This window comes from Dendronephthya gigantea, unplaced genomic scaffold (assembly GCF_004324835.1).
Source record: "Dendronephthya gigantea isolate DGI-Jeju-01 unplaced genomic scaffold, DenGig_1.0 000042F, whole genome shotgun sequence".
Taxonomy (NCBI): domain Eukaryota; kingdom Metazoa; phylum Cnidaria; class Anthozoa; order Malacalcyonacea; family Nephtheidae; genus Dendronephthya; species Dendronephthya gigantea.
In genome coordinates, this window is record NW_021163052.1 from 1,016,596 (window position 1) to 1,297,334 (window position 280,739).

At 37.0% G+C, this 280,739-nt stretch overlaps 31 protein-coding genes, 2 long non-coding RNA genes and 1 pseudogene across 46 annotated transcripts in view; 17 read left to right on the forward strand and 17 right to left on the reverse strand.

Annotated features, from left to right (window-relative positions):
• The window catches only part of LOC114526950 (adenosine deaminase-like), a 3,626-nt gene extending 3,531 nt beyond the window's left edge, over positions 1–95 (reverse strand). The window contains exon 1 of the mRNA XM_028548495.1: positions 12–95. Within this exon, the coding sequence (XP_028404296.1) occupies positions 12–32 (21 nt within the window). The 5' untranslated portion in view covers positions 33–95. The remainder of the gene's footprint in view (positions 1–11) is intronic.
• Positions 96–4,998: 4,903 nt separating this feature from the next.
• LOC114526997 (cingulin-like) lies at positions 4,999–12,874 on the reverse strand. 2 transcript variants are annotated; one of them, XM_028548554.1, is made up of 7 exons: positions 12,623–12,874; positions 11,586–11,724; positions 8,125–8,189; positions 7,963–8,022; positions 6,025–7,784; positions 5,594–5,705; positions 4,999–5,517 (listed from the first exon to the last, which is right to left on the reverse strand). In XM_028548554.1, the coding sequence occupies exons 1-7, from the start codon at positions 12,671–12,673 to the stop codon at positions 5,419–5,421; spliced, it is 2,286 nt and encodes a 761-aa protein (XP_028404355.1). In that variant the 5' UTR covers positions 12,674–12,874; the 3' UTR covers positions 4,999–5,418. The 2 variants fall into 2 exon arrangements, with proteins under 2 accessions (XP_028404355.1, XP_028404356.1); XM_028548555.1 differs by lacking the exon at positions 7,963–8,022.
• Positions 12,875–12,975: 101 nt separating this feature from the next.
• Positions 12,976–16,026, reverse strand: LOC114526907 (tRNA-splicing endonuclease subunit Sen2-like). The gene is made up of 11 exons (XM_028548449.1): positions 15,770–16,026; positions 15,564–15,666; positions 15,412–15,469; positions 15,111–15,330; positions 14,898–15,032; positions 14,685–14,820; positions 14,124–14,160; positions 13,909–14,041; positions 13,699–13,732; positions 13,568–13,623; positions 12,976–13,337 (listed from the first exon to the last, which is right to left on the reverse strand). The coding sequence occupies exons 1-11, from the start codon at positions 15,956–15,958 to the stop codon at positions 13,260–13,262; spliced, it is 1,179 nt and encodes a 392-aa protein (XP_028404250.1). The 5' UTR covers positions 15,959–16,026; the 3' UTR covers positions 12,976–13,259.
• A 49-nt stretch (positions 16,027–16,075) lies between these two features.
• On the reverse strand, positions 16,076–18,860 carry LOC114526906. The gene is made up of 5 exons (XM_028548446.1): positions 18,304–18,860; positions 17,719–17,910; positions 17,485–17,617; positions 16,775–17,082; positions 16,076–16,556 (listed from the first exon to the last, which is right to left on the reverse strand). The coding sequence occupies exons 1-5, from the start codon at positions 18,757–18,759 to the stop codon at positions 16,272–16,274; spliced, it is 1,374 nt and encodes a 457-aa protein (XP_028404247.1). The 5' UTR covers positions 18,760–18,860; the 3' UTR covers positions 16,076–16,271.
• A 52-nt stretch (positions 18,861–18,912) lies between these two features.
• LOC114526904 (X-ray repair cross-complementing protein 5-like) lies at positions 18,913–26,599 on the reverse strand. 4 transcript variants are annotated; one of them, XM_028548445.1, is made up of 28 exons: positions 26,568–26,599; positions 26,297–26,410; positions 25,932–25,983; positions 25,569–25,685; positions 25,402–25,419; positions 25,233–25,281; positions 24,578–24,700; positions 24,337–24,451; positions 23,944–24,008; positions 23,740–23,857; positions 23,175–23,325; positions 22,965–23,074; positions 22,682–22,744; positions 22,344–22,481; positions 22,159–22,249; positions 21,892–21,952; positions 21,684–21,759; positions 21,377–21,441; positions 21,160–21,220; positions 20,991–21,061; positions 20,620–20,725; positions 20,428–20,500; positions 20,143–20,255; positions 19,875–19,965; positions 19,724–19,791; positions 19,531–19,599; positions 19,347–19,391; positions 18,913–18,949 (listed from the first exon to the last, which is right to left on the reverse strand). In XM_028548445.1, exons 1-27 carry the CDS (start codon positions 26,577–26,579, stop codon positions 19,374–19,376), a joined length of 2,208 nt encoding a protein of 735 aa, XP_028404246.1. In that variant the 5' UTR covers positions 26,580–26,599; the 3' UTR covers positions 18,913–18,949; positions 19,347–19,373. The 4 variants fall into 4 exon arrangements, with proteins under 4 accessions (XP_028404246.1, XP_028404245.1, XP_028404244.1 ...); XM_028548444.1 differs by lacking the exon at positions 18,913–18,949 and adding an exon at positions 18,985–19,152; XM_028548443.1 differs by lacking the exon at positions 18,913–18,949 and adding an exon at positions 18,985–19,251.
• Positions 26,600–26,972: 373 nt separating this feature from the next.
• LOC114526843 (T-cell-specific guanine nucleotide triphosphate-binding protein 1-like) lies at positions 26,973–30,684 on the reverse strand. The gene is made up of 4 exons (XM_028548370.1): positions 30,503–30,684; positions 29,050–29,168; positions 28,089–28,541; positions 26,973–27,106 (listed from the first exon to the last, which is right to left on the reverse strand). The coding sequence occupies exons 1-4, from the start codon at positions 30,682–30,684 to the stop codon at positions 26,973–26,975; spliced, it is 888 nt and encodes a 295-aa protein (XP_028404171.1).
• A 9,863-nt stretch (positions 30,685–40,547) lies between these two features.
• On the forward strand, positions 40,548–44,393 carry LOC114526844 (T-cell-specific guanine nucleotide triphosphate-binding protein 1-like). The gene is made up of 4 exons (XM_028548371.1): positions 40,548–40,795; positions 42,757–42,875; positions 43,082–43,531; positions 43,972–44,393. Exons 1-4 carry the CDS (start codon positions 40,548–40,550, stop codon positions 44,391–44,393), a joined length of 1,239 nt encoding a protein of 412 aa, XP_028404172.1.
• A 21,203-nt stretch (positions 44,394–65,596) lies between these two features.
• On the forward strand, positions 65,597–71,284 carry LOC114526845 (restin homolog). The gene is made up of 10 exons (XM_028548372.1): positions 65,597–65,884; positions 67,531–67,605; positions 68,009–68,093; positions 68,201–68,409; positions 68,704–68,763; positions 68,851–69,066; positions 69,166–69,408; positions 69,670–69,858; positions 69,935–70,007; positions 70,104–71,284. Exons 1-10 carry the CDS (start codon positions 65,597–65,599, stop codon positions 71,282–71,284), a joined length of 2,619 nt encoding a protein of 872 aa, XP_028404173.1.
• Positions 71,285–73,973: 2,689 nt separating this feature from the next.
• Positions 73,974–76,029, reverse strand: LOC114527029 (transmembrane protein 241-like). Its single transcript, XM_028548599.1, has 8 exons — positions 75,940–76,029; positions 75,733–75,779; positions 75,317–75,394; positions 75,117–75,198; positions 74,927–75,004; positions 74,800–74,825; positions 74,181–74,229; positions 73,974–74,019 (listed from the first exon to the last, which is right to left on the reverse strand). The coding sequence occupies exons 3-8, from the start codon at positions 75,373–75,375 to the stop codon at positions 73,990–73,992; spliced, it is 324 nt and encodes a 107-aa protein (XP_028404400.1). The 5' UTR covers positions 75,376–75,394; positions 75,733–75,779; positions 75,940–76,029; the 3' UTR covers positions 73,974–73,989.
• A 917-nt stretch (positions 76,030–76,946) lies between these two features.
• Positions 76,947–83,749, reverse strand: LOC114526846 (ephrin type-A receptor 4a-like). The gene is made up of 14 exons (XM_028548373.1): positions 83,608–83,749; positions 82,820–82,959; positions 82,563–82,640; positions 81,780–81,845; positions 81,613–81,681; positions 81,180–81,236; positions 80,886–81,069; positions 80,470–80,580; positions 78,975–79,156; positions 78,658–78,783; positions 78,198–78,271; positions 78,049–78,089; positions 77,410–77,512; positions 76,947–77,152 (listed from the first exon to the last, which is right to left on the reverse strand). The coding sequence occupies exons 1-14, from the start codon at positions 83,708–83,710 to the stop codon at positions 77,005–77,007; spliced, it is 1,482 nt and encodes a 493-aa protein (XP_028404174.1). The 5' UTR covers positions 83,711–83,749; the 3' UTR covers positions 76,947–77,004.
• Positions 83,750–86,662: 2,913 nt separating this feature from the next.
• On the forward strand, positions 86,663–96,399 carry LOC114526924 (tyrosine-protein kinase ABL2-like). Its single transcript, XM_028548468.1, has 15 exons — positions 86,663–86,899; positions 90,311–90,385; positions 90,500–90,798; positions 91,108–91,279; positions 91,366–91,449; positions 92,010–92,188; positions 92,425–92,812; positions 92,937–93,050; positions 93,381–93,559; positions 93,632–93,754; positions 93,995–94,065; positions 94,294–94,334; positions 94,669–94,771; positions 95,070–95,169; positions 95,241–96,399. The coding sequence occupies exons 2-15, from the start codon at positions 90,313–90,315 to the stop codon at positions 95,544–95,546; spliced, it is 2,232 nt and encodes a 743-aa protein (XP_028404269.1). The 5' UTR covers positions 86,663–86,899; positions 90,311–90,312; the 3' UTR covers positions 95,547–96,399.
• Positions 96,400–100,928: 4,529 nt separating this feature from the next.
• On the forward strand, positions 100,929–114,199 carry LOC114526923 (receptor tyrosine-protein kinase let-23-like). Of its 2 annotated transcripts, none has more exons than XM_028548466.1 (25): positions 100,929–101,225; positions 104,645–104,712; positions 105,093–105,581; positions 105,748–105,906; positions 106,066–106,227; positions 106,424–106,585; positions 106,709–106,870; positions 107,105–107,266; positions 107,527–107,691; positions 108,138–108,302; positions 108,484–108,645; positions 108,979–109,140; positions 109,506–109,667; positions 109,878–110,039; positions 110,199–110,363; positions 110,517–110,665; positions 111,013–111,322; positions 111,406–111,525; positions 111,689–111,882; positions 112,159–112,281; positions 112,400–112,470; positions 112,630–112,670; positions 112,824–112,923; positions 113,134–113,239; positions 113,337–114,199. In XM_028548466.1, the coding sequence occupies exons 2-25, from the start codon at positions 104,649–104,651 to the stop codon at positions 113,898–113,900; spliced, it is 4,281 nt and encodes a 1,426-aa protein (XP_028404267.1). In that variant the 5' UTR covers positions 100,929–101,225; positions 104,645–104,648; the 3' UTR covers positions 113,901–114,199. The 2 variants fall into 2 exon arrangements, with proteins under 2 accessions (XP_028404267.1, XP_028404268.1); XM_028548467.1 differs by having other exon boundaries at positions 110,520–110,665.
• Positions 114,200–114,463: 264 nt separating this feature from the next.
• LOC114526984 lies at positions 114,464–117,633 on the forward strand. The gene is made up of 4 exons (XR_003687379.1): positions 114,464–114,631; positions 115,917–116,004; positions 116,112–116,162; positions 116,929–117,633. It is a non-coding gene; the product is annotated as an uncharacterized LOC114526984 (long non-coding RNA).
• A 456-nt stretch (positions 117,634–118,089) lies between these two features.
• On the forward strand, positions 118,090–120,890 carry LOC114527030. Its single transcript, XR_003687387.1, has 3 exons — positions 118,090–118,190; positions 119,539–119,620; positions 120,333–120,890. It is a non-coding gene; the product is annotated as an uncharacterized LOC114527030 (long non-coding RNA).
• A 1,609-nt stretch (positions 120,891–122,499) lies between these two features.
• LOC114526964 (tyrosine-protein kinase abl-1-like) lies at positions 122,500–133,638 on the forward strand. 4 transcript variants are annotated; one of them, XM_028548512.1, is made up of 16 exons: positions 122,500–122,600; positions 123,847–123,958; positions 126,398–126,487; positions 126,682–127,170; positions 127,978–128,142; positions 128,276–128,494; positions 128,837–128,964; positions 129,241–129,565; positions 129,787–129,897; positions 130,369–130,547; positions 130,777–130,899; positions 130,996–131,066; positions 131,146–131,186; positions 131,362–131,461; positions 131,685–131,793; positions 131,937–133,638. In XM_028548512.1, the coding sequence occupies exons 3-16, from the start codon at positions 126,412–126,414 to the stop codon at positions 133,128–133,130; spliced, it is 3,330 nt and encodes a 1,109-aa protein (XP_028404313.1). In that variant the 5' UTR covers positions 122,500–122,600; positions 123,847–123,958; positions 126,398–126,411; the 3' UTR covers positions 133,131–133,638. The 4 variants fall into 4 exon arrangements, with proteins under 4 accessions (XP_028404313.1, XP_028404316.1, XP_028404315.1 ...); XM_028548514.1 differs by lacking the exon at positions 122,500–122,600 and adding an exon at positions 123,042–123,135; XM_028548513.1 differs by lacking the exon at positions 122,500–122,600 and adding an exon at positions 123,254–123,590.
• Positions 133,639–133,987: 349 nt separating this feature from the next.
• Positions 133,988–138,232, forward strand: LOC114526921. Its single transcript, XM_028548465.1, has 6 exons — positions 133,988–134,204; positions 135,277–135,588; positions 136,132–136,464; positions 136,708–137,040; positions 137,168–137,485; positions 137,991–138,232. Exons 1-6 carry the CDS (start codon positions 134,144–134,146, stop codon positions 138,104–138,106), a joined length of 1,473 nt encoding a protein of 490 aa, XP_028404266.1. The 5' UTR covers positions 133,988–134,143; the 3' UTR covers positions 138,107–138,232.
• Positions 138,233–139,934: 1,702 nt separating this feature from the next.
• LOC114527010 lies at positions 139,935–148,655 on the forward strand. Its single transcript, XM_028548570.1, has 14 exons — positions 139,935–140,154; positions 141,269–141,562; positions 142,967–143,094; positions 143,212–143,461; positions 143,714–144,034; positions 144,391–144,708; positions 144,973–145,209; positions 145,309–145,520; positions 145,717–146,029; positions 146,233–146,544; positions 146,846–147,163; positions 147,494–147,584; positions 147,757–147,830; positions 148,217–148,655. The coding sequence occupies exons 1-14, from the start codon at positions 140,112–140,114 to the stop codon at positions 148,258–148,260; spliced, it is 2,955 nt and encodes a 984-aa protein (XP_028404371.1). The 5' UTR covers positions 139,935–140,111; the 3' UTR covers positions 148,261–148,655.
• Positions 148,656–149,497: 842 nt separating this feature from the next.
• On the reverse strand, positions 149,498–151,765 carry LOC114526946. The gene has a single exon (XM_028548493.1). The coding sequence runs from the start codon at positions 151,555–151,557 to the stop codon at positions 150,421–150,423; it is 1,137 nt and encodes a 378-aa protein (XP_028404294.1). The 5' UTR covers positions 151,558–151,765; the 3' UTR covers positions 149,498–150,420.
• Positions 151,766–153,172: 1,407 nt separating this feature from the next.
• Positions 153,173–155,574, reverse strand: LOC114526847 (annotated as a pseudogene).
• Positions 155,575–159,022: 3,448 nt separating this feature from the next.
• LOC114526931 lies at positions 159,023–162,053 on the reverse strand. Its single transcript, XM_028548477.1, has 2 exons — positions 160,529–162,053; positions 159,023–160,129 (listed from the first exon to the last, which is right to left on the reverse strand). The coding sequence occupies exons 1-2, from the start codon at positions 161,604–161,606 to the stop codon at positions 159,285–159,287; spliced, it is 1,923 nt and encodes a 640-aa protein (XP_028404278.1). The 5' UTR covers positions 161,607–162,053; the 3' UTR covers positions 159,023–159,284.
• Positions 162,054–164,305: 2,252 nt separating this feature from the next.
• Positions 164,306–169,346, forward strand: LOC114526893. Its single transcript, XM_028548427.1, has 14 exons — positions 164,306–164,696; positions 165,276–165,369; positions 165,535–165,685; positions 165,789–165,913; positions 166,055–166,263; positions 166,479–166,668; positions 166,797–166,894; positions 166,986–167,058; positions 167,311–167,535; positions 167,637–167,675; positions 167,884–168,018; positions 168,210–168,273; positions 168,561–168,773; positions 168,883–169,346. The coding sequence occupies exons 2-14, from the start codon at positions 165,298–165,300 to the stop codon at positions 169,053–169,055; spliced, it is 1,767 nt and encodes a 588-aa protein (XP_028404228.1). The 5' UTR covers positions 164,306–164,696; positions 165,276–165,297; the 3' UTR covers positions 169,056–169,346.
• On the reverse strand, positions 169,340–195,732 carry LOC114526891. The gene is made up of 21 exons (XM_028548425.1): positions 191,132–195,732; positions 183,473–190,975; positions 179,728–183,327; positions 178,933–179,484; positions 177,541–177,914; positions 177,056–177,329; positions 176,566–176,952; positions 175,983–176,363; positions 175,712–175,834; positions 173,603–175,567; positions 173,108–173,506; positions 172,805–172,927; positions 172,376–172,498; positions 172,146–172,268; positions 171,951–172,007; positions 171,619–171,874; positions 171,173–171,321; positions 170,890–171,015; positions 170,480–170,602; positions 170,083–170,273; positions 169,340–169,580 (listed from the first exon to the last, which is right to left on the reverse strand). The coding sequence occupies exons 1-21, from the start codon at positions 195,729–195,731 to the stop codon at positions 169,545–169,547; spliced, it is 21,465 nt and encodes a 7,154-aa protein (XP_028404226.1). The 5' UTR covers position 195,732; the 3' UTR covers positions 169,340–169,544.
• A 241-nt stretch (positions 195,733–195,973) lies between these two features.
• Positions 195,974–201,771, reverse strand: LOC114526892. The gene is made up of 4 exons (XM_028548426.1): positions 201,550–201,771; positions 201,146–201,466; positions 198,922–199,239; positions 195,974–198,804 (listed from the first exon to the last, which is right to left on the reverse strand). Exons 1-4 carry the CDS (start codon positions 201,626–201,628, stop codon positions 196,064–196,066), a joined length of 3,459 nt encoding a protein of 1,152 aa, XP_028404227.1. The 5' UTR covers positions 201,629–201,771; the 3' UTR covers positions 195,974–196,063.
• A 1,461-nt stretch (positions 201,772–203,232) lies between these two features.
• Positions 203,233–205,671, forward strand: LOC114527000 (tyrosyl-DNA phosphodiesterase 2-like). Its single transcript, XM_028548558.1, has 5 exons — positions 203,233–203,310; positions 203,619–203,687; positions 204,039–204,088; positions 204,276–204,473; positions 204,891–205,671. Exons 4-5 carry the CDS (start codon positions 204,418–204,420, stop codon positions 205,492–205,494), a joined length of 660 nt encoding a protein of 219 aa, XP_028404359.1. The 5' UTR covers positions 203,233–203,310; positions 203,619–203,687; positions 204,039–204,088; positions 204,276–204,417; the 3' UTR covers positions 205,495–205,671.
• A 759-nt stretch (positions 205,672–206,430) lies between these two features.
• On the forward strand, positions 206,431–208,980 carry LOC114526998 (tyrosyl-DNA phosphodiesterase 2-like). 2 transcript variants are annotated; one of them, XM_028548556.1, is made up of 5 exons: positions 206,431–206,564; positions 207,075–207,143; positions 207,356–207,405; positions 207,577–207,774; positions 208,227–208,980. In XM_028548556.1, exons 1-5 carry the CDS (start codon positions 206,445–206,447, stop codon positions 208,828–208,830), a joined length of 1,041 nt encoding a protein of 346 aa, XP_028404357.1. In that variant the 5' UTR covers positions 206,431–206,444; the 3' UTR covers positions 208,831–208,980. The 2 variants fall into 2 exon arrangements, with proteins under 2 accessions (XP_028404357.1, XP_028404358.1); XM_028548557.1 differs by having other exon boundaries at positions 206,473–206,772.
• Positions 208,981–209,182: 202 nt separating this feature from the next.
• LOC114526920 (interferon-inducible GTPase 1-like) lies at positions 209,183–215,611 on the reverse strand. The gene is made up of 5 exons (XM_028548464.1): positions 215,297–215,611; positions 211,761–212,284; positions 211,421–211,607; positions 210,553–211,115; positions 209,183–209,938 (listed from the first exon to the last, which is right to left on the reverse strand). Exons 1-5 carry the CDS (start codon positions 215,473–215,475, stop codon positions 209,541–209,543), a joined length of 1,851 nt encoding a protein of 616 aa, XP_028404265.1. The 5' UTR covers positions 215,476–215,611; the 3' UTR covers positions 209,183–209,540.
• A 625-nt stretch (positions 215,612–216,236) lies between these two features.
• On the forward strand, positions 216,237–218,620 carry LOC114526955 (tyrosyl-DNA phosphodiesterase 2-like). 2 transcript variants are annotated; one of them, XM_028548502.1, is made up of 4 exons: positions 216,237–216,321; positions 216,820–216,867; positions 216,978–217,139; positions 217,580–218,620. In XM_028548502.1, exons 2-4 carry the CDS (start codon positions 216,833–216,835, stop codon positions 218,181–218,183), a joined length of 801 nt encoding a protein of 266 aa, XP_028404303.1. In that variant the 5' UTR covers positions 216,237–216,321; positions 216,820–216,832; the 3' UTR covers positions 218,184–218,620. The 2 variants fall into 2 exon arrangements, with proteins under 2 accessions (XP_028404303.1, XP_028404302.1); XM_028548501.1 differs by having other exon boundaries at positions 216,824–216,867.
• A 472-nt stretch (positions 218,621–219,092) lies between these two features.
• LOC114526969 (interferon-inducible GTPase 1-like) lies at positions 219,093–225,241 on the reverse strand. Its single transcript, XM_028548519.1, has 5 exons — positions 225,075–225,241; positions 222,784–223,295; positions 222,144–222,330; positions 220,756–221,318; positions 219,093–219,852 (listed from the first exon to the last, which is right to left on the reverse strand). The coding sequence occupies exons 1-5, from the start codon at positions 225,227–225,229 to the stop codon at positions 219,452–219,454; spliced, it is 1,818 nt and encodes a 605-aa protein (XP_028404320.1). The 5' UTR covers positions 225,230–225,241; the 3' UTR covers positions 219,093–219,451.
• Positions 225,242–231,417: 6,176 nt separating this feature from the next.
• On the reverse strand, positions 231,418–237,942 carry LOC114526965 (interferon-inducible GTPase 5-like). The gene is made up of 6 exons (XM_028548516.1): positions 237,882–237,942; positions 237,480–237,670; positions 234,051–234,586; positions 233,614–233,800; positions 232,772–233,340; positions 231,418–232,091 (listed from the first exon to the last, which is right to left on the reverse strand). Exons 2-6 carry the CDS (start codon positions 237,629–237,631, stop codon positions 231,691–231,693), a joined length of 1,845 nt encoding a protein of 614 aa, XP_028404317.1. The 5' UTR covers positions 237,632–237,670; positions 237,882–237,942; the 3' UTR covers positions 231,418–231,690.
• Positions 237,943–238,651: 709 nt separating this feature from the next.
• On the forward strand, positions 238,652–246,167 carry LOC114527001. Of its 2 annotated transcripts, none has more exons than XM_028548559.1 (6): positions 238,652–238,961; positions 239,696–239,998; positions 240,561–240,875; positions 241,259–241,576; positions 242,043–242,387; positions 244,003–246,167. In XM_028548559.1, exons 1-6 carry the CDS (start codon positions 238,886–238,888, stop codon positions 245,667–245,669), a joined length of 3,024 nt encoding a protein of 1,007 aa, XP_028404360.1. In that variant the 5' UTR covers positions 238,652–238,885; the 3' UTR covers positions 245,670–246,167. The 2 variants fall into 2 exon arrangements, with proteins under 2 accessions (XP_028404360.1, XP_028404361.1); XM_028548560.1 differs by having other exon boundaries at positions 244,006–246,167.
• A 3,875-nt stretch (positions 246,168–250,042) lies between these two features.
• Positions 250,043–251,879, forward strand: LOC114526870 (interferon-inducible GTPase 1-like). The gene is made up of 3 exons (XM_028548398.1): positions 250,043–250,098; positions 250,309–250,886; positions 251,336–251,879. Exons 2-3 carry the CDS (start codon positions 250,364–250,366, stop codon positions 251,773–251,775), a joined length of 963 nt encoding a protein of 320 aa, XP_028404199.1. The 5' UTR covers positions 250,043–250,098; positions 250,309–250,363; the 3' UTR covers positions 251,776–251,879.
• Positions 251,880–253,012: 1,133 nt separating this feature from the next.
• LOC114526866 (interferon-inducible GTPase 1-like) lies at positions 253,013–258,363 on the forward strand. Of its 2 annotated transcripts, none has more exons than XM_028548393.1 (5): positions 253,013–253,239; positions 254,731–255,269; positions 255,902–256,103; positions 256,616–257,184; positions 257,479–258,363. In XM_028548393.1, exons 1-5 carry the CDS (start codon positions 253,130–253,132, stop codon positions 257,904–257,906), a joined length of 1,848 nt encoding a protein of 615 aa, XP_028404194.1. In that variant the 5' UTR covers positions 253,013–253,129; the 3' UTR covers positions 257,907–258,363. The 2 variants fall into 2 exon arrangements, with proteins under 2 accessions (XP_028404194.1, XP_028404195.1); XM_028548394.1 differs by having other exon boundaries at positions 253,137–253,239; positions 254,736–255,269.
• A 10,540-nt stretch (positions 258,364–268,903) lies between these two features.
• LOC114526848 (interferon-inducible GTPase 5-like) lies at positions 268,904–271,171 on the reverse strand. The gene is made up of 3 exons (XM_028548375.1): positions 270,954–271,171; positions 269,616–270,190; positions 268,904–269,451 (listed from the first exon to the last, which is right to left on the reverse strand). Exons 1-3 carry the CDS (start codon positions 271,169–271,171, stop codon positions 269,012–269,014), a joined length of 1,233 nt encoding a protein of 410 aa, XP_028404176.1. The 3' UTR covers positions 268,904–269,011.
• Positions 271,172–274,394: 3,223 nt separating this feature from the next.
• LOC114526864 overlaps positions 274,395–280,739 on the forward strand; it is a 9,452-nt gene continuing 3,107 nt past the window's right edge. The window contains exons 1-7 of one of the 2 annotated variants that reach the window (XM_028548390.1): positions 274,395–274,630; positions 277,466–277,989; positions 278,700–278,766; positions 278,910–278,978; positions 279,464–279,544; positions 279,836–279,997; positions 280,238–280,425. In XM_028548390.1, the coding sequence (XP_028404191.1) occupies positions 274,431–274,630; positions 277,466–277,989; positions 278,700–278,766; positions 278,910–278,978; positions 279,464–279,544; positions 279,836–279,997; positions 280,238–280,425 (1,291 nt within the window). In that variant the 5' untranslated portion in view covers positions 274,395–274,430. Of the gene's footprint in view, positions 274,631–277,465; positions 277,990–278,699; positions 278,767–278,909; positions 278,979–279,463; positions 279,545–279,835; positions 280,426–280,739 lie in introns of both variants that reach the window. The other variant, XM_028548389.1, reaches the window with a different exon arrangement.

Genomic DNA, 280,739 nt, shown 5'->3' on the forward strand with positions numbered 1-280,739 from the left:
AAAGTACATACCTTAGACTTGGGTACATTCATAGCAATATTAAAAGATAAAAAGATTGAAAAAGCTTTCTCACTGCTATTTTGCTTTTTAATACCTTGACGTTCGAATCAAAACAAAAGCGCAAGGTTCAAATTTCTGAATATGCGATACTTATTGTGGATACTTCAAATAAAACCAACAAGCTGTAACAGAATGTCGCAAAGTTGATAAAAATTCTTTGCTTTAGAGAAGGTGCCACCAGTGTGACCACAGGGAGTCAAATGTTGAACCATGCTATTACTTATAGATATACCGCCGAACGCAACGAATTGGCATGTCAAGATTGTTAACTGAATTGGAATGATATGTTCTCTTAGAAATTAGCGGGTCTGCCAATTTCATCCCGATTTGGAAGTTGAAACACCTGCCATTAACTTATTAACAGTCAGAGAAGCACCCCGCGCATATATTGATTGGGAACTATACCGAATACGCTTATTTGAGCGCGGACGGACGAACGATGTTGATCGACATTTTTCAATCAAAAGCGAACAGAATGCTTACATTAATGGCTACGGCTAGTATACTACTCGTAGTTGTTCCAAGAATCGAGGCAGACACCTGCTCTGAAAAACGTTTTAAACGGGTAAAAAACGGTACGTTAAATGATAAAATTTATTTGGTCGCTTTAACTAGAAACTTGGGGAACACGAATTACAGCAGCGCATCGCAATCGCGATAAAAACTGTTTAGACACATGTTTTGGAGCAGATCTTCAATTGTTTGGTTTTTTAAGTACAGTATATTTGTTCAAGACTTTAAGCTCCTGTGAAACAACACACTCGGGTGAAAGTTGAAACGACCGCATGAATGGGATGTGTAGAGTTTAATTTTGTGCACGATTTTCCTCAGATAATGAAGTATATTATAACCGACGAGGTTTTGAGACTGGGAAGCTCTCTTGGTTTTCACGTCACATATGCATAGTCTGCATACAGTTGCTCAAAGTAGCTCAAAAGCGCTTTAAAATTTTCGCACTTTCATGAACATTTTTACGGCGAAGAATGAAGGAGATTTCGATACTTCTAATGTGTGCTGCATGTATGGAAATTCCGCTCTCTGCATGTCCTTCAAGGAATTTTTTTAGTACCCTAATTCGAGTTTAGAAATTGTTCGCGCGAACTAAATGCTGAAACGGTTAACTTCAGTTGATTTTGCGACTAATAATGTTGTTTACAACGCTAAAAAGTTCGCACAACATCTCATTAGGTGCAATTTCCCCTGTGTTGCTCATTAAATACATCACATGCACGCGATTGCCCCACGTGCGCTGCCGTGTGAACGCAGTTTGCAGAGCGGTGCCCAGTTAAGTAATTGGAAGTGAAAGAAATGTTTTTTTGGGGGGGAGTAAGACTGTAAGGCTATAAAATCACGTCTACATCAAAAGTAGTGAAGAAGTAACTTCAAGAAGGCGTAATGATCAGGCGAAACACGAATCGGATTCTCAGAAATCCAGTGCATATAATTTATAGTATTCTACAATAAGCTGTCGTGGTTTGGGTCAAAACTGCTTGAGAAAGTGTTCTCAAACGTGGTGGTCCAGTATATAGGTGGTCACATGTGTTCTATATGAACCTGTCATGATTCATTGGTTGATATCTGAAAAAAATATCTTAAGATAGACAGTCCAGTGGTAAAGTATATATATAGTATTCTACAATAAGATACCTAAAGATTTCGCGTTGCAAAGTCACGTTGCAATCAAAGACCTTGCATGCATAAAAAAAGAGATTAATGTAGAAGATTATAGTGAATGACAGCAAGATACCTACTTAAAATACAACAACGTGTGGCAATTGAAATGACTGCGATGAATAAAAAAGGATAAACAGATTAATAATTGAATCAAAAAGCAAAAGAAAAACAAGCAGCTAATTTTAGCAATATACGACATTTAATTTAAGCTAATCTTTGTAAGGTCATAATTTATTAATAAGCGGCTTTCTGTATCAGCTGTGCACATGCACTAAAGCAAACTCGTCAGTTATGAACTCTTTCTTTTACTGGTCCATGGTAAACTAATATAAATTACTTTATTTACACTGGATAGCTTTATCAGTTCTAAACTGTTCTTCCTAGAGGTCCAGTAAGGATAATCTCTTATTGATCAAGCTTTACTAAAGGAGGAAACATAGACCACAGTTAAACAAACTAAACTAACTTGATTTATACTGCATGGATAGCTCTATCAGTTCTAAACTTTTCTTCCTAGAGGTCCAGTAAGAATCATCTCTCCTAAACTAAACTGACTTTATTTATACTGGATAGCTCTATCAATCTCAAACTGGTCTGTGATTGCTCTACAGGACCATCGTTGCATTGGAATGAAATCATATCAAACCATAGTGTGAGTGTAATGACTGAATGCTTTGACCTTTGTTCCAAAGAAGCGAGCTGCGTTAGTTTCAATCATAAAACAAGAGAAAATAGTGAGGAAAACTGCCAACTCAGCAATAAAACGATAAATCTGCTGAATGGCTGGGGACATTGGACATCCTATCAAAATATCAAGGTAGATACACATCACTAAACCGAAGAATTTAGAATCGAAATCACTCTGAACCCAAACGTCTTCTACGTTAAGACCATTCATTGTTTCTTCTGATATGCATTTTTTAATAAACGAATGTTTTGGCCTTATTTGCTTTTAAAGTTTGCGGGTATTAAGGCATATTCAACGATGTAGAATCATCTTTTTGAGTCTATAATTTCCACTCATTGATCTTGGCAATGTGATTTGTCTGTACCGATACTCTGATAGCGGAGAGGTTTAATAAAAAGAAACATGCGCTAACTTGATTCTATTACAATCTTTTCAGGTAACTGGCGCCGAAGTTGGAAATATAGTTGGTAAGTGCTTTTATAAAATAACATGTATATAACGCGTGTTCTGATTGGTTGAAGCCCGTGTTTGGATCAGGCCATCCAAACACGGAAATTTCGCGGGAATTTAAAAACAAATTTAAACATTCTCTCGCAACATTCCCGCGTGTTTGGATCAGGCCATCCAAACACGGAAACCATTAAGTAATTGTATAATAATAGTGCTATAACAGGGTTGTACAGAATGCGCGTGCGTCACATGAATTTAAAGTGTCCGTACGTGGCGTTCTCAGTAAGTGCGAGGATTTCTTGCCCCAGCAGGATTTTACATAATAACTCTCCTGACGAAGGCCCTCAGGTCGAAACGTCGAAGTGTTTTGCCTATCTCAGGCAGTTGTTATACCACATTTGATGCTAACTTTTCATACAATTCCTTTTTGTAGCAGCTTGCGGCGACCCTGGAACGCCAACACGAGGCTACACCAAAGATTTACATACGCCACACCGTTACTCAGTTGGATTAATGGTGACATTTCATTGCGACAGCAGTAATGATGTGATTCAAGGGGCCTCGTCTGCCACGTGCTTGGCTAACTCTACGTGGAGCAGTCCAGCACCAAAATGTAAGCACCTCAAACCACTGTTCAATAAAATCTAGTTAAACTTTTGAAGCCGATCAGTTCAAGGACCATTTCCATTCTAGTCTTTTTGTCGCAATGCTTGACAATCGCGTCTGACAATAATAACATTTAATAGTACCGGTCCTCAATTACCGTTTGAATTGGCATTTAAAAATTTCGGCCAACCAGCTGATCTGAGTATAAAAATCAACCAATCAGGAACCAGATGCTCGACAAAACTGAATTATGATTTCCTTCATTTCATATGATCTCAGATCAGCCGGAAATAATCCACAATTACCGTTGCAGTCCTGATGTCTGATAAATAGGGAAAGGAGGGGGGGGGGGAGGGGACCAATATGTCTCGCGAAAACTACTGAAGATCACCGCTGACATTATGAGTCCGCAAGAGTGTGCAGGCTTTGCTGTTGTTAACCATTAAACAAACCACTTTCATTTTACTGATAATTTTACAGGTGTGTCATCATACATACGATTAAGGGGAGGTGGGCGCAGTGACCGCGGGAGGGTAGAGTTGTTCCGTTCATCAAGTTACGGCTGGTACACGGCCTGTGATCATTATTGGGGCCTCAGTGATGCCAAGGTGGTTTGTCGAGAGCTTGGTTTCGCCGACGCGAGTGCTGTCCGGCACAACGCTTATTTTGGCCGAGGCGACGGCTTGAGAGTCACGGATATGCATCCAGCATGCAGGGGAACGGAAACGTCCCTTAAAAGCTGTTCCAAACTTTCGATGTGGAGATCAGGCTGTACTCACGTTGACGATGTTGGCGTAGAATGTGTGCCGTAAACGTGTTTAAAAATTTGGTTAGTGTCGCAGCTCCTCGCAAGAATGATTTTCATTGGCTGAACTTTACAATACATTTCTGTTTCAACCAATAGCATAGCATATAAAAGCATTATCCAATTGCACGAAAGCTTCCGAGCACTGCGGCATGTCCCATATATGAAATATCTTGTTAAAATTGCTGTTTTATTGTGTGAAGTAGGTGGGAGTTTTGTGTGACATTTTGTTTCAGTTTATTTCAGTAAAACCTATCCGCGAATTTTCGTTGTAAGTTTGTACGTGCTGTTGGGATGCTGTGTCTAAATATTTAAATTACTATAGGTTCCTATTCTTCATTATTATTCCTATTCCTCATTCTTCTAAATGAATACGAATTGGAGATTATATTCCGAATAATTCAAAACATTTGAATCTTTACATCAGAAGGGACGTTTTGCGCAGAACCAACGTGTCGATCATGATGATCATCATGATTTCATGATCATAATTAGCATAATAATCTTAAAAAATAATGGTTGCTATGGCAACCATAATGATCCTTATGATGATCATGATCAATATTAGCATAATCAATGACGGTTGCCATGGTAACCATGATGATAATTATCATGATCATGTGTTACCTCACTTTAATTTCACAAATTAAATGTGCAATACCTCGTCTATTCAAAGTAACATATGTATTGTTCTATGAATAATTTGTAAGCGACTTGCACTAGCAGTAACAACATCTAGTATTTACATTTAACAATAGCATCACACAACGATTTCATGTATAAAATTTCACAATAGGTCTCGTAAAAATATTTGTGAAAAAAATGAATGTAAATAGCTTGTGAACCAATTGTATAAAAAGTTTTCATTTGACAAAATAGCAGATTTAGATAATAAAATACAGCCTTTTAAAGTTGGCGAATTCTGAATATACATTTTTATTAAGAATTTCATTTGCATGGAGAATTTCTAAATGCACTAAAGTACTCCACTGGCACTGGGCTATAATTTTCACATTTCACAAAACCTCGCAAGTTTACTAAATGAAGATTAAGAGATTTCTTCGACATTTTCCACCATATACACTAGCCACGAGTGCATGAAACACGAGTTGAGAGACACTGCATGGTTCGGTGGTTAGGAAACCGGTTGGGCTGATCGTACAGATTCAAGCTCCATCTTTATCGCAAGCTTCTCAGCTTGCAAACTGTCCACTTTTTTAACCAGCTGGTCTGCCTACAAAAGCGAATAAGATATGGATAAAAAAGACATCTTCAGGAGATTTTTCAGTTCCATCTTGAGAGACACTTACTTCATTGATAAGATCATCCCCGGAATTTTCGAAACTAGAAAAATTACAATTTTGATCCTTGAGAACTTGTTGTGCAAACATCAGCTTTCTTGCCACAGCTTCTGCAAATTTTCTTAAAAATCAAATGATAAATTTATAAGTTTATTGGACCACTATAGGAAGAACAGTTTAAAACTGTTAGATCTATCCAGTATTTAGGTTTTCCTCTGTAGTATAACACTGGATCAATACGAGATGATCCTTTTTGAACCTCCAGGAAGAACAGTTTAGAACTGATAGAGCTATCCAGTATAAATAAAGTTAGTTTAGTTTAGGTTTCCTCCTGAGGAACACTGGATCAATAAGAGATGATCCTTACTGGACCTCTAGGAAGAACAGTTTAGAACTGATAAAGCTTTGTAGTTTTTAAAAAAGTTAATTTAGCAACTTACTTGTCTTTCTGATCCTGTACGCTCCGTTTTCGCCTCCGCCCAGTTCCATGCGCAATTCTCCCTCGGCTTACATGACGACTATCCTCGGCCTCCTCGTCTTCCAGATCTGAGCCCGCGAGCGACGAAGACCTCGAACTGGAGTGCGACGATAACGTGCTCTGATTTCGACTAACATTGCAACTGCTCATTGGAGTCAAGATATCCTTGGTCTTACTGAACGAATGCAGTGAATCACTCAAATGCTCGTTCTCGATCTTAAAAGCAAGATATTTATTTTCGAGCTTTCGTTTCTCTTTATGTATAACCTTGATGTGTTTTTCAAGCTTTCGTAGTTCTCCTAAGATCTCCTTCTTGCTGTCCTTCCAAGCACCGCTGTTGTCGTCTCCTAGTTTATTTTCCAAAAGCGATATTTCGTGTTCAGACATCACCAAGGTCTCCCGAAGCACTCGTCTCTCGTCCAAGACCTCTTTCAAATGAGCCTCGCATTCCTGCAACTTCCTGTCCCGTCTTTCTGCGTGGCCTTGCAGTTCGCGGATTTCCTGCAACAAGTCGCTCACTTCTCGCCTTGAATTTTGCAATTCTCGCTCAAGTTCGCTTGCTTTCCCTTCAAGACATCGTATGGTCGTCTGGTCTGCCTCTCCGGCAACTCTCAAGGCTTTGTTCTGCTTTTCCTCTTGTTCCAACTTACGATAAAGCGAAACCATCGTCTCAGAATCGTTTCCAAAGTCAATTTTACTCGCGATGGTTTTCTCCTTCGAAAAATTCCTATCCTTTCTCGTTTCCTCAAAGTCGTTTTTGACATTGTTCAGATCATTTTCATACCTCAGTTTCTCATTCGCCAACTGTCGTTCCAACTTCGTGACCTTCTCGGTCAAGTATTCGTTTTCCTTTTTCTGCATCAAGTACAACCTGTCGACCCGGTCGACACTCACTTCCAGACCCCCTATTCTATCTCGCAGATCATCGTTTTCCCGCTCCAGGTCCTGAATTTCATCGCTCGGTCTCCCTCTCCCCATGCCACTCTGTTTGCTCTCTCTATCAATTCTCTCGACTTCGCCATGTGGCTCGCTCCCAGCCTCCTTGTTTTCATAATTCGCTCGGATCTTTTCCAATTCTCGCTCCAGATATCTCTGTATAGCGCGGTCGATTTTCTGATGGCACTTTGCGGGGATTTCTTGCAAAGGCACACCATTGAATTCAGCTTCAATTTGCTTCCGTATGTGAAGCACCGTATCTAATTTAGCTTGCTCTATCAAACTTTCAACAGCTAATGCTTTTTGTTCAATTATTTCAAGATACACCAGCAATTCGTCTTTGTGCTTTCCACGCGTTGAATTCGATTCACGCGAGAAGGCCGTTTTTCCCATCGGGGAAAAATGTCTGGCCCGGTCAGGATCTTTCGTAGGTAATACTCCAGTCATTTCCACTCTAGGCTTTTTGATACCGTCATCTTCACCACAGGGATCAGAACCCGTATCGGATTCGACCCCGGTATCGTTATCCGTATCGGATTTCTTATTCCTTCTGTTCGAGTCCTTCCTGTTGAGGATCTCATGTTCAATGTCATCACCAAAATCTGAGCCAGCGGGGAAAAGTTTTTGGGCAAGCGGTGTTGAATGCATGGCGTCACTTGAAATATCCAACATGGCGGATTGAATGCCTTTTCTAGTCTTCGATAGCGTCGCCGGCGAGGACGGCACAGGTGTGCCAAGTATTTGGTTCAAAACGTTCCTTTGTTTTACGGCACTTTGCTCTAATTCCTAGGACGGTAGGAACACAAATTAGGAGCAAGTAAATTAAGTCTATAAATTTATCAACTTTACGACGATTGAGACGATTAAGACCTTAACAAACCACGTTTTAAGCTAATGAAGGACAATTCATCGCTGAATTGTGTGTAAATAAGCCCGGATTATGTGAATAAGTGTAAAAAATTACCTTGCGTGCATCGGATAAAAAATTACTTGGCGTAGCTGCCTGCACACGTTGCTGCAAGGCCTAAAGGTGGAACAAAATGACAGTTATGCAAGGACCAAATAATATTATATAATAGATATGCCAACCCCTCCTCTGCCCCCCTTGACACCAGTTTTAACATACCTCAATGGCTTCGTGGGATTTTGCCTGTTCTTCAACGAGTCTATTCAACGTATTCGGGGAGAGAGCTAGATGAGCAAGAGAAAGTGAATTCAGTAAAACGAAAGTCAATGATAGTAGGTATTTCAAATTTAACCGTCAAGATAAAGTTGTATAAAACTCTTTAACTACATCAAGGATGGTTAAATCGTAGTTATCTTCAAAATACACGATTCTGCCAATAACCACAGTTAAAAGTTAACCAAATGTTTATAGAACGGCCTTAGACATTTGCACAATGTTGTAATCTTGACTTGACAAACGTGGCTAGAGTAACCTAAATGTCTCTTCACACAACCCAATTTTGTTGGATCGAGGTTACTTCTGACGTATGAATTGATAAATGTGTACTCCGATGGATTTAGTTGATTTGCTGGCCATATACATTGCAAGTCAACTGTCTATTAAGCGTCCATTAGCAAAATTGCATCTTGTAAATAGACCTTAATGCAGCGATTTATATCAACAATTAAACACAGACCACCAGGTAGAAAACTTTTTTAATATGTATAATAATTATGCATTTTTTTTGTGTGATTCAATATTATGTTGAATATCACAACAATATTTCTCAAATGAACACAACTTAAACTCGGATTAATTGGTTCCTGTAATAATTAGAATAATCCCAAACAAAATCATATAAAAAATTCAGTATCAATCTGCATGTATACCGATCAGGAAGCTTTCGAACTGATCACAACATGCAGAGTAACGGTAGGAAATTTCCACCTAAATTCCTATGATTAAAGTTCTCCTGAGAAATCGAGCGAATTTCAAAATACCGGTACATATACATGGTTATACGAAAACGGAAATCCTTTTCTAGAAAGACAAGTCATTATATATATCTCTTTATATAGCAAGAAAGATATATGCTTTTCCGATTTTACTAAAAATTATAACAAAATCATAATTCGTTTCGGAATTTTTAAGTTTATCAAAAGGTAGAAATTTACTAAGCTTAAAAGCGATATACAAGTGGCTGTGGTCGAAAGAAATATTGCACATCCAGCGATGATTTTGCATGGTTATTGGTCAAGTTATAACGTAGGTCACGAAGTCTATTATATAGGCAACATTGCCAGCAGTAAGCTAATCTGCTTTGTGGCATAACATTTTGAGCATCGCGTAATAAGTTCAATAACTCTCAAATTATAAAAGCAACTATAAAATATATTTCTAGCAATCCATTGGCCACATTCACATCCCCCACAAGCGACAAACGTTAGTCGTTACATATCGATGTAATTTGTATCCTTGTAGCGGGAAAACGACTGAGTATCGTGTCTTTAATCATTCAGAAATAAACGAAAAGCGAGTTGTTAAATGCTTACCAAAAAACTTCAACAATAACTGTCATAAATGCTTCTCAAAATCGCCTGAAAATACTGTTAGAATCCTCACTTTAAAACAAAACAAACTTGAATATTCTGGAAGCACGTCGCGAGAGAGAGTGCTGCCAAATCGGCTTCTTTCTTTAGAATTGAAGCAACTCTTGCTGATTTCACAAACGTCACACTGAGCCGATTTGCATAACTTTACAAAGTTTGAAAATTAGCGCCTGTATTAACCCACGCAAACCCGGTCGTGGTTTTGTCTTGCAATAAAAAACGGTATTGTTTTCCCACAGATCAAAACATGTAATAAAGAGCTTTCTGAAGGCTGCCAGTATCGTGTAGAATCGACCAGAAATCGCTTTTTTCTGCTCTATTAACCCAGGAAATTGTGTCGTTTCGATGGAAAATAATGGGTATACGTCCTTATGGAACTTATCAAGTTATCAAAAACAAAACTGAAGAGATTTAGAGCGCTTGCGTGCAAAGAGGAGAACCATTTGAAGAATTAACTCATTCAACAACAACAGGCTATCAAATTCCCGCCTTTTGCAAAAAATTTAGTATTCACGTCGAGAATCGAGAAAATATAAACACCTTTTCTAGTTTCCAATCATAGTTACATGAACTGCAGGTACTATACCGATGGCTCTAATCCTTGATTGGAAATTTGCTGAGATTTTTTTCAATTTTCAGCTGCAGGTGGCTAATGTGTACTTTGTTGGAAAGGTGTGAAAAAGCACTCAATCTCAATTTGCGATACTCATGGTATGAAAAGCGGTTGATTGTTCCGACACGGTATGACGGTGTCCGCGTGAAGTCAATATTACTAATGTTGCCGGAATGATATTTTGTGTGATGTCTGATCATATCTGATGAAGTGGATTGTGGGCTATCATGCCCGGTCAGATATTTAATTCAGATGGACTTTAATTCCGCTTCATATAAAAGACTGTTAAAAGCGCAACCGAAAATGACTAAACGGAGAAAAACGGAAAAAAGAGACCGTAACTGACCGTTTCGAACTGCGCAAGCCGCTGACATTCTTTTGCATAGCACTACGGGCTCATTTTAAAGTTTCAGTGTTTGTGTGAATTCGAATTTTTCGCTTTTCAGCGTTCTTCTTTTTCATTGGATAATGGATAGTTCATGTTTGCGATTCACATATTCAGGTTTAAATGGATGTCTAAACAGTTCAGCATGTATAAATATTTCTGTGTGAACAGATGAACCAGACAGAATTGAGCACGACCGAAATTCGACTGGTCTCATGAAAACACAATCGAAGTTGTTCGGATGTTTAAAAATAATCAAACAATAAGAAACGACAACAAGCATTGTACAGCGTTGTTAGCGACAACAAGCAATATAAACTCAGGTAAATATTACTAACATTAAGGCTATGTAATAAAAACCTAATTACCGCTGACCTATTCATTGCATTACAATTTTCGACTGCGTATCCGCGTATCCAGTGAAATAATGGGTATGTTATTTGCATGAGTGGTGGACGGGTATTCTGCAATTTAGCCAACAGTTCATCATGTGTATGAACAGAGATTTGAAGATTGTCATGAATCCTGCGGGATTAAATTAATTTACATGGCCAAAAATTGATCAGGTTGTCGCATCAGGGGTGAACAATGTTGTGCTGCACCCTGGGAAAAGTATTGTAAACAATGTTGTTAAAGCTTGTTGAATCATCAATGTTGATGTAATCACGATGCAATGTTGTTGTAACATATTGCAACAACATTGATGATTCAACAAGGTTCAACAACATTGTTAACAATAATGTTCACAGGGTGCAGCACAACATTGTTTAACCCTGTTTTTAACAATTTGCATCAACATGATGATTTTTACGTGTGTAGCCTACTTTAGTTTTGACTTTTTAATAACTTCCTTTCAGGAGTTAAAAACTGCTCTAAGCTATTAAGCTGCATACAAGAACTTTTTTGTATTTTAGGAAAGTATTAAGTTACCAGTTTGGAACTTTCCGAGACTCCCAAATTCATGTCTTATGCAAATGAAATGTTTTGTCTACGTAGCAGTTAAGAGAATGTTGAGTATTTTATCTCAACTTACCTGATGTCCGAGTTGCATTAGTTGCCTCCAATGGTGTCAACTTTACCAAGGAAACTTTCTGTATTTGAGTTGGTGAAGTGATGGGTGATAAAGCTTCATTCCTTGAGCCATCTCCTCTTGCTGTGGCCACAGAAATCACCTAAAATCATTAGCGAAATGATGTTACTTTAGAGAAACCACAGGGTACACATCAGAGGGCACTATACCATTGACAAGTAATATTTGTGGAGTTACAATACAACACTGGTGTATATTAAGCTACAGCCATGCACACTTCAAACTTATAATGAAATTTGTAAATACAGGATGATGAACTAGCATTGAACCCAGATTGAAAACTTTATTGATTAATAACAATAACTGGTTACACAATGCCTAGAAACAGCTGTGCCTATATACTACAGGGCAACCATGCTTGTTTGCATGTGGAATGCTGGAATCTAGTTTTAGAGATAGGACCAAATTGTAAATTACAGGGATCCTTTCTAATATTTTTAACAAATAAGAAACAAATTTGAGTGCATAAATCTAGCCTCAAGACCCCTATAGTACCCATCATTAATAATAATTAAAGCAATGTACACAAGAAATGCTGAAATTTTTACATTTTTCCTGATAAAATGTTGGATGAATATAGTTTTTCTATCATGCAGTTTTACAATCCATAAGGCTGCATACACATTACAAGTGAAAGGAGAACAGGCGCGACTAGCACATTCTCCACTCAACAAATGCCATAAAAAATCGAGATAAAAATAATTAGCCCGTATTTGGTGACTAGTCAAGCGTTTTCCAAATAAAAGCAAAGATCTTATCGACAAGTATATACATGATTGTTTAATCAAATATAATATAAATTACTTTAAGCTTTTACTCTAAACACAAACGTGAAAATCTGGGAAAATATAAGGCAGAAATTGGTTTAAGCTTAATGTAAATATGCAGGCAGCAGAACGGAGGAGGCAGCAATAATTAAGTTTGTAAACAAGTCCAGCATGATGCTGTGATTGTCGTATTTTCCAGATGTTTTTACATACCTTGAATGCCTTTTCAAGCCTATGTGAGGTTTCTACGTTAGGGTTAGCCATGAACAACGGCTTCGTGCGGCATATGGTCGAGAAACAAGCAAGAATCAAATTATCCAAGCGACTTTGAAACCTCGATCAGAACGCTCAATTGAACAAAGACTATTAATCTTGCGAGCTTGATCATCGATCCGGGACAAATATTTTCAAAAGACAAACACTAAAGAAGCTTCTACAATGACATTGTCCGTATTTGGGAAAATCACGCAGTCAAAAATTGCTAAACGGTTAAAAAAAACTAAATCGTCCTAAAACACGTGTAAAAATCTTTTAAAAATGTTAAAAACGCGCTTTTTCGGTTTGTTTATTTACGTTTTTTATGTGTTACAATTTTCTGCGCCCGCAGTGAATTGACCCAGAGAAAAATTGTCGCGTCAAAACTTCATATTGTCTCAACATCTTGATTCAATGGCAGGATGCAAAGGTACATTTCAGGGGATGTAGCTACATTGTATTTCTCATTCCCCCTTTGGGAAGGGATACGGAGAAAACGGTCATAGTGTTCTCTCCTAAAGCAAGGATTTTAGTAATGCAGGATTAATCCAACACAATTTCAACCTGTCCTCTTTTATCAACCATAATCCTCAAGTTACACCGTCCAGCCACGACCAACAGCCGAGGACCTTTCTCGTTCACGCTTCGGGATCCAACGTCGCATTACCAGCTCCTTCGAAACACAAATTTTAACCCGACTTAAGCTCAGGATTCACGTATAAACTGCGAGAGGCAAATAATCAAAGATTGCTCTGTGGCTTGAAATAGACACTTCCTGAATTTGTTCTCGGGCAATGAAAACCATCCCAGAAACAACGATTTCATTGCCCGCCTCGTTTTCAAGCTATTGTTTTGTGTGCGCTCAAGCAGATTCAGGAAGGGTCTATTCACTTTAAAATATACCTGTACTTTGCAGTTCTTAACAATGCTTGGGTGCTCCAATTCTTTGGCCGTTGTTCCTGAAATTGTACAAGTAAAACTGTCAAATCTTTGAATATTGATGAATGTTTCAATGACATATTAAAACCAGATACCTGTGGGAATGGTCACGGAGAACAGCAACACTTCCTAAAAGATAAAAGGAGTCTTTTGAGAGACATCAAAGGAATCTATAAGTTTCAACATTAGGTTCTAAAGGATAACGTAAGATATCTTATAATACAATGTAGAACTTAAAACCAATCTTTAGATCTTTGTCAGTAATATCCCAGGAAGTGTTTTAGAAAAATAAGATCCCCTCAAACCTTAGCAACATGCTCATTTAAACGGTTCAAAGATATCAAATTCTTCCAAGTCCATTTCCCGCCACTGGAAATATTCATCTCAGATTCAAGGTGATCGCCTTTTTCGTTCACCATCGTTGTTACCACCGCGTAGCTAAACTCAGAAAAATTCAGAGAAGCACCTCATAAATCGAGTTAGAAATCTTTATTCTCCTTAAAAAACTTATGGCAATTACCTGGAGTGGAAGAACGGCATCCCTTTCTTGTACAGAACTGCAAGAAAAATAACAATTAAGAAGTGAGAATAGAAGTTTATAATGTAGTTTCATTAAATCTCAATTTGAAGGAAAATTAACAGAAGTTATATGAGAGTTGACAAGCAAGAGTTTGCATGAGAGTTAAATCAACCCTCAAGCCCTGGTCAAAAGAGATCAGGGGCCGGTTGTATCAAGCCCGTTAAGCTTAAACGGTGGATAAGTCAAATTTAAATAAAACCCTTACATCTCTCTCGAATAATTATTATGTACTGAATATGTAGTTGTAAACAATTATTATCTTTGTATTAAGGTTAAAAACATTTAGCTTGCTTCTTGAATAAAACGATAAACTTGTTTTCCATTTTGAACTTAACCACCGTTTAAGCTAAATGGGCTTGATACAACCGACCCCAAGAGTTGCACGAGACCGTTAAATTAACCGCCCCTGGCATTAGGGAAATCCGTTTGTTGCTTTGAAACTTTATTACTTATTTGCCTGAAATCAGACCACACGTATATTTAATATACAAATCGATTTACCAAGATCCGTTCCATATTTCAGGCCGGCCTGTGGAACCCAGCCTTTGCTGCGGTAGTAATGATACGCGATGTAGTTTCTGACAAAATCAACGTTTCTTCTACTGAACTCCGACCACATTGTTGAAAGCGACAGTTTCTAAAAAGCATTCGTGAAATGAGTTCGCAGCAGAAATTGCAAATATGAATGGGCAAAAAAGTAGCTCAGCGGTTTACCTCTTCAGCAGTTGTGATAACAGAAAGACAACCCAGACCAAAGCTTAGAAAGAATGCTTCTTCAAACGTGAGCTGAAGAAACTCGTAAATCTTGTAAGGATCAGGCTTATCCGGTTTTCCCGGATTTTCGGAATCCTAGGAAGATACTAATTTCACATACTAATTTTATCGAATTACTTGAAAGGTTTGAGAAACAAGATATCAAACTACTACCTTGGGCTGCTTTACGTCTTTGTTAACCAACTCTTGAAGAACATCATCTATTCTAACATAATCATCGTTATCTATTCCTGCTCCCTGACGTTCACTGCTATCCTCCTCAATCCCCTGTTCTGTATCTTCGTCAGAAGACTGGTTCTCTAATTTCGAATCCAAGACTTCCTTCTCGTCAGATGAATGACACATTTTGCTCCATTTCATATGCTGTAAAAATCTGGCAAAACGTTTTCTAAGTCTTGTTAGGTATTTAATTTTTATCCAGGATTATTTACAGATCAGTGGTTGTGTAGCATACCTTTCTTTTCTACACTTGCGAAACTTTGACTGACGAATTCGTCTTTCATTTGGTGGAACTAGAAATGACCAGAAAAGATCAAAACTCACACATGTAGGCTAGCGTACCATAAATTATACAACTAATGCATTGTACACACATATCGTTCTTACGTCGTCGAAGTCTGTCGGAATTTGAAAATGCAAGTTGAGAAACATTTGAAATCTTCTCATGCTCTGGTTTACTTCTTGATAGAATACCTTTGCCAAAGAAGCCCTGTAAAAAAACAAATAGAATGTCAATCGTTTTCAAACACATATGGCAACGGAGTACACAATATTTTAAAAAGAAAGTTGTTTACTAAATACCTTATACCTACCATTTTGTAAAGCAATGTAAGATCACCAATGTTTTCAACAGTAACACAATTATCTCGTAGAAACCCCTGATAATAGTACCATTTATCCTCAACCTTACTGCATTGTTCTGGTACTGGAAAGGGGTATTCTGGCCTCGTGAACCGCCGACGTTTACGACGAGGTTTTATCAACTCTTTCGAATCCGCCATTTTGATTTTCTTAGAGTCACTCACTTAAGGCCCAACCGTACGTCATGTTAGATACAATATAGTTGAACTTTAATAAGTCCGTCCGTTTGCGGCAGAAAAATATATTTTTGAGATAAATATCAAGACATTAAATAAGCAAAAGCGTACAGATTGACTATCGTAAAAAAAATATCGATACAAAACTAGTTAAATTTCTCGATCTATATCAGCAAGCTTCCTAAGAAAGGATCGTCTGCTCAGACGAACTACAAAAACTAATAATTCAATTCAATGAAAAATCCAAAATGGAACCAATTTTGATCAGCAAGATGTATTATAATTCGTCTTTATCATGACTTATATTGGCGTTGAAATCATCATCCTCATCCTCTTCATCCTGTTCATCCTCTTCTTCATCCTCTTCATCATCCTCTTCATCATCCTCCTCATCTTCACTGCTTCCATTCTCTTTGAGTACAGGCCCATGTGGTTTGTCTATGCTTCGAGCGAGAATCTTCAAATTTTCCCTTGGAAGTTGCCGAATTACCTCTTCGTTTATCGCGGTGTTCCCATCCACTTCGAATACTCTGCTAAACAATTCTTTTGCCTCATCAGATACCTAGAAAAAAAGATGCGATAATTCCAAACCCGACTGAAATGAAATAAAATTAAATTAAACGAGTGAAAGCTACAAGTATAAATACAGACTATAAACAAAAAGGTAATCTTCAAAAAACAGACATCGTCAACAGAGAAAAGGCAGATAAATTCACCGATTGCATAATTGTGAACCTGAATTTAAACCTCTTTTCAGTGGGATTCTTAGAAACCGCTTACCTTTTTCTTTCTTCCCTCAACCACCATGTCATAAAAATACGCAAAATCATCAGCTGTAAATTGCCCCTTGTCCGTTTCGTCAATAATGTCCATCAAATTTTTCCTTACGATTTCCAAATTAATGTAACCCATGTCAATGGTCCTGTCTCCTTTCTGATAAGTCCAGTGAACGTCTATATCACTCAGGGGCGTATAGTCAAAAGTTGTGTCTTCACACCCCGTGTCATGAAAAGATTTTTCTGTGTCTGCTGTAAACAGCATCGTAGCGGAGATAGTTCGATTGTATGAACGTACTTGGTGTAAATATTCTGAAACGAAAATGCGACATTCACAACTAGAAGGATATTCAAGTTGACTTTTTTGGTGAAAAACATAAGGAGTGAATTCAGCTGTTATTTTGAGATCAACGTCTAAAAGAGCTGGGCGCCCGGGGGTGCTTGGGTAATCTTGACGAAGAGAGTTTCCTGTCTTTCGCACTTTCCCTAAGCACTATAAGGTGTGCTCACTATTAGCCACTGATCTCTACATAGAACTTGGATGCAACCTTCAGCTAGCTAATCACCACATGCCTTGGTTCTTCACTGTTACAGGCTGTTGTTATAATAATGAAAATGAAGTGCAAATATGCCAGATCTATATTGCAATACAACCAGCAATCTTTCACAAAGGGAGTGTTGAAGACAACAAATAATGGTATGTACAAGTCCTACCTGATGGTATGTAAATGCAATCGCCTGGATAAAGTGTAGCATAGGTCCACTGAACTTTAACAACATCAGGATACTTCACTAAGTCCACAGAATCTGGGTCCAAGGACGAGAAGCCTGATCCAGTGAATTGTTTCTAAAAAATCAAATTGATTAGAACATTCAGGATTGTGAAATATACATGTTAATACTATTGGCATTGGTGTTATATTAACAAACACACATTTGTAACAATACCTTTCGAAACATTGGTAAGAACTTCTTAAACTTGTTTTCCATCATCATGAAATCTTTACTCCCATTTATAATGCAATGAAGATTCTCATCAGCATCATAATGGATGACAGACCTAGTTCCTCCTGAGCTCATCCAGAAGTTTGTCTCGTGCATGAAATCTCTGAATGTCCCGCAGAGCAGGCAGGTTGGAACCTTTGAAAAACCGAACGTGGACTGTTATTCTAGATCCGTACTTCTGTATATACCATACTTACAGGTTTACAAAACACTGTGAAAACAGTGTACTAAAAAGTGGAAACACTTTAATTTGCAGAAGTTACTTCCTACCTAAAGTAGCTGAACTGCAAAACACATTTAAATGGTAGTGCAACTGACTCATATAATTTTCATCAATTAGTGATACATTATGCAAATTTCATAAACAGGATGAAAGAGTTTGCTGTGCTTTTGATACACGTACCCTCTATGATATTGTCATATTGATGTACACGTACCCTCTATGATTAATTACCCTGCGATATTTACCCTCTATGATAAATACTCTAATAATTAATACTCTAGCTGTATGATATAATTGATATTTACCTGAACTTCAGATCTCATCGGATCGGGCAATAAGGTCACTGCGTATATATCTTCTTCCTTGTACCTCTCCAAGAACGACTTTACGTTTGTCCTACCGGGCGCTTTCGTTCGATTCTCTCTTTTCACTTCCAAAAGCAAGTCTAAGTCGCCATACACCGAAGCCAGATAAGCATCATTCCATTTCACAATTGCTGGGCTGTCTGCAACCGCTTGTCTAAACACCATCGGTTTATGAATGCTGACATATTTCTGCCAGAAGATGTTTGGATGTAAGAAACCACTTTCCTCCGCGACAGGTCCCTCAGGAAGACGATGGTAGCCAAACTGTTTCAAATGACCAGACGGCAAAACAGATGAAGGATCCTCCACGAATTTCGGTGGAAATTCGGCGACCGAGGAAGTAGCAATTAGAACACATTCAACACAAAGTTGAAGAGCTTGAAACGAGAACTTCATACTCGGTTTAGCTAACAGACATTATATCCTTTGCGTGCCTTTAAGTCGTACTTTTAAGTATACCACTTCATAATATAGAATAATAAATATATTACAATAAATTTAATACACCCGCGGCGGGGATAGTTTTTGTTAAGTGTTTTTGTTTACCTACGAGAAATACTTCATGTTAGGATCATCAGAATGGTTTCTGTTTTTAAAAGTGAAAAAAAAAACAGCTTTAAAAGTCTTCAAAACTCTATAGTTTCTTGCCTCAAAAACTCAAATGTTTTGTTTTGTAATCCAAAAAGATCATAACTTAAACTGCAGTCCGTAATACAAAGTACAAAAACCCTGAGAATGCTAAGTGTAAATGTATAAAAACTGTACATTTCTAGGATATCTTCTTTATATCTACAATCAACAAATAAACGTTAACTATAAATTAGCGTCGGGGCAAACGTTCATCGTTTTTTTGCCGCCAATCGTTCATCAACGCATGAAGGAACAAAACTTAAAAGAAGTACGGAAATGTTCGGAAAGGTGAAATGGAAATGGCTGTCATCAATAAACTGAGCTTATACCAATAAATTTGCGGGTGGACTTACTGTAGTGTAGACATAAAACAGTACAGTTCAACCCATCATTTCAAGCTGAAAAACGAGAAAATATAGAAAAGTCTAAGTACCATGTAAAATATTTACAAACACCTAGACTAGACAAGAGGCAAAAACACATTCTCATGAATGTGTCACAGCAAAAATGAATTGGTGTGAAAATAAAGGGAATTACCAAATCGTCGATGTCTTCCACTGGTTCTTCTGGGGTTTCTTCCGGTGTGCTGGTGACATCTTCCAAAAACTAAACACATGTTTTCAGCATAAATACAAGACCATAATATCACACCAATTCAACAACGTCTTGACGTTTTTCAAAAAGAAATACCCAAGTTTAAATAAGATAAAAATTAAATAAAAAATATTACCGATTTTGCAGCTTCCTCTGTGATATTTACATCGCCACATTCGTTTTTATTGATCAGAGTTACCTTTTCTGAAAATATCGATTATATAAAAATACAACGAGATTCGCAAATCATCATTTCGTCGAAAGAAATATGGCCCCCTATAGTTTACCTTCTTTAATTCGAGCCCAGAACGATGCCTTGTTACAAAGTTGCTCTTTCAAATCTTCAAGAAAGGTGTTGAACATTTGCCCCTCCACTGCCTTAACGAAATTGATATCGAGGTATCAATGGCTGATTGTGCAATTCACTTTTAAATATCAAACCATTCAAGGGAATTCAGCAGAAAGGATCTAAGAAATTGATCTACGAGTTGTCGTGTGTGAAATTCGGTGTAGTTTAGGTTTCTTTCTGAAGATAAACATGGAGATATAACAAACCTTGATGGATTCTTTACGCAATGCATGTATGCACAGCATTGCCTTGTCATAAAACTCGTCTCTGAATGAATCCAAAACAAGCTGAAGAATGCGATCCTTCATTTGTTTTGACGCTGAAAAAATGACATAGGAACATAGTATTGTGGAGAAGAATGGTGCAAGAATCGCTCCCCCTGCAAGAGAGCTCTTATCACCCTCCGTTCATATGTAATGAGAATCTCACAGTTTTCTTTTCAATAAGTATACGAGATGACAATGTAGTAGGTGACAATGATTACATTTTACCTTCGCTGAAGCGGTCAACATCTTTGAGATTCACAAGATATGTGAAATCGCCAACAGGATCAACAGTTCCAACCTAAACAAAAATGAAAATAGATCTAGTTACAATTTCGAACCGTCAGAACCTTCCATGATTTCTCAATCAAACGAGAGTCCGTGCTCCAAATGATCGAAAAATACACTAATTCCAGTCACCTCAGTAACTTCAGATTTCGTTAAGTCGTCCATGCTGATAACAGAATCGCCAGCGAGTTTCGGCCGTTTCGCTTCACGACCATCGTCACTTAAACCAAGATCCATGCTGAAATTTGAAACAGGTATTACAGAAATATCCACAAATATCACAGAAATATCCACCTCACTTCCCCCCCCCCACCAGAGGTCATCAACGTCTTTGGTGAGCACCAGGGACGTAACCTAGGAGCTTTATTGAGGGGGGGGGCAGGGCGTGTATATTGATATATTCGTGTAATCGCCGATCGATTTCTCTTAAGAGAAATTGTTGCTACGGCATCCTATTTCTTCAATCCTATTTCAATTGCTATTTCAAACTTTTATGGTCTCACCTCGTCTTGAACACGTTTTCTTCATCTTTCATTGATTTCTTTTTCTCGACAACCTCCAGTGGGAACAGTTCCTACACAAATAAGATTTTTGTCCTTGCACTCATCATCCCATATTACGCCAACTTAATTAAACATTATGAATTATCATTCTAAACTCTATGGTACAAACCTTTAATTTTTCGAGATGAGCGGCTGACTGAACCTGAATATCGTGAGGTTGCTGAACGGAACTATATCCATGAGGAAATAAATTTCGTGAAATTGGAAACATGAAAATATCAGGTGTTGCTGAACTAGAGTATTGGACTTCGTCAAAATAAGGATAAATAAAGCAGGCAGATTAAATTGATCAAGTTGTATTCAAAAGGCTCCTCATCCATTCTTACCTTTCAATCACTGGATCAATGTCCGGGAGAGGTTCTCCGGGGTTTAATGTCCGATGTACGATACACTAAACATCGATGGATTTTCAACATAAAAATCGTTCACAGTGTACAAAGGAATAGTTGACCAACAAATGGACAATATTCTTGTATGTTTTCATGGCGACATCAGTAAGTACATTAGTTTGTAGGTACACCACGTACAGGTTCGGGTTAACGGACAGTATAAAATACTTAAGTGAGGTATACCTACAAGCTAATTTATTTAACAAACGAATAGTTGACTAAATTTAGTTTTTTCTTAGGATACCTGAAAAAGTCGCTGTCTGTACGGATTGAATATCTCTTTCGGTTTCAAAGCGTCTTCTGTGCCTTCGTCAGCATCGCTAGGGAAGGAAAGGAGTTGTTTTGGCGGTTGTTGAAAGGCCTTGACTGGGCCATCACTTGTTGGACCATCACAGTATTTGTATTCAATGCAATACTTTTAAAGACTGAGGTATTATGAATAAATAGCAGACCTTTTTTCTTTGCCAAGAATCAAGCTGTTAATAAAATCATCAACAGCTTCCATTTGTTCATCTATATTAGGAAGGATTGATATGTTCACTAACATTAATTGATATTCAAATTCGCTATATTTCCACCGAATTTAGACAAGCTAAAACTCAATCGTACTCCTTAGGCTCAGAGGTCAATTGAGGCCGGACCATAAAACTTTGCATCACAGGGAATCTCAGTATACAAGGAAATCGTAATTTACTAAAAAAGTTCAATCAATTTTAAACCTGTGGGTTCTTGTTTCGAAGTTGACGGTAGAGAGGCGAATGTAAACTGTCTGATATCTTCAGCAAATGGCAAAGCCGTAAACAACAAACACTAAATAGGAAAATAATTCGTCGCAGAGTCTAAATAATCGATATTTTTCGATATTCTTTGAAGGAAAAACATAAGGAATAGGATTAGAATCTACCTCGTAGTTTTCTTTGATGTGTGGACTAAGAAAGCCAATCTTTGGTGTAGCATTGTTTCTGAACACGTATCTCACGATAGCGACTTTGTCCGACTCGTATAGAGCACGAATGATGGCTGATAGACCGACAGCTGCAGCCTGAAATGATTCATGTTTACTGTCATTACAGTCAACGTTATCTATAAAATCCATCCACTTATAAACATCCAAAATTACCATCACCAACGCGACTATTTTACCAAGTTAACATAACCATCGCAATTGATAATATGACCATAACACCACCATTACCGTCAATAATACGTTGACCAATCACGTTCGCCGACTGATACACTCACCTGGTCATCAGGTTCAGGGACAAAAGCTACAACACTGTCACCCATATACTGATGTCGTTTCACCTGAATTGGTTAAAAATTAATAAATTATTTACAGTCATGCCTTGGAACCAAAGTTTTACCATTTTTATACTATCCAGAAAGAATATTTCTAGACCATTATAAACTATTTCCCAAAGAACTATGCATGTCACTCCTTGTCATTACCAGAATAAACAAAGGTACGCACAAACGAACCACTGCACCAACAAGTTCTATTTCAAAGACTACATTTTTAACTCACACAAGACGAAGGCGTAAAACAAAGCACTTTTAAACATTTCTCTGCTTCCAATTTTATGCTCTGTTGGTCGACGTTCAAAAATGGAACCAAAGTTTTACCATAACGAAAACCTAAACGAGAATCAATTAGATCACCATACGTAGTCAACAGGAATTGAAATGAAAAAAAAAAGTTTTTTGTTGAGGCGATTGAAGCCCAGTTTTCGCCAACCTTTTGCCAAATCCTCTTTTTCAACCTCAGTTTCATCCTCGTCATCTCGATGATAGGTTCTCTGTATTGCAACACCCATGTCGCCCGGTTCTGGCGAAGCTTCAGCTGGAGCTGAGAGCTTTTTCCATGAGTCTGGCTTCTGTTCTTTCACCTGAAATATATTGTAGTGAGTAATCATTGAACGCTGTTTGACTGGTACAGCTTTACCTTGCACAGTACCATAACTTCACTGGACCACCATGTTTAATTTAGTTCAGACAGTTTATTGTAGAATACTACCTACACTGGACCAGCACGTTTGGGATATCTTTCTCAGGTAGTTCAGACACAAACCAAGACAGCTTACTGTAGAACACTACCTACACTGGACCACCACGTTTGAAATATCTTTTTCAGGTAGTTCAGATACAAACCACGACAGCTTAATTTTTGCAGAATACTAACTACACTAGACCACCACGTTTGAGATATCTTTTTTAGGTAGTTCAGACACAAACCACGACAGTTTACTGTGCTGAAAACTACTATTGACCCAAATTTCACGTGAGGAATCAAGTTTATTTACCCTAATATAACCGTAGACATTTATCTTGATGTTCGATCCAATTTGAAGAGGTCCACGAAACGTTGTAGTTTGCTTGATTGCTTTCTTTTCAACGAAGGCCAACATTGGCAATACATCGCTACAAATAGAATCAACAAAACACATTACCTGGTACTTTTTCAGGAACGGGTGTGTTTCTAACATAAAAGTCGAGTAAAATCTAACCTTAAAGTAAATGTCTGTCCTTCCACTTCGCCTAGGATTTGTTTTATGCATTCTTCACCAAGTTTCTATTAGAAAATTATCAAAGTTATAATAATCCAGACCGAGGTAAAACGATATTATTACTCAATCGTAGGACCTCGGCTAAAATTCGGTCCCGGCACATTCGGTGTGATATGGTCGTGAAAACACCTATATATAGAGAGAGGGGACACGCCCAAGGGGCACGAATATTTTTTTTTTAATTTGAAGTCTCTAAATCGTTGCAAAATTTTCTGACAGTTCGTAGCCCACATATCTTCTTATTTCATTGGCGCCCTGGCCACACCCAGGTTCCTTTTTATCTCGGGTCCCATGCGCGACGCACTATGCAGTAAATAATACAAAAATGTTGACCTGTTGTGCCGTCTTTGGTTTTCTGTGAGCTCGTCCAGCATTGGTTGGCACTTGAGTATTCGTGCTGTCATTATCACCATCATCCTCGTCATCATCATCATGTAAGTTTGGTCCACTGAAAGAAATTTAGGTTCATCTAAGATCCGTTAGAACGAGAGACGTGAATTATCCTCTCGCAAAATCTTTATCGTGTTCGTAAATATCGTTATATAATCGTGCAAAAAGATATCCACACACATACACAACTGTAAAATTAGTTTCCAAATTTTTTATGCCATCGATAATGGCCTCCAAGCCATCATCTCCAAAAGGGGATCCAAAATTCGAGAACATCATCATGTTTTTTTCACCACACTTTTTACCCCTACAACAAAACGAATTCTGAGATGGGACCCATGAAATAATCTGCAAGGGTATTAATTTTCCTCCAAAAAAATTAATAAAGACAAGAGAGAAAATAGGGCGAAGCCTGTTATGAGATGATTGTACTGATGGTTATGCTATAAAACTCGTAAATGTGGGTGGACATGTCCGACCCTCACCCCCTGAATAATGACCTGGTACAGTAGTATATTTTGCATTTGCAGCACTTTATCAATGTATAGACAGTCCATGATTCCACCTTACAATGCGTTAAACTCGGTTGTTAAGTTAAAGAAGTCGAAACGAATTATGACTATGTGTCAAACAAGAACCAGTCGTTGACAGCATGTCACCAAACTTTGAGAAGAAAATGCAAACACATCTTGATAGTCATAACAACACTACCAACATGTTAATGCTCGTTTTTCATATAACAGCATCTAAACCTCGGTACAAACAGCACAAACGACAGCAGAAAAAAGTTTAACTTGTGTGACAAACTTCGTTGTGTAAATGGGTTGGTATATACTTACATTGTGGCTTGGTTTAGAAGATGTGTAGCAACCACAATTGCATCAACAACTGACTTTTTGTTAAGAAAGCAATTGACATGAAGAGTTCAATCAATATTGCAGGGCAGGATGCAATTGAAATTATTTTATCGGGATTATTTCTGCAAATACGAATGGACTGAAAGGATACAGTCTGCTTCCTCATTCCCTAAAATGACACACAAATATTTTGTTCATAACAGCAAAAAATCGTGTGTGTTGAAACTTGCTGGTTATCAGAGAATTCGTTTGGCAAAAACTTGCTTATTGGTATTCTAGAAGTAAGATTTAAAATCGTAATAATCGAAAGCAATATACCTGGAACGATTCCATCATGAACATACTGAAGAAAATCCTGATCAGGGCAAGCAAACTTTCTTGCAACTTTGATATTCTCATACCCACCAGAACCATCTGCCAACTCATTCTCGGTTTCTGCATTTAGTAAATCAAAACAATATATCGATGATTAATAGGTATTGAGTATCAGTCCTGCTTTTTACTATATATAAAAGCAGGTTTGATTTCTGCATTGTGCAAGTTTCCTTCATGGTGACAGCTAGATTTACATTCAGCAATACATGCAATGTTCATGAAACCGTTTATATCAACCACAAACGATCACATAAATTATCACATAAAGAAATACATGGTAGAGATAAGATACAACAATTAGATTACCCTCAGCTCCGAAGAGAACCAGAGCTATTTCATCCTTAGGCGAGGTAAACATCTAAAAAAAAGATGAACCACCATTCAATTCACTGGCGCTGCAAACGTTGAATTTTGCGATGCGATTCTGCTCCGTATCACATTTTTTTTATGAAAAAATAAATTCGGTGCATCGATTTACAAACTTACATTCAAATAAAAATTCATTAGAGAAACTGCTCAATGCATGAATTTGCTACAAATCTGAGTACACGTGTTTACGATAATTGCAATACACTTGTAGTATTAAAAGTCTACTGTACGTGCACAATGAAAACTGCCCACGCATAGCTTAAACAAACTTTCCACACAAAATATACAAATTTATCTCATACTTTTCTCGTAAGAATCATCTTTATCGCTTTAACCGACGTTTCCAGTGCAGTTTCATGGCCAGCTGGTGCCTGGCACATCGCTGGGCCAACATCCAAGATGAGTGCAAGGAACGTCTAGAAATCGGACGAAAACAAACGATCGGTTACTTTCAGACACGCATGAACAAGAATCCAATTTTATATACACTTGGCAAACAGGGATCGTAACGAAAAATAGATTAAAAGCATGAAATCTAGCAAGAATTGCGAACGATTAGCTGAATTCACTTACCTTACCCGCCATTTTATATTTTTACTTTATTTACCAATGGCAATGATTTGATTTTGGGCGAATTCAAACATGCCCGCGAAGAAGAAACGTCATAGTTGCCCGGAACCAAAGCCGGAAACGTCATTATTATTCTGTGTAAATATTTGTCATCTTAATCCCTGTTTTCTTTTTTAATATAGTATAGACTTGTTATTATATATATAATATATGGCATATTATACATAATATGTTTATAGTTTATTTATAGTTTATTTATTATATTTATAATATATTTAAAGTTTAACAATCCAAAATAACCAGGGTTAGGGAGCGTGTTAAAGATACTAACATTTATACAGTCATTACAATTTTAAGCCAAAAGATGAAAAAATCATGCAATGTTCGTCACAAGCAATCCTCACGCATTCAACGCGCTTCATCCATGACTCTATCCCGCATTTCGTCCAGAACATCAAGTGCTGTTTTTTTAAATTTTTTAATGACTTCATTCAGGAAACTATAAGTAGCGGCAAACGAAATGCTCCCTGCAATAGAAGGGCCTACAACGGGAATAAATCGAACAAGTTCTTCTACTGCACTCTTGGCAGTGTACGAGGCAAGAGCTTTCGCAATTCCCTTATGATTTGACCCGGAAAACATTTGAATTTTCTCCTGATTTTCACGGGTCATCATTTGGAATTCTTTGGATTCCTTTTCTGGCAAACCAAACTGTGATTTGTAGAGACTCAACTCTTTATAAATCATGGCCATATCTATCAGAATAGATAACCCAGGCACAGGAGCTAATGCACCGGTGGCTGAAGCAGCTGCTACCTTCCAAATTCGATCTAAAATACATAATGAGTAACTGAGCGTGATGCTTTTACGACGTAACATCAAATTCAGCCCTCTTTACAATCACATGACAATATTATATCATAAATAAATTTGTAGCGAAATAAAAAATTAAGATCGTAATTTGTTGATTTATTGCTTCGTTTCGGTTTATTTGCTATGCTATTTAATTTGTATTGAGCATTCTGATTAACTACGAACAAATCCATAATATATATATAGATTTGTTATCCAACACAGGATGAGAAACACGAGTTACTTCATCGAATTTTACTTACTACAGAACTGATTCGTATGACAAGCGTTAAGAATTTACCTGATGAGTGTGGCAAGCTTAATGCTTGTCATACGAAACAGTTCTGTAGTAAATAAAATTCGATGAAGTAACTCGTGTTTCTCATCCTGTGCTATATCGCTCTGCGCAAGCATTGAGCACTCTGTCCGGACGATTTTGTATGGGTTAGTTTCTACCACTACATTTATCACTTTATACACCTATCATATCATATTATATGGTGAAATGAATGATGAAATTTTGACTGCCTAAATAGATGGTCCTAATTTCATCCGTACCAAACCTAACTGAAATTGCGCGTAGTGTAAAACGAGTCAACGTGATCATCTGTGATATTAATGTCACCGAACATTTCCAAAAGCTGTAAATCGGAGCTAATATCCCAAGTTTACCTTGAAGGAATTGAGCCTTCCTTTCTAGCAAATCCTTGGAGAAATTTGTCAAGGTGAACGTAAGAGATTCTTTCTGACAGGTCGGCAACGAATCAATGATTGCTTTAGTGAGAAGGGAAAAGTCCCATTTGTCTGGGTGATGATTACTAATGAGGTACACAACTTCCTGCTTATCACGACGATATCTTTCATCTTTCAAATTTTTCCAACAATCTTCCTTGATGCGCTTTAGGGTTTTCTCTTCATTAAATGATCTCTTTCGCTTTTCGGAAGCAATGTCGACATCGATGTGAGTGCGAATAAAGAAGAACAACTTTTTGTTCTTTTTAATTTCTTCGGCAAACAAGTAATCGTTAATAGTAAAACGTTTCACGGCAAAGATCAGAAAGGTGTCGAAATTTGCGAATCGAAATTCTTTAAAATATTCCGCAACATCGTCATGTGTTGGTGTTCCTGAAGAAAAAAGATTTATCACTGATGCAGAAAAACTAATTTTCCATTTTCTGGTCAGTCCACTGGGCGCCGCTATACGAGTTAGATGGAGCCAACTGGGAATAAAACATTTTATGTGATATAAGTGCACCGTGCACGGACTATTTTTGTGAATCGAAATAGTTTCGGTTTGGAAAGAAAATCCCGTCTGAGACAACTGTTCTCTGTCTCATGAATTACAGATTTACAGATTATTTAGATGGACGGACTGATGGGACGGATGCATGGACACGGCCAAGTTTTAAGCGGTTCTGGAGCTTGTACCTGGCACTAGTTCCAACTGAACTGGCGTAGGTGTGACATCGACCCCCAACAGCTTACCTTGAATACCTTCTCCCACAACACGTACAGCTGAAAACCCGGCTTGGCAACGCTACAACGCGCGTGAGAGCTAGGCACTAGGCTGGACACAGATAGATAGACAGAACATCAGTCCAGTGAATTGAACAAATGATTAACTTGTACATACCAACACCTGGCAAATCCCAGAATTTGATCTTCTTGTTGGTAGGATGAGGGTATTTAGTCGGCACTTTTGTTGTTTCTGTGACACCAGTCTTCGCTGCTCCTTCATCATCATCACCAAGGCTGTGTAATTATCAAGGGTTATAAAAGCTCAATTAATTCAGTTACCGTAACCGTTGATCAATTAGGGGCTTTAGCAGTGACTACGAGTACGAGATTTGTCATTCTCGCACGTTGTTTGCTTACGCCATCAGTCAAAACTCGTAGTCGCCAAACAACTACTCGTAGTCACTGCTAAAACCATAGAGCTTATAAATAACACTAGAAGGGGCATCGAGGGGAAATTGGGGAGCGCGTTAATGTGGGGAAAATCCATGTCCCGGATATTCACTCACGATATCCGAGGCCAAAATATGCCGTTTTTAACGAGTTTTTTCTATTTCCAAATGTTTTTTTTCCTAAAATATCATTTCAGGATGGCTAATTAGGTAGTAAAATCAGATTAAAAACACTGTTTAATTTTAGTTCTTGCTAACGTGGTTGTTAAGGAAAGGCATTGATGTAGCCAATAGGTGCTTGGCTTAGCATCCAGGACTCAGTTGAGTTTGCCTTTGATGAACGCATTCCCTTTTTCGACTGATGTTTCTGATACCAATGCCTCCAATAGTGTTACTTATAATCTCTGTGCTATAATCCCCGTGTTGTAGGTGCCTGCGTACTTCTGAGGAGAAATTCGCGTAAATTGCAAAAGAGCGGGAAATTTTTTTCTAAAAATTATTTTATTTTAAAAAGTATTTTAGTAAGTATTTCTATGAAGCACAACCGCACTTGTATGCAGCACAGTAGCATTTCTATGAAGCACAACCGCACTTGTTTGCAGCACAGTCGAATTTCTATGAAGCATAACCGCACTTGTTTGCAGCACAGTAGCATTTCTATGAAGCACAACCGCACTTGTTTGCAGCACAGTAGCATTTCTATGAAGCACAACCGCACTTGTATGCAGCACAGTAGCATTTTTATACATGAGAGGTAGCCGATCGTTCAAATTAGCATTCGACATTTTGTCGCAATACACTGACTCGCTGAAAAATTTTTCTCTGAAACGTACACGAGCAAACTATATTTGACGCGTGAATTCTGTCGAAAAATACGTAATATATCCGCGTAAATACGGGGCTTAATCAACAGACGAAAATTGTCCGCGGTGGCTAACGTCTCGATAGTTTTGCACTGAAATTGTATTGTATATTGATTTATTAAAGAAACAAATTATGCGATGTTTTCCTAGTGTGATGAAGCCAGATATATGAACTAAAAGAGACATACATGCATTCGCATTTGGTAGTTTCTCGCAGATAATTCACAAGATCATTTTGATTACGAATTTTCTTCATCATGCACTTGGATTAAAAATGAGTGTACTTTATTCAAGGCAAACGATTAAACTAGCTTACCCTCTTATGGCATTTATGAAGCTCGATTTTCCGGCGCCAGAAGCACCTGTTAATCCAATGTTGATTTCAACATCCTTCCATTGGTTGAGTTTCGATTTCAACAATTCTCCTACTCCAGACACTCCGTGCTCGTTTATGTGACATTGTATATCTCGAATGTCCTTTTGGTCTAATTGCTCCATTGAGCCTAAAGTCCAGTAGACGATGTACCAGTGCAAATTGCGAATGTCAAGGCTTGTCCCCACTGGGAAATTTATTCCCCTCATCGAAGACAAAACCTTTATGATTGGCTACTGCAATTGCAACAATATTTCGTGCTAACCAATGATATTTTTCATTTGGCCTAAATATTTGATTGATAACTACATTTCTTATTTATATAGGTGATTTGTTAGTTTTGGTTTAGGATTGAGATAACAATATTACCCGGCTAATTATATACCCTATATGCGATTAATCATTAATCGCACCCTTTTATGTTAATAATATGTTTTATTCATTATGATAAATTTTTAAATTTGATTCAAAATTGTATTTAATTAACCTGAGTGCCAGTTTTCAAATTATTGTATTCAATAAGAATTGTCGTGAGCAAAATTCAATATACTGAACTTCAACATATTGTGTTTTAGGACATTTCTTTTAAACAAGTTGATTACAGAAAGCATGTAATTAATAAGTAATAGAACGAATTAAGTCGTGCAATTAATGGCAAAATCATACTCGTAATTAAATAATTTTGACTGGATGCGGAATGCCGCATAACAACAGGACAACAAAACAAGTTGCTGACAACATGCCAACAAATTGGGAAACGTCTGCTTCATGTTAATGCTCTTCGAGATAAAACAATATTTTCGATTTGAACAATTGAGTCATTTGAAGATTGTCTACTTTTTTGGGACATAAAGCCTGTATAAGAAAAAGCGTGGCATTCAGGTCAATCATTCATTAAACGTCCCCAAAAGCCGGAAAGATTCAATAAAAGTCCCTTCGCTTGAAGGGCATTTAGTCGCTAATCAACCGTAGCTATTTCGTAATATTATACTGTTTATTTTATGTCTGTTATACCAATAGAATACAAATGGTTTATTTCGTTTTCTCTTCAAATTTTTTAAATGGAAGCAAGATCTAGGAAGTTCGCGTACTGAAATTGAAAATCAAAAGAAAGAAGTTTGAAATAGTCGACGGAAGTCCCGTTTTAAATTTACAACCACCTTAAATTAGATGGATTTCAAGTTTTACTCTCACGAGCCACGTGCAAAGATGCAAAACATCCTTCTTCAACACATGCATAAAAAATTCATTTTGACCAATAAATGTGGAAATAAGTCGTAACACTAAAACGAGGCTACCAGGCCACGACCGACAGCCTCGTTCTTGTGTTATGGCTTATTTTCACACTTGTTTGTGTAAATGAAAAATTATTTTTCGTGAATGTATCGAAGAAGGATGTTTTTTATCTTTCCACCTAGCTTGTGAGAGTAAAACTTGTTATTATACATTATAGTAGTAAAAGCAATTTGATTGGCTAATAGTTGACAGATAAATCGCGCAATCACGCAAAATTCAGGGTTATCTGCAAGTGAGCCTGCGGTGGTTAACAAGCGGTGTTCATTTGAATGTATTTATGTATTAATAATTGATCTATTTTTGGATGTTGCTATTAAATAAGGTTTTTCATTCGTTAATACTATGTTTACTATTCTTCAAATGTATAATAAAACAATTATTGAATTCGGTTTTTGTGATATGCAGAATTATCAAGGTCTCGGTCAAAAACCTCATCCAATAATTGTTTAAAATCCATCTTATTTAATTAAGGTGGTTCGAAATTTAAAACGGTAATGTTGTGACGCAATTACCGAAAAGGTATATTCATAAGTGTTACAACAAAAAAAAAACTTAGAGTTTTTCAAAGCGCTAGTTGTTTCGAAGCCTAAAATACTAGAACGGAAAATCAAATGTGACGAAAAGAAAGGCATGCCATCGATTGATCGAGTGCAAAAAGATTATCACAATATAGGTTCAGCAAGAAGATACTTTCAAATCTTTTAAATCAATAGCCTATGTTTTAGATCTCTTACTTTCAAAAATTTATTCAAACTGGCAGATGATGACGAAGATGCTGCGCAAACTGGCGTCAACGAGACAACAATAAATTCAAACGAGTTCTCGGAGTACCATGCACGAAAAGATTCGGAGGTTTTGTTTGACCAGCGGATTCCTAGTACAAATCTTATTGCTGCTTATATACGAATCCCGAAATCGACGTTGCTCGATACATGGTTACCGCGCGTTAGTTGGCGTTGCTATTGCGGGAAGTGTCTCCTTCACATTCTCATCTATACTTATTCTTTTCTTCATAGCTGTGTTAACGCCATGGAAGAGACTTCACTGGAGTACCTCGGATCGGAACTCTAAATACTAGCGAACGATATACCGCTATAGACTTTAGATTCTTGAAGCCTATTAATCACTTTTTTCATGCATGGTATAATATTTAACATATTAACGAACAGCCAAAAGAAGTGAGCGTTTTGGTGGCGACGGCCGTGAATATATATTTGAGGAGAATTCTCATTTACTTTTATCTAAGTTATTAAAAAACGGTAATTTTATCACACATTCTTATACAAAACGCATAAGGGAGTCAATTTTGTTGTTCGTCGTCGATGTCGAAATTTTGGGTTGATGTCCTCTTCAGCAAAATAATGCTGGTTTAAAAGGAGCCCTGCATCGAAAATAATATATAAACGACAAAAAGAGTTAATAAAATATAAAGAGTATAAAAATATGAATATAAATACCAGCAATCGCCTTCCAGATTTTCGGCAAAATAACACATCTCACCGTCTCTTTGGGGTTTACGTAAAAATTTCCATTTGAAAACATGATTTGTCGCCTTCCCTTATTCGCCCCAGTCCTAATGTGCATCACACATGTTTCACGGCAATGTATTGAAGTTTCACCGCCCTTTCTTACATACGGTACGAATACAAATTTCACTGAACCATTTTATTTAACGAGGGTAACACATAACGCATATAACAGTCAATGACAAACCTGTGACCCTCTCTAAAAATATGCATACGTAACATACATTTTTATACATGATAAGCATGCAATATACATAAACTATACAGCTATATATATATATATATATATATATATATATATATATATATATATATATAATTATATATATATCGGATATCAGATAATGGATTAACTGTAGATACAGACTAAAACTAATAGAATAAGGAAAAGTAAGTTGCCGCGGATACATCATTGCACTTGCTTCCGAGATTATATAATTAAAGGAAGTGCACACGCCCTATATATAGAACCATAGTATACAGTTTCACACTTTAGTGCGATTTTAATCACGACTGCCACTTATTTATTACAACATTCTGGCTCATTATGCATTTCTTGCAAAATGTCAAACGCTGTCATTTTCAAGTCACAAGGACTTCATCAAGGAAAGCATAGGTAGCGCCAAACGAAATACTTTTAGCAATATAAGAACCTACATATGGAATATATCGAACAATTTCTTCTGCTACGCTCCTGGCAGCGTAGAGTGCAAGAGAAGATATAATGTCTTTCTTATTTGAAAAACAAAACCTTTGAACCGTTTCCTGATTCTCACGGGTCATAGCTTGGAATTCTATGGATCCCACTTCCGGAAAATCAAACTGTGATTTGTAAAAACTCAACTCTTCATAAATCATGGCCATATCTGTCAGAAAAGATAACCCAGGCACGGGAGCTACTGCACCAGCCGCCGAAGCAGTTGCCACCTTCCAAATTCGACCTGAAATAAATACGAAATAAACTATTTACAACTGATTTCGAGGTTTTTATAGTAATAATATCAAGCCAAGGACTTTTGGTACTCATTATACAAGTTTAGAATAAAAGATAATGACAAATTGTGCCTTAGATATTTTCTATCGGCTTTTTTCGGTGCTAACAAATGCAAAAAAATATAATGCAGTCGGTAGATTCATGGCAAAGGTTATTAATTTAAAACCATAAATCGGTACAGCTAGTATATGCTATGTTTATACCCTCAAGATATTTAACTTTCATTTCCAGCATTGCTCTGGTGCGATTTTTCAAGGTTATCGCAAGAGATTCCTTTTGATGGTCCGGCAGAGAAGTAATGATTGCTTCAGTGAGGCCAGGAAAATCCCACTTCTTCGGATGATGATTACTAATGAGGTAAACAACTTCCTGATGATAGGCACGATCTTCTAAATCATTCAAATTTTCGAGGCAATCATCCCTGATGCGCTTTAGCACTGCTCTTTCGTTAAATGATCTCTTTCCCTGTTCGAAAGCAATGTCGACATCGACGTGAGTGCGAATAAAGAAGAAAAACTTTCCCTTTTCTCTAATCTTTTCGGCAAGCAAGAAATCGTTTTGGGTGAAACGATTCGCAGTCAAAACAAGAAATACGTCGTATTTCCTTAATTCAAACATCTCGAAATATTTTGCAACATCGGGGTAGCTTCGGGTACCTTAAGGAAAAATTTGAATTGTTGTTGTGATTTGAATTTACTTTAAAACCAGCAATCCTTGAGTATCAAACGGTGAGAATTTATTGCAAATAACTACATAAAACTCTCGTATATATAGATTAGGATATTAAGCAATCGCATCGCCTAGTTAAACCATAGTTTTTAGGTTTTCATAACGCACAACTGCGTTTAGTCGGGGTTTCCCTCAAAATAAATAACCAAACATTATTTGTTCATTCAAAAGCGCAAAACTAGAAATACAGTATTGTAAAATGTTATACGACAAGAAAAACAAATTAAAATGTGGAAGATTAAAATTAGTGTAGTTATGAAATTTGAAGGACTGGAAGGCCGCTTACGTTGCGGTAAAGATATATCCTCGTACCCAGGCGCTTCAAACTATATACTAAAATGTAATAAGACTTAGTAATCATAGTATTATATAGAGTTCGGTTGAAAGAGCGAAAAACGGGGGGATATACAAACAGGGTGCGAAAGGGATATTGGTATATGATACTGTAATATGATTACTTATTACATTTTAATCATATAGTTTGAAGTTCCCGGGTGCAAGCTGGTAAAGATATCGCTTTCCTGTTCGACTGTTTATCAGACTGATAGCTTTCACTGTAGTACTCTAGCTTATAATCAAAGTTACACCATTTAATATATTGATAATTCTGATTGCAATACAAACGCTTGTCTAACTAAGTGTTTAAATCTGGAAAAACAGGTTTTTTAAGCATTCTAAGCGGGTACACTCAAAATCATCAAAGATCTATTGAGTTCATATTACTTCATGGGCAAGTTATTTTCAGAAAAAAGAGAGTTGTATAAATGTGCAGTTGCCTTTGCTACGAACACAATGGTTGCAAATGGTGCACGCAATGCATGCAAATTTCTTAAAAAAGATAACTAACGAAATTTTAACTCTGTACCGATGGAATTGCTTTTTCTTCGCTTTAAATATGTTTGTCTAAAGATGCAATCCTAATACCCGTTTGCTCAGGGTAAAACCTCAAGTAATAAAATGTTTTGTTAAAACAGGCATAGCCCGAGTAAAGTTTCGAAAGACTCAATGCACATAGCTAGCATATATACACTTACCAAAACCTGGTAAGTCCCAGAAAGTGATCTTGTTATTTGTAGGATGGGGGTATCCAGTCGCCTCCAATGTCGTTTGCGTGGGACCGGTCTCTGCAGCACCTTCATCATCATCAGCTAGACTGTGTCATAGGAAAGATACAAAAATGAAGAAAGGGCGTGTGTCACAGGAGGCAGACCTGCCCCATGAATTAATTACTCCGCGCCAGTGACGGAGTTGAAAATTCGCATCGGTTTTTTTTATTATTTTTCGTGGTCGCAAGTGTGTAATGGCGCGAAATATACTAGTACTTGAATTGTGTATGTGACCGTATTTATCTACGTCCCAGTCTTATCTCCCAAGAGTTGTGGTGCACAGCTTTGGCTAATTTTCCGATGCGCGATGCGATTTCGCTCGCATGATACGGCAATTCCTCCAAGAGGAACAAATAAACCATTCTTTTGATGCTGTTCGATTAAGTTTAGATTGAATTGGGGTAAGAATATTTTTAATACATGTAGATTCTGGTCTTATTTTAATAATATCGCTGCTATTTCAGCGTTTAACAAGATGATGTAGTCGTGTATAGGCGCGTTGACACGTCGCAGTTAATTTGCACAGGATTGAAGATTTAATATAAGCACGAATGTTCTCGTGTAAGTATAATGTTCCATTGTTGTGATGTTCTGTTTACTGTCATGTCATGTCATGTACCGTTGCGGATGTTGTAACTTGTAACCAAAAATAGTAAAACCGGACACAATAATTTGACCAATCAGGGAACAGTCACAATTCATGTAAAAAGATCTTTCTTGTATTCTTCACTTGATAACTTGGTATTATTTTGTTGTTGTCTCAACCTCTAAAGTGGTTTACTTCGCGTAAATGAAATGGCATCAAGCGCAAACTCAACAAAGACAAAGTGAACGTATCATGCAGTTTATTTACATTTTTAAACAATTATACTTTTTAAAGTACGATGTGCTTCTGAATGTCGCGATCGAACAACATTTAGGTTCGCAAGGCATCCAAATGAGTCTGAACTGTATTGTTTATGTTCAGAAGCCGGAGTTAACGCCACAACAGGCGTGTTGTTTAATGCTGTTCACGCAAATGCTTCTCAGCTACCGCCTGAAATATTCTAGAAGAGTAAAATAACCCTTCCGATGAAGACCTTTACTACCCTTATAGAAGACCGTTACTACCCTTGCAAGCAATTCTTATAGGACACCAATAAGGCACAACTAGGTTGCAACACGTTTAATATGAAGCGTCTTCTTTATAGGATTTGTCGTCAGTATATCAACGTCTAGAGACAGTTTAGAAATCGTCCTTTAAAAACTCACTTTGTATATATATTATATTATATATTATAGGCTTAGTAATTATCATTGTATCAATGTTTCTATGCAGAGGTTTACCCACTACATAGTACCTACATCTTTACCCACTACGTACTACCTACTTATAATTATACGCAATTTTATTGTAAACGACTCGACGGGTATTCTGCAATCGCTTCTTTTAGCAGAAATACTTGTTAATGGAATTATGTTTTCTTGTTTTCTTGAATCTTGTTTTCACCCGACGATCGTCGGGTATTCATATATGCAGATGCCAATGTGGGTATACATATTAAAAGCACGCCGGAGACGGAGTTAACCAGAACAGGCGTCTTGTTGTAATTTAGGTAATGCACTGCATGTGTTTCATGTTGATCAGTTGATGCGTTTTGTCATAAAGCCTTAAAGGAGGAATTTCGTTTTAGACCAATCAGCAAATTTGTTTACATTTTGAGTAACTTTATCAGAATGCTATGTTTGTTAAATTTAGTATACTATATATAAATGCAAGCAATTCTTGTAAGATATAAATAAGGCACAACTAGGTCGCAACACGTTTAAAATGAAGCGACGATATTTGTAATTGATACATCTTCTTTACAGGATTTGTCATTATATCAAGAGGTCTCGATGGCGTCATTTAAAACTCACTCCGTATAGCCGTGTAGGCGCTAAAATATACCTTCCTCAGTAATTATGTCATTATAGAAATGTCTCGATCTTTACCCACTACCTATACTTATAATTATACGCAATTTTATTGTAAACGACTCGACGGGTATTCTGCAATCGCTTCTTTTAGCAGAAATACTTAATGGAATTATTTTTCCTTGTTTTCTTGAATCTTGTTTTCACCCGACTTCGTCGGGTATTCATATATATGCAGATGCCAATGTGGGTATACATATTAAAGGAATAAGTACATTTCCTGTCTGAGGACCAAGGCTTGAATTTGATTGTATGATTTCTGCTCGAAATTAACACCCATTAACCCTTTAAACATTATCCTCGTGTGCATGTATATAGTGCCGCCAAATCGTAATTTACGACAAGCACAAGGAACATTTCATTTAAAGTCACCTGATCTGACGGGATTAAGTGAATTCTAAAGTGTAAAGACATGCAGTAACCGGCAGGTTTGGGTGAGTGCATGCTCTATTTTCCCGCCGGCATCTACTGAATAAATATATCATTATATACATATTGGCATGGATCAATTTCGTTTATATGCGAGGCAAGCAATTAAACTCTCTTACTCTCTTATCGCATTTATGAAACTCGATTTTCCAGCACCAGCAGGACCTGTTATTCCGATTTTGATTTCAACATTTTGCGATTGTTGAAGTAAGGTCATGATCAATTCCCTCAATCCAGTTAATCCATGTTCCTGTATATGTGTTTGAATCGCTAGAGCGTGTTGTTGTTCCAAAGCCATGGTTTTCACGAAGTATACAGGTACGAATAAAAGATGAAACGCAAACGACGCTAACTTTCTCTTTCGTTATTGCAATTATTAAAGAGCGACAACGGTGGTATTCATGCAAGAATAAATGAGAATTTTTTCAGCAATTACGCATGCAAATTTCAGCGTGTGAAGAATATACAAGTAATACCCGTTTCAAACCGATTAAAAAGAATTGGGAAGACCGAAGATCGCTTGCAAGTTAACTACTCGCTTTCAATAGCGTAGTCAGCCTGACGATTTAGTACTGCTATGCTGATATTTTGGTATTCTTTGACTTCGAAAACAATCAATTTCTAAATAAATGAATATAATTATATAACTATAAAAGCTTAAAAATTAAGATTTAATGCTGTTCACGCAAATGCTGCTCAGCTACCGCCTGAAATATTTTAGCAGAGTAAAATAAACCTTTTGATGAAGACCCTTACTACCCTTATAGAAGACCGTTACTACCTAGCTTATAATCTTCCATCAATGTTGATACTTAGTACTCACTGTATTGGAAGATGCAAGAGGCTGCGTTAGAATTCCTGGATATCTTAAATGAAAATGTTGCGAACGATATTAAGATGTAGACTTACTAGACTAGTATCATGTGAGACAGAGAACTATAGTATTTAATATTACCTTTTCTGTATAGAAAACAATGAAATTGAACTCTACACTCGATAGTTTTGATTACCGTACGATAATTTTAACTCTATACGGTAGCAAGGAAATATTAAAACGTTATTTAAGAATCTATAGTCTATGCGTCGATTTGCCAATTCTAGCTTAGTTGGAAATGGGAGCGCGAAGACCAGCAATACACCCACGTCATGCAATTGCATGATGTAAGTTATATTATTATTATATTAATTCATAACAAGATTATTTCCAAAAAATCCTTTTAATTGTTTACACTTGAAAGCTCACCAAATCCGCTGATGATCGAACAGAAACTATATCTGAAAATATCGTTTAGCAGCTTGCGGTGCAGTTGTAAACTGGTTGTACATGCATCGCTTAGACGGCGGTTACAAATGCTGGGACTAAAAGCTTTGTTTGAAATTTGAATACTTTGGGAAATAAACAACGCCATATAAACAGCGTCCAGCAAAAAAATTTCAAAACGCAAGTTTTAGACGTTCGGAGCACTCGTAGCACTGTGCCAGCATAATTTTAAATGTTACGTTGACAAAAATGAATGCAAAATTGAGGAGCGGAAAGTTCTCCTACCTGTATCAATCTATAATATGTGGTTGTTGTCAATAGACCGACAGCAGGTGGCATTCATAAAAAAGACTCAGCTGTTTCTTGCACGTCACACATACTCACATTGAAATTTCGACTTCACAACTATAGGCATAGTAGCGGATCGTGGATATATCCACAAGTAAAGGTATACATAAGTTTTTAATGTATTTTGTTTTTTCCGACTATCATAACTTTATATAGATCTCAGATGTTAATCACGCTGTGATTGGCTGAGTACTATTGTTGACGCATCAAGGAGGCTAGACCACGGCTGGACAAATTCCGTCCATACAATTGCATGTTAAAATTACTGAAACACCTCACTCAAAATTTTGTAACTTCAGTGAACTTTGTAACAATTTGGTGAGTTGAAATAATCAGCTAAAACATGAGCGAGCCATCAAATAACGCTGCAAATCAAGACCAACGGCTGGTTGACCATGGTGTAGACGAAGATCACAACTATGAGCTTATAAACATGGAAGATGTGCCACAACACATTAACCAATATGGCCTGGAAGGAATAGAAGAATTTTTCACAAAAAAACTAGAAGATTGGAAAGATGTAGTGATAAATATCGCCATAACAGGTAATTCAGGAGCTGGAAAATCCAGCTTTATCAACGCCATACGAGGGTAAGTGATTTTAGTTTTGTATATATTATGTATATAGTCTTCCAAAATAAGTACATTTTCCAACATATAAATTTGTTTGATTCCATGCAAATACAGCCAAAAATGACGAATCTCCTAATCTGAATCATAATCTTACTAGAAATACATGCATGCAGCAACCCCTCGCCATTTCAAACGAAGCAAAATATTTCCTGAGCTAGCCAGACCTAACCTTCAATATTATGAAATGTCCTAAATGTACAGCCGATAGCACAGGCAGCCCGGTCACTGCTGTTACGTCATGCTATTATATATGTATATAATTACAATAAGGCTGGCAACTCTCTCGCAAAAAATATAATACATACATTAATACCATCGCTTAAAACAAAAATACTACGCTAGTTTATTTAAAAAAAACTACATACAAAACACCTTGGATATATTGACTATATTTATCTGTCGTTTTTAGACTTGAAAAAAACTCTAAAATGCTCAAATTTTGCGAATTAAAAGTGTATTTTCGTTGAGATTTTGCGAAACAGAGGCGGGATATAGTTTACTCGACAAACGTCATCATCGGAGAATTCGTCGGCAAATTTCTGATTGGCTGTGGCAAGTTCGGAAAAAAACGAAGATCTTTCTTCTCCATTGAGTTGACCTTCGTAATTTTCCGAACTTGCCACAGCCAATCAGAAATTTGCCGACGAATTCTCCGATGATGACGTTTTTCGAGTAAACTATATCCCGCCTCTGTTTCGCAAAAATTCAACGAAAATACACTTTTAATTCGCAAAATTTGAGCATTTTAGAGTTTTTTTCAAGTCTAAAAACGACAGATAAATATAGTCAATATATCCAAGGTGTTTTGTATCTGGTTTTTTTTTAAGAAACTAGCGCAGTATTTTTATTTTAAGCGATGGTATTAATGTATGTATTATATTTTTTGCGAGAGAGTTGCCAGCCTTATTGTAATTATATAAATATATAATAGCATGACGTAACAGCAGTGACCGGGCTGCCTGTGCCGATAGCTGATGTTTCAAATATTTCGGAAACAAACACAGTCGTAAAGGTGAAGTGAAATCACGCGTTTTCCTGCTGCTTTCCGTTGCGTTAGGTTATAGACTTTCACAGTTTATATGAGACTTTCACAGTTTAAGTGATACTTCATTATAGCTAAACCTTCAAAACATCAAAACAGCCCAAATAATATAAATAACCAAGCAGTGAACGTCGAATGTTGTTTTTTGATTAATAAATTCATGCAGTGATTGCCGTCGACTATATATAAACCTTTAAAGTGATATTTGTTATATTAAAACTCCGAATTACACTTTTAAGGACTCTTTTGGAAGTTAAAACGATGATGTAAAGCCTTAAATAGTCGGTCACGTCTTCGCAAAACCGAGCAAAACGACAATACGACATACTGTATCAAGGTCATAAAATTTATTCGTACAGCAAACACGAAATAAACCTCGAAATAAACAAAATAGACTCCTACCATTTCAAGGATTATAATCGAGTTGTTCCTTTTCACCGCTAATTCCTCCAGTTCTGATAATATTTTAAACTCTTCCCAGTGTTTTCCACATTGATTCCACATTTCATATTTTGTTTTCGAAACATTTTTTTAAAAAATAGTTTGCAAAATGACAGTTAAATTGCTGACGTTTTCACTGAGACACAAACGTTTCGTCTTAGCCAATCAGGAAGTTGCTAATTACCAGTCTACACTCGTTCGCATTTCGCGCATGCGCACAAGTACCATGACCATTGAACGTCCATGACATTTGGGCAACTTTGGATTCCGCTATGTTCTCCCGGGTCCCGGGTGTAATTCCTAATCTCCGGGCGGAATTAGTACCCTCGCACACCGGCTCGGGGATAAGTATTGATAAATTATTTTCATCCGAAAATACTCAGGTATAGTTATTAGCCTAGCTGCTCTATATCCCACTTCTACGTTTTTTATCCAGACTAGGAAACGATGACGAGGGTGCGGCAGAAACTGGCCCCACGGAGACAACAACAGACCCGACAAAGTATCCTCATCCGACAAACAGCAAAATAAAATTTTGGGATCTGCCTGGCGTCGGTATGTAGGTCTAGTAGATTGAAAACATTTATTTACAATGTTTGTCTTTTTATACGATTTTGAGTTCAATAAATACTGGTAAAGTATAAATTCTGGTAAAGAATGTGCAATTGTATATACAAATTGTATATGCAAAATATGCAAATTGAAGAATCATGGTTAGTTCATGATGTTAAATTCCTTAAAATGAGAAACTAAAATTTCAGGTACTCCAAACTATCCCGCTGAAACATACTGCGAAAAAGTCGGTTTGAAGAATTACGATACATTCCTCATCCTAGCAGCAACACGATTCACTGAAAACGACCTCAAGTTAGCCAGAATTGTGCAAACCATCAAGAAATCGTTCTTTTTTGTCCGCACCAAGATCGATATTGACGTCTGGAACGAAAGTAAAAAGCGATCGTTCAATGAAAAGGCGCTTTTGAAGAAAATTAAGGAAAATTGTGTGAAAAATTTGAAAGAATTCGAATCCAAAGAAGAAGATGTGTTCCTCATTAGCAACGATGAAGCAGACAAGTGGGATTTTGCTCGTCTCACACAGGCTATTTTAGATGTCTTGCCAATGCGTCAGAGGGAAAGTTTAACACTGGCCATAAACTTGTTGACAACTCGTTCAAAGGGTATCTTGAAACGGAAAGTTGAAATCCTTCGATGTACGTCTAACAGCTAGAATAACGTTTCATTTTGCAAAACATAAACACTTGTAATATTTCCTCATGGCCACAAGCTATCTGTACGACTTTCTCGATCATTCAGTTTCTATACTATTGTTAAAGATAGTAAAAGAAATTGAATTAAGCGTGTGTACAGACTGTACAGACGTTAGTACGATTATCTAATACACAGGAGAAATTACAACAGCTGTTTATGTGTTCCACTTTGTTAAAAATCAGTTATTTCGTGTGCCTAAACCTACATAACAGGTGGAATTGCTCTTCAGTACCTGCAGAATATGTAGCTACGTTTCTCTCATAAATTAGGTTTAGAACATAACGGTAGAAATCGCCCACATGCATACATTATTAATCTAATATTATCTAATTATATACTATTATTATTATTCTATAGCAGCAAAATAATCTATTTGTTTTAGGTCGAATTTGGAAGGTCGCAACCGCTTCAGGAGCCGGTGCCGTGATTCCAGTGCCTGGGTTGTCAGTCGCACTTGACGTCGCACTTTTAATAAAGGAAGTGAATTTTTACAAAAGCCAGCTTGGTCTACCTGATGAAAACTCCTACGAGTTCAACAATATGACTCCAGAGATCAAGGAAAAGGTTCGAAAGTTTTGTTTGACAAGTGCAGTGCAACTAGGAAATCTTATGGCAGCTTACACCGCAAGTTCCGCGGTGGAAGAATTCACACGATTCATACCGTTCGTTGGTTCTATCATTGCGGGAGGAATTTCATTCTCATCCACCTATTATTTCCTTCATGGTTGTCTCAAGGAAATGGAAGAAACTGCGTTGGACATTCTGGAGTGTTTGAACGAAAGTCTGGTGGACGATGTAGAGTAGCATCACTTGAACAAGAACTTTAACTTGACTCTCTTACAAATAAAAATAAAGAAAGCTATCCCTAATACTTTACGTAGATATAGTTACGTAGATATCGTGTTAAGTAAACTCACTTTCATTTGTTCGCACATTAATCCTTTATTAGAATAATTATAATACTGTACGAAATACATATTTCATGTTTATTTTGTCGTTTGTTGCTTTTGTATAGTTGGTGCATTTCTTTACCAGTGTTGTTGGTTCGTTTAACAGTAATTTAAATTCACAAATTTTAGCAAAAATTAAATTCATGTACGTACTTAGCGCACCTAGTTTTTTGTGAGACAATTTGGGCAAAACTCTGCTGATGATTTTGGCATTTGAACGACATTTCTTGCATTTTAGGTATACGTGTTATTAATTACGCTTAAGACCAAGCATAATTCAGTTTATGTATGTATGTATGTATGTATGGGTAACCACTGTTTCGAGTTCTTAAGCTTATTAATTAAAGGTTATTCAGGCCAACTGGCGGAAGAGTTCAATTTATAATTTTGAACTTATCATCCGTTTAAGCTAAACGGGCTTGATACAACCGGCCCCTGATGTGTTATTCAAATGATGTGTCTTAACAAAATTTGGTTTCTTTGCAACTGTACAACATGAAAAAAACAGGTAAGGAATAGCCGAATATATAGCCGCCGATTTTCCTTTTTCTGAAGTACAGAAGAACTATTAAATTTATGAAATTCTTGAAACTGCTCTAAGCCTTAATGAAAAGCTTTATGTTGTTGACATTAAACAAGCATCATGACTGCTTCTTCTTTCTCCTTTCGTCCATGTAGACGCCTTCGTATGACATAGGGAATTCATTATTCATAAGTTAATTGGATGGACGCTTTTTAGTTCACCCATCGACATAGCACAACAGAAGATGCCCTTTGAGAGTGTTGTGGTTGTTGACCAAGAACGGAGATGCCACCATATAAAATTACTGCCAAAATCATCAGCAGGTTTTTGCCCAAATTGAGCATATTTACCCAAAGAAATATAAATAATGGAAAACGAGGAGTGTTGAAAGAAATTAAAAAATATGAGCTTTTTCCCGCTTGAAAGCGACGATCCTCACGTAAGAGAAGCGGGAATTTTTCAGAGATAATGGCGTCGAGATCGCTAAACGCGTAGCCAAAATGCTTAATGAAAGAATAATTATGCATGTGACAGCCTGACAGGCGATGGTGGCCCTTGCAAATCCAGTTAGATGCAAATATAGTAAGAAAAATCAGCTTTAAAGTTGAGACCCTACATTTGATATCTCAGCAAAAAAATTGGAAGATTAGGGGAATTTAATGAAGAATTTTTGGAAAATTTAAAACACACTTCGTATTTGTCTAGCCCCACATGAAGATAGTCGGCGCCCACTTAATGATTTGTGAAGTTATATGGTTTCAAACTTTAACGTATATACCAATAGTTTTTCATTATTTGTTATTTTAGTTTACGGCAACTATATCTGCTTGTGCTGTGGCCATAACAATATATTGATGTATAAAAGATAATATAATTGGATGCTATTTTTTATGTTAAATACGCCATGATTGGCTGAATGAACTATGTTTACACAAGCATCAAGTGTGTTTATTATCACACTTGGAGACAAATTCGGTTCATTCAATTGCATGTTAAAATTACTGTAAAACCTCAATAAGAATTTATAACTTTGAACTTTGTAATTATTTGAAAAAATCAGCTAAAATATGGGAGAGTCATCTAGTTATCAACACTACCGACTGGTTGACCTTGGTGCAGACGGAGAAGACAGCATTGAGCATATGCAAACGGCAGGTGTGCTACAGCACATTCAGGAATATGGCTTGGAAGGAATCGAAGAATTTTTGACACGAAAACTAGAAAAGTGGAGAGATGTAGAGATAAACATCGGCGTAACAGGTGATTCAGGGACTGGAAAATCCAGCTTTATCAACGCCATAAGAGGGTAGGTATGATGTGTATCTAAATCTTTTAGGCAAAGCGAATTTAAACTGTTGTAGTGAACTTAAACAAAGAGAATGCAGTTTGTTTACTTCGTTAGCAAATTGAAATTCCGAATATATAAATAAATACTCCACTATATCATCGAATGAAAAAAAGGGATAAATATCGCCAAACGATGCTCTTGGAAATGTGATATAAACTATATCATCATATATTTCTATTTCATTTTTACTCAATGATTTGTACTCCTTTTGTCTTTTCAATGTTTGAATTTTATATTTTCCCCTTCTGTCATGATTATGGGTGATTTGCGGGGCAGGAGGTACAAAACAGTGAGAAAAAAGCCATTTTTCTTCTTCTGCCCAACATCGCTAATCACACGTTTTGCTCGCAGATATCGAAAGTGAAGAAGCAGCAGCTTTAGCATGGCGTGATTCAAGCCTAGTAATAATAATAATAATACGTACCACCTAATAATACCACCTGGTAATACGGGCATCGAGGAACGACAAATTCGAACAAACGTTTCACATTTTTTGTTTTTTTTTCAAATTCTATAAAGTTGTAAGATATTTCTTTTAAACATTGGCGGCCCAGAACTGATGTCACTGACCTCGCGCGACGCTCATGTTGTCTGAACAGTCTTATATTATGACAAGGTTGGCAACTCTCACGCCAAATAAGCTAAAAACGCACGGTCGTTAACACTTTCACAAAACCGCAAATATTTCATAAAAATATGGCGAATAAGAAAAAAAAAGTAAAACACATTAAACTTGAAAAATTTTGCTACATTTATACGATATTTTTGGCATTCAAATTTATTCCTATGCATGTAAAAAACGTGAATGTTTTTTAGGTTTGTAGCAAAAATATTTCAAAACCTATGCTGGGGACACCTTGCCTATACCTTCGTCATATTTTTGAATTGAAAATAGAAAGCTGACTAGCTCTTTTTAAACGACAGCCAATAAGCTTTCTATTTTCAATTTAAAAATATGACGAAGGTATAAGCAAGGTGTCCCCAGCATAGATTTTGAAATGTATTTTGCCACAAACCCAAAAAACATTCACGTTTTTTACATGCATAGGAATACATTTGAATGCTAAAAATATAGTATAAATGTATAGTAAAATTATTCAAGTTTAATGTGTTGTACTTTTTTTCCTTATTCGCCATATTTTTGTGAAATATTTGCGGTTTTGTGAAGGTGTTTGAGTTAACTGGCGTGCGTTTTTAGCTTATTTGGCGTGAGAGTTGCCTACCTTGTCATAATATAAGACTGTTCAGACAACATGAGCGTCGCGCGAGGCCAGCGAGATCAGTTCTGGGCCGCCTATGTTTTAAACAGCATTGAGGGTTCAAACAAAATCATTAGGAATACACAACATATACATAAGACACGATAAACTAGTCATGGAATTAATACCCTAACTTAAAACTAAGGTTTTAGGTCCATGTTTAGGAACATTTCACGCACATGTGTATTTTTTCGTTTTCCAAATAAGATGACTTGGTTGTAAACGCAAAGAATAATTCATTTTTGTTGCTTTGAAAAACTGAAATGGCTTTGATGGGCAGATATATTCTGGTATCATTACAGTAATCCATCGGTGATTTCAAACATTAACTTATTCAAATTTTGAACGGCATTAATTTTTAACGATGCTTATTTAGTTTTCAAAAACGTTTTTATCCCACATGTTCATTTTATATTTTGAATTACCCAGGCTAAGGGACGATGACGAGGGTGCGGCGGGAACTGGGCCCACGGAGACAACACTTGATCCGACACAGTATGCTTATCCGACAAACGACAAAATTAAATTTTGGGATCTGCCTGGTGTCGGTATGTGACATAAGGATTAATTCATCTTTATTTCGTATATGTTGTCTGGTTCATAGCAAATATTTAAAAAGTTAAGCAAAAGTTTTTGACCTGGCGAGAACATAATTACGTCACATTTCTCTTTGGATATATTTCAGTGTTTCATGTGCCCACCATAGTTTCCACGACAGAAAGTAGCCTTTAATTGTCAATAGAACTTTTGATATTTTTAACGTCCTTACTTCATTAAGAGTAGTGCCCGCGTGCCCGCAGCTTTTTCATATCACTTTTACAATTCACTATCAAAAAACTCCTGACAGCAATGATTTCTAATAAAATATGCATCTTTTTCTTTATTGTGGAATCAGGATTAGTTGAGGATATTAAATTAAAATGAGACAACTAAAATTTCAGGCACTCCAAACTATCCCGCTGAAACATACTGCGAAAAAGTCGGTTTAAAGAATTACGATATATTCCTCATCTTAGCAGCAACACGATTCACTGAGAACAACCTCAAGTTAGCTCGATTTGTGCAAACCATCGAAAAATCTTTCTTTTTTGTCCGCACGAAGATCGATATTGACGTCTGGAACGAAAGTAAAAAGCGATCGTTCAATGAAAAGGTGCTTTTGAAGAAAATAAAGGAAAATTGTTTGCAAAATTTGAAAGAATTGGAATCCAAAGAAGAAAATATTTTCCTCATTAGCAACGATAAAACCGACAAGTGGGATTTTGCTCGTCTCACACAAGCTATTTTAGATGTCTTGCCAATGCGTCAAAAGGAAAGTTTAACATTAACCTTAAACCTGTTGACAACCTGTTCGAAAGACTTGTTGAAACGAAAAGTCAAAATCCTTCGAGGTAGTGTAACGAAATAACTCTTCGGAAAATAAAGCTCGTTCATATTTTCTCATTGAAAAGTAGTATACTATAGACCAATTGCGAAACTTAGTAACCGCGCCTTCGCTCAACACGGAAACGAGGCTTATTATGCAAAAAACAATATTTGTATTTTTTGCAGTACAAAGCTATTCGCCGAGTTATATGCCGTTTTTCGCCTTTGTTTTACATATTTTTCGATACCTTTCAGCCTGGTTTCATCGTTGTTATCATAGTTTTCAGGTTAGGAAGTTTTGCCTTTCAATTGAGGCGTTTTTGTGGTGTTTTCATTAATCTTTTCGGCTGCTTTCGTCGGGGAAGTATGGAAAAGGCCGACACAAACTCAGGTAAAAATTTAGTTTTTCCAAACTATTTCGTCTCAAGTTTTGAAAATGTATTTCATTTTTCTCCCTCTTATTTGTGCAAAATTTGGCGATATATATTTGGTGCAAAATCTATGTTTTTTATGTCAAAAATTATTGAAAAGTCACGATCGAACAAACCACCATGTTCACATTTCTCATCTAAAATTTTTTTATACCAATTTTAATCGATAAGATGTAATTTGACAGCAATTTTACAGCTCAGCAAAAAATAGTAGAAATCTGTTGACAAAAACTATAAAAGATAAAATAAGCAACGGAGTTTTATGTTTATTTTCTTTGTGTATATAAACTACAGTACATGTGATGTGATGCCGACTGAAAAGCAAAACAACTCTTCAACTTGGCACACATGCATGACATGATAGTAAAATACTTATAACCAAGACATTATATCATTGTCTATTTTGAATTGCAATTTGAATATTCCTTTTCCGGCAATAACATACAATAAAGGTAGCCACAATGCGAGCTGCAGCGTTTTTAAGATACACCTTTACATGATGGCAAAGCCGAAAGCGAAAAATATTTAAACCGGAGTTCGCAAGTGTTTTTCCGTTTATGATGGTGAACGGAATCGTTTCCTTTTCAAGTATTCCTGGTTCACCCTTATTAAACATCTATTGCATGGTAGTAGATAGAAAGAATAGTGTTTTGTACTAACACAAATGCAGAATTCAGATGCAAACTCAGATGCATTCGAATTCGACTTTTATAAAATTCGACCTTCAGGCCGGCATGCAAGCTATGCATCGTCTGTACTTTATTAAAACAAAATAAACAAAAACATTTCAGTCAGTTACTTTTGACCATTTTAACAGTATTACTGTGGTATAAAGAAAAAAAATACAGTGATATTTGTGAATAAATTTGAATAAATGAAGCCATTTCAGTCATCAGGTTTGAAAATTATATAATCTGACTGTCACTTTTCAATAATTTTTGACATAAAAAACATAGATTTTGCACCAAATATATATCGCCAAATTTTGCACAAATAAGAGGGAGAAAAATGAAATACATTTTCAAAACTTGAGACGAAATAGTTTGGAAAAACTAAATTTTTACCTGAGTTTGTGTCGGCCTTTTCCATATTTCCCCGACGAAAGCAGCCGAAAAGATTAATGAAAACACCACAAAAACGCCTCAATTGAAAGGCAAAACTTCCTAACCTGAAAACTATGATAACAACGATGAAACCAAGCTGAAAGGTATCGAAAAATATGTAAAACAAAGGCGAAAAACGGCATATAACTCGGCGAATAGCTTTGTACTGCAAAAAATACAAATATTGTTTTTTGCACAATAAGCCTCGTTTCCATGTTGAGCGAAGGCGCGGTTACTAAGTTTCGCAATTGGTCTATATATAGATAGTAAAGGAAGTTAAATAAATGGTGCAGAGACCTCAGTCCGTTTGTCTACCCAAAGAGGAGAAATTAAAACAGCTGGAATCGAAATCGCTCGATAACGCCTCAACCACATGATTGCTATTATTAATCTATACACGCAAAATCATTAATTCGTTTTAGGTCAAATTTGGATGGTCGCGGCCACTTCAGGAGCGGGTGCCGTGATTCCAGTGCCTGGGTTGTCCATAGCACTTGACACCGCCCTTTTAAAAAAGGAAGTGAATTTCTACAAAAGCCAGCTTGGCCTACCTGATGAAAACTCCAAAGAGTTTGAAAATATGACTCCAGAAAGCAAGGAAGTGGTTCGAAAGTTTTGTTTGACAGGCGGAGCGGAAATAGGGGAACTTATTGCAGCTTACAGCCGAAATTCTATAGCAGAAGAATTCATGCGATTCATACCGTTCGTTGGTTCTGTCATTGCGGGAGGAATTTCATTCACATGCACCTATCATTTCCTTCATGGTTGTCTCAACGAATTGGAAAAAGCTGCGTTGGAGTTTCTTGAAATTCTGAACACAAGACTAGCAGAAGATTTGCCACTAGACTAGGGGTGCGACATTAATTAAGCTATGGACCACGGTTACCTGATTGGCTGAATAATTAAAGCAAAAACAATTCACAAGGTTTCAAGCCTTATTCGCGAATTTGATTCAAAAACCACTAATAGAAGTATAGAAGACTTAAAAATTAAATTTGGATGAGAAAATGAGAAAATTTGATTTCTTGGCGATTGTATTAAAATGCAACAACACGTTATAGGAATAGCCGGATATATAATTATAGCTAATTTTCCTTTTTCCGCGAGGTATACAGAAACAATAAAACCAATATATTATAGGCTTAATGTTGAATATAAAGAAGATAATTAATAAAACCTTGAAATTCTAAAAAGTATTTAGATTGCGTCCCATAGCAACCATATATTTCTATTTAATTTTTATTCAATGATTGTACTCTTTTCGTACTCCTTTAGTACTGGCTGGCTCTTGGCAGTACTAAATGTCTAGCACTGAGAGCAATTCATTTTATATTAGCTATACGTTTCTTGTCTAGAATATACAAAAGCCTGAACCCGACTCTACCTTTATTCAGTTATACTAAGCCTTATGATGATCGATTTAGCAGTTAGAATTAGCTATAGGGGTTATTTACTAGGTTTAAATTAAGATAAGTGTATTCGAATGTGCTAACCAATCCACTTCTTATGCGAATGCATGCCAGACAATTTAGCCTGTTTCCGGTTACTGTTTAACTACAGAATGGCCCTCACTAATCCTTCCTCACTGGCTGCTACAAGTATATAAACAAACCTTCCTCAAGAGTAGTACCCACAGCAATGCATTCTAGTAAAATGGGCATCTTCATTATCAGTTCAACTATACAAAGCGTACATACACATTTGAACACAGTGAGTTGGCGGAACGTAGAAACACTCAAAGTAAGTACTTCGATCATCAAAGCGTTGTAAAACGGCTGTTCTATTGAGCCAGAGGTCGGCAAACAGTGGGCAATATCCAGGGTAACGGCAAATTTAGGTGTTGTACTTTTGCTATATGTATTTTATAGTAAAAGTTAAAGGCCATCATTGTTGAAGGTCAGTATATGCAAGTTAGTTTATATGCAAATCACCATGTCACAAATTTCTGGTAATGCTTTCCTGAGGTAGCGAAATCTAAGCTTATATTATGACATGACTTAGACGAGTCGATTTACTGTTATAAAGTAAGTAAGTAATAATATAATTCGCACCAGCAAGATACATATTTACATTATTTTTTCCACACATTGTTAAAACAGAATTAGCACAGGGTATCCGAAATAGCTTTAACACTAATCGAAGTCAGATAACCTTATTTCAGTATTCGAGCCACTGTGGGTCAACATTAGGTGAATGATCATGGTGCATAATTTTAAAATAAAATTTGTATCGATCAAAGATAGCCTCCAAATCTTTTATTTCTGTTGTCATATTGACAAATATGCTTATAAAGACATAAAAAAGTATAAATAATAAAGAAATAGTAATCATTAACACCAGATTGATATGGATTGAATAAGAATTTTGCGGAGCAAGAAACCGACCTCCATCTTGCTCGCTGACCGCTGGCAGTTATTCGGAATCAAATGTACATAGCCAAATATAGTCACAAAACCGAAGTTAACATCACCCGTTTTTCAGCTGCTTGAAGCCCCAGTTACAATTTATGGACTCTTATTTACAGCTTAGTAATGATAAAAGTTCAACCTTCAAAACGTCAAAACAGTACAAAATCTTCAGGAACTAATATATAGATAGTAAAGAAAATTAAATAAATGATGTATAGACCATTCGTCCAAGTCCATTCAGTTTTCCTTATGCAACATATAAACATATGTTGAAAATAAAGATGAGGACTAATAATTAAAACTGCTCTAATAGCCTTTTTATACCGTAAACCTCCGTATATAAGCCCCCGCCCCTTAATATAAGCCCACCAAAAGCACTAACGCGCACATTGTTTCAAATAATAAGCCCTCCCCACGAATATAACCGCCACGATTGGCTGAGTGAACTATGTTGACAAAGTGCTTAGCATCAAGCAGGTATGTTTATTATCACACTTGGAGGCAAATTCGGTCCATTCCATTGCATGTTAAAATTACTGTAAAACCTCAATCAAAATTTGTAACTTGGAACTTTGTAATTATTTGAAAAAATCAGCTAAAATATGGGAGATTCATCAAGTAATCAACACCACCGACTGGTTCACCTTGGTGCAGACGCAGAAGAGAACTTTGAGTATATATACATGGCAGATGTGCCACAACAAATTCAGGAATATGGCTTGGAAGAAATTGTAGAATTTTGGACACAAAAACTAGAAAAGTGGAGAGATGTAGAGATAAACATCGGCGTAACAGGTGATTCAGGGACTGGAAAATCCAGCTTTATCAACGCCATAAGAGGGTAGGTATGATTTGTATCTAAATCTTTTAGGCAAAGCGAATTTAAACTGTTGTAGTGAACTTAAACAAAGAGAATGCGGTTTGTTTACTTCGTAAGCAAATTGAAATTCCGAATATATAAATAAATACTCCACTATATCATCGAATGAAAAAAAGGGATAAATATCGCCAAACGATGCTCTTGGAAATGTGATATAAACTATATCATCATATATTTCTATTTCATTTTTACTCAATGATTTGTACTCCTTTTGTCTTTTCAATGTTTGAATTTTATATTTTCCCCTTCTGTCATGATTATAGGTGATTTGCGGGGCAGGAGGTACAAAACAGTGAGAAAAAGCTTCTTCTGCCCAACATCGCTAATCACACGTTTTGCTCGCAGATATCGAAAGTGAAGAAGCAGCAACTTTAGCATGGCGTGATTCAAGCATATAATACCGCCTGGTAATACCCGAAGAATGAAAAATTCCTTTTCGCAATTTTTGTTTTGTCTCTCTTTTAAACAAACAAAATCATTCGGAGTACACCTACCTTTCTAAAATTGGGAATTGTTTTATAAAAAGGTTTTTAGATGTATCACAAAAATATGAAAAAAAAGTAGAAAAGGAGAAAGATACAAAAGATACCATGGAACTTGATACGTACCTAACGTAAAACCAAGATTTAGGTACAAGTTTAGGAACATATCACGCACATGTGTATTTTTTCGTTTTTCAAATAAGTCGACTTGGTTGTGGACGCAAAGAATAATTCATTTTTGTTGCTTTGAGAAACTGAAAGGAAATTTTTATCTCTTTGATGGGCAGATAGTCAAGCATATTCAAATTTTGAACGGCATTAATTTTTAACGATGCTTATTTAGTTTTCAAAAACGTTTTTATCCCACATGTTCATTTTATATTTTGAATTACCCAGGCTTAGAGATGATGACGAGGGTGCGGCGGGAACTGGGCCCACGGAGACAACACTTTATCCGACACAGTATGCTTATCCGACAAACGACAAAATTAAATTTTGGGATCTGCCTGGTGTTGGTATGTGACATAAGGATTAATTTATCTTTAATTCGTATATGTTGTCTTAGTAAATATTTAAATACTTGTTCATAGAAAATATTTGAAAAGTTAAGCTAAAGATTTTGACCTGCCGGACGAGAACGTAATTACGTTCCGTTATTTGGATATATTTCAGAGTTTCATCACCTTCGTTGTTTCTCGCCTTTGTTGACTATTCGCTCATGGACAACTCGGACTCGTCGTCTGATTGTTAAATAGAACTTGTGAGATTTCTGATAACGTCCTTACTTCATCAAGAGCAGTGCCCGCGTGCCCGCAGCTTTTTCATACCACTTTTACAATTTACTATAAAAAAACTTCTGACAGCAATGATTTCTAGTAAAATATGCATCTTTTTCCTTATTGTGGAATCAGGGTTAGTTGAGGATATTAAATTGAATCGAGAGTTATTCGAGACAACTAAAATTTCAGGTACTCCAAACTATCCCGCTGAAACATATTCCGAAAAAGTCGGTTTGAAGAAATACGATACATTCCTGATCTTAGCAGCAACACGATTCACTGAAAACAACCTCAAGTTAGCTCGAATTGTGCAAACCATCGAGAAATCATTCTTTTTTGTCCGCACGAAGATCGATATTGACGTCTGGAACGAAAGTAAAAAGCGATCGTTCAATGAAAAGACGCTTTTGAAGAAAATAAAGGAAAATTGTTTGCAAAATTTGAAAGAATTGGAATCCAAAGAAGAAGATGTGTTCCTCATTAGCAACGATAAAACCGACAAGTGGGATTTTGCTCGTCTCACACAGGCTATTTTAAATGTCTTGGCAATGCGTCAGAAGGAAAGTTTAACATTGACCTTAAAATTGTTGGGAACTCGTTCGAAAAACTTGTTGCAACGAAAAGTCAAAATCCTTCGAGGTAGTGTAACAAAATAACTCTTTAGAAAATAAAGCTCGTTCATATTTTCTCATTGAAAAGGAAGTAGTATACTATATATATATATATATATATATATATATATATATATATATATATATATATATATATATATATATATATAGATATATATAGATAGTAAAGAAATTAAATAAATGGTGTATAGACCTAGTTCATTTATCTACCCAAAGATCGAGGAGAAATTAAAAAGCTGGAATGGAAATCGATCAGACAACCCCTCAACCACATGAGTGCTATTATTAATCTATATCTGCAAAATCATTAATTTATTTTAGCTCGAATTTGGATGGTCGCGACCGCTTCAGGCGCCGGTGCCGTGATTCCAGTGCCTGGGTTGTCCACAGCACTTGACGTCGCACTTTTAAAAAAGGAAGTGAGATTCTACAAAAGCCAGCTTGGTCTACCTGATGTAAACTCCAAAGGGTTTGAAAATATGACTCCAGAAAGCAAGGAAGTGGTTCGAAAGTTTTGTTTGGCAAGCGCAGCGGAAATAGGAACCCTTACTGGAGCTTACAGCGGAAGTTCTACAGCAGAAGAATTCATACGATTCGTCCCGTTCGTTGGTCAAGCCATTGCGGGAGGAATTTCATTCAGATGCGCCTATAATTTCCTTCGTAGTTGTCTCAACGAATTTGAAAAGGCCGCGTTTGAGTTTCTTGAAATTCTGAACACAAGACTAGCAGAAGATTTGCCACTAGACTAGCATCACTGCCTTTAACCATACAGGACGAAACAGCAATTTGTTCGATGAAACTTTATAACTATACCTATTATAGGATTTGAACTTATGTTTATTCTTTTAACTTATTGTCTCCAGAACTTAATTAGTTGCATAAGTGCATGGGAAGGTAATACATGCTCCAGCCCAGATTTGATGTATAGTTGAATGACTTGAATCATCTGACTAAGAGGGACCACCTAAAAAAGAAGAAAGTAGCTGCGACAGTAAAGCTTAGAAGCAATTTGGAAACTACCTTTGGAAGTTACCTCATTTATATAAATATAGGTTTCGCTGCACAAAACATTGTCAAAACTTTCCGCAACTGGCCAGGCAGTGACGCGATTTCGTCAGCTCTTGAGGAAAAAAGACTTCCATTTAAAATGTCAAACGATAATAAATATAACCGCAGGGGTCGGTTGTATCAAGCATGTTTAGCCATATGGTTTAGCTTAAACGCTGGATTAGTTCAAAATAGAAAGCAAAATAGAAAGCCCACAAATATTATAGCGAAGACACATTAAACAGCATTAAAAGGTAAATAAAGCTCCAGAGAGGTGAGTAAAAGCATATTTTTTAAATGAAAAAGGATACTTTATTTCTAAAAATTAGAATGGTAAAGAAGAGTTCAAAGACACTAGTGTTTTATGTGTGCAAAATTTATTTAGAATAACGCGTTAAAGACAGGCGTTTATGCATGTGCAAACTTTAGGAAAATATGTCAAAAGGGACCGTGACAAACTTTGAGCCTACCGAATCGCAAAAGATGGAAGGAAAAAGTTTTGACAATGCATTAGATCATAAGGCAAATGAGACGGCTGCATCCCATGGCCTGAGACAACAATCCGCTAGCATTGACAGGACTTCAATCGCGTCTGTTGCTTTCTTCAATGAATTACACCAAAACGAAAACTTCGCTGGAAATGAAAGTATTGAGACGTCAGAACCAGCAGGTTTTAATTAACGAGACCGAATGCATAAAATTCGCTGAAAAGTTGTATAAGGTATTTCCGTTATGACTTGTTTGGCACGTACAGTGATATTAGGTAGGATTTTCTCACAATGATGCATGGATGTAAACTAATAGAAAAGTTATAAATATCGAGGAATCAATTGTTTTTTTTTAATATAGTACTGATCTCTAAACTACTGGATCACGTATCTGTTTACTTTTTATTACATGTATATTTTACAAAGCGCGAGCAGGCGGGTACGAAGCTGTAACAACTCTTAAATTATTTGCTATTCCAGTTAAAATTATCGTTCAGTTTATTCAAAAATATTGACTGGTTTTTTGTGCAGTTCTTATAACGCGCCAAAGTGCTATCGGCTGTGCAATTCTGTCGTTACTGCCCCATTTCCAAATCAACGCTAAATAATAACTCACCTATAATACGTCTTTTCATGGAGCATCCCAAAAAAAGTGGCGTAAGCTGTCAATATCTGATGTTGATCACATCACTGGAGCTGAAACAAATGCTTTCACGTTTCTAGATCGTTGAAGAATTGCGCATTGAAAGGGTAATAACTAACATAAATATCAACATATTGTGTTTGAGATTACTACGAGGCAATATAATAATATCTTGCCGTAAAATGCACGATAAAGAAGGAAGGATTTAGAAAACAATATTTTTAAAAAATGTTAGCCAAGGTAAGTGATAAGGAGAATGAGTCACGAATACAGAAATTGATGGCGGAGAAAAGCGACCTGCATGGAGAGAATAAAAGTAAGTGCATGGTGGTTGCCGAAGGCAAAAATGGCAAATAGTCGGAAAGGTGTTGGGAAATGGCAACTCTTTTAACTAAGAGTGTACCAAAAAGGTCGAATTTTTCTTTTGGTTCTTTCCGAAGGATGATGAAGTTTTACAAAACCAGGTATACTGATTCAAAAGCACCGCGTGCAGCAAGATGAAACAAGGAAATTCGCTCTCCTTGTCTTCAAGTTATAATTCATGCATCGCTTAGAGCGTTATAAATGCTGGGACTAGAAGCCACGTTAGAATACTTTGAAAAATAAACAACGCCATGCATATAAACGGCGTCCCGCAAAAATACATAACTAGCGTTCCGCAAAAAATATTTCCCAAACGCAAGTTTTCGACGTTGGGAGAACTCGTGTATAATAATAAATGTTTTCAAAAATGAATGCAAAATTGAGGAAAGTTCTCTTTCATGTATTATTCTATGTTTGGTCGTTGTCAATAAAAACCGACAGCAGGTGGCATTCATAAACAAGACTGCACGTCATGCACATATACTCGCATTGAAATTTCGACTCCATAACTATAGATATAGTAGCAGGATCGATCGTGGATATCCAAAAGTAAAGGTATACACAAGTTTTTAATGTGTTTTGTTTTCCGGCTATCATAAATTTATATAGATCTCAGATGTCGTCTATATATAGCTACATATTTACAAAATGTAAATAATTTTCACATTAGCTGATGTTGGCACTGTGTCTAGGTTGATTGCGATATCCTTGGTATTATTCGCCATTTATCAGGTAAGATATAACAATTCAATCATTAACTCTATTCCAAGTAACTTAGTTATAGTAGACACAGATGTGCGAAATAATATATTCAAGAATATGGCTTTTCAGGCATAAAAGCAATTTTAAATAGGAAGAAGCGAAGATAAAATGTGGGGTGACCAGTGTGATTCAGGCAATCCAGCTTTATGAATTTATCTATAATGCTTTTTATTTAATGTGCATATTTTCCAAAAATCCAGTATTGACAACCTTCAATCGTGTTCGAAACATCCTCATGACATTTCTTTTAGTCAAATCCTGTCCATTCAATTGCATGTTAAAATTACTGAAACACCTCTCTTAGAATTTTGTAACTTCAGTGAACAATTTGTTCAGTTGAAATAATCAGCAATATATATATACACATTGCATATGTGCCACAACACATCACTAATTTCAAGGTATTTCGGAAAAAATATCCAAGAATATATTTCTGTTAATGCACTAAAGAAATACCACAAACTGTTCCAAGTAAACATGCGAACATTAGGGCTATTTAAACGGGAAAAGTCGCGACTTAAATAACACGATACAAAATGCTTGTTCGTGCCTTAGATAAGTATAAGACGCGTCTTATGTAAGACGGGTTTTATTCTCCTTCGTATAAATGGTCCTATATTGTTATTATATCAGTTTCGGAGAGACGACTATCCTACATCGCAATTCAATCATTCAATTCCCGTATAGATCGGATTACGTTTAATCTATAGGTTATCCATGGGTATAAATGCTGCCCGAAAGAATGATGTCAGTGTGCGGGTTGCCAATCTCGTTCCTACGGGAATTCTCTACGAAGGGCTCTTAACGAAGGCTGTTTAGCTTAACTTAGTTCCTATAATTGAATGTCTAAATATTTCGTTTAATCCCTGATTCCAGTGTTGGCTATTTTGGTTGCTATTTACTTATGGCGTAGTATGTTCGCTGATCTATCGCTGATCTGTATTGAAGAGTGTATTCAAAATTTATCTCTTTGCTAATCTACTTTAGATTTTAAGTTTTTTTGATTATACACTTCCTAATGGTATAAAAAGGTTTATTGACAGTCATTAATAGTGTGGGAGATCTAATATAGTGCGATTAAGATCTCGGACTGTTTTTAAGACATCGTCATCCCCGTCTTCGTTATAATAAAAAAAAACGCACGAAGTTTGACAACATTTGGGTAATACTATTTGGCATCATAATGAAATATGCAATGAATAATTTGCAATATTGGTTTGAAACGTTGTAATTCGTTGCAATTAGTTTTAGAAATTTCAAACACAGCAAAAGCTATAATGGATTCCCATATTCGGTGCCGGGATCCTTCGTCGTTTTACAGAAAAAAATCACGACAACCTGAAAACATTCGCAAAACTTTAGCATTTCCGGTGTTGTTTTCGGCCAAAAATGTAATTCCAGAATTGACCGAAATGACATATGACAGGCCATATAGCCTTTCGACTTCTGGGAAATAATGTGATTAGAAAATGTTAACAATTTTCATTATAGCGTTTATGATTGGCAGAATAGTATATTTTGGGAACGTTTTAGGTGTCTGCCGTGCTACTTAGACTATGTGCACACGGTAACGTTTTCGAGCGTTTTCATTTTCGTTTTCACGCCAAAACGGTTTCAAACACCGTCAATTTACAATAGAAGTTGAAGATAATTTAACATATTAAGCATATTTTCCCTTGGATCGTGTGGACAGGGCGTCAAATCGATAAACTGGATAAAAACGATTTTGAAAACGCTCGAAAACGACGCTCGTGTGCACATAGTCTTAATTGCACTGATTATCACAGTATTAAAATCCTCACTTTTTGTAGCTAGAGTCTTTATTGAGCAAATATTTTATCAGATTTATCAGAATATGAGCGAGTCATCAAGTAATGCTACAAGTCAAGATGACTCACCGGATCATGATGTAGACGGACCTGACGACTGGGTCAAAGTATCCATAAAAGATGTGCCCAAACACATTGAAGAACATGGCTTGGAAGGAATAGAAGAATTTTTCAAAACAAAACTGGATAAATGGAGAGATGTGGAAATAAATATCGGCGTAACGGGTGATTCAGGGACTGGCAAGTCAAGCTTTATCAATGCCATAAGAGGGTATGTGATAAACAATACAGTTCATATTCATTTAGATGCCTTGCCAACCTAAATGTTGTTCGATCGCGAAATTCAGAAGCACATCGTACTTTAAAACGTATAGAAGTTCAATTGTTCAAAAATGTTAATAAACCGCATGATACATTCGCTTTGTCTTACACATTGCCTTTGGAATTCGTGCTTATATAGGGACTGGTCATAATTTAGCAGGGGGGGTGGGGAGGTGGAAATAGTGGGGGGGTCACATATTTTTTAGCCAGAAAAAAGGGGGGTTCATAAAATGTTAGACAGTTATAAGGGGGGGGGTTGCTTATTTCTGGTTGTAATTATTTCTTTTATACATGCTTAGACTTTGAGTTGCACTGCATAAGCTTTGCTTAGAACATTAAAAAATAAAATAGCACTAAAATAGCAGTAGTTGTAGCGAACTACACAAAACTTGTAGTCTACCCACCCTTGGAATATATATAAGTGGACGTATATAAATTAATTTTATTACTTTATATAAACGTTGTCAGAAAAATTTTTGAAGGTGTAATTACTATTTTGAATTGACGGTGCAGATTACAGTAGTTTCTCATTTTGAAGCAGTGTTTATCAAAACGTTGACGGATGGGGGGGGGGCATTTTTACCGTCTCGAACAAGGGGAGGGGGCATGATTTTTTGTGGATAAGGCAAGACAGGGTTGCAAAATATCATTCCTTAAAATATTGAATTACACCTCCCCACCCCCCCTGCTAAATTATGACCAGTCCCATAGTTACATTAAATCTTCAATCCTGTGCGACGTGTCAATGCGCCCATACACGGCCACATCTTGTTAAACGGCGAAATAGCCACGATATTATCAAAATAAGACTAAAATCTACATGTATTTAGTATATTCTTATCCCCATTCAATCTAAACTAAATCGAACAGCAACAGCAGGCAAAAGAACGGTTTATTTGTTCCTCTTGGAGGAATTGCCGTATCATACGAGCGAACTGAATTAGCCAAAGCTGCATGTGCACCACAACTCTTGGGACACAAAACTGTGACGTAGATAGATACGGTCACATACACTTTTCAAATACTACTACATTTCGCGCCAAAACACATTTGCGACGACGAAATATAGAATAAAATTAAAAAAAAAGAAAAAAACCACCGTCGACGGAGTTGAAAATTCGCCAAGGTTTTGTTTATCCGGTTATCACCAGAGCGCAATGGTGACTCCTGCACTTGGGACACAAGACGTACGGTTCTGTATATATATGTATATATCTCGTATCTGAACATTTTAACAAGAATCCATGAGCGAAAATGCCTTATCTGGTTGTGCACATGTAGAAAATCTAGAAATACCACCGACATACTGCTAGAAGTGTCAGTTTACACGCAATCTATCTTGCATATATCCGCTGTTCTAAAAAGTCGCTTACATATAATCTAATTTTCCAAAATTTTAAAAATATGTATGATCCCACATATAGGCAAGAATCTCCTAATCTGAATCTAATATTTTGTAATAAATTTTTTGTTGTGCTAAAATACTCAGGTATAGTTATTAGCCTAGCTGCTCTATCCCACTTCTAAATTTTTTTAAATCCAGACTAGCAAACGATGACGATGGTGCGGCAGAAACTGGCCCCACGGAGACAACAACAGACCCGACACAGTATCCTCATCCGACAAACAGCAAAATAAAATTTTGGGATCTGCCTGGCGTCGGTATGTTGGGCTAATAGAATAAAAAAGATTCATTTACAATGTTCGCCTTTTTATACAATCTTTGAGTTTAATAAATTCTGGTCAAACTGTATATACAAAATATGCAAATTGAGATGCATTGAGGCAACTAAAATTTTAGGTACTCCAAACTATCCCGCTGAAACATACTGCGAAAAAGTTGGTTTGAAGAAATACGATACATTCCTGATCCTAGCAGCAACACGATTCACTGAAAATGACCTCAAGTTAGCCAGAATTGTGCAAACCATCAAGAAATCGTTCTTTTTTGTCCGCACAAAGATCGATATTGACGTCTGGAATGAAAGTAAAAAGCGATCGTTCAATGAAAAGGCGCTTTTGAAAAAAATAAAGGAAAATTGTTTGCAAAATTTGAAAGAATTCGACTCCAAAGAAGAAGATGTTTTCCTCATAAGCAACGATAAAACCGACAAGTGGGATTTTGCTGGTCTCACGCAGGCTATTTTAGATGTCTTGCCGAAGCGTCAAAAGGAGAGTTTAACATTGACCATAAATTTGTTGACAACTCGTTCGAAGAATATCTTGAAACGGAAAGTTGAAATACTTCGAGGTAGACAGAATAACTTTTAAACATAAATATTTGTTAATACTTCCTCATGGCCACAAGCTATCTGTACGCGACTTTGTCGATCATTAAGTTTCGATACTATCGTTATAGTAAAAGAAATTGAATTAATTAATCGTGTGTACAGACTGTACAGACTTTAGTACGATTTCCGTAAACGATCTATTTCGCTTTTTGCAAATCCCGAGTTAAAGACGCGGCGCTTATGCGACAGCGGCGCTAATTTCAAAGCTAGTGAAAAGACTAGCACGTACTCAGAAATTAAACGCAAAGTTGGCTGTTGGTTCCCGCTCAGTTTACAGTATACACGGTGAATCAACGACATGCGCAGATGTAAGACGCGAAATGAATTAGAACAGAAAGAAGAGAAATTTAAACTATTACAACTGTTATAAGAGCCCGGTTGTGAAAGATATGCAACAATAAAACTATAATGTTGTATACTTCCTGTGATCAAATTCTCAATCGTGTTGATGTAACGGTTAGCGCCGCGTTCAAAAAATAATCTATGGCGTTTATTTATACATTTTTAAACAAGCGCGGCGGCGGCGCTCATTAAGTTATTTTTGGTAACGGCGCTTATTCGGATAGGTCGGCTCAATCGATCAAATGATACAGTGGCATCAAATACACAGGAGAAATTACAGCAGATGTTTACGTGTTCCACTTTTTTAAAAATCAGTTATTTCGTTTGCCTAAACTACATTAAAAATGGAATTGCTCTTCAGTACCTAAGCAGAAATAATTTAATGAAATCGTTATAATCATTCTAAACCTAACTTAATGAAATCGTTCATTAAACTAGGTTTAGAATATAACGAAAAACACGAGTCTTCCCGCCCACATGCATGCAGACATTATTAATCTAACAAATTATTATTATCCAATTATACTATTATCATTAATCTATAGCAGCAAAATAATCTATTCGTTTTAGGTCGAATTTGGATGGTCGCGGCCGCTTCAGGAGCCGGTGCCGTGATTCCAGTGCCTGGGTTGTCAGTTGCACTTGACGTCGCACTTTTAATAAAGGAAGTGAATTTTTACAAAAGCCAGCTTGGTCTACCTGATGAAAACTCCTACGAGTTTGACAATATGACTCCAGAAATCAAGGAGAAGGTTCGAAAGTTTTGTTTGACAAGCGCAGTGCAAATAGGAAATCTTATTGTAGCTTACACCGCAAGTTCCGCGGTTGAAGAATTCACACGATTCATACCGTTCGTTGGTTCTGTCATTGCGGGAGGAATTTCATTCTCATCCACCTATTATTTTCTTCATGGTTGTCTCAACGAAATGGAAGAAACTGCGTTGGAGTTTCTTGAAGATCTGAATGAAAGACTTGCAGATCTGCCGATAGACTAGTATCTATGGAAACGTTTATCACTTTTACTGCTTTAAAAAGAAGTTGTACTTTACCTTTTTGTCATTTTTTCTCAGACACTTTAAGACTGGGTCTTGGTGTCCAAAACAGACTATTTCATATGTTTAGTATTTCGGTTGTTCAGTATTACGAATATGTAACCAGTAGCTGCTAAGTCGTTGTTTATCAAATTCAATTTTATAACATTTTACCACCATGTATGGATTTGTATGGATATATTACATTTACTAATATTTGCTATTACATGACGTACATACTTTAATTAAACAATAATTATTACACTTTTGTTGTTTTCGCTATTTTTTTCACTAAATCCTCACTTTTCTTCGATTTCTTACAAATAATAAAGCGGAAAAGTACATGGAAACAAAATTAAAAGTTTAAACACCTATACCGGAAACACAAATAATCGAAAGAGGTGAGTACAAACATATTTTTGAATTTTGAACTTTTTTTCTATCAATCCGAATTCTGGATATAAGAGTACTTTTAAAAATCCATGCCAAATCTATGGTGATATAAATAATAAATAAATAAATCATTATAAATAACTTGAAATTAAATTGGAAATATTTTACATCAAGTAAATCGCTTCAGTTTGGCAATAATAATATGGCATTTTCGCAGCATGAACCATTTTCAATTTTTTTTATATCCGTGCCAGTTCTTTAAGGATACTAGTAGCATTTGTATTCTTGAAATTAGAGCCTTAAAAGATATGTAGTTTTGTACAAACTTAAGGGAAATATGTCAAAAGAAACCGTAACAAACTCTGAGCCTATGGAATCACAAAAGATGGAGGAAAACAGCTCTAACAATGCATTAGATGACAAAGCAAATAAGACGGCTGCGTCCCACAGCATGGAAGCACAATCCAGTAGCATTGACAAGACTCCAATTCCGTCTGTTACTATCTTCAATGAATTACACCACAAGCAAAACGAAAGCAACGTTGGAAATGAAAGTATTGAGACGTCAGAACCAGCAGGTTTTAACGAGACCGAATGCATAAAATTCGCTGAAAAGTTGTATAAGGTATTTCCCTTACGACTTGTTTGGCATATAGAGTGATTTTATACTAGATTTTCTCACAATGATGGATATAAACTGGTAAAAAAGTTATAAATATCGAGGAATCAATTGTTGTTTTTTATATTTGGCACTGATCTCTAAATTTCTGGATCACGCATCTGTTACTTTCGATTATACATCTTACACAACGCGAGCACCTGGGTACGAGTCTGTAACAAGCCTTAGACTAGAGCGGCATTGGTACTCCAGTTAAAATTGTCGTTCAGTTTGATTAAAAATATTTGACAGGTAGCCGATTGGTTTCTCGTGCAAATCGTAAAACGCGCCAAAGTGCTATCGCCTGTGCAATTCTGTCGTTACTGCCTCATTTCCAAATCAACGCTAAATAATAACTCACCTATTATACGTCTTTCCATGGAGCATCCCAAAAAAGTGACGTAAGCTGTCAATGTCTGATGTTGATCACATCACTAGAGCTGAAACAAATGCTTTCACGTTTCTAGATCGTTGAAGAATTGCGCATTGGAAGGGTAATAACTAACATAAATATCAACATATTGTGTTTGAGATTACTACGAGGCAATACAATAATATCTTGCCGTAAAATGCACGATAAAGAAGGAAGAATTTAGAAAACAATATTTTCAATAAATGTTAGGTAAGTGATAAAGAGAATGAGTCACGAATACAGAAATTGATGGCGGAGAAAAGCGACCTGGAGAGAACAAAAGTAAGTGCATGGTGGTTGCCGAAGGAATGGCAAAAATGGCAAATTGTCGGAAAGGTGTTGGGCAATGGCGACTCTTTCTAACTAAGAGTGTAGCAAAAAGGTCGAATTATTCCTTTGGTTCTTTCTGAAGGAGGATGAAGTGTCAAAAAACCAGGAACTAATTCAAAAGCACCGCGTGCAGCAAGATGAAACAAGGAAACAGGTTACAAAACTTGTGTCACTATATTCATCACTGAATCGCGCGAATCTGTATATACCACTGATATAGCTCCCTATCGGTTTAAATTGTTTACAGTCTTCACTCCTAACGGTCTTCCCTATAGTTTATGCTTATACTTGCAGTTGAGTAAATGGTTTGCCGATGTTCATCGCGCGGTTTTTTCAAGTGATAAAATTTCAGTTTAGGCTGTTGAGTGCTGTTGGCAAGTTTTACCCTTTTTAGCATTTTGATATGGCAGTATGTGGGATCAGAGAACTAGCTGACAATTTGTCTGTATGAGTAGTACCATAAAGGCTCACGGAAACATCTTTAGTTGTCCTCCACCATAGCAGTTGATTTCAACAACATTTTCATATTACAAATTGCATTGCTGCATAACCAGATTTGATACAAGATACTGAATCAAAATGTCGTTGTTGTAAATTTTCATAGTTTGATGACAAACTTCGCTCTTTCCAAGAAGAACAGGTAATCTGTTTTCTTCATGAAAACATCTTTCTTGATATTTCTGAAAACATTAATATTTTGTATTCACATAATATAATACACAAGTGGGTTCAAAGTAGGTGCATAATACCCACCTACACTCAACCGAAAAAGGGAAATTTATTTATTTGACTTTTAACGCAAAAACAATGGTGTAACACAACAAACTACTAGATGTGCATGGATACATTTGTATTTGTTATAACTCTCAAGACAAAACATATGCTGGAGAATCAGAGTGGAGAACAAGAGATTAAAGCTTTAAAGGATGAAATCAGATCACTACATGTAAGTTTAACTGAACAACCGAGCAAATAAAAATGAAAAAAAAAAAAAAAAAAAATCGTGCAGTTGCAGGTGTGTTCCGTGTATGGACCATATCTATGGGACTACATCAAATAGGTTATTTGTTTATTTTTATCACAAGATCAACAAGTACAGCATGGAAAAGATGATCAAAGATCAGGTAAAAAACAAAGGCCTCCTCCAAAATTTCCATGATATTTTGACAGCTATATTTCTGGCATAGAACATATGTAGAGTTTCTGAACTTCACTCAGACGAAACGAAAAAAAGGGCAATCATCGAGGCTTAGCTGGCTGCAAACTGAACAAAAGACATGTATTCTTGACGTATTTAGGAACGCCAAATCCAGAATCATGGAACATCGAATACAAACTATCTAACCCAGTTAGCAAAGGTTGAGAACCAGTGTAAGGATATCTTTAAACAATGCACGCAAGTCCTGGCAACCGTGGATAAGGTGGACGCAAATAGTAAGGGTTGCTTACATATTTCTGTTCTCCTTCAAAAACAATTATTGTAACAGCTTAAACCCTGGATGCTTGAACTATAGCTCAATTCCACTGATGATTTTCTTTAGTGAGTTCATCAAGAAAACTAAACAAGAAGTTGGGCTTCATGAATGAGCATCAGAAATGTATCTTGCTAACGTACAAAGAGAAATACGAGAAAACGAAACAAGAATTGATCAGTTTACAGGCTTGTAATGTTTCATCTTCGTCTGAGGGAGAGCAGGGAGCCAATAAAAAGGAATCAAAAGACGTTCATTTGGAAGATGAGCTGAGAATGGTACAGTATATGGTAACTTTTTCTTCTACGTAATTTAGGCAGGAAGTCGAGAAGTGTGTTTTAGCATGAATGTCAAAGCAGATAATTTAGCATTAGACTTGAGTTTAAAGATATAGGTTCGACGTTGGATTTAGACAAGGATTAGAACTTAGAATTAGAGTTGCTTATGGAAACGTGGAAGAATTATGGTAAGAATCAAGGAATTAGGATTAGAATAAGGGATAGAATTAGAGAATATAATTATGGTCTTGTAAGGATAAAGTTATTCCATTTTCGGATTTGTTTCATTCCAAGCAAAAAGAACTTTGTCAGCAAGTACAAGTGCAACTGAACGATTCGAGACAAGAAATTCAGGTAGGGATTTGAAGTAAATCAAAATATCATTCATATTTGCTTAAACAAATGGGTAAAACAAGCAAACATTTGGCGGGCTTTTTTCAGGAGCTACTGAAAAGTCTTGACAATGCTCACTCGCTGTTGTCTAAACACGTCGAAACCAACAACAAGTTTGCAGAGTCAGAAACGATGCTGCATTTGGAACTCGACGACCTCAGAACTGAATGTGAAAGTTGCAAAGAAGAACTGAAATCTGAGAGGCTTTCTGTACAAGAAAAAGAGGCTAAAATGAAGGAGTTGGAGGATACGAAGACAGAGCAGGTAATGAGGAAGATACCAAGTATTCTTAGATCATAATGGTTCATAAGAGCTCTAGAATTGTTGCGGTCTCTTTAATAATATCGGTCATCTTTACTGAAGGAAAAAGAATTAAACGCGCAGATAAAACAATTACAAAAGCAAATTGAAGCAATTGTTGAAGAGAAAAAATCCTTGGAAGAACTGAACACAACTTGGTCACAGAAGATTGCTGAACAGGGCAACGAAATTGAATTGACGAGGGAAAAGATGACAGAAGTGGAAACAACGAAGGAAGAAACTGAACAAAAATTGGCTGTGAAAAGTAGTGAGGTGGAAGTGCTCGAGGAAAAGTTGAAAACCGAGGTAATGATGTATTCAGTATAATAAAACCTATACTTGGTTGAGTGAAGATCGTGTCCACGCTGGTCCAACTTAGCTAAGTTTCTCCCACTCGTGCAGGCTCATATTGTCAGCGGACAACTTACATAAAATTGAGAGCAAGGCGTAAAACGAAAAGCTTTTAATTTTTTATGCGAAGACCGCTGAAAAACTGAGCCCTCTTTACCGGGAGAAAATTTGCCGAATATGACCAACGTGGTCTCAGCCATATTATTAAACCTCTAGGTTAGCCGATATGAAAATCTTCTCCAGGCTGCTCAGGAAGGGAAGGCAATGAAAATGAACGAGGCGAACAAATGGAGAGAAAGGACGACAGAATTGTTGAAGAATGAAAATGAGTTAAAAGACGAGTTGGATAAAGTAAAGAAGGAAAGCTTGATAAAAGAGCTACAAGATCAAGAAACACAAACCGAGGTTTGTAGATCGAAAAGATTATAGAAATTGATCTATAGCTCAAATCTGGGTATAGCGATTACAACTTTTTTTGTAGGTCATTGAGAAAGTAAATAAAGAAATCAATACGTCTGTATCTTTGAACGAAAACAGCACAATCTTGGATAAAGGTTGGTCAAGATGGTTTGGACATATATTTGGGACTGACAAGTACTAGCAAACGTTTTTTTTGTAAACGGTTTGCAGATAATTTCTTTCATTTTCAGAGAACCAAAGTAGCACAACTGAGAAGACTGTAGCACCTGTGGCCAACGATAACATTGAGACAAGTTCGCCCACAACAAAGGAAAGTGCTACGGACAACGTTTCTGAAATACAACAACAAAATGCTGCCACAGCACAAATATCTACTGAGTTATCAAGTGGTACTAATAGTAAACCCACAGCACACGAGTCAACAAAAACTGTCGCGAATCAAAAACAGATAGAAGACTCCACCGTTAAGAAACATTCCGACGAAAACAGTCCAGTAAAAGGACAATATTTCCAATCTACTATGACAAGTGAACAAGGAGTTACTGCAACTCCACCTGTTGCACCTATGAAAGAAATATCCACAGTTTCGACTAAATTACAAACAAGTTACGCTTTCCAGAACAATCTGTCACAAAACGAAGATGTCGATTTGAGTAATACTGCCACCCAAAAGAATACATCTATTATACCAAGTGAAGATGCCGTCAGCTTAGATCGTGAAAGCACAGAAATGCTAGATGAATCACGTTTACAAGAAAATAGTAAATCCCTATCAATTGAAGGCGATACGTTAACAAGTAACAGTCGTGTAATGCTAAGCGGAAAAGGATGTCTAAAAAGTAAAACGACCAAATCTACGCACGGGACAAAAGGAAATGCTTTAGGTCGAAAAGCGTCCCAAGAGAAACGCGCACCATTGCTTGCTGTCGTAAAACCAAGTTCACAAGGTACGTTGATAGAATCAGCTTCAACACGAACTGGTGTCCAGGTCTCGCCTCGTACTCTTTTCCAGACCCCCACCTCTGATTCTCCGACTCGGTCGAAAGGTATGGCTGAAATACCAGAGAAGACTAATACAGACGATCAGGAAATGGGATTTAGTAGCGCTGGAAGGGTGGCTACCAACCAAACAGTATCTAAAGCAAAACCCACCACAGAAGAGATTTCAGAACCGGAGGAACCTCTCACAGGAAGCATTTCTTTACTAGGAAAGCTGATGATCCCTGACCAGAACAAGCAGAGCGAAAGCAAGCAAGAAAGCAAACCAACTGCCGGTGACGATTTTTGTTTTTCCGATGAGGAAGAGAGCATCATTCCTCGAGCTATTGGAGATCAAGTGAATCGTATCGAGATTTTTCTTAAAAATGAAAGATTGCGATTGAGCAAGAAACGAAAGTCAATAGATGAATGAAGTTCTTAGACTTTCTCTCAGTTCTTAAGAGTTTATAAGGAATTGCCGGAAAAGGATAGGAAAGATATAGTCAAGTCACACTATGTTATAAAGTTGCTTCTTTTTCAAAGATTTTCCAAAATGTTTTTTGTTTACATAAGACGTATTAATAATGTCGACAGGACATTCTCGTTACACGTTATATTTTTAAAACTTTCGAAAAGTTATTTAGAAAACGGAAACTGTAGATTATCCTCGAGGACAACATATGTCATAAAATGATAGTTGGAATTTTAAGTTATGATTGTTGTGTTTGTTCATGCAGTATGCAAAATTCAAGGTTTGTGATCATAACAATGCAACTAAGATGTTGATAATAAAATCCATTCGAGATTTATATGTTCATGTATAAATATTTTAGTGTAAATTTACATTAATATATAAAGTTCCACACAACAGTTAAAATGAGAAAACATATTATTTACTCACACTTCCCTAGGCCCCAGACTCACCTTGATATACATATAATTTTCAAATTTATTTTTCTTGGGATTTTTGTAAGTATTTTGAATACGTATACACCATTCCTCCGCCATGAAGCATCAAAACACTAATGAAAAACAACCCCATGACCATAAACAATGGTACTTTCGACAAACCACCAGATAAGACAGACTTATCATGTCGGAAATGAACAAAAAGTGCTCTACCTGAGTACGGACGATTCGTCCAGTGTTCCCTCAAATAGGCCAAGGGAAACTAATGATACTAAAACCTGTGACGAAAATGTGTCAGTACTTTGACTGTATATACCATACCGCAAAAATTATATTTTGTATTAAAAATAATACTTTCATTAAAGTCAAAGCAAATCTTAAAACATGTCGACTTCATACAAAAAAGATTGCAGATTATACCAAAGCTTTTGTGTCGGGTCTCAAAATATTCTGTGTTTCGCAGAATATAATGAGATTGTGACTGTGGTCTAGAAGGACTTTCTGTGTTTTTAAAAGAATTTAAACTCAACAGATCATGTTATTTTTGTAGGTTATCAAAATTTACTTTATTTATTTAGGTGAAATTTTTAAGTAGTTTTCAAGCCCACGCACTCCTGTTTGTCTAGTTTTTTCAAGGACTTTTTCAAGTGCTCTTAATATTGGCCTCTCAATTTGAGCCTTTCAATTTTTCAAAGACCTTTTCAAGTGCCCATAATATTAGCCTTTCCATTTGAGCACTTTTTAAGGGTCTCATAAGCATCTGAAGAACTTATGAACGTATAATATGTCACATGGACCAAAAACGTTCATTCATCATAATTTGCATAAATTTTCATAAAAATTGACATTCACTGATTTATTTAAGTGTTTTTCAATATTCAAGTTGCTTTGAGAATACAAAACAACTCCACGAAAGTAGAACAAATTCTAGCAGTTAATTTGACTAATTTTTAGTCACCTTTTATAAAAGCTAGAATTCTCAAGTTCAAATCTATTTCTTAATAACAGTATGGAAATCAATTAAGCGGTGAGGTTTGGGGAGGGACTTTCCCTCAAATGATTCGAAATACATTAACAAAATCATTACGTTACCCTTCCAGCGGCAATTCCAGTTTCACAGACGTCAGAAGATTTCTCTCGCGTGAGGAAGTAAGGCAAAACAGAGGCCAAAAAATGCAAAATTCCACTGCAAAATTTAGCAAATAGTTTAGTAAAGTTATAGATGGTAGTACGCTTTTAATATGGCAAAAATTTACAGCTCAGTGCAGCTGTATACGAACACTAAAACAGCGATTATATGAAGTATATACCTGAACCAACATCCAATGATAAATCTTCCATGATGACGAAACGGAAATTCAAAAAAATGGATCCACTCCCCCTTTGAATTATATAAACATTATATTGAAGCGTATATTTTAAATTTCTATAATGTAATATATGTTTTAGGAAACAGCATAATATCAATTATTATTATTAGCTACTATTCTGGTACGTACTTGTCGCAATGCTGAGTACAGTAAGTGAAGTGATACTAAAGGAGAAAAAATATAAGGACTTCGTTAAACAAAAGATCAATAGGCTACAATTAAGCTGTACTTTTAGGTTTGAATTAAGCAATATTTCAATTTCACTCAAGTTCCTGTTTAGTTACATTGATTAAACACTGATTATCTCAAAGGTCACGTGTTGTCGACGCTAATGACATGCATTGTAAGAGACAAATACTGTACATATATGCAGTGATACCCAGGAGCCTTACCAGAAGAATGAATTACAAAAAATCCTGTCCAAGCCACTAAAACGTAAAAATAACTTAGTGCATGGTTATAGATCGATTGTGACGGTGTTGTCAAAATTCCTCATATAATCACTAAGTAATCCACTTGCTGTTCTTGCTGTATGTATTATCATACAATGAATGAGAAGATTGTGTAAAAGAACTTGAAACAGCAATGAGGAATTTAGTTTTAAACAAATGGGCCAATTTGCTTTCACTTTTTAGGCTAAACCAATCAGAATGCCTACATTTTCAATACTTTATGTAAAATAGTGAATTGTGTACCTTTTCACCGAAAGTTGTCAATATTTTTGTATTCTGATTGGGTCACTGAAAATGTAAACAAATTAACCGATTGGTCCAAAACGAAATGTTCCCTTGTTACTGGAAACCGTAGAATATGCGAGAAGCAGCGAATATAACGTTTAGCTACCTTAATTTCGTGTCTTTTATGATTTCAGCGAGTACTGCATAGAGCCCTAGAGATAAAGATCTTTTTTCAAATTCAATTTCCACACAAATGGTGTGTAGATTTACATAGTATGAAATGTTTAATGAAGTCTCATTGTGACTAGTGTGACACGTCCCTTTTTGCGCTATAAAACACAGTCACAGACATTACATTTGTGTCATTCATTACCTGAACAGATAATATATAAGGAAACCCAATTATAGGCGATTGAGTTTGTCTAGAATTGAAAAATGATGCATGGGCTTAATTAATACATGTGATATCTACCGAGAGATGCGAGATCTGGACAGTAGCAGACAGACTATAGTAATAAGTGAAAAACCCCAGTTACTCTAAACACAATTTCAGTTAGATTTGGCACAGATGAAATTTGGACAATCTAGGGAAACCTTTATATGGGGCAACCTTTCTATAAACTTCAACTACTATTTTAAAGTCTATGCAATGTGGAACGAATATTAATTTTTAGACAACCTAATAGTAGGACAATTTTAAAATATTACAGCTTACATTTAGGTTAGTATAAAAAAGATAAAAAGCTCCAAATCCAATCATTACCAAACTAAAAATAGCATTGAGATCAAGTTAAAAGCGAATATATATTACACAGTGAGCCTATCCCTAATATAATATCATCAACGGCTTCAACCATTCCCTTTGAATTATCACTCCAGTTTTATTAGAGTTCACTTTCAGCAATGTTTATTGACGTCAGTAATGACAAAGTAGTGATTAAATGCTGACATCTACTATTTCATGTGATGCAGAAAAAATAGTACATTCTCACCTAACTTGAACAGATAAGCTTGGAAGCTGCAAAAATAATATTATATTAATAATAATATTACAGATATTAAATAATCATTGACTATATGACCATGCTGAAGCAGTTTACATGAAGTACTCAAACATACCAATTTTGACCTCCATAAATTACAAAATTCCATAAACAAATATGTTAAATTTTGAAGACCAATAAATATGGGAACAGCCTAGAACAAAGTTAAATAACAGTCCAAATTGTATGTTAGATAAAGCAGCGAAGATTTCATTAAATACAGTACCATATACTGTACAAATATTGGTACGGTCTTGCAAACCTACCAGCTTCGACAATGAGACAGAACCAAAATACATTACAGCCGTATGTAGCACCATGCAAGGTAGCCACAGCTTTATTGCACCTCTTAAATTAAAAAATAGAATTTTTTTAAAATGATGCCTGGTTTTGGATTGTTACTTTACTAATATATTTACTATGAAAGGTTCCTTCTTACTGAATGGAAATATTTGTTTATTCTCACCTATCAATGCTCGACAGTTTAATGTAGCCAATAGAATGAGCAGACATCAGCAGAAACATACAAATACCACACTGCCAACTACAATGGTATGAAACCAATAGAAGCGGTTTAAATATTCTGAAGCATCTCAGCCTTTGTGCAAATCTGCAAAAACCTATATTCTATACTATGCCATTTCCAAACCAGAATTTTTTGGTTAATTATTGAAGGTTAATGCTTGTTTATTTTGAGAAATGATGACTGATGATTTATGGTGGTAGATCAGTTTATTCAGTATAGTAGACTAGTATATTATGGTGGACTAAGTTATTATGTTAGACAGGGCAGACTTTATAGCATCTTTAACATTATGGTAGACTGCCGACAGCTGACCAGCCTAACTAAAGCTGGGTACAGAATTATTGCAATAATTATACCTGATGAACAACGTGGGGTATTGAAACTGCAATACAGACAGCACATACTAAAAATTCAAAACGGAATAAATTATACAGAAAATCCGGCTAATAATTTGTAACATTAGAATGATTAGATTGCATCCGTGGTTGAATTTCTACCTCATAAAACCTTAGTTTTAAATCATACAATTAATCAAACTGTAGGAACATCACCCAAATTTGTACCTTGTTAATTAAAGTATGCAACGAAGTACAAAAAACTAGTAAAATAAAATTATTTGACCATTTCTTCTGTACTAAAGTCCCTCGCTCCTTTTCCTCCATGTTTTACAAAGACCTTTTCTCCGAGGTTACAAATCCCCGGCACACACTTGGCGGGAAATTTTTGGCGGGAACAAAATATCCGGTTCTGTCTAAGGATGACACATGAACAAGTACATTTTACCAAAGGCAGAGATAAAAAGATGATTGAAATTAATACGTGGCATTTATTTTCCCATTCAAATTAATTCTAGTATTTCTAAGTTGTGGTTATATCTTTATAAAAAACATTTCACACAGTTTTACTGTCCACCATGGGCAAACTTTATAATATGTTAGTGAATAATGTTCATAAAATAGATTCATCATTAACGACCGTTTTACTTACAATAAATTATTTGCATTATCATTTAATTGAAAAACTGTACTGCATTTAGTGCATTATGCTATTTTATAGCCAAAATATTCTCACCGACGGTGTGTTTATCCCATTTATTACACGTTATGTGCGCCATTTGTGGTCAGCCTTACACCCATATAAACGCCTAAAGACTATATACATTCCGTTTTTGTCGAATTTAATATACTTGTTATATGCTTGTTATATACTTAATACTTTGTTATTGTTACCATCGCAGTCACAGGCCAACTGATCTGGTGTGATCAATTACGAAAAAGATGGCGCCGGTGTTTACATTCTAACATAATGTTTACATTTTAACATAAATAAGCGTGGCACTAAATGAAAAGAAAATGTCCTACTCGATTGTTTGTCAACTTGTTTTTTTATCAGTTCCGACAGCTAAATTTTGAATAAATCAATCACCCAATGAATTACAATTACAAAACTGAATTTTAATGCAGCCGCCATCTTTTTGTAAACACACCACAACTATAATCGAAAGTTTATCTGGAATCTGAGCTATTATACAAAATATTTACCGTTAGTAATAATTTAGGGAATGATAGTTGAAATGGCCTGGTTTCAATCATTGGAATTTATTAGCTACAGTTATAAAATAAATCTTTTTATGCACGAGGCAAAGTGGGCATTGTGGTGTAATGTATTTGGCTAGGCATGTTTGCCTGTAGCAAGTTGCCAAGATTTGTGGCGATCTGCGTAAACGTTGGCCTCTCGTCCGGGTCAATTTTCCAACATTCTTTCATTATCTCGTAGCTGTGGAAAATTATCAGTTGAACATGAATTGTAAAAAATAGTTAAAAATATTGCTTTTCAGATCTCCTTTTTCAAAATAATGAACATAAAAAATTTAAAATATGTTATAAATCATCGCATTTATGGTGAACAGGAGAAGAGTTTGGCTTGTCCTATTGCAAACTATGTGACTTGGTATTATTACTACAGACCAGCAGTTTAGGACTCCGCCTGAAGGCTAAAAATTACTATCAGGAAGCAAAATCGTTATAACTTACATGACGTCTGGACAGTAATAAGGTTTTTGCAATCTGTACCCCTCGTTAACCACTTTGTTTACAACTTGCCTGTAAGTGTCCAAGTCATTGTACGGCCGGATACCTAGATAAACGCGGGGCACAAGTTATCAACGAGGGTGTAGAAGCCTACCAATTAAAAAAAAAACCGCCTTTTTGTTTCCCAATCTTGTCTTTCAGCATGACTGCACGCGCATGGTTTAGACCTTTCCTGTATCGGTATTCAACATATTCCCAAACGCTTTCCAACTCTTCTCATAACTCCCTCATAACGCAATTTTGGAGGCCATGCGCTCTGATAAATACAACTGGGTAAAAACTGTTGTCATTCAAAGTAACCAGCGATATTAGACTGGACTTGAATCCTAAATACTTTGGTTTCATTTAAAATCAGCCTTGTCAAATTATGTTTGAAATGAAACAGGATAATCCGGTTATGTTTTTGAAAAAAAATAACACAGTAATTTTGTCAGCTAAAATCGAAGCAGAATTCAAATATGACTTATATGAGATTGATAGGAAAGGGGATGGAGACTGTTAAAAAATATTGTAATAACGGACACAAGGATATATGGGTGATCCTAAATGTATGCTATCCAGTATTCCGTGTGAATTCGTTACCTCCACTTTCGATCTCCCATAGTAAAACTCCAAAGGACCATCTGTAAAAAGCGATGGTTAATCATGGTAAGCATTAGAGTTTTCGTGAATGAAAGCATTTCTGGAAATCATTTTTAGCCTGCGAAGTAAGATATCATAAAAAGACTTACACGTCACTCTTTGAGGTGAATTCCTGCTTACGCAATGTTTCCACAGGCATCCATCTTGTTGGGACTGGCTCGTTCTAGGAAACAGGGGAAAAATCCAGGAAATGGACAAATGGTCATTCACAAACAGTGATCTTGCGCTTATATTTCAGCGAATCAGCGCTCAGGGAGTTGTCGTAATTGAAAACCATTCTGCAGTATTTAATCGATTATTTATTTTGTTATTCTCTATGAAACCAGTCAAAATTGCATGATAATCTTTAGTTAGTAAAACCATGGCTCTGACATAAATTTGAAACCGAAATAAGGCATATTTCAAAAGATATTATGTTGTTTCAACAAAGAAACGGTTACGGTTAATTATTTTTAGTGCAAGTCTTTTCCTTCGAGACGTTTTTTTGTATCTTCAGCGGTTCATTTTTCTATGGCATGAATGTAAGACTGTGGTAATTTTAAATCTTACCTTGCGAAAACTTTGAATAGTTTTGAAAGTAGCGCTGACGTCACGAGACCGACCAAAATCAGAGACTTTCGCTCGTAGTTCTCCATCCAGCAGCACATTGCGGGCTGCGAGATCACGGTGAATAAACTAGAAAAACAGAATTATTCATTTTTTTCAAAGACTACTATCGAAAGGAAACACTCATATATGGGAATTTGAATAAAGGAAGATCACTCCCAGCTTGTTCGTTTGTAATAACATTTAAGTCCAGTTGATGCTGAATATTCGTGGCGAACTATCACGAGTTGTGACAAAAAGACGAGAACATTCAAACCTACCCCTTTTGTCGCCAGGTAAGCCATGCCATTCGCGATGTCGAATGAAATTCTCAATCTGGTGACGTATTCTATCGTCGTGCCAGTTCCCTTAAGGCCCTGCGAGGATAGATCAAGTCTGTTCTTTTTCACGTAATTATACAAGTCACCGTTGGCACAGTATTCTACCACCACATTGAATTCACCTGCGAGAGAAATGAAGAGCATAAGATGAACATATGGATAGGCACCCTAGAATTAAGCCTCCAGCGACGATCCTATTTTAAAATTCCGACGCTTCAGTATACAAAAGCACGCCATACTTGAATCTCGACCATGGTCGAATTCGTCATTTTCCGGCTAATTCGACCATGGTCGAATTCGTCATTTTCCGGCTAATTCGACTATGGTCGAGTTAGTCGTTTTCCGGCGAACTCGACCATGGTCGAATTAGTCGTTTTCCGGCGAACTCGACCATGGTCGAGTTAGTCGTTTTCCGGCGAACTCGACCATGGTCGAGTTAGTCTTTTTTCGCCGAACTCGACCATGGTCGAGTTAGTTGTTTTCCGGCGAATTCGACCATGGTCGAATTAGTCGTTTTCCGGCGAACTCAACCACGGTCGAGTTAGTCGTTTTCCGGCGAACTCGACCATGGTCGAGTTAGTCGTTTTCCGGCAAACTCGACCATGGTCGAGTTAGTCTTTTTTCGCCGAACTCGACCATGGTCGAGTTAGTCGTTTTCCGGCGAATTCGACCATGGTCGAATTAGTCGTTTTCCGGCGAACTCGACCATGGTCGAGTTAGTCGTTTTCCGGCGAACTCGACCGTGGTCGAATTAGTCGTTTTCCGGCGAACTCGACCATGGTCGAGTTAGTCGTTTTCCGGCGAACTCGACCATGGTCGAATTAGTCGTTTTCCGGCGAACTCGACCATGGTCGAGTTAGTCGTTTTCCGGCGAACTCGACCATGGTCGAGTTAGTCGTTTTCCGGCCAATTCGAATTCGTCATTTTCCGGCCAATTCGACCATGGTCGAATTCGTCATTTTCCAGCCAATTCGACCATGATCGAATTCGTCATTTTCCGGCCAATTCGACCATGGTCGTATTCGCCATATTCCGGATAACTCGACCATGGTCGTATTTGTCATTTTCCGGCCAATTCGACCATGGTCGAATTCGTCATTTTCCGGCCAATTCGACCATGGTCGTATTCGTCATTTTCCGGCCAATTCGACCATGGTCGTATTCGCCATATTCCGGATAACTCGACCATGGTTGTATTTGTCATTTTCCGGCCAATTCGACGATGGTCCAATTCGTCATTTTCCGGCCAATTCGAGCATGGTCGAATTCGTCATTTCCAGCAATCATTTCGTCTTTCGGCGTACTCAGTGTTAAGTCTTTGCAATATACAACACTCAGTATTGCAATTGATGTAGTGGAATGAAACATGTAAATAAAACTTTCACTGCACGATAATTTTTGTAAAGTGGAAATCTTTTCCAGATCGTATACTAACCATCTCTTGTTTGAGCTCCAATCAAATTCACAATGTAAGGATGAGAATCCATATTGGACATGTTCTTCAATTCAGTTTTCAAACTTTCTCTTTCGTTTGTCGTCGCTTCTCCTGCAAAAAGTGGAGAGAGTTTTCAATTGATACTATTCCATAGCAGTTTATCACGTCGAGACGTCCAGCTCCCGATTAAATGGGTAGCATGCTCAGTCCATCTACCATAGGTCAGTCATGGTAGCACATACTCAAACTCAGGGCTCTATAGTGGAAACGCCATGCTAATAATGCTATACCACAATACTCCCCCTGATCCAATGTACGCCTGTCTTTGCTGAATAAGATCAAGCTTTTCATTCTTAGCAACAAACTATATGTGAGTAATATTTTGCTATGATATGTATGCAAGATCAAATCCTCACGTTTTAAAGTTTTCACAGCGCAAATAATTTCTCGGCGCCCTTTGATCACCTCTCCCATTAGTATGACTCCAAATTGTCCAGACCCAAGAACATTGTCCCAGTAGATCTTCAGCTTATCCTGGGGTATTTCCCACCACGTCGGTCGCTCTTCGGGAATGATCGGGCTTAATTGGAAAGCTCCATCCTAGAGATGTGAATACAAACAACGCTCTTCGCTATTATCTTTCATGTCAATATTTAGTAACTTTGCAATGCTTCAAGACAAGTTTCAGACATGAATGTACATATATGTACCTGGGAGATCCTGCTATTTCTTTGGTGATCATTTAATACGTAGACTTCTGGTCCTGGCTAAAGTTGGAGGAATGCGTTTTGTTCGTTAGCTCATTCAACTACAGTAAAGTGTGAAGACACCGGCATACAATCACAACTCATATATCGGGAGTTTTTCGCGTTCTTCCCAAGTTCGTTGATTGGAAATCGCAAAGTCAGTAATCAAAGATACTTCAAATCATTTTTCTGTTGTATAGTAAGCATTGTACATAGTTAAAATCAAGTTCTACTCTATGCAACTGTCTGTAGAACAACGCGGAGAAAAGTTCTTGGAGCATTAACTTAAACAGTTTAAAAAAAGACATCTGATAGCTTAAAGCATAGCCATGCATGATGACTGTTGTCCACTTATTTCTGCATGTATCACAAGTTGTTGTTAAAAGTAGATGTTTACCCGATCTGATGCCGTAGATTGTCTTGGATTGGAAACGCCGCTATACCTCTGGACGTTTGTATTTACAACCTAGGAGAAGATGAATATGTCAAGATGACTGACTTTTCATTAATTTTGTAAACTTGCATGCGTTTCTATATATACCTGTGAAAAGTGAAGGTACTTACTACCGGTCGCCCGTCAGAAAGAGCACTGGGGTAACCACTTTGTCTATGAATTATTGCCGCTGCAGTCTGCATAAGATAATGAGTAAGAGTGCAAGAAGTTTGACGAGCTTTCTCTGATGGAAACCATGTTGATACAAGTTGTTTGAAAGCAAATTTTGTGCTGCACCCTGTCAACAGCTTTGTTGACAGTGGGTGTTATTGAACCACTGTCAACCATTAACAATTACATTTGCAACAAAATTGATGGTTCAACAGGGTTCAACAACATTGTTGACAATACTGTTCAACAGGTGCAGCACAACATTGTTCACTCATGATGCGACATTCATCAATCAAAGTTTCTGCCGTGTACTACTTCTTGCGAAAACGCGACCCAAATTCGTCGTATTTTGCGCTTGCTTACTTTCAACTAATGCTATTTTAATTTGTCGCTCTGAATGGCGGTCAACAGACTGTGACCCTGCAACTAATATTTATTGACAAACCTACTAGATAGATCCTAACTAGATGTATTTTTTCAATTCTGTTTACTTTATAATAAACGTGCTGAGAATTGATGTACTTTTCACAAAAAGGAGAGCCTCTTTACGAGGGTTTCGTTCAAAACGTTTGACGATGCCGTGTGCGGATATCAGCGCTTTTGTGTACCAGTTTGTTAAACAATTGCCTAGTCAGAAGCCCAACAATGGGATTCGTCAGATGGCGTATAAGAAAACAACACCAAGTTTGGCGGGAAGATGATGAATCTCACCTAACTCCCTGATTGTCTCTGTGTTTACTCACCTCTAATTGCCCTAAAGTAGTTGAAGGATATCCTCCTTGGACCTCGTTTCGTCTTTGGGCGCCATCCATCCTTTCAACCTTTAGGAAATAAGGGATTTAGTTCCCCATGGAAACTAATACTAGTTGACAAAAACCTAACTATATAGATCCTAACTAGAAGTATTTTTTTCAGTATATGCACGCTGACCGTCCCTATATATAGGACGCGAGTCGACGCCCGCTTCTATTAACGTGGAAAGCAAAAGTACGTCTTATACCCCTTTAGCAACCTGAGCTCCAGGAGAATCTTTCATCTGGTATAAAGACACGATAACCACGATGGTAACAGTGAACAGAAAAAGCAGACCAACGCCCACAATGATATATATGATTGTATTGTCCAGTTTATCCACAGAATCTATAAAGAAGAGAGATATATTGAGAATATGCAAGTTCTTTGGAATATGCAAGCTCTTTGAGAATATGCAAGTTTTTTGAGAATATGCAAGTTCTTGGATGCTTTCCTTTATATACTGTAAAAACAGCCGAACCGGTCCATTTGTATTTCAGTACAGGCAGATTACTGTCATTTTAGATTGTTTAATTCAAGAACCCTGCATCCAAGTGTATCGTTATTTATATCTGCCTATAAGACTAAAAATACAGTTCCTTGTTTAAATATTAAAATCATATACGACATGCTATGCGTGATTCTTTCAAGGTTTAATATTTTTAAATATTTTTCTCTCAAGGCCCGTTCACATGATGCAACTCGGTCGGATTCATTTCACTTCTGACGTATGGAATGTAGTTTGTTATTGATATAGCAGTGCTACATTGGTTTTAGTCGATCTAGATTTGCTGCCCGAATACATTGCAAGTCGACAGACTATAAAACATCCATCAGAAGTGAAGTGGATCCGACGTAAATGGATCGTGTGAACAGACCTTTAGGAGCATGACAAATTCTGGGAATTAAATAGCAAAAGATCTAGAATTTGATAAAACGTTAAGTAAACTCTTTGCCAGAAGTGAGCTGGTATACTAGCTTTTACCATACACTGACCGTCTTTTGCTGTTGGTGTTGTTGCAGACTTTCCCACAGAGTACAAGAAAAACAACAGAAATCCGTGAAAAAGCCAGCGAGGGCAGACATGTCGATGAAACATGATCTATAATATGATTCCGAGTGGTGACGTTAGTTTTTCTTAAATAGAATGAAGTTCATCAGTATTGCTCACAGCTAAAAGCGATCACTGTAATAACAATTACCAAGTCTTTAGCGAATTTGTGTATTTTATTTATTGATCGCTCAAGTAATTTTGGCATCTTTGAATCAGGTGACAATATTGTGTCTATCACTTTCGATACTATATTTACAATGTACGCGGAGAAAGAAATTAAGCCTAAGTACAAAAAATGCGAACTATATGTACACAAACGTCTTCGCATTTTGCTGTGGCGGGAAATATACATTTAAAGCCGCCGAGGGGAAAGTGTTACTGACTATATCCTCGACGCTCGAGCTCATGTAATTTGTGATACGTATATAGCGATAAATTCAAAGTACACAAGGAAGCGAATATAAACAGAAGTGTATAGATTAAGAGAGCTTAGTGATAATACGACATTCCAAGACTTGAAATAATTTGTTTAAATTGAACAATTAAACGACTTTCTCAGTATCACTCTCTTAAAGGTTAACTGTCAATATACAGGGCGTAAAGATGTGGAAGAAAAGGTGAAAAGCGAAACCGCTACGTACGCTGTCTTGCATGCGTGACTATCGTGCACAGAAATATGCGGGTCAAATACAATTAAAAAACTACTTAATGTCTTAAGCTTGTTCAGAATTCCGTGACACGATATGCTGTACAAGGCAATGAAATAAAGCTGAACATATCCGTTGTTTTTAATAATTTAATCCTAAATTATGCGAACACAACAGATGTTTCAACGTTATAACATACAACATATAATGTCGAATGTTTATTTCAAGACAAAGACAAAATTCCTACCTTATATTACACAGTCTCAACACGCCAGATAATGAATCGAAAGTGCGATAGTTAATTCTCGATATGTTCCTGGCGTTTTCAAAGACAATTTGCAATCATGGCAGAACTAACACCATTTTATTACGTTCAACCAATTCGTTCTGAAGTCCGGAAGTTCTATTCCCTGTGATTTTTATTACCGCGTATCAACAGTATTCAAATTCTCTTTAAAAATCAGTTATGCGTTAAGTGGTTATTTAAACCACAAAGCGTGGGTTGGCAACGCTGTATAATAAAAGTTATCTTGAATAAGAAGTGCAAATAATTGTGACACATCCACAATAACCCCCCCCCTGCATATTTCGAATAAAATCCGAATCATTTTCAGCTGCGCGGTTTTAAAAAATGCGTTTTATCCATGTTTTAATAAGATAGTTTATACAAGCGTACAACAGTTTTAAACGTCAAAAGCGTGTGCAAAAAGGATATTGAACAATTCTGAATGGCTGCTTGATGATTTGTTGCTGACATACAATGCTAAAGCCGTTATGTATTCCGCTTATTACTCATTGTACCTGTCGCTACTGTAACAAATGGTAGATGTGAAATAGTCAAAGTTAATCTTGTCTTTCGTGTGAGGTATGGAAATCAATATTTTATTTTACAGCGTTGGTGCCAGAGATATGAAATGAAACACTTTACTCTTTTACATCCGTCTCTTGTCGTGGTCGCGACAAACAGCGACTGACTCAGAAACTAGGAGATAAAACCTTGACTAATTGTCTGTTACGTATATCTATCGATCTATATTTGTCGTATCATGCCCTCCATATTTGCAATTATTTTAATCAATATTTGCTGAATTCATCAGCCGAGAAGTGTTTAGTTAAGGTTTGACATTTTCACTGGTCAGTCGAGCTGTTATTGTACAGATACACGGCCATACACGTCATCATTCGTGATCTAAACATAATCTCAGTTCGGCAGAAAGAGATGTCAGATCTTTTATCATCGATGTCGTATTCTTGATCGAGATACCCAATGGAGGCAACCACTATATGCTTATCACACTAGGGCTAAAGATCAGCTCGAAAACTATCCAGAATTGATCCCTCAAGTCGCAAGAACGAGAGAAGCTTGCTGGGATAACTGACCCACGATATCGTTTGTTTAAGTGTCGGCTCTCGTGCGTGGGTCGGATCACAGTTCGGATGCACGCGATGACAATAGTCACGAATGACTTAAGTGGCATGGAAGTGGCATTGGTTTGGATAAGATGACACGCAGTACACAAATGACGTGTGCGTGCTAGGCGCATGTACATTATAGGTATATGCTCACATTGACTTCAAAACACAACATTTTTGAGCAAAATAAGGTGAATGAAATTTAATTGAAATATATAATATAAAATGAAATATAAGGTGAATGAAAAACAATTTAAAGATTCACAGTATTATCTATTTTTGCATTCTATATTCAGTAAAACAGTAAAATCATATCATCAGCTTATATAAACATCCAACCATACATACACGCGACTCTATTAACTGTGTAATTTTGCAATTATCTTTTAATATTTTAGCTTTTGTGTGGATGTATCCTAGAGCACATTTAATCCCAGTTGAATAACGATTTAAAGTAAGCTATAAATAATCTAGCTTCCCCCCGCTTTGACATTCTAATCTCGAGTAGAGTCAGTCGACCTGACCTGTAAGCAAACGCGACGCGATATTTTAATGTCCAAATGTGGCGGAAACCTGAAGTCTGAGATGATCCTTAACGTACATCAAGAAAAAACAGTTTAGAACTGATAGAGCTATATAGGAATAAATTTAGTTTTAATAGTTTAGTTTACTTTCCTCTTCCTCCTATAGTAACACTGGATCAATAAGAGATGATCCTTACTGGATCTCTAGGAAGAACAATTTAGAGCTATATCCAGTATAAATAATTTATATTAAATATAGTTTAGTATTCCTGCTGGAACGGAGAATGAACGAACAATTTAAGGCTATCCATTATAGAAATTAAGTACAAACTACAAAGTTGCTATCAAAATGGATCTTGGTCGACTGGTCGTTGCTCAACAACTGTAATATGATAAATTACCAGTGTTTCCTATCAGCCCGTCTGTCATCAAGCAGTAAAGGTAACACGACCCCTCGGAAGATATCAAACATAATATTGACATTGCATACATGCAATGTTGGCTTCATTCCGAGATGGCGATAAACCTGTACGAGCAAATTTTGCGTGGAAATCTGTTGAAAACAGCTACAGCTGCGTCCTAATAAGGCCAGAAGAATGGTAAATTCACTTTCCACGCGTGAACCTCGTCCTGAGCACGAAAATTGTTAGGTAAGATTATATGTAGATTCGACTATCTTACTTCATTCAAACGATGATGTCTCGCATCAAATTCTGCTGAATCGTGCTTTATATAACAAAAAGAAGATAACTATTTGCGTTAAAGGTGAACCATTCTAACCATTTGGTATACAGTTATAATAATGCAAGATAGATTGAATACGAAATTACTGCCTTAAAAAAGCGAGAATATTATTCATACACGTAAAGTTTCATACTGGGATGAAGTATTCCGGTATATAGACGTATGTATATCGACCATTAAATTGGATTAATTTTCTTTCGCAATGCATGCCCGAATCAATCGATATTCGTGTCCGTCGTATTTCGCAGAAAACGCAGCAAAAATACATTTTAAGAAGCAATATTTGTGGAAACTGACGGACATTTTAACCAAAATGCTTGTTGCTGTCGACCCAGCTAGCTACATCAGAGCAAAGCGCACTTCCTTATTTCTTCAATGCTATTAGATTTAAGTATTATGTGGTAAAAATCTCCATGTATAGTTTGCTTCGGATCGCTCTCCCTATAAGCTATAGCAGCCGTGTAGTAGGCGAAAAAAATTCAACGCGTGGTTTTTGAATGACATTCTTACCACAACACAACCTATATATCAGCATTGTCATCGCCTAAAGAAGGACTTTAGTGCTGTAAGAAACACTTTACTCTTTTACATCCGTCTCTTGTCGTGGTCGCGACAAGCAGCGACTGACTCAGAGACTAGAAGATACAGCAAATTTAACGTGTGGTTTTTGAATGACATTCTTACCATCAACAAAATCTATATATCAGCATTGCATGTCATCGCCTAAAGCAGGACTTTAGTGCTGTAAGATTTATACAGATTTATAATATTGAACGATGTACTTTTTAAGTCTCTAAATTCAAGCTATCTATCTTTAGATATATGTTTTCTCATCCCTTTGTGAAAAACTGCACGTAATTTTGAAACAATCATAATGATAGGGGGATCATAGGCCATGTTATGGCTGTATCGATTATTCTAATCACCTTTTTCTCTTCCTTTGTCGAAGAGAATTACTTAATTAAGATAATTGAAATATAAGGTCGAAATGAAAGGACAGATCTCTATCTTAATAAATACAGCTCAATGCAAAATAAGGTCATTTTAACAATTCTTCATGCAAAAAGCTTCATTATAGTTATAATTCAGCTAATCCAGTTTAAACTTCAAAGTCAAATGGTCAAAGATTGAACAAATTACTTAATTTTGTGAACTTATACTTTACAGGCTTTAAAATGATATGCATTTTGTGAACTTTTGTGTATATGATTCAGGCTTAACCAAAACAAAGGCGTCCCTAGATAGCAGATAGCATTGTAGCTACATTTATACAATACGCTGTATTGGTTTGTGTCTGAACTATCTGAAAGAGATATCTCAATCGTAGTGGTCTAGTGTAGGTATAGTAGCTATTCTATAGACTGGCATGCTTTTGGCCTGCTTTCGACCTGGCTGAAAAGATAATCAGTTCAAACGTCGTGGTCAATTGTAGAGTGCAGATATAGTTTTTTGCAAAAACTGACAAGGTTTTAACTGACTGAAATCACATATTGCAAATATGTTTCAGAATGATTGCTATTTTCGACCAAAAACCAAACGTCTTATAAGACGTTTTCCAGACACATAAAAAAGGAATTTCAGCAGCATTTTATGATTAACAAATCGTCTCTTTTAAGATTATACAGTTGTTTTTTTTATATGAAGTATCAATCATCCAAAATACTTGGCTTGTCGTCTTGTGTTAAGTTGCCTTATCAATTTCACAAGCGACGGCGAGAGATAATAGAGCACCTGAAGGGTTAATCTATATCATGCACTCCATTGTTTCCGCCGTTCAGTACAGAACGAAAGCAATCAGATTTTGACAACAAGGATTCGTTTCGCAGGAAAGAGGTTTTAGCTACATGACCTGGTTTCCGGGACCAGCTAGTAGATCTTTGAACTTTAGCTATATTAAATATCAAAGTTTCCTGGTTTGATTTCGACGGACGGGAAATATTTTCTATTGACCCGGTTGGTTCATGAGAGAACATCGCACAAATACTTTAATTCCTACAGTAGACATAAGCTCATATCGCGACAGCGATTATAAACGATAGGATAATGCAAACTACGTAGATTGTATGCGATTACATAAATATATAGACATAACAATGTCGTCTATACAGCTGCATGTCATGAAAAAAAAGCCAAAATAAACTTCCAAAATAAAAGTCTAAATGAAAAAGATTTTGAAATTTCCAAATTTTTATACAGATATCATTACATGTCAATTCGTCATTCACCACGCTTACAGTTGATCAGGAATGAGAGAAATTCAGTTCAGCACTGAATTTCACCGGAATTTTTTTACTAATGAAATTTGCTATACCCATACTGTTTCCATACTGTATCCATAGCGTAAAAATGGCAGGAATCTTGATATTATTATAATTTCCATACTATTTCTAAACTAAAATGCATGCTATTTCCATAACATGAATTTTGAAGGTATATTTGTGTTCGCTTGCTTCCAGCATTGCACATAACAATAATATTTTCCGAAAGCAAACCCTATATTTCCGGATAGGCTGACAGTAAAATGCTATTAATGAAGAATGTATCAATCTCTCATAATCTCCACCCCAAACAAATCAATGATCAATGTCAAAACGCTGATAACGTCAAACATTGAATAATGCCTCCTCAAAGAGACAGTTTCCAACATTCCTCGCGCGATTAAAAACAATCCGATTAAAATTTGTTAAAAATTTCGACCAATGTTGAGCAACGTGGAAACTTTCCATATTTATATATCTAATACTCAACGTTCATTTATATATCATTATTCGTTTTTACGATATTCGATGGAATGAACCCAGTATACAGTTCTCACTTCTCATCGACCCTAAAAAAAAGCAATTAACGCATCTGCTATTCATTGTTGAGACTAATTCTGATTTGTGACGAGCATATTAGATAGCGCACTCCAAATAGGAATTTCTCATTATCCGACTCTCATTCTTCCCAAATTTGTTGGCGATAACTAATGTAGGTGATTATGCACTACCGGTTGATGAAACAGTCAAAACTAATTTGACAAATTACTGGTAGCTATTCTTCACCAATCGCACATGCATGTAAACATATTTCTTTCAAAAGCTAGACCTTGAAGACTTGCATTTTTGCCCATTCTCGCGAGAACGCTGCTCCTGACTAAAAAACAGTAAGCAATTTGTCAGAGCAACAATGTAACTCGAAATTTTAACAACGATCCCCGTTTGGTCTTCAAGGCAGAATCGCCGCTGATCAATAATCCAACTTTTGTTTTCGGGTCAGCGGTAAACCATATCGAAAAAAGGATAAACTACAAAACGTGTTTTTCTTTTTTGTTTTAGCAATGAAAAGTGTCGATATCCTTTCAAGTTATTTTTTGATCGCTTTCACCGCACTCTGGATTAACGGCTCACCGCGTAAGAAAGACATTTTCTGCTGTGGTTACTTTTGCCATTCCAAAAAAAAAATTGTCAACCCTAAAAAATAGTTCGGAAAGAAAGTTGCGATCTAATATTTCCTGCATCTTTTAGATAAGATTTCTCCAGAAAGATGTCGCTTGTTTTTTCTCAATGCGACTGCAGCGTTTCACAAGGACAACCGTCAGCCGACCAGGGAGAAGCTTGAAAAGATTATCCCACTTTTGACCCCCGTTTATCCAAACTCCACATTTTCGTGCGAAGAATCCACAGTTACACTTGAAGACATCAAATTCTCATCTTGTTGCGCGCTTAATGCAACGCGACTGGATTTGGTCTTCAAAGTCGAACCCAACAATGCGGACGTGCAAAAAATCTTCGCGTACCACTGTTCTGAAAATATGCTGACTCAGGTGAGAAATATTTAAACGTTACAGCTCAGTTGGCGTGAGGGGCAGTTCCCCCCTGCCCTGTCGGCAACCACTAACGCGACCCGGGGGGGGCGAATACCCAGGACTGATACACGCTATAATGGATATCATCTTTGTATACACGTCTATCTACCATGGCCTGGGGAAAAAGTCAAAACAATTCGTTCACAGGAAGATATTTTTGGAAATTCATAACAAAAAAACATTGTTATTAAGAAAACAGAAGAAAATGCACTCTTTGTGTTTTCAACGTAAAAAAAAGAGTTCGTTCTTATTATTATGTTATTTCAGGCGTCAGGAATGTTTACAGCTGTGAAGGTGGAAGAATTGTTAAGATTTCGTGAAAACCGCAGCATTTCGGCGCCGACGTATGTCGTTGATGAAAAATCGTGCTGTAAAGAGCAAGACCGTTATAATGAGCCGTGTTGTAGGGCGGGGTATACCCTCAAGAATACAACTTGTGGTGAGTATTAAAACCAGTTAATACTCCCAGTTTTGAAGCTGGCTTTACTAGATTCAACTTACTATTTCAGAAACTCTTTATTATAGTAAGTGGAACTGGAAGTGGCAGTCACGTTCGTGCCAAAGAAGGTAGCATACAGATGGAGGAGACTATAAACGATTGTGAACCAAGTAAATCTTCTTGCCAACCAATTCTCTTAAAATTCATTCTAATAATTGCCTTATTGCCCACAATTTATAACGTATTTGTAAATAGTAATTCCCGTTTATGGAATTATGGAATACTCACCCATTGGTCGAAATATGGTATACTATGATAAACTATTTGGAAATTTTGACGAATGCAATCGCACGAGTCGCATAACTCTGGATCCGCCCCTGTTTGTCGCATCAGATTGATATCAACTTCATGCTTCATAGAAGTTTGGTTTGGATTTTAATGGCAATTAGACACATGCAAGTGCAAGTCTCAAATGGTCCTAGTCTAAAGTGGATTGTGTTTGAATTCCACACGAATCATCCTTCTAGAAATCATACTGTACCGAGCAAAGATCTTCTACAAATTCATCAATATATCATAGCTCTGAGAATGGTTGCATGCGTCTCATGCGGGCTGGGGGTTTTTTGGCAAGTTTACGTTAACGTTCCCAAACAGTTCCACGATGCATTGCACACCTTACTAGTACAAGGCTTATATTTGTCGCTAATTTTTCTTCTCATCTTGTTGTCAGACGTTCCTGCACTTTCTGTCGGCGTAATAATCTTCATCACGTGTGGCAGTCTTGTTTTGTTCGTCGGCCTCGTCTTGGCGGGGGTGAGAATATGGAAATCAAAACGTCGCCACGATGGGAATGGATACGTAGAGGCAGCTGTGGAGACGAACCCTGGACCACAGGAAGAGCCACACGAGGTATAAAAGACACTTCCCCCCTTCTTTGCGAAAGGAATAAGACGATTGTCACTGCACTAGAACGCCTTCGTCATGAGGGCAGTCAATAAGTCCAAGATAATAATTTCCGAATTTTTTGCATGAAAAAGTGTCTATTTTGGTTTATATAACTTTAACAAAACAACAGACCCATATCTTAAGCTTAAACGTCTGATCCTTTATCAAGCAAACCTCTTTATCTAATTTTTATATTTCAGGACACGGCAGCCGAAATAACAGTTTCAGTACAAGCTGCAGAAGAAACAACTGACGGTTATCTGAGCATGAAAGGACAGACGACGGAGAATACAACGATAGATCCGAACATTACTACGAACAGCAACACAAATGCAAACACCTCTACATCGAATGAAATCCCTAACCACGATGATAATAAACAAAATTCACTAGCCCTCTCAAAACCTGTTACACGGAAACGACCGTTATCTCGTCAAGAAATGCAATTCGATTTTGACATGCACATCGCCATAGAGGATATTGATTTCACGAACAAAATGCTGGGACGAGGACAATTTGGACAAGTGGAATTGGCCAATGTTCTTATCAAAGGCATCAGAACAAAATGCGCCGTAAAAATGATTCGAGGTAGGCTACACACTTTGATATCATAGATCTGTTAGCTAGGTTTCACCAAAACCCCCTCTGACTGTAGTCTTGAATGTAGACTAAGTATGATTACATTGGAAGTATTGTGATTTTTACCATTTAGGCAGAGGGACGTATGAAGATGAACGGGAACTCTTTCAGGAACTACAGATGCTCTATCAGATCCCCTATCATCCTAATGTGGTCAGTCTACTAGGAGGATGCATGGAAGCGAACAGTACGTGAATTTGTTTTCAGTACATTCAATGCACAATATACCATTAGCGATGGTGGAAGAATAGATTGCAATAGTTAACATAACATTGATGCAAACAGTTTGCTGCTGATGTTGTTGTTGCTGTTTTTGCCGTTGTTGATGTTGATCGTGCTATTGCAGTTTGTTATTGTTCGTGCTGTTATTTTTGTTCACATTGTTGTTTATTCACAGTGCTGTTAATTGTTGTTGATGTTTTGTTTGCTTTGCTGTTTTAGACAATTTTCTTGTTCCTGACGTTCTTTGTTTTTTGCAAAAGTTAACTTCACACTGTTGTCTTTCTTTACAATCAAGGTCCATTGTACGTTATTGTCGAGTACTGTGAGAAAGGTAGTCTTCTAAAATACTTACAAAACAGCCGCAATAATTTCAATGAATATGTGAATATGAGCATACAAAAGTTGGACTTTCGCTGGAAACTAAAAAGAGCAATGGAGATTTGTAGCGGGATGATTTTCCTCAGTCAAAGACAGGTAGGAACGATTTTTGTTGCTGTTGAAAATTATCATTCTGTATCGAAAAGTGGTGTCCATGTTTTATTTCAGATCCTTCATCGCGACCTGGCGGCAAGAAATATCCTTCTGGACGAAAATGAAGTTGCAAAAATAGCCGATTTCGGAATGGCGAAAGACGTATACCTCAGGGGGATGTATTGTAAAGAGACTTCGGTAATTCTTATTAAATTCATATTAATCTGACACTGCAGAGAATTCGGAAGGGATTTCTGAACTCTCAAGTCAACGTGCGTGGATTGGTAACGAGCTTTATCCAATTTAAAGGCAGATTATAATTGAAATATTCAGATTAATCAAACATTGCCAGCAACAACAAGAATAACGTTCAGAAAATGAATAATAATCGGTCATAATTTGACAATACCTCATTTTTTATCACTTCTATATTCATAGGGATTTCTGCCCGTCAGATGGATGGCGATCGAAGCAATTGAGTCATGCATTTACACAGTCCAAAGTGACATGTAAGTCAACACAATAAGTAGAAATCCTGTCTCGCAAGACTAAGTCATCTCTTGAAATCTGGAGATAATAAGGTCAAGGGTTTGTCATGGGACCGCTTGAGACACGTTAGAAAGTGTCGTGCGAAAGCAGTCCTGTGGTTATTAAGTAATGCAACACATAATGATAAATCTGTACAATAGAATATGGAAGCCATTAAAATCTCGGTCTCTCTTTTTTCTTTAACAAAGATGGTCTTTTGGAATATTGCTATGGGAATTGTACATGGACGGTAGGTTAATTATTGAAATATACCTATTGCTATATTCATAAAAATACACCTTCACAAAATTTCGAATAGTTTTATAAAGAATAACAAAATATATAAGCGATTATAAATACTGTAGAAAACATTTCTATTTTGACAAGCCTTGACAAGTTTGATTCCTGCCAGATACCTGAGTTGCATGCTTTGCCAACTGCCGAATTTAGTCATGAATAATGTTCTTAACAACATTTCAGGAGTTCTCGCAAATAGCTAAGTAAATTTTTAACCTGTTGAAGCAGGTGCAGCTTATCCAAAGACACCGTAACCTTTCATTAAATGATCCGATCTATATTATTAGGTGTCAATCCTTACCCAGGAATTGCTAATGGAAACGAATTGCTGGAGAAATATCTGAAACAAGGTTACAGAATGGCTCAGCCAGAAAACTGCCCAGATTCATTGTAAGAATACTTAAATAACGTACACATACAAACTTCATACATCATTACAAGCCTCCTCTCAAACGTTTAGAAGGACTTTTAAGATACTAAATGGTTCAAAATACGCCTTCTTGATTCAGATTGAATAAAAGCTTTAGGGATGCACGGAATCTTATAGATATAGGTCACGTAGCTATTTCCCGCCAAACAAGCGGCTAAACCCAGTGCCAGTCTTCTACTCTGAAAGGGAGATTGTTAATTGCATTATCATGCAATAGAAAAGAAGTGCTGGTAGAATACTAAGTTTCCACTTTTTCAGTTATCAGCTGATGCAAAGGTGTTGGTTGGCAAATCCAGAGGATCGGCCGAAATTCGCTCAAGCGTTACGCGAAATGGAACTGATTGAAAAAGAGGAGATGGTGAGTGACATTTCTGTTCAAAACCAAAAAAACTCCGGCCGCCAACTTTAAATCTTTCGACCTTCTTACAGCGCAGGGAATCAGAAGCCAGTCGAATGACACAGTCCAGCAGAATGACTGAAGATAGCGACGATTTGCCGGTTTTTGAAGAAGACGAAGAACTTCTAGAAACACCTGAGAAAGAAGCAAACGTTCCTTTAAAGGTTATTCGTTCATCTCAAGAAAATGTCGAAACGTCGAGTGAAAGCGAGTGCCCAGCGAAGGTACCAGAAATTGGGATAGTGAATCGCGGGCGTAGTAGTGTCGACAGCGGCACTAATGCCTTTGAACTACGTAGTTTAAGGAGAAACTCGGACGATCAAACCAGTCATTGTTAGTAATAAAATAATATCGTGCCGCCCTGTTCTTGTAGGGTCAAAAAGAGAGCAAAATAATCATGATAAGTTTCATAATTTAATATACATGCAGAGGCAAAGAAAATGTAAACATACCAAGTGCATGCGCTAACCGGACTGCAAATAACCTTTTATAACATTTATAATACTTAATGACATGGGCAGGTCCTATGTGTATTTTCATAAAGACACATTTCACATTCCACATTTTAAAGACACCAATTATTCCAGTTTTCCGTTTTAAAAAGATGCGCGAGGGACACAAAGTTCATAAAATTCCTGGAACTTTGATTCATTGTATTATGTCGCTCTTAATTAAAACTCATTTTAATGTTGATTGATCAGGATTGATAATGATTGATGGTGATTATCGAAACTTTCGTTTTGTCTGCGGAGGGCATTCGAAGTGAAACTTCCAGGAAATCGAGCTTCGAGTATTCCTTTTATTTTTAGATTGACCAAAGATTTAAAAACAGCAAACTAGGTTAAGTCAACTTTCAGGGCCTTTTAAGCTAGAGTTAAAGACATGCAGAGTTGGCAAAAAACCCTTACACAACCGATCCTTGCATGGAGTTTGGACAGTGAAAATTACCTTCTTTTAGGTCCATTCGTGGTGTTTGATATATAGGACGCATGCAGTATTTAATAAATTGAAATACCTTGAATGTTACGACATGCAGGATAATAATATATCACAAATTTTAATAATGAGATAACAATGTAAACGTAATACTTTTAAGTATATTCATATGTACAATAAATATATCGATGTATATATATAAATATACTTCTTAATTTAAGTTTTTCGCTAAGAAAAACGATATGTAAAGATTTACCAAAGGGCAATTTACAAATAATTGGTGTTCAGATTAAATCAGACGTTTTATATAAATATAGTTTACAGTGTTATGACTAAAATTTTCTATTTTCATCCGGCAAAGACCTAAAAAGTTGAATTATATATTCTAATTCAGAAAGTCGAATTCAATGTGCTATTAAAGAAAAAATCAGTGCATGTAAATACTTATACACAATTTTTCGAGTAAATCCGTAAATTACACCCACGATATGGATGCACGCCTTCATACTTACATTCAGTGCCAAAGAGGCACCTTTAAAACTATGACGTTGCATGATAATTAAGGCCAATTTTATATATCTGCTTTCGCACAACAGTTAATTTCATTGTCGTCGTTAAATAGTAGAATAAAGACTGCCTTTGCTTAAAGGGATCTCTCATTCTCTCCAGTTCGAATCAACAAGAGTTTTTATCCACGTGTAAAATGTGACGTAGAAAAGTTTATATTTAGACGAAATAATTCACAAAACATTCGCTTGGCAACCTTTTAGGTGTGTTGTATTATAGAGGAAGTCAGGCGGTACTCTTCAATAAACTTAATTCCTCTTCTCTGCTTTGCAGTTTTTACATGAAGCGTTGGTATCGTTCAAAAAACTAGATTTAGCTTATGGTTAATCCTAGAAAAACATTGGAGCTAAAACCTTGGGAATAGAAGAAAAATTAGTCTGTTATTTAAGCTAATTAAAATTGCTATGTTGGTGTGGTTATGACAAAGAACTTGGAGGTAAATGACTTTGTGATTAAATATAAAACTACGCCTCATTGCATTCTTCGTGTTTTGAATTCATTTGAAAGAAGGAGGTCGAGATATAAAGGCAAAACTGGTAAGAAAAAGTAGTGATAACGATGAATCTTTATACGATGAATCTATATAAGATTTATACAGCTATAATCGTTTAATAAAATGATTAGTTTGATATCAAATCATTGCGATGTGCCATATAAGAGGGTCCATAAAGTGTCCTAAGAGCAAACTCCTTGATGTTCGTATAAATAGTGACACGGTCAACATCTACATACATAGTACAGTCCACAGCGTGCGTGCAACCAGCTTTTTCGACTGCCTCCCAGAGGTAAAATTCTGTCGACGCCAAAATATGCTATTTTGTATTATATGTTTTTTTTTATCAGCATGATCAAATTAATGCCAGCCTATCAGGAATGATATATTTTTCTTCGGACCCATTCTCTACCTGTTTCGCATAAAATATAGTTAACTACATGAACGAATTTACTACCGTAGTGAGTTGTGAATGGCTTCTCTTCACAGGAATTAAACACACGCCTATTGGTTTCATTCATGAGGATAAGATAATACAAAGCTCTCGGCTACAAGGTTCTTTTAAAGAATAGTGCATGCTTTAGCGTGAAAATAAAATCAGTTTTCTACGTAAAGGAAACGAGGAGTTTTCAGTATAACACGCTTTCAACCTTTCAATCTTTCAATCTGTTCTTATAACTGCAAAAACGATTACTCAAGCCAGATAAGGAAGAACGGAGATATTTTGGCCCATAGAAGTCGTGCGTCGAAAGACAACATAAAACTCTTTCATCGTCGTGTTTTTTATTGACATGTTTTGCCCTATATTTTCAGAATGGCCGCCTACAATGTGCTTCAACTTCTTGCAATCACAACAGTCGCAATAACATTAACTTTTGCTGTGCTACAAGGTGAGGATTTGTAAAGGTAGCTATCATTATAATGAAAAAAAGAAAGAGCTTAAATTAGACTTTAAAACCACTTCAATGAAATAAGATTCAACTTATCATATATGCTTTATTGGTTTCATTAAAGTAGGCCGCTCAAACTTGAACTGAAATTGAGTAAATATTTAGGAAAAAGTCACATTCCTATGAAATATACGTATAATGGGTACTTTTTACATATTTTTAGAAATAAAAGAACAAATGAAATTTATGCATCAACTTCACATCTGCATGCCAGTTTTAACGTTCGATTACTCGGTCCAATTTACCAACTTTTAAATACAATAGAAACTGTGCAAAAATGTAAACATTTTTAATTACGGCTGTTTACATCAAACGAAGTTTCTGTTGTTCTATATTGTAATAAAATGCTCAGTGCCTCCTGCATAATAACAATCATTTTTGTACTCGTACTTCTCTATCTAGGGTCAGAGCCAAAAGTAACATGTCAATTTCTTATATTCGACTTAAAACATCGATTCAAAAGCGATCCAAATTTTGACATGAATGCACTGACGTCGAACAACGAAACAATAGCACGTTTAAAACAATTTATCACTTCAGAAGAGGGTTGCTCAGTTGTTGGGGATATAGAGATCTATCATGTAACATACCACAAAAATATCGACGATGGCATAGCGACGTATACAGAAAGGATAAAAATCCAAGTTTCTGCGAAAAGCGATATCGGCGAAAAGTCTATCGAAAAAGTGGAAAAATTAGCAATATGTTTTGATGATGTAGTTAATGCCATTGGGGAAGACAGTGATTTTGAAAATTCACTAAAGTTGAATGTGTCGGGAGAATTGAAAAGTGGAGATGTTAAAATGTTAACTGTAGGAAAAAAATCATGTTGTTGCGTGATTTATGGACTTCCCGCGAGTTTAGAACAGTGCTGTAGGCCAGGTCTTGTCGAAGATGGTGATAAGTGTGTTCAGTACCATCCTTGAGGATAGAAAATGGCAGCGCGCCACACGCATTCCTATTTTGTAAAATTGCGTTAGTGGGATTTTTTTTTAACATGTGAGAGAGGAAATGTAATCTTAGAGTATATGTATGAATGTAATCTTTATTGAATATACAAAGTAGTTTTACATCCAATATATAGTCTTTATCGTCGCTCTTTTGCTTCCTACCATAAAAGAGCCACTCACAATGTTATTAAACATAACCAGTAGTACCCAATCCCCTCGCTTTTCCGTACAACTTGTTGAACATTTAAGCAGTGTTAATTTATCGCCAATTTCCACTTTTAAACAAAAATAGTTCCTATTCGTTACGTGTGTATTTTCACACCACCAAATGAACAAACAATAATGCTGGGCGAATTAGCCATTTGTTTAAATTTCAGACAAACTGTTTCGAAAACCATTTCTATTGGTTAGTTAGGCAGAAAAACAGACACGTGACAAACTATTTTGTATAAATTAGTTATCGAGACCATAATTAATGTTGATTGATAATGAGCCTGTTTTTGGACGTAGTATTTGAGCCACGCGTGTCCTTTTAACACTGTTTCAAGTAACAATTGCAAAGAATAATTGGATTTTGAAGACTTGACTTCTCTTGAAAAGTTCTTATAATACAAATAATCTCGCTTTCTGTACTTGTGCATGCATACATACGACAGCGAACGTACTCTACGGTTCCATTTGTTGTTTTGTCTGATGATGGTCATCTCGAAATCAGGACTCGGTCGTCAGTTAGTAAGTTCTTCACTTTGCAAATCTTTGCGATTTCGTATCAATGGCTCTCTCCTGTGCTGTATAATTCGGGTCGACCAGTCGACCTATGAAAGAATGAACTAATGACACAGTGATTATAGACAGATAGAGACGCCATAACTAAAGCATAGATTAATCTTTGTGCCGAAAAAATTCACACCACTTAATGGAGTTTAGAAAGCCATCTTTTTGGTCTGGTGAGATTCGCGAAGGTTTGACCACAGTTAATGGTTTGGCCGACGTCCACTTCAATAATTCAAAGCATCGTCGCGTTACTTTTAAAGTTGAAGCCAGTGTGATCTTTACATGTAGCTCTTGTAGCTTTCCTAAAATCTCTTCCGCAGGCGACAGGCAAAAAAAAGGGCAACATCCTCGATAAGTTCCCTGACCTGTATCTTAGAAGATATTTTGTCACGTCTATCACAGTTCATTTGGTGGGAAAAATGGGCACAAACTGCATGTATAATTAATTTATGACAAAATTGATGAAACAGCATTGGCTAATATTATGCACAAGTCGTCTATAAAGTCCCTTTGCAATCCTTATTGACGTTTCAAAAAACTGAACAAATGATATTCAATTAATTTGTTAATTTAAGTTTAATATTTCAGCTATTTTTCTTCCTAAATTACGACCTTTCAAACGACATTTGATGACACGTAAGTCTTTGAATTATCCCAATTATGGTTATTAAGCGACACTTGATTATGTAAATCGATGAATTTGCGACATAGCATTCAAGATGACAATGTATGTAACAATTATATCTGATTCGCTCTCGAAATATCGCTGGCCATTGTTCGGGGAGGTCCATTATTGGCTTGGAGGTGCCGTCTTCATATACTCAGCATAAAACTAATATTCGTTGGCAACAATACGCTTCAATAATATGTATAAAAATATCTATTAGTTTTTAGTCGTAAAATTCTAGAATAAAGAGCTTTTTATGCATATCGGAAATTCTCTTACACACCTCGCAAGGGCTTGCATCCATATATGTCGCATACGCGAATTCCGAGCCCTTTTAGCTAGCAACCGCATCAGTTGTGTGGTATTTTTGCGGAAGCCAAGGCTCTAGAAACAAAGTTTTTTGTTATTGTCCCCATTTTTTTGATCTCCGCGAACTATGTGGCTTTGGTTTGAAAACAACGACTAGAATAAGCACAGTTTATTGGATTGGATGGAAGTGAAGCATTTTATGGTGGAACATAGGAAGGAGTTACTTGGATTCAAAGCAGTATTTTTGACTGGTAGACTTTTGGATCGAATGTCGTTTTGATGGTTGAAAGAACTTAAAAGATTGGGAACTAAGGGAAAATATCACAGCACTTCGCTTTGTATCGACGGTGTTCAAGTCGTCATTTTCTAAGGTAGGATTGAGGCATTGAGCGTTGTAGCTACAGCCCCTAGATGTGGTAAGGCGGTTAGCTATATTTATTAAATAAGGTAAAACCACAAAACAAGATTTAAAAACATTTGTAGTACTTCGGCTTTTTAGATCACGACGAAAGAGTCTTTTAAAATGGGCTATTATCATTATATATATATATATATATATATATATATATATATATATATAGAATCGAAGCAAAGCTTCTGTATTATGTCATATATTCTCTTAAAGCAGTATTGAAAACCATTTCTCTTTTGTAAAATAGTTGATCGTTAACAGGCGCATTGCCGGTGGCCTTCAAACGATTAATACTATATCTATATAGGCTTAAATAAATCGTTGACACCGTGCATGCAAAATTATGCTTAGAAGTATTCTGTCCCGAATCATGCAATCATTTTGCATTCAATCTACTTGATAGTTTGCGAGTGGACGTATAGTTCCCCTCTCTATTTGGACAACAGCAGATAATCTTGTACTCTGTCTATAACCTAGCGATTTTGTTCGTAAAGTGAAGAGGTGTAATGGTTGTATAGTTTCAGCATACACAGTCAGTGCTAATAAATTTGAACGATTCATACTGTTCATGTAGATTTGCTACAGTGGACTAAAACAAGTACAGAATATATATTCCAGAGCTTGTCTAATCTATAGCCAGGCGATTAGAATATTTGGTAAAGATATAAACATATGTAGATCTCTATAGCCATGACTGGCATTGTAGGCACCGGCCAGACTCCATAGGAAATTGGAACATTGCCTATATAGGCACACCTTCATTGATTTACGGGGTTGGTTCCAAGATCACACCAAAACAATACCCTAAGTACATACATAACTACACGAGGTTGTCCATACGATTTCATTGGGATTTCCCTCAAACCGTGTGGCTACATTGTGTGTTATTCCAGCATTATTATTTACGAAAGATAAGGAATCTTAAGGTGTATTGTATCTGCTACAGTACACGAATACTTGTATATTGTAATATATATTATTCCAGCATCCTGCATTTTCCAAAACACAACGAAGGGAAAATTTCCGTTTACGACGGCATTGCGAGACTTGCTGTTGTTATTGTTATGATATAAATATATGCCTAGGCTAAGGGCCAATATACCTCATTTATATAAACAAAATCTTCTTAGCGTTTGTGACTTTTGACACATTGCGACGGTTTAAAGCCATGTTAACAGCGAAGGAATGGTATTTTTGCAACTATGAAACGAGTAAACTGCTCTGCGTAGTTATGATGCCGTTACACAGAAACTGCATGTGTATTGATTCTGTGATAAATTCAACAGCGTTCTTGTCAATTTGCATTTTGACAACAATAGTTGGCCTACACACACTAGTCTTCAAGAACTACCTAAGAAAACTATACGAGAAGTGAATTTAAACATTTTATGGATGTTTTTTAAAAGGCGAACTACAGTATAGCGGCAATGCGGTTTGATCTAGTATAGTTTTAAAAGATTCGTGTTTGCAGCAACAAATATTTATATACAAGAGAACAGTATACATATCGAGTTCTCCTGTCAATTAAGAATCCTTACACGGCTAAATTGATACAATGAGGGCTTAATTGCTGAGAATATGGAGGCATCCAAGAACATTTAAAATTTCATGAGATATACATACTTGGCCACAACTCCAAGTCTCACACCCACGGGATTAGGGCGGGCGCCGCCTGTTGGGGTGGTGCTGCCCATTCTCATCACTAATGCCACCAAAGTTCATGCAAGATCAATGACAATGTGCGACGACTCCGACTTGGCCTCCTATTGAGATTCCTATTGATACAATTGTTTGCAGGAAGCTGAATAATTGGATCGCCAATCCCTTCCTATATAAGAAGAAAGCAAAGTGCAGGCATACGCAACGCTTAGTTCCTCTCTTATGGCAAAATTTGCATTTTGTTGTCTGCCTCAAAAAAAGCCTGTTTGTCTCTCGAAGAATAGGCAATCTTGGGTTTATGTATCATGAAAATAAGATTAAAATAAGAATTCTAGAAAATGAACCTAAACTTGTTTATTTTACTATTTAGCTCGATGGAGTGTACTAGTTTTAGGAAACTGGCGAAGTTTGTTGGCGAGATATTGTGACATGTGGGAAATAAATCTTGTCAAAGCAAACTTTGAATACGAAATTTATACCATATTGGAGGAAAATGCCAAAAGATTTCTTCAAAGATTCTACTTGAGTTATGCACATTTTACAATATTTCGTTACCAAACTTTGCGATATACTAAATTTCAAGTAGATTTGAAATGAAATGAAATGAAATCAACTTTAATCAGTTTAATCAGTTTAACACGTCAGCTCAGACGAACTGGTAACAATATGAGCCTTTCCAAACTTTGTTTAAAAAGTAAGCTTAAACTGGGAATGCCTTCTCATTGCACTTTGCATTTATGATAATATAATAAAATTATAGACCACATAGCGCCAAACATGGTATCATTACATTCAAAGTGTCTCTATTTAAAGAATTTGTAGAGCAACAACTGGGTTCGGCTAGAATATTTCCCGTGATAAGAATATAATTTCAGTCATTATTTTTCATGCCAGCATTGTCCAGAACCCACTTTGCGGAAACAATTAAATATATTGTTTGTGATTGTTTGGCATTTAAAACGTCCTCGAGAATCTCGTTATGTAATATAAACGCAACGAAATACACGCAACACTACGTATAAGGAACCAGCATAATTATGCAAATTATTCCATAATTATGATCATGCATATGAGTATAGTGCCAGATATTTTGCTCTGACTTTGAAGTAAACAAATCATATTTAATGCATGTCTTTTCATGTTAATATAAATATGTTTTCTTTACGTCAAACTTTGGAATATTTCTTTACTACGTTCTTTTGCGTTGCCGGATAGTTTTTGCGAGGATAGTTTAAATAAATGTGCACAAGCAATGGCCGATTCTCTAGAAGCTTAATTGGGGAAGTGTATATTGATATATTCAAAAAAACAATCGCAAAAGAAATCAGTCGTGCATAAGACGGATATATTAACATTCATCCCTCCCCAAATACGTTGCTAGAAACTGACTGACTGAACATGTTGTCGTCGAATTAAATCTTGTAATTTCTTGAATTGGATCCGAAAGCGAAATTTAGTTCAGTTGGCCAGTGTCACCACAAAAAGAATGTTAGTTAAAGTTTTCACGAAAGTTTTTTTCCTGTTGGGCAGAGATTTTTTTTGGAAACCGGTGTTGATGTGAAAATATCTCTGGAATACAACATATTGGCATCATTATCTATTATCTTTACATCATGGTGTATTCCAAGAATTGGTGCACCAAAATATTTTATAAATTGCTGCGTCTTTCAACGATTCATTAATTTAACTTGAATTTCAATCGAAGTAAATTTTATTCAGGAAGATGATCCTCATCACTCTACTACTGATTACAATAACCACAACAGAGTTCGCCGTTGGCATGGAAGGTAGGTTTATTCACATCCATGAAGATTCATTTTTAAATATTAACCATAACGCTTTGTTTTTAATCGGTTTAGATTTAACTACTCTAGATTGTGTTTAAAATTTTCAACATACGTTCTCCATTCAAACATATTAAATAGAGCTATGACAAGAAAATTTCAGGCTATGCTTATAAATGGCCATGATTTAAGTAATATACATCATTCCTAAAGCCTAAAGTGAGATTAAAACCGTATCGAACGTGAATATGCACATTTAATACTAAAAGACATCACAATTTCTTTATAGTTATTTTAACTGTAATACGATATAATTAAAATACTATGTGAATTTTGAAAGAAAAGAAACAACCTCAATCAGATTTTTCTTCTTTACTTCTTAGGTACAGTACCGGTAGAGACCTGCAAGTTCCTATCTTACAACTTCAGACATGTGTTTAATGATCCAACGCATGATATTACCGTCAACAAAATCAGCCCAAACAAGGAAACGCTGGATAGTTTGAAAACGTTCATCGTCACAGCCAAGAAACGATGTTCAATTTCTGTCAAAAATATCACGTATGATGAGAAGAGGTTTGAGCAATTCACGGAAATCACGGAAAGGACGCAACTCCTGGTTTCGGCAGATAAAAACATCACAAAAGCTACAGACAGATTAACGGAGCTGAAACTGTGTTTGGATGCGTTGATCAACGGAATTAGCGCAAATTCACTGAAGCTCAATGTGTCGGGAGATTTAAAGGCGGGAATTAATGGAGGTAGAGCGAGAAATGCGGTAGAGAAGTCTTGCTGTCATGTCTTATACCAATATCCTGTGATCATAAACAAATGCTGCAGACCTGGCTTTGTCGAGAAGGATGATTACTGTGGTAAGAATACGTAACGACAGATGAATCTATAGCAAATCATTGCTACAAAGGAAAGACTCTGTTTCGTATAAAAGATGAAAAAGGCTTGTTGTTTTAATAATGTAGCTACCACTCTCCCCACATCAAGTGTTGAAGACTTTTTAAATTGATGCTCTTTTATTTTTAGCTTGCCCGAAAGGACATTTTCTGAATAAAAGTCGATGTGACGCCTGTCCAGAAAATACGTATCAACCGAAAACTATGAGCATCGGATGTTTATCGTGTCCAGATGGGACATTAACTTATGGAAGAAGAGGAGCTGAAAGCCTTTCCTCTTGTTTGCAAGGTAAACAAGTTTATGCATATCTAAAAAACCTAATTGGAAACGTTGAGGTAGAGCCCTTTAATAGCTCTTAAGAGTGAAATGGAAGAGGAATCACAATGAATTATTCAAGATGCAAAAGTAGGGAGGTTAATGCTACAGCGTTCTGGCTTTCTTTTACAGCGTGTTCGCCTGGGAAGCGATACAATTCTACGTCAGAAAGATGTGAAGCTTGTGAAAAGAACACTTACCAACCACTGGTGGGGCAAACATTTTGTACCGCTTGTCCAAACAACACAGTCACGGAGAAAACTGGAAACACAAAGAAGGAGGATTGTGTGGAATGTAAGTGGACTGACTGACTCAGAACGAAACACAGTGACATTCAAATCTGTTTTGAACTCTGAGAGTGATAGGAATGGGCTCACACAGGTGCAACAACGTACGCTTTGCGTGTCGGGCCCTGGAAATCACACAAAAGTTAAACGGTCAGTGTCTAGGAAATGACCTCAACAACCTGTGAAAATATTTCATTGTTTAGATTGCTCAGAGGGTACGTTTTACAGCTTGGAGAGTAGAAACTGCGAACTTTGTCCAAAGAACACCTTTCAACCAGGAAAAGGACAGTTCAAATGTATATCATGCGAATCAGATAGGATTACCACATCCAATGGATCGAAGATTGAGGCAAACTGCATAAAAAGTGTGTATTTTGAAAGAATTGCAATAGTTTAATCTTTTTAAAGCAAATAAACAAAATAAATAAATAATCATTTCGTTCAATTTGAACGAATTTTGTTCCATTTTATCAATTTTTTGATAATAGATTGTTCCCGTGGGTTATTCTTCAATCAAACCACACAGGAATGTGAAGGGTGTCCTCTTCACACTTTTCAACAAACTTTTGCCAGCACAAAGTGTAACGATTGTCCCAATGGAAGAATTACAGTCAACACTTCCAGTAAAACGCAAGATGATTGCATTCAAAGTAAGTTAAAGTATACATGCAGTACCTTTTTGTCTGATCATTGCAGCGGTTAATTTGTACGCGAAGCATCATTCGATATCGACACTATTATATAGATCAATGAAGGAGTTAATTAAGGCCATGTTTACACGGTGCAATTTTTCTTGCATCTTGTAATGCAATTCTTCTTTCGAAAGATGTAAACATGGCATCTACCAAACACACACGTCACACTTTATAATACTCTTGTTACAGATTGTCCAGCTGGAACAGCGTACAACTTTACAAGCAAAAACTGCGTGAACTGTCCGTTGAATACGTTCCAGCCACACGCTGGTCAAACAGCATGTCTTTCTTGCCCATCGGGGAAGATTACCGTTAATACTTCAACTGTCAAGAAAGAAGATTGTATAAAAGGTAAAAAGAAAGATAGTTCATTCTTCTAAACAAACGGTGATGTAAGAAAAAAAAAATTTTTTCGTTTTCCGGCGGACTCGACCATGGTCGAATTCGCCATTTTTCGGCGGACTCGACCATGGTCGAATAAATCGTGTAGAAAGTTTCAAATGTTGACAAAACTCCGGACAATTAATTCTTCCCAATCTTCCCCACACGACATCGTCTTTTCGACATCATAATTATTTTGAAAAAAACAACCATGACACTTTGTGTCCTAGAATGTGAACCTGGATTGATATTCAGCCATGAACAGGGAATGTGTACCTTTTGTACATACGACACTTACAAGCCAACCAGAGGACAAACGGAATGCATCAAATGTCCAAACGGAACAGTCACGTACAAAGACGGGCCTAACATTAACATAACAGATTGTGGAGAAGGTAAGCCTCGTCCAACTCAAAGAATCACTGGAAAAACCAATAAATTATTTCATTGCTTGTCAGTCGAAGCAGTGTGTTCGAGCTGGTAATCGTAAGAGTTGCCAAATGAGGCCACCAAAAAGGTGGTTTGCAATTGCCGGCATCTTGGTTGATTTTTTAAAATACATATTTTAAAAATACATATTTTTTATCGTTATGATGTATTTTAATACCCACCAAATAATACGACAGAGATGATAAGCAGTTACAAAATAAACAAGGAAAAGTAAAACAACGCAGTTTGTTCTCTTGAAAAGCAGAAGTAAACTTTGTAGAATCAACCAAGATGGCGCCTAATGACAGATTATGACGTCATATGTAAACCAAGAATAGGAAAAATGACAAAACTTCTTTTAGCACAACACATTAAAATACTTAAAATGCACGAACTAAATTCATCTATATAGAGTGCAAGCCTGGCAATCGCTTCAACAGGGCCTTGTGGAGATGCGAAAAATGCCCACGAAACACGACGCAGCCAAACAAGGGACTAGAAATCTGTATCACATGCCCAGCTGACCGTCCAATCACAGAGCATGAAGGAACTGTTGAAGAGCGTGACTGCATTGGGGGTAAGAACATTTTAAGTTTGAATGCACTTTAGCCTGCTCTAAATTTTTTGCAGTTCAGTGAATTTTACATTTTATCTTATCTTAAACGTCTCATCTTATCCGTCTTATCTTATCCGTCTTATGTTATCCGTTTTATCCATTTTATCTTATCTGTTTTCACGAGTTGTGGTGCTTTTTGCAGTGTGTCAACCCGGTTCATTTTACGACAAGACTCAGCAAAACTGCAAATCGTGCGAAAAGAAATCATACCAGCCAAATTCCGGGGCTTCTCGCTGCGAAAAATGTCCTCAAAACCACACAACGTTTGAAACGGAATCAACAGCCCTAGAGCAGTGTGTCAAAGGTGGGTAGCCAGTGTAGAACTCCTATTTCTAAGAGCACAGCACTTGTTTGCACTAGAACCATTTGTCAGTGGCTCTCTTTTTGGTTTTTCGTTTAAAAAGTAATAATTCTGTGAAATCCTGAAAGAATATGAATTGAAATTTTCACCATAATGGCTTTAATCATATTACATATTTGGCAAAAGGATTTGACTTGATGCGATTACTCATGCATGAATGGCTGTTGAGACATCCCACCAACCATCTCATTCATAAATGAAGACAGTGAATTTTCTTGAAGATAACACATCAAATCGATGCTGAATATATCACTCTGTTGTTTGTCTTCCCCCTAGAATGTTCGCCCGGATCTCATCATGTCAATAAGACGGAGAAGTGTATTTTATGCGAGAAGGATAGTTATCAAAGCCAATCGGGGCAAGAAAGCTGCATAAAATGTGAAAATGGTGAAATGGCATTTCACGAAGGAAGCACCGATAAAGCGGAGTGTTTTGCAGGTAAGAAATCTTGTTTTTTAGAAAACAACGAAGTTTGTGTGATCACGACATATGGGTACTCCATCCTCCCCTTATCTTTTCTCATCATTTCTGTAAGTTAATATATTGTGAAACAACAGCAGCCAGAATTGATCTGGGCCGGTTCTATAGAACTCTTTTACTAGATTTTGCGTAGTAAAATCCTAGTCAACTCAGAAATACACGACTCTGATTGGCCAACTCTGTCCTTAACTAAACAGTCAAAAGTTAACTAGCCTTTTATACAACTGGCCCCTGAATGCTACATAATCATACAAAGCTATCATCGTGAAATAAAGAAATTGAAATGATAAAACGAAAACGTAATGTTAATGTTAATGTTACAGTTTGCACAGCTGGTCACTACCACAACAACGTCACAAAAATTTGTGATCCGTGCCCGCGGAACACCTACCAACCGTTGCAGCGGCAGTTCAATTGTACGGCCTGTCCTCAGGGGACAGTGACGCAATTCAGAGGGACTACTTCATTTGAGAAATGTCTGTGGGGTAAGTTTATGAATAAAACTGTAAACAAATTTACACCGCATACGGTGGGCGGGAAGGAAGATGATTGTCGGCATTAGGTTGTGCTATATAACATAACTTATTAATAGTTAACATTTTTGCAGAATGATTTTGCACAAGTTAATTGGTTTTTCTTATTTGGGCGATAGAGATAATATCTTAGAGGATAATACCTTCATCATTTAATTTCAGAATGTGACAAAGGATTTTACCACGACAGCAAGACAAACACATGCAAGGAATGCCCTATTGGGACGTATAAAGACATAACAGGACGTACAGCCTGTGTGGAGTGCGGTTCTGGATACACGACAATTACGAATGCGACCGTCAGTTTCCTGCACTGCATCGAAAGTATGTTCCTAAAACTCATTTTCTTGCATTACCTTTAGTCAAAACCCATACGTTACAAAGAAATTAGAAACAATCTAGTCTTACAAATAAATATGTTAACGAAGAATGTTGTATTTGATAATTGAACTGAACATGAAACGACGCCATTTTAATTTGCAGACTGTGGCAAAGGACAATACTACAACACCACCCGCGGAAAATGCCTGCCCTGCCCGCAAGACAGCTATCAAGATCAAGAGGGCGAATTATCTTGCAAACTTTGTCCGAATGGTCGTATAACAAATGAAACAGGCGCTAGAAGTATCAACGAATGCTTTATTTTAGGTATGTCTAGTAGCTAACATGAAAAATTCAGTTCTGACCTGATTTGCTAGTTAGATAGGAAGTGGGGAATGATAACGGTTTATAAGATGTTGTGTATTTGCAGAAGGTATTAATTTTGTCAATACAAATTTAATCATGCTATTTTCGTTCTAGAAGAAATCGAGCAGTCTTCAGAAACCTCCAGCGGCGAAGACCTGAGAATAGTTGTGGGTATTCCTGTCGTATTGACGGTTGTCGTAATTACGGCTTGCTTGTTGGCACTCTTCAGCTATCGAAAATGGCGAATAAAAGAAAACATCAGGGTATAGGACTGATATCTTTGTAATAAATAGTTTAACATGAAAACAGAGTTACGAGGATATAAAAGAATCTCTCATGCAAAAGATAATTACATTGCAATATTAACAGTATCTTTAAGGCGAAAAGAAGTGGAAAAAATGAAACCGTAGTTTAAAAATGCCTTATTGGTGATCTAAATAGTAATCAGAAAACACTATACGAAGTCTTTCGTCCTTGACAGAGTCACACACGTGTTTACAACAGGACACAAATTTAACGAGAGTTCACTGCTCTAAAACCACGAATAACTTAATCAGAGTTTCATTGCAAGATTACAAAATGGCTGATAAACTTTCTGCTTTTTCAACAGAGAATGTCCGGAAGGCCTTTGGATCCTCGCGGAAGAAATTTCACTGACTCCGACCCTGAGACTGGCGAAAGACCCAAACTAGATTCTATTGCCTCAAACCATCATTACAGAATGAACGGTACTGGCCTCAAACCAGATACAGTCAGACCGAGCATAAGAATCGCCAACATTCCGCCAGAGCTGGAAATTCCGAGAGAGAACCTGAAATTCCTGGGTCAAGTGTTGGGAAAGGGAAACTTTGGCAAAGTCGAGAAAGCGATTCTATTGAAAGACGGGACGGAAAATGTGGTGGCCGTGAAAATGATTAAAGGTATAACCAACGCAAGACGTTTAAACATAAATGGCTTTCCACGCATGCATATCATAATTCTTAATGACAATTTACTTTTAAAGGTGGAGGAACATTTTCGGATGAGAAGGAACTGTTCGATGAGTTGGAGATGTTGGCCAGTATTTCTCCAAATCCTCACCCGAATATCGTCAACCTTGTTGGTGGAAGCACGGACAGTAATGGTAAATAATGTGATCTGTTGAATTGAATGAAAATAATGTATAATGTTTTAGATCACGGGAATCATAAATAATGCAGGAAACAACACTATATAGACTACAGGAACCACGACATTCTTGTTTCATCATCAGACAGCACTGAACTTTTCCATTATTCGATACATAGGTCCATTATTCGTGGTCGTAGAATATTGCGGTGAAGGTAATCTCTTGAAATATCTCCAGAAACATCAAGTTCAAACGAGACAAGAATATGTAAACATCATTCCCAAAGCGGGGAAAGCTGGCCTACGGTACGAGTGGAAACTGCAAAAGGCGTTGGAAGTTTGCCACGGTATGGCTCACTTGGCAAAATTCAAGGTAATTCTTTAGCATGTTAGTTGGATGATTCGATTTCAACTTCACTGAAGGGGATGAAATGTTCCCGATAATCCATAAAAGTTTATTCACAGTTTATATATACCGAGATGGATTGCATGAAGGAATGACGATTAGGAAAGAAATAGGCCAAACTAATTGCCTAAAGAACACGTTTTTTCACCGAAAATGATTTGGTCCAAGAATCATGGTTATCCAAATGGGTCTAAACTAAAAACCAAGCTAGGGTAACCAGACTCATGTTGCAATATCCTTTAGATCATTCATAGAGATGTCGCGGCAAGGAATGTTTTACTAGATGATCATTTGGTGGCTAAAATTTCCGACTTTGGCATGGCCAGAGATATTTATGTCAAACAAATTTACCGTAAGGATACAGAGGTACGGTTAGATTACTTTATTATACTGTGTTGCAAATTTCCGTCTTCTCAATCGAATGCCGCACCTCCAGTAACAATGCACCAGACAGTCCTAAAGCATTATATTTTTCATTAACCAGGGATTTCTGCCTGTACGCTGGATGGCTATAGAATCTTTGGAATCATTCATTTATACCACTCAGAGCGACGTGTGAGTAGAATTTAAAATTAAATCGTTACGAAATTGTTGGCAGTGGTTTTAAAATATACAAGACTAACCAACTCCATTATACTGAATCTACAATCCGGCACATTATCACAATGACAATAACAATAACAATAACAATAATAATATACGTATTTTATACAGTTGGTCATTTGGTATTCTTTTGTGGGAGATTATTTCGGATGGTATGTATAATTTTGATGGAATTTCAAGTCGTGTAAATAAAGATATCAAAGCAATTGAACTATGTGGATTTATTTCAAATAACAGTCAAGATTTGGGACTGAAATGATGTAATGACAGCTAAAAACTTACAGAAATTTGTTTTTCTTAACCAGGTCGTGTTCCGTACAACAACATTCTGGATCACACGCAGCTCTTGAACTTTATCAAATCAGGAAGGATCATGAAAAGGCCGAAAAATTGTCCGAAAGATTTGTAAGTATAGATTTTGGAGTTTGTGGGGAGATCTTAATCCATTCAATTGGTGAATGCATGCATTAAGTAAGATAAGGCAAATAGAAGAAGATGGGATTCCATGCCATTCGAAATGAACGCAATGGATTCAAAACTCCAACTACAACACAAATAAAAGTCACAGGCATGAGAATTGCCGAATAATATTTTTTCTCATATAATTGAATATAGATATCATATTATGGTGAAATGTTGGTCCACAAATCCAGAAGACAGACCATCATTCAAATCTCTTGAAGATGCGTTGGAAGTTCTTTATGAAGACGAAGTCAACAAGGTAATATTGACGAGAGATAACGTTCGATACCCTCACCTTGCATGCTTCCGGTATTTAAGAAAAAAACTAAATGTGGCGATTTTCGTGATAATTTTAGGATGAAGCGCTACCACAAAGAATCTTTCGCAAATTCAGCAGCCGACGAAAAAGGCGGAAAAATGACGGTGACAACGACAATTCCTCAGGCGGAAAATCGCGCGCGAAAAAAACGCTCAGCAATTCGTCGGGAAAGAAAATCCCTAAAATCGAAGAAGAGGAAGATCCGGATTTAAAAACAAACAAAAGAGCCGACAAAAATTCGATAAAAATGGGTGTTTTAGAAGCAGAAAAACCCAAAGAAACAGTGAGCAATAAATTTGAAAACCAAGGCTATCGTAAATCAAGAAGCTCGACTTCAGAGGGTCCTAGTAGCCCAAACAAAAACAATACGACATTAAATGCAAACACTTCCGAATTGGGTAGAATTTCGGAAGCGCCTGCGAGTAGGCAAATGGAGGGAACAGGAAGCTTTTCTCCGGAAGACAAACCTGATGTCAGAGAGAGAACTTTATTTGATAATGTGGAAGCATCAGCTCTCTCGTCACGGCAAGATATTGGAGGAAATGAACACATTACACAAACAGCTGATGGATCAGACCGATTTGAAACAGGGTATATATAGTTCAACAATAGCCGAAGAACACTCAGGAGACGGAACGACCAAGGATGTTCTCCACGGATTGTTAATATGTTTTATACATTTTCATAATTTATATCTGTACAGAACTGACAGTTAGCGCAAGCATCCTGCGTATATATTACATCCATAAAAGCTGCGGCACAAACCAGAAGTTATAAATACAATCAGCATAGTACGGGAAATTCGACAAAGTGTTACCAACTATATTTAACACACACACAATGTATCAAAATTAATTGTGCTCCATGAAAAATTAGTTATTAACATGACAGGAATTATACTTCAGCTAGAAACCGTAAAATTTTGCATAGAGAAATATACTTAAACAAAACACAACTATTTTATTTTATTTTACGAAATAATCATCCTCTTTATGCTGTTTTTAATTTTCAACATGAAAATGTATAGTTGCACGCGAATAGAAGAATCATTTTTCGGAGGGATAGTTCAAACTGAAAATGAAAGTGCTTTTACGCCCCCTGTTTTTACAAGTCATGCACTTTTAGACAATGACGAAGCAATACTAAAAAAAGTTCAAACCCAGCTTGAAGTCACACAGTATGGCTAAAATAGCTATATACGCGAGAGTTCACGAATTATGCCGGGATATACGTTTCAAGGTTTAGGTACCAATCGAGGTAACTTTTAAACAGGCAAAGAAGAAATAGTTTGTGGTAACAAGCCGAAAACATATTAAAGAAACGCAATAGAAGGTAGGCCTTCCAAGAATATTGTTGAATACGGTACTTCGGAATCAATCAAGCCTGAAAATATAATAAGGCACTCTGAGACGGCGAAATCTCAAGTGTAACAGCACCAAATAATTTGGTTAAAAGTCCACATAATTTGACTACATCGATGTACATAAAAGAATCGCTGGGTATTAAGTAACGAAGGCTAAAGCAAACTGTTAGTATGTAGCAATTCACGAAACGATATTAATGTAATATGCGTACGTGGGAAACCAAAAAATTCATGCGACAGCAAAAAAATAATATACGTTTATTTAATAATAAAAGCCTTCGACAGTCTTTTGCTACGTTTTTTTTCATGTATGTCTAAGATTTCAACAAAAGATTTAAAGAAATTTTACATTCAATTCGGATTAAGATTTGATATGAAAACGCACAGGGAAACATTAGTTGCCAATAATTGCCGAACGGATAAAAAAACACGGGTAAATTGCGATGGTTCGCTGAAGTAAATTTTCTGCGCATGGGATAAATATATTGTAACTAAACTGAGCCTTGTTCGCATTTGATGGGTGTATCTATATAGGTATATTTATAATAGGTATATTTATAATGTTCTTGTATGTTTGCATGGAGACATCAAATAAGTAATATAGCTTGTAGGTACACCGCGTATTAAGGCCTGGGTTAACGGACCGAAAGCTTTGCAGTATGAAATACTTATATGTGGTGTACCTACAAACTAATTTATATTTAGATGCTGTTACCTACTTCTATCAATCGTCACGAGAGGCCATTGTGAATTAAAATTAATTGCAACTTTTAAATGAGTTATTGCAAAGTGAGACAACTTGCCAAAAACAAACTTGTCAGTAATCACAAGTCAGTCATAATAACTTCTTGTTTTTTTTTGCTGCGTCAGTATATCGCCTAATAATTTGTGGTTGACAGCGCAATTTTTTAATGCTTTTTTCTCGATGATAGATCTAGAATAACGATAAGTGATCACTTGCTGTGCCTGACATTAATTATTAAGACCTGATTGTTTATAGTCATATGTATGACCCACGCACTGGTCAATATTAAATATAACGGTGCAACTTCATTCCAAAAAGGCAGATAACTCGCTGTTAAGAAAATGTCTTGAATGCAAGACTTGTCTACACTCCAATTATTTGGGTCATAGGCGAATACTTTTCGGAAAAATTGTACTAGCTGACACACCACAATGAAAAGGTATATAACATAAAAATTTCGAATCGCTGTCTCTAGCTGTTTTCAAATATAATTTCATATATATTCACAGAAGATGTTGAAGTCAACAGGATTAATTATATGTTATCTGGTAATACTCTTTTGCCACGTGAAAAGATCATGTTGCGAAGAAGCGACAGGTATATAAGCAGTAAGAATAGTTAAACGGAACAAATACGAAACAATTATTCAAAATTAGTAAGCTTAAATGACGTAGTCTCTTAAACGAATGTTTCTCTTTCACAAGATACCAAATTCGAGTCGACAAAAAAGAAACAATCGCAAACACGCGAAGAAGGTATTATCAATATTAGCAAATTTATAGACATATGGCATTAATTAGTTAGGGGCGTCACAGTGATTTGTGTTAAGGTCTGTTCACACGATCCAATTTTGTTGGATCCAATTCACTTCTGATGGATGTTTTATAGTGTGTTGTCTTGTAATGTATATGAGCAACAAATCAACTGAAGCCAATGCACTACTAACTGCTTCATTGATAACCGACTATATTCCATACGTCAGAAGTGAATTGGATCCAACAAAATTGAATCGTGTGAACAGACCTTTGCCCATTGAAATCTGTTACCCCTCGGAGAAAAACACCCAAGACAAAGTGTAGCGAAACAAGTGCCCTATCGCGAGTATTGTATACCGGTAACAAGCACAAATTTTATACTACGCAGTATATTTATGAACTACAATTCCTATCAATGCTGTTTATAGGTACGGCATGCAAATAACTTTAGAACTAGAACTCGTTTGTGCGAATATCATTTTGGTGTATCAAAAATTCTTACAATTACATGCTCGAGCTGCAGGCGAAGGTATCGCATAAATTCCGGCCTGCATCCCCACCCAGGGTAACACAAATCACTGTGATAGCGGTAGTGGAAATCAAATCTGAATTTCGCTATCGACTTTATCGAAATCAACAAAGATTTTATATGATTTGCCCACAATTTTTGTCTAGTTCACCAAACCAATTGACTCATGTTTAGAACCAACAGTCTTAATTGCTATAGTCAATGGTTTATGATAATTTTTATGATGTTACGTTTAAGGTGAAGATTATAGCCTCTTATGGTCAGTAATAACGCCAATCGGTGTCGTTTTCTTTGTGCTGTTAGTCTACTGGGTGATAGTCGCGTGCACAAGACCACGTTCTTTACGTTCATGGACTCCACAATATCATGTATAATGCACCCGCACTGTAAGGGATAGCTCGGGCTACTGTATAAAAGGGTATTTACGCTGCCCGAACAATCGCAGGCTCTTAAAATGAAAAAAATATGCTTTGGCTGTTGGTTTTTTGCTTTTGTATTGTAATACCATATAATGCGATAAAATTATTACAAATCGTCGTGTTTTGAAAGATGTAATTGAATAATTTACACCGGTCTATTGGCACAAATCGTATAAGTAGTTCTAAACATGAATTTTTCGTGCCATAGCTGGATTCGCCTAACATATGTTTTATTTTGTAGTTTTAACGATTATAAACGTCGTGAAATTGTTGAGTTTGGGGAATGTAATAAAATGGAGTAAAACCTGTGCCTTGAATGATCTTGTTATTTATGTCCCAACACGCACGAAGACTGTTATATAATGATTCAGCGCGCAGTGGCAATAAAAAATACAAAAATGAGGAACGAAGACAACAATTCATGCAGCCGAAAATCAATACAGTCTGATTTTTAGCCACTCTACGCTTACATGTTTTTATTTCTATTTATGTATGATACCATATGGTTAAGTTAGGTGGGTATATTCCTGCAATCGTTTTGAATATTATTTATTTATTTTTAAATAAATTTTTTCACACTGAATTGATTTACTGCATGCATGACTGTTAATATTAAAAAGCAAATTATCTTTTTATGTAACTAGCCCGGGAACAGTAGCCATATATCCTAATAACCAAGGCGCAGCCACCTTGACGATTTCTTTATAGACTTGCCAGTCTGGCTAAACTATTGCTGAGAATGTTAATTTAAACCTGTATAGAACTTGAGAAAAAATTCCGAAATATTTGTGCTTTAAAATACACTATGCACAGTCTATAATCTTAGGGAGAGAATCAAGTTACATTCGAAACACAGCCACGTTCCCGATTTAAATTCAAAATGAAAGTATTTTCTCGTCAAATGCCTCCCACGCCTTAGACTGACAAAATAATAGCACAGTTTTAAACCAGCATGAAGTCCGTAAAGCTTATTGTATGCAATTTCAAAGATCTCAAAGTTTACGTATAGTTATTGAAATAAATCTAGAAGAGAAAGTTTGTCGCCAAAGTTGAAGACATATTGACAAAACGTAATATGAGGTAAGATTTCTGAGAATATCACTGAATATCACTGACTATCACTGACACTGATGTTCTAGCAAAAAAACATAGTAAATGCACCCTTAAGATTATAGCAAGTCAAGTATATCTGCACCAATTATAATTTGGTCGAAATTCGTCATACTATGCAAGTATATTTAAAAAATGCTCGAGTATGCGGTATGATCGATACTAGTAAAAACCGATTGATCGTAGTAATTGAACGAATTTTCAGAAATTGTTCTGAATTCATGAAAAGTTATAAAATATAATCTATATGCATGAGTGACACGTGTACAGAGAACGCGACAAACTTTTCATAATAAAGGCTTTCGACAAGTCTATTGTGAAGATTTTTATGTCTGGTTGAGATTTTACAAAAGAAAGACATTTTATTCAATTGAAATTAACTAACCAGATCATCGAGTTTTAGTGGCAATGTTTGCTCAATCAATTTCATATGGCGAAATTTCTATGGTTGGCGTGATGAAATACAGTGTAACTCAGTTGAGCTTTGCGAGTACTTGCTGCGCATAAGTCCGAATCGATGGACTGATCGACTCAATATCTAGCAGTCGTTGTTTAAGATTGTCAATTCAATTGTGGTGAGAAGAAAGTCATTCGAGTTTTTACAAGTACAATTCATCAAGAAAATTACTCTTAACTTTCTGTTTTACCATAACCAATCAGAATTACTCATGAAACAAGATAAAAATTCTGATTGGTTTATGCATATATGAAAGCGACTCTTTTTCCGGGAATTAATGAAATGAATTGCTGGAATTGAGCGAATGAATACTTTCGGAATGTTCACATTAGCCGGCCCGACGTAAAAAACCTTTGTTACATGAATAACAAACTTAACCACGAAGCCATTGACAAAATTTCCAACAGCAACAAATTGTCAACAGCGTTTTGGAAAGAACTTCGTCAGTGTATCGTTTCTGAGTCACAATTGCCGGAGAGTGCAAGCCCACTGAGCATGTTTGTTTAAGCTGATAGTTCATCTGTACAAGTGATCACTTGTTGCATGCGCATGCGCCTTATTCAGAATAATTCACGGGAATATCTTTTCATTTTTCGTGATGGCTGTGCACAGGCCATCGTTCACTACCAGTTTGATGAATTTATAACATGTTAAACTTGGATAATTATTCTTTTTTTTATTTTATAACAAAAATAGACATGTACAAAGGATATTAAAAATTGAAAATCCCTAAACTATTTTTGCAAGAGACAAAATACCTTCCAAGTGTTATTTGCCACTTCCCTCCAGTGTTATTTACCCCTGAGATGATTTGCCTGAAGCTCTTTTGTTTTAAAATACACTTCTTGCATATATTTACAGAAGATGTTGAATAAAATTTATATATATCCTCTGGTATTAATTTTATGCCAAATGGAAGGAGTATGTTGCGAAGGATCCGCAGGTAAGCAGTAAGAATAGGAAAAACGGAACTAACTTATTGAAATATAGGATTGATACTAATAAAATAATAAATACATAAAATTTGTCAAAGTGTCGGAGTAAAATCAGTAGGGAGTTTTAGACTTGACTACGGTAACCCACCAGGGCTACGAGATTCGTCAACGAAACGCAGTTTCCTTGCACGCGTGTTTATACTGTCAATGAAATATTTCAGAAATATCTATACTTATACAATTTCGAAAAATACACATAATGAAGGCATGGTCATGAAAAACAGTTTTCTCAATTTTTTTCCAAAAATTAATTTGATGCCCGCTGATGTTTATCACGCGTAATCATGGAGATTTAAAGCCCTCCAAGCGTGGACCTCTTGTCCAACAGAGAAGCAGAAAACATGAATTTTGACACTAGGTATATAGCAATGCTTTTTAAATCACGCAGTGAGCTCTAAGAAGTTTTCTCAAAGATGAGCAGCTACAAGTCGATATACGAAATATCACGAACATCACGTCGATATTTGACGAATCTCGTAGCCGTATAGCGATAGTTCTCTAGTAGCTACGTACTTTTAGCCAATGTGTCATAATGCTTTGATTACTCAGTTGCACAAAAAAAAAAATTCTTTCAAAGATTGTTAATTAAAAATGAGAATAAGTAGAAATTCGAAGTTTATATATAAAGTATATAATACTTTTTATGATTTCACGTTTCAGGTGGAGATTTAAACGTCTGGACAATACTGTCAATAGTAATATTCTGTGCTGTAATCTCGTTTGTGTTGCTCGTCGTCTGTTCTATCTCATGCAAAATACTACAGTGCCAATCATAACGTGGATTACTTGATGATAGCTAATATTTAGTATAAAGCACCCATGCACACAGAGAATCTCCAAAACAGAAATGCTGTTTCCATTTTTCAGTAACCCAATCAGAATGCATAAATATCGTATCATCACATATCATTCAAACCTATATGAACCAAATCAGTTTAAAATGGGCATAGATAGATTAATCAGACGATTATCAGACACAATTAATCCGTAAAAAATGAGGTAGTGTGCCTGTATAAAAAAGGTATATAGCTATAGTAACCTGCACCGGAAAAGCACCCGCCTACTGATCGCCGACAATGCGTTGATCAAGAACGCAAGGCTAATAATAGTGATGCTATTTATTTTATAATACAAGTCAATAAAAAGATTTTGTACAAATATTATAATTCGATTCAATTACAAATTCTCATTACATTACTTCGCTTGTCAAATTCGGCGGGAATACACGAGAATACACGTGAATAGAAACACGCTTCTCGACCAATCAGCACGCGCGTACTATAAATGTTATAATCATAAATATATCTATGAACATAGAATGGCCATTTTTCAGTCTCGAAATAACACACAAAGAACTAATCCTTTGTTGACAATTACTCCAACAATATTTGAACGAATCGATTTGATGACAAAGAAAATAGGATTGAATTATTTTTAAGTATGCATAAATAGTCCGTGCCCAAATGCAGGCAAAATAATAACGGAAATTATAAAGTAACTGCTCAGATTTTTTGTCAAAATATAATGGTATAGTTTTGATCATCCTGACGGCTGGCCACTTTGCGTTTAAATGTAAAATTTCGTAACGTTAAACAAGGTTTTAAATATATAGATATATAATCCTATGTATTGTTGGCAGTTTTGCATATAATTGCTTTCACATTACAACCAAACAGTAGTTTGCATTGTATATTGGGCATTTACATATATTTAGCTTGTTATGGGATGTTGTATCAACGATTTCTTCATGTATATTCTCATCTGGAATGGCAATGCGTTTTCTCACCTTAGTCGTAAACACAACACTAAAAAATTAGCTGATGAAGTAAGTATAGCTATATATGTTATACAATTACACTGACAGAATTTTCCAGTCAACCAATCAACGATTTGAATTGAATGTTTTAAACGAATCAGAATGCTTGTACATTAGAATGCGTGGTTTTTCGGGCAGACTGAGAGGGCTTTTCACATTATTTTCCATGCATGCTGTTATATGGAAGCTCCGCGTGGCGTAAACAAATACTGTTTTGTTTACACAATAACCGTCGCCAGGCATTGAAACCACGGAAAATGCGTGGTAGACTATATTCAGGGGCCGGTTGTATAAAAACGTAATTAACTTTTAGCTATAGTTAGTGTCAGAATTTACCATTCAGAGTCATGTATTTCTGAGTTAACTACAATTTAACTACGCAAGATGTAGTTTTACACAAACGGTCCTGGCGAATGAATGTGTCTATAGCTAAATAAAGTTTACACGCATTACATATAAACTAAAAATGCACATTGATAAGTGGGAATAAAATAAAAGTCTCTAATTTCAACTTTTTATACTTTACCCTCGATTGTCACTCGTCAGTCTAAACACGGAAGAATATCAGGAAAGTTTTAACGCGCCGACATACTGAAAGTGCTATAAAATTGTTCTGATGAAATATTCTATTCTTACATATAAACACAACCTCAAAAAAATTAACCAGCAACTAAATACACTAGACATAGAAGATTTCAATTTCAGCTTTGTTTGTTTATATAGCAATGGCCTACTGCGACGAAAAACATACCAAGCGTACGTTAGTAAGGCGGCTTAGGTAACTTGCAGAAACCCGTAGCTCCATAAGTTTCGAGTCGTGTATGAACGAGGTACCGATATAATTATACGTTGCCACTAAACAATGCTATCTTTTATAATCACAGCATGAAGTGGGGCTCGAACATAGCCTACTGTGTATAAAATATGCAAGAATTTCATATGGGGAAGGTCAAAATTGACATTGGATAAAATTATGCAAGGGTAAGGATTACGCAGTGTTTACCTAATTTATATAAATTGTAGACGGGCTCCTGAAGAGGAAATAGGTTGTCGTACTAGCAAGTTCAAAATATCGAATCAAAGATTGGAAAATCTTCTAAAAGAAACGAACGGTAAGATTTAGAAGATATGTTACATCTTAATTAATAACTTTGATATATTTATAATGCATTCTTTAGATAAATAGAATTTAATTTACCGATTCAAATATATTCGAATAATACTAACTTTGGCTTTGATATATAAATCCAAAAAGATATATAACATACAGGGCGATGTCAAAATGATGACCAATTTATTTGATCGTAAGTTTCTTTAAATATTAATACGACATACCTGTAAATGATATACTGTATGTATTCTCAGTTGTAGTATTTGTCCATATATATATATTCTAGGCCTACAATGTATGTCATATGTTGTGAGCTTTGACCATAATGTGAGATCATTACGTATTGGTGATGATAGCTACTTAAGACTGTATTTACTTGAACAATTTACTGAGCCTCTTTATAACTAGACAAAATAACGCACCCTGTGGCATTTATACATTGTATATAAGACACAGTATTCGAATGGTGAGATGATATCTTATAAGATATGGTGAAAATATTTCTGGCGCCAGGATAGAATATTCCAGAATCGAAAGTAAGTTAGTTCATTAAACAAAATTAAGCAAGTATCCATCATCCTAAGAATTGTTTTAGACGAAGGTCAACAGTACGTGTGAACAACAAACGTGAAAGACAGATATATGTTATGTTTTTGACCCAGTTCAATTCAGTACATTTTGGTCATGCAAAATCACCAGAATTTATCATTCTTCTAAGAACGCCATAACGTCAGCGTTAACGCCATTTTTGAGGGTTTCTTAAAACGTGAAGTAAAAGAAATGGAAGTTTATATCAGCCTGATCAATGATTATAGCCTGCAGGCTATTAGAAACTCCGTAATTCCATACGTAAGGGTTTAATTAGGGAACAAGAGGGTACTCGAATTTCAATCGTAGCCATAATTATATTCGACTATACATGATCAATATTTTACTTCAAGAAGAAATGGGGATTTCTTTTCGTCGGTTACCACTACTTCGCGATGAAAACGTAATGTTTCAATACTGAATTAAACTTATATATCAACGCTGTTTTCCAGAATGTGTATAGTACTGCTTTGCTATATCATCTTTCGTGTATAAACTTGTTGATTTTCCGCTATAAGGTTAAACTGTCCCGCGTCATGGAAAGCCTGTGATAAAGCTGTCTGTTACAACGTGTAAAAATTACCAATATAGAGCGACAGCATAGGTAAGCTTTAAACTTTAGATAAGCTTCTAAACAAATCGCTTGTCATATTTTTTAGGTAGGTTTAAGAACTTCCGAGCAATGAGACACAACAGGGTCCAACGCAGTTACAGGAAACTCGTATAGTCCAGATATCAAATTGAACGTGAATTCAAGCGTCTGGCTTCGAGGTAAGCTTAGCGCCTTTTTGACCTATAGCTAGGATCTGGAGTACTGTACATCTGTAAATTGAACTAGTGAAATTACATGTGAATCAGGCATAGCGTGAGCGGATCTCATACGAAATTTACAAGAATTTGACCGAAACATATTGTGCAATATTTACATGGAGATTTTCATTATCCTATATAGACAAACATACAGCAATCATTGCTCATTTTTACCTGTTTCATAAGATATATACAAATTCACGGTTTGCTCAATGATATGACGCAGAACAAATGATTTGTCGATTAAAGATCTTAGTTTTGTCAAGCTAACAACAAGGGTTGGTTCTATGCGCGAATAGCGTTTAGGAATATTACCGTAATTGTATACCGTACAAATTGTACATATATGGGGAGGCGAAATGGAAATTTAACATGTCGAATTTTATAATGGATTGAGTCAATTAAATCGATTTAATTCTAACACAAGAAAGAGAAATTTAGCTTTCTAACAATACATTTTTCATGCCCTATAGGAAATAGAAATAAACAAACAGTCGTTCATGGGGTGAAAAAAGTCGGTTAAAAACCTGAGAAAACCTTATCGCTAAGAATTGAATCATTTGAATGAGCATTCTTACTGGCATATACACAAATTGCGATCAGAGTAAATTTGAATTTGCTACGTTTTTGAATTCAATCGGTCGGTCAGATTTCGATCAATGATTTTCATTTTAAAAGCTCTAAAAATATCTTCAATACTGCATAAAGATAAAATTATCAAATTTAATATGTTCTGCATAAAAGTATGTTAATTTCCATTGGCTTTTTTTTTGAGACACACGGAAGACGAATGTGAGCATCACAGCAGGTATTTACATTGCAATGGAAAAACTTGCAACAATTTGAACGTTTTGAGATTCGCTAAAACTGACATTGTTTTTAGAAACAAATTGTGACATTGCAAAACGAAAACAATTTTCTAGAACAATTCATAAGCGAATGTCGTACATAGTCAAACGTTTTGCTCAAAGACTCTTTGGCAATTGTCAGCAAATGGGAATAATCCGCATTTGAATGATAATCCGTGAACATAAACTTAATAGAGAAATGTTGTGAAATTTTGACTATGGCTATATAAATAGATAATTAGTGACAGAATCGTTGCATTTGGAGTTTGCAACAATTTATCTTTTAAAAGTGAGGTTTTATGTTTTCTAAAATCGGCGCTTGGTATGGGCGCGCAGTCAGTGCCGATAAACCACCCGAGCAGGTGTTAATTTGAAGCATTTATATCTGATAATCGGAAGAAAATAGCTTTTATTGTCTTGCCTGGACAAAAGCGCTTCGTTCCCTACACTGAAATTGCGAGCAAATTTTCGGCATATCTCATATCTGCTTTTCGACGATTTTGCACCGCGGGAAAACTATTTCAGAGACCTTATGGAAGAAAAACATGCTTTTGACAGAACACCGAGACTAAAAAAACTCTCAACAACTCCCAAGGGGTCAAATTGCTCATGCTGTGGCGGTCTGCGAAGGAGTATCTCAAATGATACAATTGTCAACAATCAATCAATCAATTAATCCATCAATCGATCAATCAAGCCTTACCAGCAAGAAGATGAAAAATAATTTGACAATCCGTGATATATCTAAAAACTATTTTTCCTTTCAGAAGATCTTTATCGCTATTCGTTCCTGCTGTTGTGAATTAAGAACGATAACTGCTTTTCTTTTAAACGCATCGAGTATATTTTCTACAGTTGAGAATACTGATAAAGATAAACAAGCTGGACAAGCATATTTATGATCTTGCGACTATATGAACGGAATAGAATGAGTAAAACTGATGTACAGAGTGTCCCCCAAAATAGCCCTTTCCATCCACCCAGCACACGAATTATTATGCGGCGGCGATGGGTTATATACTTAGCTGGTTGCCGTGAACCTATAGATTATTAGAACTTATTTTTGAGTGGCACAGGAAAGAAAAACAAAGTAAGCAAGTATTCTCGAAAAATTCATCTCATGAGAATGTCATGAGTACATTATAAGTATCAGCTGCAATTCCGCCTACTCAGTGACTAGAGTTTTAGACTAGAATTTAGTAAAGACCTCGTTATTATGATATCATTATAACAATAGCACGTTTTGCGACAGCTTTTTTATGCTCTCTTTATGACATCGAATTAGGTTGTTTGCTACCTAACTATAGCTCAACGGGGCGCGTGAATTGAGTAGGAAATAGTAATCACTGGTAGGAATGCGGAAACAAAAGCAATAAGGAAACTCGTAAACATCATCGGCCTTGACCAGCAGTGATATATTCTGAAATATGAAATATGACAACCAGTCTAAAGACTGAACGTCCAACATTACCACGAGCAGAACCATTTCGACTATCTTATTCGTGATTGCCATTTCGCCGATACTTTCTTAAAACTATACATTTACTTATAGATATTTATACACAGATGTTCAAACTATTTACATATTGCCTGGTGGTTTTCTTATGGCTAAACGAAGGAACAAGTAGCGAAAAAGCAACAGGTAACCAATAAATGTATAATAGAATAAGCATTTTTTTTCAATAACTGATTATAATGTATTTTGCCATAAATAAGTTGCTCCTGCTGTTGACGAAAATAGGACTAAACAATGTGTTGCATGCAGCACCCCACAAACATATCAAGTATTTTCTAGGCTTAACAGCTCTTAACATGCATGAATGATATGTTTTTTAGTTCCCGATAAGATATGTCAGCGGAAAATCGTGCACCAAATGGACTACAAGTTCAACTCAACGCTGAACGACACAACTATATTTAAAGGAAGTGAATTTTTTTTGTCCCTACTACTGCCTCATTTTACAAACTCAGGTTGCAACGATTCATTAATACGAGTGACAGTTAATAGAACTTTAGTTCAACAAACAAAAAGTTCTCATCTCGTTATCGCAAACTATACGATATTAATAGAAGTCAAAGAGGAATATCGACTTAACTCCAGCATATTAAGTGGAAGCACAGGCAAGAAAATCGACAAGTGCTATGACACAATAATCGATGACGCTATTCTTGAAGAGAGGTTTCTTTCGTATTTTGCGCTGAATATATCTGGCGATAGACTGAAGCTGAATTACTACTTTGTCCACGAACCAACACAAAACTTAAAGTGCAAAGACGGAATGATATTGTGCCCAGACGGATCAACAAACGTCGCTCAAATGTGTGGTGAGTCAAGTGATGAACGTTACCATTAAGGCTGTTTTCCACTTACGCGTTTTTCATACGCTCGTACACGCACGTAAAAGTCTTAATCCTTATATAGCTATGGGCGTTTTCCAATAAGCGGCCAAAATGGTCAGACCGGTCATATTTTAAATTGAAATAAAGTATTTAGTTAAGAATATAGCGGTGAAACTGCATTTTCCGTGCTAGTCAGATATAAATAAGGATATACTTGAATGCAGAGTTCTTGAAACACTCTAAAATACCAGTAATCTGTCTGCACCGAAATACAACAGGACCGGTCTGGCCGTTTTTTCCGTATAAAGGAAAGCGCCTTATGTCATATTTGAAAAAGCTACCGTTTAATAATTTCAGCATATTTTAGTATGCATTTGTTGATCCATGTATTAAATAATGAAAAATTGGAAGCATTTACAATTTTCCACACGAAAGTTGAAAGCAGCCCTTATACATAGTTGTCTACCGTTTACCGTTTATGAAATGTTACGTAATCTGATTGACCAAACTACTCCCGCATATCGTCATCTCCGGAGAAAAGTCATTCAGTGAATAAAATCTGTGTTACGCGAAGTTTAATTGTTCCCTTTAATCTTTACGAGCCAATTAAACTGCGTGGACATGCATTTGCACCCTTATGAGAAAGATTTCTTAATTGAATGACTGTACTCATCTCAACCATGCAGTATCCAAAAATGTTACCATGACGTAATGATATATATTAGTATATCAACAAAGCTATCTTTCTTGGCAACACAGGAATATGAATGAATATATCTTATCTACTTTAAGAATGTTCAAAAGGCACATATTTGGATGTAAATCTCAAGAATTGTAAAAAATGTCCTGAGGATCAGTATCAAAATATGACGGGGATGTTCAACTGTACTGCCTGTCAACCAGGACACACTACCTTTAATAAGACTGGAAGCAATAAAAGTGAAGATTGTCAACTAGGTAAGCAAATGTCAATTTCTACAAGCTACAAGTTATACACCGTCATCCCATTAAGATTATTTTAAAAAACGTGAATCTCAAACCGTTCCCAGTTTGCTTGGTCGCTTGAAAAATTTACATCCTTTTAATGTAGTTCCAAAACACACCACAACAGCCACTTCCACAACAACAACAACAAAAACACAGACAACAGCCACTCAGCCATCGTGTAACAGCGGCGAATACCTGAATACCACGCTAAATGAATGTTTGTCTTGTCCAAAAAAATATTATCAAGACGAGGCCAATAAAACATTATGCAAAAAATGTACAAGAGATACAGAACTTTCCTTATGTAAAGAAGAAGAATCTGGTAATACATTTAACAAAATGATATAAACTAAGTTCTACGGGGATCAAACACCAGTGTTTACCTGAAGTTTTCAAGTTTCTTAAACACTATATCTCACGTTCTTTAGCAAAAGTTTTCGGAAGAAAATAGACTGAGCGACTAAAGAGATTTTGCGCCATTGCTAGAAATTAATGCTCCGATAACACAGGTTAAAAATATCAATCAAGCGATGTGTATATATTTTCACGTGTCATATAAAAAGAAATGTGAATTTCATTATTGTACTTGGTAAAGGATTTTCTAATAATCATTCTAAACATATTTGCGTTGACTTTATGTTAATTCCATGATTTTACATTTTAGGTAGAGATGTATACGTGCTGGCCATTGTTTTACCCGTCAGCGTGGTCGTACTCATTATTTTTGCCGCGATCGTTATATTCGTGTTATATCCTCGGAAGAAAAGGCAGGAATATAGAAAAAGTTTCGGGGTAAGATCATCAGTTCTAGCTCACCTATCCCCCCCCCCCGAGCAGAGTTCTTTGTATCTTGCTCCAAAAAATAGAATCTTCACTGAAATAGCTCTCGGGTAGTGCCAGTTGGGAAAGTTTCATTGGCGGAGAGCAATTTACCAAAAACGAAGTCCAATCGCTTTATGAATTAGGTTACTGTTTCTAAAGCATGACAACTTTGCGCAACAACCTACTATTCACACTGTTGTCGGATTACCGTGGATTATTCTTAGGAAAAACGATTGCCTTTTTTAGCAAATGTTTTTAAGAAAAACAGTACAATATCCAACAAAACGCGACGTTGAAGCGAATAATTATCAAGGTCCAAAATCGAGAACAACCCAAAACGAATTCTACGAAGAGAGCCCGAATAACTCCGATAATGAAATCGAAGAAGCCTCTAGTTCAATCCTTGGATATTTAGCAGAGGATGTTGCGAGATGCGATCTGGAGATTCCACGTGACCAAATCACGGAGACGAGAGTGAGACTGGGGCGAGGACACTTCGGCGAAGTAAGACAAATCATCCTGCGAAAACCGGATCAACCAGAAACGCTCTGTGCCGCAAAAATGTCGAGAGGTATGGAATCGAATCTATTTTAATGCCGTCTTCAGCAAAATGTCACTTTCATTCCCTTAGAAAATGACTTTGAAATAAAAGTTGCAAATCTATCGTTTTAATCCTGTCTTTTATGAATCATATTGATATTGTATTCTCATGATGAATTTGGTAATATTGAATTTGGTTTTGTCTATAGCAAGTTTATAAACTATTGAAAACTTTCAAATTTTCGTTTATAGGTTCGCAAGCTCCCGTAGCTGATATGCTGGATGAACTAGAAATTCATCTTAAGCTTGAAGACGTTCACGAAAATGTCGTTAATCTGATAGGCGTTTGCTCTAGTCAGGGAGGTAAGCGTGATAATTATGTTAAATAATTATATTATGATAATTATGCATGCCTGTATGATAATTTAATATGCTTTTTTACTGTGCCCATTCGCTAGAAAGATTGGAGCAATTTGCAATGGGAGAGTTTGCATCGTGGCTTTCTTCTTTAAACGTCAACTCTTGGTCTAAAGTCTGTTCACACGATCCAATTATGTTGCATCCAATTCACTTCTGACGTATGGAATATAGTCGGTTATTGAAGTGAATTGGATCCAACAAAATTGGATCGTGTGAACAGACCTTAAGTCTTTATGATCTAAGTCATTGTTCCATGGTAAAACACGCAATTAGATTGGTAGCCAAACGCGGTCTAGGTGGTAAATTTGATTACAAAAAAGTGAAGCCAACTATTTACACTTCACTTCTACCCAAATGGGGAGAAAATGAGAGGCCGCACTGAAACAAAAGCATTGAATTTTGCTAAATTTCCAGGACCATTTTACCTTATTGTGGAATATTGCGACAACGGAAGCTTGTTGGAATATCTTAGGAAACATGAACCTATACCAGAATATGTTAATCTGGAAAAGAGGGAGACGCTATCTTTGGAGTGGAAACTGAGATGCACCTTAGAGATCTGTAGGGGCATGGAATATCTTGCGAAGAACAAGGTAATGTAAGGGATAGTTGGTCAGAATGGATCAACATTGTTGTGCTCATCGTATATTGGTGATGATTCAATGATTGATGAAAACAGTAAAAGAAATGAAGAAACTTTATACTGAATATTTCAACGTGGATCTAGTTTTGAGTTCCTACGTAAAACTGAATCAAAATGTACGCTACAAGAACTTTACAGCATAAATTAAAAACGCGGGATCCCTTTTACTGTATTTTCAGATTGTCCACAGAGATCTTGCAGCAAGGAACGTTCTGTTGGACAAAGATACGAAAGCAAAGATTTCTGATTTTGGAATGGCGAAAGATGTCTACCTTAAAAGTTACTACACACAAACACACCAGGTATATAATTTCCTGTTTCCTAAGTTGACAGCTGTATGTGTTGGTCGAGACCGAACATTGAACCAAATCAGTAAGTTTGTGTGTTTGTTCATGTAGGGTAGCTTTCCGCTACGATGGATGGCGTGCGAGTCGATAATGAAGATGGAGTTCACTGAAAAAACTGACGTGTATGTGTGAGGTTTTTTCCGCTTGAACGAATGCAAGAAAAGACGTTAAAAATACGTAAATTTCACATTTTATGTATAGGTGGTCGTTTGGGGTTCTAGTTTGGGAAATTTTTACCGACGGTGAGTGTCCAAATTGTAGTTCCCTAGTAATTGCTGGTGGAACAGGAAGTGCTTTTGTGTCCGAAAGAAATTTCACTGGACCTTGATCCTAGACGTCATCTGTTTTATCACACAAACTATCAAACGTGCAAGGAATGTAAGGTCTTAATTCCATTTTTTTTCAAATTTTCTTAAGGAACGCTTCCTTACTACCGAATTATCAACGACGAAAAGGTGGCACTCTATATCTTGAGTGGAAAGACGTTAAAACGACCCGAAAGTTGCCCAAAGATCTTGTGAGTTTAACCCATTTTTGGTTGATTGGTTCCCCCAAAACTGTCCTTTGATAATGAATGACTTAGCTGTCACTAGGTAGTTCACGGCCTATGACGCGGTTAGCTCGACGTCTCTAGTCAATTATTTTGCGTCGTAGAGCTGGACGCGTCGTGAATCGTAAACTGCCTACTCTCAATAAGACGAGGACCACCCTTAAGCAATGATTATATTCTCTCAAACTAGATACAGCAACATCATGTTAAAATGCTGGGGCTACAAGAGTTTTGATCGACCAAAATTCTGGGAACTTTGTAAGACTCTTGAACAAAACACTAACAAACTACTGCACAACGTAAGTACTGAATGATTTTGTCTTAGAAGAAAGGAAACATGAAGTAAATTACATTAGATAGCGCAGCAAAGTAGTTCCTGATTAGAGATAATCTCTTTTACCAACTACAGTTCTGATTATAAGATCATACAATATATTTCTAGGAAAAAGGAAGGTCTCTACAGAGTCGATTAGGACGAGACGTGTTCAAGAGATTCAACGAAACGAAACGGAGTTTGAAGAGAAGAATGTCTCGTAAAGGTTCAAAGCAAAGCGTAGATGCATTGCCACACGCAAGCTCCAGAAAACTATCCCAAGCATCACTTGATCGGCTTAGCAACGACAGTGAGTCGCAGAGGACGCGTGAATTGAACACGAACATGTTTTTTAATCCAGGAGCGGACAGTGATATCCCCCTGCAAGCGAGCCCCTTCCTGAAGAAAAAACCGATAAAGACTCCAAAGAACAATGACGAGAATATCGAGATGTTGGATGTGATGCAAGAGAATGGCATCGAAGAAAGCTATAGTAAGGGACGCAAAGATAGTACAGGAATTGGACCGCAAAGTTCCGCAAATGATGATACAGAAAACGATTCATTGAATACCAACGAAATCGGTTTACAACCGGGAGATTCATGTGATAACAATGATGTTAATAACAATGACGGCCTGCGAGAAATAACTCCCGTACCTGAGAGCATAACTGCAGCAGCTGATTCGTTTGACATCGAATCAAACGATGAACAATATGCGTCTAAAGATTTAGAAAAGCCAAATTCCAACCGTATTAGAGACAATGAATTTGGATGTAATGATTTTCTTTCAAAAACGAGCGAACGTTCATCTCCGGTAGATACGAATCGTTTTCCCGACACAGAAAGCAAAAATATTGACATACAACGTCCGGAGATTCCCTCTGAAAGTTCGTCGCACACAAACGATGACAATGAACACGGTAAACAAAGCATGACAAATAACTTAGACGAATTATCGGATAATTCGTGCGAGGATGTAGAAGAAAACTACGGCAAATGTTCTGCGGACATCACAGATACTTTCTCAAAGGGAATGTCATCTTATTCCGAGACAGAACTGGACGATAGTTGTCTAACTGACCAAAACATGGATGAAAACAACGACGAATACGGAGATATCAAAATAAAGAACGATGAAGACGAGTCTGATTCTTTTGAAGCACAAGACTTGGAAAACGTACCTCACCAAACAAGAAGCGAAGATGCAAAACAAAGTAGCGAAGAAAGTGACTCTTTAAGTGATGTTTTAAACGCCGTGAATGGTGGTTTTCAGGAACAGGAAGAGACGGTAGAAGACACAGCAAACAGTAGTTCCTGTTAAAGACGAGGATAGTAAACATTCCTTGTTCAGTTGAGCAGACAGTTTTGCCAAAACACGGAACTGGCATATTGCTCAAGGCTTTATTTTGTTGAACAACAAATAGCTTAGAGCAAGCTACTTACGGAGAAAAGCTTTCGTATCGCAAATTCAAGATTCAGTTAAAATGTGGTTACATCACTGAGGTATTGAAATAAGTCATTTATATGTTGCTGCTGCTAGGAACAGTCTAATGTTGCTATTGCGTGTGTTCGTTTGGTTGCACATATGTTTATTTCAATACCTCAAAATCAGGTAATGCCTGTTAAAACTCAGATAAACGGGAACGTCGGCATGAACGACTCCTAGACAGGTACCACGGCAAATAGCTACTTCATTGGAGATAAACATATTAAAAAGTTATATCATGCAATAAATCTTACATATTTATAAAAGCATAATAAATCTATAAATCTATAGCAATATTGATAAATCAACACCTGAAAACGTTTTCTCACACTGTGTACAGTAAATTAAGATTGAAATAAATCTTCTAGCTGTACAATGCAATAGTTTGTCAAAAGTCAATATATTCGTCCCACATGAGTTCGGATGTTCAAGATCGAGAGAGGCGACTTCTGTACGGTAGTTTAACAGTTTGATCTATGCTTAGAACTTGCGTTCATATAATTTTGCCAAATCCGCGCGCCCGAACAGTATTTCCAGCGGGTTTCCTACATAAATTATACCGGGCGCACACGAACTTTCTCCGTCGCCATGGCTACAATTACGAGTACTGGTGGACACGTGGGGAACAAAGAGTTGTTATCAGGTACAGGTACCATGATTATATTATACGTTCCAATGTTGACACGATTGTATAAGATATAGAATATAATATTGAAACAAAATTGTGTTAATATTTGTTCTACATAGAAACATATTTTCGATCGAGTTTATGAACAATTTTAAAATGTAGAAAGGGACAAAAAGGTTTAAAAATTGGTTACACTGTTGTGTAGACATTTTGACAGCAGATGGGCCATAGAATGGAGATTGTTTTTCTAGCTGTCCTTACAATTTGGTTTGAAATGTTTGGTAAGTGCTTTGTTTATTTCACGGCACAAATAATTTTGCATTTTGAATAATAATGTATACGGGTTCCTATCGCTACCAAACATATAGGGACCGATAGTATTGACCCCATCTTTTTTTGCTATAAACTGATCCTCGTCTTGTCATACTCGAATAAATAACTACGAGTTTGTTGTTGATGATGACACGAAGTATTACGGACAAGAATTTAGAATTCGTTATTGACGAACTCAATTTCAATCTATTTCTGTCTATATGAAACGGTAATAAGACTACGAATAACCTAAAGTTAAGTTTTAGATAGCGATGATCAACGCAGAGCTAAGATGATTACATGAATAGCCACATTTGCGAAAACCTGGAGCCGGTTGTATAAACCTCTTAACTACATTTTGAGTAGTTTATTTGCAGTTAATTACAAACTACACGATTCTGATTGCATGGCCAATCTTGTCAATAGAGATATTGCCAAAAGTTAACTACCTTTTATCCAACAGGATCCAGTTGTTCGACTTCAGTTTGTCTAAATAGTGATAAGCGAGAACCAACTGACAGTTCTAATTTAAATGACTGCATGAACTTCAGTATCCAGCCACAAGTTGAGTAAATACATAGTTGCAAAAATACAACGCGCTATTGCAACATATGTATCTCATAAATGTACAGGGATTATTTACATGTCCAAACCAAACCAAACCAAACCAAATTTGCCTGTGAGAGAGCTGAATGATGACTTTAAAATTGATTTTTACCAATTAAAAAAAATTTTAAACAAGCGGGTTTTAAGTGGCGTGTTTGGTATAGTCTCCATTGAGCCTCAAGTTATTGAATTCAAGTCTCTCTTTTAAAGTATTGGTTACATTTCTATAGTTTAATTGACTTTCGAGCCATTTAAACCGGTTGCAAAAATTAACATTCGGTGAATAGGCCAGTCCAGACGTCCTACTGCAAGTGCGATTCCTGTAGTTAATGATGGATGCTATGGGAGATTCTACATGTATGTTGGATGCAATCAATATGGCCTAAACTGGTAAAAAAGCGATTCGATGCTACATAATTCATCTAACTATTTTAGCCGGCACAGCCAGCCACACAGTCCTGGAGGAGTACAACTGCGGTCAGGCTGACGTCCAGTACAATGTCACCCTAAAAGGAGGCACGATGGCAGGCTCGTTCAGGAACTACGGACCCGCGAAGAACATCCAGGAATGCATACACAATTGTTGCATGGCCAAGAAGTGCGATGTCGCCATGATGGCTAGCAACCGTTGCTACGGAGTTCGCTGCTATAATTCGACCATGTGTAGCACTGTACCGGCCGAAGGGAAAGCCGCTGAAGAGGACATGCAAATTGCGCATGTCACGCCGAAAGGAAATGTGAATATTGGTAAGTATCATATCAAGGTAGGAATCAACTCAGATGGACACTTCGACTTAGGATATGTTTACATGCGTAAAGAATAATCGGGCTGATTTAGATAATAGGCAGATTTAGCATGAAGACGTGGACGTCAAAGATGACGTTCACGTCCTTGTGCTAAATTGCCCTAATGATATTTGAACCAAATCGTTGCAAACGTTTGCATGACAATATTATCGACTACCAACATTTGCCATTAACATCAAGCGAAGTTAAAACGGAGGACTTGCACTGGGGGAGATATTTAAAGGATAGACCCATGCTTTGTATAGTAGGAGACAGAATTTAATCGAGCTCCTTCGTGATTCAGGCTTTCAGGATTGTACCCAAGATAGATTAATCCAGAAAGTTTTGAGCGAAGATAGACTTAATCTGGTATACGAGTTAATTGTAGTCGAATCCGGTTTAAAGTTCTAAAGGCTTAAAATGATATTTCAATCACTTTCCTGTGTTTAAATCGATTCAAAAAGTAAATCAAGTGAAGACATAGGTTTATATTTCTCGCTGCAGACAAACTGGACCCGAAGGATAAAGAGAAATTCGATCTAGAGGCAAAATGCCCGCACAACGAGGTCATGTACAACGTTAAATTACGAGGAGGCCTTTTGGCGGGAAAATTTACGGATATTGGGAAAGTGCGAAGCATCAAAACATGCATCAGATATTGTTGCCAATCACAGAAGAAATGCGATTTGGCGTTTTTGCTGAAAGATAGATGCTATCTGGTGAAGTGCTATAACGAGGAGAGATGTCAGGCTCTTCCCTCGCCATCAGTGGATTTTAACTTCGAACAGAAAATGGCATTCGTGGCTCCGTGGCTTTATAAGGCAAACAAAAAGTTAGGTAAGATACGGATGTTTTTTTAGATCATTTCTCGTAACGTTTCCGATGGTCGTATATCTTATTGGTGTTTCTAAATATATGTCTTAATCATTCATCGATGATTGACGTTTCTACCTCTGAGTTAAGTTTGAACAAATAGTATGAAATTAACACCGCAAGTAGAAAAAGCATTATAGGATTAAAAGAAATGACATACAATTCGTTTTTTGCTCACCTAACAAACCTTTTAAATATTTTCTCAAGTGACCGTCCCGTCTGGGCAATCACCACATCACATCCAATGTACACAAAGTAAGGTCTACAACAATGTCAAAATTAACGGCGGCTCCACAGCAGGGGACTTTACGGACGTCGGAAAAGTAGGACGAATGCATATCTGCACGAGGTTGTGCTGTGAGGAGCCTGCGTGCGATCTTGCCTACATGGTACGACAGTCTTGTTTTTTGGTCAAGTGCGCGGATGAGAAGAAGTGCCGGGTTATTGGAGCCGGAATAGAGGACAAAAAACAAAACTCAACCACAGATACGTCTGTTCAATATATCATTAAAAGAAAATACAACGTTCAGTTCGGAAAAGGTATGTTTACTGCAATTCGAGTTAAATCCAAATATCGAAAAGAGTTTTTGTTATTTTGAACATGATTTCAAGTATGGCGTCAGAAATTTTTAAGATCAACTTTGAACCAAAAACTGTTGTTTTGCAGACGGCGTTCCCATGACAACGAAGGAGAAGAAAGAGCAAATGCGATGCCGGGTGAAAGGTCGGGTTCAAAAGAACGCTGTCCTGCGCGCGGGCATGATCTCGGGGGACTTGACAAGACATCCGAATATAAAAAGAATAAAACCTTGCGTAAGGAAATGTTGTCAGGATATCAAATGCGAGGTTGCTGTAATGTTAGAGGATATTTGCTACACAGTTAGGTGCGTCAACAAAGAGTATTGTAAGTCAAGGCCCGCACCACCTTCAGCTTATTCCAAGAAACCAATGGTAGCTTTCGTGGAAAGAGAAAACACGTACAAAGGTAAGAATAGCAAATCTTGGTGACACATAATAAAAAGATATAAAAAGTTTATAAGGAAAAACTGAAAGACGGCAATTAGCATTCGCCAAATGATTAAGATCCATAGATCGTTTTACTTTTGAAGGCATTGTTGAGGCTAGGTCACTTCAAAGTAGAAAGAAGCATTTGAATTTGGAAAAGACTGTTGTAGAAAAGCCTCAACCTTAGAGTAAACGTTTGACTTCTAACCGATGCTATATCTGTCATCTGTGTGATGCCATATTTGATTGCAATTTTCGATCTACTGTTGTTGACTACATGATTGCAATGCTATGGAAGAAAAGATAGATCATCTTCTCTATCAAAGAAAAGCCAAGTGTCTTTCCCGCTGGCAGGAGAGTTCAGCAGTTTATAGAACTCCGGGGATCCGGGGACATGTGGTGCCAAACACTATCTAGGCCCCATGCCCATATAAGCAACTCTGAATTGCGTATCATCAATTTCAAAATGTCTTTAATTATTTCAGATCCATACGAGGTACAACATAAGATTGACAACAAGAACTTCAAAGATGAAGATATCGATGATGACGAGGAGGATGATGAAGACGATGAAGATCTTAGTCAAGCCACTAAAACTTAGAACAAATCGATCAAGGAAGTTTGCAGCTTAGATTTATGACAACGCGATCAGGAAGGGGCAATACAAGTCTAGATATAGTTATCATTTGATTGAAGTTATTAAATAAAAATAATTTTTATATGAAAACACGAAGAATAAAAAGTCCTAGGTAACTGGTCTGATAAAATGTCAGTATATACGAAATAACAACAACAATACAGTAACCTAAATCATCATATCATCAAATGGACTCAAATGGGAATACTATATCAATGAATGCCAGGATGTGATGCGATTTAATCTCAGTGCAGTCTAAGGAACTATTGGAAAATAGACGTGATCATGATGAGTACATACAGAGATTCTGGGGAATAAAGAAAATGGAAATGAAAAATAATAAAATATCTCCTATATATTTGCTGTGTGCAAGAAACCTGATTTTATGTAAGGGCTTACTCACAGTGATCTCAAATTCAGATAAACAAAATATTGACAAAGGGAAATAAAAATTAACAATATTAGCAAAATAATATAACCCTAAAACATTCTTTAATCGTTTGGAAATCGAAGGTTTCGCAAGCAATAAGAATGATATCTTCAAAACATGATGCTATAGTCGGCTTTTCGATAGGGTTTAGTCGGGTTTTATGCATAGCAAAAGAACAGCTCTTATATGGCACCTGTTACTTCAAAATATCGTCACCTGCCTTATTTTACCGGTGGTAATTGCTACAATTAGCGTTCAGTATTTACAAACTATTTAACCCAAATGAACTTTGCTTCAACCGCAAACCTCAAACCGCCGAACTCCCTCAACTAGCCTACCACCCCCCGCGAGGAAGAGGCGCCTGCGCAGTAAGTTAATAATATTCCCTCCTATGCATAAGTACAGAAATATTAGTCACACTCCCACGTTGAAAAGAGTTTGTATAAATTTCTTAGAGTAAGTGCCAAAACAAAAGAAGAAAAGACAATCAATATGCGATAGTCTCTAGCTTGCTTCTTCTGCCTGAAAACTATTTGGAATACAGGGTATTTTCAGCTTGAAATATAGAATGACATGAACGTATTCGACAGACAAGAGGCAAAGGATGGAGCTAAAGAATATATTAGCCGCCGTAACAACAGACGTCGTTCAGTTTGAGAGTTCTCTGGCCGTCACAGGCCTTCTCTTCAGTCGATCAAATAGTACACAGCCTTGAAGGGCCATGTTTGAATGAAGCGCGGCTATATGTTAACCATGCAGTTAATAAACAAAAATAAACGCTTTTCTATAACTGAATAGGCTTGAACCCAATCGTTCCTCTAAAGCTAAAAGCTATCTTGTTCGAGGAATCTATACGTTTGCATTCTACTTTCAAAGCAAACCACCGGTCAACTTAACGAGATTGAAGAAATAAAAAAAAGTTTGTAAATATTACTATAAAGCGCACGTGAAGCCATGCTCCCCGCAACACTAGGTCGTAAGACAGCGAAGAATAAAACTATTATCCGTAGATAGATTTAACTTTCAAAGCGAATCCCTTTGCCATGAATTCCGCTTAATTTAAATCACATATTCTGATTCAATTGATTCATTAAACACCGCAGTGAAAACGTCGCAGTTTCACTGCGAAAAGTTCGGATACTTATCTTCATTGCGCTGGAGTCTAAATTTTTGTTATTATCAGAAATTTAAAATACTCACGCGTTAAGGTTAAACTTCTAAAAGCTCAAAGTATTTCACACTGCGATACCCGGTTCCTTATTTTTATAAGTTAGCAATAGTGGTTTACCTTACCTTCTGGTGTTGTGTTGTGCTCTGGCTTGTGATTGGCTGAACGAGTTGTCCTTTTGTCAGCGCACCGAGTTCATTGTTCCTGTCGAGCGAGGGAAATGGAAAGATTATACAATTTAAAATGGCAAAAATGAGTGAAATTTTTACTATTTAACTTTGCTAGGACATGTAGTTCGAGTGATGTTTACGCGGACAGATTCCTGTAGTCACAAGAAACCATAGAAATCAAAACTGATCGGGAGGGAAACGATGATTTATCGCCAAGGGTTTCTTCTATTGTTGGTCCTCGCAGGTATGAACGAGCACTTAACACTAGCCTTTGGAAGAAGCATCTATTATAAATATATTTATTTCACTTATTTCATCTTCAAGAGACAGCTCAAAGCTTGGGTTATTAATCCGAGGATATAATTCTAAACAGCAGAAGGTGTTTGGGATTATATATGACACGTGTGTTTAAAATATGTCCATACTTGCAAATAGCTACTTTTTATAAGATATATATATAAAAAATTATGTAGTCGCGTGCCGTTAAAAATTGGAATCACTTTGCGTGTACAAGAAGGATCATTTCGATTGCTTTATCGATTCAAGGATAGACACAGAGTGACCTTAAATGCATTCTACTATGCCCAGTTATACGAGGGCATATAATTTGTGATGACACTTAACTAGATAGGACGAATCGCTCAGAATTCAAAAGAGTCTACGTGAAGAGCTGAAAGCTCTGGGTTATCTCCGAACAGGAAATGCTGACAAGTTTTTAGATACTAAAACAGGCCAGAAAGCTCTGGTCGTGGTGGTGCTTTCTCTGTATCCTAAACAACAGACATTGATTGATAGCTTTATTAAACTAAACGGATCAATCAGACGGCTGCTGTGATGCTTCAATATTGACTAGCAGTAGAAACTGCGAATTTCCATCAGTGCTACTCGTGGAGACTGAAGTAACTTTTCAGTCCGTTTTTTAAGTAGAAAAATGTCAATTGTTTACAAAGTCATATACGATACATTGCATAACAAGAGACGTCACATGTAAAAATGATTTTACCGACAGCGAGCATAATAATCTGGGAGTTGACAGAGAACTATATAATATTCAAATCAAACAAGGTTTAATTATTAACAAACAGACACCAATTTGACACAACTACTGTTGTTTTTATGAGTTCGAAGATTGAGAAGCCCAAGGTTTAATCGGGACCTAAAAGTGCATAGAAATCTCAAAAAATATCAACTTTCTTTACTCTTGTGAATAAAAATGCATGTCCGTGAATGTTCACATAACCATTTCGACTTTAGAAAGAGAACATTTTCGTAGTTTAGGGGCGTTTTAATTCTTGGTTGTCTCTAAAGGCATCGTCGCTTAACTCGTGTACTTTACTGACCGATGATTTCCCCCCTAGTTCCGTTGCTAGCTGACTACCTTCAACAATGCCTGAAGACGCCGATAGAGGAGAACGTCACGTTGAAGGGAGGAATTGGAGCTGGAACGTTCAAGAAGATGGGAAAGGTGACCGAAATGAAATCATGTATTCAGTTATGCTGCAAAGAACTGTCGTGCGACGTCGCCTTTATGTCCGCGCAGAATTGCTACGCTGTAGAATGCGTCAGCGATGACGAATGTGAATCGACAACAACGGATACATCAGACGTACAAGTTTTGATTGCGCATGTCAAAAAGAGGGCGAAGAAATCATGTAAGTATAGCACTGGATAACAACACTGATCTGATAATATAATGGATAAATCAACCATTCGAAGCCAGAAAAGTGAACCCCAGGAAAAGACTTTCTTAGTCAAAATGCATTTCAGTAGCCAAAGTTTCATAATTTGCATTACGTTCTAAATAAGTATCCTAAATCAATTTCCAAGTCGTACGGTGATAGCGATGTCGGTAAGACATTATTTATTCTCGGTTTTAGGTCTCTGGGAGTTCAATATTTCTGGCTTCGAGTGTCTTAGAGATATCCAGTGTATTATGAGATATCATCACCCTCGTATTATCACACAGATCAGTTTCAAATTAATAACCTGATATTATTTTCCTAGGAACGCCATGTGTATTTATTGATATGATCATGAAGACCTTTCGGTCCGTTAACCCGATCAATTGCACTCGGCTCTATGCACATCATAAATACACATGGTGCTCCTACAATATGATTACTTAACGACCTGACAGATAAGACTTATCTTTTTACCTTAGACGGCAACAACAGCAATGTTTTGCAGTAAATATATGGACCATATTCCCTCGACGTCCCGCCTCGCTTGATTAATCCTGACTCGGCGAAGCAATGCATAGCGACAGTATTGTTTGATAAAGCCTAAACAAAAGCCCAGTATATTCCTGTTTTACCAGGATCGTATCGGTCTTCACTTTATGAAAGTTCTCATCGTAAAATCACCATAGATTAGAACTTCAAAGTTGCTCGTTTCTTCGCTAAATCTCAACTCTCTTTCTAACCACCACGAGGCAATTTCTTAACAAAAAAAACTGCACAGGAATGATTAATAATACAATTATCAATTCAAGACTTAAAACTACAATCCCTAACGTGGCGTTTCGGTGCTCGCGAACAATAGTAAAGTACACCTACTTTAAGCAGATGTACACAATGATTGCTAACAATGATCCAGCCTACCCAATCGAGGGGTAGAAGTATTGAAATTAGTCTTTATGAAACAAAACAAGCGCATGCCATAGTATTGTCAGAATGATTAAATCATTGCCAGGTTTATGTTATTCACTTATTTCAATACCTCAAAGTCCTCTCACGCTACGTTGAATCTCGGGTAACCGGACTCATGTAAATAGCCCCTCAAACCTACCAGGAACAAAGATGAACAAAAGAATACAGGATACACTTTCCCCGTTATTTGAATATTTACTCTAAGCAGTAAGCTGAGTTCACTCGCTAATCGGTCACTAGCAAGACTCCAGCAATAAACAAACACAACAAAAAAATCTTTTGCAACATTTCACGCTTGCATCAAGTGTGAAGATTGATGCATGTAGAAGTGATGAAATTTGCGCTTAAAAATTAAAAAAAAAATTAATGGAACAACAGTCTAATTAATAACGAACGTCATTTTTTTAGCAAACGCTACGCTGGACGTTTTAGCAAATCCTGGACTTTTGGCAAAGAAGAGCCCTCTTGCAACCGGAGCTAATCCTGCGATGGCTGGAATGGCCGGACAATGTAAGGCCGGGAAAATATACAAAGAGGTGAGCATATCTTGTCTTGAGAAGCCAGAGCGAGTAATTGGCAAAGCTGCCACACAACTATTTGAGATAAACACTTGATGTACAATTCTATTGCTGAAATTGTATGCAAAATCCTAGGTTACTCTGCGAGGAGGGATAAACGCAGGTACCTACAAGGACATGGGGATGGTCAGTGGGATGCCTGAATGTCAAAAGAAATGTTGCGGGTTTTCAGCCTGCGATATTGCCTTCCTTTTGGGCGGGCGATGCTATCTGGTCGGCTGCGCTGATGAAAAGAGTTGTCAGATGAATAAGGCAAAGCCCTCAGCCTACGCTCCCACGATATCATACGTCACAAGGTGGAATACTGAAGGAGTGAAGCATACAGGTATTGCAGCAGAAAACTAGTAGGGTTGTTCACACTTCAAATAAAAAACCCCACAAAAACCACGAAATTTTTGCACGTTTACTGCCATGAAGTCTAAAGCAATATAGGCTGGTGATATCCAATAATGTTAGACGATTTCTGTTGAATATAAAGAAAGTGATCAAAGCTTTCGGACCCAAACGGGAAATTAGAGAACACCGTTTTCGATATCTAGTAAAGTAAACAATGCCTAATGTCTTATTTTCATTCTAGTTCATTTCGAAAGCCCAAGTGGTGGCACTCACTTTAGATGTCCAAGGATCACACCTTTGACGAAGGTCACGCTCAAGGGCGGTCTGAAAGCGGGCGACTTCACTGATGTAGGAAAAGTTGGTAAACTAACAGACTGCTATGACATCTGTTGTCGAAGTGCGAAATGTGACCTCGCATTCATGTTGGGACAGAATTGCTTCAATGTTAAATGCTACAATCAGGATCTGTGTACAACGATCCCCGCTCAGCCGAGCATATTCAACCCTCAGATCGCATACATAACTTCTAGAGAGAAAATATCGTTTGACACAGAAATGCAAGGTAAGGATAGTCAAAACGAGCATAACGCAAGCCCTGATCGGATACACGTTGATGATATTCAGAATAAACCTTAGAAACGTCAAAATGATGGCATTACTAAACTGCAGGTTTTCGTCATTAACATTTGGCAAAAGCAGAAATCTCTCCCATAAATCGCAAAAGTGTGAATGTACCTTTGGTAATTGCCAATTGCATGAAGGTTAGGTCAATACCACGAGAAATACCAGTGGTTGTTACGAAGAACATTTTTTGCATGAAGAATTTTTTTGCCGAGTTTCGAAAAGTACAACATTAATTTTGTACTACAATAAATTTTGTAATGTGGCCAATGATTTTATTGTTTCCATTATCCCCAGACAAAATTCAGGGAAACAACGTGCAGACAGTAACGCACGTGACTTGTCCGAAGGGACACGTGGTAAACAAGGTAACACTCTCCGGGGGTTTGAACGCCGGGAGGTATAGAGACCACGGGAAGGTGAAGGACATTCAACAATGTCGACGTATTTGTTGCGAAATTCCAAAATGCAATGTCGCGTTCATGATCTCGGAGAATTGTTTCTCAGTGGAGTGCAAGACAGAACCCGGATGTCGGACCCAGGCTGCCGTCTCGTCGCAATACCATCCGCGAATTTCCTACGTCAGATTCATCGGGTCTTCGAACATCATAGGAGGTAGGTTAGCTTGCTTTGCCTCTTCAACATCTGTGCGAAATTCACCCGAGTGCCAATTGGTGGAAGTGTCATATATAGGTCATAGCACCATAAAACCTTACTACACATACAGCTGCCCAAGTTTTTAAGCTTCAAGTTGCTACATAAAGTTCCAATGTTCCAATTACTAATTACTATTAATATCTACACTGTTCCAATTAAAAAAAACCAGTGATTGTCAAACCAGTATCAGTAATTGACTCATTTTACGCTCTGCTCGTACAGTATTCAATGACATGAATGAAACCGTCAAAAACTCAACAAAAAGTTTGGACGACTTGTTGAGTGCCGGGGCAGCTAAACAACTGGTCAAATCCAAAACAACGCCGAATCCACAGGGGGAAAACGAAGATGATATGCCTGTAGTTCCTCCGCCGAAGAAAAAGCCTGGTAAACAAAATACAAAAGCCACCGAAAAACCACAAAAAACAAATATCCTTCTGATGAATGGAGACACGACAGGTAAGACATCGATTGTTCGCAAATATGAATTAACTATTCAGTTTTTAGAATTGACAAAAAAACTACTTACGATAAGTAATATTCTTTTTATTTTCATAGATCTAGCTTCTGCTTTACAAAGTGCCAAGACTACCACACCAAAGCCACGTAACAACAATACACTTTTGACAAGCCAGTTGAAGAATGCAAAAGCAGGTCAAGCAATGTCACTTCAAATGGTAAATGGTGAACTAAAACTAACCTCGACTCATGGCGAAAAATCCCACGGCAAGGAAGATAACAAAGATCAGCCAACTTCAAATGAAAAACAGGTAGAACGAATTGTTTGTAATCCTACAATACATCTTGTAATTTAGGCAAGGTATAGATAGTCCTAGTTTTTTCTAGAGTTCATAATCATATTCTCCATTATCATGATATTTAGGCAGAAAGCCCTTTAAACCAGTGGTTAGGTTTGAATGGATCCAGGTTTGAGTGAATTCAAACATTTCTCTCGCTATTATTCAGGAAGCAAAGGGCACCAAAGAAACTGAAAAGAAGTCAGGAAGTTGCAAGGCTGTGAAGCTGATGAAAGATGTCACATTATCCGGGGGTAAAAGCGCTGGAAAATTCACAGAACACGGCCAAGTTGACTCGATGGACAAATGCGTTGAATTCTGTTGCAAAGACAAGAAATGCAACATGGTGTTATTACTAGGAAAAGCCTGCTATTCCGTAGCATGCAAAAACAAGAAATCATGCGGGACTTCGCCAGCTCCACCGTCAAATTTCGTTCCGAAACTTGCCATTGTGCGCCCGGTAGAGGAAAATGACAAAAAAGGTAAGGAGATGAAGGGTGGTAGAAGGGAATCGCAATTGCAATAGAAAGAAATTGAACAAAATGGGATAGGATAGGATAGGGATCCATTGTATTAAGTGGAATGGAATGAAATAGAAATGAATAGGACAGAATAAGTTTACATTGGATAGAACATAGGGTGTCTTTCTATCCGTCGAAATATCACATTATTCCATTCTTTTTAGTTGAACGTCTTAAAATTCCCGAAACGCCCAAAAGCCTTAAATGCAACTTCAAGCCGACTACCAACGATAAAAAACTAACGAAAGGCAAAGAAGCAGGAACATTTAAATTGGTAAAGCATATCACCTCAATGGGAGATTGCATGAAAAAATGTTGCGACCAAACCATTTGCGACCTGGCGTACTTGGAGAATGGAAAGTGTTTTACCGTCACGTGCAAGACACCAGACAGCTGCGCCACAACTGTGGCTAAGGATAATGAGAAATCACCACTGATTGCCTTCACAACTCCTGTGGAGACGCCTTCTAGCAAAGGTAGGAATTGCATTTTCTCCGAATTTATCCATTGTAAGTTTTCACAGAGAAGCATAACATGGTACAGTATTTTCAGTCGACCAGAGTTCTGTTGTTGATAATCGACCTCGTTTAAAACCAACACTACGATTACCCTTTAGCTTCTGCTTAAGCACAAGCAGAAATTGCAATAAACAAATTCAATTTCAAAATAAAACATTGTAATAGATAGTTAAGGGATGAATATAAAGTACATAAACCGGTTTTTGGTTACATGAGTCAACGGTGACAACCATTCCTCATTGTTTCTAATTTTCCATAGAAATCACCTCAAATGCTGAAGAAAACGAAGCTACACCCAGCAGGGATCCTCGCTGCAAAACCTCTAAAATTATCCGCAACAGCAAATTAACCGGAGCCAAATTAACAGACATGGGTACAGTAGATCACTACAGTACATGTATCACTCAATGTTGCCGTAAAGAAAGCTGCGACGCTGCTTACATGGAAGATCAGAAATGCTACGCGGTTCAATGTCAAGATTTGGAATGTCAGAAATATCGAAAGCCTGCAAATAAAGATGAAAACACGTTTATTGCATTCATGCACAGAACTGTTGATGACGCAGAGAAGGAAAGAGGTATTGAAAGGAACGAGTTGGGAAAGGATTTGGGATGGGTAAAGGGAGATGGGGTAGAGGTGTTAAAACGGGGGGTATTAGTGATGAGGGGAAAGGGGCAGTAGTTCTGGTAGATATAAGAAAAAGGGTCGGGTAAAGAAAACTTGAAAGAAATTTGGGTAGGATGAAAAATAACTGGTATTAGGAAGAGGGAAAATAGGTGGAGAAGGGAATACGGAGAAAATTAGAAGAAAAAGCAAGGAGGCAAAGAAGGCATATGACCCTTTACAGGCAATATATACGTGTAGTGGAAGGGGGTGAAAAGTGTAATTTTGTAATGTTACTTTGCAGATTGGGTTATAGTGTATGTCATCGTGGGATCTCTGGTCTGTGCATCTGGTCTTAGTGGAATCATCTGGGCTTCCTGTATTTGCGTCAAAAGGTAACAACCTGGAATTTTTGCTTGGATTACTTTGATTTCTTGTCCATTATACATGCTATTGGACGATGTATAATCCTGTTCTGTCTAGTTCTTCTTTATGGTTGACTGTTTAGCACGACCACTGTAATAAATTACGTTGTAAAATCACACTATTCATTCATTCTTCACGAAGGAATCGTTTGAGGAACAAAAGAAGATTGATCGACGACGCAAGTGAAGAAGAAGAGGAAGAAATGATTCCAAAACGTAATGGACGTTTAGCTACTAAATTAGAGGAGGGGAATTACAAGTGTATTGATAATTCATCATCTCTCGTCAGTCCCTACTGAGTTTTTCGTAAAAGCGAGCCCTATAACTCTTTCATAATAGCGAGATTTTGGCTTTGAGATGATCAACTAACTGAAATTCCAAGTAACTACAACACATATGATTAGAATATGCCGCAAATTGAAAAATTTAAATCCATAATCATTAATCTTAAAAACAATTGAAATGAATCCGGCTGATTTATTCAGGCTTTCGGTCTAAAATTCAGTCTATTCAGGTATCATTTCGGTCTGAAATTTGAAGCGATAGCTTGCCTTTGACGTTCCAAGTTCACTGACACGTTATTATACATTATTCTTTCACAGAATATACAAGATACAACAATCCCGTACCCAGGAGATACCGCTAGGTAATGAAGATGAAGACGAATCTTTAGACAACAAATATATGAAATGAACATCTATGCTGGAACTCGTTTCATGCTATTATCGGCAAAGATATCTACGATCATACCAGAATTATATTATAAATACAATGTACAGATCTAGAAAACGAAAAAGCATTCAGGATGTTTTTTTAGGAGGAGAGAATAAACTAAAACGACTTATATAAATACACAATCCACAAGAATATATTATTTATTCAACTATCAGGCTCAAGTAGTATGGAAAGAACGAATAGACGAAGGCTTCAAAGACGAAAGATTTTACCGACAAGATCACTATAGGCTAATAAAGTTTTTCAATTTTAATAGTCCAAGAGTCCAAACATCTGTTTTTAAATATGAAATTAATACCGCTTCTCATTTCCTGATCCACTGACCAAAAAAAAATAGAAAAATACCGGGAAGTTATAATGACGGACTTTGGATAGTAAACAAGCGTACGCTACACAAATATGATGCTGTTAAATGTTTTGAAGAATTGTCTGAATTTGAATCGAGGATAAATGCTGCCATTAGACCTTAGGTGGTTTTCAGACGTCGAACTTTTCAAGGGCCGAACCTAATGTTAATGACTTAAAGTCTTTGTTTAAGTTCATTTGCATTCGATTGGGCACATGAAAAATTCAACGTCTGAGACGGGCATTAGACGTGGATCTTCACAGAAGTTAATAATGAGTCACTTGAATATTTAAAGCCCTGCAGGGGTCCCAGATGTCGTCTCGCCGTAAAAAAAGCGGCAAATGAGGTTGGATCTAAGACAAGCGCAGCTAAACTCCGTTCAGGAGGTTTTTTTTAACCACAAACCGCGTGATCTAAAAATGCAGAAAGGACAAGGAGAAATGTCAAATGAAAATTCATTTCTCGTGCAGTTAAAACAAAGATTAGCAAAATTGTTAAATCATGTGTTTCCCACCAGACTTTGAACAGATTTGTGACAAGTCTTTTGATTCCACAAATTTGTTACATTTGATTCAGCAAATTTGTTACAACTTGTTAACAAGTTAGTATGCATGCAAATGAGCACACCTTGTTTGCAGGCTTGTTACAAAATGTGATATTTACGACTGTACCCGGAACTCATCTGAGAAAGTCAGAATATTTGCAAGAAGTGTCGTACGAGACTGAATTAATCAAATCTAAAACGCGTTAAAGTTGAACGCTGAAACAAATACACAAGCAGTTGGCAAGTCCTTTACGACTAAATTTTTTTTTTCAAATATTTACAACTCTGTCAAAATTGTACGGAAAATTTCTGAAGAGGAATTTTACACTACGATATATAGCTCATAATGTACGATATAACGGATTGCAACGTCTTACGTAATTATATTGAAATCTCTAATTATCGAAGAGTCAAAGACAAAGCATGTTTATATCTTAACTCGCCACAAATGGGTCTTCGTGCTGCCCCCCATAATGCGTTTACGTAAAGAAATGTACTAAAATTGAAAAATATTTGAAGGAATACGTTTGTCTAAAATTCTAGAACAAAGCCGTTCCTTAAGCGACTTAATATATTTCATTTATCCCTATTCACTCTATCATATATATATCAATCACGTCGTTAGATTTTCCAGAAAAATACATACAAAGACATCTTATATGTAAAAACACATCAAGATTAAGCGTTTAAGATTAAGAAATTTTGTGTTATAACCAATTTAAATCAATCGACCGATTAAGCGCTTCACTGATACTGGATTTAAGCATGTTCTTTGTGAATATGACACCCAAGCATGTTCTTTGTGAATCGCAAATGCTCCTGTTGGCATCGTGAATATAGAAATGGAAATTGCTTCAACTGATATCATCTAACAGCTATAATAATAATAAAGAACTTGTTTCTAAAAGACTTGTAACTGTAGATACGTCAATTTTATCATAACATCTTTGAAAAATTATCCTTCTATATGACTATGCTATAATAAAGAGCTTTTAGTTACGGAGCTATAAGACAGATATTCATTATTTAGCTATTGTTACAGCTCGCTTGAGATACACAGTTATCACAGCAAAGTGTTTAAACGTACTTCACATCATGCTGTGCACGACAATGAATCACTTAGGGGCTTAAAACAAAACAAAACACGAAGCTTCTTTTACATGCACCACACGTATTCGAAATTATCGCTGGAATATGCGTTTGTATACTTTTCTGCCTTCTTTCCTCAGCGTTTCGTTTGCCCAGAAAAATATCAGGCAATTGACGGTCGAACTCATAAGTACAAGAGTCACCGTCCATATCTTAGATTGCACCCAACCATCAACCACATGTAGTCTATCATGATGCAACGCAAGACCGATGGCATTCGGTAAATTTAAGACGAAGCTGCTGAACACCACCAATAAGTACATTTTAGCAAGTTGTAAATCGTGGAAAAATGAGATAGTTTTAGAATTTTCTTGGACCTTCTCGCGAGGCGAAGCGCTGTTGCTGTTAATATCGCTGAACTGATCGGTTTTTGAATTGCTCTCGTTAATTCTGTCATTGATATGACTCGGATTATCAACAGGGCAGTCGGATTTGCCATTCTCAAGCGGAACTTCGAAATTCTCTGTGGTGCCCGTGCTGGTGCTGATGCTAAGGTTAGTATGGCCCACGTCTTCAACGACAAACGCGTTTGCTTTCTTTCGTTTGTCTCGCGCTGCGTGCCTTTTCTTCCTCGCGATGTAGAATATGGCGATGTAAATATAACATGTTCCGAGTATTATTACCACGGCAGCGAACGTGAGTATAAATTGCCCGTTGTAATTTACCACGTACGCAAACGGGCCGCCGAAGATCGTTAGCAGCCAAAACACGCTGCAGACGATGATACAACGAAATTTGGTGACATGGCGAAGATGAAATATGGGATGAACTACGGACAAATACCGCTCGATGTTCATGACGAAGAACGTTAGCAGCGACATACCTGACAATACTATCGATGCGATGTGATAAAAAGCTTTGTACCCGCAACGTGGCTTTCCAACCATCTCCGCAATCGACATTATCAGATGCGCTGGGTGGACGATTGTCGTGACTAATATATCGTTGGTTGATAAGACCATGATCATGAAATACGAGACTTTGAATCGTAGTGTCGGAGTCCTCCAAAACACGTAAATAACCAGCGCATTAAGAACGGTTCCGACAAAGAAGAGGATTAGATTTACGGTACAGCAGATAGCACTGTTAATGATGTACGATGTTGTGGCTTTCGTTACGATGTACGACCTGAAACAATCTTCCAGTTCTCTGTAGCTGTCGTTCAACATTCCTGGCTGTTTCCGAGACGTGACGGGTTCAGTCAAAAGCGGCGAATAATATATATTATAATAGCGGTGGAGATTTCAGTTAATGTGTGGAGAAAACTTGTGTATTCAAATGTACACAAACCTAATACTTCCGTGTTTTAATCCCCTTGATTAACGTCAGTCGAAGGTGGCTCTACTTTCACAATCGCTCAGCCATGCTTTTCGACGCTTCACGAATGTCTCAAATATAAAAGATATATGCAGTTATGCACCGGCATTAAGGGGGCGTTTGATGTTGTGACATACACACAGGCGTGCATTTAATTTTAAATATGTACCGCGCATTTGTATAATGTTTTGGTCTCAATATTCAGATCACCTGTTGAGTGTCTTTGTCAATTAGCATTGTACAAGATACCGTGTAACTTGATAGCTATACTTTATTTTTAACAGCTAGAAGAGAAATGAAATAAAACCTTCATCAATCATCGCCAAACATCGGTGAGGGTACTGACATACTAATATTCATATACCCAGTTGTCTTTACATTGTCGTATCTTTTGCGCTTAACGGCAAACTCAAAATGAAAGACAGAGAACAAGTATAGGTACAAAGTGACATTAATGTAATCTGAACGAATCAGTAAGTTTCCTTTTGTTCAGTTTTCAGTGTAGTATACACCAGAACAATCCAGTTACAGATGAAATATCGCTATTTGCAGTTGTCGATTTAGTAAATGCACGAGTAAATCTACATATATATGAAAGTAGCATAGCTGAATGTTTTTGAAAGCGAATTATGATATATTATATACACCGCGTGTTCGTATTCCCGCTAAACATGGATTTCAAATACTTCATTGTTTGCTACACACGCGCTCTTGTTTGCTTTCGATAGAAGCGATTAAGGAGGCAATTAGAGAACTATACGATTCTTAACCTGGCGTATGTGAATGTATGAAATACAAAACAACAAATTTTAAATTCGGTATTTTACGAAATGAAAAAGGTTGTGGCGTCAGCACTCGTTTCCATTTGTCAGAATGATACAACTAATTGTATAGTATAAACAGGCCTTTAGATATTTGTATCTCTTTTCACACCGAACAAAGTTCGTGAAAGATTTCGTGGAACAACAACAGAAAACCCGTGATCGTGTAGACATTTCAAGACAAGCGCTTTGTAAAACACACTGTATGAAACAAATGTCACTCATTGTTGTGGAAGAATTACAATACGTCGCGATCGTGATACCGCCATTGCATCTTCATTACGGCAAAATGGATGAACTTCAAAGATTGCAAAATCACGCAAAAACAGATTACCGTTCCCCAAAGCAATATATTCTGCGGTATTCTAGGATTCAAGCATGCAACAAAGTCAACAATAACAATAAATGAATTAGATAAACAATTAATGTAAATCGTCTTCTAGGACTAATAAGTTTGCGTTTCTTTCCTCCTATGGTTCTTTCCAGGTTTGATATCCAACGATTTTCAGTTTATTTCTCGCGGGCAAGGCGACAGCAATCTACATAAGACTCCCATGCAATCCTAATGACGCAGGGACATGCAAGTACAAACAATAAACAAAACAACACCACTAACATTATTTCCTTAAAAATTACATGAATGAAGTCAGAAACGATCTGCAGAGTCCAGCCACTCTTTTGGGAGATACACTGAATGTCTGTTCACGCTGATTTCATTCACCGGGTTGTTTGGATGTCTTTTCAAAACGCAGATAATACCCTTGACCCAGGCTACGACTATAGGCTTTCCAATTCCGCATGTTGACACATCAGGACAGTAAAGGACAAAAATAACGTTGTGGCGTTTGCGATCACAGGAATCAGTAAAGCTTTGCTTGACTGGCGTCTCTCTTATTGCTCTGAAATAAATATTTCTCGAAGATATAGTGACGCGTGTAGGCGCCCGCGAGGGTGATATAATGGCGTTCACGTAGGGAGTAAGACTTGTGACTTTAAAATACAAAATAAGCTGCGAAGCTCTCTTATCCTCCCCGTTAGCGTCCTTCATTAAACATCGGTAAGGCCAATCGTTCTCGCCAATGATTCTACGTTTCAGCCAATTGATAATTGTACGCTCATCCCGTTTCACGTGTATCAGAATTTCCTCCTCCAAATCAATCTGGAGTGCGTTGGTCTGCACAGTGTCTGTCATTGGTCTCTTCAAAGCTTCCTTGAAAACACTCACTTTCTTCGCAAACGTGTAGAGTTTCTCCAGCCAAGCATTGTCGATTTTAAACTCACCTCCTTTATATGAAGCTTTAAGACTGTAATACGTGAAGTGGGATTGTAGACCAGCGTACGCGTAGTAGAGCAATTCATCAACCAACTTCTGCACAAGATGCGGTTTATTGTGACAATATGCTACCATATATGGTCTTAAAAGAGACGTTGTTTCAGCCAGTTCACCAAACTCAACGCCGTAAAGATCCAAGAGGCAGTTGTCCACGTCATCTGAAAAGAGCAAAATGTAATGCAACTGGACCAGGCTCATCTGATAGAAGAGTTAATGGACCATTTTGCAAACGAGATTAACTTATGATTGCATAAGCAACAAAGAGGATACTTTTTAAAAAGGCGCGGTAAATCCACTAATATTTCGGCTGAAAAAGTTGTAAAGTACAAACAAAAAGTTCTAATAAACAATAATAATAATAAAAAAAGGAAAAGACTATTCGTGCCTTGTGGTGGAGTTGCCGTTTCATGTGACCAAAATCAACTATTGCGAAACATAGCTTCGACGAGGTAGACATGATCACGCACGATCTTCAGCAAGCGTTGCATCGTATTTTCGGTCAGGCATGCATGGGTACAAATTAATCGAAGGCTTTGAATTTAAAAATATATTTTGCGCCAAGACGCACTTGGGACGACAAAAAATAATTAAAAGATTTTTAAAGCCGGAGTAAATAAAATACACTTTGTAAACTTACCTGCTTCATAGTGTCTCATGAATTCCGCCACTTCCTTCATTTCAAATGATTCTTTGTCCCCACAGACTGGTCTTGTCGACAATGCATTCATCATGATACCATATTTTCTGGTGGAGTACCGGAGAGCTCTTATTTGCGCCGTCACTCCCAGGACTCCGCTCTTGGCCTCGATGAGACGTCCCAAATCTGCGATGTCCGCCTGTATATAAAAAAGCTGGTCGTTCACCTGTTTGAACTGGTCATCCAAGTACTTGGCAAGCTCGTCAAAGGGGTTCGGGGTAAGAAACGTTGTTAAAATGGACGCCAATCCGCCGAAGATGCCAAAGACGGGGCCAAGAGTGCTGATAAACGATGCGGCTGTTTCGAGGGTTGACCCAAGTTTAGAAAGTTTTTGAAAAGGTTTAACATTTTTTCCAGCTCTATAGTTCTGTTTCGCCTCAGTGATGGCGCCTCCGAATTCAACAATCCCAGTAGCAATTGCCAACGATGCTCCGGCCATATCCCCGGTGATGTCGTACACGGGGGGTTAGCCACGTTTCGGTTCTTCTCTGGGCGTGTCTGAAATCAACAACTTTTTAGTTAGCAGATCCTTTACTCTCTGGGGGCAGATGAAAAGACTTGACATATCTATAGGGGTTCCAAGTAGTTTGCAAGGACGATCTGGAATAACACTGTCCGTATCTGTAGGGCATATTGTCTTGAAATCCGTCGGCTGGTCCACGACTACAGCTGTGTTGACAACAAGAGCGTTAACACAAATATAGTCGGAGCTTGAGGTAAGTGTCACTTCCTTTAGAGCGGACTGTTCGAACTGATATTTGAATGCAGTGCTTTCTCCTAAATCACCTGTAGTAGGTAATTCAGCCTCGTAATTCGTCTTTCCTTGCGCAGTTTGAATGTTGACCTGGGTTGTTTCGTCGTTTTGAGCAACAACTTTAACTGTAATTTGAATATCTGGTACACTATGACATTCTAAGTTGGCCGTCAAGGCGGACTTAACGCTCGCAGGATGAGACTGATGAACTTCGTGCCCGAGGATTATTAGGAAAGAAAACAAAAGTAGCGGAGCTGCAGCCATTGCGAGTATTAGCGACCAAATAAAGATGACTACCGTATTGCGTCAGGTTTAAACTTGACTTGCGCCTAAACGGTTCGGAAAACGGACGAATCAAAACGCTGTAAGAGGAATTGTACCCGTGATTATAGACATTTCCAGGCATTTTTTTGAAATATAACCTTCATTTAAAACGGCTCCATGAAAGGTATCCGTGATCATAGACATTTCTGACAAGCGTTTCGAAAAATAAACAATAGTTAGAAAGGTTGAATGAATAAAGAACTCATGATTTTAAGCACGATTGATTCTAACAACAATCGTTTTGCAAAGTATACTATAGTTCTTAGTAATGGAAACATGGCACACGTATCCTTAAACATTTCAGACAATCATTTCACAAGATAAAGGTATCGTTAAAGGATAAATGGTTAAAACAGCTCTATTAAAACATTTCCGTATTTCTATAATTTATACAGTTATATAGTGGAAACGTTATTTCGAGTTCTTCCAAACTCCCACAAGTGTTTCTATGAGTTTATAGAAACAAAGGAAATTTTTTTCTATTTCCTTCATAATATAACTCAATAAAAATATTTTTAAAATGTTTTAATTCGATTTAGTTAATTAATTCGATTTAATTCTCATAAAATGCTTCGCTTGTCAATATTTCTTTCATAATATAACTCAATAAAAAGATTTTAAAAATGTTTTAATTCGATTTAGTTAATTCGATTTAATTCTCATAAAATGCTTCTCTTGTCAATATTTCTTTCATAATATAACTCAATAAAAATATTTTTAAAATGTTTTAATTCGATTTAGTTAATTAATTCGATTTAATTCTCATAAAATGCTTCGCTTGTCAATATTTCTTTCATAATATAACTCAATAAAAAGATTTTAAAAATGTTTTAATTCGATTTAGTTAATTAATTCGATTTAATTCTCATAAAATGCTTCGCTTGTCAATATTTCTTTCATAATATAACTCAATAAAAATATTTTTAAAATGTTTTAATTCGATTTAGTTAATTAATTCGATTTAATTCTCATAAAATGCTTCGCTTGTCAATATTTCTTTCATAATATAACTCAATAAAAAGATTTTTAAAATGTTTTAATTCGATTTAGTTAATTAATTCGATTTAATTCTCATAAAATGCTTCGCTTGTCAATATTTCTTTCATAGTATAACTCAATAAAAATTTTTTAAAAATGTTTTAATTCGATTTAGTTAATTAATTCGATTTAATTCTCATAAAATGCTTCGCTTTCAATTTCTTTCATAATATAACTCAATAAAAATATTTTAAAATGTTTTAATTCGATTTAGTTAATTAATTCGATTTAATTCTCATAAAATGCTTCGCTTGTCAATATTTCTTTCATAGTATAACTCAATAAAAAGATTTTAAAAATGTTTTAATTCGATTTAGTTAATTAATTCGATTTAATTCTCATAAAATGCTTCGCTTTTCAATGTTTCTTTCATAATATAACTCAATAAAAATATGTTTAAAATGTTTTAATTCGATTTAGTTAATTAATTCGATTTACATCTCATAAAATGCTTCGCTTGTCAATAATCGTTCATAATATAGGGTCGAAACGGCTGATAAACGGGAAATTCAGCACCCACGATGTTGGATATTTTCAGACAAGCGTTACAAACGTTACGCAATGCCAATAGTTAGAACGGATGCATGAATAGCACCTGCGATTTTGGACATCTTCAATTAAACATCTTTGAAAGATACACTATTGTCGAAGTTTCATCTTCGAGGTTGCCGCGGGCATTTCGTGAAGATTGGTCGACTGTTTCGAATTGTTTAGAACTGTATCATATTATTGTTTCCATCAAATTCATTTTTGTTTGATAGCTTGACACCATTTTGTCATTTTTGTTTCATAGTTTGACATCATCCTTGGTTGGCGATAGGAATTTATCGGAGGGGAAACAGCGAGATATGATTGAAATATAGCTATCTGGTAAATAACATATAATTATATATATTATCGAGGGTCTATAATCCTTGGCGATACACTACCATGTCTTTAATTAAGTATTTGTTTCTTTAGAACGTGCATGAGGTTTAAACTAACGGAATGCAGTCATTTCTATCGAAGAGGATATGCGACGCGTAAAACCAATTATGAAAGCACATTTTACACTACAAAAGATTTAAGGTCCATTTACAATATGCGATTTGTTGTATACGATTCTTAACCTGGCGTATGTGAATGTATGAACACGCGTACAAAAGAACACATTTTAAATTCGGGATTTTACGAAATGAACAAAGTGGTGGCTTCAGCACTCGATTCCATTTGTCAGAAAGATAATCGCATACAACTAATCCCGAGCGGGGGCGGAGCGCCTGCGAGGGTACTAATTCCGCTCGGAGATTAGGAATTACACCCGGAACCCGGGAGAACCTAGCTGAATCCAAAGTTGTGCAAATTCTATGTCATGGACGGTCGACGTTTGGTTGTTTTGTAAGTTATGCGCATGCGCGAGTAACGACTGGTAATCAACAAACCTTCCGATTGGCTAAGACAGAAAGTTTGTATTTCTATGAGAACGTACGTCAGCAATTTAACTGTTATTTCGTAAATCTTTTTGTAAACGCGTTTCATAAATCATAATTGATATTCATAAACTTTGCGCAAAATAAAACGAGAAGAAACAAGATATATGAAGCGGACTCGTCCCCTCCAGGTACTCTCAAGTCACTTTTGAGATTTTTCTAAATTTGAAGAAAAAAGTAGAGAGGGGTACAATGATTCTAATTTCCAACAGCCGTGTAAATAAAGAAATTTTCGAATTAAAATTACTTTTGATCACATAAAGAATAACATTAGAATAACATATCAGCATAGAAAGAGACATTGCTGATAGGATTGAGTTGGATACTCTTGTTGACACATTTAGATTACGGCTAACAACAGAAAGTTGCCCTTGTGAAAACTGTTTGTTTCTAACAAAAATCGCCGATCTGTGGCTTTCACATTGTCATAAAACTTGGCTGGAAATGTTGGAAATAGCGTTTTACAGACCCTAGAAATAAAAATTTTCTCGCGGGAGAATGCCCCCGAACCCCCCTAGAGGTCTTGCGCCTTTAGTCTTTACATCGTTTCCCTCAGTCTGAACAACCTGGCGGACGCCACTGCAGGCGCGAACGCACTTTTTCACATCGAACCAAAAGTTCGTGAAAGATTTGGTGGAACAACAACAGAAAACCCGTGATCATATAGAAATTTCAAGACAAGCGCTTTGTAAAACACACTGTATGAAACAAATGTCACTCATTGTTGTGAAAGAATTACAATACCTCCCGATCGTGATACCGCCATTGCATCTTCATTACGGCAAAATGGATGTACTTCATAGATTGCAAAATCACGCAAAAAAAGATTACCGTTCCCCAAAGCAATATATTCTGCGGTATTCTAGGATTCATACATGCAACAAAGTTTACAATAACAATAAATTAATTAGATAGACAATTAATGTAAATTGTCTTCTAGGACTAATAAGTTTGCGTTTCTTTCCTCTTATGGTTCTTTCCAGGTTTGATATCCAACGATTTTCAGTTTATTTCTCGCGGGCAAGGCGACAGCAATCTACATAAGACTCCCATGCAATCCTAATGACGCAGGGACATGCAAGTACAAACAATAAACAAAACAACACCACTAACATTATTTCCTTAAAATTTACATGAATGAAGTCAGAAACGATCTGCAGAGTCCAGCCACTCTTTTGGGAGATACACTGAATGTCTTGTCACGCCGATTTCATTTGCCGGGTTGTTTGGATGTCTTTGCAAAACGCAGATAATAGCCTTGATCCAGGCTACGACTATAGGCTTTCCAATTCCGCATGTTGACACATCAGGACAGTAAAGGACATAAATAACGTTGTGGCGTTTGCGATCACAGGGATCAGTAAAGCTTTGCTTGACTGGCGTCTCTCTTAATGCTCTGAAATAAATATTTCTCGAAGATATAGTAACGTCCTCAGGCGCCCGCGAGGGTGATATAATGGCGTTCACGTAGCGAGTGAGACTTGTAACTTTAAAATACAAAATAAGCAGCGAAGCTCTCTTATCCTCCCCGTTGGCGTCCTTCATTAAACATCGGTAAGGCCAATCGTTCTCGCCGATGATTCTACGTTTTAGCCAATTGATAATTGTACGCTCATCCCGTTTCACGTGTATCAGAATTTCCTCCTCCAAATCAATCTGGAGTGCGTTGGTCTGCACAGTGTCTGTCATTGGTCTCTTCAAAGCTTCCTTGAAAACACTCACTTTCTTCGCAAACGTGTAGAGTTTCTCCAGCCAAGCATTGTCGATTTTAAACTCACCTCCTTTATATGAAGCTTTAAGACTGTAATACGTGAAGTGGGATTGTAGACCAGCGTACGCGTAGTAGAGCAATTCATCAACCAACTTCTGCACAAGATGCGGTTTGTTGTGACAATAAGCTACCATATATGGTCTTAAAAGAGAAGTTGTCTCAGCCAGTTCACCAAACTCAACGCCGTAAAGATCCAAGAGGCAGTTGTCCACGTCATCTGAAAAGAGCAAAATGTAATGCAACTGGACCAGGCTCATCTGATAGAAGAGTTAATGGACCATTTTGCAAACGAGATTAACTTATGATTGCATAAGCAACAAAGAGGATACTTTTTAAAAAGGCGCGGTAAATCCACTAATATTTCGGCTGAAAAAGTTGTAAAGTACAAACAAAAAGTTCTAATAAACAATAATAATAATAATAAAAAAGGAAAAGACTATTCGTGCCTACAAATTAATCGAAGGCTTTGAATTTTAAAATATATTTTGTGCCAAGACGCACTTGGGACGACAAAAAAAAATAAAAAAGAGTAAAAACTACAAAATTAGAAAAGAACCTGGGCTATTTTTAAAGCCAGAGTAAATAAAATACACTTTCCATGGACCTATCAACTTACCTGCTTCATACTGTCTCATGAATTCCGCCACTTCCTTCATTTCAAATGATTCTTTGTCCCCACAGACTGGTCTTGTCGACAATGCATTCATCATGATACCATATTTTCTGGTGGAGTACCGGAGAGCTCTTATTTGCGCCGTCACTCCCAGGACTCCGCTCTTGGCCTCGATGAGACGTCCCAAATCCGCGATATCGGCCTGTATATAGAAAAGCTGATCGTTTACCTGTTTGAACTGGTCATCCAAGTACTTAGCAAGCTCGTCAAAAGGGTTCGGGGTAAGAAACGTTGTTAAAATGGACGCCAATCCGCCGAAGATGCCAAAGACGGGGCCAAGAGTGCTGATAAACGATGCGGCTGTTTCGAGGGTTGACCCAAGTTTAGAAAGTTTTTGAAAAGGTTTAACATTTTTTCCAGCTCTATAGTTTTGTCTCGCCTCGGTGATGGCGCCTCCGAATTCAACAATCCCAGTAGCAATTGCCAACGATGCTCCGGCCATATCCCCGGTGATGTCGTACACGGGGGGTTCGCCACGTTTTGGTTCTGTTCTAGGCGTTTCTGAAATCATCGACTTTTTAGTTAGCAGATCCTTTACTCTCTGGGGGCAGATGAAAAGACTTGACATATCTATAGGGGTTCCAAGTAGTTTGCAAGGACGATCTGGAATAACACTGTCCGTATCTGTGGGGCATATTGTCTTGAAATCCGTCGGCTGGTCCACGACTACAGCTGTGTTGACAACAAGAGCGTTAACACAAATATAGTCGGAGCTTGAGGTAAGTGTCACTTCCTTTAGAGCGGACTGTTCGAACTGATATTTGAACGCAGTACTTTCTCCTAAATCACCTGTAGTAGGTAATTCAGCCTCGTAATTTGTCTTTCCTTGCGCGGTTTGAATGTTGACCTGGGTTGTTTCTTCGTTTTGAGCAACAACTTTAACTGTAATTTGAATATCTGGTACACTATGACATTCTAAGTTGGCCGTCAAGGCGGACTTAACGCTCGCGGGATGAGACGGATGAACTTCGTGCCCGAGGATTATTAGGAAAGAAAACAAAAGTAGCGGAGCTGCAGCCATTGCGAGTATTAGCGCCCAAATAAAGATGACTAGCGTATTGCGTCAGGTTTAAAGCATCAGGTTTGACTTGTAGACGCTTCGAAAAACGGACCAATCAAAACGCGGAAAGAGGAATTGTACCAGTGATTATAGACATTTACAGGCATTTTTTTTGAAATATACCATACATTTAAAACGGCTCCATAAAAGGTACCCGTGATCATAGACATTTCTGACAAGCGTTTGAAAAATAAACTATTGTTAGAAAGGTTGAATGAATATAGAACTCATGATCTTAAGCACGATTGATTTTACCAACAATCGTTTTGCAAAATATATTATAGTTCTTAGTTATGAAAACAATAAAGCTCTTTTCATGCCACACGTACCCTAAAACATTTCAGACAATCGTTTCACAAGATGCACACTGTATGGCTAAAACAGCTCTATTAGTTAACATTCACGGAAGGCGTTAAACGAACGTAAATTCAGTTATGTAAATTTCTAACGTATGAAATCAAATTCTGATGGCAGCATTTGTAATATATGTAAATGTTCATATGCACCTATCGTTTATATTGTAGAATGTGCAAACTCTTAAGAATTTATTGTGGTTTCAATTCGCTAATATCAATTTTGGATCGAACGTAGCTATGTCGGTACCTGTACACGCCTAATCTATAGATCATTAGATTTCCTAACTTATCGTGTCTTACATGTCAAGTTGTTCATAATCGTGCAGAGTTTAAACTGATATTAAACGTTTCTAGGCACAGCCACTTAGAGTCGTATGGGAATAAGATTGGTTATTTGTGCGGCCCCGACAACGTAATAAAGAGCAATAAAACTTTCTAGCGATCCCTTTCTATCGAGTTATATAAAACTCGTTTTATACCTTAACCCCCTGGGGCCGGTTGTATGAAAGCCGGATAGCGCTATCCACCGGACAGTGGTTTTTTCAATCGCTTCAAAATCGCCTGTTATTTGCTACGACTTTGATTAAATCTTAGTATTCCTAAATCGAAGATCCTCTTTAATAATTGTTGCTTTCAAGCTGAAATTTTATCGCTTTTCGAGAATTTTTAGAACGGTTGAAAAAATCACTATCCGGTGGATAGCGCTATCCGGCTTTCATACAACCGGCCCCTGTGAAATATCGATTTGTTATCACTACGTGTACAGTGTAGTAATATCATTTGATTTACGATAAGATTTAAGAATTCCAAAATATTCAATACTTTCGCTGGGAATAGAAATATTTTCGTAATATATTCAAGCAAGTACTATGATTTAAAACTGGGATACATTCGCACAGAGCTACATGCACGACGATCTTCGAAAGTTAGTGAGTAAGCTATATACCGTTTTCCCGACTTGTGAAATATAAAATTTGTGACATGCCACATGTCCAGAGTTATGACATCTCATGCTAGCAAATTCCACGTTGGCGTTCCGTGTACGTAAGCAAGCAAACAAGCAAGCAAGCGTTCAGTTCTCCAAGCTGGCAACTTTCGTGCGAAGAAATTAAGCCGGATGTCCAATAAGAGCTTGCTATTCTACGGATTCAGCGCTGTTAGCCAATGGGAAACTGTATTTTAACGATTGTTTCGTTCAGTAATTAGACTTTGCGTTCGTTTAACGCCTTCGGTGGATGTTAACTATTGAAAAATTTTCCGTGTTATATAGTAGAAACGTTACTTGAGTAATCGAGTTCTCCCAAACCCCCACAAGTGTTTCTATAACTCTAGAACTCTATTGCGCTTTAGACTAACTTTTGATCGAAGTAATAAGAAGAAAATAAGTCACTTAAATTAGTGCAAATGGAAAGTTTGGTTCTGAAATTTTGTAAAATGCGGAAAATATAGCCATGCGAAGTTGGCAAACTTTGTATACTTTTGTATTACGCGTGTAACTAAATTAGTTACAAACTTCGGGCCGTAATACAAAAGTATACAGAAATCGCAACTTCGCATGGCTATATTTTCCGTAATTTACTACAATTCGCAGTCAAACCTGGTAGTTTAACTAATTTTAGTAAGCATTTTCAGAAAGTTTCCTCTTTACCGCTGAGATAAGATATTATAGTCTGACGCAAGTCGTCCATTTCAGCGGGAAAATTTCCGTGTTTCTAAACAGTTATAGAAACACGCTTCCCGACCATCCAATCAGCACGCGCTTACTGTCGTGAAAATGTGTCAAATGTCATGTTTTTCTGTAGAGTTGTTGTGTATTGTATATTCATATAATTATAATCATTTATGTGGAAATAGAGTAAACTTGTAAACAGGGGAAATAATGCGCGCAAACAAACGCACGTCCAACCACGAAGAAGGAAACCGCCTGTCCCACACGCTAACGCGAGCGGATGGAAGAATGGGGGCCAGTGCGGTTAGAGAGTTAACCGCACGTTGCGGGAAAAACATCCTGGGACGTGCATAAATTGCGCAAAGGAAGTTCAGGTGAAAATGGAATAATATCCCCTATAGCTTTAGTATAAATATAGGTAGAGTTGTAAACTTTAAGTTAGTGTTGTTAGGAGAGTTGTACTAAATATACCTGTACATAGAGTGTTAATTAATAAAAGTTAAAAATACAGTCCCCGAGGTGTGGTATTCGTTGAATCTGGTGCCAGCAGCAACGTAGCAGAGAGGCGCGACAGTTGCGCGACACTTACTATATATATTAGCTAAATGCATATAAGTATTTGTGAGCGTATTAACTCGGTTATTATAACTTTTCAATTTTATTCTTTTGCGCAATATTTGTAGTATTAAAAGCGAAAATTAACCAACGTTTAGTCGATCCTCTAACCTGGGCCTTGATCGGTGCAATTAACTTTCAAAATCTGTGCTAACGCACATTACGATAATCTAGTTGTGGTCTGGGTGTTTTATTACATAAAAGCCCATAGAAGGCAGAGCTTAACACGACATGGACGGACAGAATTGCCAAGTAATTAAAGGAGCCTAGGAGGTGACAAATCTCGTCCTCAGACTTCTCCCAAATCTAGCAAATAAACTTCCTGTTATTGACTTGTTCATCGTCATAAAATACTGGCCCGCATTCGCAACTTGTAAAGTTTTTGTAGCGGAACAGACAACATACTCTACGGTAAGATTTATTATGTTAAATTTATCGCCAAATCGTGAACAAACAGCCAGAGTTAGGTTGACTCAGTTAATTAAGGGTTAGAGACTGTTGTGAGTGTGTTGTTGACAAATATACGAACGCGCTGACCATGCAATGAATGAGAAATTTCAATATTGCATGACACCGTAGGCCAAGTGTAATATTGAAATTCCGAGTTCATTGTATGGTCAGCAAGTGCGTTTATTTGTCAACAAAACACGAACATAAAGTCTTTAACACTTCTAATATATAATCTGAGTTAATTGATTGCTGCATTGAAGATCCAAGCTTCGTTGCAGGCTGTCATTTTTGAATAAACTACGATTTTCATGGGTTATTGCGAATAAATTATGATTCCTATGATTCGTCGCCAGGCAACAAGAAACCACGTGATTGATTTTGACTAATCGCGTGAGTAGATTTAGGCCAATGCACGAAGATTGTATATTAATTAATAATAACCTAATACTCTAAACGTATAGTCTTTGTTAGCTTTAGTACCAATTGAAATTCGGTGTATTTTTAGTCGTTTTTTAGTTGATGTTCTTTTCTTTCCCTTAGCATTTTCTGACTGCGAATCATTATGAATTGGTATTGGATATTGACAGCGATTTGCTTTAGTGTAGTCACTATAAGTAGCGCAAAGCCGAAGCAGGTATGTCATTTTTTGTCGAGCAAATTGAACGTACGTCACATATGTCACATATGAGCATGCATGTGAGCACGATACTTTGTATAGCAGTAGGTCAGAGGTTAATATGTTCAGACGATAGTCCCCCAAGTTTCAGACATCCTGTTATTAGTGATTCTTTGTTTTTAGCGACGTATTCCGGTTTCAAGCGGCTACGATCCAGGCCCTTGTAACGACACAAGTCATGGAAGCTTAGTTTTGGTCAAAGATAGAGATGACGATGAAGTTATTCTTGTTTGCACCAAGAATAAGGATGGTTACCGGTGGAAGTCAACAGATGGTATGAAGACACACGATATCTTTTCGGCTGGCTTTGAAGAGGCAGTAAGAGATGGTCAAATAGGTTGGCTCGTTTCTCCCCTGACATATTGCTATTTATTAAGGATTAAAGAGCACAGTTGGTGAATTCTTCAACCCGGGTTACGATTGTTCAGACATTATGAACAAACGTGAAAATGCAGGAGATGGCTTTTATTGGATTACTTTAAAAAGTCCAAATAACTACCAGGTAATTTTACGTTAATTTAAACCTCAAACGATTCTATTCTGCCCAATTCTGTCACAAACTGTAGCTATAGGTTGAATACCTTTGTAAACAACCGCCCTCCCTCCTGATGTAATAGAAAACAACCTCATGTTTGTAATTAAGGTGTGGTGCGACATGAGTACGGACGGGGGAGGCTTCATATTAGTTGGACGGCAAAACGATTCAGTAACATGGTCGGTCGCATCCAATGGAAATCCTGTTGCGCCATACGGAGAACCCCATTGGTTGAGCTCGCTTGGAGATGCACCAATCATGGACTTTCGAGTACAAATGGCAACAAGCGAAGATTTAAAGTCAACAAAGGCACATTGGTATGGGTGTTTATTGCAATGCTAGGCTTCAAAACAGACATTGTTGGCGAACGTAAATAAAGATGTTGTTTTCGAATCTCCAACATTGATCAGTGCAGAAATATTTTTAATAAATAGTTACCCTTGTGTTGAAATCTTAATATTTTTTCTGGTATCTTATTTTCCTTTTGTGTTTGAATTTAGTATCATCGTAGTCAAGTTTGCCTCCTCTCTAGGTCACTTAGATTGAATTCCAAACGTCCGTTGAAGAACCTGATGACAACAAGTGATGGTTGCGACCAAAGATCAGCTGGGATTGGAAATATTGCTTATGTCAAAGACTTGCTGACAGAAAAAATCGTCACTACAAAGCTAAGATGCTCCAAATTCGGTTTCGCTCATCATATCCTGCTAAAGTTTGGATGGGTATGCCTGTATTTATGATTTGCTAAATTGTACTGCAAATTACAGTCTCAAGAGCAAGCCTTATAGCTATTTTAATGCTTGATTAGTGTTCATGACCAATTTTTGATAATCCTGATGATTTCTTCTAGGCTATGATGAACTCATGTTTGCAAAAACCATGTCCCTTTGGCTTCGCCTATCATCCTCTTGTAAGGAGTGCCCAAACGGATACCTATGGGGCTTTCAGGTACTACTTCAACCTCGGAAAAGTTAGTTTCACGCATACCTATATACCACTAGCAAAGGTCTTTGATTATTTCTATTAATCATCCAAATAGTTTTAGCAAAACTGAAGTGATATCAGGCATGGAGAAAAACGCCACGGCCTTTGTCGGCTGTGACAACGGACATGTAAGTACTAACCTTGGGTTATACTTCTATCTTGAGTTAGATATCCTCTATCTTATTTATATAAGTTATATAAGTGAAAATTAGTCGCCCTTGCGGTTTTTCGAGGCAGCGACGAATCGTATTGATAGTCAAATTAATTCAGAACATTTCTAAGCTTTTATAGGGCTAGCACTCAACTTTGTGTTAATTTAAACTACGATTAATTTTTTTCTCATATAAATGGTTTGTATACATGATTGTATGATATTTCAGTGTTGTGGATGTTTCGGTCCAGTGGGTGGAACAAAAAATTACTGCGCACAGAACTGTAAACCAATCAATGGAGGTACTGTTTCAAAGAACGTGTTTTCATGGTTCTGGATCAGAACCAGTCTTCCCAAAAAAATCTGGAAAAAATGTATGGATTATCAAGTGACAAGAGCTGATGGAAAATCGATTTCGTATAAGTTGCTTGGACACAGTGTTATCCCGGTTGAGGTAATTATGTTCCACAGCTCGAGTTGACTAGAGCGATTACAGTAATTGTTTAATATTCTATATGCCTTCAGTTAAATTTTTGTTTATTTCTCACTTCACAGGGGCGTTGTGACAAGGCCTTTCCTCTTCTACACGACGGAGTAAGTAAAATCCTTGCTTGTATGGATATCTAATACTCACTGTATTCGACATATACATATGTAGTTCACAAAGTAACGATTATAATAACCGATTACATTTAACAAATACAAGAAAAACAACAGTGAACCATAAATAATACCAATCAGCGACGGGGTGCAAAATTTTAAAACATTGCCTACAAGTTCAATGATACATATTTCTACTCAGATTGTAGTCGTGCCCGACTCTGCAGTCGCACAAAAGGTCCCTGCTGTCGATGGCCTATTGGAATACCGCAAAGACAAGCAAGAACTTTATGTAAGATCGAAGAACGAATGGAGCTTGCTTGCTAAGGAGGCGGAGGTAGTTATAGAATGACTTAGACAGAGCGTACGATCAGACCTCACTAATAACAAACGCGTAAATATGTCCTAGGTCAATTGTTTCTAATTTCTCCACGTGTATTGCCAGACCATCTCTAAGATCTATTTGAAACGAGAATTTTTTAATAATCAAATCTAAAATTTTAACACAATTTCAACATCTATTTGTAGGTCAGCAGAAAAATTAGCACATTGGAAAATATGATTAAACAGATCAACGAGAGCCTCCCATTTAGTACGTTTATCATTGGAAAGTATTTTTCTTCAGCCAGCAAATATAAATTTAAGAGATAAAAATTTTCTCAATGAGAGAAGATGTTTATATTCTACAACTGCCTTTCCAGTGTCTTCCACACGTTTTAACAAGAAAAACACCTGGTCAAAGCCAGACAACAAATCTTAAAGAATAGCAGACCTCATGGCTGTATGGTCGTCGTTTGTGTCTTTTCTTTGTAAAGGACAAAATTCTTGACTTTGTTTTAACGAACAAATGACCAACATTGCGTATTCAATATTTTTCAGTTCATTACCCGGAGTGCTCTGCATACACATGGCTGACAGAAAACAGCAGGAACAGAAATCATCTCACAACTGCGCCCAATTACGGCTCTCTTAAGTGCGACAATACTCTTTCCACTGGATGGCACAGGTTTGGAGGAGGTGCTGGCGTAAAAATGCCAACAACATGTGTTGGTGAACATAGATGCTTAGGCGATTTTGCCGGTTGGATGAGAGGTATGAAATTTTTCTAGACTTTCTGAAATCATCCTGATTTTCGTAAGTATTATATCTAATGCATTATGGCACAGAAGAATGTTTAGGTTAATATACGTTCTTTCCACAGGCGATCATCCAACAATATCTGATGGAAAAGTCACGCGTAGTGTCTGTTTTAGCCATGGTTCCAATTGCTGTGTCTGGTCAGATGATATCGAAGTGCTCAACTGTGGAGGTTATTTTGTTTACAAACTTTCCCCCCCGTCTCGATGTAGAGCGAGGTATTGCGGTACTTTTTGACTAAGAGACAGCGGTTTAACGTGGGAAATGCAATTCCTGTTTCACTTGGCATGAAGATTAAGAAACAAATAATTTCAACCACCGATAAAATAATTTCAAAAGATGATGAACTATTCTTTTTTAGTGTAATTGCATGAATATATATGATTTATAATGATTGTAACTCGTATAGGATTAATTCATTGTATTGGTTACTTAAGGACACATTTAGAAGTGAGAAACATCATTTTACAAATATATTTTTATTAAATAAAAACTTTTCTAAAATTGTAATGTATCTACTTGTTTTCAGTGCATAATTTGTGTAACATGTCTTCATAACTTTGAAATATAATTTTTTAAATTTTATTTTTATTACTTCTTAGTACAAAAGTTAGTTCGAGTTATTCAGTATTGAGTAACAAAATATTAAAATATTACAAACTTTAACTGCTAAATTTAATATTAACTTAATGTTTTTAATTTCCTTGTTTAGTTTTCGCTCATCTTTTACTCCAACCAGGTAAAAAGAACGGTTTTATCTCCCTGTCAAATAATGCAACAGACTTTATATGAAAACTTATTTTAGTAATTTAAGTTTATCAATACTTTAAGAAGGTTAAGTTTACTGCGTTTAAATCTAGCTCGAAATGGTTTATTGAGCTAACGCAGTGATGATTTTCATTATACGGTATTCCTCCAACTGGGAAGGAGCCGCCAGAGAGTTATTAGTGTTGTTTCTCATGTGAAAACGAAATTCATTCACACTGAAGTTGCGTTTAATATGGAAAAATAACGTATGTTTTAAAAACATCTGATATGAATGGGTGTGAATTTACACCAAATTATTGTCTTCAACCCAGAATCAGGGTGATGATACACATCAAAGAGTAGTTTCACACCCGATGGTGTAATTCTACCACAAAAGGATACCACACATTGCGTGGGTGTTTTAAATAGCACTTTCATGATTTTGCTACCTTCTTCTTCTATTCTTTGTCTCGCAAAGTCTTGATAAAATAAGCTAGTCATCACGGCAGGTACTTACCGGTTTGACTGTATTCTCGTCCCCATGACTTTGCTCGTCCAAATCAACCCTTCTTTTTCCCTTATAAAAGCCACCAAGAAGCATTGCGATTGCAACCATAGAGAGAATGCTAACTGCAAGGACTGAAACCAGAGCACCAATCGCTTTTGTCATCGATGCGTGTTGAACCTTTTTTGCAGACGATGCAACCGCTAGAGACATGCAAAAAGGAATGCTTTATTAGTGGATACATTGCCTATCAGTTCTTACAATGATGCTGCTTCAACTCATTTGTATACCTTTGTTTTATTTATAAAACTAGCAATCAACGTTTACCACTAGTATATTGAAAAATGGAGATAAAATTGTACTATTTTAGTATAAGATAAACAACAATAAGTAAATATTATTGAATTACATCGACAAGTCGTATTGTCCAATGCCAGTTGGTAACCTTCTACACACAAGCATTGATAACCTCCTTCGGTATTTCGACACAGTTGAGAGCAATTGTGTGCGGATGTATTACATTCATCTATGTCTAAAATGGAGTTAAGAAGAGAGTTTATCATCTTCAACTTCATCTTCCTTAACATTTAATGGATACGTTAATAAAGAAATCTTAAGTAAGAAAAGGTTCAGATAATATAGGAAGTGCAATTGAAAAACATAGCCATATGACATGTAGCCCTGCGAAAATGTTGATGAACCATTTAAAGGTAAGATTTGCGTGCATTTAAAAAAACTTGGCTTCCAAGGAAAAAGGAGTATCGGAATATCGAAGTCACTGTAGGCAGTTTTTAATTTTTTGCACAAACGTGTGGTTACCTGTGCACTCGTGATGACCATCATGGATAAGATGGTACCCAGCAGGACATGAACACATGAAACTACCCATCGTGTTGTTGCATGTGTGGGAACACGTGTGATTGGAAATGCTGCATTCATCTATGTCTGGGAAAAAAAGTAGTTTACGCCCAACTTGTTTTGACTTTTGAGTCAATCACGAGAGGAGATGAGGCAAAATGATAACAAAATGAGTATAAAGAAAGGGGCGAATTTAAGACAGGAAATGTCTTTTTGCTACGTGTATTTGAATGCAACACAATACCTTCACAACTATGAGAATCGTTACGCAATCTGTAACCATGGTGACAAGAACATCGATAGCTTCCTTTGGTATTGACACATTTGTGCTGACAGACAGGATTCTTCTTTCTTTGACATTCGTCATCATCTATAATGTCCAACTTCACCGACCTAAATTCAATAAAAACAATTTTATAATGCTCAGAAATACACTTTTGCAAGTTTATGTAAATCTGAAACAAGAGTTTTTGCATAGCAAAATAATAAGTAGAAGATATTGTTAGGTAAGGCTGCAGAAATTCAGGAAGAAGGCAATATATACTGTCTTTCCACGTAGCCAGAGAAAGTCATGGAAATATACCACAATATACAGACTTCTGGCATGAATTTTATCTGAGATATAAGTATTCTCTCACAAAAACAACCAATGAAAGTGATGACTTTAGTAAAGCACACATCTCTACAAACCTGGATTTACTCTCCATAACATTGGACGCAATACAATAATATGTTCCACTGTCACTGATGTTCGTAGCCTCGATGAGAAGAGAACTCTGTGGAGTTATCTTCATCCGTGAATCCGTTGGAAGTGGAAGAGCACCATCCTCTCCGCAGGCCCACTTTATCGTTGGCGCAGGTATGCCGCGTGCCCGGCAGTTCAACATTGCATCTTTTCCTTGAAGGACTTTCATTTCCGAAAACTGAACCGCAACTTCTACTGGGGCTGAAAGTATTGGAAACACATTGTTTAAATATTTGAAAATTTTTACTATAACCGCTTTAATATCATGATAACGTACCTGTCAATACATCTCTATTCAAATGGCTCTTGGTAGTTGGGGAGTGCACGTGATTATCTAGAACGATAAAACAATAACATATCACACTACCTCTCAACAAAGAATGATTAAGGGACACGTACAGCAGCTAAGAGGTCTCTTAAATGGTGAGATGAAAACAGCAAAAACGCTGTGAATAGATACATATTGTCATACTTTCGCAGGTCTTTTTATCCGCTTTGAGTGAAAATCCTTTCTTGCAACTGCATGAGTAACTTCCTGGCAAATTTTGGCAGTGCTGACTGCATTTTCCTATTCCCAGTAAACATTCGTCTATATCTAGAAATAAAGTATTTTATTCTTCCAATACAAAGCTCACAACATCTTTATTATTACGAAATGTAAACCAAACTTGGCTATGTACTTGAGTATTAATGTTTACTTACCATCGCAATGTCGGCGATCTTTATTTAGAGTATAACCTGTATCACAATCACATCGGAATTTGTTCCGTAACTGTATACACACTTGTTGGCAACGATGCCAGCCAAAGACGCAGGTATTTTTTTCTACAGATAAAACAGTCAAAAATAATGATCAGGTACCCATAAAGTACGAACGTAATACATCCATATGCCTCTCGGGTTATGGCCAGAAAAGTACCGATCCCAGCAAACTTTCAACGGTTCTGTTCGTATTCCCAATTATACAAACATTGAAAAGTAAACATGGTTGCGTAGTGTATGTAATTGTTAAGAGAAACTACTGTGTCTCAAACTAAATTAAAAACTTTAGCAGTTATAAACTGTTTTGCAATTCATAAGGCGATTTATGAAGTGATACGTTTGTTTTTCATTGTTTCCACGGAGACTTACTAATACAATGTTTTCCATCGAATGCCAGGATTTGTCCAGCCGGGCATGTGCACTGATAGCCAATATCTGGTATGTAAATGCAACTGTGTTGGCAGCCAAACTTTCTCGGACAGTGGAAATGTGCTGTAATAAAATACGGTTTCTTGATGATTTATTCTGACGGAATTGATCATTGTTTCGCCAGCGTACAGAATAGCATACATGTTCAGTACTATGTCGTTTTGTATCGGTTGAATTTAGATAGATTAGATAGATATAGATGTGATGTTATTGTGCTAGGTATAAAAAACATTAAATAGCTACCTTTTTTAATTATTATGTTATTGCCATGAACAGAAACAGCTTTCTCTTTACTTTTAATCTCGTGGCTTCGGTTTTTCTGCATAGCATGGTCGTGCCTTGTTCCATTTCTGTTGATAATTTTTCGATGGTGATGGAGGTGAAGATGTTTACCGTCTTTCAAAACTTGTCCCTTACTTCTAATCTTTGTTGCTTCGAGTCGATGCTTCTGTTTTTCCTCGTGTCTTGCTTTCTGGTCCTCTTTATGGCTTGTTTTATGCCTCGATTTATGACGAGCCATCTTCAATCGTTTTTTCTTTACCTTTTTGTAGTGCTGAAGTTGCCTCCAAGCGTGTAGCAAGTTTTTCAAACGTGGCCGGCCTTTGTGCCGGTCTCTCTGTCCCGGCTTGACATAATAAGACACTAAAAAAACGAATTAAATTTGATTTTCCAAATTGGCACAAAGATTGCCAAAAGAAAATTCTCAGAGAACGTAAGTAGGACTTTGTTAAAACTCACTTTTCAACTTTTCCTGGCGAATATGTGCGATGGTAGGACTCACTGACAAAGGTAAAGCAGGGACTGTCTTGCAAAGTTTAGCACTATGGCATCGAACCGCAAAGCATTTCTTTCCGATCATGTACGTCAGGTTGCACTGCGGATCATTGCAGCACTTGATTATACACGACTTTATCCCTCTGACAACACCATGATCCACAAACTCCCCTGCGCTCAACTCGCCTGCCAGTTGAACATCGGTTTTGATCGAATCTACACGACATTGTGTTACGTTTTCAGTGGTCTTCCTCAGCCTTTGCGAAATCCTCTCTTTTTCTGCTCCTTTGTGCTCTTTTCTGCCGGATTTTTCAGCCTTTTCGTGGCTTTGTGACACGTTCAGGCTAATTTTCTGCAGAATAGTTGAAATATCGGATTCGTTTAGACCCAACATTGCATCATGATTAGTATGAACGATATCTTTAGCTGGCGACATCAAGGCATTTTGAGGATCACTAAATAACATTACGCCGCTTCTGTTGACATAAACGACTTCGGATGAAAAGTTTGCACTCGGTGGTGGTCTTAGCTTGCAAAAGTCTTTAATAACACAAGCTATGACATAGCATGTATCTTGCACGAGAAAAGCGGTGTTGCATTTGGGTTGTGAACAGCATTGTGATACACATTCGTCTATTTTACTAATGTTTCTGTATTGGACAACCTGCCCAGCTCCCACACCCGCGTTGATGGTAACATTCGCAACTCTCATGCCAGGCATACACGTTTCGTTGCTAGGCAACATTACCCTCAGATCCGATTGGCCAACTACTCTACCAGATGATGAAACGCCTTTATCTGATTGGTCTGTTTTCGGAGTCCGTTTGACAAAAGCGATTTTTAAGTCAAAAGTGGGTAGTTTTGCTGGACGAAGCTCGCACAGATCTTTACTTCGACATGTTAAAGCAAAACAAGTCCTTCCTTTCATAATTGCAGCATCGCAGACTCTTTTTTTACAGCACTGGCTAATACAGCTTGTCATATTACTTATATCAGCTATTTTGAAGAATCTTCCTGAATTCAATCCACCACGAAAGGTCCGTTTCTCGTAGACTGTTCCGTTAACAGAACACGAAAGCTCAGCAAAATTCGCCCCAGTGGCCGCTTGCAACTCAGAAAACAAGCTTTGGGATTTGGTGTCGTTTCGTTGTGATGGAGAGGTTTTGCTTTGTAGTTTTTGTCCAGCATGAACTTTGGATGAGTTCTGAGGTTTACCATCAAAGTTTTCACCGGTAGTATTCATGCCGACCGATGTATTTATCGGATGATCAGAAATCTTCAACTTCACAACACTTTTGTAGCGCCCTTTTGTTGTTAAAGCCCCATAATCTTTCCCATTATGCGACTGTCGAACTTTGGATGCAGTATTCAAACTATAATTCCTAGAATCCATGTTGAACAAATACTGTTGAACTTCAGAATTACGCAACGGTCGCTTGAAAATATATATTTCATCCAGAAAGCCATTGAATGGAGTTCCCTTCCGATCGGAACCGAAATACGTCATGTCACCTAACTGGCCAGAAAGTTTTCCATGACCTTGACCGACGGCCTCAACTTTGCCGTTAACCAATACTTTCGCTTTCTCCGAAATCGAATCGTACGTCACAACCACGTGACACCAAATATTTGGACCAATCACAAGAGGTGAAACGACCATGAACACATTTTTACCAATTTCGTTCTCGTGCGCCCAAAGAATACGGCCATCTTGGAGTCTCAGCTGGTAAAAAGTTTTACTAAGACGTAGTTTGCTGCTTGTACTTGTAAATATATCATGAGTTCCTTCGATAGCAGACAGCTTTATCCATGTCGCAATAGAGATGCCTTGTTTAGGTTTACCTTTAAAGGAAAATCCCTTTAGAAACACGCCACCTTCTGTTAGATCCAGTCCAGGACCGTGTCTGCTGTATGCCATAATCTGATCACCTTGGACGAAAAGAAAAAGTGTACTTCTAGTCTCTTTGATTCTAAAAATTTGGTTTCATAATTATGAAAGTTTGATTAAGAGATTAGAAACAGCAGGTAATAAGCAATGAATATAACCTTTTATTCACTTTATACAGTACTCACCTTTACTTAGTTTTCCGTCGTTGTTGCTACCAGAGCCATCATGGACGATATTTTTGGAAACATCGTGAAAACCAAAATATAGAACGAGCGCTTTTCCTTTGTAACCCGCAGTCGTATTGGTGCCTTGAGAGCGGATATAAGATTCATGTTAATCTCGATTTTTAGAACTCCACATTAATAGGAGTTTCATTACTTGTATGTTTTTTTTTTCAATCGTGCTTATAACATTCACTTATTACAATTTTTACTTAACAAAATCCATTTATTGTACCTGATGTCTGTCGCCATACTCGTGCCAGTTTCCCAACGCCGTCTACGACTTTGCACATATCACGTGTACTGCAATGAATGGCAAAACAGTCGCCATCTTTGACAAATGCCAGATCACAGTCACTCAAATCACAGCAATAACCTAAACAAGACTCCATGGATGAAACGTGTTGGTATCGTCTAAAACTGTTTGCAGTCAGACCTCCTTTTAGTTCTACGTTGTAAAACACCGTTTCGCCTTTGCATTCTTCCAAATTTGCCTCGTTGTTAAGAATCGATGTTTCTTGAGCAAATGGAGCGATATGATTGGCAGTTTTATTGCTCTTTCTTTCAATCGTAGAAGTAAGATTTGTCGTATGTTTCTTTTTTGATTGTGCTTTTGCTGTAGGGGATTTAAAGAATAATTGTATAATTGTGACAGAATGAAATTCTGAACTTATCCAGAGTCAAGAACAAAAAGTGTTATTCATGTCTACCAAACAAGTAGCAACTTTAGGTGAAAGCTCACTATCTGATAAATAGGACTGGATGGATATTTCCAACAAAATTTAAAAATTCAATGGCTACATTGAGAAGATGTTTACCTTCGGTTAGGTGTTTCTCTCTGGAAACAAAGAACACGCTTGACGATTCCCCTCCAATTGCGGGAACCGCCTTACAAAGTCCCTTTCTTTTACAGTGTACGGCATAACAGGAGCCTCCCATGTCAAGATATGCTAAATCACAGTCTTTCACATTGCAACATTTTGTGACACATTGCAATACATTCTTCACCTTCCCTTTGAAGTCAAATCTTCCTGCATTTCGACCACCCTGTAAGGTGCTGTTCACGTGAAAGGTACCTTGCGAGCACGTGTTGGGTGTGATCGAATGAGTGGTTTTGTGATGAGATGAGGGTGTTGTATTGCCCGTTGTAATGGTCGATTGTTTCAATGAATTGGTTACTGAATCTGCGTTTTTCTTTTTTGATACTAAAGGAAGTCAAAAATATGGTCAGAGATATACCTTAACTATTCCTCGTGCATGCAAACGAAGCTTTTGATTTTAGATTAACAGTATTTGAAAAATTCTTACCCAAAAGAGTGTGACACTTATGTCGTAATCGGCTAATCTCCGGGGTGGTCAAAGCCCGGTCGTATAAATAGAATTCGTCAACGTTGCCATGGAGACTATTCAGCAGACCGATTCCTACGTCACCTAGCCACTTTTGTGATATCAACCCGCTTGCCTCATCTTCGTTAACCAGTCGACCATTCACCAGGATTTTTACTGAATGAACCTCGGCATCGTACGTCGCTGCGATGTGAGCCCAATGTCCAGCACTTATCAACGAGGATCTTGTTGTAGACTGGAATGAAATAGGATTAAGCAATGGTAAGAACAGCACAGTATACTACGAATAACAGCGGGTTGAAGCCAAATTGAAAACTGTTGACAATTATAAAAGAAATCCGCATTATGAAGAATGTTGACATCTGTGTACTGGCTGTGTAACTTGTGATCACTATTCATCATATAAATAAAAAATAAGCCGTATGATACCTGTATTTTTTACTTACGTCGAAAATTAACTTTCGGTTTTCATCGACGTGAGCCCACCAAACATGGTTAGCAGAGACCCGCAAATCAATTTTGCCTCCTTGTCCGGAAGGACTTCTTTGCACACTGAACAACGAGATACTATCTGTAAATTTGTCAAGTTTTACCCAGAGAGCAACCGTTATCGCCTTGCGTGGTTTTGTGCGAAATGTTTTGGGATTGAAGAGTATTTTCCCGCCATTAAAGTTGGCAATTGAGCCGCATTTTCCTCGGAATGGGCGAATCAAAATGGCGCCTGAAATTTCCCCGTCGTGGCCTGTGCCCGAGTCGTCCATGACAGTCAGACCAGATGTGTTTTCAAAGCTCAGGTGGACCAGAAGATTGGGAATTTTACCTGTGTGTGATAAGGAATTTAAAAATCGTAAGGGGACTTGTCGAAATGTTTCATACATGAACTTGGGCTGTAAAAATTGGAAAGTTTTGTCAGGTCTGTCAGATTCTTCAACCTTGATTGTCCTAGCGAAGTCTCCGTGGCTAAACTTTGACTAAAAATCTACTTTTTTAGGGCCAACTTAGAATTGTGAATGTCAAACGGGGCGAAAACAATTGCCAGTATCTTTCATATAGCTGAATTGGTCCCAACCAACCATTTCTGTGGCAGAATAGAAAATTTCCACACATTTTAAACGTAACAGCTTTTGACTTCGTTGTGAACAATCCCTCCACGTTGAACAGCTTCTCCCTTTTCTGCGATTTTTTGCTTCTGTAGATCCAAGTCAATTTTCTGATCAATGTAAAACCGACATCGATGGAGAGCATAACATGCAAGAGTTCACGAAACTGATCTCTTACAATGTTATGCTACCCAAAAAAGCCGTACATGTCTTGCCCACCAGCGACCAGCTGTAAGAAAACCAGCAGTGGTTTCGAAATCCGTTCCAGGGATTCCAGGAAATCCATAGATTCCGTTCGCGCGATTTGGCAGTTGAATAACTTGGTTATCGGAAACTGCAGCGTGGCCGTTTAATTGAAATTGTTTTCCTTCTCGTGAAGTGATGACTCTATATTACCTTTTTTTGACGATTTTTAAAACTAAATATGCTCAAACTCCCTTAATCTAATGACTAGTTTACATTGGCAGGCATAAGGGTAATTCACCTTTCTCTATCTCAAAATCAAGCCCCATTTTGTTTATTAACCACTTGTGGTATATTTCACAGATCCCGTGGAGAAATCGTTTTGTAAAAGTAAAAAGGTGAAGAATTTGTCACAGAATGTAGACAAGAAATATTACGGCATAAAAGCTCCTCAAACAAAAAAATATTGAATATTCCTCGGTATTCATAAACATTGAGTCTTATAATGCATTCACCATTCATTGGTAATTTATGAAACAAAAAACTTCACTTTACCTTTTTTAGAGTACTCTTTTCGTTTTTTGTTAAACTCTATCATATCATGGATATCTTGAAAGCTCGGTTGCTCTTCGGCAGGATCCGCTGGCGATGGAATAACTGCCTTCAGTTGCCTGTCTTTAGCCTTTCCTCCGGACATAGCATCGTGGTGCATCTTTCTTAAAGAAGAATATCTTGACAATATATCATCTCTTTCGTTTGAAAATGGAATGAATGGATTCTGTGGGGTGTTTGGCGTTCCTCCATTCTTTGTATGAGAAAAACGGTACCCAGTTGATTTGGTGTGGATTTTTGATTTGCCGACCGGAGACATAAGATTACCAATGGTTGACGGGTCCAACTTTGAGGTTTTGAGTAACGCTTGCTTTGGTTGAGGTATCGCACTTTTCTCTGCCAGTCGATCGTGGTGTGGAGTTAGGGTAGGCAAGGGGGACTCTAGTTCCGGCATCTTGGGTGTGGTAGATATATATTGTTGTTTGCCATTTGATAGCTGGTGGCGTGTTGGAGGCGCCACAACTTCTCGTCCAAGATTAGGAAGGTTTTGATCCACTGAAGTAAAAAGAAAATTAAACTTCAAAGTAAGTACATTTTGTACTTTAGACGCCCTTCTGAAGTGTAGTAAAAAGTAAAGATAAACATAAAACTTTGTTTCTTAACGAGACAAAAGTTAATATTTCAGACTTTCATAGTTCATTAATGGTGTTAAGCTAAGCTTTTACACATCGATCCGATTACAAACCAGCAAATATACAGCGGGCCTCTCCATCCCTGGGATTAGAAATGGTCACTTACCTATGTTTTTTACCTTCACGCTATGCGACCGAGGATTAATAAAACTATTTCGCCAACCAACGCCTTGTAATTCATGTTTAACTGTAGGTCTTGGTATATGTGAGCGTTTGTCTAGGAGCCAGTCTTCTCCGAGGAGTTCACTAATCTCGTCGCCAATGTCGTCCATCTTGGAAGGATCTTTACTCTTTTTTGAATCCTCTTGCTTTTTCGGCTTTGAGATATTCCTGATTTGGGTTTTTATTTCGTTTAGCTTCTTTAAAATCATATCATCTTCGGATTTAACAGCGTGTAATCCGTCAGTTTGGTTTAACTTTTTACCTTTCGTTTCAAAACCTAGTTTGCTCACATCCTTTAAACCAGCCAAAATATCAACAATGCTTTGCTTATTTTGGTCACCACTTTTGGATTCTATTTTAGATGTTGTTGAGTTTTCTGGTTTAAGGATCTCATGTTCAGATATACTTTGTGCCTTTGGCGGACTTTTTATGTCAGCAATCTCGTCTTCAATCTTCTCTAGCTCTCCCATAACCAAGTTCTCATTTTCCTGGCCTAAAGGCTGTTTTTCCTCGCGAAAAGCCAAAGGGTTTCCACGCTCAGAATGTGGACTTAGGAAGCGGCCATTATTCCACAAAATGCTAGGCTTTCCCTTTGAATCTAGGCGAGCATAATCTAGCCTTTTTCGGTATTGGTTCCTATGCATTCCGGGAGAATGTGAACTCAATTTCGTTGGGTGGGAATGAAGTAGCTTGCGTTTTACTCCCAAAGTGCTGTAGTAGTCCATGTTTGGTTCATAATCCTGAACACCATCGTCATATTCGGAGACATTATCGTCATTTATTTCGTCATTTTCTCCATATTCATTTTCATTTTGTATGCCCACGTCATTCAGATTATCAGAGATGAAATCAAGATCTTGGTCCAGGACCTTTTTTCCCACCCCATGTCCTGCATTTTGCATATTATGCGATTTTTGATCGGAATTTTCACGAATCTCGTCAGTTTCACTACCCTCATTCTCATATTTTGGTGTGTCCAGGTCAGCTAGCTCATCTTCAATAACATTAGCATCATCGTAGTCCTTGTAATCGAAATTATCCCCATCCTCCCTCAATTTAGGCCGATTTTTGTGCCCGAGCTGAGTTGCAAACTTCTTAGGATGACTGTCCTTAATGTGAGCATTGTTGGGATTCCTGCTTACGTAATCTTGGTCGAGATAATTAGAATAATCATCCTCCCCATCGTTTGGGTATTTTTGCTGATTGTCTATAACATTGATCTTGTGGCTACTAGCCTCTTGGTGGGGACGGGAATGTGATTCAGAATTTTGCTTTTCCTTGGGTAAGTCATTAATAGCTGTGTCTTGTTCATGCGAGCTTCCCTGGTTATTCGGATTTGGAGCTTTAATGTTTTGTTTTACAAGATTATACAATGTTTCTATAAGTTTAGATTGATCATCTAGGGTACTGCCAGTACTAGGATAATCATTAGGTGTACCCTGACTACCAAGATTACTGCCACTATTCCCAGTAATACTACCATGATCCCCTTGAGATACACTCTCTCCCCTAAGGTTATCGGTGATGTGGTTTTGTGACTGAAAAACATCGTGACTCCCCGTTTGATGCAGTTCTTTCTCAATCTTCTCCGGAGTGTTAATTTCTTTTGCTCTACTGATCTCATTCTGCAAAGGGTCTTTATCATGAGACCAAATGGACTCAATTGTGTCATGCGTCCTGTGCTGTAAAATGTTTGATAATATATCAGAAGCCATGTCCCCAAGCCCTTCTCTTTGCTGGTTATGCTGTCGTTTTCCTGCGCTATCGTCAAATATCAGAGGCCCTTGCCTGCCTTTATCTATGAGTTTTTCAAGATCTGTTTCGCTCTGCGCCGTAGGAGTAGGAATGTCGGACGTGCTTCGCAATTCATATGACTCATCTTCATTTCCTAAATGCTTCTTCTTTTCAATGTCAGCAATTGCATCTCGCAAAAGGTCCACCTCTTCTTCGCTGCCATGATCGTTACGAGAAGAACCAGAGGGTATTTCGTTGCCTCTATACCCGTTAGGTATGGTATCCTTTCTCTCCAAGTATATTCTCGATTTTTTTAAAGGGTCTTCATCCTCCCGGTCAACCAGGTTGTCACCCTGAATTTCAATATTACTGCGCACACCTTCCCTTCCAAGAACCGCCCGATTATTACCTCGAACACCGTCGATATCCCTAACAATACCTTCCCCAACGCGGGTATCAGCATCATCACGGATACCACCATTAGCAACCCGAATGCTGCCAATACCCTCACGAGTAGCTCTGAAATCATCCCTACCATCAGTATTTACATCGCCATTGAAACCATCGCCAACAAAACCATCATGAATAGCACTGAAACCATACATATCCTTATTACCTTTTCTACCACCACGTATGTCGTCACGGATGTCTCCAATACCATTGCTATCCCAGTTATCATGGATTCTGCCATCAAGCGCTTCATTCCGACCCGGATTCACATCCTCTTCGGCCACGCTAGACCTTTCTTCGCGGAAAATATGAGAGATGCGCGTGTTCTCTGATGATGTACTTGTTTTAACGTCCTCACACAGCTCCCTGCGGGGACAAGTGACCAAATAACATCGTTCTTGCTGCATCATTGCAACATCACAATCCGATTTCCGACAGCAGTACTGTTTGCACACTTCCATGCTGGATACCAGCCCGATGTCTATGAAATAACCAGGATTCAGTCCACCACGGAGTGTTGTGAAGTACCGATCAGATCCTGGCGTGCAAGTCAAAGAATGACTTTCATAGGGTGGGGCATTAACATCGGGGGTGAAATCGCGGGCAGGTGGGATGGAATTGGAAAATGATCTGGTACGAATAAGTTTATTTGAAGGTCGAGGGTTCTCAAAATTTCGAATTGGTTCTCTCTCAGCTTCATATAAATGAGGTGGATCTGGGTTTATCGGTTTCAATTCTTGATAAGGTGACTCGATATTTGGATTACGATCCGAACTTCGAGAACTTGGCTGGTTGTCAGTGACGAAATTTGGTATATTTCTAAACCCTTCGTTTTTTTGGTAGGGCACGGGGAGAGAAGACATGTGATTCATGGAAGCTTTATCCCATTTCATTAGCTTATTGGTATCTTCCTTGTAGACAAATGCGACTGCTATTTCCATGTCGGATGTTGAAAGCAATGGCTTCAATGCGCACGAGTCATGGTCGTAACACGAAATCAGGTAGCAATAATTACGCATCATGAATACCAAATTGCATTCGTCGTCATGACAACAATGGCGAAAGCAGGTGTCGAAGTTGTCGACCCTCCCCTGATCTTTAAACTGACCCGATCTCAAACCTTGACGTAGCGTAACATTGTAAGAAATCGGGTTGTGCAGGCACGAGGGAGGGTCGACATCAGTCGACATCCCTAAAGGCCTGCGGGATGCCTGGCTAGGCTTAATGTTTATGTCTCTATCCCTTGAGACATCGTAAGTAGCTTTCCAGGATGGCGCAGTCCGTTCCATTCCTTGATGTTTATATGGAACATCCGAGCTCTGTCCTCCTGTATCCGTTGATAAAAACTGATTTCCGCTACCTAAAATAAAAAGAAGCACATGATAGGTGTTTGAGTTTCATGCAAGTTGCACATTATTTGCTTCGTAAATTTCCTAGAATGAAGACTGATTGATCGTATTGCTCTTGTGGTGACAACGAAGGGACTACAATTGCTCTATTCATACCTTTTTGTTCCTGTAAATCTTCTGGCTCCCTTTGCTCCGTGAGCATGTCCACTAACTCATCTTCGATCTTTGAGTTATCACTCTGGAAATTCGAGTCCTCGACGAATGACCCATGACCGGTCCTCGAGTTTTCTTTCGATCCTTCTACAATCTCTTGAAGAGATACATCATTATCCGTGTCTGTACTGAGATAGCCATCATCATGTACCACCCCTCGCTTCACCCTTCTCACATGAACCAAACTGGGATGGTATTGTATCCTTCTCACCGGCACACTCACACAGCTTTTTCTGTCATAACACGTGACAGTATAACATATGGCCTTAATCACCATAGCAACGTCGCATTTCCGCTGTTTGCAACACCATTCGACGCACTCATCCATGTTCAGCACCTCTCCTTGCTCAGTATACGATCCTGCTTTTATTCCTCCTCCCAGAGTAACATCATGTTCAACCTCTCCAGGAACACAGACCCCCTTCTCCTCATTCCTAGCAGAGAATTTAGGCTCCACGGCGGCTTTCACGTTGATTTGAGGTTTAATACCATCACCACGCTTGTCTTTAGATATGGTCGATTCTTCTGATGTTTCGTGCGGATAAATTGTATTCAAGACTGCATTCTTTATGACACTCGTAGGTTCCTTGGAATTGTAAGTATGTTCTGACTCTCTTGATGGCTGCAGGCTTTTATCATTTAAAGCTGTTTTATGAGAAGTTTTTCCTGACGCGGACATGTCTTTGGAAGTGGACGACTTCATTGTTGGTACGTCTACATTTCGTTCATGATAACTGGTAGGACCTGTATCAACATTGCTATCAACAGGCTCATTACCAAACTTAAAAGCGTTCTCAGCATCGGTATTTTTATGAGAGGTGCTTGGAACAGTAGACCTGGATGAACCTTTTGAGTTCAACCAATGAATAACATCACTGCGTCTTTTCATGTAAACAACTTTAGACTGAAATGTCAAATCCCCACTAGGAACAACATTGCAATTATTTTCACAAGCAACACCAAAGCAACCATTGAGAATCATAAAGGACATATTGCATCGTTTCCATCGACAACAGAAATCTACGCATTCTCTGAGCAACTGAACTTTTCCAAAGTCTTTGTAATGCCCAGGTCTCAATCCACCATCTGGTACAACATGGGTAATCGGATCACTTCTCAAACAACTAGATGAAGGTTCTGTCTTGTGACGTGAATCATCGTCAGCCGGTTTCTCGAAAGTTAAAACTTCTTTTCCGGAGTTCAATGCTTCCTTAAGCTCATCACTTGGTTCTGGAAGTTTTTGAAAGAGTTTTTGAGCACTAGCCTTGAACAGTCGCACAATTCGTGGGTTAAGTGCAGTGGACTCGGCTTGCACACTTTCGCACGAGTGCTCAGACTTGCACACGAGCAAGAAACATTCGTCTGAAAACATAAACGCAATACTGCAACTATCAGACTTGCAGCAAAGTGAAACACAGTCGTTAATGTCTGCTACTTTTCCTCCGTATTTGTAGTCAACAGCAGCAAGTCCACCTCTGATCGTAGTGTTGTATTCCACTTCGGTGACGGGGCAAAGTTTTGGTTTCGATGACGGCTTTTCCAAAGGATCTCTTTCCCGACTTTTTTGTGCAAATTTTCCAGGCTCTATTTTAGACGGCAAGTGATGCTGCTTTTCAGAACCCGTTGTTATCTTACCACCATTTTCGTCAAGTTTGTCGTGTGTTGTAAGCAAGTTCATTTCATCAATTAATGCTTGTACACTCGGATTGCTCACCTTACTATTCTCTTTATCTTTTGAGAGTTCTTCCTTCCTAGCAGAATTCAACAGCGATAGATCTTCGTCCTTCTCTTTAGGTGATTCCTCACCAGCGGATGAAGACAAACCATCAACTATGTTATCAAACATTTTCAACTCCATATTCGTTTCGCTATCTCGATTCATAAATGTTAGCTTTGTATGAAGACTATTGGTGGGCAATTTAACTGCCTGACAGAGTTTGGTGTCTGTACAAGGCAATAAGAAACAATTATTCTTGAGCATAAATGCAACATTACACTTCTCGTTTCTGCAACAGCGCTGAGTACATTCATGCATATCCGCCACAATCCCTCCATCTTGTACACCTTCTCTTGCGATCCCACCTTTAAGCGTGACGTCAATTTGGACATTGCTATGATGACATGTCCCAGTATCACTTTCGACATGGGAAGGATGGTCTTTCGGGGGGCTAAAGCCTACGCCATTATGACCTGCTGCTTGTTTTTTTTCTTCAGGACTTTCCCCCATCGTGTTTTTTGAGAACTTTCCTGGGGTTTCTGCTGATAACTTTGTACCATCTTTTTCCGACTCTTCCGAAGAAATATTGGTTTTGAGAATTTTTTCCGCCTTTATTGACAAAGACACGTCTTTCTTTGGCGAGATTTTGGTTTCGTCAAATTTACCTGAAGCAATTTCTTTGTCCTTTTTCGCTTCTGGGATATCCACTGCAGTATCCAGCAACTTATGCTTTCCCGAATTACTTACACTAATTTTCTTGGGGACTTGTTGTAATACTTCAGCATTCTCAGCAGCATGTATTTGATTCTTTTTGACACCTTGTTGATTTTGTAAATGATTATCCCCTCCGCTAGACTCCAATGCTTTCTCCATTTCCGCAACAGCATTTGAATACAAACGATTAAGATTATGCTCTAATGCAACTTCTTTATTTTTCATCATGTTTCTTTCTACAGCTGCCGGACTTCTAATGGTCGAATCCGGATTCTTTGAAATCGGAGAAACATTTGGCTTGTTGTGCTTGAGTTCTGAATGCACAATACTCCGTAATTGTTCAATAAGATAAGATCTATCATTATTCTTTCTAGGCGATTTAAGTCTTTTTACCGGAGTTACTATCTTGCTTGATTCATTGATCTTGGGAATTTTTTCAGATGTTTTAGTCTTGACGACTGATGGTTTCATCTTGAGTTTAGTTTCACTAGCTTGAACGCTTTTGTTACTTTTTATTTGGTGAATTTCGGACTCAAGATTTCTTATACGTTCATTCAATGAAGTCTGTATATCCAGTAGTCCTTTTATTTGCTTGCTATCTTTCGACTTCTTTAATGGCTCTGTAGTAACCTCTTCTGGTTTGGTATTCTCAGAATGGGCAGTTTTTTGTCTAATTTGCTCTTCTAAGAAATTTAACAAGCGCTGAGCTGCCGGAATCGCCGAAGACTTTCCTTGTGATTTCGACTTCGGCAATGTTTTCTTCACATGTTTTTGTTCGGCATAAGGATTTACCACAATAACTGAATGTCTTTGGACTGGTTTTATAGGAATCATTCCTGCCTTCTTTAGTGCTAGAACGACTTCCTTGCCTATATCTGTGTTTTCCCGAGTATATTTTGAAAGCTCGTCAGAGTGAGACGTCTTCACCGAGGTGGTCGGAGCTCTAAGACTGGTGGATCTAATCTGCGGTAAACTAACCACTGAAGGAGATGTAACTACCGCTGGTGGTGACTGAACCAGCTTGGGAGTTGGAATTATTGTGGGCTTTTTTGTTGATAATGCTTTTCCTGGGAGTACTGGAGATATAACAGAAAAGTTGCTGAAGTGGCGGTGTTGTATAACAGAATCCTTTATTTCTTTAGAACTCGTGTTTCTTTCAAGATCACGTTGAATTTTGCCAACTATCTGGTTAAAATCGGGAATATTTTTCTTCAGCTCTCTCTGTTCAAGAGACAAATTGTTCATTTTTGAAATGAGTTCATCGAAAATGGATGTCTTTGGGTCAATCATTTCAGACGACTTTTCGGACTCAATCTTTCCAATTACTTCCTTGACTTTGGTGTTTTCCTCCTTCGTTTTACCGACATGATTTTTCAAGTTCGACGAATCTGGATTTCCATCAGACGTTTTTCCCTTTTCCAGTCCGTATGTTTTGCCTTTTCCATGATGAGTGTTTAACTGATTTGATTTGTGAGAACCACGTACTGCATCCAAATCGTCCTGGTGTTGCTCAGCTTGATTTAACTTGTCCAACCCATCTTGTATTTGTTTAAGTATCTCTTCACTTTTGAGTTTATTATCGCTTTGTGGAGTATGTGTTTTCGCAGCATCAATTACAGACGATGCAGGGTTTATTTTCAAACTTTTGGTGTTAACATTGCTTTCAACTAGTCCGTCGAGAGTGAAATGCTGCATTTCCTTTTGCGCGTTCGGTGACCCAGTGTTCGCATCAGTGGGCGAATCGATCACCAAAGTGTGAGCTGAAGGACTCCCTCCTGATTTCATTTCTTGTTTATTAGTTTTGAAAACCAAACTGCTATGTGCTGTGATTACCTTCGTTGGAATTGGCGTAGCAGAGATTATTTGTGGGTGTGACAAACTGGAAGAAACTTTCGCTTCTGAAGAACTATATTTTGAACTCTTCTTTTCATCCGACGTTAAGTGGTATGTGTTTCCTGGAGAGATATTTTGCTCCATATGACTTCCATTTGAACGCATAAATTGAGGCTCACTGTTTACGGGTTGTAGTGGCGACAGATAAGAGAGCGAGTGGTCGGCAGATTGTCGCGTGATGATTGCCACCGACGATGGAATGCCCGAATCTGATACGACAATCCTACAAGACTCTTTGCTGTAGCATCTAACAAGAAAGCATTGATCTTCAATAACAAAGGTAGCATTGCAACCGTTATAAGCACAGCACTTGGATATGCATTCATTGATGCCACCTTTGAGTCTTCCCTCGACAACAATTTCTCCAGATTCAAAACCGTGAAAGAGCTTTGCATCAGAGGCAATAAAAACAGCAGAACATTCACTGTGAGTAGGCAACGGTTGTGAAATGTTCGCCTTAGTATCAGGCAGTTGATTTATTTCAGATTTAACAGAGGGATTTGGCATTCTTCTTTTCAATGTCGGAACTAGTTCTTGTTTTACCATGTCAGCCTCCAAAGAGCTTCTGGCCACATACACCAGTGTGCTTTCAAATACGTTTGAAAAAAGCGGTTCATTTTGGCATAGTTTATTGCTAGTGCATGTCACTAGGAAGCACATGTTTTGTAAAACAAACGCGACGTTACAATCTTTGTTCCTGCAGCAATCATCGACGCAAGTCGAAGAATCGCGAACCTTTCCTCCGAATTTGAAATTTCCGGCCGAAAAACCAGCGCGCAATGTTACATTTGACACAGAGAATATTTGAACACATGTATTTAGGGAAGTGTCATTTGCAAGACCGGATGTCTTAGGACCACGAGAGGGCGTAGGTGCATCCGATGCGACTAAATGAATGCCTTGGCCTTTTTGAGTCAGTTTGTGTTGGAAAGTTGAAGAGTTTACACTGCTATCCTTCTTGTTCCAAGCATGTGACTTGGGTAACTGACTACTAGTTGAGCTAGAAATCAGCATCGTGGATGCAGCCAAAACCTTCGGGGAATTTTTTATTACACTTGTAGCAACCGGCGGTTCTTTGATCCCAAGTGCTGTTTGAGTTGGATGAGATTTAACTTGTGGCTCTTTTGTGCCCGTCCGTCGCACGAATGCGAGTGAGGTTTTTTGTCCTTGGGAATGTTCGAATTCAAAACAAGGACCGTCTGATTGACACGACACAATGTAGCAAACCCCTTCTTGGATAATTGCAACGTTACAAGAAGTAACTTTGCAACATTCAATACCACATGACCAGGCATCTGTCACGTGTTTCAATACGGTCGCGTTTCCTTTTAACCCACCTTCACCAAGGACGGAATCTTTAATGAAATGGGGTTGAACCTCGCACTTCGCTGCTGGAACATCACTGTTGGGGATGCCAGAAAACCCAATATCAGCTGAAATACGCTTAGTCAGAAGTGCTATGATTGACACATCTGTCTTTTTAGCAACAGGAGTTAGAAGGCATGTTTGGTGCTTACAGTCGAAACCAAAACACTCACGATTCATTAAGAACGCTAAATCACAACGTTCACTTCTACAGCAAATCTCGACACAATCTTGAATAGTTTCAACAATGCCATGAGAAGTATGTTTGAGTTCACCTAAACTCCTAGTAAGGCTCATCTTTTCAAGTACAGAAGATGTCAGCTTGCACGTTGCTAGTTTCTCTTCTTTTAGATGTTTTTGAAAAACCGATTCCAAATGCTTCATTTTGTATATCATGTCAGACATCTTTAAGTTGTGGTTATCAACAAAGTTTATTTTTTTTGGAGCACGATTCGCAAGGTCATTTGATTTGCTTGACGTCGTAGAGTTCTTTCTAACATTACCTTGAATTTTCTCCATCAGCTCAACAAGGACAGTAGTAATATTATTTAGTATTTCACTTCCACCTGCAATATGCATTCTCTTTTCAATGCCACTTAAACGCGAATCAATATGTTTGGCAGCGTTTAATACAGACACATCACTCTCTCGGTTTATATTAGGCTTCACAAACTGGGCTAGACGCCCTAAATTGTGAACCAGTTTGCGCATGCGTTGAATATGATTTCGTCTCGAAGCTCGCGACTTCCGTAACATTTTTTCCACGCGTTTCAACACCTTTGCAAATTTATTCCCATCGTCTGATTTCAACTTTGCACTCTGTTGTGTTGTTGTACCTGCGAAACCCAAACTGCTCTGCAAATATTTTGATGCAGCCGTAGGCTTTAATAGAGTAGCTGTACTTTTATAAATCCTTGGTTCAATTTTAGAAAAGGGATCAAATTCATTATTTCGGTCAACAGAAGATGTATTTTTGAATAATTTCTCGTGAGTTTTCGTGACTCTTTCCTTTGGTTTCGGTTTCAAGTACGAATAACCTCTACTAGGCGGATGCAACCCGGCATTAAAATCAGCTGTTTTTGTATTCTTTTTTGATATAGTATCGAATCGCCTACTTTTTCTAGAGTTTGTAGAATTCACATTCGATATTTCCTTTGAATTTCTGCTTTCATGTGTCTTTCTTCCTGCCGTCTCAGCGCTCTTGTTATTTTGAAATAGAATTGTAGGTTTTTTACGCTCATCATTTTGAATGTAAGAAGCCTTAAGATCATCACGGGACGTTGCCTTCTTCTCTTCAAAATGAAAATCTTCAGGCTCTTCTTTCTCGTGGTTCATGGCATACTCATTCTCAACCAACGTTGGGTTTTTCGACTTCTTTCGGCTATTGTTACTATAATATTTACCTATTGAAATATCTTTTTTCCCATCTGGAATTTCATGTCTGAAAACTCCTGGAATTTCTTCAATCTCTTGGGTACTATTCGCACTAAAATTTTCCTTCAGGTCGAAGTATCCTGGTCCAGTTTCGTTTACGGTCAGCTCAGCCTCCGTTTCGTTGGACACAGGAATTGTATCATTCGAGGTAACATCCTCGCCATCCTCTTCAGAAGGAGACGACTTGTCACGGGCTGTGACCTTTACCGAAATCGTAGGGTTGGTGGGATAAAGAGGAGTGTGGAGCAGTGGAGAATTGCTAATCATCGCTTTCGTTTTTCCAGTTACGGTTTTATGCTGAGTGCCCTTTTCTGACGCTTGACCTAAAACGATCAGATTTGCATAAATATAATTACTACATCAAAATATTATCCTTAAATGAGCCTAACATTACATCTCAGTAATTAGCTCCGCAAAAATAAGTAAGCGTTTAGTACAGAGAAAATTACATAACGCATTTAGATTTACCAAAAACTCACCATCTTTGGTCTCTTGATTCTTGGGAATCCTACTTCTTTTCTTGTTTGGTAGAAGTATTTTATCTCTTTCAACATTATTAGCAATAACTTCAGATCTTCCATCGTAGTTTTCATCACCCGAATTCGGGCCTGAATCTTTAATATCATCAACTGACAACCATGAACTCTTTGAATTTGCCATGTCGTCGTCGAGTGCATCTTTTCTTCTTGCCTCTATTCTATCTTCAAATCTCTCATTATTTTTATCTTTGTGCTCCTGATCTGTCATTCGTTCTAAGCTCGAAATATCGTCCTCCATATCATCAAGCGATAACCAATCATGATTTGTCTTGGGAATTATATCACCATCTTCATTTTTCCCCCACAGATTGCTTGCATCGGGATTTTTTTTGCTTTCAACAACAATTGACTTGGTGCTTTGGTTTCCTTTGTCTGACTTCGGTACTTTACTCTCACCTTCACGTTGTTTGACATCATTTATATTGTTCTTCATTTTATTCACGCTGAATGATTGTTTCCCAGTTAAGTCCGTTTCAGACATATCTCCATCCTTTCCAGGAATAATGTCACCATGCTCATTTCGCCCCCAGAGTTTACTTTTGTTCTTATCAACAGGTGGTCGAAGAGCTTTTCTCTCAATTTCTTTTACATCATTGTCATTCGGACTACTTTTCGTAGTGCGGCTTAAAGCCCAGGGATGAATAGCCGACGAATTCCGCTTCCATTGGGAAATATTACCACTTTTTAAAACCCTGATTTTCTGATCTGCTATACGACTTTCTTGCTTCGACGCTTTTTCAGTATTATCAGACAATGAATTCGATTGCATCTTTGGGGATTTTTTATCAATAGTGTTATTTTCGGAATTATGAAAGCTCAATTTGTTCACCTTCGTCGGGATCAAGATATTTTTCGATTGTCTTTTTTTCCCAGTTTTGTTGCCGTGAATTTCTTTCTCTGTGGTAGAGCGATTACCACCGGAATTATTCGCACTTGATGAGATTCCCCCCTGACCAGAATGGGTTGTAAATGTGTTTTTCATACTCTTTGGAGAGGAATGTCTTTGAATATTAAAATTCTTCGGTCGCTTACTTTTATCAGGATATTTATCAGCTGATGGACGTTTAGTTAACTCGAATTTGGTGTCAGCTTGACTGGCGGCGTCTTCGGCGACATTCATCTCATCATTAGCGTTGTCTTTGTGCTTGACCGTAGAATGTAAAGAGAAATTTTTGCTCTCTTTCTCAACAGATCTATTTAGAGAAGAATTTCGATATTTCGGACCATCTCCTGAATACTTCATCGACATGGACTTTAGATCATCTTTTCTAGGCGTATCTTTTATTAAGTCACCAATTTCATCGCCATTCATTTTATTGTTCTCTATTCTCCAAGGAATCAAATTTCCTTGTGTACGGTTTTCTTGGCGATTAGTCTCTTTTAAATCTTGACCATGGTTTGCGTCTTTTCTCCCTCCTTCATGAACTTGATGTACTTCGTTGCGATTCTTCATAGTTTTTACCATATTATTTTTACTTACAGCACTTCGGTTGTTTCCCAGCAATTCATCGATATCTGCGAGAATCGCTGAGCTGCTACCAGATTCTTTTTGGTTTGTAGCAGAAGTCTGATTTAGTTTCAAAGAAATTCCACCATCACTAGACGTGTTCTTCAGTTCTGCATTAGGAATGTTGACACCGGAATGACTCGTGTTTTGAGTTGTACGGTTCTTATCAGCCACCCTATCAGCCTTAACTTTTCCTTGACGGTCATCCGGTTGTGTATTTCTACTTTTATGTATATGCCGTTGATGACCTGATCTGTTGAACATGATAGCTTGATAAATGCTTTCTAACTTTTTAATCAAACTCTGCTTTTTCGATTTCTCATTTGTCGCCACACCGACTTTCGATGTAGCATTCGTATTCAAAGCATGTTTCGCATTTGCATCTGGTAATGTCCAAACCTTCGGTTTCATTGATTTGCCAGCCGGTTTCTTACCGATATGGACACCATCATTTGTCTTTCCTAAATATTCCAACGCCAATGGTTTCTGATGCCTCTTTTCGCTCTCATCTTTGGCATCAGATTTCACATTCCCATCGTTCAATGTCCTCAAAACTTTCGGTTTCTTTAAATTGACATCACGTTCCTTGCCGATGTAGAAATTATGATCAGTCTTCCCAGAATCTTCTGGCGCCGTAGATTTCTCAAAGCTTTCTTTGTTTTTTTCTCTAGAAGTTTTGGCATTCAGTTTTTCTGCATCGCTTACTTTCTCTTCATTTTGTCCCTCGTCTGTGTCGAAAGGCGTAAATGGGTTTATTTCTACAGAGCTGGCGCCGGAGATTCTATTTGGAATCCAGAAGGGCGAATCTGAAATTCCAGGATTGTCTCCAAGGTCCTCACCACTGCCTAAGATCCAGAATGGATCCTGACTTCGTTCGTTGTTTTCTTTTTCAGGTTGAGTAACATCAATCGCTTCCTGATGTAAAAACGAATTTCTAATATCTTTTGCTGGAGAATGTTTTTTCCCTGTCTTTTTTTCTTCTTCAGAATGATGAGATCTCACAACTTGTTGTTCATGTAAAACGGTTGGATGATCATGAGGCTTTTGGCTCATCGATAAATTCTGCATGTGCTCTGTATGGGAAATATTACCAGTCTTATTTCTCTTGGGAGCCTCATTTTCTACTAAATTGGAATGGTTCAGCTTTGACGCAGTCTTGATATTACTGTATGAATATTGTTTTTGACTTTTCGTGGAAGCTTGAGCAGAACTATTATCAGCTTTCGATATAGGGTCTCTTTGTCTTCCATTTGCACGAACTTCAGGCTTGTGATACGACTTATTCAAAGAGCCTGAACTTTGTACGCGATTTGAAAAAATATTTCCATTTTCAACACTGTTGCCAGTTAAAGATGATAAGTTACGATTCGATGGCTTATTTCCTCTTTCATTATGATACGATGCTTCCCCAAATCCAAAACCTGAGTTTTCTAGAAACGTATCCTCCTTGGTTGGCCAACGAGGAACATTGTCACCCAACGGTATGATATCCCAAGGCCAGTTGTTATCACTATCTTTCTCAGAAAGAACTTTACTATTCGATTGAAAGTTGTCAAACGGATAGTTCTCATTACTCTCAGTCCTTGGATTACTGTCACCCCGAACTTTTGGTTTCGAAATTTCATCTCCTTGGTAATTTCTCCCACGGGTATAAGACTTAGAAGGGAGTACTACATCATGTTCCAAATGCAATGGAGTACTTGAAATATTTTTGTCCGTTCCACTTGTTGGGATTATATCACCAAAAGCATTCTTTGTGCGAAGTGACTGTAAATTTCCACTCGTAATATCCCCACTCGGTTTGCCAACGAGAGTTTCATTACTTACGTCATCTTTTTCAAACGTCAAGCTATTGTTCGAATCATTATTAACATGTATTGTTTCAATTCTTGAGTCTGTATGTTTCCTGATATTGTTTGTTTTGTTTCTCTGAGAGGTAGAAACAAGAGATTTACTTCCTCCTGCAATAGGAAATGTGTCCGAGGACTCGTTTGTATCTTTCTTGCCGCTCTTTACTCCGGTTGAAATAATGTTTGTTTTATTTTTCAAGATCCTGTTCGTTTTTTCATGCTCTTTATCCAACTCTCTTTTTGGAATCACACTATTGTTGAAACGGCTAACACGTATTGGCGAATCAGTCACATTGGGTAATGTAGTATTTGAAAGAAATTTTTCAGTATATTCTCGACTGGTGTTTTCCAAAGTAATATTTCTGATACTATGTTTTACTGGAGGTAGTTTCCCAGAATCTTGCAAATCTTTTCGTGGCATATCATCTCTAAACTCCTTTACATTAGTTGAAACATTCGATGAATTCCTCGATCCATTATTTAGCGTATTACCTTCAATATTATCAGCATCATCGTACATCACATATGTTTCGCCAGGTGAGTCCTTATCTTTCAAGATTGGCGGTTGAAGCGATAAATATGGGTTGTTGTCTTTAGAGGGTTTGGCCAATGGCTTATTCTCGTTTTTTCTTGTTTTATTCTTGGGAGAATCCATCTGGTTGGTTACAGGAGATGTCTTTATTGAGAGCTTTGAAGTTTGATTGTAATTTGCGCTAAGATATTTATGCGCGTTGTATTTTTTTTTCTTAATGCTGTTTTTGCTATCATTACCAACCTCCACTTCATTGTGATGTTCCTGATAACCTTTTAAATCATCGCCATTCTTTTGGTAACTGGTATCGATCAAGCGTCTGTTATCATAGTCATCGCCATCATAATCTCCATCGCCACTTTCGATTCTGTCATCAAAAATGTCACCACTGTCATCAATAACATCATCGTCCTTTTCATCATCGATCACTCTTTCATAATCATTGTTTCGACCAACAGTTCTTCCGTGATCTTCATTTTTTATCGTGTTAACCGCTTTAACATCAAATGGGTCGATGTTTCTCGAATTTTCGTTTCCCTCTTCTTGTTCTCTTGAGTATTTCAAATTATTTCTATATTCCTCATTTTTCTTAGTTAGGTTTTTCTTAGTTAGGTTTTTCTTACTTTGAAAATGGTGTGTTCCTACTCCCATCATTTTTTCCATGGATATGATCCTGACTACTACTTCTGTTATTTATAAGCACAACAAATGAACGATATTCCGGATTGTTGAAGGGGGCCGGTTTGCACGAATCCATGTCTTTGCATTTGACAAAGAAGCAAATATCCTCCACCATGTACGCAACATCGCATGAGACAGAGTCGCAGCATTTATGAGCGCAAGTATTGATATCGTTCACGTTTCTAGCTCGTCGGAATTCCCCAGCATTGTGACCTGCGCTAAAAAACGTGTCCCTTTTTGCACTGTATGAACAAACTCCTTCAGATTCACTAATCTTTTGATCGGGTTTAAGATTCACAGAGTCATCCATAGAAGCGATATATCAACATTCGTTCCGTTGCAGAACTTTTTGAAACAACGTTCTTTCTAGATGGCTTTAACATGGTTTTCTTTAGATCATGGTTTCTGGACAACATGGTGTGATTAGGATTTTCCGTTAACTTATTGTTCGAAACATGGGTTGCTTTTGCGACTTTCGCCAATTTTCGTCGCCGTTTTAGACGAAGATATGACAGACCCACCGGTATTGATAAAGGGTTACATCTACGACTGTCCTTGTAACAAGCGAGTGAGTAACAAAATTCGCCAATTTGAAAAGCCAGGTCGCAACCATTTTGTGAACAACATAAATCGACACATTTGCCGCTGCTGTTTGTCGTTCCACTCAGTAGCCAGCTACCTGGCTTAAGATAACCAGTTCCATTCGTCGAAGAACTACGACAATTTAATTCCTCTCGCTGTACATTTTCAGTTTGTGGTCTATTTGAACGGGATTTTAGATTCCGAATTTTATTCGGTCTCTTAGAGTATTGTGACTGATTTATTGGCGAAGAGAGAATGTTGGAGTTGTTTAAATTAGTCTTTGTCGATGGCCTTTGTGCTTCGACACTTGATTCAATAACAGGCAAATACTTCTTGTAAACGTTCTCTTTCTTCGATTTTCTTTTCCGTTTGCTCTCTTTCAGTGGTCTGGAAATATTTAATGAATCATGTTTTCTTGTTGTGTGCGAATTCTCCATACGACGTCTTCTTATGTCGATGATAGTCGATTGGAATTTGGATGAGCCTCTATAAGATACAACTTGGCAGAGCGTCCAATGAAAGCACTCCACTTTGTAACACTCCTCGTTGACGACCAATGCCATGTTGCATTTTTTATCCTCACAGCATCGTGTTGCGCACTCACTTAACTCCTTCACCTGGCCTGTTGGGATGAACAAACCTGCGCGCATTTTACCACGTAAAGACGCATGACGATGAATAGACCCGAGAGTGCAATTTTGATTCTCTTGTCCTGAGTAAGACGAGGTAGCAGACATACTACCGTTGTTTGACTTTCCTAGATTTTCAAGACTACCATTTATACGGGAAGTATGGTTAATCAAATTCTCAGATTTGACTTTGGAATTTGATTTACTTCCGTTCCTTGATGGATGAAATTTTTGCTCCTTGATAGACGAATCTTTGGAAGAAACTTCCCGTGAACTCAACGTCTTTCCTCTGTTCAGGAGTTCTTCTCCAATAGTAATAAGATATCTGCCCACCGAAGTCACATTCTTTGTCCCAACAATATCGTAAATTTTTTTCTCATCTACGTGAGATTCTTGCGCGAAAATCATGTTTTTGCCTGCCTCGATTGCTGCTTGTCCGACTTCGAATATTCGATGGGTCATCGTTTGTTTGTCGTCGAGTTTGTGCTCCATGAATTTATTTGGAATAAACGAGTTTGTATTGTTTTTGCTTTTTCGCATAACGACGGATTCCTGGTGTGCAGGTTTCTCCTGCGCCCCCTTTCCAGGAGGCGACTCTTCATTAGCTAGCTTAACATTGTAAGAGATCGCTCCCGGAAAGGTTTGGAGGAGCTGGGAACTTGGCGTGGGGGTCTTTTCAAACTTCAGAGCAAAGTCTGTGTAATTTTTCTCCACACTTTTAACTTTACTTTTACTACTACTACTATCTTCATTTTGAAGTAGAGAAGTATCTCTAAGACCGCCTATTCTTTGAGGGTTGTTTAAATCTTCATCTGCTGTTGCAGGCACCCCACTGCGCGACCTGCCACCAGAAACAGCTTTCTCAATCGTGTGGTGAACATTCGTATTTTCAGCAGGTACCATACTATTGCCATCTTTTGCGATGAGTTTGTCATCAAGATTGTAAAAGAGTTCAGTCTCATCCTCTTTTAGGCGACTAACAGTAGAATTTACTGCAAGTACTTCACCTTTCGAAATATTCGAAGATGATTGTATTAAATTGGTATTATTATAAGAGTCAATGTAACTGTTGTCTTCGCTATCATTGTCTCTGCCGGCATTTGTCGTTGGGGAAGGATGATCCTGTAAAATATTCGTGATCATATCAAGAATATCTTCATCTGTATCAGGGGTTGTCCCAAGATGGTAAACACCATTGGGTTGTGTGTTCCCCGCATTGTTCCTCTTCGTATGAAAAGGTGCATCATTGGAGTTTAAACCATCAGGATCATTTAAATGATCTTTTGATTTAGCGCCATCAAAACCTATGTGATCATTACTACTTAGAGCAACAATGTTTTCTGGTTGCTGGCTATGCATATGCGACTCGCCTGAAAAATCAGACCCAAGTTGCACCAGTAGATTATTCACCTCATTTTCTAAGTCATCCTCGAAATGATTCAATCTTTCTTCACCTGATTTTTTTTCTCCTGTATCTTGCACAACTTTGTCGACGTTTTTATTTTGTGGCAAAGAATCATGTGAACCTTCAATTCTATCATCAATATGGTCATCATCACCATGGTTACCATCACCATGGTAGCCATCATCATGACCATCAGAATTACTCTGGGAATTAAAGAAGATTTCTAGAATTCTCTGGTGGTCTTTTTTTTGAGAACTAGAATTTTTGTTTCTAGAAACGTCTTGCTTTGGTGTCGAAAACTTTCCGCCGCTGACTTTAGACTTTTTCTCACTGTTCGAAAAAGTGTCCGATTTTGTTTTCTTGTCCAAAATCTTAAGAATGTGATTGACATCGTCGATGATCTTGGTGAGAACAGTAGCGCTATGAGCTAAAAAACACGTATAAAGATTGCTTAGAAAAAATAATCAGATGTTGCCAGGAATTAAAATCATTGAGAGAATAAATGTTTTATCATCTTATTTCTAAAGCATTAAAATATGAATACCTTTGGGCATACCATTACTCGCTTGAACTTTTGCATTTTTATTTTTATCTTTTCTTTGCTCCTGTTCAGATTTAACACTCTCTCGAACATGTCCATGAAAAACATGCGGTTCAGGAGCATCAGGGTGAATCTCTTTTACCTTAATAAACCTAATTCTAGTCAATCTTCTTTTCCTTTTGCTTGGATCGCTTGGCAGGATTTTTGAAGAATCCGATAAAGATCGCTTTTCTAAGCGAGAAACTTCCGACTGAGCTCTCTGCTCTTGAATGAACCGTCCTTTTGCTTTGTTTTCTCTGTGCGTTTTAGAAGGACTTTGGCCTGCAAATTTAAGTCGAAGTATACAATATAGACCATTATTAGCCATTTAGTTTTTTAGAATATCATACTAGTTAAATTAATTTAACATCAAAACTGCAAATATAGCGAATATGTGATTCTATAGATATGGCAAGAGGTTTCCTAATAAAAAAAAAAGGAAATATACACACATTGCTCTTTAGAATAAAGTCATATGGCATATAAACGTTTATTATCAAACGTGGTGACGAATTATAATTAATTAAGTTCTCATATGCATGGAGATCGTGTTTTACCTATCACATCAAAGCAAAGGGCATGAAAAACTATTTGTAGAGACATTTGTAGATAATAGAGTAATGCGCAAATAAATGAGATCATTGCCCATTCTCTAAAGAATGTACAAAATTGGGGTAAAATCTAAAATTGAAATGCGCGAAATATGTTAATCGAATCATGTCGGCTTAATTGGTCCTAATTTTATGGAAGCTTGTACTTTCGATCATGTATTACTAATATTTTATGTTTAACTTGTTTCCTTTGATTTGGAGTTTTCTTGATTGCTTGTATAGTTGCCATGAACTTCAGAAACGACCGAAATTTACGCTTGAACGAACAATAACAAACATATCCTAATGTTGTTCACAATAAATGTCAAACATTCGTGTACAATAAAAACAGATATAATTATACAACCGCAAAGTATTTTGATATTATTGTAGTCTGATTAAACTTCAAAGCAATCACGCATTTTCCATGAATGTAGTTTTGAGTTTGCCGTGTATTCAAGACAAAAAAATCAAAGTATGAAAACAAAACTAAACTCTATATCACTACAAGGGATCAATTATATCCTCACTGGTACCCGCAACTCAAATGTTTTACAAAAATGACTGAGTTTAAAGACTTTAATATTGCCGTCAACTATCGAAAAAAAATAAGAATATTGAAAGTTCTTCTTCAGGTTTCTCTCTGTTTTTATATAATTCGACAGAAGCAAAATACCGATTGAAGAAAAATATAATACAATACCATGTCCAAATCTCGATATTTAACTTTGCTATTATTGTGCACAAAATGTTAAACACGTTCAGAACCTCATGCAAAAGCTCTTTGCAATTGTACGTAACTTCTAAACTTTAAAGCTTTCTCTATAAAAGAGTTCTTTATAAATTATACGCATTTTCGGAAATGTTTAATCTTCAAGGAAAATCGGTTACCGTAGTTAATCGGTATATAATTATTGTTTAAATAAGTAAACTAATTGCCATCAAGTGTTTGGATAAATAACCGATTGGAACCAATGAACACTAAAATTATTTGCAGGAAATGTTATGCCATTGCTTATAGACAGAATAAACAGTTAGTGACACGACTAACACGGCTTTTAATAGATAACCCCATGGTAAATATATCATGTATTGCTATAATTTACGACTAGTTTACATTTTTTTGAAAGGAATATTTGCAGAAACTCGAAACATTGATAGGATTTAAAAAGAGAAAAGCGAAAAAAGCATTAACTACAACCAAAACAATACAAAATGTCCATGTCTCACACCTCTACATCTAACCACAAGGCGGGTTGATCGATTTAGACAAAGTGGAATTGAGTTGCTATAGCTATAATTGCACTGAAATATTTCGCTCATACCATAATAGAAATAAAATAATAAAGCAAACTACGAGAGTATTCTCTGCTGATTCCTAATTTTCTTTGGACGATCAGTGTTTTGACTATGCATTAGTTTGTTTAACTTTTAGTCATGATCATAATTATTCTTGAGAATGACAAATGTCTCAGTACAATGTACAATGTCGAAATGATATCCAAAATCGATGCTATGTTCATATTTATATACACGTTAGCTAGACGTAAATTATAAAAAAATCAACGGTCAGCTTAATATTCAAATGAACATCTTACCTTTCAAATTATCCTTTTTTAGAAAGGGCAACGATCTGATCTTTGCCTTAAAGTTCCGGACATTTAGTCTTGAATCTTTCTTGTGTTCTTTGCACTTTTTTCGCGACAAAACGGTTGTCCTACACCATTTCCGGTCACAACAAAGCTCGAGACAAAGGCCTTGCAACAAATCGCTTTTTGATTCACGCGTGAGGTCCTTCACTGTCCCGATGTCACGGCCGGCTTGTCTTCCTGCGTACCCAACAAAGCGAACACTGCTCGTTCCGAATCGGCAAATATGATTTCCATTATAAACAAAACTTATACTCTCACAACAAACATCTATAATTTCGTGGAGAAAAGAAAATTAGTCGATAGAAAAGAAAACGCCTCAAAAAGCGAAAAATTTAAAAACCTTGACTAACCTGTCAAAATCGACAAAACAATCAAGTAAAAGAGATGAAGTTTTATCCTCGCAAAGTTGAACAAAAATCTGTTCGACATGGCATTGCCACGCGATACAGAGCGGCGCTCCCTTGAAGGGGGCCTTGTCTTCACTCTGCCAATATTTTCTGTACCTTCAATGCCGTTTTTTGTATGTTTTAAAAGGAATCTTCATTTTCAGATGATATTCTGAACTCGTTGGAGCGCAGTGGCGCGAATAATAAAACCGTTCAGGACATGACGTCATGAGCAATGAAGGGTGACCAAGTGTAAATATGTCACGCCCAAGAATACACGAGCTGCGACGATTTGAACATGATGCCGCGTCGTGGCTTTGCAAAAATACCGCAGAGCGCTTCACTACGAATATGAAAAGCATCATTGACTGACAATTAATTACAGACACAAAAGATTACAGACACAACATTCTGAGTGATTTTTCATAGCGAATTGATAGTTTTATTTAACAATTTGTATGAACGCCACGTATTTGTTTCTCCATTTATGTTTGCGCATTTATTCGTTTTTCATTTTGTATTAATATATACTTCTTTTATTTACATGTACGTCAAGATCTGGGTTAACGGACTGAAAGATCTGCAAAGTACTACATATTACATTCGTCGTTATGATGGAGTCAGTGGGTCAAAATGAACATCGTCGTCTTTGGCGCAAATGCTTGCAACTTCTTTTTTTGTAAAAATCCATGTTAGCCATTGAGTCCACGTGACCATTTCGAAAAATGACTGACAGCCAATAAAAACATCGAGGAATATTTCAATCAACAATAATAACAAACACTTGCATACAAAATACAGTACAATTATAGAATACCAGGCCAATAGTCCATTATGCTAAAGATCTGTTAGAATATCAATTTTAGAGTATAGAACTGCCCTGTTCTTTAAAAATTGAAATTATTCTTGTTCTCTGGAAGTCTAATTCACGGATTAACTAACATAAAACAAGGTACATGCATCTGAGAAGACTATATGACATTCACTGTTAAGACTGTGATTTGGCAAGGTATTCTATGGCTCCTAAAATGTTAGACTACCGATACATTTCGAAAGCTTTAGCGTGGCGATTGCACGGAATCCTAGCTATAAAATGTTGACAATTTCAATGAATTAGCTTATAATACATGAACGACTAAAAATTAAAAATTACAGTACCCATACGTTCTGAAACTATAATTCATTCATAAATATAACACACCTCGATCGTTAAATATAGTTTGGCAAATATATCTAGATTAATCCCACTGATCGGCGAAGATTTCTTACCGTTTTCAACAATATCAAAATATTCCACACCTGGCCGCCGCCATCTTGAAAATGGATATTTACATTTCCTACGTGTGGTTAACCCCCCGGGAATTCTACTCAATCCACCCCCCGGTACACAAAATCAAAACAATGGGAATCGATTTTCTATCTCGCATTTCAAATCGAAAAGACAATAAAATCTTGATCTTCATTGGAATTGGCATCGCGATACTCGTTGGCTTAAAAACCTACCAAAGCTTCTCGAACAAAGTAAGCATCTGATAAGTTTTTGTCACGTTTCTATAGCAATTTCAGTGCATATTCTGTACCTGTTGAGATAGCATTGTTCACAGTAAAAATATTTCACATGGCTGACTCCAACAGTAAAGACGAAGCTCTTATTTCAGTGGAATTTTATATATTGATCGTGAGTTGGCGAGGTATTATTTAGAGAGGACTCGATGGAGTTTGGAGGTAAAATGATGGGGACAAACGCTCCCAAGTTGACTGAATAGTCATTAATTATTTACATTTTGGTGATCTCTTGCACTAAGTACAGTTGACAAGCAGTAATTAGTATAGATGTCATCAACAACAAGCTCTAAAAATCTTGCTCAATAACTGGAATAACAGCAGATTATTTGTCTTTGTCAGAGGTTGAATATTGCGGCAGTTGCTTTAATAGTAATGCTTTAATAGTTTCTTATATAGTAATGCTTGTTAATTAGTTAATATGGCAGGTTGTTAATCAGCTGCCTTCAAGCTTAATTTCTATTCTCCAGGTTACAACTAATGAATATTATGCTGACACGGCAGACACAGCTGAAAAAAAGGCAACATCAGCCGATAAGGTTTGCCACATATTTAGCTCTTGAATTGAGTTTTTTTTCAATGGACGTTATTTAAGATCCACTGTTGCTCTAGCTAGCACATGTACTCTACTGGTATGCATATGAACTTTAATAAAAAGTCCACATTAAGCTTGTCTGTGATTATTATTATTATTATTTAAACATATTTAAACAGGATAACCTCTTCAGTTAAAAGTAACTGCTATCAATGAGGGTCCTGGTATTGCCAAATTGCCAATATTGCCTGGTACTGCCAAATTTATGTTTCTTTACAGTAGAGGTTAACATGTCTGGCATTTATCAAAATTGTTGATAAATCTTCTATCAATTCACCTCAATTATATATTATAGCCACCTCCCTATGACCAGGATAAAGGGAAAACAAGCAATTCTATTCACAGGTTTGTGAAAGTCAAGTAGCATAATGTACATTCAAATAAAGTAAACCCCACAATTGTTATCGACCCCCTGAAATCAACTACCTGCCTGAAATCTCCCCATATTAAGGTGGTCCAATGTTGTCAAACATTTTGTAGCAGCCATATTATGGGAAGGTCATTAAAAAAATACAAATTTCTCAACACACAGCCTAAGTAAATCAACTGGCACCTCAGATGGCTCAAATCTCAAACTTCTTTGCTGGAATCTTTATGGAGTGGACAGGAGAGACCTTGAAGAAAGAACAGCAGCCGTAGTTGAAAGCATCATTTCAAAGAAACCAGATGTTGTAATGCTGCAAGAAGTTGTTGCATATTCACTGAAAGTTCTTCAAGAAAACTGCAAAGGGTAACTAGGCATCAAATTTCAAATAGTAATGGCTTTATTAAAATGAGAGGTCACTTCTGGCAATCTCCATGCATTCGTTTTGATAAATAATGTTAATAAAACCATTGTCCAGTTTCATATCGCGGTGTGTGACGCGCGCATATTTTTACAATAGTGTTGTCAATCAATGCGCCCGCATTAGGTAGTGAACTCTATATAGAGACTGGAATGATTTTTTTCCGCCATATTTTTTGTCGATTTGAAGATCAGTCCCAGTCCCCATTTCTGTTTTTGTGCACGCGATCATTTTTGTCTGCGCTAGTCCTATTCTGTTTCAAGATTGTAGCCGATTATTGCTCCAGTTTCTGCTACTGGGTTCACTGTTTCGTCATCAACACACGAAATTGGTATAAATTGTGTCTCTGTTTTTTTCCGTAGGTACATAGTGTTGCCAGGCAACTATACATTTCCTTATTTCAATGCTATCTTAGTAAGAACAAGCACAGTTCTAACAAAAGCGTCTTCGCTCCAATCTGTTGGGTTCGAAACCAGCAAAATGGGCCGCTATTACTTGATTCTTCCAATCAAATTCGCCGAGGCGAAAATCATTGTGATGACGTCACATTTCGAAAGCCTTTCTGAGAATGGCGCCGAAAGAAAGAAGCAGTTCTCGGAAGTATTGGACTACATGAAACGGCAAAGCGAAAATTTTAACGTGCTTTTTGCCGGAGATACGAACCTTCGCGATGCCGAATTCAACGCCGTGGGCGGTTTATCCGGTGGGATCCTCGACGCATGGGAAAGTTGCGGTAGTGCACTGACCAGCAAGTACACATGGGACATGGTGGAAAATGATAACACGGGTAAGAAGTACCAGAAACCGCCAAAGTTTCGATTTGACCGAATTTTTGTTCGACCAGCCAAAGGGCCGAAAGCAATCAAGCCTATTTCGTTCACACTCGTTGGAAAAGAACGTTTAAAAGGTTGTAAGAGATTTGCCAGTGATCATTGGGGGGTATGGTCAGAGATTGGTATTCATTAAAAGGATACATTTTATTTTAATTTTCCCGAGAAAAAAATGCTTGTATGAAAACTAAAAAACGTTGGATATATATTACTTTACGATACATTTTATACCGCAATACTAATATTCCGTACTAATATATCACTAATATATTCCGTAATAAATTTATATATGATGGAAATAAATTAAATAAAAAAGTATTTTTTGGTAACTTTCAAGACAAGAAAATTTTGCCATGGTACTACGCTGTCGTTTTTGTTTGAGTTCTTGTCTATTTCGAAATGTTGGATTTAGAAAATCATGTCGGGTACAATGTTGCGCGATGAACATATGAGAATCCAGAAAAAGTCGTACACAAATGGCAGTTGGATAAATAAACACACAATTACACCTCAACCCCCTCATGCAATAATAATTAACGAATTGATTTACGCTTAGCATCAGATGTGGTATAACGACTGCCTAAAATAGACAGAACACTTCTTGACGTTACTTATTTTACCGGCTGCGAGGTCCAGTTAGAAAAATATTTTCCCGAGGTATCAAAAACGACTGAGACCGAGGGGAAATAATTTTCTATCCGGGCCGAGTAAAAGCTAAACTACCGATTCATTTCAAAACCTTAAGTGTGGCGATTGCACGGAAGCCTAGCCATAAAATGTTGACAATTTCAATGAAAGCTTATAATACATGAATGGCTAAAAATTAAAAATTACAGTACTCCATACGTTCTGAAACTATAATTCATTCATAAATATAACACACCTCAATCGTTAAATATAGTTTAGCAAAATTATCTAGATTGGTCCCACTGATCGGCAAAGATTTTCTACCATTTTCAACAATATCAAGATATTCCACACCTGGCCGCCGCCATCTTGAAAATTGATATCTACATTCTCTATGTGTGGTCACCCCCCGAGAATTCTATTCAACCATCTCCCCCCCCGTTACACAAAATCAAAACAATGGGAATCGATTTTCTTTCTCGCATTTCAAGTCGAAAAGACAATAAAATCTTGATCTTTATCGGAATTGGCATCGCAATACTCGTTGGCTTTAAAACCTACCAAAGCTTTTGGAACAAAGTAAGCATCTGATAAGTTTTTGTCACGTTTTTATGGCAATTTCAGTGCATATTCTGTACCTGTTGAGATAGCATTGTTCACATTGAAAATATTTCACATGGCTGACTCCAACAGTAAAGACGAAGCTCTTATTTCGCTCAGTGGAATTTTAAATATTGATCGTGAGTTGGCGAGGTATTATTTAGAGAGGACTCGATGGAGTTTGGAGGTAAAACGATGGGGACAAACGGTCCCTCATTAATTATTTACATTTTGGTGATCTCTTGCAGTGAGTACAGTTCACAAGCAGTATCTATGCAGTATTTAATCAGAATAGAGATCATCAAAAACAAGCTCTAAAAATCTTGCCCAGTAACTGGAATAACAGCAGATGATTTGTCTTTGTCAGAGGTTGAATATTGCTGCAGTTGCTTTAATAGTAATGCTTTAATAGTTGCTTTTATAGTAATGCTTGTTAATATATGGCAGGTTATTAATCAGCTGCCTTCAAGCCTAATTTCCATCCTCCAGGTTGCAATTAATGAATATTATGCTGACACGGCGGATACAACCGAAAAAAAGGCGACATTGACCGATAAGGTTTGCCATATATTTAGCTTTGGAATTTAGTATTTTTTGAATAGACGTTATTTCAGATCCACTGTTGCTCTAGCTAGTCTGAAAAGTCTGCATTAAGGTTGTCTGTGATTGCCAAATTTATGTTTCTTTACAGTAGAGGTCAACATGTCTGGCATGTATCAGAATTATTGATAAATCTTCTATCAATTCACCTCATTTATATATTATTATAGCCACCTCCTTATGACCAGAATAAAGAGGAAACAAGCAATTCTATTCACAGGTTTGTGAAAGTCAAGTAGCATAATATACATTCAAATAAAGTAAACCTCGCAATGGTTATCGACCCCCTGAAATCAACTACCCACCTGAAATCTCCCCATATTAAGGTGGTCCAATGTTGTCAAACATTATGGGAAGGTCATTAAAATAATACAAATTTCTCAACACACAGCCTAAGTACATCAACTGGCACTCCAGATGGCTCAAATCTCAAACTCCTTTGCTGGAATCTGGATGGATTGGACAGGAAAGACCTCGAAGAAAGAACAGCAGCCGTAGTTGAAAACATCCTTTTAAAGAAACCAGATGTTGTAATGCTGCAAGAAGTTGTTGCGTACTCCCTGAAGGTTTTTCAAGAAAACTGTGAAGGGTAATTAGGCATCAAATTTCAAATAGTAATGGCTTTATTAAGATTAGAGGTCACTTCTGACTTCTGGCAATCTCCATGTACTGTATTCGTTTTGATAAATCTTGATAAAACCATTGTCCAGTTTCATATTGCGGTCTGTGACGCGCGCATATTTTTACAATAGTGTTGTCAATCAATGCGCCCGCATTAGGTAGTGAACTCTATTGAGACTGGAACGATTTTTTCCGCCATATTTTTTGACGATTTGAAGATCAGTCCCAGTCCCGTCTTCTGTTTTTTTATTCTGCGCGATCATGAACCGTGAAGAAAAAGCGATAGAAATGGACTGGTGCTAGTCCTTTATTTCTGTTTCAAGATTGTAGCCGATTATTGCTCCAGTTTCTGCTACTGGGTTCACTGTTTCGTCATCAACAGACGAAATTTGTATAAATTGTCTCTGTTTTTTTCCGTAGGTACATAGTGTTGCCAGGCAACTATACATTTCCTTATTTCAATGCTATCTTGGTAAGAACAAGCACAGTTCTAACAAAAGCGTCTTCGCTCCAATCTGTTGGATTCGAAACCAGCAAAATGGGCCGCTATTACTTGATTCAACCAATCAAATTCGCTGAGGCGAAAATCATTGTGATGACGTCACATTTCGAAAGCCTTTCTGAGCATGGCGCCGAAAGAAAGAAGCAGTTCTCGGAAATATTGGACTACATGAAACGGCAAAGCGAAAATTTTAACGTGATCTTTGGCGGAGATACGAACCTTCGCGATGCCGAACTCAACGCCGTGGGCGGTTTATCCGGTGGGGTCCTCGACGCATGGGAAAGTTGCGGTAGTGCGCTGACCAGCAAGTACACATGGAACATGGCGGAAAATGATAACATGGATAAGAAGTACCAGAAACCGCCAAAGCTTCGATTTGACCGAATTTTTGTTCGACCAGCCAAAGGGCCGAAAGCAATCAAGCCTATTTCGTTCACACTCGTTGGAAAAGAACGTTTAAAAGGTTGTAAGAGATTTGCCAGTGATCATTGGGGGGTATGGTTAGAGTTTGGTATTCATTAGATGGATATATTTTATTTTATTTTTCCCGAGAAAAAAATGCTTGCATGAAAACTAAAAAACGTTAGATATATATTACTTTACGATATATTTTATACCGTAATACTAATATTCCGTACTAATATTTCACTAATATATTCCGTAATAATTTGATATGATGGAAATGAATAAAAAAGTATTTTTTGGTAACTTTGAAAACAAGAAAATTTTGCCATAGTACTACGTTGTCGTTTTTGTTTGAGTTCTTGTCTATTTCGGAATGTTGGATTTAGAAAATCATGTCGGGTACAATTTTGCGCGATGAACGTATGAGCGTCCAGAAAAAGTCATATACAAACGGCAGTTGGATAAATAAACACACAATCACACTTGAACCCCCTCGTATTTCACGGATTATATTCTTGTTTCGACTACTCCGTCTTACGTTAATCATACATGAAACATGCAATTATAATTAACCTATTGACTTACGCTATTACATTATTGGCTGACTTTGGAGTTTTGAACCCTTGTTGTTTTTTATGTGCTATATTTGTTCAAGTGTCAACAGTTCTTCATGTCTACGTACGTAAAGATAAAATGTTACTATCGATACCTATTATGAATGATAAAACAAAATGTTTATCATAAATTTAACTATAATATTATTGAATGTGACTGATCCTGGGAAAATCACCAAAGTCATGTAATTCCATGAATCATCGTATCAACGATCACTTTTCAGCCGTTTCGCGTAAAATCGCCTTTGCTGCACTTTCCATTTCCAGTAAAACCTGTTGCAAGAAAAGATCTACAAACCTAAACGGTTTCTTCGTTATTATAAATGGTTTGTGTATTCTTATATTGAACTCGTTAGAGTGATCAATTGACTTCATCCACTTCACCAAATCTCGGCCAGACCTCCCCACTCTTTCAATGTCAAACCTTTCCACTCTTTTCTGTAGTTCTTCTGACAACTTCTGGAATTCTTCGGAATCAATTTCAGGAAATCCAAGTTGTGATCGGTAGAAATTAACCCTTTTTTTTATCCGTTTCTTGTCAATGAAAAGGGAAAGTGGCCCGAAGCCAAGTTTGGTCATAATAGAGGCAACAGAAGCCATCCATCTCCTTTCTGCAAAATATAAGTGGAGGTTTATATAAGAAACAAAATATAGTATAAGAGTATGGCTGATCGCTGGTTGCCACACAGTAATGTTAAATCGCAATTTCGTGTTAAAGGCATGATGAAGAAAACATTTACCAAAAGAATGGATCCAGACCATTCTTCATTTAAACTGAGTAGAAAATATCATCGATGCAGCTAGAAAGAGCATCCCAAAAATTGATGAATTTGGAAATTTTGGTTACGAACTATGTCGAAAATGTAGAAAATACGGATAGTTCAAAATATCATTTGAAGTTTGAGAATTAAGTGTATTAGTCTATAATTAGAAGCAACAGAAGGTCGCTCGCAACGGTCTGCATGAAAGCCTAAAATGCAAAAACATTTCCGCTAACTACAACAGCGCGTAAGCGTGTAAACAATGGAGGTGATACGTTACATTAGGGAGCTTTAGTAGTGACTACGAGTACGAGACTCGTCATTCTCCCGCGTTGTTTGCTTACGCCATCAGCCAAAACTCGTAGTCGTTGGACTTTATTCCAGTACGTAGTCCGGCGTCCTCGTATTGTCACTGCTAAAGCTCCCTAATAATTAAAATCGATGGAAGACTAATGCATACATACCTCCGAGTACTTCAATCTTAGCGCGCAAGATTTCTTCAGAGCTAGCACGCAACGAAAGGATAAATGACTCTTTCATACTGGCCGTGAACTTATCGCAGATAGCAATCTTCAAACGATTAAAATCCCACTTATCTTGATGGCGGTTACTTATTAGGAAAATGTCCTCTTCGCTAGCGATTGTGCCTTGCAAGCTTTGTACACAATCTTTTCTCACTTTTTCCAGCGTCTGGTTTTCATCAAGGTTATTGTCCAAATTTTCATCGTTGATGGCGTTATCGATCTTGGAGCGAACAAAGAAATACGGCTTCTCCATTGATGTAACTTTTTCTGCAAACTGGCGGTGGAATTTTGTGAAACTCTCCGAGGCGATTATCAGAAAAGTGTCGAAGTGATTAATTTTCATTTCTTCACAGAACTTTCCGACTTTGGGATGCGTTAGAGTTCCAATACCAGGAAGATCCCAGAAGAGGATATTTGGGTTGGTTGGATGTTGATAGGATTTTGGCACTTTTGTTGTTTCTGTTGAACCAGACCTTGCTCCGAGGGGGTCACAGCTTCTCAATCTGGTGATTTGAAAAAATGCAATGTTAATCGTATATATATATATATTATATATATATATATATATATATATATATATATATATATATATATATATATATATATATATATATATAAGAGTGCTCAATACTGCAAGCAAATATATATATATATATATATATATATATATATATATATATATATATATATATATATATGCTTATTAATTATTAAACAATCAGAAATAAGATATAAAACTCTACTTAGCTGAAAATGCTGCTATGGTATGGCTTAGGCGTATTATTAGTAAGATAATATCAATTTTTACTCTCTTATAGCATTGATAAAGCTAGATTTTCCAGAACCAGAATTGCCTAGAATAGCGAGGTTGATTTTGACATCTTCCCATCGTTTCAGTCTTTCGTCCATCATGTGTTGAACACCCATAATTCCACTCTTCGCAAGTAATTTTTCAATTTCATTACCACTAGGTATAATTTTCTTTTCCTCTTTTTCTGAGAGAGTAATAAGGTAATAAATTAAAAGACTCAAACTATTCTATTTTGGCCAGTTGTTTAACATTTCGAGGAAAACCGACCGCGTAAATTAAAGTAGCTACCTATTGCCAAATGTTGGCAAAACATCAGAGATAAACTAACATATCGTACCTTTCACGAACTCTTTAAAATAATGCATGGCCAATAATTCTCCGACCTTCGGAATTTGGCTGAAACTTTCCTTTTTAGAATACGGTAGAATGTCGGCGATCGCTTTCGTTAGTTCGCAAAAATGATGCTTGTATTGTTGATGAACATCAATACGATACACTTTAGAACTAATATATTCCAGTTCCATGCGAGAGAACTCGTGCCAGATGGTTGCCTTTTCAGCATCGCCTTGCAAGCCAATTTGGACAAAAAAGATGGGCTTGTGGCGGCTTTTAACTTTCTTTGCGATTGACAAAAGCTGTTCATTGCATGAAGCAGAAACGAACAACAGAAAGACATCGTACATCTCGACCTTGGCATTTGTCAAGTAGGATTGGGAAGATATGACATTATCAATACTGGGTAGTATGCAAAAATGGACATTGTTATTTTCCGGTGGAAAGTAGGACAAAAATCGTTTTACTTCGGGCGTTGAATCTTCACGTTCCTCAGGTTTCGCCGCATTCTCGTCGTCTTCTTTTACACTTTAACGAAAAAAGACGGAGACTTTTAAAGAGTCGCCCTCGATAATAATTGAAATAGAAATTGGGCAAGCCTAAAAGATACATAAGTTTAAGTTATAGTCAAAAGTTTTTGTTCTACACATGAAATTTTTAGGTCGCTTTGATCAGAACTTTTGTAATGTGTATTACATAGGGAGTTTAGGATGTTGGCAACGAACTACCCACTACGGTTGAATTGCTTTTGTCCACTGCTTGCATATCAGTTATAAATACTTGTCAATTAAAACCCTATTCGCGGAAGCCTCGTGTTTCGTAAGTTTCAAACTCTTTCCAGCCTCTCCCTTAATTGTTATTGTTGTTAACAAAGCCATTCTCCACAAGTAACGTCGCGCGCGTAGCCTGTTTCGTTACTACATTCTTCATTCCGCTCTTACAACAGAACAATGCGGTTATTATGTCGTAGACAAGGTCGCTGGTGTGAAGTTTACCATTAGTAATATGCAAATTTTGTTTTCCCCATCCATTGAAAACAAAGTTTACCCTAGTCAGTATCCGTTGTTGTTTTTGTGTAATCTTAATTAATGCCAGTTTACACCTGCGATTTTCGCTGCGAATTTTTCCTCTTTTGATGGATTTGAATTAGTAATTAGTTATGAATGCTCGAATGCATAAGAGCTCTAATTAAAAAATCAGTAACTAATTCACTCTTTCACATCTATCAAAAGAAGAAAATCGCACACAATTTCCCAGCAAAAATTGCAAGTGTAAACGGACCTTTAAACTCCCTAAATATGTGTCAACAGCACGGTAAAATTTTACATGACTGTTGTGCTGCACAGACCAGGGACTGCGGAGCAGGGTGGGTCGCTGGGCTTTAGCCCCACCAATAATTTTCCCATACTGATTAGTCCTTAATTTCAAATATTTTTTAGTTCGCTCAAATTTACAAGCAATATTTTATAGAAATTTGCATTTTTTGCTTACTGCTTCAACGTATATTTTAATAACCAATTCAAAGAAATGAGTATTCTAATTTCCAACGATATCTGTCGTAATAAATCCGCCATGTTTACAAATGGATTGAAATTAGTTATGTTCAGTACATATGTTTGGCCAAAATAAAAAAAACAGAGACAATAATTTGATCGTTTCGCCCAACCACTACGACGTCATGGTCGTGAGAGGAGCCTCTTTGGTTGTTTGAATTGTTTAATGTTTGTATATGAGCGTCAAACATGCTGGAAACTTTACATAGGACAAGCATTTGACCATTAAAACAGCGTGGTTATCCATGTCAAAATATTTGACACCATAAACAAAGCATGCTTAGCTATATTGCTTAATGTTTGTTATAAGCGCCAAACATGCTGGAAACTTAGGACAGGCATTTGACCATTAAAACAGCGTGGTTATCCATGTCAAAATATTTGACATCATAACCAAAGCATGGTTATATTGTTTAATGTTTGTATATGAGCGTCAAACATGCTGGAAACTTTACACAGGACAAGCATTTGACCATTAAAACAGCGTGGTTATCCATGTCAAAATATTTGACATCATAACCAAAGCATGGTTATATTGTTTAATGTTTGTATATGAGCGTCAAACATGCTGGAAACTTTACACAGGACAAGCATTTGACCATTAAAACAGTGTGGTTATCCATGCCAAAATATTTGACATCATAACCAAAGCATGGTTAGCTATATTGTTTAATGTTTGTTATAAGCGCCAAACATGCTGGAAACTTAGGACAGGCATTTGACCATTAAAACAGCGTGGTTATCAATATCAAAATATTTGACATCATGACCAAAGCATGGTTATATTGCTTAATGTTTGTAGCTATATGAGCGTCAAACATACTGGAAACTTTACATATAGGACAGGCATTTGACCATTAAAGCAGCGTGGTTATCCATATCAAAATATTTGACATCATAACCAAGGCAAGGTTATATTGTTTACTGTTTGTATATGAGTACAAAACATGCTGGAAACTTTACATAGGCCCAGAATTAGACCATTTAACCAGCGTGGTTATCGATATCAAAATATTTGACATCATAACCAAGGCAAGGTTATATTGTTTACTGTTTGTATATGAGCACAAAACATGCTGGAAACTTTACATAGGCCCAGAATTAGACCAAATAACCTGCGTGGTTATCCATATCAAAATATTTGACATCATAACCAGAGCATGGTTATATTATTCACTGTTTGTATATGAGCACGAAACATGATGGAAAACTTTACATAGGACCTGAATTAGACCATTTAACCTGCGTGGTTACCCATATCAAAATATTTGACATCATAACCAAAGCATGGTTATATTGTTTAATGTTTGTATATGAGCACAAAACATGCTGGAAACTTTACATAGGACCTGAATTAGACCATTTAACCTGCGTGGTTATCCATTTCAAAATATTTGACATCATAACCAAAGCAGGGTTATATTGTTTAATGCTTGTATATTAGCGCCAAACATGCTGGAAACTTTACATAGTATCTATTATTTCCCAATAATCCTTAAATTGGGAGGCATATGCGGCGATTTCAGATACCTTTATTTCAAAATTTTTCCAGACTCTCCAAGCAGGAGCGCGGTTCCGAGCCCCAGCAATACGAAAAACGCTCCGCGTTCCCGGTAGACAAAACGCCTATACAGATACGAGAGCAGTAAAACGTCTATACAGACAATTCAGACTGTAGTTGGATACCACACACTTCAGTCGATTTAAGATTTCATACAAGTCGAATACATTCGGTTGTTAGAAATCACGGTTCAAAAACACCTACCGCCCGTACTAGATAAACTTATCAAATAAACTGTGGACATGCAGACCACAAAAGTGGTAATTAAATGTTTTACAACAAGCGCGTGAAAGATTTTTAAACGTGCTCAACCATTGCTTAATTAAATCGGTTGCCTTAATACGCGCCGAGCAATCAAAGACAACATTAGTTGCGGGTTCGTTAAAAGTTATACTATAATACTAAGTAATAGACTTTATTACATACTCTCTTATAGCGTTGACAAAACTAGATCTCCCACTTCCAATTTTTCCGACGATAGCTATGTGTAAGTCAACTTCAATGCGAACGTCTGGTGTCTCCGAGACCATATGCAAGTATAAATTTTCTTCAGTTGCCTCTTCTAATTCGATATCTTCCAATCCTGCAGTGTCCTTCGACGCCATTTTTACCCTCAATTCGTCGTAAATACACCAGTATTTTATTCGATCGTCTCGTTGCTATAAATATAATGGCTACACAATGTTGGTTCAAACGAGAGCTACACGCAATGCTTCCAAGAAGTTGCGGCATACGTTTGCGTGCACATGCACAAGAACGTAACACTGACTGTAACACGAGCACGGGCTAATTGCACCACAGGACGCTAAATATTTTGCATGACCTAAATTCATTTATCTTTATTTTATGGCGTGAGAAATATGATTATATTACAATGTCTAAGTTGGATTTAAATGGCTGATAATGGCTTTCTTAGGAGTTATCTCAATTGTTTCCTGGAATCCTTGTGAAGGTTTGTTTCCACTTAACGTCAAACTGAAAATGCAAATCTATCCATATTCCGTGCAGGTACGTAATTATAATGCTCATCTCCGGCATGTCTCGACAACGACACGAATACGATACGAATACGACACGAACTACCTTATCTAAAAGTAGACACGAGCGACCACTAATGACCACCATTGTGTGAACACAAATTATTTTTGCAAGACATACTACTTCTATAGATTTTTGTGGTTAAAATAAGAAAAATGTAATATCATTCTGGCCGGATATTGCACAAGAGTTTTAGTAAATGCGTATTAAAACGGCTTTGTATACGATTTGTGTATTTGAAATCGGATTATGTTTTGAAAAATTTATTCACACGTCACCGGAAGTTGCGTGTACACTTGCTTCTCACAAACAAACACGGACATGTTATGTTAGAAGGCAATCACCCTGCTGGGAATATATAGAAATATAAGTACAATTAAGTTTAATAAAAAAGGCCAAGTGAGCTAGCTCAGGTAAGTCAAAGTTCAATTCAGAGTTTGAGATAGCTTATGATATACATTCAAGTGATTCAACACTAAATTAGTCGCCGAAAACGATTGAATTGCATGGCATTGTCTATTGACTGTTGACTATTGTTATTAATTGATGTTGCTCCCAACTACATTTCCTGCTGCTGTATGTGCGATCTTGAATTGCAAAGAAATAGCTAAAAGTATATCACTATATCCGGTCACTTTTCAATCATTTCACACAACATTTTGTTGGCGCCTTTGTTTTCACACATTCCAGAAATTCCTAAGAATTTTCAGCGATGCCAATAGCTAATATTCTTTTAAAAAGCAATAGTTGTTGCTTTGAGGATGAGCAAAAACTATTTAACAATTAGTCGCCTAAAGCCTATATTCAGGGAGCCGAAGCCGAAAGCGAAGTAAATATAGGCTATAATCACTGAGCAACGATACGCAACACGAGTTCTGAACAATATTACTGAAATTTGTGTTGGTTTAAAGCTAGAATTCCAATATGCAAGACGAAGCAAGTCGTTCAAGCAACGAGAGGTAAAATTATATGAAGTATCTCACAACTGTGATTCACCACATTTTTGAACCGCAAACATTCAATATCGTTGCTACAATTGTAATTACTATACTGCATATCATTTATCTAGTTTTAAACTTCTGTCTTGGAACATCGATGGTCTTGATGATGAAAATCTTGTAGAACGAACCCAAGCAGTGGTTGCAGCCATTCTTTCAAAAGTCCCTGATGTTGTTCTTCTACAAGAAGTCGTGGAAATGTCTTTAGGAATTTTTCGAACGGAATGCGCTGGGTAAGTGAAACATAAGAGTCTAGCTCTGCAACCAAAATTATACCAAACAGAAATTACAGAATGATATTGTGTATATTTTTAGCGATTATTGTAAATGTAGATAAATTATTGTTTTAGATAACACGGAACTTTGAATACCAGCGGCCAGTTGTATATAAAAGACTAGTTAATGTTTAACTGTAGTTAAGGGCAGGAGTGGCCAATCAGAGTTGTGTATTTCTGAGTTAACTAGGATTTAACTATGCAACGTGTAGTTAAATCATTTTATATAACCGGCCCCAGGCAACTTAAAGGCCACCGTGTTTTTAAATAAGTTTAAATAATAATACTAATAATACATATATAAACAATAATAATAATAGCATTGAGCTGCCAAAAGCAAATGCAAATATGAAGTAAACAGGGAATCAATATTTGAGTTAAATAAATATTGCCTTCAGGTATGCTGTTTTGGCTGGTCGTCAATCTGGTTACTTTAATGCCATTCTTGTACGATCAAGCACCGTCAATGTTGAAGAATCCCAACTTGAGTCCTTTGTGTTCGAATGTAGCGAAAAGGATAGACACTTCCTTGCATATCCAGTGAAATTTAAGGAAGCGCATATCACTCTGGTGACATCACATTTGGAAAGTATGAACAAAAAATCAGAGGAACGAAAAAAACAGTTTAAAGAAATTCTATTGTATATGAGAAGACGACCTAGTCGCGCCAACGTCGTATTTGGCGGCGATACAAATTTGCGGGACAAAGAAGTCGCCGACGTTCAGGGCTTGCCAGAGGAGGTGTTCGACGTGTGGGAATACTGTGGTTCCTCTCAGGATGCGGAGTTCACGTGGGACATGAGCGAAAACGACAACATAGATATGAATGGAGGTACGCCAAAGCTTAGATTTGATCGGATCTTCTTACGATCTGCGAAAAACGGCGAGGTTAAACTTAATCCAAGCTCATTTACCCTGATTGGAAAAGAGAGGTTGCAATGTGGTAGATTCCCAAGCGATCATTGGGGAATATGGCTGGAATTCAGCGTGGAAAATGTTTAGCGTAAACTCCCAGCTGAAAAAAAACTTACTTCTTTTAGTTAATATTCACGAAGGACAAACTGATCATCATAGCCTTCGATATCAACAAATGTTTTGCTTTATTAGTTTATTTTACAGCGCGATGTAACATAATTTTTAATTAAACATAAATTGTCAGTATCAGTCATAAGAACTAAAAGCTTTATACACTTTTTATTAAACAAAATTTAATGGCAAGCATGGAATGATTCCTTAGTTTTGTGTTGTTGTAAAGTTATCATCACTACATGCAATCTGGGAAGTTCATTCATGTTTTTCTGAGTTAACTAGGATTAAACTATGCAAGATCTAGTTAAAGAGTTTTATACAACACCGACCCAGGACCAAACGATAAGCCATGTCAAAGTTTGAGAATCCTCTTCCATTGAAAACTACACTATTTACAAATAGAAATAGTTAAGCTCTGTTGTTCAATAAATACGCAATTTTGTTTTCCACCTAAGCTAAACACAAATTCTTAACGATACATTTGCGTGGTTAAATTATAGTTGACTTCAAAATAGCCGATTCTGATTGACCAACTGTAGTCAGGATTTAACTACCGTTTCATACAAGCGTGTCTACTAGTTGTAATAGACACTGCATTTGCGAACTAGTGAGAGGCCACCCGCAAGGGGTATGGTATGGGGGGTAGGGAGTAGAGGCGTTCGGTCGTATTATTTTTTTGCAGTCAGACTCAGCAATGGCGACAAAAACATAAACAATCAAAACCTGTACTGGTTAATTTACTTCATGATAATTATTTGGTCCATATATTTTAAAATGGTTGAGAAATTCCGGCCTAAGAATTTTTTTAAGAAGCAATACCAGATTATATAGTTAATGCTACTATATTAGTATATTAATGCTACATATTTTTATAAAGGATATCGGAAAGTCGGAAAAATGTTGTGAAAGCGCAAAGGGTAATCTAATAAAATTTCAAAATTTTTATTCTCTTTGTTACATTTGCACTGTGCATTGCGTAATTTGCTGTTACCAGCATGTGGCAAACGTCACTTCTGGTGATATGAAGCTATACATGCATGCGACAGTTAACGTTTTCCTGCAGTATCACTGAGGTATTATTGGCTCTATTTTTTAAAGAAAGTCAAAATATGTTATCGTCGATGAGTAAGTTAGCTGTAACTAATTCGGTCGAAAACTAAAAAAGATATATCAACATATCACATACTGATAGTGGCATGCTCTTTAGAGTTTAGTGTGTATAACAGTTATTGTTTCCACGATCAGTTTGCTGTCCCATGGTCTATAATCGCTTTTGCTGTACCTTCCATTTCATCTAAGACCTGATCCAAAAAGAGCTCAACAAACTTGAATGGCTTCTTCGTTAATATAAGCGGTCCGCATATTTTTATATTATAGTTGTTACTGCTGTCGAAGAGCCTCATCCACTCCAAGAAATCTTGGCCAGAACCCTCCTTCACTTTTTCCAGGTCAAACCTCTGTACTCTTGCTTGCAATTCTTCGGGCAATTTCTGGTATTCCTCGGAGTCAGTCTCGGGAAATCCGAGTTGCAATCGATAGAAATGGATTTTTTTCATAATCCGTTTCTTATCAATGGAAAGGGAAAATGGCCCGAGGCTTAGTTTTGTCATAACAGATGCAAATGAAGCCAAAAATCTCCTTTCTGCAACGAAATAGAGAACGAAATAAATTACTGTTCAAATCTACACCAGCTCGGATGGTCGCAGATAACAGGCTGATCGCTGATAGTGGTTGCAGTGTGCTGCAGAATTGCTATAAATTTGCATAAAGGTGGTTTTACACTATACAACTTTTCTTGCTGATAATATACATAAAAAATTCTCAATTCTGATTGGTTTAGAGCAGTGCAATTTTTAGGAAATCCCAGTGCCAAAAAAAATCCCAGAGCTGAATTTTTTTAAGACGTTTTTAAAAATGCTCCTGAGTGTTGTTGTGATCATTCTTGTGTCTTTATATAAATTAAATATTTTATGTAAAAACATAGTTCTATTTTGACACGATTTGAAAACAGCATGTGTGATACGACTGCGCATGGATTTTGTTAATTGATAAAATTATTTATCACGCAATTATGTAGCAGGTAATAGCATAGATTCTCGTGCAATTTGGAAAAACATGCACTCGTGAGTTTTTCAAAGACTCACTCGTGCATGTGAAAAACTCATTCGTGCATGTCCTTTCAAAATGGCACCGAAAACCACGTTATTACCTATACAACTTGCAATGCAATTCTAGTCCTGGGGCATCTAGAATTGTCAAATACGAACATCGTTTATTTGAAACAAAGAAAACACGATTACAGTAATAATATTTGGCTAATTTATTCAGTAATCTGGCAACCCTGAACATATGTCAACACAGGATTGACCGCGTCTCACCCAACGACGCCGAGAAAATGCTTTTAACAAGCTTCGACACTATAACACTAGATAAAAATTGCTTGTGGTTAAATTTTGAGGATTTCCTCATTTAGTTAGAAAAAACTTGTCAACATTCAAAGGCAATGAGAAAAAAAGGGCAGGAAAGTAACAAATGCAACACATACCTTTCAGGACTTCAATCTTCGCGCATAAAATATTTACAGAGCAGGCTTGCAAGGAAAGGATTAAAGACTCTCTCATACTCGAAGGTAATCTATCGAATATAGCTTTCCTCAAATCATCAAAATCCCACTTGTTTGGATGATGGTTACTAATTAGGAAAATGTCCTCTTTTTTAATATTTTTGACGTTTTCGACACAATCTTCCCTTACGTTCTTCATCACTTTCTTTTCCTCGAACGTTTCTGGATAATCATGCCTTTCTCCTTCGATGGCCTGATCGATCTTGGAACGGATGAAAAAGAACGGCTTGCCCATTGCTGTCACTTTCTCGGCAAATTGGCGATGGGATTCTGTAAAGCTCTCTGAGGCGATTATCAGAAAAGTATCGTAGATTTCAATTTTTATTTCTTCACAAAACTTTATGAATTCGGGATGACTTGGTGTTCCAATGCCAGGCAGATCCCAGAAGAGGATATTTGCGTTCGTTGGATGTTGATAGGATAATGGCACCTTTGTGGTTTCTGTTGGACCAGTTTTGGCTCCGAGTGGATCAGAGCTTTTCAATCTGGCGATTTAAAAAAAATGCAAAAATGTTTACCAGAACACCAGTTATTTAAGGGTTAGGGATTGCTGCGAGTGTTTTCTTCACGAATAAACGCACGCGCCGACTATAAAATGAACGAGAAATTTCAATATTGAAATTTCGAGCTCATGTTGTATGGTCGCCAAGTGCGTTTATTTGTAAACAAAACACGAACATAAAGTCTCTAACACTTTTAATATACAATCTGAGTTCATTGATTGCTGCATTGAAGATCCAAGCTTCCCTGCAGGCTGTCATTTTTAAACAAACCACGATTTTCATGGGTTATTGCGAATAAACTATGTTTCCCATGATCTGTCGCCAGGCAACAAGAGAGCACGTGATTGATTTTGACCAAACGCGTGAGTAGATTTAGGCCAGTGCACGAAGATTGCATATTAATTAGCATTATAAACAAACCGTAGGCCATATCATAAAGAATAAATCTATACTGAGAGATATCGATGTAACCCGAATGACCACTTCCAAAGTATTTCACAAAACATAAAGAAAAAATCATATAAACGGGTCGTATCATTTTATGCTATGAAGATTTGTCTAAAATATACGTCAGCTTTTGATTGTCTCAGCTAATACGAAATTGTTTCATATGCTATGTCGCAAAGCGGAAATATATGTAAAATTTGTTCCAAGTTCCGTCAAATACTCACGTCGCGATTGTGTTGCTATAAAAAACTTCGTATTGCTCTAGTATACTCTATGTATGATCTCTGAATAGTATATGCATAAGGCAATTTTTATTACAGATAGAAAATTAATATTGTAGGAATTTTAGGACAAATTTACCCTCTTATTGCATTAATAAAGCTTGATTTTCCGGCTCCAGAATTTCCAAGAGTGGCGAGGTTGATTTCGACGTCTTTCCATCGCTGTAATCTTTCGTTCATCATATTTTGCATTCCCATGATTCCACTGCTGGCAAGTAACTGTTTAATTTCGTCACGACTAGGCATAATTTTCTTCGCATTTTTTTCTAAGAAAGTTACAACGTAACAAATTCAATCATTTTCCAAAGATAACGTAGATCAAAATCATCGTTTCAAAAATATTGGCAATACGCCAGTGATAAACCATCTTAACTGGAATGAAAGTATACAGGGTGTCCCAAAAAAAACGCAATTGGCAATTAAAACTTTGTGTTTTGACATAGGTCTCAGCAAGGAAAGCTCTTTCGGCTACAGTTAACAGCACCATGTTATATATGATTGAAGTTTTGCCAAACAGTTTGGTAGTATTAAAAACGAACATGAATTTGTAGTTGGTTTCTGGACACACATGGGACATAAAAAAATGTTCCTTTATGATGCATCTTAAAATCACCGGTTATGCAGGTCGGAAATCTATTTTGTAAATAGATTTCTCGCCTGAAATACTTAAGAAACGTATATCGTTTAGAAGACAAATGAGCAGGCTGTAAATGTCATACCTTTCACGAACTTGTTAAAATGATGCATGGCGAATAATTCCTGGATTTTCGGTATTTGGCTGAAACACTCCTTTTTGCCAGAAGGCAAAACATTGACAATCGCTTTCATTAGTTTGTAAAAATCATACTCTTCTTGTTGGTGAATATCAACGCGATGTAGTTTAGAAGAACTAATGTCTTCTAGCATCAGGATGTAAGAAAACTCGTACCAGAGGGTGTCCCTTTCTGTGATTCGAACAAAAAAGACGGGCTTGTTGCGGTTTTTAATTTTCTTCGCAAGTTTCAAAAGATGTTCATTGCATGAAATAGAAGTGAAGAAGAGAAAGACATCGTAATCCGGAACCCTGACATATTCGAAGAAATTTGGGGAACATGTCTCATCATCAATACTGGGTAGTATCCAGAAACGGATATTTTCATTTCTTGGTGGAGAGTAAGGCAGAAATTTTTTTACTTCGGAATCTGCACGTTTTTCTTCAGGTCTTGCCGCATTCTCGTCATCTTCTTTTACTCTTAAAAAAATGATAAAGACCTTTATTAGTCATCGTCGCTATAATCATTAGAAAAGTAAAAAATTTACCCCCAAAAACGTAAGCTCAAAAATGCAAAATATCTACTCATATGCTATTTATGTAGATATATTTTTTGTTTAAATATAAAAAAAATATTTTATTTAAATAAATATTAAATAAATATTATACATCTCCAACTACGGGGACATCTCAGAACTATCCCGAATACGTGTAATTTCAACACAATTTGATATAAATTCAATGAATTAGCTTTAGATAAGAAACGTTGGTCGGAACGGCAGAAAAATAATTTCCTTGGTTCAAGAATTTACATTCAGACTGACGGTGTCCAGTGGACACACTGTAATCGTGTATGCAGTAGTGTCCTAAACAGGGGATACTTCGCATCTGTTTTTCCCAATAATTGTTTTTGGAAAGCACCTCAACAAAACTTTTGAAAGTTATCAACTGATGGCATGAGTTTGTCCCAACCAAATACAAAATGTGTTTGGGACATAAATAAAATTATTTTTATGTTTTGTATTCGCTTAAGATGACACGGCACGGGCCATCACTCAATTCTACAACAACTTTATTTGTGAATGACTGTACAGAACGATGTAGGCAAGGAAAGTATCGAAATATTTTAAGACTACTCACTACTAAGTAAAGTTAATGTTGAACTGTCTCACACTAAAATATATTGCAAATTTACTATAATATATGGCAAAGTCTCAAGCCTCGGACTTGGGTAAAATGCACATGTTCTTCAAAATATTGATACCGATATTAAACCAATGACTACATTGAATTATTTATAAATTATTCCAACTCTGGATGTCGTTTTGTCCGTCATTTCATCCGAAAAAATAACCTTTTAGTTACATATTTTGTCATTTTTGTGTTCCGCGATTGTGTCAAAGGTCATCTCAGCGCTCAAGTGGTTGTACTTTAACCCGTTCTCAATGGCGCAAATTTAGAGTTACCAAAAAACTTATGGCTTCATTCTAGAGGCCATGAGTTACACTCTAATTGGAAAATAGAACAAGTTTCCAAAAAAATATGTATCATGCTGGATTTATCGCGTTTGAAAATTGCTTAATTCGGGTGTCAGGAAAGCGGAAGTATTTCCCTACCTGTAATGTGATATATTTGGTTTGGCGAACAATGCTGTGTTTCCCCGTCACATTGCGCTGAAGCGCAGCCCTATTTTAAGACCTATTTTCTTGGTCGGAGAGCCTCTCCGCAAAGACAAGCTCCCCCCAGCCTCAATATTCGTTCAATCGATAATAAAATTATTTTTCGTTGATAATCAACCCATAATTTTCGATTTTTTTTATTTTGCATGACTTTGGTTGATTTTAACGCAATGATGCGGAAGCAGTATGCAGAAGTTTATGCAGAAGCAAACATATTGTACGTTTGTATAAGTGCTGTATTAATGATATGAATCTTCTATGATGCTCCGCAATGACACTATACATGGCTTGGGTTGATTGAATAAACTGAATAAACACTTTACACGAATTCTGTGTTGGCTATAACTATAAGAAATAATGATGCCAAAACGAAAGTAGCAAGATTTAAGTTGTATCATACACGAAGCGCGTAAGATTGTACATTTTTACTGCTGAGCCAATGTTTGAGCTACGAAATCGAAAAACCTTTGTCAAGCTGGGCGGCTATTCAATGAAAGCAATACTAAATAACAACTATCATTGGATACAAGTTGCGTAAATTAAAAGCAATGCTAATTAAGTAGTAGACCTTGTCACATACCCAGTTATAGCATTAACAAAACTAGGTCGACCACTTCCAATTTGTCCGACAAGAGCTATGTTTACAATAACACCGTCTTGCGCCTCTGAGACCACATGCAAATAATCGTTTGCTTCAAGTTTGATTTCTTTCAATGCAATGTTCTTTGACGCCATATTCGCCGTCAATAGATCATTATGAAGCCACACGCATGAGGGACTCATGTGTGTGACGTCATAATACAAGCGGTGTATTTGTTGAAAGTACACACGTAATTTGATCGCCTTGTTCCTTAAAGGACTGCAATATTTTGGTTTCCAACAGATTGCTACACACGCGCTTCGCCTGTACACAGACCGTCGCGCACTGCGCGAACGCAGTCTTAAATTGCCGTCGGTGTTTCGTTTTTTTGTTTTTTTTTGTGTTTTTTACGTTTTCGACCCGGTCTACCTGGCCGCGCAGGCCAACTAAGATACTCGTATTTTGAAATCGTTTGAATTCGTATCGAAATATTTTCGTGCTAAACGCACTTCAAATAGTAATCTAAGCCTAGTAACCCCCCCAAAAGAAATATTCTACTGAAACAAAAAATTGAAAAAGTTTGTTGTCGCCGGGATTCGAACTCGGGTCGTGCGAACCAAAAGCAGGAAACTACATGCACGATACACGTCATATAAAATAACACGTACACGAGTCGATGTGCATGGCTGATAGCGCAGGAAATCTAGACGTCTTTCGTTCGAGAAAATACGTACAGGTAATCATAATGCCTGGATTCTTGTCTTGTTTAATATGCTCACTCTGCATTAACACCAGCACACACTGATCATGGTAAACCTACACTAAAACGGGTTTACAGACAACGATCACATGAATCATGAAAGCCTTGTATGCCATGAAAGCCTTGTATGCTATGTAAACCTTGTATGCCATTCTATGCCATTTTTCAATCAAACCGCACTTTCCTTTCAAGGGTAAAAGCGGCCAGACCGATCCTATTGAATTTCAGTACAAACTGATTCCCAGAGTACATGATTCCAAACTCAGCCTTATTCACGTATATCGTTAGCTACATATGCCTAGCACCAATAATGCAGTTTTACCCCTATATTCTGTACGAAGTGCTCTATTTACTAGAAAACCTAAGAAACAAACATTTTTCTAAAGGAATAAATATTGACAGGAAATGGGGCACAGTTGCATGCAACGATTGGCGCGACGCAGTAACCGCCAGAATTGGTGTCTTGTTGATTTTATTTTGTTTTCCCGGAGAATGGAATGCTTTATGAAAACTGTGAAGCAATGGATGTTTATTGTTTTACAAGATGTTTTATGCAAATATTACTCTTTTTAATTACCGAATTAGTTATTTTCTGGCTACAATCTTGGCTATAAAGGTTAAGGGACGGCGAACGCTGTCACTTTATATTATAAACAGTTTGCTACATTTCTTCAAAAAAACGTAGCAAGAGTACTACTGTGTTGTCGTATCGCGGATTACAATTTTCTTACTAAGACAAATAATCTCCTTATATTATATAGTGGAATCCCTGTGAATACTACTTATACTAGTTCTGGTGATTCATTAAACGGAAGCCAAGTCCGTTCTGCGCATCGGTTCTACTCATAACAATAGGGGGCCCTCTCTAAACCACATGTGGGATCATTTTGCATCCGCTCCGAATAAAATCGCATTCGCTGTTTTTTCCATTTTTTCCAGGACCAGATTCAAAAAGAGATTTACAAAATTGTGCGGTTGGTTAGTTCTTATAAATGGTCCGTAGATTCGAATATTGTACTCGTTAGTGTCATCAAACGACTTTATCCATTCCGCCATGTTTTGATCAGGCTTAAGATGGAATTTCTCCACTTCTTTCTGTAGATCTTCAGACAACTCCTTAAATTCCGAAGAGCCTATCTCAGGGAAACGCAGTTGTGAACAATAGAACTTTACCCTTTTCTTTATCCGCTTTGCATCGAAGGTAAAAGAAAGAGGACCCAGGGTAGTTTTTATCAAAACAGATGTAATTGCCACCATCCATGTCCTCTCTGTGAATAAAAGTTCAGATAATGAAGAAAAACAGAGATAATAAAAATTTTAAAGGTTTCAATTAAAAAAACTCGCCGGGAGAGTAACAAATGCTACACCTACTTTTAAGGGTTTGAATCTTATCTTTTAAAATTTCGCCAGTGTCCGGGCGAAGAGAAAAAATAAACGAATCTTTCAAATCGGACGGTAACTTATCGAAGATAGCTTTAGTCAAGCGATGAAAATCCCACTTGTTTGGATAGTGGTTACTTATTAGGAAATATTCTCTTCGCTAAATTTTGTGCCCTTCAGACCTTCGACACAATCTTTCCTGACTTTTTCCATTGCCTTCTCTTCATCGAAGTTATCCCCATAATCATGTTTCTCTCCTTCGATGGCTTGATCGAACATGGAACGGACAAAGAAGAATGGCTTGCCCATTGATGTTACAATCTCTGCAAACTGGCGATGAAATTCTGTGAACCTCTTCGAGGCGATTATCAAAAAAGTATCAAAGGCTTCAATTGCCATTTCTTCACAGAACTTTGCGACTTCCGGATGACTTGGCGTTCCAACTCCAGGAAGATCCCAAAAACGGATATTCGGGTTCGTTGGATGTTCGTAGGGTGATGGCACTTTTGTGGTTTCCGTTAAACCGGTTTTTGCACCAAGGCGATCAGAGCTTTTCAATCTGGTGATTTGAAATAAAATGCAATGTTTACCAGTACTTACTAATAAAAAAATACGAATAAACATAAAACTAAGCCGGTTTTGAATATCCTTGTTCTATACTATAAAGTGTGAAAGTAAATGTGAAAGTTAAAGTGAAAGTACACGAAAACTAATTCAATTTTGTTGAACATGCAATTACTATCCAGACACTGCTAAACGATAAATTAAGACATTCTCTGCATGTCGCTTACAACTTGTGATTCTAGCTTGACATATACGCGAAGGAGATGAATGATACATTAATTAATTACATATACGGTGGGGGTCAAAAGTCAGAGTCCAATCGATAATTTTTCTTATATTACGATAATTTACAATAAATGATATCTTGTGAGTTGGAGATTGGATATGTTGATCTGAACTTGCGTATTTTATGTTAGTAATGCCTTCCATAGATTTCTCGTTAATTCTCATGGTATTTAAGTTAAATAAGATATGCGTAGTATTCTTTTTGTTGACTAAAGATGGCAAAGAGAGGGCCAGCAATGATGAGGTTGTATGTGTCGAACGAAAAGTTAGAAACGTTTTTTGAATCAGGTTCGTATTCAATTATAAATGAACTCTGCGACACCAAGGGCTACTCCTGAAAAGGAAGATGGACAGAAAGTAGAAGGAAAACCAGTGGACCGCCCATAATTAATCCTTAAATTTTGTTTGGAAATGTCGTAACACGCCAAAATATAAAATCAAATTTCTATAATTATTAATTTTTACATACCCTCTAATGGCATTGATAAAGCTTGATTTTCCGGCACCAGAATCCCCAAGAATGGCGAGGTTGATTTCGGATTTTTTCCATTGTTTCAGGCTTTCCTTCATCACGAGTCGCATTCCCATGATTCCTCTGCTCTTGATTGATTCCTCCAGATCGGAACGACTAAGAAAACCTTCCTTTGCCTTTACTGCCTGTTCTAATTAATTATTAATGAGGTAAAAAATCAGTAACTCTGCACATGACATCATCTCGGGAGTAAATTAACGTAGCACAAATTTTCCAAAATACAGAATTTTAGGAAAATAAATTATATACAGAAATTTTACTAGTAAGCTCAGGTAATTGTTTTCATAAGCCGTGCGAACCTTCAGCAACTATTTTTTTAAGCATTGGGGGGAACTCTTATATGGGTAATAACATCAGTGAAATGGATCTATTTCAAAATTTGAAAGAAAATATCGTATATGTGTACCTTCCACGAAATTTTTAAAAACGTTTAAGGCGACTAATTCCCAAACGATTGGAATTTGTTCGAAACACTCCTTTTTACGAGAAGGCAAAACGTCCACAATCGCCATTGAAAGCTTGTAAAATTCATGCTCATTTAGTTGACAGCTATCAATACGATACACTTTCAAAGAGCCTGTTTCTTTCAACTTGAGCTTGTGCCAAGGAACATTTGCCTCTTGCGAAATTTGAACAAAAAAGACGGGCTTGCTGCGGTTTTTAATTTCCTTTGCGAGTTTCAAAAGTTGTTCATTGCACGAAACAGAAACGAAGAAAAGAAATACGTCGTACATATCAAACTTGAGAGATTCGAAGTAGGAATCGGAATAAAATATTTCATCAATACTCGGTAAGATCCAAAAACGGATATTTTGTTTTTCAGGCGGAGAGTAGCAACTAAACTGTTTGATTTTGGACGTTGGATCTGAACGTTCTCCAGGTTTTGCCGCATTCTCGTCATCTTCTTTTACTCTTTAAAAAAAACGATAGAAACCGTCAAACAATCATCGTCTGCCAATCATCAAAATAGTGAAAACACATCACGCTTATAGGATAATATTAGATGTATAGTATATTTGCGAAAATTCAATAAGAAAAGAGAAAGGAGGCGTTGACAATTCTAATATGTTACAAAAGTTATAAAGTAAAAATTCTGATTTATTCATATTTATTCCCTAACCATAACCCTAACCCATTGCTACTCTGAGTTTCACGCTAGATGCGATCCTTCAGGCAATTGACAGATGCAGGTCTATTATTACACTGTATAGATTGATCATGTCCGTTTAGCAGTCCAGCCATTGCATGCATGGCATTCAGAACGGTTACGGCAATTGCACGTGTGGTTAGTATATGATGGTTGGTGTTGGTCGGCTGGTTTCTGTTGGCGCTGTCTGTGTTGTTTGATTGCGGTTGTGCGTTGGGTTGTTAAAAACTCATTTATTACTCGCTCTATCCTTTTGTGATATTGAGCGCTCTTATAAGTTATGTCAGTGCTGAGTAACACACATTAGAAGTATATGACATTAGAAGTATATAAAAGCAATGCTAGCTAAGTAATAGATTTTGTTACATACCCTGTTATAGCGTTAACAAAGCTAGATCTGCCACTTCCAATCGCCCCGACTATAGCTATGTTTACTTCAACACCATAGTTTGTCTCTGGATACACACTCAAATAATTTTCTCCGTCTGCTTCTTGTAATACGATTTCTTCTAGTTCTTGTAATACGATTTCTTCTAGTTCGTTTTTGGATGCCATATTTGCTGCTTAACTACACTGGAATGTTTACCTTTGTCTATTGCACGACTTGAATCCGCAATTGGATCCAAGAATAGATTATATACACACAATGTCTTATTTCCTTAATATTTATTGCGAAATATTTTCGTTTGATGCGTGACGCGTCGTCATTAGGTAAAAAAATTAATAATGATCTATGTACACAGTATATAGGCGATAATCGCTGCTATAGCCTATATACATCGCTACAACAAATCATTTCGTGCGTACATTTGGGTACCAATGATAACATCATTCTACATTGTTCAGAAGATAAAATTTGTCACTGTGACGTGCTGTTATGTACGAAATAAATTTGAATTCACAAACTCTACAAACATTGCCATATTCAAAAGAGGCAATTAGCAGCGGGGTATTTTCTTAAAAGCTCGAAAAAATATACGGTTATCAACTTTTTGGACCAAATGTTCAAGAATTGCTCTACGACCATGTCTATGCAAGAGTGCCTTTGCTTTGCTATGATACCTATAGAAGAAGGTTTCTTCTGGGGAGTAGTGAAGCTTTATAAAAAACGACACTTAATATTAGGTTCAGCGTGTATATTCTAGCTGTTTAAAAGTACCAACTGTTGTTTTACGACATACTGGAGTGATATTCGAGTTTGTAATTTAAACGTAAATATCCTTTCGTACCAATACGGGTAAGGTAAGATGACCTACGATATATGTAAACCATTTGAATTTCAATCTTTCCTCGTCAAAAACATGAACTAGTAAGCCACACACCTGTAACTTCTCGCAAGAAAGGAAGATAAATTACGGAATTACTGTGAAAAGTTCTTTTGTCGGCATAGATTTCTATGATGTTATTTTTTCTATATTTAATTCGATACCAATATAGTATCCTGATAGCGACTTTCTTTTCGAGGAAAATTTAGCAGGAGTATAGTGTCGTCTTTTTTTTTGAGTTCCTCTTCGGATAAAGAGTCATGTAACTAATAATGGATCCTGATTCAAATCGTGTTATACTATCGGCAGTGCATAAAAGATTACTATATATAAACTTATATATAAGAATGTGATATACAGACCACAATTATATAAATAATTTTTCAGGATAAGGTATAGTTTTACGTTATAGTTACAGCTTAGTCTATATATATACTTAAGCCTCATGTAGTCTTACATTAATCATACGATCACATGATTTTTTGAAAATCGAATTAACTGTGAAACCTTGACTGAATTTGCTAAGTTTTTTTGTGCTATTCGGTTAAGGTTCTTCATGCTTGAACAATGAATATACATTAATACTATTATCGATACCTGTTATATAAGTCGATTTTTTAATATTTTAATAAGTAATGACCACCATCATCAAGTCATGTCAATATGAACTGTCTTATTCATCATCATTTGCATGCAGCTGTTTCTGCTAAAATCGCCTTTGCTGCAAGTTCCATTTCCTGCAGGACTTGATCCAAAAAGAGATCTACAAACATGAACGGTCTGTTCGTTGCGATAAAAGGTCCATATATTCTTATGTTGAACTCGTTAGCGGAATCAAAGGACTTCATCCACTCCAAAGTATCTTGGCCAGACATATCCACTCTTTCCAGGTCAAATTTCTCTACTCTTCTCTGTAGTTCTTCTGACAACTTCTGGAATTCCTCGGACCCAGTTTCGGGAAATCTAAGCTGTTCTCGGTAGAAATTAATTCTTTTTTTGATACGTTTCCTATCGATGAAAAGGGAAAATGGCCCCAAGCCAAGTTTGGTTACAATAGAGGCTATTGAATCCATCCATCTCCTTTCTGCAAAATGAAAGTAAATTTCATATGGCAAATGAAATACGGTAATATTTATTATGCCTTGTTGATTGCGCTGCATGGTCGCTCGCTGGTAGCTGCAAGGCATTTAAGAGTGTTTCAAATGCTCTCAACTTTAGGTTAAGCCCGTGATAAGAGAATTGAACCAGGTCATAACAAGTTCTCCGATCCCACTATTGTAGTAGACCCATAGATCATTGGCTCCAAAAAACTAACTGTATTAGTAAATTGTTAAAAGAATACTATTGTCGCTAACTGTTTGCGCCGAACGATTGAGAGACGAGGTAATCATAAAGGGGTCCTTGCTCATTAATTGTGCTTATTGTGCAAATATAATAAGAAAGAAATTAAGCTACGAAACTATGTCAACAGCACCATTACCCTCTATTTGCGAGCCACGCTAGAAGATTGCCAATAATCTCTTGCGATAATTTTTGCACTAAAACAGCAAGGAACTGGGTGAACTATTATTACATTCAAGGTCTTAGCGAAGCGGGTGTACACGGCTTTTTTTTCGAGTGGTTGGTAAATATGAGGTAAATATGAATGTATATTGCTGGAGTTGAAAATCACTATAAACATCCATTTTGCAATGTTCTCCAATAGCAGTTGGTAAAATAGGAAACTATAATGTGCGGGCCGGAGAGTACAAATGCTACACATACCTCCAAGGACTTTAATCTTAGCGCACAAAACTTCTTCAGAAAAGAAACGCATAGAAAGAATAAAGGACTCTTTCAAATTGGACGGTAACTTATCGAAGATAGCTTTCTTCAAACGATCAAAATCCCACTTATCAGGATGATGGTTACTAATAAGGAAAATGTCCTCTTCGCTGAGCTTCATTCCCTTCAAACTTTCGGTACACTCCTTCCTCACTTTCTCCATTGTCCTCATCTCATCGCGCGTATCCCCGTAATCATGCCTCTCTGCCTCGATTGCTTGATCGATCATGGAGCGGACAAAGAAAAATGGCTTGCCCATGGATGTTAAAGTCTCTGCAAACTGGCGATGAAATTCTGTAAACCTCTTTGAGACGATAATCAGGAAAGTATCGTAAAGTTCAATTTTTATTTCTTTACAGAACTTTATGAATTCGGGACGACTTGGTGTTCCAACTCCAGGAAGATCCCAAAAACGGATATTCGGGTTCGTTGGATGTTCGTAGGATGATGGCACTTTGGTGGTTTCCGTGGAACCTGTCTCTGCTCCAAGTGGATGGGAGCTTCTCAACCTGGTGATTTGAAAAAGAATATATAATAGATCGAGGAATATATATTATACGCGATCTGATTGGCTGAGCAACTAACTGTGTACGGGGAGTGGTGATAATAAAGGGGGATATAGGAGAGAATTTGTGAGAAGAATTTAATAAAAGTTTATTCATTATTAACATTAGTTTAGGTTATATTATATAACCGATCCGAAGATTATATAGTAAAGTATAGTATGTCATAATATATTATGTCTGGATCTTTCTTGTGTGTTGCAATATACAATATTTTACCCTCTTATAGCATTAATAAAGCTTGATTTCCCAGAACCAGAATCTCCGAGAATAGCGAGGTTGATTATAACATCTTTCCACGTTTTCAATCTTTCGTCCATCATTTGTTGAATTCCAGTGATTCCATTCTTCTGAAGTAACTCTTTTAATTCATCACCACTAGGAACAATTTTTTTTTCTTCTTTTTCTAGAAAAGTATTTCAGGCAGTTGTTACACTACATTAATATTTTGACGCGATAGTTGTTACACCACACTGGTTATATTGGAACGAATTTACAATCATACTAGATTTTGCTAAACATCATTATTTATTTTTTTGACAAGAAAACGGATAAAACGTATATATATTGAAATTCCCTATTTTGATAATAATAATTGGCAATACACTATAGTGCTAAATCACAGTGAATACACAAGAATTTCATACATTTCATACCTTTCACAAAGCGATTAAAACGATCCAGGGCAAATAATTCGCCAATTTTCGGAATTTTATTAAAACACTCCTTTTTCGGGGAAGGCAAACCGTTAGCGATCGCTTTCGTAAGCTTGTAAAAATCACACTCTCCTGGTTGATGGATATCAATACAATACACTTCAGAACCAATCTCTTGAACCAGGCCCGGATTCTGCGGCGGAGTTGGCCGGCGGAGTCCTCTCCTTGAACCGCCTTGCAGAACGTGAACAAACACGACTGGCTTCTTGCGGTGTTTAATTTCCTCCGCGATTAACAAAAGCACTTGATGATCTTCGCACGAAGCACAGATGAACATAAGAAACACGTCGTACATCTCAACATCTACAGATTCGAAGTAGCGTCGATAACAAGAAGGTGTTTCATTATCAATACTAGGTAGTATCCAGAAAAATATATTTTGCTTTCCAGGCGGATTGTACCAAAGTATTCTTTTGTTTTCGTGCTTCGAATCAGTACGTTCTGTAGGTTTTGCGGCCTCGTCGCTATCTTTTACCCTTTAAAAAAATTATGCAGGTTTATATAAAGAGTTATCGACGCTAATCACTTAGAATGATCAAACCAAACCCGGAAAATCTGCAGAAAATATTGATTTAACATACATATATAATTTATATAACATGCGCTTTGCATTAATTGCTTTTAAACCAAATTAGTCAAGCATATAGGCAAAGTCAACTACGGGCTCATTGGAAACATGCTTGTGTAAATAGTCTTTACCCTTTACTGTTCAAAGGACTGAGCATGCGGTTTAACAGCTTTGAACCGTTGTCGTGCTGCCCATATTGTTTAAACTATTCAACAACATTGACAGAGAATCGGGTGTAACGAATTTATTTATTGTTGTTGACAATATGGGCAGCAGAATCAGATCAAAATCCCATGCAAATGTATTCATATGCAATTCTAATTAGACTTCGAGTATCTATCTATCTATCTATCTATCTGCGGCCAACGTTTTTGCAAATGGGTGTATATATATATATATATATATATATATATATATATATATATATATATATATATATATAACATGTGTAAAACAATGTGCCCTCCCGGCTATCACCAGAGCGCAATGGTGACTCCTGCACTTGGGACCATCGTCGTATATTTGCCATTTTCCGGCGAAAGTATGACCATGGTCGTATATTTGCCATTTTATATATATATATATATATATATATATATATATATATATATATATATATATATATATATATATATATATGTATAGGTTATCACATGAGGGGCGAGGTGATATCAGTTTTATCGCTTGAGGGACGATATCATAAATGTCACGAGTGAGCGCAGCGAACGAGGGTCATTTATGATATCGTCCTGAAAGCGATAAAACTGATATCACCTCGTCCCGATTGTGATAACCTGTTTATCACATACTTCCTTTTTTTCTATAAAGCAATCGACATCGACTGAAACAAACCTCGAACTGCTCGAGTCAGCCATCTTTGTTTTGACAGCGGCAAATGCAGCGGGACAAAAAGCGATATCAGTGACAAAAAGCGATATCAGTGACGATATCGTTTTTATGTCACCCTGTTATCGCCCTGATAAAGGCACAAGTATGTGATAAATATATATATATATATATAGACCAATTGCGAAACTTAGTAGCCGCGCCTTCGCATAACATGGAAGCGAGGCTTATTATGCAAAAAACAATATTTGTATTTTTTGCCGTACAAAGCTATCCGCCGAGTTATATCCCGGTTTTCGCCTTTGGTTTACATATTTTTCGATACCTTTAAAGCTCGGTTTCATCGTTGTTATCATAGTTTTCAGGTGAGGGAGTTTTGCCTTTCATTTGAGGCGTTTTTGTGATGTTTTCATTAATTTTTTCGGCTGCTTTCGTCGGGGAAATATGGAAAAGGCCGACACAAACTCAGGTAAAAATTCAGTTTTTTCCAAACTATTTCGTCTCAAGTCTTGAAAATTTATTTCATTTTTCTTCCTCTTATTTGTGCAAAATTTGGCGATATATATTTGGTGCAAAATCTATCAAAGCCTCGCTTCCATGTTATGCGAAGGCGCGGTTACTAAGTTTCGCAATTGGTCTATATATATACGACCGTGGTGATATTCGCTAGAAAATGGCAAATATACGACCGTGGTCATACTTTCGCCGGAAAATGGCAAATATACGACGATGGTCATATTCGCCGGAAAATGGCAAATATACGATCGTGGTCATTTTCGCCGGAAAATGGCAAATACGACCGGTGTCATGCATATTCGCCGGAAAATGGCAAATACGACCATGGTCATATTCGCCGGAAAATGGCAAATACGACCATGGTCATATTCGCCAGGAAATGGCAAATACGACCATGGTCATATTTACCGGAAAATGGCAAATACGACCATGCATATCGTCATATTTGCCGGAAAATGGCAAATACGACCATGGTCATATTCGCCGGAAAATGGCAAATACGACCATGGTAATATTTGCCGGAAAATGGCAAATACGACCAGTCAATTGGCTAAATGAATCTTATCTCATCTGAATATAAATGTTCAATGTGAATATTAATTGACGTAGGGCTGATGAAAGGCAATACATCTCAGTCGAAATAATTATATTTTTCTCCGAATAATTATACATGATTGTTATTTATGTGGTTTTTGGTCCACTGGTTACTTGATCGCTTCTTGTTGTTAGCTTATGTGAAATGTGGAAAGAAATATAACACCGCGATTAGGAAGATATTAGCCATATCGGTCACAAAGAATTTGTCTTACCAATTATTAATGGTAGCCTACCATTAATACAAACACAAACGATAAAAAACATTATATATCTACTTTATTGTTGCGAAAACAATCATAAAAGTCTAAGACGTGCTGTATGGCACAGCAGAGAGCAATAATTATACATGCAATGTTCATAGCGCTCACTATATGAACATACCGTACATATATCAACTATAATGACAGGCCAAAAACAAAATAGTAAAGCAGTGATATTTCCTCTTCTAATCTACCAAGGATCCACAAAGTACTTTTGTAAATAACATTTATTAACTAGGGAAGTAGGGAGCCTTGGCAGTGACTACGAGCACGAACGATTCAAGTACAAGATTCGTCATTTTCGCGCCAAACCGCGAAAGCTTGCTCAGCGCTTTTGCCTACGCCATCTGACGAAATTCGATGGGCTTTTGAATAAGAAATTAATCAATAAACTCGAACTCGAAAACTCGACGACTTTGAGTTTTGGCTGATGTCGTAAGCGCCAGAATATCAAAGGAAGGTCGGACGATTCTTGTACATTGTTTGCACAAATATTGCTGTTAATATGAAGACAACACTAAATTGCATGCTATAGCAGTTATTACTAGTTGGTGACGCTAACCAGTGATCTTTATTACATACCCTGTAATAGCATTAACAAAACTGAATCTACCACTTCCGTTTTTTCCGATAATAGCTATCTTTACTTCAACACCTCTCTGCTCTTCCGAATAAAGTAGCTGGTCCCCCACTTCGATTTCGACTTCTCCGAATTCTTCGTTTCTCGTTGCCATGTTTGCCACTCAAATCATTTGAACTATATACACCATTGTCTAAGTATTAAATTAGTTAACAAAGTAGCGATATGCTTCGGGTAAGAGCTAATCTCTCGTAGATTCATTAATTTGTTAGAGAACACAAGACGTTATCAAATGGTTTATATATATATAATTATATAAACAGCATCGTTTGAATGAAAGGAATTTTTATCTTTGTTCATTGCCGAGTGAGTGCGTAATTGAATTGAATTCGAAAATAGCTTACTTGCACAATTTCAATGTCTAAGCACAATATTCCGTCCACTTGCTTGTTCTACGAGACGCGGCCGTCTACAGTGATCATAAAAATTAATAACCTATGATAATTGTTCCTTATAATGTTCACTGTATGCATATAAGATTTCAGGCCACTTTTCAGCGGGTCACAGGAATAACTCGGGGGAAATTACAAAGCCAAATTTTCATGTTGGTGAAATAAGTAGCTATATTGAAATACCCAACTACTGTTGAAATACCCAAGTATACTGGAATACAGAAGTACTGAAATACTGTAATTTTCTGAAAAACCTAGAGTTAGAGAAATTTTCTTCTGGGAAGGAATGCAGTATCAAAACGATGCCTGTGTTTTTAACAATAGACTCAGCGTGTATATCCTGTTGAAAATAACAATATCTGCTTTGAAAATAACAATCTCTACTTTGAAAATAACAATCTCTGCTCAAATATTTACGGAATTCATTTTGTATAAGGAAGCCAAGCATATTTCAGACATTGAACGTTTCATGTGCCAAACATAATGTTAATGAGCTGAAGTTCATTTGCATTCGATTCGGCACATGAAAAGTTCGACGTTTGAAACAGGCCTAAGGAAAGGACACACGAATAAAACTATCATGAGACCCCACTATCCAGTGTTAGTAGTTCCTTTCAATCACGCGATACTTTGTGGAAGCGTTACGAAAGATTCATCACTCGGGCTGGGAACTGGTAACCTGTACCTGCAAATTGTTTTTCGTCTCCTGACTCGTACCTGTCGAGTTTTGACGTAGAATAAAGAACAACCAGTAATTTTTTTACAGCCGCTATGCTAGACTTTATATATACAAAACATCGCGGGATTACAAGGAAAATATATCTCTAAGAAACCCTTCAAGATGGCCTGATTTCGCATGGAAATGACTTAAAATGCCTTGAGATTGTTGGGGCGAAGTGAAAGATCCATTTTTGGAGATACATGTTTTCAATTTACGCGATTCTTCACAATGAGACATGAAGCGAAATTCGTGTTATTTGCTCGCAGTGATATTAGTGATTTTGGTTTGTCTTACATGTGACGGCAAGAAAGGTGAGATAAATCATTGTTTCTGCTATCAAAGTACGCATTTAATGACCACAGTATTTCTTAATTAGGTAGCCAAACGTATATTCGTACGGTAGATATATACATTTGTAAGCGAAGTCTCTAAAAATGCTTGAACATTGGTAGAGTTTTTTATTATATTTGTCTTTACTGTGTCATCCCTCTGGAGGGCCAATCAACCAACAAAATGTTCTACGGCTTAATATACACACTCTAAACAACTCTCATTATGCAATGAAAACTATGTCCTGAGTAGATGGCAGTTGTCATAAGTTGTATAACGGAAGTTTCAAAGACAATGTTGCCTGAACAAGGCCTTGCTAATACTTGAGTCATCCAGATCTTGACAAAATAATGCAGATCATTCTTAGCCTATATACAGGAAATGGCTGACCGCAACATCATATAAATTATTTTTGTCTGGCATAGTTCTATTACTATCAGTCTATCCCGGGCAGGGGGGGGGGGCTGAGCCACTGTGAAGGTCTGTTCACGCGATCTAATCCTGTCGGATCCAATTCACTTCAGACATATTGAAAGCAACCTGGTATTAATAAAACAGTACTGCATTTAGTTGATTTGCTCCGACATACATTGTAAGGCAATAGACTATTAAACATCCATCAGAAGTGAATTGTATCCGACATAAATGAGTTGTCTCAACAGACTTAAATGAACAACAAAAACACTTAAACAATTATTAACATTTCTTCATCCAGTTACAGAACATCGCTCAACGAAATCTTCAAACCTCAGCGACTCGTGCGAGACGAGCCCCGTGCGTCGAAATGTCACATTACGAGGTGGGATCAAAGCAGGATATTTTCATAAACTAGCTCAATATGTCGCCATGGAGTTGTGCATTCAGTTATGTTGTCAAGAGAAAGGCTGTGATGTGGCTTTCATGATTGGCAAAAACTGCTACGGGGTGAAATGCTTCAGCGAAGAACTCTGTCATGTTGTACCGGCAAAAAATGCTCCGAGAGCCCTAATAATATCCAAGGTCGACTTCAGAGGCGAAGGTTAGCTTTTGATACCAACGTATAACTAAAGCATGGTTTCCATTTGGTCGTAAATGTCGTGAACATGTCATTTTGACCGATGAGAAATTGCCGGGATGTAACTTCGTCTTCATTCTTCTATTCAAATCTGTCATTGTTGACTGCACACGTATAGACATATTCTATCACATCAGCCAGCTTGACATGTTCACGACACTCACGACTAAATGGAAACCAGGCATAAGCTTTATATATCTTAGTGAATCTTCCAAACACCCACTCAATATGTCAGTTTTTTATCTTTGAAAGCGTTTGTTTACATTACGACCGGATGTGCTTAAGTGGGGCTTAATGATAAAGATAATACTATAAGGAAAACCCCGCATATATCAGGTTAATCTTTAAAGTAAAGTTCCAGTAATCAGGCATATCTTCCTTACACACACACGTATGACATACGGACTATGTGTAGTCGAGATAGTGTTTTGTAAACAGCTAGCCCAAAGGTAGCAACGATTTGCCAAAGTCATTTACTGGCTTAGTTTTGACACTGAAGTTTGTCTCTAATACTTTTCATTTTCAGTTTATCTTCAAAAATTCATGCCAGAAAGATTGAAGTGTTTTCAGACATCGGTGGAACACAACGTCACGTTAAAAGGTGGACTTCGGGCGGGAAACTTCACCGCAGTCGGCCATGTTGATAACATTGACGTTTGTGCAAAGCTTTGCTGTGTCAGAGAGGGCTGCGATCTAGCGTTGATGGTCAACAAGCATTGCTTCATGGTGAGGTGTTTGGATAAGGAGAGATGTAAAAGTATGAAGGTCATTAACCAGGAATTCCGTACCCACATCACGAGAGTGAACCGAACTAAAGTCATAGCGGAAGAACAGCAAACAGGTAAGAATTATTCCTGATTCCTGGCAAAGGTTCTGGTTTCCTCGCTAGGGGCAGCTGCCCCTATTGGTTCTCCCCTACGTGAAAAAGACATTTGCCCTTTGCAGCATATACTATATACAGCTGTAGCTAATAGCAATATCATACATGCACCATTTGATAGTCAAATATGATGCAAGCCTTTTGCAATAAAATCTGATGATATTATTCAGAATACAATAGTGTCATGTCGATGTGAAAAACCTATAAATTTTCAGGTTCTGTGCGTGTGGTTAAATTAATGTGCCTTTCTCTAAAATTCTGTTCCGCTAAGTGAAATACGTTAATTTTTTGTGATTCAAAGCTTGCGCTTGGTAACATATCGTTGTTTATTTATCTGATTGCAGTTCGTGCGTTGAGCTCGGCACCAGGCAAAACTTCAAAGTTAATGTGCAAGAATGGAGCCGTGCAATTCAACCAAACACTGCTGGGCGGTTACGACGCGGGAAAGTTTAAACTGCTTTCACAATCCGCCAACATGTCGGCCTGTATTCGGCTGTGTTGCGGAGAGATGTCATGTGATGTAGCGCTGATGATAGAAAGGAAGTGCTATGGCGTGACCTGCAAGACAATGAGACTCTGCCAAACCATTCCCGCCAAAAATTCGGTTATGCTGAATCACCTCAGCCCAGAAATATCGTTCATTACAAGCAGGAATGAAGAAGGTTTGTCAATACGAAATAACTAGATCATTATGCAATAACTCAATCTCTCCACGAGACCTAGGTTTCCCTAGACATTTCCCCAGCTTCATGTATTTAATCATTATGAGCAGCATTGATTGATTGTACAGTGATAGATAAGATTTGTGTAGTCATGAAATAGATTTTGTGCGCTAAGAATTAAGGTTTGTTTGGTGATAATTAAGAGATTTTGTTTAGTGGTAAAATTCAAAATTCTTCATGAAGAATGTTGTAAAATCAGCACAAATTAGCTACTAAAAGTTTTCCTGAGACTGAGAGTGATATTTACATAAACTTTCGCATTTCTTTCCCGTTTTGTGCAGTGATAAATTTCCCTAACAAAACCCTGCTGTCTGGCCTAATCGTTTTCATTGCAAAAATATATGCCCTTTCTCTTTTGAAAAGAACGTAATATTGCATTCCACGTAAAATTAAATTTCTTTTACAGTAAATTCAGTGAGTCTTCGCAGACAAAGCGAAATATGCAAGTCAAACGTCATATCATATGACGTCACTCTCCGCGGTGGAAGGTATGCCGGGAAATACAAGGCGTTTGGACCAGTTGACGACATGGCGGAGTGCATACGCGTTTGCTGTATGGAAAGATACTGCGACCTCGCCTTTATGATCAATGGCACGTGCTTCACAGTCCGCTGTCATACGGAGGAAGGATGTCAGGAAGTCCGGTCACCGGGAACCGGATTTAAACCCATGATATCTTACGTCATGAGAGAGAGACGTCATCACAGTTCTCATGATGGCGAAAAATTGGTGCACAAACATCATGGAAAAGGTAATAAAGCTAATAATAATGTATGAAGCCTTTGAGGTATAGCGGAATAAAGTAATTTGCTTTGAATGAATATCGGACAAAATCATCAAGTATTATTGTTTGCACCATTGTTATTTATTCGTTAAAAACCATAATGAATAATGTTCCATTAGACTCGACATTAGTATGAGTGTTGAGCCAGTATATGATTTCTCACGTGCCAAATCAACTTAAAAACACTAGAGACCCTATTATCAGAGACACCTCTCATTGTACATGCCTTCAGAACATGCATAAGAATCACGTTTAAATTGGCTTAAAGTCTCGCTACCGAACATAAGCCAGATGCAAGTGCAACTGTCCAACTTATTAGTCGTATCACCTTTTGAGATCCCATACATTATGTGTAAAATGCAGACACGAGAATGGGAATTAAATCCTTGTGTTTAGTTGCAAGGAAATCACCTTTTTGGCAATATTCAAATTCGGTTGATATGAGGAAATCAACTTGGAAGGAAAGCAACGAGCTTATTTAAATCCTGACTTACCATACATATCTTTGTATATCGACACTCGTTTCATCGTTTGCATTCGCACCAAAATACCTTCCACACAGTCGTCTTTCTTGCCAAATTCCTCAAGTACATTTGAACTGTTCGCATGAAAACGGCTTCATATTGAATATATTTAGACCGACAGGCGACTTTCGTTAACGAAAATATCAGCATATTGAAGATCTCGGAAGATTAGTCTTTAACAAGACCGGCGATCGCAATCTACGTTTAATCTCTTTAAACGCAATCTCTCACTTAAAACATCTTGTGTAAGGACTGTACAAACGGCAGAAATTGAAGATATTTCGCAATGACTTACGTAATTTGCATATCGTAAACAGAGTACTCCCCATAATTAGCGGAGAATGTCATGCACAATGGACATTCTTTTGTCTCTTGTTCTTTTGAAAGGGTGCATGCATGAGTGATGCCTTCCTCATTCAAATCTGAACGTGAACTTATATCTTTCGTAATAATACAATTCCCTTATGTCCAACACGGGATAACGAAATTCATACAGTTTATTGAATTTCGCACGATAGGATGCATTTTAAAGAGTTCATTCTAAAAATATGATTTTTGAGGTAAATTAATTAATGATTAACTATAGTCAACTCTGAACAAATATCAGCCGCCGTGTGGCATGTTCGCGCATAAAAGGCATAAGTTTTTTATTCACTCCCTGGTATAATAGTAAGTTGACAGTTATGATCCTGGAATAAAATTGGAAGCCATTTGAAATTCTCAAAGAACTCAATCAACTCTTTTGTGCTCACAAATGAATCAGACATACTTGGATGGTTGAACAAACCTTAAGGGGCTGTTTACATGAGCCCGGGTACCCGAGATTCAATGAAGCGTGAGACGATTTTGAGGTATTGAAATGAGCAGATAACATAATCCTGGCAGTCGTATAATCACCGGCAACAATAGCATGTGCTTTTTTGGTGTCATAAAGACTTATTGCAATACCTCAAAGTCCTCTCACGCTTCGTTGAGGCTCGGGTAACCGGGCTCATGTAAACAGCCCCTAAGACAGTTGGAGATCATTCTAATAAAACTATGATTCATTCTGTTTTCAGCAGCATTCAGCGTTACAAAGAATGAAACATCATCGGACCTTCCTCAAATTCCATCCCCAAGTCTGCCAAGCGTGGACAGCGATCATTACTGCACGAACAGCGAGTTAATGTACAACGTCACTTTACGGGGAGGAATTACAGCCGGCAAGTTTCGCGACCGAGGAGTACTACCCAGCATGCAAGAGTGCTTACGTGTATGCTGCATTGCCAAGTCATGTGACCTGGCGTTTATGCTTAGCAACCACTGCTTCTCTGTGACCTGCAAGAACCAGACCCTCTGTGAGGTCGTGACCGCGCGAACCAGCGGATACAGACCGCAAATTGCATATATTTATGCGAGATCGAATGTAAAAATCCACGAGGTAAAGCAGCCCAGACCTGAGGGTGATGCTTCGAGAGTTTTGCCGACTGCTGATAAAGTTCAGCAAAGCGAAAAATCAAAGGTTCACAATCATAAGGAAAATGGGAACCTAGGACATGAGAAAGCAGTTGATGTTCTTCATCAAAGTAGTTCTGCGAAGAACAAAACGAAGCCATTTAAGGCAAAGAAGTCTCAAAAGAGAAAGCACAAAAAGAAAAAATATCTCAGCAATCAAGCGAAGCTCGAGCATATGTATGCCAGAGAGCGAATTCTTCTTCGGAAATTATCTTTGCTAAAATTGAAAATGGAAATGCTAAAGCGAGGAAAACATGGCGGCGATAAGAATGCCAAAGATAAAGTGCTTTTGGAAGCGTTCGAAGACGAACCAAAGGCTAAAAACACTTCATTGCACAGTAGCGAAAACGATAAGCTGGAAAGTAGAAATAAATCTGAAAGGACAGATGAAAGAACATCGCTTACCTCTGATGTGGTAAAACAAAATAATTTGAAAAAAGAAAACCTTAAGGAGGGAAATCTCTCGAGTGTTGCCGAGCATACGATAAAGAATTTCACAAACGTCTACGCGAACAAAAACACTACTAAGGCCAAAAATATTGATAAATTGTCAGAGAAGAAAAACACGAGTGATCTCTCTTCGATAATCAACAAATCTGGATCAAATGATAATAAGAAAAGTCTCTCAAAAAACCTGTCAATGGTGATAAATGAAGAGCTTAAAAACATTACCGGAAAAACTACGAATTTGGAACGACTAGGATCAAAAAATATTTCGCAGGGAGTTCATAGGACACAGTTATTTTCAGAAACGAAAAGAATTAATGAAATGAGTCATCTTAAACAAAGTAAGAAAAAATACTTATTTGCTTCTGAGGATACTAAAGAATCTTTTACAAGGACGAAAGAGTTGAATAAACAGTTAAGTCAAAAAAATGACGAGAGTAGAACTGCTTCTCTTGAGGAAATGATAAACCAAACAACTGAATTAAAAGACAGAAAAAAGAAACATACTATGTCTGAGAAAAAAAGAGTTGCAGAAGGTTCAGCAGTAACAAAGTTGCCGAGCATTGCAAAATATGTAGGGAATGCTCCAGAGAATAGATTCAATAATACAAACCAGAATAGTTCTACTCATCCAATAGGGAAAGACTTGATACTTTTGGATGCGTTTTCTACAGAAGAGGAAGGAAATGATGAGAACGAACCTTTAGAAAAGCATCCTACCTTACCAAGAAACTCTTCGCAACATATATCTCGTAATAGAAATAAAAAAACAACTGATCACTAGTGTTTTATAAACAATAAATAGTTTGGTTTATATTTGTGTAAAAAATGGAGAGTCGCTGAACCAGCTTTCGGCTCGATTACATATGAAACACTCCGTATACTGAGTGTACTATCGTGCTCATACGGCACAATAGACCAATTTATCCTCATATGTAAATTACCATTTCATTGTTTTTGTGTACTTTTGATAGATGTGATTTCTTGTCAGAACACAATACCATATGTACGCACAATGTAACGAGTTCTGACGACAATATCATTGCAAATTCACTGGCAAAAATGCACCTCAAAAAAGTATAAATAGACATTGAAACGGTATTTTGCATATGGGGCTGAATCGGTTTATTAAAACACGTTGTCCGGCTGTGAGCCGCACCATTATCAGTTTAGCTCTTGTGAGTATTGGCAGTTCAACTATACGATTAGAACATATATATTTTTAAATTACCTGAACTTTAAGAATGATATTAATTGTGGAATAATAATTGTTGTCCTTTTTTGCGACACCCTGTATATAAGTACTTTTGAGTATTAGAAACCGAACACAGGAAGCCTGGGCTCAATATCCGTGCCCGCTTCACAATGGAGTCACAGGCGTTGCGGGTTATTAGAGCCCGGTTGCTATGTAAAAAGCTATTGGACTTCGAAACAGTGATGGAAGAACTGATAGACATAGGTTTAGTCGGGGAGACGGGAAGCGGAAAGTCAAGCTTTATTAACACTTTATTAAGGTACGTGTTCATGCAAAATCAATTGACAATCCATGCCTTGCGCAGATATATTCTTTCCGGTAACTTTTTCCTGCCCTTCCACGTTTACATATAAAGTGCATTTCTAACTTCCGGGCTTCTTGAGTAAAATTTTTATCATTTCTTTTCGTATATACAATGGGTTCTGATATTACACGAGTCAATTTCATGGTTGTGTAGTGGCTTGTATAACTTGTGGCCGCGCACTGAGACAATAATTTTTCTTATCGCGCGATCACTGTGATTTGTAAAATTTTACTTTCGATTTGATGAGAGTCGACTGGGCGAAACAAAATTGAATGCTTCTGCGCGTATTTGTGCTAAGAACATGGCAGTACTACGTAGCGCTTGAAAATTTTATATAAAATTTTATATAAATGATACATTCCTGTTAGCAGATAGTTATACACAGCCGGGGCGGATCTAGGGGTAGTCAAACTAGTCACGTGACTAGGGTAAAAATTGCACAGATATGATAATTCAGAAAACTTCCAAGAACTCCAGTTTAAATATTTCATACAGCGTCAGAAGTCTGCATATTAATTTTCAAATGCTCTACAGTAAGTCCAGTTATATATCTCATGCATCGCTTGAGCCAGCGTGCAGATTTGCCGATAACTGTGTGAATTTTGACTAATGTGATGCAGATTCAAGCCATTTGATTGGTCAATTCGCATTTTGACTAAAGTTTGCCGGGGGTTGACTAAATTGCGTAATATTCTTGCGTTCTGATTGGCTGTCGAAAGAAAAATTCTGGCTTCTGATTGGCTTGATGCGTTTGACTAGTTCGCTGCGTGGGGTAATATAGTCAACTTCAGTCAATAGGAATAATAATAGCATTTTAGTTCGCAAAATTTCAAATTTGCTAAATATTTTTTATCGAATATCGATCGCTTATACGAATTGATAATGCCAGTCTATGAGCACGAGACACTTAGATCGGCGATTCGATTCCTAAAAGGCAGATCTTTCGAAGGAATTTCACGCGGCAAATGCAAAATCAGTCGAAGAGCTTCAAATCAGTCAAAGAACTTCTTATACCGCTATTTACGACACAAACAACATGCTGCCGTGAAATTTCCCTTCCTGGTAAGAAGTGTACAGCATTAAGGTAAATAATTCTGTTGATTTTCATAGAAGCTATCTATTACAATAATAATGAACTCAATATGTTTTGTGCTACGATAAATGTATGAGCCAGGTTTGTTATTGTATTTGCATATATTTCCGTTCCCGGTGAGACCAAAAGGTCATTTTGAGCTGATTATAATTATATCATATTATGTAATGTTTACATCAACCGAAGCTTTCCTGTCAGCATTTTTATCTAAAGGCCGGCGGACACTAGAGCTATGTGCTTAGCAAAAAGTCATTCGTGGCCATTGGCGTAAGCCAGTTGTTCTCGTGTGCGGACGACTTTTCAGGCGACTTTGGGTATTCGTGCCACTTAGGACAAATATCTAGCATGTTTGATAATTTCTGCCTCGCGTGCCAAAATCTTTCCGTGTGGGGCAAACTGAAAGCTATCTGCTTATGGATTGTCTTAACAGCGCATGCGTAATATAGGAAAGTAAACATCCAAGATAGCGGTGCAAACAAAGCAAAACGAATTGGTGGCTGAGGCCATATTGGATGACAAACTGGTTGATCTTTTGCCAGAATACAGGTGTTTATACGATGTGAATTCTACAGATTTTAGAAATAGAGAGAAAGGGGAATGGCGCTATTGAAGAAATAACTGGTAAGCTTTCTCAAACAGGTAATATAATTAATAGCACTTGGATAACCGTGTTTAAAGCGGACGTCTAGTCTAGTTAGACGCAACAGCAACAAAAATAACAACACCTCTTCGTCTTCACTCCATCCATAATTTTGTTTTTGCAATCTGTCCGCCATCATGGATGTTTACATTCGTATATTACGCATGCGCTGTTAAGACAATCCATAAGCAGATAGCTTTCAGTTTGCCGCACACGGAAAGATTTCGGCACGCGAGGCAGAAATTATCAAACATGCTAGATATTTGCCATAACTGGCACGAATGACCAAAGTCGCCTGAAAAGTCGCCCGCACACAAGAGCAACTGGCTGACGCCAATGGCTACGAATGACTTTTTGCTAAGCACATAGCTCTAGTGTGCGCCGGCCATAACAAACAAGTTTAGCACACAGCTTTGCAAATTTCTTTGTTGAAACATGAAAGTCGAAGTTTAAAGCTTATAAAAGCATAGTTTGTCGTATAGTGCGGTGTAATATGATCTGTAATATGTATAATGATTAATTTTGTTTTAAAAATAAAATGCGCACCCCTCCCCCCAATCGTTCCGAAAAAATAATAGGGAGAAATGTACCTGCGGTAGTCGGACCGAAAATTTTTGATTAGGGTAAGAAAATTCCTAGATCCGCCCCTGTGACTAAATAATAAATAGATATAAAAAAAACAAAACAGGACTCGTAACATAGCCTATGTGCAGATGTGCGTAGTATTATTGCAACATTTGTTCTGGGTCATATGGTCAGTTGCTTATTTAAAATCGAATAGTCCATTCTGTTCCGCTAACAATTACGATTTTATAACACGATTCCGAGAGATTTAACGACCAGACAAAACATTTTTAATGATGTAAGAAATGGTGATAACATCTCAACTATGTTTAGATCAAGTTTTCATATCTTCATTGAAAATAATGCCGGCATTCAATCTAGACGCTTTCAGAACTAATATACGAGCCGGTTGAACTGTTCTGATTATACTAATTATAGGAACAACAACAAAGAGCTTGCTGCAACCAGCGTCATAACTACAACATCTGAAGCCAAATGCTTCGATCACCCTACCAATCCAACCATCAAACTCTGGGACTTGCCTGGTCTTGGCACAGCAGCTTATCCCACTACAGAAAGCTACTACAATAAATTGAAGCTTGGAAGCCAATATCATGCGTTTCTTTTATTCACTAAGACAAGACTCACCATTGACAGTAAGCGTTTAGCTCTACGGCTTGAAAGCACCGGAAAGCCATTTGTGATCATAAGAACCTTCATCGACGTTTATGTGGATAACGAAAAAACAAGCAAACAAGGAATGTTCAGCGAAAACAGGACAGTGGAAGAAATTCGCGAAGATATGCAAAGATTGCAACAACTACTGGGTTGCATTTGTGGGGAAGAAATATTTCTCATAAGTAATGTCAAGCCGGAGAAGTGGGATTTTAGTCGCCTAAACAACAACATTCTATTCGAGTTGCCTACACGTAAATCTGTAAAGTGTTCGGAAAAAAACAACTTAGGACTGAATATAAAGTTAGCCCAGTTGTCATTGACTGAAAAGGAAGAACACATTAGTGGCGACAAAGGTAATAGTTTGAATTATATCTCCCCTTAATACGATAGGCGCTTTTTTAGTATGAGATAGGTACATCTTGAGACTTAATATTGTGTGAAATTACCCAGGGCATGAAAAGAAATATAGTCGTTTTTTCCTACTTTATTCAGAGACATGGCCAGAATATTTGAAAAATTTTTTGGATACAACAGTAAGAAATATTCAAGAAAATGGCATTGAAGGCACACAGAAGGAGATTGAGAAAGAAATCCATAAATGGAAAGATGTTAAGATACGTCTGGCCGTCATCGGAGACTCCGGGTGTGGAAAGTCAAGTTTTATAAACGCCATTAGAGGGTAATATTAATTATACGTACATTACGCATGCCTAAAAATTACCTTATTCACGAGTACTGATTGGCCGTCTTGTCACTGATTTCAGTAAATGTGCCCAACCTTTTTAGATTCAAATGTTTCTGAGGGGACACCTGCCCCCTCCCCCACACATGCATGAACGTACAAAAACATGACGGAACGGAATTTAAGAATTTTGTCATTTTTTCACAGAATCGTAGAACACAAGGACTCTAAGGCAGCAAAAACAGGACTAACGGAAACAACGATGGGTATGACAGATTATCACTATCCAGATAACCCAAACATAACACTTGTCGATTGTCCTGGTCTTGGTACGGAAAACTTTCCTAATGTTAAAACCTACGGCAAGAAAATCAAGATTGATACGTACGATGCATTTATCATCATCACTGCCGTTAGGTTTACAATTCACGCCGGTAGATTGGCAAGGAAGGTGAAATCAATGAATAAGCCTTTTTTCCTTGTCCGCACGAAAATTGACCAGGATCACCAAAACGAGAGACGAACAAAACAGGCAGAATTCAATGAAGTTGAAATGCTGGAGAAAATCAAGGCAGACTGCCTCAGCAAATTGAGTGAAAAAGAAGCGAAGGTTGAAGACAACGATGTCTTCCTGATTAGCAATTTTTATCGATATCACTGGGATTTCGCTCGCCTTACGAAAGCAATCAACCGCGGGCTACCCTTTCGTAAAAGCGAGTGCTTTCTGTTGTCCATGAATGTATTGTCGAAGGATATTTTGGAAAGAAAGGTCACAGCTCTCAAAGGTAAATTATTTAAAGTTGAGTAGCTTGGTGCTCATTCAGCTGATCGATCTGGGTACAAAAATTAAAATTAAACTTATGTCACTTATGGGGCAAAGAAATCATAAGTCATTCAAGGAAAAAACTGTTTAAATGCAGTCGAATTTTTTTTCAAATGAGACCTCAAAACATGCGTTTCGTTCTTAATGTAAATTATATAAACATGTAAATTAAAATTGCTGTCACACTGCAGACGTGATCTTTTATTTTGACGAAGCATTTTCTTCAAATAACAAATTTGCGCGCATTAAAAACGAAAAAGCCATATCTTAATGATATAAAAAATTGGATTTCTAAAAAGAATTGCCCTGCATGAGAAGCTACATTTTAGATTTTTAAAAAGAAATGCGTGAACACCTACTTTCTTGCGCTTAACTGAACAGCCTGGGTCTTTTAATTACTATTTTTTTTAGGTAAAATATGGTGGGTTGCACTATTTTACTCATGCATTGGAAAAGTGGTAAGGAAGACGGAGAGTTCGAGAAGAAGTGATTTTAAACTCATTGTTGAGTGTGTAGAATTGTATAGATCGCAACTTGGATTTCCAAAAGAAGATTCCAAAGAATTTAAAAAGATGCCTCCCGAGCGCCAAGATGCCATGAAAAAATTCTTCTTGAAACCGACAAATGAAAACGTGAAATCCTGGCTCGGAAGGTTTGATACCGAACGTGGTGTCGAAAACAATGAAGAATTTCCATCCTGGTTGAGCGTTGATAAAGCTATCGAAGCACCGTACAAATTCGTGTACAGGGCCCTGCATCAAGTTTTAGATGAAATGAAGGAGATAGCGCTAGAAATCGTCAAGGATGCCACAGCGAGAGCAAAAGCAGAAATTAACATGGGCATAGATTGATTATTGACAAATAAGATAATACTATTGTAATTATCGCTACTCTGGTTTAATAAATGAAAGAAATCACCACACAAAGATTAACTTTCACTTTAACTTTAATCTTTGTCTGGTGATTACTTTCATTTATTAAACCAGAGTAGCGATAAGTACGATGGATTATATACCTGGTTGCCGTGAACTCATTAACTTCAAGATAACACCATTTTTAATAGTTAGGTGTTTTCATTGATCTAAAGCTAATTGGGCTATGAAGTAATTAACCTCTTAATTAAGTATTATTAAATGTAAGTTAGCAAAATAGTAGGGGAAAGGGTATACATTTAGATCCCGCATCGTAATTGGGTATACATTTAGATCCCACATTGAAGACATGGTCTGAAAAAGCTCTATAATGAGTTACGATAATATGATGTTTTGGTAGTTTTAGAGGGCACAAATTTAGTGCTCTACTTCAACAGAGTACCTTTGAGTAAGTTAATGTGGAGATGCTATTGGATAACTGCTTAATCATGCAAGAGATCCGATGTCTCAAAGTTTGCATACTCGAAACTAAATACACTCTCTCCACGACCATGTTTCAATTTACTATTTTAACACTTTGCTGCAATGTTTTTTTTTAAGTAGATAAATTTGGTTGAAAATAACTCCATGCTCAGGTTATTAAATCCAATTTATTAGTTAGTACTCTTTATTATAAAATAAGATGTATATAACGCGTGTTCTGATTGGTGGAAGCCCGTGTTTGGATCAGGCCATCCAAACACGGAATTTAAATTTAATTCGCTAATTGAAATCAAACTTGAACGCTACTTCATTATTGTTATTTTATAAAACAATTTATTAAAACAATGGTTTCCCGTGTTTGGTTGGCCTGGGGCCGGTTGTATAAAACTCTTGACTATATTTTGTCATTTTTGTGTAGTCAAATCGTAGTTCAGAAATACACGACTCTGATTGGTCAATTCTGCTACTAACTATAGTTAAAAGTTAAGTAGTATTCTATACAACCGGTCCCTGATCTAAACACTTGGGGATGTTGTCTAAGTTAAAAAAGATGGCAAAATCACTCGCCAAAGGTAAAGCCGTTTGCTTTGAAATTGCTCAAAAAGGAGAAAGGTACTTTAGGGGCTGGTCAAACTGAGATAAGTTGCATGGCGTATTTTACTTCCGTCACAAATTAGAAGGGCGTCGTTATGTGACCTTGTACCCAGGATCTCTGACTCGCGTGTACGAGTGCATTGTCGCGTCGTATTATGTGAAATCCCAAGTCAATAACAGTATACGAATCTATATTTTAACAATCTTGTGAGCGATCGCAACTTTCAGTTTCCAAGAGCTAGATCCAGAGGACTTAATGGAAGAATGTTATTTAAATCTGCCTGCAAATGACGATGTGAAAGTAAACATTGCTGTAGTAGGAAAAAGCGGAAGTGGTCGATCTAGTTTCGTTAATGCTGTCAGACGGTGTGTATATTATATTGAAAGCTTTGAACAATATATAATTATGCCCATGTGTTAGCAAATATCAGAAAAGTGTAGCAGGGCGGGGTAAACTAATTGGTGTTTAAGTATTTGTTTGAACATTGGGGCATTCGGCCGGTATTTGTTATAAATGTGTTTCTGCTACATCATGCAACCCGTAATTAATAATTGATTGCTTACTATTTCGCTCTATCTGTTACATATAAACGAAGTTAATAAACTATACTACTTACAACACAGAAACATATTAATATAAATATATTATATGTGATGTCATAAACAAATTAAGGAGCAACAAATTCAAAATCACTATTATACGTAGGTATCTAAATATTCATTGTGAAAGCCGACTTTCAATAAGCGACTCATTTCAATATTTTCGCCAGCTTTCACAATAACCTAATTGAGTTTGGAGTGTGGACTGCAAGATTCACTACCAATCCTAGCTAAAAAGGAAATAAACCAGCTTAAAATAAAATTTCACTATTTCGCTTGTCAACAATAAACACTTCCTTGTCTGTAGCGATGTTCATATTATATGAAATATTCAGTCATGCACTGATGATCTTATATTAAGCATTTTAAGTGTATGGTCTATGAATTTAAAGTTCGATAATAACGATCGATTCTCCATGAAATTCTAGTTCCCAAGACTTTATGTTTGTCGTCGCGCAGAACGGCAAGACCTTGTTTAGTTTGTTTTGCAATAATCAATATTTCTAATTATAAACTATAAAAAAAATCAGTATCGCGTGAAACATCCATAAATTACGATGAAACAAAGTGTTATCTACGAATGATGCTCATATTTTATATTGTGACCTTACAAGAATTGAAGTTAACTTAAGCAACAGGTCAAGGCTAATAAGATTTAATCAAAATTAAATACGTCATAAAGTGAGATAGAAATAGGTTTTCTTCACTTTCTACTATTTTTGCTTATTTTAACTATAAGATAATCAATTAATGTCATTAAATCGTATTACATAATGGCTCCATCAAAACTAAAGCAGTATTCAAGTTATTTGTGGGTAGTTTCGCCATTGCCTTCGGGCTGGCAGAATGAATTTTTTTCCATGTTCCTAAAACCGTATCTTGATACATTGTCAAACTCGATCATTACGACGGCCGCCTTTCTGACTTCGACAATTAGGTCGTAAATTTTAATGTCCCGATTCACGTCGGTCGCATATTATGAATTCGTAAATCAACCTTGCAATATTTCTGCACCATACTGGCGTCATGCATGCACATGCATAAGGCTTTGCACGAACTAAGTTTCGAGAAATATTGCCTTATCAATTAGCTATATATTTGAATCCTCGCAACGAGCATTTCTGCATGCACTTTACTTAGCCCGACAATTAACACTATGCAAACTAAACATAATTAATTGATTGTTGGTTATTTGAAGTTGAGTTTCTAAGAATGGACAGTGTAAGTAAATTTAACCGTTCATCAATTTATTGTTAGGGTAGCAGAAGACGACGAGAATGCAGCCAAAGCAGGCGAATGTGTAAAAATATCGCCAAAATTTTTCGCTCATCCCGATAACGCCAACATTAGTTTTTCAAAATTACCCAGTATTGATGAAGAAACGTTTCCGGAGTTCCAACTCTACTTCAGTCATGTTGACATTGAGATGTTTGACGTCTTTCTCATCTTCACTGCGGGAATGTTTGGCGAAAGGCATTTGCTATTCGCAAATGAAATGAAATCCAGGAAGAAACTTTTTATTTGGGTTCGAAGCAAGATCGATATGGCCGATGGTAGAAAAGGTGGGGAAGAAATGATGAAAGAAGAGGCTATTGGAACTCTCAGAGTCGAAATTGATAGAAACCTGAAAAAGCTTCATATTCGTGATCGTAAAGTCTATCTTATGAGTAATCAGCACCCGACACAGTTTGACTTTGACAAGATCATGCAAGCAATCGCTGATATTTTGCCTTCTCCGCAAAAAGAGAGTTTTTATAAAATTGTTGAGTGGAAGATATTTAACGATTTCATTGCAGGTATATCTATATCTACAGGATTCTATATACCAATATACGTATGCCATAGGAGTTGACTGCATGCCTACCAGCAGACCTTATAGGACTTCGTCGCGGGTCAGCGTTTTCATCATAATTATGTCTTTGTAGACAGATTTCAACCCGATCAGTGATTTAAAAAATGTCTTCACTATTAAAGAGTAATTCTGCTTCGAATCTGAGTTATGTATTACCAAGCGACAGTATTGGACTGACTAACAGTTTTGTAGCAACTTAAAACATCACTATATACTGTATATAACGGAAAAATACAAGAAAAAAAACATGCCCCAAAAAACAAGATAAATGATAAACAAGATCTCAAAATATGAGTTGTGTAAAAAAAGATATATTGCAGTGATATTTCGACTGTATTTCATCGGTGAATGATTTTGAAATAAAGTCAAAATTTTACAGCAAATAGTTTTATATAACTCATATCTTGAATTTACAAGATTTTGTTTTGCAGAACATGTTTCTTCCTTTTTTCCTTTATTAAACTTTTTTGCTGTTTCTTCATAGTTGATCGAATTCGCCTACATTTAGAGGACATTGAGAAAATAGAAATCATTCTCAATAAGTCGCATCTGTACGTTTCTGTGTTTGTTCTGTAGCGCATGAAAAGAAAGGCAGGATTAGAGGATCCACAATGTCTCGTGGCGAACAATTAAAGAGAACATGCGCACAAATTGGCCTTGTGGGAGTACAGAGGTTGATGCAACAGAGACTTCGCCAATGGAGGGAAGTAACCGTTAACATTGCTGTAGTTGGAGATTCTGGTGTTGGGAAATCAAGCTATATTAACGCTCTAAGAGGGTAAGATTAACACAGTCTATTAATACCTAGGTAATTCGCGCCCTTTTTTACATGCACGCATCAACCTATTTTTATCTCTGTGCAAAATTGGACATGAACCACAACAAGAAACCATTTCAAGTCTATTTCAGCGATTTCTGGCCATGAGCGTTGTGGAATGAGGTAAATGCAGTAACAATACGTAAAACCGGCCGTGTAATGCAGGAAAAATTCAACAGTAAAGGAACAAAAAAGTGAATGCGATAAGTGATATTGTAGCATAGAATGGGGCAAACTGTTTTGCAGGTACTGAAGACATGGGACAAATGTATGGTTAGTGAATCAGCTACAGAAGTTGGGAAAAAATATCCTACTCGTTCGCACTTATATTGCCAGCGCGCTTCTTCTTTAAAGTTGTGATTGCTAGGGGAAATGCAAAGCTTGAGAATCTTCGTCTGTGAATCGCTGCAACCTTGAGCCTGCAGTACCAGCTCCCGACGTTTTGTCGTAAACCATGCTTATTTGTCTACCAGGTTGAAGGACGATGACCCACTAGCAGCAAAAACAGGTGAGAGCGAAGAAACAACAGCTCCAACCCCCTTCCCTCATCCAATAAACGAGAAAATTCTCATTTGGGATCTCCCAGGGATCGGAACACCGACACTTCCCAATATTTCCACTTTTTGCCAAAACGTAAAAATTGAAATCTACGATGCTTTTCTCATAATGTGCGCGGGAAGATTTACAAATCTCAGCCTCGAGTTAGCAAAAAAAGTTCAATCCATGGGAAAGCCATTCTTTTTCCTTCGCACAAAAGTCGACGAAGCCAGACGAGCACGTAGAAGAAAGCTAAAGAGTGCATTCAATGAAGAGGAAATGGTAAAAGAACTTCGGGAATACTGCTTTGGAAATCTACAAGATCTTGGCTTTAGTGCTGAAAAGATTTTTTTGACCAGCAGTTGGTTTCCAGCTAAATGGGACTTTGAACGTCTAAAGAAAGCAATCCTAGATGAATTACCAGAGAATCAGAAAATTTCTTTAACACTTACCTTGCGTAAGTGTTCAAAAGAAATTTTGAAGGACAAGATACAACTACTCAAAGGTATGGGCGTGAACACGCGTCATTAAAATACTGTCAAACGCCGAAAGCCTAGTGTTACACGAAGTTTGATTGGCTGATTGATTTGATTTTTTGTGTATTTCATCAAACTTCGTGTGATATCATGTTTTCTACGTTTGATACCACTATGAGAGAGGTTTTTTTTTGTTACTTTTCAGTCATGCAATGAAAAAACAAAATATTCGAATAGCTGGACTATATCGTACGACATACGTTTTATTTCATCGCCACTTATTGTATTGAGTCCGCGTTAAAATATTTTGTCTTCATTTACAGACAGAATATGGCTCGTCACACTTGCATCCGTTGTGAGCAAATGTACCACAGGTATTTTCTCGTTGCTTATTGACGAGAAACTGATTAAAAAGAATATTGAATTTTACCGAAACCAAATGGGCTTTCCTGAAAGTAGTTCAAACGAATTTAAGAAGCTGCCCAACGCATTGCAGGAAAAAGTAAACAATTTTGAGTTATCACCTGAACAGGATGTTGCCGAATGGTTGAAGTCGTTTGATCCAGGAAACAAGTACAGTATTAAAAGTTTTGGTCCACTAATTCTTACTAATTCCCCGCTGAGATTCGTTTATTGGTTCCTGAATCTGGTGTTAGATGAAATGGAGGAAACTGCAATGGCAATATGCGATGAAGAGGCGACGAGAAAGGAGGATGATGAAAGAAAGGAGGATGACGAAGACTCTGAATAAACCGAACCTTTCCGCCATGGCCTTAAAAACTTTAATATGAAAATGAACATTTAGCTTTATTTATAACTAGTTTGGTGACATAAGAATGCTTTTCTCGGCTTCTAGGAGGCAAATATAGCCCTAGAAATAATTCATTACCATTATCTTATTTCATAAGTATGTGGAGAACTATGCAAAAAATTAAATAATTTTAGGTAGGGATAGCCAACCCTGTGCACGGTGTCCCTTCAAAAGAAAAAAATAACTAATAATCTTGCATCTTTACTCAATTTAAAATGCCATAGCATGCACTAGGTTTAACGTAACGATGTTTGAAACATTGACATGCAGATATATACCTGTAATAATTATTGGCTTTTAAAAAATTAATAAGTAGTACTAGAAAGTTTTCTCTTCTGGGGGTATTTTCTATAAATGATAACTAATAATGTGTTTCGAAAAGGAATGATATATGATGGCAATAAAACGCGGGCCATAGGATGGTGGGACTGATAAGCCTTTATATATAAATGTATATATAAATTATATATATTATGTTATGTCACTTGATCATGCCCTTGGTATCTTTTAGTAATTCTGCTCTAAAATACATTATAGTATTAATTCATATATCTTTGTAGAGAATGTTGATATTCGATTTATCAACATTAAGTCCTTAACTCATCAGAATTGACGCGGCCTTTGTTTACGAAAGGCTCTGGACTGCTAAACGTGGTCTTTCTTCTGATCACTAAACACATGCGGAAGTCTGTAATGCGTCATGCGCTAAAAACCTATATATGTCGAAATAAAGGCCTTTATCGCAGGAAATGATAACTACCAGATATAGCTGATGCATAAATGATAACACATACTGACTACAAGTAAAATACTCCCGACAAATAGGTAAGAGATCGTCCTTATAGTGCTTATCAAACTTTGATGATGTTGGAAACCTTAATGTTCGTCGTCCGTCATCATTTTTATGTTGAAACTTTATTTTTCATAAATTGATGAAACAAAACAGAAGCGTATATATTGAATCAAAGTGACAACAGTAATTCATATCCGTAGAATAGCAAAAATTTAGCAACAAACAACACGAAAACTTGACTAAAATGTCTTGCATCGAGCTAAGGAGAATTTTTCAAGGAATATTATTTGGCAGATCAAAATATTGGGAAACAAGTCCAATCATATCATGATTTCTTGTTTTCATGTTTTGGCTCCCATATATCCTGATGACATCAAAATGGCAGTATACAATCGACGAACAATCAGATACCTTGGCTGTTTACCTTTGCGATTTTTTTAAGTCTCGAAGCTTCCACAATTGTTGTAAAATATGTAAAATATTTCTTGTTTGTCTGCCTTTCTATTTTTGTATGCCGCCCTGGATTGCATCGAACGAGTTTTGTGTTTGGTGCTTAATTTTAATTTTTGTGTCCATATATATTCTTGTTAAATTTGTTGATTGGTTGACGGGTACTCTCATCACTACTGATTTAAATTAAATATAATAACAGGTGAAATATTCTTTCACTTATAACTCCGGAAATCATGATCATGATTACCTTGTTATTCAATCTAAGTGCACTTGCCCCCCTTGAACTTCATAAGTATTTTCGCTTTCCCATATACAAAACAAAGACATGCAATATTTGACCTCTTGTTGAGAGCTGTAATTAGTATAAAATCAGAGTGAAGCAGATGAAAAAAAAGACCAAACGCAAAATTGCTTTGACTGGCGAAACAGAAAGTGGAAAATTATAAAGCCATATACTTGTGTAAATAAATAGCCTAATGTCCATATTATTCCTATAGCTATATTCTTCGTAATTGGGATTTCCAGGAACGAGCACTGGCTGTTGAAATAGCACAATACAAATCACTGGAAGATTTGACGAGTATTTTTACTTTCACTTTGCGCATGAATACTGATGTATGACGATCTCAATCAAACAAATTTATCGTTAAAATTGCTTCTAATCTTATAAAGCTAGGAACATATTTCCAAAACATTTTAATAGCCTGGAATTAGGATGTTGTTACTTTCTAATAGATGGTCTCATTTCAATCAGCAAATAATTTTATTAGAAAAATCAAATTTAATGCCTTGAGTGGTATTCAATCATTAACAATTTTCGGGTGATAGCCTATATTGTTGCCTTTTCTAGGAAGAAAGATATCGTAATTTATTAGTTTTATTAGTAATGGAGCAATGAATGTCGCGTTTATAGTCATGAGAGTGTGATCTATAACTCAATTTTAAGGCATGCTCTGACAATCGTACTAAGGTAAACACTTGCTAATAGACCGCGGGAGGATGCAGTACAGTCAACAAATAACCTAACACTGTGGTTGAGGTTCAGTTGTGTTTAGGTTGCGATCGACCATAAGAAACCACAGACGACCGCAAGGGAAAAAATACCTCCGCAGTGGCCGTTCGCTTCCGAACGAAATGTTATGAACAGCTGAGAACGACAACACAATAACCAAATCGAAAAAATCTTAAGAAATGTCTGTCAGACCGAGTAAGGCCGAGGTTGAACCGCAGTTAGACGAAGGTTAAACCTCGGCCTTACTCGGTCTGACCTCGATTTCGTTCTGACCTCGATTCAACCGCGATAAGACCGAGGTTTGACCTAGGTTAACCGCGGATTTTGTTAGGTTATTTCTAGACAGTACTGTAAGGTTTTGTTGCCAAATGATAGCACGTGCCTGCGAGAAGCTTACATGTACAGCCACTATATTATAAGAGGTGGATCAGGAAGTCTGGCTGCATTTATTTATTCTTTATGTGTGCAATTTAGTCTCCGAGCTGATAGCGTTCAATATATGGTTAGTATTGAAACTTTTTCACTACAATAGTCTTTTTTTATATTTTAAATACGGCCATTTTTGGCGGTTAATAAAAGCTTCCCTTACGTGGCATTAAGATTGCCGTGTAGCCGGGATGCTAACGCAAAGTAGAAAACTATCGAATAAATAAACAAACAGCTTTTTAGGAAACCATTCAATACGATATTTACTAATATTTTTGCTAAAAATCATTTCGTGCACAGCTCAAGTGTCCCTAATCTTAATAGTCGTGCATCGATTATATTAAAAGTGACATCACCCATATAATTTATTGTTTTATACCCTTAAATTTAATGCGCGATCCATTTCATCAATCAAAATAGCGAAAGCCAACTCTTCCATCGCATCCAAAAGAAAATTCAGGCCTTTAAACATATTTCTTAGCGGCTCAAAAACTTTAACATACGCTTCTCCCAACCATCCTGAGAGCGAAGATCTGGACTGACTTGGGCCAGTATCAAAACTTTCAATCCATATACGAAAATCTACTTCCATATCCACTGTCCAATAGAAACTTCGCATTTGTTCCTGGAAATCCGGTTTCATCACTTCAAATTCATACGAACCTCTCTCTGGCAATCCAAGATGATCTCTGTATGTTTCGACCAAGAAATAGATGAACATATCCATCGGTTCTTTGAATTTCGGAAGAGAAAAAATTACACCAGTGTGCTTACATACATCCAAATAAATCTTAATAACAGCTAAAAATAAAATGCAGTAAAATGTTGTCAGTTTTTTTCTATTTTTATATGTAGCAAAAGTTAATGTCAATTTTTTTTGCTTCCTCAGGTATTTGGTTTTTGCTCTTGTTGAATTGAAATTTGATTGGCTGGTGCATTGTTATCCCTCAACTCATTGATTGCTATTTCACATGCAGAGAGTGGATTCAACTCTTGCGTAGACAATTTTGATAACAACCTCATATTATGTGGACGCCGCCTCACTACACTCAATATATTGGCCCAGCACAGTTAAAATGGGTATCCGTACCCAATTCATCACTGGAAATTTTTTTCAAAATCCACATCATGGAAAGAGTAGGGATGCTAGTTCGATGCAAATTTTAGCTGTGTCAATAAAATGGTGTTTGATTCATGATGAAATTAATCTGCTAAGAACCAAACAGTTTCAGGAAAAACCCCCGATTTTAAAGTGAATCATTAGTGACCAGAAAAAAAAACCAGAAAAAAAAACTAGAGGTTTAAATGGTCTTAATTTCGAGTGGAATAATACACCTTCAAATTCTAGCCAGGAACAGTTGATGGAAAAAATAAGTCAGTTATAGGTCCTCCGGCAGGAATCGAACCTACGCTTTTGCGATGCCGGTGCAAATTATTTCGCCAAAAAGTTGATAGTTTTTCCCAGAAAGTTATTGTATTGATTCTGCGAGTTATTACAATGCTTATATGCGATATCAATATTACTCAATGTGTTATGCATGTGCTATAACATTGGTGGTGTATAACATGACTGTGTTATGTTAACATTTGGATATGTTAACATTTAATTACTTTATGAGAAATTAAGGCAAAATCATTTTGACTATATTCTATCATGAGTTCATAGTTCTTTTTATATAGTTTATTTTATATAGTTCATTTATTCCAGTAAGTTAGTTAAATATTCAGCGTCCTTTGTCATATCTGAAATCACGTTTATATCAGTCATATGTTCGATTACGCGATGACTTCAGTTCTCTAAACTCATCGCAGAAGGCTCGCGATGATGTCTAACTGTGTCATCCCAAGTCCGCAAAGCGATTTCTTCCAGCTCGTTTATACAACCAAAAAGATAGCGCGAGGTAAAGAAAACCGATATTGCGGTGGCCAAGATTGTCCCCGCAACAGGGATAAATTTGGCGACTTCTTCTGCACCCAGTTCAGTGCCACATTCACTTGCTATCACAGAAACTAACTGTGCAGCATTCGAGTAACAAAATTTTATGATTTTTGTCTTCCATTCCTCGTCCAAATTATTAAACTTGAAGGAATTTTTTGGAGGAAGGCCAAAAAGCTCACGGTATTGAGAGGTCTCTTTCACAATCATAGCGATGTCCAATGCAGCTCCGAGCAACGGGATAGGAATTGCATTTGCCGGTGCAACTGCAATAGCCAAAAGACTTGCTCGAACTAAAGGATGGAAATTTAAAAATTCAACTATGCATAAAAAGCATAATCACCAGGGGCTGAGTATCCCCGCCTGTTACGTGGACGATTTTTGGGTAAGCAATACTTCCATATCTGCTCGATCTATATGGTATTGAGAGTTAGCACTCTTTATAGTATTTCGTAAACCAAACGACAAACGAGAAATTAAAATTTACCAAAAGAACTGAACTCTTTACAAAATGCCGTCAAAAAACAAATTTTCACATATCACTATTTCAAAAGGGACTGAAGCAAATTCTGGCAAACGTGATGAGAAAACTGAGATGAACTAGCTATGTCATACGATCAGAGGATGAAGGTACAAAGAACCATCAAGCTCAACGAAAAGGATATTGTAACTGTGGTGATAAAAGGGCCTAAATACTGCCCAGTATACAGTTTCATTAGACAGAGGCGCTCCATCCACAAGCACAGCACAGTCAACCTGTTTTCAACTTGTTCATGTGACATATACATATTCTACCTTTTTTTATGTAATGGCGAGCCTCAGGAATGTTAACCAAAATACTCTGAAAGTCTCTTCTCAAAGTTGGCAAAAATTGTACTCTTGCGAACAAAACATCTGTTTTGTTTCACGTATTTAAGTTGAGTAAGTACAAGTGTAAGGCAAGGTAGATTGATTAGAGGGCAGTAGATATGAGCTGTCTGCATGCAAGCCGAGAATGCGCGGCCTTGATTTTTAACATAGAATGTAGCTATATATGCATGTATATGCATGTTGAATTCATGATATCAGAAGTAATGTTATATGATGATTAGATTAAATTAAATTAAATTATATATAGCATGCAACTTCATGCATGCAATGTGAGGTTAAAACACCACAGCATAATAACATTACAGGGACCGAGCGATAGAAAAATTCCAACACAAAAATCAGAACGCGATTGCGGCTGTTCAATTTTGCCATTAGTATAGACTGGAAATCTCTACAGCAAACAACTAAACGGCGCACGCAACTTAGCTAGATCATCGTATACAAAAAACGTGTCCATAGTTTTTAAAAATAACTTACCTTTAAGCTCCGTTGCTTTTCTTCTAATGCAGCCTTGTGTTAAATTTGACAAGGAAAGTATGAAAGCTTCTTTAACTCTCGGGGACATCACGTCCGAGATTGCCGCAATTAAACGTTCAAAATCCCATTGTTTTTTTTATTATCAATGAGATAAATATCACCTGCACTCTTCAAAATCTTCTTCAGATTGTCGTAACAGTCATCTCGAATATTTTGCAACACTTCTTCTTCATCAAATTTCCATTTTCTGCATCATCCCTTGCATTTTCGACGTCACTACCAATGTGCGCACGAATAAAAAAGAATGGCTTGTCCAACGATTTGGCCTTCTCTGCCAACAACAAGTCATGAATGGTGAATCGACCTTTCGAGAAAATTAGAAATGCGTCGTACTTTTCTACGTCTATTTCCTTGCATTTGCAGTATTCTTCCATACTTGGATACTTTACTCCTCCGATGCCGGGCATATCCCAAAAGATGAGTTTGGGATTCGTAGGATGAGGGTATGCTTTCGGCTTAATCTTCACTTCTGTAACACCTACTCGGGCCGCCCCTTCATCTTTAGGTCGAAGGCTATGGAAAAAACTATATATGTTATTTACCAGATTGGAGATCCGTATAGGGAAATATTTCCCAAGGTCTCAAAAACAGCCAGAGGCCAAAGGCCGTTGTTACAGACCGAGGTAAATATGAGGTCGTATACGGACCGCGCGAGATTTAAAAGCACAGAGCCAACGCTAAAATATTAATTCGGACCGCAAGAAAATCTATTATTTACCAGTTTTGTCGGTCTGTATAGGAAAATATTTCCCTCGGTCTTAAAAACGTCCTTCGGCCTCTGGCTGTTTTTGAGACCTTGGAAAATTTTTTTCCCTATATATGGACCTCCAATCTGTTAATACGTGAAAAAAATATATATATGTTATTTACCAGATTGGAGGTCCGTATAGGGTAATATTTCCCAAGGTCTCAATGCATTAATTTGCAGATGAATGCATGACTATATATAGCCACGATTTCTTGGCTTGCATTCTGATACCTTTCAAGAAATTCAAAATAGTTAAGAAATTATTAAGAAACCGATATCGTTGTGAAGGAACGCAAAATACTCGTTCGTTTTGTGACTCCTTTATTTACAGTTGTTCGTCACTATATAATATATGACAAAGTATGAAACATTACCCTCTTATGGAGTTGATGAAAGATGATTTTCCAGCACCAGTATTCCCTGATATAGCAATATTTATCTCTGCTTCTCTCCATTCATTTATTTGTTCCCTGTAGAATTGACCTATGCCATTCACGCCATGCTCAGCTACGAAGCGTTCAGCTTCAGTATATGATCTTTGCGCGGTTGGATTTCTTAACTGTGGATGTCGTTTTGAGAAAAGTGAACCCATGAAGAACGTTTAGAAAACTAACTTAGACAAAATTACAAGAATATTATAATGAACGTAGACAGATTGTTAAAAGCCGAACAGTTTTCAAACGACTTCTAGTTCAACAAATTTGCGTGACAATTGAGATCAAAGATAACAGAAGTGCCGTCCGGTGTAGATTAATTTCGGACGTTGGAGTCCGACTTTTTTGAAAATTCCAATAACTCTGCGAATGCGCGGTGCACCGCAGTGCAGCTGTCAGATTCATATAAAATTACAAGGTCAAAGTGATGACAACCGGAAATATAACTCGCCTTTGGAATTTCGTTATTTTCTTTGTTGTTTTTTATCCTGTCGTCTTTTAACCGTTATATATAAACTGTAAATGCTTTATTTATCTTTTCTGATAGTTTTTAAGTCAGGATGGGCAGAAAAACTCGAAAAATAATGATTTTTCTGATTTGTTATTGTTGATAGCGAGAAGCGTTGCTAAGCGCGCGCACATGCGATTGTCGCGTGAGGTTAAAGGTGTCAAAAACTTAACGTTTCCTACCCCCCGATTTCTGGGGTAAATTGTTCCTAGAAGTCATATATTCGGCCCACTGAGCTAAATTATAATTCTTGGAGGACTTGCTCCTGACAAAAAAGTGAAGCAAAAACATGGCGGATTTTTTCGTGCTGACGCCAGATATGGGCCCAACTGGCCATGGCAATGACCACTGACAACCGCGATACAGTGCTTCAGGCGCCCTCCTTTGCCCTCCGGCTGTTTTCAAAAAACTTTTTATATATTTTTTTAATTTTTCTGTATTTTTTTAACTGAATCTTAATATCGAAGGTTGCTTGCGAAGTATAAACAAAAGATGGATGCCACTTTGCGTTCGGCTGAAAATCTGAAAATAAATAAGTAATATTACGAGAAGCGTTGTACGAGTCTATAAATTCAGAAGTCATGCATGACGCATGAAATTCCCAAGAAAAACTTTGCAAATTCAATATCCCGTAAAATTCAATAAAAATTTAGTGAATATGATGCGTTTATGTCTTTAACTGGCATAACAACTGCCTAAAATAGACGAGACACTTCTCGAGGTTTCGACCTGAGGGCCTTCGTCTGGAGGGTTAGTATGGCCTTAGTCAGGAGAGTAAGTTAGTATAACTCTCCTGACGAAGGCCCTCAGGTCGAAACGTCGAGGAGCGTTTTGTCTATTTTAGGCAGTTGTTATACCACATTTGATGCTAAGTTATTTGAAGACGCTGCCACGCTGCTCCCTGATTATATTGGTTTCTGTCTTTAATCTAAACTTCATGACGACGATGAAGACGCTGCAGAAGTTGATGTCCTTGAAACAAAGACCGAGCCAATAGATTACCAGCTTCATAGCAATCGAAATATTATCTTCGTTGATCTGCCTGGCATCAACACGCCGAATATTCTGAATATTGGAACATATATACTTCGAAAATTTAATTGGCTTGAAAGATTACCACACTTTTCTCGTTTTCACTTCAATCCGATTTACAAATCATTTTTTGTTGTCCGTACAATGACTGATGTCGATCTCAGCTTTGCAAGAAGAGGAATACACTTGCACGAAGAAAAAACCTTGCATAAGATTAGAAAGAACTGCTTTGAATGTGCTAGGAAACTGATATCCATGCAGTAAAGATGATATGAGTGTTTGACACTGTCTTTACCGAACGTTAGGCAAAAATGGCAGAATAAAAAAGCAAGTATTCTACAAAATGGAAAATTTTGAATTCAAAAAATTGATAAATTGTGTAATTGTGGAGTGTGTTCATCGGATAGTTGAACGCCTGAAAATATGCGTAGCAAATGGTCAGGCCGGCCGCGTCGTACCTATCGTATAAATTTCCAACTACAATGCTTGCATTGAAATTTGTATCCTAAACGACCGCGGTTTTGTTGCCAAATGATAGCATGTGCCTGGAAGAAGCTTACATCTACAGCCACTATGTTATAAGAGGTGGATCAGGAAGTCTGACCGCAGTTATTTACTGATTCTTTATGTGTGCAATTCTGCCTCCGAGCTGATGGCGTCCAATATATGGTTAGTTTTGAAACTTCTTCACTAAAATGGTCTTTTTTCATATTTTAAATAAGGCTGGTCTGGCCATTTTTGGCGGTTAATAAAATCTCCCCTCACGAGGCATTAAGATTGCCGTGTAGCCGGGGTGCTAACGCAATGTAGATAACTATCGAATAAATAAACAAACGGTTTTTTAGGAAACTATATGCAATACGATATTTACTAAAGTTTTTTGTTAAAAATTATTTCGTGCACAGCTCGACTGTCCCTAATCTTAATAGTCGTGCATCGATTATATTAAAAGTGACATCACCCATATAATTTATTGTTTTATACTCTTAAATTTAATTCGCGATCCATTTCATCAATCAAAATAGCGAAAGCCAACTCTTCCATCGCATCCAAAAGAAAATTCAGGCCTTTAAACTTATTTCTTAGTGGCTCAAAAACTTTAACATACGCTTCTCCCAACCATCCTGAGAGCGAAGATCTGGACTGACTTGGGCCAGTATCAAAACTTTGAATCCATACACGAAAATCTACTTCCATATCCACTGTCCAATAGAAACTTCGCATTTGTTCCTGGAAATCCGGTTTCATCACTTCAAATTCATACGAATCTCTCTCTGGCAATCTAAGATGATCCCTGTATGTTTCGACCAAGAAATAGATGAACCATATCCACTGGTTCTTTGAATTCCGGAAGAGAAAAGTTACACCAGTGTGCTTAAATACATCCCAACACATCTTAATAAGAGCTAAAAATAAAATGTATTAAAAAGTGGTCAGTTCTTTTCTATTTTTATATGTAGCAAGAGTCAGTTTCAATTTTTTTTGCTTCTTCTAGTTATTTTGTTTTTGTTCTTGTTAAATTGAAATTTGATTGGCTGGTGCATTGGTATCCCTCAACTCATTGATTGCAAATTCACATGCAGAGAGTGGTTTCAACTCTTGCGTAGACAATTTTGATAACAACCTCATATTATGTGGAAGCCCGGTGAAAGCTCACTACACTCAATATATTGGCCCAGCAAATTTTAGCTGTATCAAAAAAATGGTGTTTGATTCATGCTGAAATTAATCTGCTAAGAACCAAACAGTTTCAGGAAATACTCCTGATTTTAAAGTGAATATTCAATAATGACGACATAAAAACACTTGAGGTTAATTTAAATGGTCTTAATTTCGAGTGGAATTATACACACTTCAAACTATAGCCAGGAACAGTTGATGGAAAAATGAGTCAGTTATAGGTCCTCCGGCAGGAATCGAACCTACGTTTTTGCGATGCCGGTGCAAATTATTTCGCCAAAAAGTTGATAGTTTTTCCCAAAAAGTTATTATATTGATTCTGAGGTTATTACAATGCTTATAATATTATGCGATGTCAACAGTATATTGAATGTGCTATGTGCTATAACAAGGTGGTGTTTATCTATCTTAAGATATGTTAACATTCAATTACTTTATGAGAAATTAAGGCAAAATCATTTTGACTATATTCTATGTTGAGTTCATAATTCATTTTTATATAGTTTATTTATTCCAGTAAGTTAGTTAAATAAACAGTGTACTTTGTCATGCATATCTGAAATCACGTTTTATTCAGTGACGTTCTATCAGTCTTATTTTCGATTACGCGATGACTTCAGTTCTCTAAACTCATTGCAGAAGGCTCGCGATGATGTCTAACTGTCTCATTCCAAATCTGCAAAGCGATTTCTTCTAGCTCGTTTATACAAGCAAAAAGATAGCGCGAGGTAAAGAAAGCCGATATCGCGGTAGCCATGATTACTCCCGCAATAGGGACAAGTTTGGCGACTTCTTCTGCACCCAGTTCTGTGCCACATTCACTTGCTATCGCAGCAACCAACTGTGCAGCATTCGAGTAACAAGATTTTATGACTTTTGTCTTGAATTCCTCGTCCAAATTATTAAACGTTGCGGAATTTCTTGGAGGAATGCCAAAAAGCTCACGGTATTGAGAGGTCTCTTCCACAATCAGAGCGATGTTCAATGAAGCTCCGAGCAACGGGATAGGAATTGCATTTGCCGGTGCAACTGCAGTAGCCAAAACACTTGCTCGAACTAAAGGATGGAAATTTAAAAATTCAACTATGCATAAAAACATAATCACCTGGGGATGACTACCCCCGCCTGTTACGTGGACGATTTTTGGGTAAGCAATACTTCCATATCTGCTCGATCTGCTCATATAATAAACGTGTCCATAATTTTTAAAAATAACTTACCTTTAAGCTGCGTTGCTTTTCTTCTAATGCAGCCTTGTGTTAAATTTGACAAGGAAAGTATGAAAGCTTCTTTAACTCTCGGGGGCATCACGTCCGAGATTGCCGCAATTAAACGTTCAAAATCCCATTGTTTTTTTTTATTATCAATGAGATAAATATCACCTGCACTCTTCAAAATCTTCTTCAGATTGTCGTAACAGTCATCTCGAATATTTTGCAACACTTCTTCTTCATCAAATTTCCCATCTTCCTCATCCGACTTTGCATTTTCGACGTCACTACCAATGTGCGCACGAATAAAAAAGAATGGCTTGTCCAACGATTTGGCCTTCTCTGCCAACAACGAGTCATGATTGGTGAATCGACCTTTCGAGAAAATTAGAAATGCGTCGTACTTTTCTACGTCTATTTCCTTGCATTTGCAGTATTCTTCCATACTTGGATACTTTACTCCTCCGATGCCGGGCATATCCCAAAAGATGAGTTTGGGATTCGTAGGATGAGGGTATGCTTTTGGCTTGCTCTTCACTTCTGTAACACCTTCTCGGGCTGCCCCTTCATCTTTAGGTCGAAGGCTATGGAAAAAACTATATATGTTATTTACCAGATTAGAGGTCCGTATAGGGAAGTATTTCCCAAGGTGTCAAAAAAAGGCCAGAGGCCGAAGGCCGTTGTTAGAGACCGGGGGAAATATTTCCTACACGGACCAACTAAACTGGTAAATATGAGGCGGTACGGACCGCGCGAGATTTAAAAGCACAGAGCCAACGCTAAAATATGAATTCGGACAACAAGAAAAAAAAAACTATTATTAATTTTATCAGTTTAGTCGGCCCGTATATAGGGAAATATTTCCCTCTGTCTCAAAAACGTCCCTCGGCTTCTGGCTGGTTTTGAGACCTTGTGAATATGTTTCCCTATATACGGACCTCCAATCTGGTAAATAACATATATAGCTATATATATATATATATATATATATATATATATATATATATATATATATATATATATATATATATATATATATATATTATATTATTTTCGCTACGTTATAAAAATATACATTAATATATGTTATTTACCCGATTTGAGGTCCGTGTAGGGAAATATTTCCCAAGGTGTCAAGGCATTAATTTCCAGATGAATGCATGACTACATATAGCTATGATTTTTTGGCTTCCATTATGATAACTTTCAAGAAATTCAAAATGGTTAAGAAATTATTAAGAAACCGATATCGTTAGTGAGGGAACGCAAAATACTCGTTCGTTTTGTGACTCGTTTATTTACAGTCACTATATAATATAAAATATATGACAAAGTATGAGACATTACCCTCTTATGGAGTTGATGAAAGATGGCTTTCCAGCACCAGTATCCCCTGATATAGCAATATTTATTTCTGCTTCTCTCCATTCATTCATTTGTTCTCTGTAGAATTGACCTATGTCATCCACGCCATGCTCAGCTACGAAGCGTTCAGCTTCAGTATATGATCTTTGCGCGGTTGGATTTCTTAACTGTGGATGTCGTTTTGAGCAAAGTGAGCCCATGAAGAACGTATATATAGAAAATTAAAACTAACTTTAAAAAAAATTACAAGAATATTATGATGAACGTAGACAGATTGTTAAAAGCCGAACAGTTTTCAAACGACTTCTAGTTCAACAAATTTGTGTGACAATTGTGATCAAAGATAACAAAAGTGTCCGTCCGGTGTAGATTAATTTTGGCCGACTTTTTTAAAATTCCAATAACTCTGCGAATGCGCGGTGCACCACAGTGCAGCTGTCCGATTCATTTCAAATTACAAGGTCAAGGTGATGACAACCGGAAGTATAACTCGCTTTTGGAATTTCGTTTTTTTCTTCGTTATTTTTTATCCTGTCGTCTTTTAACCGATATATATATATATATATATTTATATATATATATATATATATATAAATATATATATATATAAATATATATATATATATATATATATATATATATATATATATATGTATATATATATATATATATATATATGTATATATATATATATATATATATATATATATATATATATATATATATATATATATATATATAAACTGTAAATGCTTTAGTTATCTTTTCTGATAGTTTTTAAGTCAGGATGGGCAGAAAAACTCGAAAAATAATGATTTTCCAGCCCCAGTATCCCCTGATATAGCAATATTTATCTCTGCTTCTCTCCATAGATTCATTTGTTCTATGTAGAATGGAAGACTTGCACTTTAGACTAATTTTTTACCTCGGCGATAAAAAGGACATTTTCTGAAAGAGCTTACCAAAATTAGTAAAACTGCCAAGTTTGGCTGCGAATTGTTGTAAATTACGGAAAATATAGCAATGGGAAGTTGACGAATTTTGTATACTTTTGCATTACGGCCAGAAGTGTGTAACTAAATTAGTTACACATTTCCGCACGTAATACAAAAGTGTACAAAATATGCCAACTTCCCATGGCTATATTTTCCGTGTTTTACAAAATTTCGCAGCCAAGCTTTGCATTTGCACTAATTTAAGTAAGATCTTTCTAGCTGTGATGATTTATTTTCTAGTTACTTCGATTAAAAATTAGTCTAAAGCGCACGTCGTCCATTTACCTATGTCATCCACGCCATGCTCAGCTACGAAGCGTTTAGCTTCAGTATATGATTTTTACGCGGTTGGATTTCTTAACTGTGGATATCGTTTTGAGACAAGTGCATGAGCCCATGAAGAACGTATATAGAAAACTAAAACTAACTTAGACAAAATTACAAGAATATTATAATGAACGCACACAGATTGTTAAAAGCCGAACAGTTTTCAAACGACTTCTAGTTCAACAAATTTGCGTGACAATTGTGATCAAAGATAACAGAAGTGCCCGTCCGGTGTGGATTAATTTCGGACGTTGGAGTCCGACTTTTTTAAAATTCCAATAACTCTGCGAATGCGCGGTGCACCGCAGTGCAGCTGTCAGATTCATTTCAAATTACAAGGTCAAGGTGATGACAACCGGAAATATAACTCGCGTTTGGAATTTCGTTATTTTCTTTGTTGTTTTTTCTTTGTTGTTTTTTATCCTGTCGTCTTTTAAGCGTTATATATAAACTGTAAATGCTTTATTTATCTTTTCTGATAGTTTTTAAGTTAGGATGGGCAGAAAAACTCGAAAAATAATTGCCAATATTACTTCGGTCTTTTATTAAGAATAACTAACACAGTCATTGTCATAGGTAATTAAAAACTTTAATTTTTCTGTGTAGTATGAGAAGTGTTGTACGAGTCTATAAATTCAGAAGAAATGCATGACGCATTTAATTCCCAAGAAAAATCATAAAATTCAATAAAAATTTAGTGAATATGATGCGTTTATGTCGTTAACTTAGCATCAAATGTGGCATAACAACTGCCTAAAATAGACAACTGAAGGCCTGACCTGAGGGCCTTCGTCAGGAGAGTTAGTATGGCCTTAGCCAGGAGAGTTAGTTAGTATAACTAACGGTCGAAACGTCGAGGAGTGTTGTCTATTTTAGGCAGTTGTTATACCACATTTGATGCTAATGATATTTTATGATATTTTACAATTACATTTCATTATTTATTAAAAATTTTTCGTGCTACCAATAAACCAATAATCATACAATGTTGCTGGTACAATTAGGGATTAATCGTATTCGTGATCATGTTTGAAATTTCATACCTCGAAACCTGTGTCGTTACAATCACTTGTTCACCTGCCATGCCTATACCTTGTATTGTGGACAACCTTCAAAAATAGATATTGTCGTTATCATTGTAAGCCAGTTTGTTGATGACAATTATGAGGAAGATATTAAAGAGTTGAAGAATCATTTTGACCTGGGCTTCCGCATTGGAGAAAACGGAATCTTGAAGCGAGTTCACACAAATCGTGTTCTTCAAAGCCAATCTTCAATACGGAATTTATACTAAATATGTATATTAGTCAATGTATGTATTGAAACTTAAAAATAAATTGAAGCATCCCCCGATTTTCTATGTCTTATTTTAATGTCTGATTTACATTTTGAACTGCTATATTTAAGTACTTATTAAAAATATCCTGACTTGTCAAAATATCTAACACCACTTCTGTTCTCTATATTTCTAAATGAAAAAAAATAGGGTGTATGTTTAGAGAAATTGAAAGCAAGAAAATTGGGCAATTTCAAGCCAGTGAGTCTACGCGTTTGTCTTAACTATCAGCGAAAAGGTCGCTTGCTTCATCTATCAATCTATTCCCATGCATTCGTATAGATTTTCTTTCACTTTCAGACTTTGTAGAGGTACTGTGTGCCCTTTATATGTTCGGAGCAAAATTTAAAGACTTTCCGCCGACTTTTAAGCGAGAATTCCATGATTAGGGCAACGGAATTTCTTAGTCCTTAGTAATAGATTTCAGAGTTTAGTTCGGTGAGACATGGGTTTAGGTTCAGTATCATAAAATCATGGTGAATGTGCATGTCATCCTCGAACGCTAATTATGAGTCAAGTCCTGAACTATTCAAGACAGTCAATGCATTGATATTGAAAATATTCATAGCAATTCTAGTATCATGGAGATATAATAATTATGAGCTGTCGACAATGAGCCGCGGTTTAAGCGTTAATTAAAGATTTAATTCTAATAATTCCACGCAATAAAGAGCTATGCGCCTAGCTGTCTACGTTGCATTTCTTTGAGTGCATTAGCAAAATAAGGACAATGATCAATTTACCAATATTGGACCGCCTGTGGAGAAGCAACGATAATAGATCTTAAATGATTGCGCTGTTATGGCGGAATCTATTTGTAGATATGAAAAGCTATATGAAGACGAGGAAGATTCAAACGAGAACGCAGAAACAGATACGAACGCGATTTACGCGAATACTTCAATCAGATCACGACCAGAAGACGGCAACACCAAACGTAACATCGCTTTGGTGGGCGAAACAGAAAGTGGTAAATCAAGCTTTATAAACGCAATATTAGGGTAAGTGAACACATTTCAATTTTAACCTATAGCTATTTACGGTCAGTGGACAGTAGCAAATGTGTACCAGTGACAAATATGTTATTATTTAATAGAAGTTCTAACCGCTTTATAAAATGCCATAGGTATATATATGCATGTCTATTATGTCTATTATTTGCCGAAGTCACGAGACGTATATCAGTCAATAGCTATCTGCATGCTGTTTGGCATGTAAGAAGAACGACGGTTAATTATATGAATCTTGATTCTTTTTCTTCTACTTTGCACTGGAATACTTTTAAATGTGTGCACAAGCATGTGCTGAACGAATGCTTCGGGGAAATGTATCGAAGTCTGTTGATTTTAACATTCGGTTTTATTACAAGGACGACGCTTCATCTAAAATTACAACAATCTGACACCTCCATTTAATTCGTTATTTGTATAGCTTTTACATCTTGCTTTCGATAACAGATAGAGGCGGGATTGTACAGGGAATTTATATAAACAGGCTTGATTTCTAACACAAATGTTTTTATGCGAGACACGAAGACGGCTAAAGTATACCGAAGATTATTATTGCGCAAGGGTATATATATATATATATATATATATATATAATATATATATATATATATATATACACCCATTTGCAAAACGTTGGCCGCAGATAGATAGATAGATAGATACTCGAAGTCTAATTAGAATTGCATATGATTGCATTTGCATGGGATTTCAATCATATTACACAACATATGCAATTCTAATTAGATCTCGAGTATCTATCTATATATCTATCTGCGGCCAACGTTTTTGCAAATGGGTGTATATATATTATATATAATATATATATATATATATATATATATATATATATATATATATATAGGCTATTTAAAGCATATTATTGAATATACATCCCGAAATATATCGCGATATATGCTTCTTAGAATTGTTTATGGCAATATATACCGGGTGGCGCAAAAAAATGTTTCCCCTCTTAGACTCATCGTAATTGAAAAACTAATACAGATATCTTATTCAAATAAAGTTTGTTGAATGCAGTAATGTCTAACTTAAATTTTGATATATGTCTTGAACATTTCTGTACAATATTGGTCGAGATCGAGCCGTTTAAAATAAAGGTGCAGTTTTTGACGAAGCGAATAACATGACTAAATATCGCGACTCGACTTATTTTCAACTTCCACGATAGGCGTTTTTTAAAGCGTTTTTTTCCATGTATGTTGTCTTGCATGTTTAAGTATTTGATGTTAAAATAATACGTTCGAAAAAATTGGGACCCTAAGGAGTTGCAATGCACAAAGGAACGAAAGCAAAGGAGCTTGCCCGCTTTGTTATAAACATGCCTCGTTTAACGATACAGCAACAAGTTTGGATTTGTTTGGAATATGCGAGGACTAATAATGCAAGAGAAGTTCAATTTACGTCGATGGCAAAATCATTGGAATAATATTCCATCTCCGAGCATAAAAACAGTGAGGATTTGCCAGACGAAGCTATCAATATTTGTTCTTACTGTTGCGTGCTGTTTTCATTCTATTTTAGAACATTTTTTGCTTCTCCCAGAAACGCTACTTTGAGTTTAAACGCCTATATCTTCGCTAATATTGCATAGAAATTTACAATGCTTACATTAAAATTTAAGTTAAACGCCACTCACTCCACTCAATAGGCTTAACTTGAAAATGATATCTTTTTTAGTTTTTAAATTAAATTAGGTCAAAGAGGAGGAACATTTTTTTGCGCCACCCGGTATATATATTTATATATATATATATATATTATATATATATATATATATATTAATATATATATATATATATATATAAGTATAATCTTGTTGTTCGAAAAGACAAAAGAGTGCTCAATACTATAAGATGTTATAGTAGAGCGAATTAAGTAGATGAAATTAAGTCTTAAAATGAATTTATTTAGCTATCGCTACTCTGAGTTTCACGATTATCTCGATCTTCAGGCGATTAAATTCAGGAACTGAATTTAATCGCCTGAAGATCGAGATAATCGTGAAACTCAGAGTAGCGATAGCTAAATAAATTCATTTTAAGACTTAATTTCATCTACTATATATATATATATATATATATATATATATATATATATATAAATATATATATATATCTATTCCAAATAGACTTTTGTAGAACACAGAGTGCTCAATACATAGAATGCAGAGCGTGTTATAACAATTATAAATACAATTCTTTTAATTAGTTGCTACTTTAAGTTTCATGCACTTAATGTATTAAATTAAAACTTCTATCATTGCTGAGTCAAATGGTGGTATTTCCATGCTTCTGCGATGCTCTAAACCGAAGATATAGGCAAATATTTTTGCAGTACATATTCGCCTGACCGAGAAGGAGTTGCTTCATCATATTTACACGTCACGAGAGGTTTATAGTTAAATGCGATTTATATTCATTTGACTGGATGCGGAAATACTAACTTGGTATTATACAGCTTCGGTTATCCGCAGTAAGCTTAACAATTCTTATGTGTTATACCATGAATTCCAGTCGTATAAGGCAGAGAACAACCTTGGAACTTATGGAAAAGTTATACAATTGTAGCGTTTGTGTGTCGGAACAAAATCACATTTTATGTAGAAAGATTTCCGAATCTTATATGAACAGAGATATAGATATAATCAAGATACGACGAGAGCGAGTGGTGTAATATTGTTTTGCTTTATATGATATTTCGTTATATGATATTTTACCATTTGCTCAGGGAGCGGATATAATGAATAAGGCTACCAAGAAGGTTTAAATTCTTTTAAAATCCATGTATTCTATTCTCTCAAAACAGGTTCGAAGAAGATGACGAAAACGCCGCTGGAATAGGATTTGAAAAGTCCAACAAAGTAGAACCCTACCGCTTTCCTGACTCAAATATCACGCTATGGGATCATCCAGGGCTCGACACCCTCTCTACCAATCCCAAAGACTACTTTGCAAGATATTACGATGAAAAATTTGACGGTTACCTCTTATTTATCAAAGGAAAGTATACGATAACCGACAAAAATTTGGCAGAAGAACTTTGCTTGATCAATAAACCTTTCCTGCTTGTCAGAACCTTTATTGATAACAACATAACACGTCGAATAAAATGCTCCGCCAAAGTGAAAGAGATACGGGAAAGGATCAGAGAAAACGTTCAAGAACTTCTCAAAAGCCTGTATGATGGTGATGTCCCTGATAGCGAGAAAAAGATATTTCTCATTAGTAATATGGATCCAGATAATCCCGAATGGGACTTCAGACGTCTCACTAACGCAATTGTGACAGAATTCAAGCAATCTTCAGCTTCGACCAATACGTCTAAAACAGGTATAGGCATCATTAAGTGTCTAATTGGGGCACCACACACTATATATAAACGTTGTTTAAAAGCATAGCAATTAAAATTGAGCACCACAAAGGGAGGGCGAATATCGGGGAGGTCAACGGCGGGCGTGTAAATGTCAGTAAAAAAAAACTTTTGAAAAGTTTGAATGTTTTCAGCGAACACAATTTGGAACATATAAAGATCTTTAGCGAAATGAAAACAAGCTATGTATTTGAGATCAAAAGAAACATTTTCTGATAATTCACGAAGTGTACATGACTACATGAAGTAGAAACCAACATTTGTTATCAAAAAGTAGAAATTTCGAACCGGATTGCATGGATACGTTCAACGAAAGGCCGGGAGAAGGGGTATAAAAATTACAGGGGTAAAAAGGATCGAGGAGGAACTATAAAGGAGGATTTCGTTGTGAATTTTATTTACATTTTTTTTCCATGATAATCTTCTCATAGATATAGATATATCCACTTACTGTATAACTTTAAGTCTGTCTAGGTTTTATCTACTCTACTCGTGTTTTCCCCTGAATACATTCTGAATTCTACATGCATGTAAATCCGGTCTGTGTCGACCTTTGGGTATCTGCAAATGGTGATTCCTAACTTCGAAAAATCACCATTACTATTATACGAAGATTAAATACTTCTTCATTACCACTCCTTCTATTAAATTTAATCACTTTCATATTTAGAGGATCTCGCTGAGGACGAAAATCGTGAAAAGCAGATTCTGTCAGGTCCAATGAACCTCTCAGAAAGGTAGGAATTATTCATAACGTATTAAATGGTTAATAATGTGAAGTAATTTAACTATAAGTTTAAAATTATACGAGTATATTGACAATTGTAAATTGCCACAATCTATGAAAAATCGACAAATAAATTTTACACTTAAACTTTAGCTGGCGGAATCTGCCACTTGTTCCATTTTCTGGACCGGTTAGCAGCAGTTCTGATACCTCCGAAGAAGGGTAAGAATTTTCAATACGATATTTTTTAACAATTATTTTCCCTTGTGCAAGAGAATTAGAGGTCCTAGTTTTTCTTGTCCTACAACGGAATGTGATAAGTGCATGCATGACTTTAGGAGTCAGAGTAAAAACGACGAAGTTATTTTTTTCGGCACATAATTCATTATTTATGTAATACCTTTATCATTATTTATTTTAAGTCACAATTACTCCTTAAATCAACCTTTCATGGCGTTATTGTAAGGTTCTTGACGACATCATTGGCGCACGAAAAGTACGCAACCATGCACTGACTTCAAGTAACTGAAAACATACGCAATTGACATAATCATATATATTTTTTTATTTTAGAGAAATGTGTTATTCATTATTCCGCATTATTTGAACATCGTTATTCATAATTCATTGTGAACTTTGAAGTGATATTCACCGCCAAGATTACAAGTTCATTTATTATTTAATTAATTGTCGAGATTTCGTTTTAGTTTTCCAGCATTAAAAAAAAAGATAGGTTTAGTTGGTGAAACTGGAAGCGGAAAATCAAGCTTTATCAGCGCTTCATTGAGGTATGATTAATAAGTGGACCTTCTCAATTTGAATCTTGATCCAGTAAAAGTTTTGAAAGAATCACAATTTCAAACTTCAACATTTCACAATAACCCAGACAGTAGTAATAATATCTTTACAAGGCCACGATAACAATAACGACAACGACAACGGCGACGACGAAAAAAACGGCAACGACGACGTTTACTTCAGGAATGAACCAACTGTGTCCATTCTTTTTGCATGAAAAAATAAAGTTCACATTTTTCATCTGCTATACCCATGCAATATTTTCCCCACATGTTGTATAGATTGGCAGCCAAAATTGCAAAACCAGGCACTCCAACACAAGAACCTGTCGGCTATACTCATCCAACGGAACAAAATGTTGAATTCTGGGACTTGCCTGGCCTGGGTACAGCAAGATATCCCGACCCTCAATCCTACTACGATCAACTAGGACTGGCAGATAAGTACGACGCATTTCTACTCTTCACCAAAACAAAAGATAGTACCGACTGCAAACGTTTGGCGAAACGGCTTGAATGCACGGGAAAGCCATTTCTATTGATAAAAACTTTCATTGATGAAGATGTGGATAATGAAAAGGCAATGAAGAAGGAAAACTTCGACGAAGAGACGATGAAGGAAAAAATTCGTAACAATCTTCTGGAAGGTTTAAAAATTAAGAAGGATGCAATTTATCTTATAAGTAATGAAAAGCCGTTCGACTGGGATTTCCTGCGCTTGAAAAAAGAGCTTCCAAGTCGATTGCCTACACTTCCATTTGGCCCATTTTTTTTCATGTATGAAGACGCAAATACAGCCAAAACACGAATGAACTTAGGAATAGCTTTGCAAGCATTAATTGAGAAGTGGGAAGATAACAAATTAAATAAAGGTGAACATAACCGAGATGTTTTGTTAGACTTACTGACCTTCGGAAAGATGGGACTGTAAGAGTTGAATACCCTAAATTGGATCAGATAATAAATGATGAAAATTGATAAATTAAAATCTGTTTTTTGCCGTGAGTGCATTGTAATTGTGAAGTTTTTAGCGAAAATCGAGCTTCATTTTAGAATACTTAGAGGCTCTGGAAACATCTGTCTGCAAGATGATTTTCCATTTTCGCGCTTGGCTCAAGCAACATGCCGAGTGTTTTGCATTCGTAGCTCGTCATGGCAAAGTGAGCATATTTTATAGCCATAATAC

What these genes read in the sequence shown, in the direction of transcription:
- LOC114526997 (XM_028548554.1), bottom strand. Translation starts at nt 12,673, where the DNA reads ATGGCTAACCCTAACGTAGAAACCTCACATAGGCTTGAAAAGGCATTC. An exon ending in TTTTATCCGATGCACGCAAG is followed by an intron (nt 7,785 to 7,962) that starts GTAATTTTTTAC and finishes CTACCGTCCTAG; the next exon opens with GAATTAGAGCAAAGTGCCGT. An exon ending in GGGATGATCTTATCAATGAA is followed by an intron (nt 5,518 to 5,593) that starts GTAAGTGTCTCT and finishes TCGCTTTTGTAG; the next exon opens with GCAGACCAGCTGGTTAAAAA.
- LOC114526907 (XM_028548449.1), bottom strand. Translation starts at nt 15,958, where the DNA reads ATGGCGGATTCGAAAGAGTTGATAAAACCTCGTCGTAAACGTCGGCGG. An exon ending in GAAATATGGAACGGATCTTG is followed by an intron (nt 14,161 to 14,684) that starts GTAAATCGATTT and finishes TTTTTCTTGCAG; the next exon opens with TTCTGTACAAGAAAGGGATG. An exon ending in TTAAGAACTGCAAAGTACAG is followed by an intron (nt 13,338 to 13,567) that starts GTATATTTTAAA and finishes TGTGTTTCGAAG; the next exon opens with GAGCTGGTAATGCGACGTTG.
- LOC114526906 (XM_028548446.1), bottom strand. Translation starts at nt 18,759, where the DNA reads ATGAAGTTCTCGTTTCAAGCTCTTCAACTTTGTGTTGAATGTGTTCTA. An exon ending in CGATGAGATCTGAAGTTCAG is followed by an intron (nt 17,911 to 18,303) that starts GTAAATATCAAT and finishes GGTTTTTCAAAG; the next exon opens with GTTCCAACCTGCCTGCTCTG. An exon ending in TCTTACCAATGTTTCGAAAG is followed by an intron (nt 17,618 to 17,718) that starts GTATTGTTACAA and finishes TTGATTTTTTAG; the next exon opens with AAACAATTCACTGGATCAGG.
- LOC114526904 (XM_028548445.1), bottom strand. An exon ending in GAAAACGTGTTCAAGACGAG is followed by an intron (nt 20,726 to 20,990) that starts GTGAGACCATAA and finishes TTCAAATTTCAG; the next exon opens with CATGGATCTTGGTTTAAGTG. An exon ending in CTGGGCTCGAATTAAAGAAG is followed by an intron (nt 19,792 to 19,874) that starts GTAAACTATAGG and finishes CGATATTTTCAG; the next exon opens with AAAAGGTAACTCTGATCAAT.
- LOC114526843 (XM_028548370.1), bottom strand. Translation starts at nt 30,684, where the DNA reads ATGGAGCAATTAGACCAAAAGGACATTCGAGATATACAATGTCACATA. An exon ending in TTCATAAATGCCATAAGAGG is followed by an intron (nt 29,169 to 30,502) that starts GTAAGCTAGTTT and finishes ATAATTACACAG; the next exon opens with CCTTGGTGATGATGATGAAG. An exon ending in GAAGGCTCAATTCCTTCAAG is followed by an intron (nt 27,107 to 28,088) that starts GTAAACTTGGGA and finishes TTCCCGTTGTAG; the next exon opens with GCCCTTCTATTGCAGGGAGC.
- LOC114526844 (XM_028548371.1), top strand. Translation starts at nt 40,548, where the DNA reads ATGAGCGAGCCATCAAATAACGCTGCAAATCAAGACCAACGGCTGGTT. An exon ending in TTGGGATCTGCCTGGCGTCG is followed by an intron (nt 42,876 to 43,081) that starts GTATGTAGGTCT and finishes CTAAAATTTCAG; the next exon opens with GTACTCCAAACTATCCCGCT. An exon ending in GAAAGTTGAAATCCTTCGAT is followed by an intron (nt 43,532 to 43,971) that starts GTACGTCTAACA and finishes TATTTGTTTTAG; the next exon opens with GTCGAATTTGGAAGGTCGCA.
- LOC114526845 (XM_028548372.1), top strand. Translation starts at nt 65,597, where the DNA reads ATGTCAAAAGAAACCGTAACAAACTCTGAGCCTATGGAATCACAAAAG. An exon ending in TCGCTGAAAAGTTGTATAAG is followed by an intron (nt 65,885 to 67,530) that starts GTATTTCCCTTA and finishes ATAACTCTCAAG; the next exon opens with ACAAAACATATGCTGGAGAA. An exon ending in ATGAAATCAGATCACTACAT is followed by an intron (nt 67,606 to 68,008) that starts GTAAGTTTAACT and finishes TATCTAACCCAG; the next exon opens with TTAGCAAAGGTTGAGAACCA.
- LOC114527029 (XM_028548599.1), bottom strand. Translation starts at nt 75,375, where the DNA reads ATGTTTCTGCTGATGTCTGCTCATTCTATTGGCTACATTAAACTGTCG. An exon ending in CTGTCTCATTGTCGAAGCTG is followed by an intron (nt 75,005 to 75,116) that starts GTAGGTTTGCAA and finishes ACTTTGTTCTAG; the next exon opens with GCTGTTCCCATATTTATTGG. An exon ending in ATTTATGGAGGTCAAAATTG is followed by an intron (nt 74,826 to 74,926) that starts GTATGTTTGAGT and finishes TTATTTTTGCAG; the next exon opens with CTTCCAAGCTTATCTGTTCA.
- LOC114526846 (XM_028548373.1), bottom strand. Translation starts at nt 83,710, where the DNA reads ATGTTTCATCGACATGTCTGCCCTCGCTGGCTTTTTCACGGATTTCTG. An exon ending in CTACTTTAGGGCAATTAGAG is followed by an intron (nt 81,846 to 82,562) that starts GTGAGTAAACAC and finishes TATCTTATGCAG; the next exon opens with ACTGCAGCGGCAATAATTCA. An exon ending in TATTACTGTCCAGACGTCAT is followed by an intron (nt 77,153 to 77,409) that starts GTAAGTTATAAC and finishes AATTTTCCACAG; the next exon opens with CTACGAGATAATGAAAGAAT.
- LOC114526924 (XM_028548468.1), top strand. Translation starts at nt 90,313, where the DNA reads ATGAAAAGTGTCGATATCCTTTCAAGTTATTTTTTGATCGCTTTCACC. An exon ending in AGGATGCATGGAAGCGAACA is followed by an intron (nt 93,051 to 93,380) that starts GTACGTGAATTT and finishes TTTACAATCAAG; the next exon opens with GTCCATTGTACGTTATTGTC. An exon ending in TGATTGAAAAAGAGGAGATG is followed by an intron (nt 95,170 to 95,240) that starts GTGAGTGACATT and finishes ACCTTCTTACAG; the next exon opens with CGCAGGGAATCAGAAGCCAG.
- LOC114526923 (XM_028548466.1), top strand. Translation starts at nt 104,649, where the DNA reads ATGATCCTCATCACTCTACTACTGATTACAATAACCACAACAGAGTTC. An exon ending in TGAGGCAAACTGCATAAAAA is followed by an intron (nt 106,586 to 106,708) that starts GTGTGTATTTTG and finishes TTTTGATAATAG; the next exon opens with ATTGTTCCCGTGGGTTATTC. An exon ending in GCAAGATGATTGCATTCAAA is followed by an intron (nt 106,871 to 107,104) that starts GTAAGTTAAAGT and finishes CTCTTGTTACAG; the next exon opens with ATTGTCCAGCTGGAACAGCG.
- LOC114526964 (XM_028548512.1), top strand. Translation starts at nt 126,412, where the DNA reads ATGTTCAAACTATTTACATATTGCCTGGTGGTTTTCTTATGGCTAAAC. An exon ending in ACTACACACAAACACACCAG is followed by an intron (nt 130,900 to 130,995) that starts GTATATAATTTC and finishes TTGTTCATGTAG; the next exon opens with GGTAGCTTTCCGCTACGATG. An exon ending in CTAACAAACTACTGCACAAC is followed by an intron (nt 131,794 to 131,936) that starts GTAAGTACTGAA and finishes ATATATTTCTAG; the next exon opens with GAAAAAGGAAGGTCTCTACA.
- LOC114526921 (XM_028548465.1), top strand. Translation starts at nt 134,144, where the DNA reads ATGGGCCATAGAATGGAGATTGTTTTTCTAGCTGTCCTTACAATTTGG. An exon ending in AATTTGGTTTGAAATGTTTG is followed by an intron (nt 134,205 to 135,276) that starts GTAAGTGCTTTG and finishes TAACTATTTTAG; the next exon opens with CCGGCACAGCCAGCCACACA. An exon ending in GAAAGGAAATGTGAATATTG is followed by an intron (nt 135,589 to 136,131) that starts GTAAGTATCATA and finishes TTCTCGCTGCAG; the next exon opens with ACAAACTGGACCCGAAGGAT.
- LOC114527010 (XM_028548570.1), top strand. Translation starts at nt 140,112, where the DNA reads ATGATTTATCGCCAAGGGTTTCTTCTATTGTTGGTCCTCGCAG. An exon ending in CAACTTCAAATGAAAAACAG is followed by an intron (nt 145,521 to 145,716) that starts GTAGAACGAATT and finishes GCTATTATTCAG; the next exon opens with GAAGCAAAGGGCACCAAAGA. An exon ending in TGACGCAGAGAAGGAAAGAG is followed by an intron (nt 147,164 to 147,493) that starts GTATTGAAAGGA and finishes GTTACTTTGCAG; the next exon opens with ATTGGGTTATAGTGTATGTC.
- LOC114526946 (XM_028548493.1), bottom strand. Translation starts at nt 151,557, where the DNA reads ATGTTGAACGACAGCTACAGAGAACTGGAAGATTGTTTCAGGTCGTAC.
- LOC114526931 (XM_028548477.1), bottom strand. Translation starts at nt 161,606, where the DNA reads ATGGCTGCAGCTCCGCTACTTTTGTTTTCTTTCCTAATAATCCTCGGG. An exon ending in CATGAGACAGTATGAAGCAG is followed by an intron (nt 160,130 to 160,528) that starts GTAAGTTGATAG and finishes TGCTCTTTTCAG; the next exon opens with ATGACGTGGACAACTGCCTC.
- LOC114526893 (XM_028548427.1), top strand. Translation starts at nt 165,298, where the DNA reads ATGAATTGGTATTGGATATTGACAGCGATTTGCTTTAGTGTAGTCACT. An exon ending in GTAGCGCAAAGCCGAAGCAG is followed by an intron (nt 165,370 to 165,534) that starts GTATGTCATTTT and finishes CTTTGTTTTTAG; the next exon opens with CGACGTATTCCGGTTTCAAG. An exon ending in CAACGAGAGCCTCCCATTTA is followed by an intron (nt 168,274 to 168,560) that starts GTACGTTTATCA and finishes AATATTTTTCAG; the next exon opens with TTCATTACCCGGAGTGCTCT.
- LOC114526891 (XM_028548425.1), bottom strand. Translation starts at nt 195,731, where the DNA reads ATGGGAGTAGGAACACACCATTTTCAAAGTAAGAAAAACCTAACTAAG. An exon ending in TAAGTGTCACACTCTTTTGG is followed by an intron (nt 176,953 to 177,055) that starts GTAAGAATTTTT and finishes GACTTCCTTTAG; the next exon opens with TATCAAAAAAGAAAAACGCA. An exon ending in TAACATAATAATTAAAAAAG is followed by an intron (nt 172,928 to 173,107) that starts GTAGCTATTTAA and finishes ATTTTATTACAG; the next exon opens with CACATTTCCACTGTCCGAGA.
- LOC114526892 (XM_028548426.1), bottom strand. Translation starts at nt 201,628, where the DNA reads ATGTCGAACAGATTTTTGTTCAACTTTGCGAGGATAAAACTTCATCTC. An exon ending in AAAAAAGGATAATTTGAAAG is followed by an intron (nt 199,240 to 201,145) that starts GTAAGATGTTCA and finishes TTAAATTTGCAG; the next exon opens with GCCAAAGTCCTTCTAAAACG. An exon ending in GAGTAATGGTATGCCCAAAG is followed by an intron (nt 198,805 to 198,921) that starts GTATTCATATTT and finishes CGTGTTTTTTAG; the next exon opens with CTCATAGCGCTACTGTTCTC.
- LOC114527000 (XM_028548558.1), top strand. Translation starts at nt 204,418, where the DNA reads ATGCTGCAAGAAGTTGTTGCATATTCACTGAAAGTTCTTCAAGAAAAC. An exon ending in CTTCAAGAAAACTGCAAAGG is followed by an intron (nt 204,474 to 204,890) that starts GTAACTAGGCAT and finishes TTTTTTCCGTAG; the next exon opens with GTACATAGTGTTGCCAGGCA.
- LOC114526998 (XM_028548556.1), top strand. Translation starts at nt 206,445, where the DNA reads ATGGGAATCGATTTTCTTTCTCGCATTTCAAGTCGAAAAGACAATAAA. An exon ending in AGGCGACATTGACCGATAAG is followed by an intron (nt 207,144 to 207,355) that starts GTTTGCCATATA and finishes ATATTATTATAG; the next exon opens with CCACCTCCTTATGACCAGAA. An exon ending in TTTCAAGAAAACTGTGAAGG is followed by an intron (nt 207,775 to 208,226) that starts GTAATTAGGCAT and finishes TTTTTTCCGTAG; the next exon opens with GTACATAGTGTTGCCAGGCA.
- LOC114526920 (XM_028548464.1), bottom strand. Translation starts at nt 215,475, where the DNA reads ATGGCGTCGAAGGACACTGCAGGATTGGAAGATATCGAATTAGAAGAG. An exon ending in TTTGTCAACGCTATAAGAGA is followed by an intron (nt 212,285 to 215,296) that starts GTATGTAATAAA and finishes TTTTCGTTAAAG; the next exon opens with TGTAAAAGAAGACGACGAGA. An exon ending in TTTATCAATGCTATAAGAGA is followed by an intron (nt 211,116 to 211,420) that starts GTAAAAATTGAT and finishes TCAAATCACCAG; the next exon opens with ATTGAGAAGCTGTGACCCCC.
- LOC114526955 (XM_028548502.1), top strand. Translation starts at nt 216,833, where the DNA reads ATGCAAGACGAAGCAAGTCGTTCAAGCAACGAGAG. An exon ending in AGTCGTTCAAGCAACGAGAG is followed by an intron (nt 216,868 to 216,977) that starts GTAAAATTATAT and finishes TCATTTATCTAG; the next exon opens with TTTTAAACTTCTGTCTTGGA. An exon ending in TTTCGAACGGAATGCGCTGG is followed by an intron (nt 217,140 to 217,579) that starts GTAAGTGAAACA and finishes TATTGCCTTCAG; the next exon opens with GTATGCTGTTTTGGCTGGTC.
- LOC114526969 (XM_028548519.1), bottom strand. Translation starts at nt 225,229, where the DNA reads ATGGCGTCAAAGAACATTGCATTGAAAGAAATCAAACTTGAAGCAAAC. An exon ending in TTTGTTAATGCTATAACTGG is followed by an intron (nt 223,296 to 225,074) that starts GTATGTGACAAG and finishes CATTTTTTTAAG; the next exon opens with AGTAAAAGAAGATGACGAGA. An exon ending in TTTTAACAAGTTCGTGAAAG is followed by an intron (nt 222,331 to 222,783) that starts GTATGACATTTA and finishes TAACTTTCTTAG; the next exon opens with AAAAAAATGCGAAGAAAATT.
- LOC114526965 (XM_028548516.1), bottom strand. Translation starts at nt 237,631, where the DNA reads ATGGCAACGAGAAACGAAGAATTCGGAGAAGTCGAAATCGAAGTGGGG. An exon ending in TTTATTAATGCTATAAGAGG is followed by an intron (nt 233,341 to 233,613) that starts GTAAAATATTGT and finishes TCAAATCACCAG; the next exon opens with GTTGAGAAGCTCCCATCCAC. An exon ending in TAAGATTAAAGTCCTTGGAG is followed by an intron (nt 232,092 to 232,771) that starts GTATGTGTAGCA and finishes TTCATTTTGCAG; the next exon opens with AAAGGAGATGGATGGATTCA.
- LOC114527001 (XM_028548559.1), top strand. Translation starts at nt 238,886, where the DNA reads ATGAAGCGAAATTCGTGTTATTTGCTCGCAGTGATATTAGTGATTTTG. An exon ending in AGCGGAAGAACAGCAAACAG is followed by an intron (nt 240,876 to 241,258) that starts GTAAGAATTATT and finishes ATCTGATTGCAG; the next exon opens with TTCGTGCGTTGAGCTCGGCA. An exon ending in GCACAAACATCATGGAAAAG is followed by an intron (nt 242,388 to 244,002) that starts GTAATAAAGCTA and finishes TTCTGTTTTCAG; the next exon opens with CAGCATTCAGCGTTACAAAG.
- LOC114526870 (XM_028548398.1), top strand. Translation starts at nt 250,364, where the DNA reads ATGGGTATGACAGATTATCACTATCCAGATAACCCAAACATAACACTT. An exon ending in AAAGGTCACAGCTCTCAAAG is followed by an intron (nt 250,887 to 251,335) that starts GTAAATTATTTA and finishes TATTTTTTTTAG; the next exon opens with GTAAAATATGGTGGGTTGCA.
- LOC114526866 (XM_028548393.1), top strand. Translation starts at nt 253,130, where the DNA reads ATGGAAGAATGTTATTTAAATCTGCCTGCAAATGACGATGTGAAAGTA. An exon ending in TATATTAACGCTCTAAGAGG is followed by an intron (nt 256,104 to 256,615) that starts GTAAGATTAACA and finishes TTTGTCTACCAG; the next exon opens with GTTGAAGGACGATGACCCAC. An exon ending in CAAGATACAACTACTCAAAG is followed by an intron (nt 257,185 to 257,478) that starts GTATGGGCGTGA and finishes CTTCATTTACAG; the next exon opens with ACAGAATATGGCTCGTCACA.
- LOC114526848 (XM_028548375.1), bottom strand. Translation starts at nt 271,171, where the DNA reads ATGGGCTCACTTTGCTCAAAACGACATCCACAGTTAAGAAATCCAACC. An exon ending in TTCATCAACTCCATAAGAGG is followed by an intron (nt 270,191 to 270,953) that starts GTAATGTCTCAT and finishes TTTTTTCCATAG; the next exon opens with CCTTCGACCTAAAGATGAAG. An exon ending in AAAAGCAACGCAGCTTAAAG is followed by an intron (nt 269,452 to 269,615) that starts GTAAGTTATTTT and finishes TCCATCCTTTAG; the next exon opens with TTCGAGCAAGTGTTTTGGCT.